The sequence below is a fragment of the Erinaceus europaeus genome, chromosome 18 (genome assembly GCF_950295315.1).
Source record: "Erinaceus europaeus chromosome 18, mEriEur2.1, whole genome shotgun sequence".
Taxonomy (NCBI): Eukaryota; Metazoa; Chordata; class Mammalia; order Eulipotyphla; family Erinaceidae; genus Erinaceus; species Erinaceus europaeus.
Genome location: NC_080179.1, coordinates 45,126,412 through 45,351,411, shown reverse-complemented (window position 1 = coordinate 45,351,411; position 225,000 = coordinate 45,126,412). Strand labels below are relative to the sequence as shown.

Genomic DNA, 225,000 nt, shown 5'->3' with positions numbered 1-225,000 from the left:
GGGTGGGTCCTGACAGCATGATTGAAGGGCAAAGTACAAATGTTATTTTAAGTACTGAGGAAAACAAGGTAATAACCGAGTCCTAGGCCAGCAGGGTAAGTACAGAACAAGGTGTGTAGCTGTTAGGATGAAACCAGCAAGTTCTTGGGAGAGAGGGCATCTTTGCCTTTTGTGGGCAAGCTAATGTGTTTTCAGGCTGTAAAGGCAGTGAGCTGCAAGTTCCAGGCCACACTAGTTAGGCCAGTTGGATTCCTGAGTTCAGAAGGGACTGCTGTTGGAAGGTTAGAATTTGGGTTTCTACTCATTATAAAGATAGGGAGGGGTGCGGGGAATGGCATCATGGTTATGCAAGAGACTTCATGCCTGAGCATCTGAAGTCCCAGGTTTAATCCATAAACCAGAGCTGAGCAGTGCTCTAGTAATAACAGCCACAGAAATAAATAAAATAAAATAAAATAAAATAAATAAATAAATAAATAAATAAATAAATAAATGGTAGGGAAGGGGGCTGAACTGCAAGGACATTGAGTTTGTAGGCCCAAGCTTCCCGCCTTGATCCCCAGCACCATATAACTGGTACTCTGGCTTTTTCTCAATATAAAACAAAGCTTTTCTTTATCTCTTCTCTTTTAAAATATTTTTATTTTCTTTATTTATTGGACAGAGACAGCCAGAAATTGAACAGAAGGGAGAGATAGAGAGGGAGACAGAGAGACACCTGCAGCACTGCTTCACCACTTGTGAAGTTTTTCCCCTGCAGGTGGGGACCAGGGGCTTGAACCTGGGTCCTTGCACACTAATGTATGTGCTCAACCAGGTGCACCACCACCTGGCCCCTCTTTTCTTCTTTTTATCCTCCTCCTCCTCCTTTTTAAAATTATTAAAGGAAGGTCAGGAAATTCATAGTATCTGGTGAGTAGCTGGACAGAAAATGCCTTTAGATCTTGAATGAAGAATGGAACAGGTAGAAAGGAGAAAGCTTTCCCCAAAGAAGGCGAATCTGTGCTGAAAAATGAGTAAGGGCTCAGGAGGAAGCTATGAGCCAATAGGGCTTCAACTGAGACTGGAGCAGAAAGCAAGACGCTGGGAAGCCGGAAGGGGTGTTTGGAGTCATTCCTGCAAGGCTTGGAAGGCATGTTTTCATATCCACCCTGACAGGCTGTCTCTGTTGCCTTCCAGGCCCACAGGCTGCTGGCCCCGAGGAGGCCCAACCGGTCCTTCTTTGAGTCCTTCATCCGGACCCTCATCATTGTATGTGCTGCGCTGGCTATCGTCCTGTCCTCCGTCTCCATCTGCGACGGCCACTGGCTTCTGGCGGAAGACCACCTCTTCGGGCTGTGGTACTTCTGCACCACCTCCAGCCAGAACGGGCCTCGGTGCCTCAGCAACCTGAACCAGGCCCATGTCCCAGGGCTGGCTATGGGCATGGTCTTGGCCCGCAGCGTGGCCACCCTGGCTGTGGTAACTGCTATCTTCGGCCTCGAGCTCCTCATGGTGTCCCAGGTGTGCGAGGACCTCCACTCACGGCGCAAGTGGGCCATGGGCTCCATCCTTCTCCTCATCTCCTTCACCCTCTCCTCCGGAGGACTCTTGAGCTTCGTGGTCCTGCTCAGAAAGCAGGTGACACTCACCGGTTTTACACTGATGTTCTGGTGTGAGTTTACCTCCTCCTTCCTCTTCTTCCTCAATGCCATCAGTGGCCTTCACATCAACAGCATCACCTACCCCTGGGGCCAACCACAGAAAGTCTAGGTCCCCACTCGTCCTCTCAGGACATTAGTGCTACAACAAAGTGTGGTCAAGATGGAGCTTTCCCAGCTTGTGGTCTCTGGTGGGTGTCAAGGTGGGACAGCGACTTTCAGCCTAGTGCCTCTCGGCTACACACCTCCCGTTCATTCCTTCACCAGAAATGGCTCGGGAGGCCCTGCAGCTGCTCTGCAGGGTTCAGATGCCAGGAGGTGTCTCAGTGCCACCCTCTGACAGGCTTAACCAAGTTATTAGGAGATTGATGGCAGAAGAAACACTGCTATTTAAAGCTCTGCTCTGGATCTTTCTTCCCTGGATGGAAATAGATTAGGAAGCATCTCTGCTAACTCCAGCCCAGCCTTGTTGCACAGCCAGGGGCAGTTCACATGCACTTATGGGGGGTGGGGGGGGCTGGGATAGAGGCTGCAGGTTTGTGGGTAAGTAGGAGGTGCTTCCAGGGGTCTCTAGGAGTGCTCACTCCTCCAACTGTGAATAGCTCTGACTTCCTTAGCCAGCATAAAGGGGCCTTGAATACAGTTCCCTGCTTCAGCTTTGTTCCTATAGAGGCAGAATTCAGAATTCTCTGAAAATTTCTTGTGCACAAGCACTACAAATCTACTGCTCCTGTTGGCCATTTTTTCCATTTTTTTTTTAACATTTTATTCAGTAGGACAGAGAGAAATTGCAAGGGGAAGGGGAGATAGAGAAGGAGAGAGAAAGACAAGACACCTACAGACCTGCTTTACCATTTGTAAACTGTTCCTGCGGCAGGTGGGGAGCAGGGTCTCAAGCATGGGTCCCTGTGCTTAGTACTATATGCACTTAACCAGGTGTACCACTGCCAGCCTCACAGTAAGCTTTCAAACAGCTCAATGTGACCCCCTCCTTATTTAGCCCCCCCCCCCCCAGTACTCCCTAGATAGCTCCAGCTGCCTGTGTAGCATGCTTTTCCTCTGAGGACCCTGCCTCTTAGAATCCCTCCTCCTCTCTTGAAGAAGACTGACACCAGCCTCCAAGGAGAATCCGCCCGACAGCTAAATAGGCAATCTTTCCCATGTGCACACGGACCTGTTCAGTGGTGGTAGGGGTCTCTTGGCTGAAGGGAACTGTTCTGATCCTAGAACACATTTCAGAGAGCACGTATCTGGACTCCAGGGGATCCAGGGGACAGCCAGCTACTGGGTAATGATTAACGATCACACAGGGGGGTGAATTTGGGTAAAGATCAGAAACCTGTGGAGATTTCCATCCTCGCCAGCAGGCCTGCATTTTGTCCTCTCTCTCTCTCTCTCTCTCTCTCTCGATTTATGTTTATTTATTTCACATGAGAAAGAGAGTAAGGGAGAAACAAGCACCAACTCTGGCACATGTAGCTCTGGGGTTTGAACCAGCAGCCTCAGGCACGCAGTCCTGCTTCTACCACTTGAGCTCTTTCCTGCCATGGTGCTTCCATTTCTGTGCTTAAGATCTTTCCCCTTTCTGTGCTTAAGATCTTCCCCTTGACGCAGTCACTTTTCTACCCACTAGGGAGAATTTTTACCCTCAGCCCAACTCATTCTACCAAGCCTGCTTCCCTCACTACCCAGGTGAATTATGGTTTATTCTGGCTGGCTATGTGTTGCTTGGGGCTTATCCTGCCTGTCTATGGGTTGCTCTGACCTTCTCACTACAGATCCCCTACTGGGCTGGACTGAGTGTCTAGAGCTACTTGTTGTGAATTTGGAAAAATGTTATGCCAGCATGCAGGGAGTCCATGGAGACCACATGATCCTATATGGCCCGCTTTTGGAGTGCAGAGCTCCTCGACCCCGCAGGCTGTCCTAGTGGTGAGAAGGGACCACCTTGGGCTTTCTACCTGGTAGTGTGTGACTTCTTGAGCAGCAGCTATAGCATAATGGTTATGCAAAAAGGTTGTCATGGTTGAGGCTGTGAGGTCCCAGGTTCAATCCCTTGTACCACCACAAGCTAAACAGTGCTCTGGCTTTTTTTTTTTTTTAAGTGAGTTTTTATTTCTCTAGAAGGTAGGTACCTTCTCTTCTATCAACACATGGCAATGCCCCCATTTCCTCTGGGGCCATGGGTAACTGCCTGGGTCAAAGGGCAATAAAACAACAAAGAGGTCCTCATGCCATGTTAGGATGAACCCCAGGAAGCTGGGGACGCTGGGACACTCATGTGAATGGACTAGATGCATTCATCTGTTGTCTCAAAGGCTCTAGGGTGAGAGTGAAGAAATAAGTTGCACTAAGGACCAGTGGGGGTCCATGCAGGGCCACGAGCCTCAATTTTCTTCCTTTCTTTTTTTCTCCCCCCACCCCACCAGGGTTATCTCTGGGGCTTGGTGCCAGCACTATGAATCCACTGCTCCTGGAAGCCATCTTTTCCATTTTTATTAGATAGGACACAGAGAAATTGAGGGGGGGTGGAGATAGGGAGAGAGAAAGAGAGATACCTGCAGACCTGCTTCACCTCTCATGAAGCTTTTCCCCCTACAGGTGGGGAACGGGGGCTCGAACCCAGATTCTTGCTCAGGTCCGTGCACTTCATATTAAGTGCACTTAACTGGCTGTGTCACTGCCCAGCCCCCTAAAACCTCAATTTTCTCATGGCTCCTGGGCTTCTATTTACACCTGTCCCTGAAAACTGGAGTAGAGATCAAAGAGGCCCCCTCCTCCAGGAAGTGAACCAGAGAGCCCTACCTCACCTGTGTCTCAAGAACCTCGAGTAACATATGGATCAAGTCTCATCTCAGCTGCCATCTGCTTCCCTACCCCTTTGGGAAACACTTTTCCCCCAAAGAATGCAACAGATCCAGAACCCCAGACCCCCTTCATACCCCCATGATCCCCCAAATTCACTTCTGGGAGATGACCCAAGGCTTAGAGGAAGTGTTATTACAGGAGGAAGTAATGATGCCTGCGGGATGGGGGACAGTGTCTGAAGCAGTGCCCAGCCCTCTGGGGCCCATGGTGGCCTGTCTGTGGGAGCCCTGCTCCAGTGTCAGATGACGCTGGCCCTGCAGAGGCCCCGGCTCTGCTCTGAGGGGCTGGCCTTGGTGCTGTGGGTGAGACCGCTGGTGCCATTGCTGACGGAGGAGCTGAGGGCCACGGGGCGCAGCGGGAACTCACGGAGGTGCCATTGTCGCCACTTCTTCTGAACCTCCAGCTGTACCTGGTGGGGAGACCAGCCATCAGCTCAGAGAGAAGGAGCAGCCTGGATCCGGAGCTCTGCCTGTTTCCCAGAGGCCTCTGCAACAGGCCCTGTCAGTCCTGCCACTCTCCAGTGGGTTGTCCAGCACCCTCACCTGCTGGCTCACACATGACTGCAAGAACAGGCTCATGCTTCTTTGCCAAACATCCAGATCATCAGGGACAGCTGAAGCTTCCCAGCCGAACCCAGAATTTAGCTGGAAGCCAGGGAGGTGCTTTTTGCAAATGTCCTTTCATGGCCCCCAGCTGTAGCAGCAAAACCTCCCAAGACAAGACTTGATCGTTGGCATTATCAGTGTCTCCCCATCCCAAGTGTAGCAGCCTGCTGGCTGAGCAGTCCCAGCAGGGCTTTGCATGTCCTCAGTACCAGTCAGAGAGTGGTGTCCTGAGCAAGGGCCAGGGACCTAACAAGAGCCTCAGGGGGAGGTTTACAGCCCTTTCATTGAAGTCGCTCACCTCACATCTGGGAAGACTGGGAAGACAGACGCGGGGAGGGCAGTGACCAGCATCACCCTGTCAGGAGACTGGATTCTGGTTGGGGCCTCTGTGCTCCCCACTTCCTGTGTTCCCCCAATGATAGGAGCCACCTGGGATTGCCTATTAAAAACCTCAGGAAGGAATGAAAAGGCTCACACCTAGTCATGCTCAGCCCAGACTGAAGCTCCGGCATCACATGGGGAGGCCTGTGATGGCACTGGGAATAGCTCCAGGGCTGTGGTCTCTCAAATATTTTTATTATTGGATAGGGGCAGAAATTGAGAGGAAAGGGGGAGATAAGAGAGGGAGAAAGACAGACACCTGCAGTTCTGCTTCCCCTCTTGTGAAACTTTACCCCTGCAGATGGGGGCCAGAGGTTGAATCTGGATCCTTGTGTCTTTTTTTTTTTTTTTACCAGAGTACTGCTCAGCTCTAGCTTATGGTAGTTTAAGGGACTGAACTTGTGGTTTCGGAGCCTCAGGCATGACAGTCTGTTTGCATAGTCATTATGCTATTTACCTCTGTCCCACTTTTTTTAAAAAACTTTTTTTTTTTTTTTTTAACCAGAGCACTCCTCAGCTCTGGCTTATGGCAGTGTGGGGAATTGAACCTGGGACTTGAGAGTCTCAGGCATGAAAGTTTCTTTGCATAACCATTATGCTATACCCCCCCACCACTTTTTTTTAATTGGATAGAGATAGCCAGAAATCGAGAAGGAAAAGGGTGGTAGGGAGAAAGACATGACCCATAAAGCTTTCCCCCTGCAGTTGAGGACTAGGGGCTTGAACCTCCTTGTGCATTGTGACGTGTGTTTAACCAGGTGTGCCATCACCTTGTGGGTCTCCCTCTTTCTTTCCCCCTCCTCCCCGCCCCATCTAAAGAGATCTGTCTTTAGCTGTGATATAGCGCAGGTGTGAAATCTCTGGGACAACAACATAAAAAAAAAAAATAGTGACTGTTCTCAAGCCAGACCAAATGAATCCATTTATTTGTTGGATTACAAACTGGGCATCCAGCCCAATAGCTGCTTTAACATGGCCACCAGGTGACTGTTGTTCCCATGATGTAAGCTCAGACTTCTAATCTGGAGCTGCCTCCATCTCCCTCCCACCCACACTCTTTCTAGGGACCCAGATACTCACCTCCCCGTTGAGGAAGCAGTAGAGGACAGCCACCACCAGGCCCTGGGGAGCAGGGGGTAGGGGTTACAACTGGTGCTTCAGCCCTCAGATAACCCCATCCCTGCCTTTGTTTTATTTCTCTATTGGGGGATTGATGGTTTACAGTCGGCAGTAAAATACAGTAGTTTGTACATGTGTAACATTTCTCAGTTTTCCATATAAAAATACAGCCCCCACCAGGCACTCTTCTGCCATCATGTTCCAGGATCTGAACCCTCCCTCCACCTCAGAGTCTTTTACTTTGGTGCAATACACCAAACCCAGTCCAAGTTCTGCTTTATGTTTTATTTTTCAACTTTTTAAGTAATTATTATAGTGATTTAATAATGACAAGATTGTGGGATAGAGGGGTACAATTCATACAATTCCCACCACCAGAGTGTCATGTCCCATCCCCTCCACTGGAAGCTTCCCTATTTATCCCTCTGGGATTGTGGACCAAAGATCTCTGGGGAGCAGAAGGTGGGAATTCTGGCTTCTGTAATTGCTCCTCCGCTGGGCATGGATGTTGGCAGGTGGATCCATTACTCCCCCCCCCCCCCCAGCCTGTTTCTATCTTTCCCTAGTGGGGAAGGGCTCTGGGAAGGTGAGGTCCTGGGACTCATTGGTGAAGTGGTCTGCCCAGGGAAGGCAGGTTGGCGTCAGCCCTGTCCTTTAATGAGCTCCACACAGGCTGTGCTCCCCCACCCCCACATGTTCCAGTACTTTTCCACACCTCTCACCCCACAGAACCCCAACAGTGCCCTCTAGCCATGTTGGCACCCCCAGTAGAGGTTGAATTCCCCAGGGGGCAAGCGTCGGGTCCCTTATATCATCCCCAGCTTCTAGCAGAGTGCCTTATGTACATACGTCTGGAACCCCAAGGCAGGGGTGCTGGGGCCGGGAGGATAGCTCACTGGGCAGAGTGCACCTTGCCGAGGTCTGAGCCGTGGTGCCATGAGAGGAAGCTCTGGGGCTGGGGACCTCTCTGCTCGATGAAAAAGCTCGCTGGAGTGCTGAGATCAAGCATGTGTGAAATCCCAGCTCCACAGAGAGTTGGGGCTGCTAATTCCTATCCACAGGGACCAAGCAAGTCACCTTAACTACTGAGTGGGCATCCAGGAGAAGCAGGGTGACATTGGAGTGTGGCTATTGCACTAGAAGGGGGCAAAGCTGGTGTCCATGTGGGAGCCTGAAGACGTCTAAACATGGACAGCTATTCAAAGGGCTGTGGCCAGAAGGTCCAGTGCAGGCCCCAGGCATGTCCTGGTGAGGGGCCAGGGGTGAGGCTGTGAGACTTCTGCAAGCGTCCACCTCTGGTGGGCTGGCCTGCCTCCCTGACCCTACGAGCACCTTCCTGCTCAGAGACTGGAGTACTCTGACCTCAGGTGGCCCAGTCCCTCTTCCTCCCCTCAGCTTCTGACTGCTTTGGACAGGAGTCCCAGGAGCACAGGGAAGCCCGTCCACAGTCAACTGATCACTCAGAGGAAATAGGCATTTCAAACACTGACATGGCAATTTGCTTTAGAATCACAGGCATCCTACAACCTCAGCCTGCTACTTGGAATCAAGGGCAGTTGGTTTGTTTGGAGAATGCTGAGGAATTGGAACACAAGGCTTCTTTTCTTTTTTAAATTAAAAAAAATATTCCCTTTTGTTGCCCTTGTTTTATTGTAGTTGTTGTTGGATAGGACAGAGAGAAATGGAGAGAGGAAGGGAAGAAAGAGAGGGAGAGAGAAAGACACCTGCAGACCTGGGATCCTTACACCAGTCCTTGCGCTTCACACCATGTGCCCTTAACCCACTGAGCTACCGCCGGACCCCCTTAATACTTCTTAGATGAAGAAGCTGAGCGGTGGTGCATCTGGTGAAACACACACATTACCATATGCAAGGACCCAGGTTCATGTCCCCAACCCCCACCTATGGGGGGGGGACTTCATGAGTGGTGAAGCGGGCCTGTTGATGTTTAGCTTTCTCCTTCTTTATCTCCCCCTCCCTTCTCAACTTCTCTCTGTTCTACCTAAAAAAATAGGAAAAAGTAAATAAAAGGCCACTGGGAGTGGTCGACTCATAGTACCAGTACTGAGCCTCCCTCCCCACCAAGTCCCAGTTCCTGGGGGTTGGGGAATCAGAAGCCATGAAAGATTCCCAGGGGTCTGTAACTAGCAAGAAATTGTAGTTCTCATACAATTACTAGAAAGTGAGGCTGGTTCATGCCTGATACTTCAAAGTCCCAGGTTCAGTCCCCCGCACCACCATAAGCCAGAGCTGAACAGTGCTTGGTTACAATAAATAAATAAATAAATTAATTAATTAATTAATAAGTGATGCTGGGAAGAGGACTTGGCAGTAAACTGTAGGAACTGTGTGCCTGTGGTCCTGAGTTCACTCCCTGTTATCACATGTGCCAGAGTGATGCTTTGGCTCTTTCTCTCCCACCTTCTGTCATTAATGAATAAACCTTGGGAAAAAAAAAAAAGGAAAGAGAAAACTTAGTGGCCCAGGAAGTGGTGTAGTGGTCATAGAAGAACTTTTAAGCTTGAGACCCCAAGTTCAAGCCCCGGCTTTACCTGTGCCAGGCTAAAGTTCTGGTGTATTTTCTCTCTCTCCCACCTCCCTCCATCCTCTCTCTGGTAAATACTTATAAAACAAACAAACGGTGCTAGACACACAGGGCATCAGGTAGGGTGCCTGCACCGCCAGTGTGTGACCAAAGTTCAAGCCCTGACACCACATGAAAGGTGCTAAGGCAATGGAGGAACTTCTGCACTGCCCATCCGCTGTCTCTGGCTTTCTCTCTTTTTTATTTTTATTTTGCTATTACCTTTATTTATTTGTTGGATAGAGACAGCCAGAAACTGAGAGGGAACGGGGTGATAGAGAGGGAAAGAGACAGAGAGACACCTGCAGCCTCACTTGACCACTCGCAAAGCTTTCCTCCTGCAGGTGGGAACTGGGGGTTTGAACCTGAGTCCTTGTCCATTGCAACACGTGCGCTCAACCAGGTGTGCCATCACGCAATCCGTTTCTGGCTTTGCCAAGTAGTGAAATTGTCCATGTATATGCAGCATCTCAGTTCCACCACCCCCAAAAAAGTTTTTATATGAACAAATTGTCTTTAAAAAAACTACTTAATGATTCTTTTTCTTTCTAAATATGCCCTTGGAAGCACTAGAAAGTATTTTTGGATTTCTCTTAACAAGTGGCTTCCTTCGAGAGAAGCCAAATATCTTTGTTCTAAACAGGTGATAGTTCATAATCACACATCCCAAATTTAGTGGGAGGGGACGTATCCATCCCTGCACCCAGGCAGGCCTGGACCTTCTTGCTCTCTCATAGTGGTGGTGGTGGTGTGGGGGGGTGACTACCCACTTCTGTCAGCTAGGCCAAAATCTCCCACCGTCTGCAACCAGGACTCCCCACCTGCCTGCTTGAACCTTGGAAGCCCAGGATCCCAGGTATCCTGAAAGCTGTGGATAAGAATGTTTCCTGGCACTGGGTGGGGATCCTGGGTGGAGAGGCTCAGAGGAGGGCAGAGAAAGGGGAAGTCCCCAGGGCGGGGCCTGAAGGTGTGGGTTAGGGCAGTAGCTGACCCCACTCAATTATGTCTCCTCCCTAAACAGACTCCTGGGAGAGGGAGGACAAGGACTCTGCAGGATGAGCACTGCTGGGGAGAATAATCCGATGGATTTTATTTTCCCCCTCCAGGGTAATCTCTGGGGCTGGGTGGGTGCTGGCACTATGAATTCACTGCTCCTGGCAGACATTTTTTTAATTGGATAGAACAGAAAAAAAATTGAGAGGTAGTGGGAGACAGAAGGAGAGAGACATCTGCAGACCTGCTCTACTGCTTGCAAAATGACCCCCTGCCCCCGCAGTAGGGAGCTGGGGCCTCAAACCAGGATCCTCGAGTGCACCCTTGCACTTGGTACTGTGCATTAACCCGGTGCGTTACCGCCCAGCTTCCAATTCACTGGCTTCTTTAGGAAAAGCCACTGAGAGGAATTCCTCTCAGACTTCAAAGCTTATACTACCTAGGCATTTCGTGGGAACTGGCTTTCTTTGATCTGTGGAGACTGTTGAGTCTTTCAGAAAATTGTTTCTGTCTTTGTCTTCTTCAAAGTTCAACTTTGATGACACTTTTCCCAAATCCACCTCTGGAGTTTATCTATTTGTTTCTGGGCATGCACTTGCGTTAGGTTGCATTGACTCCTCATCTACTTATTTTTGTGGCCTCTGTCTGCTTTTCCTGAAAGCTATGGCCCACTATTCTTGGAACAATACTGTGAACTTTGGGATGTATGAGAAGACTTTTTTTTTTTTTTTCCCATCAGGGTTATTGCTAGGACTTGGTACTTGCACAGCTGCACCATTCATGTTAGAGATAGATAGATAGATGGATGGATGGATAGGATAGGATAGGATAGGATAGGATAGGATAGGATAGGATAGGATAGGATAGGATAGGATAGGATAGGATAGGATAGGATACGACAGAACAGGATAGACAGGATAGACAGGTGCAGGACTTCTCCACTGCTCATGAAACTCCCCCTTTCCACCCCAACCTCCCTGCAGGTGGGGACCAGAGCTTAAACCTGGGTCCTCAAGCTCTACCAGGTAAATCACCATCATCTCCATGAATCCCTTCTTCTGGCAAAACATGTAATTTCTCCCTTGTCTACTTTTTTCTTATTGATAAATTCAGCCTTTCTTTCTTTCTTTCTTTCTTTCTTTCTTTCTTTCTTTCTTTCTTTCTTTCTTTCTTAACTTTAAATAAGCTGTAGGGGCCAGGTGGTGGTGCACCTGGTTGAGCGCACATGTCACAATGAGCCCAGGTTCAAGCCCCTAGTCCCCACCTGCAGGAGGAAAGCTTTGCTCTGCAAGTGGTGAAGCAGTGTTGCAGGTGTCTCTCTGTCTCTCTCCCTCACTACACCCCCTTCCCTCTCAATTTCTGGCTGTCTCTATCCAATAAATAAATAAAGATAATTTTTAAAAATTAAGAAAAATAAGCTATGTATGCACGTGGCTTCAAAAAGTGACAAAATTTCCAACACAGACACACTCAGACACCAGCCTCCTGACAGCACAGCCCCACTTCCTGTTCCTGAGGCAGCTTACATGGAATTCTCTGAACTGACTCTGAGTAAGGTGCTGATGTTGCTGTTTCTGGGTGTTTCGGTTTGGGGCGTGTTCACTGACTTCCTGGTGTAAGGAGGAGGATACTGTTCCTCTTTCAAACACCCTGCATCCCTGTCCCCATATTCCCACATCCCTTTTTGAAGGCTCAGACTTAGACCTCTGCTCTGATGTTATTTTAACAACGCAGAAGTTGTGTGAAGTTGTGTGATCTAATGTGCCAGGGTCACGATCCCTTTTTTTCACCCCAAAGTCAGTCTTGTCTTAGCTTCATATAGTTGATGCTCTCCTTAGCTCTGTTTTATTATTTATTTATTTGTATTTTGATAGGACAGAGAGAAATTAGATAGATAGGAAATAGGGTGAAAGACACCTGCAGCACTGATTCACCACTTGTGAAGCTTCCCCCACCCCTGCAGGTGGGGTCTGGAACCCAGGTTCCTTGAACATGTGTGCACTCAACCAGGTTGACTACTGCCTGGCCCCTCCTTAGTTTTATGTGATCAGTGGTGGGGACCCTGGGCTCCACAGCACAGAGAGGTCCTGACTGTGTTTCTCATGTCTGCCGACTGAGCCATCTCCCGACCCAGACCACGCTGTTGGACTCTTCCAGAAAGACCTGGCTTGCTTTCATCTGTGACCTTTGATTTTCCAAAGCTCCTCTTTTCACTTAAAAATCACAATTCTTAAGGCTTACCTGGAATGAGCCTAGAGCCAGTTCAAAAAACAGCTGGATCTCCATGGCATCCTCCGGGGAAAAGGCGAAGACCATGTAGTGCACTCCAAAGAGGGGGATCAGCAAGAGGGTGGACTTGGCCAGTCGCCTGGGGACACAGACACGCTGCAGACTCCTGCCTCTCCCCCCCCCCCCCCAGGCACAATCTGCTCACAAGACTGGCACTCAGTTACCTGGGATCCTACTACGACATCACACTCCTCCACCCCCCACCCCCAGGGCAGTATCTAGCGGACCTACTCTCCCTCATTCCATCTGCACTATAATCTCCCTGGCACTAGCTCTGGGTTTTAGCTAGTGCCTGGCAGCAGCGGGGTAGGCAGCAGGCACTCAGTGCATGCCAGCTGACTGACGGGAGGGGCACACCTTGGTCTTTGTCCTCTACTTACTTATAGTGGTTCATTTCATTTCCTCCGGTGTCTTGAGTTTTAAGTTTTCTCATCAGGATTCTGAGAATATTTATAAAAAGGATGAAATTAATCTGTAAAACACAAAGCAGAGGTTAAAGCAGGAGGGAATTGGCTTTCCCAGCCACCTTTCCTGGTCTCGGCCCTGGGTCTGAGCACAGCAAGAGCCTTGCAAGCCACCCCCAAGAAGGCACAGCACCGCCTAGCTCTGAGGTCTCTACCCACTGCCCCAGTCATGGTGATGGACTCTCTGGAAGCGATGGCTGATACAGGACTGGGCTTCTTAGCTCTGTCTGCTGGCAGTGCAGGTTACTAATGCTAGGAGTCTATGGAGTCTCCAGGGAAGCCTGTTAAAATGTAGACCTGGGGAGACTTCTGGAGGTGGGGCTATGAGCAATAGCAGATCTGTTTCTCTCCTCTTCTCTCCTCTCCTGGATCAACTAGGAATACCAAAGGAGACCACCTGGGACCAAAACAAGACAGAACTAGAAAGACTACAGGAACCCACCAAATCACTGGTGAGTGTGGCTGGTGACAGAAAGGAGCCTAGGGAGAAATTAAGTGGCTGGTAACAGTCCGGCAGTTTATCAGTTGAGACACCACCTCCAGTCTGTTCCACCAACAAGGGGACAGCTAAAGGGAGAAGAGGACTCCCTGGAGACTTACCAAGTGCAACTCTGAGTCTCCATTGCTACTGTCCTCAGAATCTGGAGCAGCAGCAGGGAGGGACACCAGGGAACAGAGATCTAACCAGGAAACTCAGGAGAAGACCTATAACTCAGTGGCATAGCTGTGGGGCTGTGAAAATCTCTTTGTATAACCACTGGATTATCTCTGCCACACCCTGCTTTATCTCTTGGTCAGAAGTCAGTGATTAAGCTATGAAGCCTACTTATAGTTTAAAAGCCCTCAGGCTCCCATAGCCTACAGGGAAGAAAAAAAAAAAAGAGGCTTTTAAACCACTAAGCTCCAACTCAGGGATTAAAATACTATTGAAACAACTGTTAACTTCCACCACTGTGAACCCTTTAATTACGTTATTTAGACACAAGTCAATCCAGGCAATAGTGATCAGTAATTTGAAAAGTACGGAGAGAGAGGGAACTCATAACATAATATATAAAATGGTTAAACCAACAAGAAGAAATATTGGAGAAACGAACCAGGACAAGAGTCCTGCTAAAAGCCCCCCAAAAGGTGAAGCACAAAATAACGAGTTCAACATCCAAACACTAGCTAAGGAAATAATCACAGGAGTGAGTAAATAATTTGAAAGAATTGTAATCAGAAATACAGGAACAACAAATGAGACTCTGGAAGAAAACACTAATTATCTCAAGGTTATTAGAGAGCTGAAAGCTGAATTAGCTGAGCTAAGAACACAACTAGCTGAACAAGCTAAAACAGTATCAGAACAGGGTAACAAAATAGTTGAACTCCAGAAAACAGTAGAGTGCAGAGAGAACAGAATCAATGAGGCTGAAGATAGAATTAGCAAGATCAAGGATGAATTAGAGACAACTAAAAAAGAAGTAAGAGATCTCAAAAAGAGATTAAGAGATACTGCAAACAACAACAGAGACCTATGGGATGACTTCAAAAGAAACAATACGCATTATTGGCCTACCAGAGGAAGAAAGAGAGGGAGAGGAAGAAAGCATTCTTCAGGCCATAATAGCTGAAAACTTCTCTAGTCTAGACAACATCAAAGACATAAAAATTCAAGAAGCCCAGAGGATCCCAAACAGAATTAACCCAGACTTAAAGACACCAAGACACATCATATTTAGAATGGAAAGGAATAAGGATAAAGAAAGGATCCTGAAGGCTGCAAGAGAAAAACAAAGAGTCACTTACAGAGGAAAACCCATAAGATTAGCAGCAGACTTCTCCACACAAACACTACAGTCCAGAAGAGAATGGTAGGATTCTATTGAGTGCTCAATGAGAAAGGCTTTCAACCAAGAATACTATATCCTGCCAGACTGTCATTCAGACTAGATGGAGGCATCAAAACCTTCTCAGACAAGCAACAGTTGAAGGAATCAACTATCACCAAGCCTGCTCTGAAAGAAGTTCTGAAAGGTCTTCTATAAACAGACAGACCACCATAAATATGCCATCTATCAGAACACTCTAAAACTCTACAAGAATGGCGTTAAAATATGTTCAATCTTTGATATCAATAAATGTGACACAGAGTAGGAAGATGAATCAGAAAATACAACCCAACAATATGCAGTCTACAGGAAACCCACCTAACTCAACAAGACAAACACAGACTTAAAGTGAAAGGATGGAAAACAATCATACAAGCCAATGGCCCACAAAAAGGGCAGGAACAGCTATTCTCATATCTGACACGATAAACGTTAAAATAGATAAGATTAAAAAAAGATAGGAATGGACACTACTTAATGCTCAGAGGATCAGTCAATCAAGAAGACTTAACAATTATTAACATCTATGCACCCAATGAGAAGCCATCTAAATACATCAAACATCTACTGAAAGAGCTACAGCAATATATTAACAGCAACACAGTCATAGTAGGGGACTTCAACACCCCACTCTCTCAACTTGACAGATCATCCAGGCAGAAAAATCAATAAAGCCATAAGGGAGCTAAATGAAGAGATAGATAAACTAGAACTATTGGACATTTTCAGAGTCATTCATCCCAAGAAACTGGAATACACATTTTACTCAAATCCACATAAGTCATTCTCATGGATAGACCATATGTTAGGCCACAAAGACAGCACCAGCAAATTCAAGAGCATTGAAATCATCCCAAGAATCTTCTCAGACCACAGTGGAATTAAACTAACACTTAACAATCAACAAAAGATTAGTAATAGTCCCAAAATGTGGAAGCTCAACAGTACACTTCTTAACAACCTCTGTGTCAAAGAGGAAATCAAGGAAGAAATCACAATGTTTCGAGACTTCAATGAAAATGAAGACACAAGCTATCAAATATTTGGGACACAGCTAAGGCAGTACTGAGAGGGAAGTTCATAGCTATACAAGCACACATTAGGAAACAAGAAAAAGCACAAATGAACAGCCTGATTGCACATCTTAAAGACCTAGAAGAAGAAGAACAAAGGAACGCTAAAGCAACCAGAAGGACAGAAGTCACTAAAGTTAGGGCAGAAATAAATAACATTGAGAATAAGAAAACCATACAAAAGATGAACGAAAGTAAATGTTGGTTCTTCGAAAGAGTGAACAAAATTGACAAACCTTTAGCCAGACTCGCAAAACAGAAAAAGGGAGAAGACCCAAATAAATCGGATAGTAAATGAAAGAGGAGATATCACAACAGACACCACAGAAATTCAACATATCATGCGAGGCTTCTATGAACAACTATACACCACCAAGCTAGAGAACCTGGAAGAAATGAATGATTTCCTAGATACCTACCAATTTCCAAAACTAAATAAAGAGGAAGTGGATAATATCAACAAGCCCATCATAGCTAATGAAATTGAAAAAGTTATCAAAAATCTCCCCCAAAATAAAAGTCCTGGACCAGATGGTTTTACAAATGAATTCTACAAAACCTTCAAAGAAGAACTAATACCTCTACTTTTAAAAGTCTTCCAGAAGATTGAAGACACTGGAATACTCCCTGCCAGCTTCTATGAAGCCAACATCACTCTGATACCAAAAGCAGATAGGGACACAACCAAAAAAGAAAACTACAGACCAATATCTCTGATGAACATAGATGTGAAAATATTGAACAAAATTCTCACCAACCGGAAACAGCAGTATATTAAAAAGATTGTTCATCATGACCAAATGGGGTTTATCCCAGGCATGCAAGGTTGGTTTAATATACGTAAATCAATCAATGTGATCCACCACATCAACAAAAGCAAGACCAAAAACCACATGGTCATATCAATAGATGCAGAGAAAGCCTTTGACAAAATACAACATCCATTTATGATCAAAACACTACAAAAAATGGGAATAGATGGAAAATTCCTGAAGATAATGGAGTCTATATATAGCAAACCTATAGCCAACATCACACTCAATGATGAAAAACTGGAAGCATTTCCACTCAGATCAGGTACTAGACAGGGATGCCCACTATCACCATTACTATTCAACATAGTGTTGGAAGTTCTTGCCATAGCAATCAGGCAAGAGCAAGGAATTAAAGGCATACAGATTGGAAAAGAAGAAGTCAAACTCTCCCTATTTGCAGATGACATGAAAGTATACACAGAAAAACCTAAGGAATCCAGCAAGAAGCTTTTGGAAATCATCAGGCAATACAGTAAGGTGTCAGGCTACAAAATTAACATTCAAAAGTCAGTGGCATTCCTCTATGCAAACACTAAGCTAGAAGAAATTGAAATCCAGAAATCAATTCCTTTTACTACAGCAACTAAAACAATAAAATATCTAGGAGTAAACCTAACCAAAGAAGTGAAAGACTTGTATACTGAAAATTATGAGTCACTACTCAAGGAAATTGAAAAAGATACAAAGAAGTGGAAAGATATTCCATGTTCATGGGTTGGTAGAATTAACATCATCAAAATGAATATACTACCCAGAGCCACCTACACATTTAATGCTATCCCCATCAAGATCCCAAGCACATTTTTTAGGAAAATAGAACAAATGCTACAAATGTTTATCTGGAACCAGAAAAGACCTAGAATTGCCAAAAAAATCTTGAGAAAAAAAGAACAGAACCAGAGGCATCACACTCCCAGATCTCAAACTGTATTATAGGGTCATTGTCATCAAAACTGCTTGGTACTGGAACATAGATAGACACACTGACCAGTGGAATAGAATTGAGGGCCCAGAAGTGAGCCCCCACACCTATGGACACCTAATCTTTGACAAGGGAGCTCAGACTATTAAATGGGGAAAGCAGAGTCTCTTCAACAAATGGTGTTGGAAACAATGGGTTGAAATATGCAGAAGAATGAAACTGAACCACTGTATTTCACCAAATACAAAAGTAAATTCCAAGTGGATCAAGGACTTGGATGTTAGACCACAAACTCTCAGATACTTAGAAGAAAATATTGGCAGAACTCTTTTCCACATAAATTTTAAAGACATTTTCAATGAAACGAATCCAATTACAAAGAAGACTAAGGCAAGTATAAACCTATGGGACTACATCAAATTAAAAAGCTTTTTCACAGCAAATAAACCACTACCCAAACCAAGAGACCCCTCACAGAATGGGAGAAGATCTTTACATGCCATACATCAGACAAGAGGTTAATAACCAACATATATAAAGAGCTTACCAAACTCAACAACAAGACAACAAATAACCCCATCCAAAAATGGGGGGAGGACATGGACAGAATATTCACCACAGAAGAGATCCAAAAGGCCGAAAAACACATGAAAAAATGTTCCAAGTCTCTGATTGTCAGAGAAATGCAAATAAACACAACAATGAGATACCACCTCACTCCTGTGAGAATGTCATACATCAAAAAAGGTAACAGCAGCAAATGCTGGAGAGGGTATGGGGTCAAAGGAATCCTCCTACACTGCTGGTGGGAATGTCAATTGGTCCAACCTCTGTGGAGAACAGTCTGGAGAACTCTCAGAAGGCTAGAAATGGACCTACCCTATGACCCTGCAATTCCTCTCCTGGGGATATATCCTAAGGAACCCAACATATCCATCCAAAAAGATCTGTGTACACATATGTTTTTGGCAGCACAATTTGTAATAGCCAAAACCTGGAAGTCACTCAGGTGTCCAACAGCAGGTGAGTGGCTGAGCAAGTTGTGGTCTATATACACAATGGAATACTACTCAGCTGTAAAAAATGGTGACTTCACTGTTTTTAGCCGATCTTGGATGGACCTTGAAAAAATCATGTTGAGTGAAATAAGTCAGAAACAGAAGGATGAATATGGGATGATCTCACTCTCAGGCAGAAGTTAAAAAACAAGATCAGAAAAGAAAACAGAAGTAGAACCTGAAATGGAATTGGTGTATCACACCAAAGTAAAAGACTCTGGAGTGGGTGGGTGGGGAGAATAAAGGTCCACGGAGATTCAGAGGACCTAGTGGGGGTTGTATTGTTATATGGGAAACTGGGGAATGTTATGCATGTACAAACTATCGTACTTACTGTTGTATGTAAAACATTAATTCCCCAATTAAAAAAAAGTGAAAAAAAAGAAAAAAATGTAAAATGTATGTAATGTAAAACATTACATTAAATGTAAAACATTAATTCCCCAATAAAGAAATTTTTTAAAAATGTAGACCTGGGGGACTGGATGATAGCATAACAGGTTAAGCACACATGGCGCAAAGCACAAGGACTGGCGCAAGGATCTCAGTTTGAGTCTCCAGCTACCCACCTGCAGGGGGGTTGCTTCACAAGCAGTGAAGCAGGTCTGCAGGTGTCTGTCTTTCTCTCTCTGTCTCCCCCTCCTCTCTCAATTTCTCTCTGTCCTACCCAATAACAACAATGTCAGCAATAACAATAATAATAATAACAACAACAATAAACAACAAGGGCAACAAAAGGGATAAAATAGCCTCCAGGAGCAGTGGATTCATAGTTTAGGCACTGAGCCCCAGCAATAACCCTGGAGGCAAAAAATAAAATTAAATTGAATTAAATTAATATGTAGACCTGGAGTGGGCCCAGGACTCTGCATTCCTTCTTTAAATATTATTTATTTATTTATTTGATGGAGACAGAGAGAACTTGAGAGGGAAGAGGGAGAGAGACACCTGTAGCTCTGCTTCACTGTTCATGATGCTTTCCCCCTGCAGGTGGGAACTGGGGGTTAAACCTGGGTCTTTGAGCATTGTAACACGTGTACTCCATTGGGTATCTCACTGCCCAGCCCCTCGAATGCTGCATTCCTAGCAAGCCCCGAAGGAACACCAAAGCTGGTTCTCAGACTACTTTGAGTAGCAAGGGATACAGACTGCTAGACTCTGCCTGCAGTGACTAAGGTGCAGTGTGCCTAGAGTGGGGATTGGTATTTTTAACAAAACTCCCTGGTGATATGAAAAGTGCTCATCTGAAGACCCAACTTTGAGAACCTCTTCTTTAAAAGCAAATAAAAATGTATTTATTTATTTATTTATAAGAAATGATAGGAGAAGGGGGCTGGGTGGTAGCACATCAGGTTAAGCGCACATAATAGGAAGCACAAGGACTAGTGTAAGGATCCTGGTTTGAGTCCCCGGCTCCTCACCTGCAGGGGGTTGCTTTATAGTGGTGAAGCAGGTCTGCAGGTGTCTATTTTTCTCTTTCCCTCTGTACCTACCCCTCCTCTCTGTCCTATCCAATAATAAATGAGAAAAATGTCCTCCAGAAAGAAAGAAAGTGTAGGAGGAGTGTGAAAGAACCAGACATCACTCTGGTACATGTGCTGCCTGGGACCGAACTCAGGACTGAGTCCAATGTTTTATCCACTGTGCCACCTCCCAGACCATAAGAACCTCTTCTTCAGAGCCTGATAGAGGTACTTAGCAGCTCAATCACCAGCTGCATGAAGGTCATCCTTGATTACTTCCCTTTCATGATTCGTTGTGGCTAGGGATGTCATGACTGTGTAAGACCACTGAAATGTGTAAGAGGCTGCAGGCACAAATGTGTCAAGTGTGTGTGTGTGTGTGTGTGTCTGTGTCTCTGTGTGTGTGTGTGTGGGGGGGGGAAAGCCACTCATCATTTCAGTCATAACTTCCTAAAGGGTAAGAGTGAAGGCCCTCAGAGGAGATTGGACGTATTGGGGTGATATGGCCACTGACTGAAGTCTTTCAACCTCTTTAGGGGCTCCCTATCCCAACCCCAGTGCCCACTAACCTGACTACAAGAAAAACTCAGGCGAGTCATACAAAAGGAAAATGTTGGATTTACCCCTCTTATGGGGTATGTAAATAAAATAAAACAGGGAAACAAGCAATGTCAGCTGAAAACTAACCCTTACGCTTGGGCCACAGAGCTGTGGTACCAAAAAGAACTGGAGCTGGTGCAACGAGTTGCGAGGCTGCAGGTATCAATAAACTGGATGCTGCCACTGTGGTGGCGTTGTGTGTGTTGTGGAAACAGATTTGATGAGTATGAAATTGTACACTCATGCACATAGTAAAGACAGAGACAAAGACAGACAGAGAGAAAGAGAGGATGCTTGTAACCACAGAAGCAAAGTTTCCCTCAATGCTATGGAGGCCAGGCTCGAATCTGGGTAGCACACTTGGCAAAGCATCGCACTATCCATTGGGGCTATTTCTCCAGCTCTGATTGTATTTCTAAACCACAAGTGGTCTTGAGGGCTGGGAAGACAGCGTAATGGCTGTGCAAAAATAGTTCCTGTCCCAGGCTTCTGAGTCTCATGTTTAATCACCAGCAATGTCAGAAGCCAGAGCAGAGCAGTGCTCTGGTCAAATACCCCAAAGCATATATAATCTTATAAGCCAATATTGCCTCAAAAACAAATAAAATAAATGTTATACAGCACATGGGGGTTGTAAGATGGTGCACTTGATTGAGAACACAGATTGCCATGTACAAGGACCTGGGTTCAAGCCCCAGCTCCCCACCTGCAGGGGGAAACTTCACAAGTGGTGAAGCAGGGCTGCAGGTGTCTCTTGGTCTCTCTTCCCCTCTATCTCCCCTGCCCCTCAAATAAAAAAAGATAAAAGGTAAAATGGTCACCAGGAATGGTAGATTCATAGTGCAGGCACCAAGTTCCACCAATCACCCTAGTGGAAAAGATAAAGAAAATGAAAAAGAAAAACTATAGACATCCCAGAAGGTGACACTGCAGGAGAACACAGACTATCAGGCATAGAGGTCCCAAGTTCAAACCCCAACATTGCATATGCCAGAGAGATGCTCTGGCTTTCTCTTTTTCTTTTAAATAAATTAAATATATAATATATTAATATGTATATAGTACAAACTATTATATTATAATGTTATTTATTGTTATATAATATAAATTAAATTTATACATATATAACTTTAAAAAACCATAAGGATGAGAAAGTGCATCTATAGTGATTTAATGTACTTATTGATGCAGTCACTCTCTACTGTATTGATCAGGGGGCAGGGGGATAGTGTTGGGAAATTGTGAGGATGTGGTAGAGCCTGGCAGGGCTTGACCTGAGGAGTGCATCTATCCTGTCAGTCTCTCTCTCTACTGAGAGGTTGAGCAAGGAAGGACAGGAGTAAACCCAAAGGTTTGCCCTGTCTTATCAGACTCCCTGCCTCACAAAGCACCCTGCATTCCTGATACTATGGCCTGCTCCCTTATTATATACATAATCATTGTTTTGCCTAAAAGATCCCCACCCATTCCATTCCTTTGATCTATCTTCTTTCTACCCTCAAGACCCTCCCTGCCTGCAGGGTATTATTATTTATCCTACCAGTTAAAACCCTTACAACAGTTGCTAAGGAAGTTACCTTTCCCAGCCCCTTTTTGCCTTTCTCCGCCCTTTTCCAAACCACATCAAGCCATTTCCGTTTCCGACTTGCCACTTCCGGGTCTGACCTTTAAAAGCCTGGGCTCTCTGATCAATAAAGAATCAAATTGCCTTGCTGCCACAAGCTCTGTTCATGAGTCATCTCCCTCGCATCGCTGAGTGAGTAGCAGCCCAGGCTGGCTCCAGTCGCCATCTCTCCAACCCAGAGAATACACGCCGGAGAAGAGGCACCCCCACACTAGCCTGGCAGGATAGCATGTCAGTGGGCTTGCATGGCTCCAACCTGTGCTTTTCAGGGATGGCTGTCTCTTCCCTGGAGGCCACTGTTCCCAGCCTGCCCCCATGGACAGCACTGCAGAGGTCCATGCCCCAGCCTTCCGCAACTCTCCCAGATACAGCTCCACTCCTGCTCCTGCCAGTCCAGCTCAATGTTTAACAAGGAGATGCTTAGAAAAAGATCAAGGCCCAAAGGCCTGGTCTCTTGGAGCTGTAATTTCAGATCAGTTAGCAGCCCGCCAGTTTAGGGCAACAGGCTTTCCTCACCATGCTTTAGCTGCAAACCATGGACCATAAAGGGGTCTGTCTGCAGGCTCTCGCCTCCTGCCTGCCCCTTACCCCACCTCCACAGTCCATTCTTTGGGGATGGATCATTGTCATGCTGCAGGTCAAGTCCTGGAAGCCCTGTAGCTTCTCTGTCTCCTGCCTATCAGGCATCATGTCCCTTTCCCACTGGGGCCCAGCTCAGGGGAGGATGAGCACTCACCAGAATGGAAAGGATCACAGGCCCTCGAATCACCCACCAGATGGACTCATTGCTGTTGATGTCCCAGCACCTACAGGGGAACAGCAGGGCTCTGTGAGCAGCTGACCACGAGAGACTTGTTCCCAGATGGGGTCATCATTAGGAGCTGCTCGGTGCATAGTCTGCACCACTAGGGCCCCCACCTCCACCCCCCACCCCCACATTGGCCCGGTAGTCAGGAACCCCACTGTCTGACTGCATGGCCACTTGGACTCTGGGGGGAGCAGACAGGAATGTAGCCCAAGAGAGAAAAAAGACGCTGGACCCCAGAGCTGGCACGCTATTAGAATTCAGTGAGAAGCAAGGGTACACTTAGCTAAGAGCTGTGTGACGGACATCAGGACCCTGGGGACATGAGATCTGAGGTGGCACTTGGCAAACTGAAAGTCTTAGACAGCCACAGCTAGTTTTTTTTCTTTTTTTTTCTTTTTGGTAAGGGGAAGTGTTGATGGAACTTACCATTTTTTTTTTCTAGAGAAGCTGAAAACTGAATGATCAAGAATTTTAAAATTACCTTTATTTACTTATTTGATAGAGACAGCCAGAAATTGAGAGGGAAATGGGTGATAGAGAGGGAGAGAGACAGAGAGAGACACCTGCAGCCCTGCACTTCACCACTTGCAAAACTTTCCCCCTGCAGGTGGGGACCTGGGGCTGGAACCTAGGTCTTTGCGCACTGTTAACATGTGTGCTCATCCAGGTGCACCACCACCCGGCCCCACCACCACCCGGCCCCAATTTTTTTTTTTTTCCTAAAGAGTAAATTTGGGGTCAGTAAGAGAGCTCGCCTGAGAGGCGCCTGCTTTGTCTCATATGTGACCCAGGTTCAAGGCCCCACACAGCACATAGAAGTATTGTAGCAGAAACCTTGGTATTATGGTGTTTCTCCTTCTCTTTATCTCTCTAGCTGAAAGGTCTTCTCAGCAACAACAAAAGGGAGTGATTTCACTCAGTTAAAAAAAATTATTGAGGGGGAGCAGCAAGATAGCTCACCCAGGAGTATATCTGCTTTACCCTGCACAGGGCTCAGGCTCGAACCTGGCCCCTATCACTCTGGGGGAAATTTTAGTGCTATGGTGTCTCTCTCCCCTGCCCTCTCTCTTTGGAAAAAGTCAACCCAGGGCGCTGAAAAGCTACAATTTCAAAACAAATGTTTGAGGCCGAGTTTGGACTACAGACAAAGAGGAGCTGCACCTCATGGGCCTGGTGGGATCTTGTTGCCAAAAGACTGTCCCCTGCTCTACTGGCTGCCACATGTCCTCCTTACCCCCCTTCAGATTTCTGTCCACCTGCCTGCTGCCACCATGCCAGCATGAGCTGAGGTCCATCCTGAACATCTCACAGCTTTAGAGAACAAGACAACACAGTCTCTGAGTTAGTCCCACCAAGTGTGTCTCTCTTGGGCCTTCTCAGACACAGGGGTTGTAACAGGAAGGAAACATTAAGGGGGAGGGTGGAGGGTAGATAGCATAATGGTTATACAAACAGACTCTCATGCCTGAGGCTTCAAAGTCTCAGGTTCAATCCCTCGCACCACCATAAGCCAGAGCTGAACAGTGCTCTGGTTTAAAAAAAAAAAAAAATGAAGTGGAAGAGAGGATGGGGTTCTAGGGAAAAGGAGAGAGCTGGGTGGACTCCTACAGCAACGGCCAGGAGTTTCATGGCTCTCTTCAACATCTGACCAAACCACAGGGCTCACAGGGCAGGCTGGGAGTGAGGAATGCTGCACACAACACCGGCACCCGACCCATGTGCCAACTCACACCCAGGAGAGCTGTGCATGCAGACACCTGACAGTCCAGAGGACCAGCCTGGGGTCCCCAGGCCCAGAGCTCCGTAGAAGTGTCCATCATCCTAATGAACTACACAACAGAAAAGGTGCTCTTGTTACCTCTCCTTCCAGCAGCTTACCCGAGATCTTCCAGAAAGTATCTACTGATGGCCCATGAGACAACGAAAATGGCTGGGGAACCTGAGGATTAAAAAGAGAAGGGTGGGGGCAGGGGGAAGAGGGAGGTGTCAGAGGCTGAACAGAGACCCAGGCAGTGAGAAGGGGGTCAAGGTTTGTGTGGCCACATCTCCGGGAGCAGAGGCAGGGCCAGGAGGACTCTAAAGTTGAGTCACTTGAGGCTGGGGCCTCCCTAGAGTTGGGATCAAAGCCCGAAGAAGCTTGAGGGGATGGGTGTCCCTAGGACATCTAAGGAAAGTTGGTTGCCTACCATGAAAGACAAGGATCAAAACAATTAGAGGAAAAAATACCCAGAGGAAACAGACCAGACAGGCTGCCCTCAAAGAGCTGGAAGAGAACTCTGTAGGTTAGCACTGGAGACAAGAGCAGAGGTAGAGATGACATCAGCAAGACACAGACAGGATGCTGAGAGCAAGGAGCCTTCAGAGAAAAATGAAGGAGGTTTGGAAACGGAATATGAGTTACCCAAGATCCAAACAATCCATCGATGGCCTGAAAGAAAGAGACTAGGATCTGCTCAGAGAGCAGAAAAAAGAATGTGATGGAGAGAAAAAGGGGGCGGGGAAATTAAGACATTAAAAATTGATACTAGGACCTGCCGGATCTGATGAAAGGCTTTACAAAAAAAGCATACAAGCCAAAGGGAAAGAAATGATCACATAGATAGTGGGAAATCATATTTCAAGAAATGGACACTATGAGTGGAGACAGTGCAGAGGTAAAAAGGGACAGGGGGTGACGCAATGGATAACGCACCAGACTATTCAAGCATGAGGTCCTGAGTTTGATCCCTGGCATTACATATTGCAGAGGGATGTCGGGTTCTCTCTCCTCCTGTCTTTCTCTCATGAATCCATAAATAAGTCTTAAGAAAAAAATTCTTAAATATTTAAAAAAAAAAAAGGGGAGTCTAGCGGTAGCACAGTGGGTTAAGATCACGTGGTGCAAAGCGCAAGGACCAGCGTAAGGATCCTGGTTCGAGCCCCCGGCTCCCTACCTGCAGGGGAGTTGCTTCATAGGCAGTGAAGCAGGTCTGCAGGTGTCTGTCTTTCTCTCACTTCTCTCAGCCTCTCTGTCCTCCCCTCCTCTCTCCATTTCTCTCTATCCTATCCAACAACAAAGACAATAATAACTATAACAATAAAAAACAAGGGCAACAAAAAGGAATAAATAAATATTTTAAAAAAAGAAAAAAAATTCTGTAAAGTTTCACAGTGAAACTTTGTCTAATGAACTTTTAAGTTCATTTAAGCAACCATGGTTTGATGGGGACACAGTCCCAGTATGCCAGGGTTTAGCCGAGCAGAAAACAGTGGAGGCCATTCCTGGTGGGCCACTTCTTGATAAAAGGCAGCAAAGAAGTAACTAAATGATGGCTGGTGCCTGTGACTACCCTTCTGCACCTGAGAATCACTCTCAGGAAAAACCTGATTCCCTGCTTAGAATCTGGTGCGTAACTGATATGTGTTTGTCGAATGAGCAACTGGTAAATGGATGGGTAGAGGACAGACAGATGGGTGAGGAGAAGGACAGGTACATGTATGGATGTTTGCTAGTGGCAGAATAAGGGGAGGGATTAGCTTGAGTTCTTTGCTGCTCTTGCCTACATGTAAGATGAGTCTACTACATCAAATCTATTAGCAAATATTTCTCTGAGAGACTGCTGGAGGTTGTAATGAATCAACAGAGCGTATAAAGTGCTGAGTTGCAGAAAGTAGCTGCTCACAGAAACGGGGGTTGACTAGGAGATAGGTCCAGGGGAGAGTGTGGGAATTGCAGGCCTGAGGCACCAGGATTGATCTCCATTATTAATATGCCAAAACCAAGTAGTCTTTCCCATTCTCTTCTCTTTAAGAAAAAAAAAAGGCCAGGGAGATAGCATTATGGTCAATGCAACAAACTTTCATGCCTGAGGCTCAAAAAAAAAATCCTGTTCAATCTTTCATCTCCATAAGTGGAGCTGAGTTGTGCTCTGGCTAAAAGTATAAAAGAAAAAAAAAAAGGAAATTGGTATTATCTTCACTGGTTAAAGAAGTAAGGAGGTAAGAGATGTCATAGGACTACAGTTGACTATCTTGCTATTATTCCCCTCATTGCTAGGAGCTGAATCTTGGATTTTATTTGGGAAGACATGGAGTAGTTTAAGCCAACTGGCATATTCCTTTCCCTCTGGATTCGGTGCCTGGCTCAAGAATGCTTAGAAGGGACCGGGTGACAGCACATCTGGTAGAGTATACTACTGAGTGCACAAACCCTTGCACAAACCCTTGGTCCCAAACTGTAGGGAGAAACTTCAAAAGAGGTGGAACAGTGCTACAGCTCTCTCTCTCTCTCTCCTTCTCTCTCTCTCTCCCTCTCTCTCTTTCTCTCACCTTCCACCTATTTCTCTCTGACTCAACTGGAAAAGGGAAAAAAAAATAGCCACAGGGAACACTGTAGTCTTCCAGCAATAACCATGGTAGGGGAAAAAAAGAAAACAGTTCTAGGAGACTTAATACTGATTCAATCAAAGTTAATCTTACATTATTTTAGAGGGATTCTGGGAATGCTAACACACAGGCTCATCTCTCTCCCTCTTTTTCTCTCTTCTCCTCACTTTCTTCGATGTACCAAGGAAACCAGTGGTCCAGAAGTTAGGTGCGTGAGTCTAACAATGTTTCTGTGACAGAAGGTAACGCTGAAAGACATAGAGAAATGTCTCTGGGCTGCTGGATCCAGTTTCACTTGAAGTCTAATCCCTGGCATTTTCAGTTCGATGGGTCAATTTATTTTATTTTATTATTATTCTTATTTATTTATCAGACAGAGACAGCCAGAAATCAAGAGAAAAGGGGGAGATGGAGAGGGTGAGAGACAGAGAGACACTTGCAGGCTTGCTTCACCACTCATGAAACTTTCCTCCTGCAGGTAGGGACTAGGGGCATTGCTATGCATTGTAACAAGTGCACTTAACCAGGTGTACCACCATCCAGCCCCAAGTCAATTTATTTATGCTTAAATTCTATCCAAGATTTAAAAATATATATATTTATGGGAGAGAGAGACCTGAGCAACACTGGTACAGGCAGTACCAGGGATCAAACTAGGGACTTTGTATGCTCGAGAGAGTCCAACAGTTTATGTGCTGTGCCACTTCCTGGGCTCCAAGTCAAATTTTCTACACCCACAGTCAAAAGTTTCTTAATTCAGCAAGGAAACATGAGAACATATCAGTGGAATATCTAAAGAAAACCAAGTAGCAAGTGTATGGAGTGAAGCTATAAAAGGCTTGAGTTGCAAAGATTGGATTATTTTCCATCTGAAACACACACTGAGACAAGAAGGATAGGATGTGGGGTGATCTGGCTGCAACATCTGTCACCCCAATGATGGCCAGGTTGTTCTGGCTCATCTGTCTGGCTAAGAGGATATCCCTTTATTCCCTCACTGCTTCCCTGCTAGAACCTCCAAACAAGCTCTTGAGAAGAATAAACATCAACCAACTTGTCTGCTGTCATAGAAACCCAGTCTCTGTGGAGAGACATACCCCATCCAAGAGCAATAAATCCCTGGAGGCACTTCCTTTCTGAGAAGAAGGAGACGACGAGGAGTGTGTGAAGGTAGAGGCCTTCCACCAGCAGCCAGGCGTAGTTGGCCATGATGCAGTATTGGAAGAAGACCATCACCAGCTTACAGCCCACCTGGACAAAGAGAGACAGGTGAGTTCCAGGCTCAGCAGCAGTGGGTTGCCTTGTCATGACCTGCCTCAGAGGAAGTGTTAAGGCGTGGGTGGGGTTAGGAGCCAGGCCATAGAGCAAGCCTCTGGGCTTCATGGCTAACTCTGTGGTCTTTCATTTTCAGAAAGAAGAGATCCACAAGGTCAGTCTCTCCTTCCTTCCTTCCTTCCTTCCTTCCTTCCTTCCTTCCTTCCTTCCTTCCTTCCTTCCCTCTCTCCCTTCCTTCTTTTTATATTGGGGTGAGGTTCAGTGGGCTATAGTACAGTTCTTGACAGAAAAGTACTATTTCTCATCTCTCCATGACCGATGTTTGCAAAACACTCTCATCCCCAACTTGGGTCCTTTCCTACCAACCATGCACCAGGACCCAAAGCCTATCTATCTATCTATCTATCTATCTATCTATCTATCTATCTATCTATCTATCTATCTACCTACCTATCTCTTATTATCTTTATTTATTTGTTGGATAGAGACAGCTAGACATTGAGAGGAAGGAGAAGCTACACAGGGAGAGACAGAGAGACAGCTATGCTTCACCACTTGTGAAGCTTCACCCCTGCAGGTGGGGACAGGGTACATGAACCGGGATCCTTGCACATTTTAACGTGTGTTCAACCAGGTCTGCCACCACCTGGCCCCCTAAGCCTCTCCATCTCATCTCTTTCCTTTCCTCTCTATAGAGTCCTATGCTTTAGTGTAATGCACCAAACCCAGTCCAGTTTCACTTAGTGTTTTTTTTTTTTTTTGGTGGGGGGAGGCTGAACTGGGAGGGGGGATCATCTCTATGGCTTCACTGCTCCCAATTGACTTCTTCAGACATATGCTGAAAGGCAGAGAGGGAAAGAAACCACAGCACTGAAGCTTCCTTCAGTGTGGTAGGGACAAGGCTTGAAGCTGGGTCTCATACATAGCAAAGCAGAGCACGTTCTAAGTGAGTTATTTACCCACTATGCTACCTCCCATGCCAAGAGGCATGATGTTTCATTTTCAAAGTTTTTATTAGTAATTTAATATTGATTTACAAAATTACAAGATAACAGGGATGTAATTCCACACTGTTCCCACCACCAGAGCTGTGTCCCCATTCCCTCTGTTGGAAACTGCAGTAGTTCTCCCAAAGTCACAGATATGGGTTGACTATTATTTATATAACTATCTGTCTATATATATTTGCCCATTTTTTCCTATGGTCCCGTCTTCTCTTCCTTTCTAAGCCACACCTACACCTGCTACTACTTCTGAATGTCTTCCCGTTTCTCCTCTTCCCTCTCCAGGTCCAGATAGAATTGGAGCCTTCTGGTCATCTTTCTCTATCATTTCTCCACCTCTGAGGGTATGGACCAAAATTCTTCATTGGGTGCAGAAGGTGGGAGGTCTGGCATCTGTAACTGCTTCTCCAATGGACATGAGTGTTGGCAGGTGGATCCATACCCCCAAGGGCATAAAGTTTCTATGCCAGAATTACTCCCATGCCCACACTGTGAAGCTTTCCCTTTTTTTCTCACTGAGCTGTTCCCTGGGGACCTATTAATTCCAAGTCCTGGGACTATTATTTAGCTGCTATGAAGCCACACTCATGAAGGACAAAGCCTGGTGCCAGCCCTCTGGCTGGCTAAGTCTCTGCCCTGTGGCCTTTCCACCCTGATTCTGGCATGACCCATGCCAGAATCCTGGCATGTGAATCTGATGTTTAATCGATGAGGAGGAGATCCTGTGTTGGGAAGCACTGAGTTCTCCACCTCATCAGTACTGTAGTGGGGTCTAAATTAAGTCTCCTGACTCCTAGCCCTGTAACATTCATTGGTTAATGAGACAGGGTAAGAGAACCACAGCATCACTATGGCATATATGATGCTGGGGACTGAACTCAATGCCTTATCCATTGCACCACCTTCTAGGTTACCCAGCCTTGTGATCTTATTTCATGTTGGAAAATGTCCTTGGAGGAACCAGACAGTGGCACACCTGGTTAAGCGCTCATAATACAGTGCACAAGGACCCAGCTTCAAGCCCCTGGTGTTCACCTGCACAGGGAAAAGTTTCACGAGTGGTGAAGCAGGGCTGCAGGTGTCTCTCTTTCTCTATATCTCCCCTTCCCCTCTCTATTTCTCTCTGTATCTATCCAATAATAAATAAATAAATAGGAATCTGGGCAGTAGCACAGCGGGTTAAGCACACATGGTACAAAGTGCAAGGATCCCAGTTCCAGCCCCCAGCTCCCCACCTGCAGGGGGTCACTTTGCAAGTGGTGAAGCAGGTCTGCAGGTGTCTGTCTTTCTTCCCCCCCTGTCTTCTGCTCCTCTCTCGATTTCTCTCTGTCCTATCCAACAACAATAACAACAGCTATGACAACAAAAACAATTACAACAAGTGCAACAAGGGCAACAAAATGGGAAAAATGGCCTCCAGGAGCAGTGAATTTGTAGCGCATGCACCAAGTCCCAGCGATAACCCTGGAGGCAATAAATAAATAAATAAGAAAATAAGGAAATTATCTTGGACACATGGGTCCTTCTTGATGGGTTGCTCCACCTGAGTCCAAATACACACACACACACACACACCTCTCTTAAAGGTCTGTAATGAATTATGAGTAGTGGCAGGCTTGTTTGAGCAATCTTAATATATGGCCCCTTCTTCCTTCTGCTTCTGTTCTCTGCTATGGCAATTATGATAGTAACAATCTCAATCTCCCAGAATCCTCAGCAGCTAGGTATGGTCACATGATACAGTTTTAGCCAATAGGTGTGGATGTGGACATGGTACCCAGTCAGGGAAAGAAGAGAGTGTTCTTTCCCAGATGCAAGGGCAAAGCCTTGGGGGCTGGGCAGGGGAACAGCTGGTTATCACACATAGTATTAAGTACAAGGACCTACACAAAGACCCAGGTTTGAGTCCCTAGTTCCCCACCTGCAGGGGAAATGCTTCACAAGGTCTGTAAGTGTCTATATTTCTCTCTCCCTCTTTGTCTTCCTTCCTCTCTCAATTTCTCTCTGTCCTATGCAATAAAATGGACAAAATGGCTGCCAAGAGTAGATTCGTATTACCAGCGTTGAGCTCCAGTGATAACTCTGGATACAAAATAAATAAAAATTTAAAAAGAAGTCAAAACCTTCTGTAGATTAAAAATAAATGTTCAACCTTGACTTTCTTCTCAGACATGGAGTGAGGCTTGGAGCTGCAGCAGTCACATTGCAAACATGGTGCTAGCATGAGCTCAAGATGGAAGGGAAGAAAGGAAAAGTGACTGTGTTCTTGGTGGCACTGTGTCACCTCTGGATGGCCCATCTGTGGACTGCTTATGTCTGGAGCAGCTTTCCTCTGCTTACCTCATTGGAGTACATTTTTCTGTCCTGCACAGCAAAAGGGACTCCCTGCTGACCCCAAGTGATGTTGCAACAAATTAAGATTCATTTGAGCATTCAGAAGGAGGAAGTGGGTTCAAGGTAAGAAAACACAAATGTTGTATGCAGACATAACAGCATATGCTTACCCTTTTCTCTCTACATCCAATCTCAGCCCTCTCTAGACTAGGCCATCTGTCTACAGCCGGGACTTGGCAGGAGTTGGGAAAAGAGGAGTCTTGCTGTGTGTCTAATTCCCAGAGGGCCTGATACACACACACACACACACACACACACACACACACACACACACAGAGTCACAGACACACAGTCACAGACACTCACATAAATGGAACACATTCATAGACAAACACACACAGAAGGACACACAGTCACAGAGACACACATAGTCACAGACAGACACAGACACACATAGGCACACAGCCAGAAACACACACACACAGACACAAACACACACAGTCACAGACACACAGCCAGAAACACACACACACAGACACAAACACACAGTCACAGACACACATACACAAACATAAACAGACACACAGTCATAGACACAGACACACAGATGGACGGACACACAGACACACACAGAGTCACAGACACAAACACACACACAATCACAGACACACACAGATGGACACAGACACACACAGAGTCACAAATACACACAGTCACAGACACATGCACAGATGGACACGCAAACAGTCACAGACATACACACAGACACAAACACATATACACAGTCACACACACACACACAGTCTTGTCTTCCTCATAAAACTACTCCCATACATGACCCAAACCACACACATAGGAACATGGGACTCTCTCTGGTCCGGGTCCAGCCCCAGCCCCAGCCCCGATCCCCCTTACCCTAAGCACTGAGTCTTGCTTCATTAGGGGGTTGGGGAAAGTGAGTCTGTGGAAGGTCAGTGGCATCCCGAGGCAAGTTACCTTGTGAGTGTCGCAGTAGGCAGCATCGTCCGAGGAGAAGAGCACGGTGTCCTTGATGAAGTTGGACAGGGCACGCAGGATGAAGGACACAAACAGGTGCATGTGGATGTAGTTGCGGGCACAGTGGAGCCTCCTGGAGGGCGAGAAGGCAGGGCCCCAGAGGCCAGAGCTGGGAACAGCTAGGACACAGCCAGTACACACCTCCCGGAGCACTGGGGACCCAGATAGCAGAACCCAGACGAGGAGACCCCCAGAGGACCAATCTACTCTGTCTCACGTTATAATCAGAATAATCTTTTTTGCATATTTCTCATATTTTATTTTGATAAGAGAGAGATATTGGATTGTCAGAAAAGTCATGATGCATTTTTTGCATAGATAAAATATATTATGACTTTTCAGACAACTCAATATATCAGAGTCCTACACAGCTCCAGTTTATGATGGCACGGGGGACTGAACCTGGGACCTCAGAGCCTCAGGCATGAGAGTCTTTTGCATAACCACTATACTGTTTCCCCAACATAATAATAATAATAACTATTATTATTTTTTAAAAAAAGAGCTGAGCATTGGGATCAGGCAGTTGTGCACTTGGTTGAGCACACACATTACCATGTTCAGGTTCAAAGCACAAGGAGCCAGGTTCAAACCCCTGGTCCCCACCTGCAGAGGGAAGCTTCACAAGGGGCGGAGCAGTGCTGCAGGTGTCTCTCATCCTCTCTCTCTTTTGGTATCTCCTGCTCCCTTCTCTCTGTCCTATCAAATAAAAGAAAGAAAAATGGCCACCAGGAGCAACGGATTCATAGCACAGCTACTGAGCCCCAGAGATAACTCTGGTGGAAATTTAAAAATGTTGAGTATAAGGCACAAAGGCACATTGGCACAGGAAGCCTTCGATGAAGAGGTGCCACATGGCGACCCACCCGGGTTTTCTGTCCTCTGGCCTGGACCACCAAAAGACACCCAACGTCTGCGCTCGGGAACACAGAGGTGACGAGTTAGCAGCTTGCTCTCACCGGAAAGCGCAGAGGATGCCAAGGGCGACCAGCAGCATCACCAGAGAGGAGCTGTAGCCCACGGTGTACATGACTTTCAGTTTCAGCAGGTACTCGTGCTGCAGAGAAAGGTGTGTCAGCTCACCTGGCTGGCTCTACTGCATCAGAGCGCACCTGCCGTACGCGGCTTGTGTCCCATCACCTCTGATTGCTATTCTGCTCAAATCCTGAAGACACCCATTTATAAACTGTTCACATCACGCTTTGGAAAAGGTCTTAGTGATCATTTGATGTCAACTCAAATGTGACCCTCACGGATAGAATTCTTCACCCCAGCCCTTTCCAGGGAAAACACTTACGTCCAGGAACCAGGTGCTCACTACCATTCCTGAACGTTACCAGGTCACCTTCTCCCCCTCTGTGAGCTAAAATCTACTACCCAGCAGCTTGCTGTGGTCCTTTTTTCTATTTCAACAGTCACTTGAGAAATAAACCAAAGGAGCCAAGCAGGGCGCACCTGATCAAATGCACATGTTACACTGCCTAAGGTCCCAGGTTCAAGCCCCTGGTCCCCATCTGTAGAGGAAAAAGTTCCAGAGCTATGAAGCAGGTCTGCAGGTCTCTCTCTCCCTCACTACCTCCCCCTTCTCTCTCAATTTCTCTCTGTCTCTATACAATAAATGCTAATAACCATAAATTAAAAAAATAAGCTCAGTTTGTCTCACACCTAAAGTCTATTACCATCTTTACAAATAACAAATTTTGGGTCAGGCAGTGGCACACCTGGTTAAACTACAGTGCACAAAGACCCAGGTTCAAGCCCCTGGTCCCACCTGGAGGAAGGGAAGGCTTCACGAGTGGTGAAGCAGGTTTGCAGGTGTTTCTGTCTCCTTTTCTTTTTTTTTTCCTTTTTTTTTAAAAATAATTTATTTATTCATTAGAAAGATAGGAGGAGAGAAAGAACCAGACATCACTCTGGTATATGTGCTGCCAGGGATTGAACTCAGGACCTCATAGTCGAGAGTCAAATGCTTTATCCACTGTGCCACCTCCTGGACCACTCTGTCTCCCTTTCTATCCCCCTCCCCCTCTCAATTTCTCTCTGTCTCTATCCAATAATAAATAAATACAATCTTAAAAAAAAAACCCAAGAGCTTTATTAGGCTTCCAGCAAAGTTATGAATCTTGTACAGAAGCCTGGGGTTTCCAAGGGCAGTTATTTTGGTCATAAGCCTCTCACATATCTCCTCAGCATTCAGGATTTCCCAGGTCTTTAATCTCTTTCCACAGTCCTTCAGTATTCTGCTCGATCAACATGCTCCAGCCTGTCAGTGTCCTTAAACCAGACACCCAGCACCGGGAGCTAAGAGGCTCTGCAGGTAGCCTCTGTCCAGGAAGAAGAGAACCCGGCTGTGGCCTCCCTTGATCTATGCGCTCACTCCTCCCGACTCAGTCAAGCAGGTGGCTTTCATTTGTTCAGAAGGCAGCTCCCACAACTGGATCATCTTTGACCCAAGGAGATCTCAATGGGGGACTTGAATAACAGCCAAAAAGTTAAATTGTGAGGTCTAGAGATGAATGGAAAGCCTTGTATTTCTTAGGTTCAAAAAATAAATTGTGTGACAACCTTAAAAAATAATCATGGAGCTAGAAATCAAAACAATAATGCCATACCATTATTTTAACCAAGCAAATTGACAAATATTTAAATGTGATAATATTCTAGATTGAGGAGATAGCATAGTGGTTATGCAAAGATGTTTCTGCCTGAGGTTTTGAGGTCCCAGGTTCAATTCCCAGCATCAGCATTAGCCAGAGCTGAACAGTGGTGCTCTGGTGAGTCTTTTTGTCTGTTTTTTTCTCCCTCTGTCTCTTCTCATTAAAATAAATAAATATTTAAAGAATAAAATAAAATAGTAATAATCTTTTTTTACTTTCATCAATTTTCGCCCTTTGTTTTTTAATTTTAATTTTTCTTTATAAGAAGGAAACATTGACAAAACCATAGGATAAGAGGGGTACAACTTTACACAATTCCCACCAACTGGAGAGGTGGTGGCACACCTGGTTAAATGCACACATTACAGTGTGCAAGGACCCAGGTTCAAGTCCCTGATCCCCACCTGAAGGGGGAAAACTTCACGAGTAAAGTAGGGCTGCAGGTGTCTCTTTGTCTCTCTCCCTCTCTATCTCCCCCTTCCCTCTCTATTTCTGGCTGTCTCTATCCAATAAATAAATATAATAAAAAATAAATCTAAAAATATTAAAAACAGAACAATTCCCACCAACAGAACTCTGTATCCTATCCCTTCCCCTGATAGCTTTCCTATGCTTTATCCCTCTGGGAGTATGGACCCAGGGTCATTGTGGGATGCAGAAGGTGGAAGGTCTGGCTTCTGTAATTGCTTCCCCACTGAAAATGGGCGTTGACTGGTTGAGCCATACTCCCAGCCTGTCTCTCTCTTGCCCTAGTGGGGAAGGCCTCTGGGGAAGCAGAGCTCCAGGACACATTGATGGGGATGTCTGTCCAGGGAAGTCTGGTCGGCATCATAGAACCTGGTGGCTGAAAAGAGTTAACATACAAAGCCAAACAAATTGTTGACCAATCATGGACCTAAAGGCTGGAATAGTGCAGATGAAGAGTTGGGGGGAGGGAGTCTCCGTTTTGTAGATAGCTAGTAGGCATATTTTAGTTATATTCCAAAGGGCCTGTGGCTATACTAGTGTTTTTTGTTTGTTTGTTTGTTTTTTGCCTGAGCCTGAAATCTAAAATGCAGGTGGATCTTAATTATTGTCTGGGGAGATGATGTCTTGGCTGGCAGAAGGACCAGAAAGCTGGATCAGGGAAAAGAGTAGCTCCCAAATATGGGAAAGGTGTATGAATATTGTTGATTGTAAACCCCATCGATTTGATGTGATCTGGGGCCCATATTCAGCTTAGGCGTCTACGTGAGTTCTGCATCCCTGTAGATCTGAGCTCACATTCTGTGATCATAAGTAGGAACGTTCCAAGCTGCCCCAATTTCAGGACCCATCTTCCTCAGGTGTAGCATATAGTATATTGTCCAGCCTCCCTTCGGAAGATGGAACATTCTCTACCATTGTTGATCCAGGTTGAGGGCAAGGTCCTATGGGGGCCCACAAAGGGGTCTATTGTGTTTTTCCTTATAGAAATGACCGGTAACAATGGAGAGAGGGATTTATTAGAGGTCTAAGCCCATCATGTTTGTTTGGGAATCTCAGGACTCCCTGATTAGGGCCCCAAAATAATAATATTCTATGCAGGTGAGGGCATAGTGGGAATGACAAGTGGTTCAATCTTTCTAGAATACAGTACATAAGAAAAAATTTTTTTAAATGCATTATTTTAATCTTATTTTGAGCTCTAGGAATTAATTCTAAGTGACCAGAAATATAAGAACATATGTCTCTATACAGATTTTTTATCACAGAGCAATTTGCGATGATAAACATCCAAATGTTCAAGAACATGGAATGTGAGCTCAGACCTACAGGTATACAGAGGTTACACAGGCTCCTGTGATGAACATGGGCCCCAGATCAGGTCAGTGGGGTTTATAGTTAACAATATTTATATACTTTCCCTATATTTGGGAGCTACTCTCTTCCCTGATCCAGCTTTCTGGTCATTTTTCCAACCATGACACCATCCACCCAGATAAAAGCTTACGTCACCAGCATATTAGATGTCAGGCGCAGGCAAAAAAAGTAGTTGGGTCATGGGCCCCCTGGAATGTACCTAAAATTTACTACTTTTTCCAAAATGGAGACCCCATCTCCATCCACAATATTTTTGCCTTTAGGTTCATGATCAGTCGACAATTTGCTCTGCTTTCTATCTTAACTCTTTTCAGCCACCAGGTTCCAGATGCTACCATAATGCCAACCGGACTTCCCAGGGTAGACGACCCCACCATGTGTCCTGGAGCCCCACCTCCCCAGAGCCTTGCCCCACTAGGGAAAGAGAGAGAGGCTTGGAGAATGGATCAACCTGTCACCACCCATGTTCAGTGGGGAAGCAATTACAGAAGCCAGACATTCCACTTTCTGCACCCCTAATGATCCTGGGTCCATACTCCAGAGGGTTAAAGAACAGAAAAGCTGTCAGTGCAGGGGATGGGTTATGGAGTTCCAGTGGCAGGAACTGTGTGGAAATGTACCCCACTTATCCTATGGTCTTGTCAGTGCTTCCATTTTATAAATAAAAGCTTTAAAAAAAAAAGCCCAACAACAGTATTTTTTTTTTTTTTTTGCCTCCATGGTTATCGCTTGGGCTCGGTGCCTGGACAATGAATTCATTGCTCCTGGAGGCCATTTTTCCCCCTTTGTTGCCCTTGTTGTTTATTGTTGTTATTATTGTTGTTGTTATTGCTGTAGTTGTTGTTGGATAGGACAGAGAGAAATTGAGAGAGGACAGGAAGACAGAGAGGGGGAGAGAAAGATAGACAGACACCTGCAGACCTGCTTCACTGCTTGTGAAGCAACTCCCCTGCAGGTGGGAAGCCAGGGGCTCGAACCAGGATCCTTAGGCCGGTCCTTGCACTTTGTGCCATGTGCATTTAACCCACTGCGCTACCCAGAACATGTCTCAACTCTGGTTTTTGGTGGTGTGGGGGATTAAACCTGGGACTTTGGAGCCTCAGACCTGACAGTCTCTTTGAATAACCACTATGCTATCTACCCCCAGGAGTATTTTATATTCACATCATTTTAATGTGATGGAACCATTAAAATGCTGCTTAAGGAGTTACAGCAGGTGTCAGAACACAGTAACAACCCAGTGCCATATGAAAAGGCAGAAGGTCAATTTATGTAAATGTAACATATAGTGATCTCCACTATATGTGCAAAATAAAGCGTTAAGGGAGTCTGGCAGTGGCATACCAAAGTGCAAACTGGGCACAAGGATCCCAGTTTGAGTTCCGGCTCCCCAACTGTGGGGGGGTTGTGTCACTTCACAAGTAGTGAAGCAATTCTGCAGGTATCTATCTCTCTCTCCCCCTCTCTCTATTTACCCTTCCTTCCCACTTTCTCTCTGTCCTATCAAGAAAAAAAAAGTCACCAGAAGTGGTGAATTTGTAGTGCCAGCACCAAGCCCCAGCAACTGAAGGCAAAAAAAGGAAAGAAAGAAAGAAAGAAAGTTAAATTGAATTTTATGAAGTTGCCCTTTTTGAAGGTCAAAATGACTGATTAGGGATCATTTCAGGTAGTTCACTCATGCATACATATAGACAAGACTGTAAGGGGATATGGTAGACATCACTGTTGACTAACTTTGGGTTATAAATGTGTAAGTAGCTTGTTGTTTTTGTTGTGTTTTATCTACACTTCTCATTCCCCGATACCCCTAATCCCCACCCAGCCCACCCCCACAAGCACAAACACACACACTGGGTAGACTATTATTCTATAATCCAGTGAAAAGGATAAAACTTTAAAAATCAAATCAAATCAAACAGGCGTGGAGCCAAGCAGGGCACACTTGATTGAACGCACATGTTATACTGCTGTAAAGTAACACAGCTGGTAAAGCCTCCAAGTTACCATGTAGACCTGCTGGTAAAGCCTCCAAGTTACCTGCAGACCTGCTTCACCACCTGTGAAGCGACTCCCCTGCAGGTGGGGAGCCGGGGGCTCGAACCGGGATCCTTCTGCCGGTCCTTGCGCTTTGAGCCATGTGCACTTAACCCGCTACGCTACCGCCTGACTCCCTGTGTCATAATTTAAAAAGGAAAAATAACTGCTGGGAGTGGTGGATTTGTTATGCAGCATCAAGCCCCAGTTGATAGCCTCGGTAGCAAAAGCAAATAAACAAACACATAAATAAATAACAGACACAAGTAGAGTATGAGGGAACATGGCTGGCAGTCAGCTATTCATGTGAAAATGACCTTGAAGCCCAAGCACTACCATGGTAAGAAGTGGTACTCGGGGGAAGGAATATGGGCTTCGGAGCCCAGAGCCAAGAGTTCCAAATTCAGGACAGTTACTCACCAGCCATGTGAACTTGGGCAAATTATTTAACTTCTCTGAGTCTGCAAAAATGGGAACCATGTCTACTTTGCAAGCTTGTTGGAAGAATGGAGAGTACTTAGTGCCTAGTCCTTGGAAGACAGCGGGTCGGGTATATGGTCCACCTCTCATCGTCCACCCTTCCACGGGGGCCAGCAGTCTGAGTCTGTGGTATGAACCATGGGGGGAGGGGAGGTAGTTGCCGTCCCCCATAGGCCTACTCTCCCTGACATGAAAGGATTGCTGTGGAGCAGCAGGCCACATTGGGATGCTTCGAGTGTTTTATCCAGTTCCCGGCATGTTAATAAAGTGGAGCATTCTGGGAGAAAGCAGATTGTGTCATCTGCAGAGTGCATGAAAATAGTGGGTCCATTACACCCAGAGGGGAAAGAAATATGCAGACTAAAGGAAGAAAAATGTTAGAAATTACTGCCGTGGGGGGCTGGGCGGTGGCGCACCCAGTTAAGTGCACATAGGATAAAGCACAAGGACCCACACAAAGATCCAGGTTCCAACCCCTGGCTCCCCACCTATAGGGGAGCTTCTTCACAAACAGTGAAGCAGGTCTGCAGGTGTAGTTCTTTCTCTCTCTTTGTCTCCCCCATCTCTCTCAATTTCTCCAGTAAAATGGGAAAAAATGGCTGCCAGGAGCAGTGGATTTGTAGTGTAGGAACTGAGCCACAGAGTTAACACCAGAGGCGAAAGAAAGAAAGGAAGAAAGAGAGAGAGAAAAACAGATAAAGAAAGAGAAAAGAAGGAAGGATGGAAGGAAAGAAGGAAGGAAAGAAGGAAGCAAGGAAGGAAGGGAAGAAGGGAGGGAGGAAGGGAAGAAAGTATTGCCGTGGAGAAGGGCAAGCCCTAACATGTGAACCCTAGTGGGATTCCACCTTTCAAAAAGAAGGTTTAACTCTGAGTAATCAAACATTTTCTGATAGCAAGAGCTGACCCTGGACAGGATGGCCAAGGCACATTGAGCTTTCTCAGCAACATGACTAAAAACCTAGAAGGCTGGAGTCACTTCTCAGGGACTAAGGGGAGAGATAGAAGGTCAGGAGGCTGCATAAATGGTCACTAGAGCTGGGGACACCAGAGCACAATGACATGTCAGAAGACTAGAGAGGCCCAGCCTGTCAGCCTCTACTTTTTCCACAGGTCCATGAGCAACCCGGTTGAGGGGATCAGTCTCACTCCCGGAGCACCCTGGTTGTGCAGCCCTCAGTTCAGGGTGGGTTTGGGCTAGGCTATAGAAACGCCAGATGGTAGGATGACAGGCGTAGGGTGTCCATACTACATCTTCTGTGCAGGTGGCCCTTGGCTTTCACACAGACCTATTCCAGCCTCGTGTTGTTCAAATCTAACACAGAGTCCTGTCTCAGGAGGCCTCCTGTGACTTCAGAGATCTAGCCTCTGACATCTGCAGCTGTGCACCAGCCCAGAGGAGCTGATGGCCCAGGAATCTCAAATTGTGTGCCTAGGATAAGTGGCTGCTACCTCTGCTGTCTATTCTGTATTTGGTGTTCCGTAGATCAGATGTCAGCAAACGTTTTCAAGAAAGGGGGCAAATGATACTTCAGGCTTTGGGCGCCATATCGTCTCTTTCATGATCTATAGTGTGAATGGGCTTGGCTGTATTTCAATGAAGCTTATCAGCAAAAGTAGGCAGTTGGCCAAATTTGGCTTGAGTTGCCAAGCTCTGCTCTAGATAAGCATTTAATTCACCATATTATTTCCCCAAGTGTCAGTTTTGCCTTGTTGTCCTGCAAAGCCGAGTCCCTTTTGGTCTATAATTGAGTGACGAGTGCCAGTTAACAAAGTTGAGAGGTCTGGTGGTGGCACACCTGGTTGAGCGCACATGCTACAGCGCATAAGGCCCCCCAGCCCCTAGTCCTCACCTGCAGGGGGAAAGCTTTGCAAGTGGTGAAGCAGGCCTGCAGGTGTCTCTCTTCCACTCTAGCTCCCCCTTCCCTCTTGATTTCTGACTGTCTCTATCCAATAAGTAAATAAAGATAATAAAACAATTAAAAAAAGAAATTTGAAAAAGAAAATTAGTAACCTCATACTTTTTTAGAAAGTAGAAAAAATTATTTTGACAATAAAAAATAAGGTGATTCAAATTTTACAGTCAGAAAACCCTTCTAGTCTCAGGGATGTTTTAAAAGATTTATTTATAAAAGAGAAGTGGGGGGGGGGAAGAGACCCAAAGCATTACTTTGACACATGTTATGCCAGTAGATCAAACCTAAAAGTCCAGCACTTTAATCCACTGAGCCATCTCCTGGACGGCTCTCTCTCTCTCTCTCTCTCTTTTTCTCTCTCTCTATCTATCTATCTATCTATGTTTTTAATGTGAGCTAAAGCCAAGGTAGATCTCCCATCTATGATGTCTGAGTCAGGCTTAGAAATTTGCATTTATCTTTGTTAAGTTCCAGATATTTGTTGTGGGACTTGACAGTTATAACTAAGGCATCAACATCATGCTTTAAGGCTGTGGTTTTGTTCTTTTTCAGACTGATTAGTCTAAGCCAATGGTTTTTGCTCATGGTTTTGATTGATATAGTCTACAAAGTCAAACTCTTCTGTAAGTCCTCAACATCCTCAAACATATAGAAAGGAGGGAGTCAGGCAGTAGCACAGTGGGCTAAGTGCACGTGGCACAAAGTGCAAGGACTGGCATAAGTATCCTGGTTCGAGCCCCCGGCTCCCCATCTGCAGGGGAGTCGCTTCACAGGTGGTGAAGCAGGTCTGCAGGTGTCTATCTTTCTCTCCCCTTCTCTGTCTTCCCCTCCTCTCTCCATTTCTCTCTGTCCTATCTAACAATGACGGCATCAATAATAACTACAATGACAATAAAAAAAACAAGGACAACAAAAGGGAAAGTAAATTTTTTTAAATTTAAAAAAACATATAGAAAGGGCCCAAGGTCAAAAAGTTGGTCAGCCAGTTGAGTGTCCAATCCTCAAGCTAGAGATAGCGGTGAGGGCAGACATGAGTCACTTTAGACCAAGAAGATGTGAAGACAGTTTGGGGAGGGCTGGGCAAAGATAGTTTCTTGCTCTGAGAAAGGAGCCCTGGGAAGTGTGGCCATCCCTCCTAGACAAGTACATCTGGGGAGGTCTGTGTTTTGCAAAAGATTCTCATGCCCGAGGCTCCAAGGTCCCAAGTTCAATCTGCAGCACCACCATAAGCCAGAGTTAAGCCGTGCTCTAGTGTAAGTAAGTAAATAAATAAACCTATTCATGTGAGTCACATTTACTTATTAAGTGAGCTGGAGATGTTTGTCACTTGAAGCCCGAAGCATCCTTTTGAAGCTCCAACCTGTTACCCATCAGAAGAAGGCAACATGCAAATTCACACACAAGTCTCCCATCTTCATATAAATGGCAACCTGCAAGGACCAGAGTCCACCCAACACCCTGCCAAGACCACATGCGCCCGCTGGGTACCATTACTCAACCACCTACCTTCAAGGGTTGGAATTTGTATCTGGGTCAGACCTGAATACCTCCTGTGTTTTCCACAGGATGACAAGCCCCAGAAGGAAAGCAATTCGGCCTCCACCCTCAATTGGTCTCCCTCATGGAGAGTAGTGAACAGTTCCCCTGAGCCCCAGGTGAAGCCCAGGGGAGACAGGAGAGAGGGGCAGCCCCCAGGCCTTGGACCTCCAGTCTTGGGAGGGAGCAAGGTTGAAAAGCTTACCCGCTTCTCATTGGAAGAGTCATTCACATTCACCCCACAGGCCAGGTCAGGCCGTGGGAAGGTTTCCGACCAGCCACCTGGCGTGCAGTTTCGAAACATGGAACCTGTAGGCATCAAGGGTCCAGCAGGTGAGTGGTTGGTCTCCCGGGACACCCGAGCCACAATTTCATGATAGCCTGGAGCTTTCTTCTGTCAAAACCCAGCAGCCTTTTCTCTCACTCACTACCAGTTCCAAATTAGCCAGCTGACTCTTGAAGAACATGCTAGTGTCAATTAGGAAAAGTGGTGGGAAAGATTGTGTAGACGGTGTATATATGCATAAGAGAGAGAGAAAGACAGGCAGAAATGATAATCTACAACTCAGCCTTCACACACACAAGCACGCACACACATGACCCCCCCCCCCGCTACACCTGGATAGTGTACCTGCTTTGTCATTTGTGCAGTCGAGTTTCAAGCCAGTCCCCCTGCACTGGGGGAGATTTGGTGCTGTGATATCTCTCCTTCTCTCCTCTATCTCCGTCTTTCTATCTAAAGAAGCTACCCTGGAGCAGTGAAACCCCAGAAATGGTCAAGACATAACAAAATTAATGAATTAGGACCAGCAGTGGTGCACTTGGTTAAGCATACACATGACAGAGCACAAGGACCCGGATTCAAGCTCCTGGACCCCACGTGCAGGGAGGAAGCTTCACAAGTGGTGAAGCAGGGTTACAGGTGTCTGACTCCCCCAGGCAGATGACCTCACCAATGTGTCCTGGGACCCCCATCTCTCCAGAGCCCTGCCCGACTAAGGAAAGATAGGAACAGGCGAACAGGCTGGAGGTGTGGATATACTTGCCAACGCCCATGTCCAGCGGAGAAGCAATTACAGAAGCCAGAACTCCCACCTTCTGTACCCCACAACGACCCTGGGTCCATGTTCCCAGAGGGATAAAGAACAAGGAAGCTTCCAGTGGAGGGGATGGGATGGGATGTGGAACTCTGGTGGTGGGGAATGTGTGGAATTGTAACTCTTGTCCTATGGTTCTGTCCATATTTTCTATTTTATAAATAAATTAAATTAATTCATTTTAAAAAGAGAGAGTCACACACTGAAAGAGAGACCACAGCATCAATGATTCTTCCCATGCTCAATGCAGTGGCAGCTGGGCTTGAACCTGGGTCTTGGTGTCTGAACAGGTGCTCTATCCAGTCCTGGGTGGAGCAGTTTTAGTCTGGATCAACCCTGAGCTGGTGATCCTGGGCTGACCCTTACCCTGGGTTTGGGCCAAATAGGAGGGTGAGCAGAGTGTCCCCTCCCTTCCCTGAGGTGAGATTGCCGGTTCCTACCACAGAAGGCGCCAGTATTCCCAACCAGCCTGCAGAGTGGATTTGAACAGTCAGCCCCACAGCGACACTGTGTGGCAGTAAGAAGAAACTGCAAGCAGGAGCAGGCTTAGCCGTCTTTTTTCCCCCAGTGTTGCAGACCACCACTGCTGACCTGGTATCTCAGTGGAAGACACTGATTCTGGAAAGACTTCCAAAGGGGGACTGGGGAAGGAGGGGATCTTCAAGTCTTCTAATGCAGGGAACTCAGCCATCCAGGGAGGAGCACTGGACAGGGAGTCAGAGACCAGGGTGTAGTCCCAACCTTGCTTCTGACCAGCCTGTTGGTCCAGGTCAGCCACGTCTAGATTAATCTCCTGTCTCCTGAGATCCACAGATCCCAGGGACAGACAGAGGCTCATGGCAGGAGGCCAGGCCTGCTGCTTCATTTTTAGAGATTTGTACAAGCAGAGGGAGGAGGGGAAGGGCAGGAAGGGTGAAGAAGGGGGGAGAAGGAGCAAAGGAAGACACGCGATGTATATTTCAGAGCATGGCCTGGCAGAGCTGGTATTATTTGGCACCCTGCCCTCCCCCCCCCCCCCCCCCCGTTTACAGGCACGAAAATTGAGATTCAAACACAGAGGAGTAAATCAGATTCTGAGACTGCACCCAGATGGGCCATATTTCCCCAAGCCCTTTGCACCTAGGTGTCATCACATAACGGACATCTGGAACCCAATGAAGTGTACATAGTGCCAAGCACAAGGGCCCAGGTTCAAGCCCCCAGTCCCCACCTGCAAGGGGAAAGTTTCACCAGTGGTGAAGCAGGGGTGCAGGTGTGTCTCTGTCTCTCTTCCTATCTCCCCTTCCCTCTCAATTTCTCTCTGTTCTGTCAAATAAAATAAAAACAACAACAACAGAGGCCACCAGAAGCAGTGGATGCATTTGCCAGCACCAAGCCCCAGCAATAACCCTGGAGACAAAAATAAATAGAGAGATAGATGATAGATAGGTAGATAGATAGATAGATAGATAGATAGATAGATAGATAGATAGATAGATAGAATGCTCCAGAAAACCAGGTAGTTTCAGGGTAGGACTGAGCACATGGGGCTGGGACAAGGGGAGTCTTGCTGTTAAGGATGTAGAAACATGGAAAGAGGGAGAGGAGCCTATAAACAAGGGCATGGAGTTGAGAAAAATCTGATCTTCTTTACTGTTCCCACAATGCATTGCTTCCTGTACCCTTGCTTGGGACCCTGAGAAAAGAGCCCACCTCACATCCCCACTTTCCCCAAAAGACTTCCAGTCCCCATCAAGAACACACACACACACACACACACACACACAGAGAGAGAGAGAGAGAGAGAGAGAGAGAGATCCTCCCTACCTGTCCCCAAGGAAGCTTCCTTAGCCTCATGCTTCCGGGCCCAGGCCTCACCCAAGGGGACACCCCCAGCCTCTCTCCAGCTGAGTCATTACCGTTTCTGCCCGTGAGGATCTGGAGGAATTTCGGGCACTCCACTTCCACAATCTGTCCCGGCACAGAGGAGGGCCAGCAGCTCATGTTGTCCCACAGCCCCTGGCAGCCTGCCAAGGAGAAAAGTAGCATCAGGCAGGAATGGAGTATGGACCACAGGCCCCAATGTCCTGTCACCACCCTCATACTCTCACCTGCCCCGTGTCCCTATTAGAAATGAGTGAAGCCAAGGACAGGCTACTCAGGATGTGCCAAGTGGCAGGCTGATTATCCTGGGCTGATAACAACTGAGAAACAGCAGACACAAGAAGGATGCTCTACCAAGTTACCTGTGTCCCTACACGCAGGCAAGAAATGCACAATGATTCAGTGTCAAGGATAACAGACACTTCCCAGTTGTTCCTCATTCTTCCAGCTACTTACTGCTGTGAGACCAGGCTTTCCTTTGAGGAGAGGCCTTACAGAGGAGCTCAGCAAGGCAAAAGCCAAGCCCTCAACCACAAGGACCCAGGTTCAAGCCCCCAGTCTCCACCTGCAGGGGAAAAGATTCATAAGTGGTGAAGTAGTGCTGTGGGTGTCTATCTCTCTCCCTCTATATCTCCTCCTTCCCTCTCCTAATTTCTCTCTGTCTCTATCCAATAAATAAATAAAATATATTTTTAAAAAGAGAGAGAGAAGTGGAGACAACACAGCACTACTTCACCACTTGTGGAGTTTTCCTCATACAAGGATTCCCAAATGGTCTTTATGGGAATATAACTGGTCTTTTTTTTCCCAGTTGGGGGTCTTTATGGTAAAGTGAACTCTCTGTACCAGTTTGGGACAATCTCTTAGCCCCAAACACTTCTTTTAAGGTTTTCTTGTTTGAGAGAGCAAGGAACAGAGCATCACTCTGGCAGATGTAGTGCCAGGGGTCGCACTCAGGACCTTAGGCCTATGGGTCCAGTGTTTCAGCCACTTCTCTTCCTGCCTGGTCACAGGGTAGAGAGAGAACCGTTGTCCTCTGATTCACAAACTCCAGCTTGCATCAGAACCAGATGACTGGGCTCCATGACCAGAGTCTAGATGGAGCCCGAGAATCTGCATTTCTAACAGGTGAGGCTAATGCCGATTTGGAATCATACTTTGGGGATGGTCACTGCCGCCTACAGTTATACTGGTGTTGCTACTGCATTTGTAGACAGGAATGTGGTCTGGGGCTTGGCTTTTTGCCTTGCTGGGGTTCTCTGCGAGGCCACTCCTTGGAGGAAAGCCTGGTCCAACAGTAAGCAGCTGGGAGAATGAGGAACACCTGGAATGTATCTGTCCCTCTTGACACCGACTTGTGAAGTTGTTTTCTCTTTTTTGCCTCCAGGGTTATCACTGGGGCTCGGTGCCTGCACTACAAAGCCACTGCTCCTGATGGCCATCTTTTCCCCATTGTTGTTGTAAGGGACAGAGAGAAATTGAGAGAGAAGGGAAAGACAAAGAGAGGGAGAGAAAGATAGACACCTGCAGACCTGCTTTACTGCTTGCAAAGAGAACCCCCTGCGTTTGAGGGGGCTCAAACCAGGATCCTTGCACTTTTCACTATGTGTGCTTAGCCCAGTGCACTACCACCCAGCCCCAGAAGTTGTTTCCTTTTTTGATGTGGCTGGTGGGAAGCTCAGAGCTAGATTTATAACCCACACTGACAACTTAAAGACTTTGAGGTGAAATAGAAACATGGCCCTCAGGCTGAGGAGATAGCATGATGGTTATGCAAGGGACTCTCATGCTTGAGGCACCAAAGGTTCCAGGTTCAATCCCTAGCACCACCATACCATCATAAACCAGAGCTGAGCAGTGCTCTAAAAAAAAAAAAAAAAAAGATGGCCATCTTCAATGTAAAGCGAGGCACTGACTAAGCAGAGCCTTTCACCCTGGTTATGTAGTTCTCTGATTTTCTCTTGTCTCTGAGCTATTTCCAACATGCAAACTACAGATAAGTGAAAGCAGTATACATGATTCTCATATGTAGGCAAGCAAATAAGTGTTGCCCTGCTGAAAAATAATTGAATGGCACCAGGGAGGTGGAACAGGGTCTAGAGATTGGACACTCAAGCATGAGATTCCAGAATCTGATCCCTGACATCATGTGTGCCAGAGTGAAGCACTGATTTCCTCTCTTTCTCTCTCTCCTCATGATAATGAGTAATTTTTTAAATTACAAGTAAGAAATATAAATTTATAGGGCCAAGTAGTGGCGCACTTGGTTAAGCACACACACTATAGTAGACAAGGACCTGGATTAAAGCCCCTGGTCCCCACCTGCAGGGGAAAAGCTTCACGAGTGGTGAAGTAGAGCTACAGGTGTCTATCAGTCTCTCTGTCTCTCTCCCTCTCTATCTCCTCCTTCCATCCCAATTTCTCTCTGTCTCTATCCAATAATAAATAAATTAAAAAATATAATTTTATACCCAGGGATTTTGACTCAATAGGTCTTGTGCAGAATGGCCCTGGGAGACATACTGTAATAACATTTGTTGTAAAATTTGCAGGCAATCCTGCCTCTAAGCATCTCATTCCTCCTGGTCACCTGTGTCCCCTAAGTGAGGTCCCCCCAGTGGTCCTGTCCCATCAAGAGGTCCCAGTCCTCCACTGGCCATCTATGTGGGACTTCCCCTGAACACCCAGGAAAGCAAGGGGCCACCACTGTCATGCTGGCAGGTCTTCCAAATTCCAGATGTGGATGTAGCTGGCCTGGCCCCAGAGGGTTTCCTGGAGCTCCCAGGCCCCCTACTGACTCTGGTCAGTGACATGGTGGTGTGTGTTGGGGGGGCAGCTTTCTTAGGTCACCCACTGTGTCTCTCCACTCTGAGCTGTTCTGTCATTTGGAATCTGGAAGAAGCAGCTGCAGAAACTACGGTGGTGATTGGCTGACAGCATCAGCCTCCCTGCCAGCTTAGCCAACATCTCTCCTTAGGGAGCAGTAACGGCACCTGCAGAGCACAGAGGAATTCAGAAAGCAGTCTCTTCCTCACCTCAGGAGAATTCAGAGATGCATCTGATCAGGTCAGCTAGGGCACTGGGTGCTATCTCCAGACCATGGGGATGGGCAACCTATCTCAGACAGCTGGAGAGGGTGCCAGGGGTGCTGGCAGGCTTCCCGACCTGGATCACATCAGGCTTGACTCAGGGACACTGGCCTGGTGCTGGCAGAAGGCAGGGGGGAGTGACTGCCAGTGAGTGGTGGTGGGCCTCGGTGTAAATGGGGTCTCCCAGTTATGTGGAGAGAAGAGCTAGGGGAGGAGCCCCGGGCCGTGAGTGGCATTCGCCAAGTCTGTATGTGCCTTTTTTATTCAACCAGCAAGCACTCACTTTTGTGTATCTATGTCACATTTAACTATGGCATAGACATTTTTAAAATGTAATGTTACATCATGCTTAGTAGATCCGTAGTATAGTGTAAAAAAAAAAAAAACTAAACTAAAAGTTTGGTGGGGGGCGGGTGGTGGCGCACAGAGTACTAAGCTCAAGGACCTGCGAAATCTTGTCCACCTGTCCACACATCCCACAGCCACTCACTCCCTGACTGCCGCCAAGCACTGCCCTCCACCCTCCGACTCCCTGTGACCTTTCACGCCCCCTCCAAGCTCTTCCACGTTCACCGACTGCTACCTGCTACCTGCTACCGGTGATCCCTGGGAAATCCAGGCTCCTCTCTGCCTATCCCCCCCCCCTTCTTCTATCCTCTCTTGTCATGGGGAATAACTCTTTGCCCCAGCTGAGGGCAGCCCTCCACTCACCTGTTCTCCTCCCTAGGACACAGCAAGACTTCGGGAGGAGCCTGGGCACAGCAGACTGTCTCGTGGTTGCATCATCTCTCCCGCCTACCCAGGTCACCCCTAGTCCTATGCCCAGGCCTCCCAAAGACAGCCTGGTGAATTGCCCGGGCTGAGTTCATGTCCTGACTTGGGGTCTCTCATCAAGAAAGGTGCTACTAGGGCCCGGTGGTAGAACACCCAGTTGAGCACACACATTACCAACTGCAAGGACCTGGGTTCAAGCCTTAGGTCCCTACCTGCAGCAAGGGGTCAGGAGGGGAGGTTAAATGAGCAGTGAAGCAGGGCTGCAGGTCTACCTATTTATCTATCTTTTTATCTATCTATCTCCCTCTTCCCTTTCAACTTTTCTGTGTTATCAAAGGAAAGGAGAGGGGAGGGAAGGGAAGAAAAGGAGGTGGGTGGGGGGTGGGGATGGGGGAGTGCACATTGGGAGCAGTGGGTTTGTGGTGCAGGCACCCAGTCCCAGAGCTAATCTTGGTGGCAATAAAATTAGAAAGAAAGGAATGAAATAAGAAAGGAAGGGAGGGGGGAAGGAAGGAGGGAATAAAGGAAATAAGAAAGGAAGGAAGCGTGGTCCGGGAGGTGGCACAGTAGTAAAGCATCGAATTCTCAAGCATGAGGTCCCGAGTTCAACCCCCAGCAGCACATGTACCAGAGTGATGTCTGGTTCTTTCTCTCTCCTCCTATCTTTCTCATTAATAAATAAATTTAAAAAAAAAGAAAGGAAGGAAGGAAATAAGACAGGAAGAGTGCAAGGAAGGAAGGAAGAAAGGAAGGGAAAGAAGGAAGGGAGGAAGGTAGGTAGGTAGGTGCTGGCCTCCTTCCTGTGGAGACTGGACGATGCACAGAAATGGCCAGGGTGGGTCAGAGGAACTAAAGTCCCAGAGTGATGAAGTCATTTAAAATCACAGCACAGAAGACCAGCTGGGGGGCACTGTAGTAGGGGTTTCTCTCTAAACCCAGAAGCACGTGCCCTTCCACGGATGTTCCTCGATCCTTAAAGCGTCAGAGCATAGTGGAAACGCAGAATTAGGAGGCTGGGCTGTGCTTCCCACCTTGACTGTGATATACACAATCCTGAACCTCAGGATCCGGGTCCGACTTTCCTCACCTGTGAGATGGGTCTGAATGGTTGATTTCAGAATTTTTTTTTAAAAAAAGTATCTAAGATGCTATGTAAACATAAAGTCAGTTATACCAAAGAAAAGATGGGAGAGGTGAGCTGTGGGCAAGAGAGGGGCTGGCCAGGACAGGAGGAGTGTGTCAGACTCCCAACAGCCATCAGGAGCCAGGAGAAGCCAGAGCCAGCTCCCAGGAGCATCCGCTAGCGACAGCGGCACTAAAAGGTAGCACACGTGGGACACGCACATGCTACAGTGTGGAAGGACCCCCACAGTCACTGTGCCCAGCATCAGAACTCAAGCAGGTAGTTCTGTGGCAGAAGGGATACTTTGCATGTCGTGAAATCTTGACTTTGCTATCTGGTGCAAATATGATGGCCTGGTTTTCTGGTCACTCGTAAGGAAAAAAATAGTCATAAACACCAGGTTTGAGCTCCCACTGCATTGAAGGGAATTTTGGTGCTGTGGTTTCTCTCTCTCTCTCTCTCTCTCTCTCTCTCTCTCTCTCCCTCCCCCATCCATCTCTCTCAAGCCTCTATAGAAGATGGAAGGGAGAAGAAATAAAGCAGGACATGCCAAAGAAGAGGTAGGGAGGAGGCGTAGGAGGAGGACAAGAAGGAGAAGAGGAGGCCGGCTGGCGGCACACCCAGTTAAGTATACACAGTGCTAAGTGCAAGGACCTACATAAGGATCTGGACTCAAGACTCTGTTCCCCACCTGCAGGAGGGACGCTTCATGTATAGCAAAACAGGTCTGCAGGTGTCTGTCTTTCTCTCTCCCTCTCTATCTCCCCCTCCGCTCTCAATTTCTCTCTGTCCTATCCAGTAAGATGGAAAAAATGGCCACCAGGAGCAGTGGACTCATAGCACTGGCACCAAACCCCAGTGATTATCCTGGAGGGAAAAAAATAGTTTATTATTTCATGAGAGAGACTGACAGAAGCCAGAACACTGTGCTGGTGTATTGAACTCAGAGCCTCACACATGCAAATTCTGAGCCTGACTGCAATTTTCCCATTTTAAAATAGAGGGAAAGCAGTTGAGGAGCGGGGGCTAGAACCCAAGTCCTTGTGTGGGTCACTATGTGCACTTAACTGAGTGTGCCACCGCCCGACCCCGAGAGGATCGGTGTTTGTTCAAGGTCACACACCCCCAAGTGACAGAGCCACACACTGCCCAGGTCTGACTGCCAAGTCTGCACCTTTCCTGCCAGCACAGCGTCTCTAGAACATTCTTCCTCAGGAGAACCAAAGCCCTTCTGCCAGCCAGCTCTGAGGGGGTAGAGGCTTCTGTAAACAAAGCAATAAATAGCATGGCAGAGCAGGCCATGCAACTATTAGGGTGACCCTGAAATGTCCCCTCAGACCCCTGGGAAAACCTTGGTCACAGAACCTGGATATAACTGAAGAGTTAATTTTTTATTTGTGATAAGTCTCCCGGGCTAGGTGACAGCTCTGTGAGTGGTATTTCCTGTGACTCCTTTGAGGTTCAAATATTAACCTCCTGCCCAGGGAGGACCAGGCAGCTTAACCATTAACACTTCACCCCCAGAAAATGCCCCCTGTCAGCCCTCCCTGTTCTGGTGTGGGGATAGATCCTGGTTGAGGGCCTCAGAGGCTGGGGACTGGAGGAGTCCTGCTCCAGGGGCAGCTGCTGTGGTGAGCAGGGCCCGGGTGTGAAGTCCTGCATCCAGGTCACCTCAGCTCAGCCTCTCCAGAGTGGTGCCTGAGGCCCCAAGGTCACCAGCCCCTCCGCCTGGTTCTGACATGGACCCCAGTGGCTCTAAACAGAAAATTAGACTCAGCTTGTGGGGAAAAACCCTGTTCCAAGAGTTTATAATGTGGGACTTATACTACTCTCTACCACTTTGACATTTCTCCTCTCTTTCTAGTCTTAAAAGAAACAATTAATGAGAAAGAGAGGGATAGGGGATGCTAGGACATCACAGTAGCACATGGGGTACCCAGGTTCAAACTCAGGACCTCATACTTGTAATTCCAGTGCCCTGGCTGCTGCACCCCTCCCAGGTCACTCTTTTCAGTCTTTGAGGAATAGTTCTCTGCAGTCATGTTCATTATACATAGCGATGGATCTTTTAGCTCAGCCTTCTCTCTCTCGCTCACTCAATGTCTGGTATTTACTTATTTATTATTGGATAGAAACAGAGAAAAAATGAGAAGGGAGGGAGAGATAGAAGGTAAAGAAACAGAGACACCTGCAGCTCTGCTTCACCATCCCTGAAGCTTTCCTCCTGCTGGTGGGCTTGAACCTGCACCCTTGCACACACCGTAATGTGTGCCAGGTGTGCCACTGCCTGGCCCCACTTAATTTTCTCAACCTCACAGAAGAGAGGGCCTGGAGACTTCTCCTCAGATGTCGATTCCCTCAAGAGACTTAAAGCAAATTTTCAAGGCAACAGCCCCCTTCTCCTAAATTTGCAGGAAATGTGCAGAAGGTCACACTACACAACAAATCCAAGTGATCTGTTGCAGGGTTGAGGCAGGCTGGCTACCCTTCCACCACCTGCCAAGGTCCTCCTAGGCCCTGTCACCGGCACCCTGCCTGTCCCAATGTCTGACACTGCAAGTCCAACACAGGCCCCTTGCCATGGGAAGAAGAGTGAAATCTCTAAAGGGTGCTCAAATGTCCCCCAGGGAGTTAGAGGCAGGACCCCAGGGAGCTTCTCCACCCCAGATGCACAAACTGGAACACAGAGGAGTGTTGGAGGAATAGCTGTCTTCCAGCCTGTCAGTCTGGAACCAGGGCAGAGCATGCTTCCCATTCGCAAGAACATGGCTGTGAGCTTGGTGGTGGTTGGGAGAGAGGCCTCCCAGGACAGAGGTCTGTATGCAGGGGACAGAGGGCCTGAGTGGGCTCAGTCCACCCATGACCAAGGTCAGCCTTCTCACCCAGAGGAACAGGAACGAAGAGGTCATGGGGGGAAGAGCGGCCTCAACCGCATGACAGAGTCACCAGGTAGTGAAATTGTCAAAACGTTCCCCTTTATTTTAAAATGGGGAAATTGCAGCCAGGACAGTGGCTCAGCATTCAAACTCAGCATTTGCTTGTGCTGCAAGGCTCTGGGTTCAATACACCAGCACAGTGTTCTTGTTTCTGTCAGTCTGTCTCATGAAAGCATAAACAATTTTTTCCCCTGCAGGGTAATCACTAGTGTCTGGTGCCAGCACTATGAAGCCACTGCTCTTGGTGGCCATTTTTGTCCATCTTACTGGATAGGACAGAGAGAAATTGAAAGAGATGGGGAGACAGAGAGGGAGAGAGAAAGACAGACACCTACAGACTTCCTTCACCACTTGTGAAGCGACTCCCCTGCAGGTAGAGATCTGGGGCTCGAGCCCAGATCCTTGCGTGGATCCTTGCACTTCCTACTATGTGTGTTTAACCAGATGCACTACTACAAGGCCCCCAGAAATATTTCTTTCAATGGGGTAGTTGAGGGGCACAGGAGTGAAGTCTGTCCTCCAGATGGCAGAGAGGAGGCAGCAGTGTGGCAGCCCAGGATGTGGGCCATGTAGGAGCTCCCCTTCTTCAGCCTGGGTGGGTCTCATGTCTGCCACCTCTTCTTGCCCTCATGGAAGGAAATCTCCCCCTTGCTCTAAACCGGCCTGGCAGGGAAGCTAGAGGACCCAGATGTTCCACAGGGCAGCGGGATGGTGAAGAAGAGAGAACAGCAGTGGCTGCTGCAAGTGTCAGAGTGACCAGACAAAGCAGCAGAACCACAGGCATTCTGGAGAGAATTTTCAGGAGTGCAGGGAGGAGGTGTACACACACATACACACACACACACACACACACACACACACACACACACACACACACACACACACACGGGTTTCATGCCTACACAATTCCACCAGCACTGGCAGGTTTTTAACTTTCATTTTAATTCAACATTAGACTGTATCACATGTTAAAACTTCTGTCAGGGCAGAGAGAGAGTCATTGGCCAGGGTGCATGCCTTGCTAAGTACGATGCTCAGGTTTGATCTCTGGCACCATACGGGGAGGGAAGTACTATGGCATTGAAGGAAACCTCAGTGCTGTGTCTCTCCTTCCCCCTCTCACTCACTCTCTCCACTTTCTTCCTTCTTTCTTTTCTTCTTTCCTTCCTTCCTTCCTTTCCTTTTTCCTTCCTTCCTTCTTCCCTTTCCTTCTTCTTTCCTTTTTCCTCCATAGTTATTGGCACTGGCACTAAAAATCCACTACTCCCAGCAGACATTTTTTACCCTTTTTTTTTTTCTATTTTATTGGATAGAACAGATAGAAATTGAGAGAGAAGGGGAGATAGACAGAGAGGGAAAGAGAAAGACTGATACTGAGGACCTGCTTCACTGAGTGTGGAGCGCCTCCTGCAGGTGGGGACACAGGTTCCAACCTGGGCCCTTGTACATAGCACTATGTGCACTTACCTGGGTGCATCACCACCTGGCCCTCTCTGTGTCTTTCTACCTGAATGAAAAAGTGAATCTGAGCAGTGACCTCACATGCCTAGATGATATATATGTGTGTACGTGTGTGTGTGTGTGTGTGTGTGTGTCACTTTTGTGCATCAAAGTACACAACACAGTGAAGCGACAATGTGCAGAGTAGGAGAGTGGTTTCCAGGGGCTAGAGGAAAGCAAATGATGAGTAAGTAGGGCACAGCTGATTCTGAGAAGAGAAACACTCCTCTGCAGGACAAGAGAATGGTGACTGTCTTGTTTTACATTTGTCAAAACCCACAGAGTGAGGCCAGGGAAGTGTGTGTACCAGTAATGCCCAGGACTTACAGGTGAGACGCCCTAGGCTCCGTCCCTGCCACCACCAACAGCCAGAGCTTAGTAGGGCTTTGATTTTTAAAAACTGATTTAACTGGGGAGTCAGGCGGTAGTGCAGCAGGTTAAGCACACGTGGCACAAGGACCGGTGTAAGGATCCCTGTTAGATGCCCCGTCTCCCCACCTGCAGGGGAGTTACTTCACAAGCAGTGAAGCAGGTCTGCAGGTGTCTATCTTTCTCTCCCCCTGTCTTCCCCTCCTCTCTCCATTTCTCTCTGTCCTACCCAACAACAACAACATCAATAATAACTACAACAATAAAACAACAAGGGCAACAAAAGGGAATAAATATTTAAAAAATAGATTTAATCAAAGCCCATAAGACACGTCCAGACTAATGTAAATCATGGGTTTGGGTGGTTGTGATATGTTGAAGTTAGTTCATCATTGGTAACGAATGTACCACTGGGGGGGGGCTCTGTTTGGTGGGAGTGCAGGGAATAACAGGAGTTCTGTGATTTCCATTCAGTTTTACAGTGAATTTCTCTAAAAACCAAAGCTTAGGGTCAGGAAGATAGTTCAGTAGTAGTGTAGCAGATTTGCATGAAGACATCCTTCCTTTTTAAAGGCTGAGTAATATTCCATTGTATGTATAACCCTTTTAAAAAATCAGTTGAAATATTTATACACCTTTCCCATATTTGGGAGATACTCTCTTCCCTGATCCAGCTTTCTGGTCCTTCTGCCAGCTGTGACATCATCTCCCCAGACAATAATTAGGATCCACCTGCATATCAGATTTCAGGCTCAAGCAAAAAACAAACAAACAAAAAAAACAAGACAAATAAAAAAAAACACTAGTATAGCCATAGACCCTTTGGAATATAACTAAAATATGCCTACTAGCTATCTACAAAATGGAGACTCCCTACCCCCGCCAACTCTTCATCTGCACTAGTCCAGCCTTTAGGTTCATGATTAGTCAACAATTTGTTTGGCTTTGTATGTTAACTCTCTTTTCAACCACCAGGCTCCAGATGCTAGCATGATGCCGACCAGACTTCCCTGGACAGACAACCCTACCAATGTGTCCTGGAGCTCTGCTTCCTCAGAGCCCTTCACCATTAGGGAAAGAGAGGAACAGGCTGGGAGTATGGATCAACCTGTCAACGCCCATGTTAGCTGGGAAACAATTATGAAAGCCAGACCTTCAACCTTCTGCATTCTGCAATGATCTTGGGTCCATACTCCCAGACGGTTAAAGAATAGGAAAGCTATCAGGGGAGGGGATGGGATACAGAGTTCTGTTGGTGGGAATTGTGTGAAGTTATACCCCTCTTATCCTGTGGTTTAGTCAATGTTTCCTTTTAATAAATTTAAAAAAAAATTAAAAAAGAAAAAACTCAGTTGAAAATTACCCCATCCAAAAATGGGGAGGACATGAACAGAATATTCCACCACAGAAGAGATCCAAAAGGCCGAGAAACACATGAAAAAATTCTCCAAGTCTTTGATTGTCAGAGAAATGCAAATAAAGACAACAATGAGATAACACTTCATTCCTGTGAGAATGTCATACATCAGAAAAGGTAGCAGCAACAAATGCTGGAGAGGTTATGGGGTCAAAGGAATCCTCCTGCACTGCTGGTGGGAATGTAAATTGGTCCAACCTCTGTGGAGATCAGTCTGGAGAACTCTCAGAAAGCTAGAAATGGACCTACCCTATGATCCTGCAATTCCTCTCCTGGGGATATATCCTAAGGAATCCAACACACCCATCCAGAAATATTTGTTTACACCTATGTTCATAGCAGCACAATTTGTAATAGCTAAAACCTGGAAGCAACCCAGGTGTCCAACAACAGATGAGTGGCTGAGCAAGTTGTGGTATGTATTCACAGTGGAATACTACTCCGCTGTTAAAAACAGTGACTTCATCGTTTTCAGCCCATCTTGGATGGAGCTTGAAGAAATAATGTTAAGTGAAATAAGTCAGAAACAGAAGGATGAATATGGGATAATTTCACTCTCAGGCAGAAGCTGAAAAACAAGGTCAGAAGAGAAAACACAGGTAGAACCTGAACTGGAGTTGGTGTATTACACCAAAGTAAAGGACTCTGGGGTGGGTGTGTGGGGGAGAGTACAGGTCCAATAAGGATGACAGATGACCTAATGGTGGTTGTATTGTTATATGGAAAACTGGGAAATTTTATGAGTGTATGAACTATTGTATTTACTGTCAAATGTAAAACATTAATTCTCCAATAAAGAAATTTTAAAAAATCAGTTGATAGATACTCAAGGACACTGGAGTATACAACCTCCAAGGCAGAGTCATCATAGATGACAACAAGGTCCAGCAAGGTGTAAGAAGGGACAGCTGGGAAGAAAAGGGGGTGAGAGGCAGTGAGGAGGAAGCCCAAAGCCTGGTTGTCTGGTTTTTGATGGTCACCTTTACAGACAGAGTGACTGTCCAGGTCACACACTAATTTCTTTCCTTTTTTTTTTTTTTTTTTTTTGCCTCCAGGGTTATTGCTGGGGCTCGGTGCCTGCACTATGAATCCACTGCTCCTGGAGGCTATTTTTTCCCATTTTGTTGCCCTTGTTGTTGTGCTTGTTGTAGCCATAGCTGTTGTTGTTGGATAGGACAGAGAGAAATGGAGAGAGGAGGGGAAGACAGAGAGGAGGAGAGAAAGATAGACACCTGCAGACCTGATTCACCATTTGTGAAGCGACCTTCTACAGGTGGGGAGCCAGGGGCTTGAACAGGGATCCTTATGCCGGCCCTTGCGCTTTGCGCCATATGCGCTTAACCCGCTGTGCTACTGCCCGACTCCCGGTCACACAATAATTTCTTTAGTTTAGTTTGTAATCCCTTCTCCTTTGTATGAGGAAAAAAATAAAATACTTCCAAGAATTTTTGAGGGGACTAATAAGGTTATTCTGGCTCCTGGCTATTACACTCGAACATTCTTGCATTAGTCTATCTCAGGATCTTACAACCTCCCTATAATGTTATTTTTACAAGGAGTATGCTTCTAAGGAGAGACTCTGGGCATTGGGCACATGAAGGCTCTATTCCGTTTCCACTAAGGTAAGTCAACACCTGCTCTAAAGAACAAGACCTATTTAAAGAGAAAATATATTTAATGGTTATTTTCCACTCTACATTCTTCCTTGTTCCTCAATAGCGAAAAGCACAGTAGAAAGAGAATAGGAATAAAATGAACACTTGAAATATCAAGTCACACTTTTGACTTAGTGACTCAATACCAATTTACGATTATAAGAAAATAGGGGTTTACTTCTATGCCCCTCCCATCACCACAGATCTGTTCCCCTCCCTCAGCACCTACCATAACTACCAGAGTTCTCCCACAGTCTAAGATATGCATTGATTTTTTTCCCCTCAGGCTCATGTGCCTAGTTTTCTTATATTCTATGTATCAGTGAAATTATCTGATAGCTGTCCTTCACCTCATTACTTGTCAAGTAAATGTTAAAGTCTTGATTAATAATAGTGATATCTGAATTAACAGTTTCAACATCTATCATTATAATTCCGAAGTAGACATCATTACTTTTATTTTGTAGATTAGGACATTGGGAATCAGGGAGTTAAATAATTCACCCATGGTCACACAGTAAATACTAGCCAGCAGCTCAGGCCAGGTTTTTCTGGCTCCAGACCACCTTCCCAGCAACCCCACCCGCAGAACTGGTAGCAGAGGTAAGAGAGCAGGTTACAGGCACAATCTCTTTGAGGAGTAATTCTCACCGACTCTGACTTGGTGATGTCACCATGCAGAAGACAGCAGTAAGAAAACACTGGCCACAGTAAAGGCACAATCACCCATCTGAAAAGCCCGCCTGCTGTGCCATGCATGCAACCCAGGTTCAAGCCCAGCCCCCACCTCACTAGAAGAAGCTTCAGCACTGTGATCATGTTCCCTTTCTCTCTTTTTCAATCTGAAAAAGTTAGCACAGAGTGGTGAAGCTCCAGTAACGACAAATAAAAATTAAAAGATGACAAAGGAGGAGGAGGAGGAGGAGAGAAAAGAAAGATGAGGGGTGGAGAGGAAAAGAGAAAAGAGGGGGGAGGAAGAGCAGAGGGCACGGGAGGGGGAAAGAAGGGAAAGGAGGGGAGGGGAAGGGCAGGGGCAGGGAGGGAAGGAGAGGGAAGGGAAGAAGAGGGTCCCCGGAGGTGGTGTAGAGGCTACAGTATGAGACTCTCAAGCATGAGGTCCTGAAGTTGATTCCTGGCAAGACACAGGCCAGAGTGATGCTCTGGTCCTCTCCCTCTCCCTCTCCCTCTCCCTCTCCCTCTCCCTCTCCCTCTCCCTCTCCCTCTCCATCATTCTCTCACTTTCGAATTAAAAAAAAAAATCTGAAAAAAAAAGTGAAAGAGGGGGCTGGGTGATAGCACAGCAGAGTTAAGAACACATGGAGCAAATTACAAGGATCTGAGTAAGGATCCCCATTCGAGCCCCCATCTCCCCACCTGCGGGGGGGGGGGGTCGCTTCACAAGCAGTGAAGCAGATCTGCAGGTGCCTATCTTTCTCTTCCCTCTCTGTCTTTCCCTCCTCTCGATTTCTCTCTGTTCTATCCAACAACAAAGACAGCAATAACAACAACAATGATAAACAACAAGGGCAACCAAAGGTAGAAAAATGGTCTCCAGGAGCAGTGGATTTATAGTGCAGGCACCGAGCCCCAGCAGTAACCCCAGAGGCAAAAAAAAAAAAAGTGAGAGGGGCCAGATGATGGTGCACCTAGTTGAGCACACATATTACAACACCCAAAGACCTGGGTTCGAGTTCCCAGTCCCCACCTGCAGAGGGAAAGCTTCACAAGTGGTGAAGCAGGGCTTCAGGTGTTGGTCTCCCTCCCTCTTTATCTCCCCCTTCCCTCTCGATTTCTAGCTGTCTTTATCAAATAAATACAGATAATGAAAAAGTTTTGAGTGAAAAAGAAAAGAAAGAAAGCACTGACTGTATTCATAAACCCAGAGAAAAAGCAGTGCAAGGGCTAGCTGGGCGAGCTGGGGGCGGGTGTAGACTACGCAGCAGGGTCTTTCTAGAACTTCCCCCTCCAAATGACTGTGTGAACAAGTGGGTCCCTACTCCCATCCTGGTCCAGAGGACAAGTCTCCTCTCACCCAGTGGGAGGAGACAAGACGCACAGGCGCGGCTGGGCTGAGGGCTGGTGTACCTGGGCCTGGCTGCTTGGTGCCAGCGTTTTCCAGCACCTGCTCCCCGGCGGCGAGCCCCTGCAGACAATGCTCCCGCTCCTCCCGCAGCATCCGCAGCACGTCGCACAGCCGAGGAGGGGAACCCGCCTGCAAGTCCAAAGGCAAGAAAGCTCATCACCTTCACTCCCTGAGTGTCACGCCACTCAACCTTCCTGTGAACGAGTGTGGACTAAGAGCGGGGATTCAAAAACAAGGCCAGCCAAGCTACTGGCCAGGCGGAGCTCCAAGCCCACAGTGAGCAGGAGGCAGCACCCCTGGTGGACAGAAGCAGGGTTCAGGCCACAGCTGGGACACCTGTCCTGCTCAAATATCCAGAGTTTGGCCCCTGGGATTCTCCCTCTTGCACTTAGGCCACCAAGTCCTTTTTTTTTTTTTTTTTTCTTTATGGGAGGGTAGTGGTTTACAGTCGATAGTGATTGATCCATGTGTGACATTTCCCAGTTTTCTGCATAACACTCTAAGCCCACCCCACCCCCACACTAGGTCCTCCTCTGCCATCCTGTTCCAGGACCTGAACCCTTCCCCTCCCAGAGTCTTTTACTTTGGTGCAATACACCAACTCTGGGCCAAGTTCTGCTTTGTGTTTTCCCTTCTGTTCTTCTTTTTTAACTTCTTCCTATGAGTGAGATCATCCCATATTCATCCTTCTCTTTCTGGCTGATCTCACTTTACATGATTCCTTCAAATTCCACTCAGCCACTAGTCTGTTGTTGGCTACCTGGGTTGCTTCTAGGTTTTGGCTATTACAAATTGTGCTGCTATAAACATAGGTATACACAAAACTTTTTGGATGGATATGTTGGGTTCCTTAGGATATATCCCCAGGAGAGGAATTGCAGGGTCATAGGGAAGGTCCACTTCTAGCCTTCTGAGTGTTCTCCAGACTGCTCTCCACAGGGGTTGGACTAATTTACATTCCCACCAGCAGTACAGGTGTTAACTTTTCTGGTGTATGGCATTCTCACAGAAATGAAATGGTATCTCATCCTTGTCTTTATTTGCATTTCTCTGACAATCAGTGACTTGGAGCCTTTTTTTTTTTTAATGTTTGTTAGGTCACCGAGTCTTGATACCATAAAGAGCTATTTGTTTTCTGGGTATCTTAGTAGTATTCAGCACGACTTAAATTTATTTCATTCTAGTAGTGTCTATTTTATTTATTTTGTTTGTTTGTTTGGTTTTTTGTTGGCTTTGTTTTTTGTTTGTTTGTTTTTTGCTTAGCTTTTGACCACAGAGAGCACTGCACAGAGAGCTCAGAGCCACAGCTCTGGCATGCAGTGTTGCTGGAGACTGAGCCTGGGACCTCTGGGCCTCAATCATACAAGTCTGACATGACTGTGATATCTCCCCAGCCTCCAACTGTGTTTATTTAGTTCAGTAAGGTCTTTGAAACCTACCCTGAACCATCCTCCTGTCCCACAGAGAAAAGCACATGTCTGACCCAGACTAACCACAACCACAGAGAAGAGTTGGGACAGGAGGACACAGAGACAGTCCAGCGTTTCCATCTAACTGCCTGGGGTTTTCAAGGCTTGGCTCAGCTGTATCATTGCTGCCTGAGACATGACAGACCATGTGGAGGAAAGCAAGCATGAGGTCTCAGGTTCTACTCTGGTTCCCCCTCTTTCCCTCTCCCTCTTTCATAAATAAATAAATCGTTGGGCTGGCATAACAGATAACTTGCCTCTCTGTCTTTAAAAAAATTTTTTATATATTAAACTTAAAATGTACTTTTTAAAAAAATTTTGGCACCATGGAGCTCAGAGCTTGCACTATAAATTCACCATTCTCAAAGGCCACTTTCAATTTTTTTCTTTCTATTTTTTATTTTTTATATTTATTTATTTATTCCCTTTTTTGCCCTTGTTTTTATTGTTGTAGTTATTGATGTTGTCGTTGTTGGATAGGACAGAGAGAAATGGAGATAGGAGGGGAAGACAGAGAGGGGAGAGAAAGACAGACACCTGCAGACCTGCTTCATTGCCTGTGAAGCGACTCCCCTGCAGGTGGGGAGTTGGGGGCTTTAACCGGGATCCTAAAGCCAGTCCTTGCGCTTTGCACCACGTGCACTTAGCTCACTGCACTACGGCCTGACTGCCTTTCTATTTCTATTTGACAGGACAGAGAGAAATTGAGAGGGGAGGGGGAGATAGACAGAGGCGGAGAAAGACAAAAACCAGCAGATCTGCTTCATTGCTCATGAAGCATCCTCTCTGCAGGTGGGAAGTGGGGGTTTGAACCCAGGTCCTTGTGCATGGTGATATATGCGCTTAATCAAGTGCACCACTGCCCAGCCTCTTACAATGTACTTCTGTATAAGTACTTTTTAAGTGTTTTGCCACTAGACATTTAAAATGTATTTTCTTGTAAGTACATTTTTTCCTTTTTATTTGTACTAGCAACAAAGAGGTTATTAGAAACAACAGGCCCCTTCTATAACCTTTACCTGCTCTCCAAAGGCAACCACTTTCAATTCATTTTAGCTGCTTATTGTCATTTTTATTTATTTGCCATGTGCAAGACCCAAGTTTGAGCCTGACCCCTACCCATATTAGAAAAGTCTGGCCCTCAACACATTACTTTGTGTGTGTGTGTACACACACACACACACACACACACCTCTTCCTGTTTTGATCTACTTGAAAACAATCTCCACATTTAAAAATCATGTTTCTATATTGCTATTTCAATGTATTGATCTGAAACTTTATCCAAAACCCTCTATTGTGGAAGAAAAACATTTAGATGTTTTATTTCTCCCTACATAGACATTTCTCCCCCCAGAAACTACATGTACTTGTCTTGACTTGATTTTTAGTTAAATGAATGTTCTGTATTTATAATCACAATTTGTTTCTTACTGTGCAGTATCATTCACTGCTCAGTCTAGTCATATAAAACAATTATGTCTGTCTGTGCACATTTTGTTTTTCCTGAGGTCAACAATCACTATGCTTTTTTATTTTCCCATTTGATTAGTTGACTGTGTAAGCATAGCTAATTTTTCAAGTGTCCCAACAAATCTGCTAGACATCTATCAACAGTTATGTTTGTTTTATCTCTGGAGCCCTCTGCCCCCACCTGAGGCTGACTCTGATCTGGGTGTGATGCCTGGCTGAGGTCTGGGATTTCTCTCCCTGACTCCCCTGGTAAGAGTGCATGTCCCAGATCCCTATACATCCTCCTGGCTCTGTACTCCCTTGCTCTGCAGAGGCACACTCTCAATCAAGTTCCTGGGAAAGAAGACATAGGAGGTAAATTTTGAGAGCTAAATTGACCTTATGTAATTATTTAGGAGTGAAGAAGGGTTTTGTTTGCTTGCTTTTTTGTTTTGTTTTTACCATTTTAATATTTATTTATTCCCTTTTGTTGCCCTTGTTGTCACTGATGTCATTGTTGGATAGGACAGAGGAAAATGGAGAGAGAAGGGGAAAACAGAGAGGTGGAGAGAAAGATAGACACCTGCAGACCTGCTTCACCACTTGTGAAGGGACTCCCCTGCAGGAGGGGAGCCGGGGGCTCAAACCAGGATCCTTGGACTGGTCCTTGTGCTTTGCACCACGTATGCTTAACCATTTTATTTAAATTTTTTTTTTTTTTTAAGTAGAGTGCTGCTCAGCTCTTGCTTATGGTAGTACGGGGAATTGAACCTGGAGCTTTGGAGCCTCAGCATGAGAGTCTCTTCGAAGAAGTTTGTTTTTGTGGGCCAGGGCTTTGCATGTGTGATATTCCACTGATTACCCATGGAGGCAGAGAGAGTGAAGGAGAGATACCACAGATCTGTTCACAAAGATTCCCCTAGTACCTCACACGATACTCTCATGTAGTGCTGCTGGCGACTCGAACTCAGTTCTTCACACATGGTAAAATGCTTCTTTTACCTGATGGGCTATCTCTACCAACCCTGAAAAAGCTGTCATCAATTTGATCAATTAATAATTTGGGTGGAGAATTCTAGGTTGAAAATAATTTGACATTCTGAAAAAATTCAAAAAGTCAAATTTTGAATGTCTTTCTTTCTTTCTTTTCTTCCTATGTTGTTGACAAGAAATCTAATTCTGGTTCCAAATCTTTTGCAGGTGAATTTTTTTTTTTTAAGAATGAATGTATTTTGGATTCCAGCATACTGACTCTCTTCTTTTTTAAATTTTTAAATCATTTATTTATTTATTTATTGGGTAGAGACAGTCAGAAATAGAGAGGGCAGGGAGGAAGAGAGAGAGAGAGACCTGCAGCCCTGCTTCACCACTTGTGAAGTTTTCCCCCTGCAGGTGGGGACTGGGGGCTCGAACCTGGGTCCTTGCACACTGTAACATGTGCCCTCAACCAGGTGCGCGACCACCTGGCCCTCAACTCTCTTCTTCTTTTTAAAAAATATTTTATTTGGGGCTGGGTGGTGAAGCACCTGTTGGAGCATACACATCACAGTGCACAAAGACCAAGGTTCAAGCCCCCGGTCCCCACCTGCAGGGGAAACCTTCACAAGTGGTAGAGTAGTGTTGCAGGTGTCTGCCTCCCTCTCTATCTTCCACTTCCCTCTCCATATTTCTGCTCCTATCCAAAATATTTTAAAACATTTGATATATTATATTATATATTAATATATTAATATGTATGCTCATCTGGTTGCACTACTACTTGACCCCTACAAGAGACCATTTCTTTGCTGGTGGAAAGTCTTTGAAATTCTTTGAGGAAATGATTCTTTAATTTAATGAGATAATCAATGGGCATGTCTACCTGAAGATTTGTGTTCTGCTTTTCTAGGAAATTACAACATATTGTATTTGTTTGATTGTATTATTCCCTTCCTTCTTATTTGTTCAGGCTCCCTAGAATTCATAGTAGTTGAATAATGAGCAACCCGATTAGACCCACTAATCTCATCTTTCTCTGTCATTCTTCTACCATGTTGTCTGTCATCTCCCGGAATATTTCCTTGACATGACCTATGAAGGTTTCTTTTACTCCTCTCCTCTCTTCTCTCCTCTCCTCTCCTCTCCTCTCCTCTCCTCTCCTCTCCTCTCCTCTCCTCTCCTCTCCTCTCCTCTCCTCTCCCTTCTCCTCCCTTCCCCTCCTTTCCCCTCCCCTCCTTTCTTCTCCTCTCTCTTCTCTTTCCTTCCCTCCCCTCCTCTTCTCTCCCCTCTTCTCTTCTTTCTTTCTTTCTTTCTTTCTTTCTTTCTTTCTTTCTTTCTTTCTTCCTTTCTTTCACAGAAAAGGCAGAATGGCAGTGAGAGTGAAAGAGACCATCACACCAAAGCCGCCTTCAGTGTGCTGGGGGCTGGGCTTGAACCTGGGTCACACACAAGTGAGCCACTTTGCTGACCCATCTATTGAGTTTTCTAATGAATGTTTTGTCATTGTGCACTCAATCCCCAAGAAGCCTTTCTCATGTTCTGATGATTCCTTGCCCACGGTATCCTCTTGCCCACAGTTGCTCTTCTCGGTTCTGGAAGATTTTTTGCAGACTGTTGCCATTTCAGAGGGCAGGGAGGTAGGTAAGCAGGCAGCACATCTTCTCTGTATGCAGAAGAAAGTGGGTTTGAGCCCCTGACTGCAAAAAATGACTTGCACCCTTCTCTGTCTCTAGTTCACTCTTTCATTTTATTCTTTATTCTTATTATTTTTAATAAAGGTTCCCAACTTCTGCTGTAAACAGACTTTGGGAAGTGCTGGTATTGGGTTATCTTACTGTGACTCCAGGAACCTTCTTTTTTTAAAAAAAATTTATTTGTTATTGGATAGAGACAGAGAGAAAAAAATGAGAGAGAAGGGGGAAATAGAGAGGAAGAGAGACAGAGAGATGCCTGCAGACCTGCTTCACCACCTGTGAAGTGACTCCCCTGCAGGTGGGGAGCCGGGGGCTCGAGCCAGGATCCTAACCAGGTCCTTGTGCTTTGCACCACACGCGTTTAACCCGCTGTGCTACCGCTCAACTCCCCACTCTTTCATTTTAAAAATTTGGAGAGGGCAGAGGTAGATAGCATAATGGTTATGCAGAGACTCTCATGCCTGAGGCTCCGAAGTCCCAGGTTCAATCCCCTGCACCACAATAAGCCAAAGCTGTGCAGTGCTCTGGTGTTTCTCTCTGTCTCCTTCTCTCTCTGCATCTCTCTCAAAAATAAGATAAATGAAATTAAAAAATTAGATAAAAAATGGTTGGGGGAGGGAGCAGAGGCTCAGCAGTAGAGAACACACAGGAGACTCTTAATTCAATCTCTACCACCACAGAAAAGGATAAAATATGGGAGCAGGTGGTGGTGCACCCAGTTAAGCGCACATAGCCCCTGGCTTCCCACCTTCAGGGGAGAAGCTTCACAAGTGGTGAAGCAGGTCTGCAGGTGACCGTGTTTCTCTTCCCCTCTCTGTCTTTCCCTCTATCAGTTTCACTCTGTCAGATCCAATAAAATGGAAAGAAAAAAAAAGGCCACCAGGAGCAGTGGAGTCATAGTGCCAGTGCCAAGCCCCAGTAATAATGCTGGAGGCAAAAATATATATACATGTATTTCAAGTTTTAACTGTGACCATGTGCTGTGAGTTTTCCCTCTGTGTTTCCACTTCATTTCTCTTGGCTGTTTACTCCCACATGGGAGGCATGCCTCAGCATCATACCCAAGTTCGAGGCACCAAAGGGTTCTAGACATAACAGCCCTGGATGGTTTGTTGACTGGTGGCCTTCACTGTAGCATAAGCTGGTTGCTCTCTGGGTGTTTCTTTTCCTTGTTAGGGGCCTGTCCACAGTGCTCAGATGCCCCTGGGCAATTTGCTCTCATGCTTCCTTCCACCCCACAGGCCTGTGGGTTCACATTTTCACCGCTCTGCTCACACCACTTGGCATGCTTTCCTTTTCCTTGATATTCCTGCTTTATTGTTGTTTCTTGTCTTTGTTTTCTTTTACTTTGTGGAGCTATATCCTTTGGATTCTTTTGTTATTTTAAGGGAGTTTTCAAAGCCAGAGCAGATAAGCACACATGGTTAATCAGCCTTGTAAACCAGATGTCCTAGTGTGATATAATGAGAATTATATATCTAAACTTTGTCCCTGGTTCCTGACACAGAGCTCCTCAAATCCCCTGTAACTGCCTGAGAGAAGCATCTTTTGTTAGATTTTTATCTTTACCCAAGTTCCCTATACAAAGATTCAGAGTGATGAGTGATTCTTTTGTGTACTAATAAGATGATTAGTCTGGGGGTTCCAGATAACTTCAGATGGAGCTGGTCATAAGAAAAACCATCATAGGGCAAGGAAAATAGCTCAAACTTGCATGCCTGAGACCACAGGTTCAGTCCCCCTACACCACCACCACATGCCTGATCTGAGCAGTGTTCCTATCTCTCTCTCTCTCTCTTTCTCTCTGTCTCTCTCTCTCTCTTTTCTGCCTTTTCCTCCCCATTTTCTCTCATAATAAATCTAAGAAAGAAAGAATAAAAGGTATAATGACTATGATGAGAAGGTTTTAAATTATTATTATTATTATTTTACCAGAGCACTGTTCAGCTCTGGCTTATGGTCTTCCAGGGGATTGAACCTGGGACTTTGGAGCCTTAGGCATGAGAATCTCTTTGCAAAACCATTATGCTATCTACCCTCTGCCCAGGGTTTTAACTTTTAGCCTCACTGACCCAGCATCACTGGAGAAGGTGAGAGAGGTTGGAGACAGACTAAGTCACAGGGGTCAGTAACTGAATCAGCATTTGTCATGAAGTACATAACATAAACAGCCCAAACCAGGAGTTGTACCCAGAGATATAAGGAAGCTTTCCACATACCCCCTCCCTACTTCCAGCACCACTTCCATTTGCCTGCCTTTGAGTTGTACCCTTTGTAACGAAGCAGTAACAGTAAATACAGCACTTCCTGAATTCTGCAAGTCATTCTGCCAAATTACAAGACCATGGGAGAGGTACATGAGACCCCTTAATTCAAAGCTGAATGCTCAGCCTAGCTTTGCAATTGGTATCTGAAGTGGGGACAATGTTGTGAGAAAGTGTCCTTTAGCTGTGGGGCCTGCACTAAATCCAGGCAGCTGGTGTCAGAACTAATTGCAAAAGCTGGTACCCAGCTGGTGTCTGCATTACTGGACTTTGTCAGTGTGCTGATGGTGGGAGTGGAGGGGCACACATCTGATGTCAAAGGTAAACAGTTTTGAGCAGAAAAGGGCAAGAGTTGGTGTCGACTGGCAGTAAAAAAGAAGCACAGACTCAAATACAGTTAGAAATACATTCCCTACAAACAGGAGACTTTAAGAAAATTCTACTAAATGGCACTTTTATTATTTTCATTAACTAAACAAAATTTTTTTTTTTTCTACTAGAGCACTGCTCAGCTCTGGCTGATAGTGGTGCAGAGATTGAACCAGGGACTTGGGTGCCTCAGGCTTGAGTCTCTTTGCATAACCATTACACTATCCACCCCCAAAACATATACTCTTCTCTTTAGTTTTAGAATTTAGGTCCAACTCATCTTTTCATCTGATATTTAAAACTATTACTGAGTCATGTCAAGGTTTTTTGTTTTTTTTTAATTACTTGGGCCACAACACTTTTTACGTATCTTTTGTCTTTAGTTTTGAGTTTTAAACTAACCTTTTTTCATAGACCTTTAACTCATGGATTATGTAATATAGTTGCTGCACTCCAACGTTCTTTACAGGATGAATCTTTTTATAATACCAAGGAGCTTCTTGGGGTTTTCTGAGCTTGACAGAGTGAATCCTTTCGAGGTCTGCTACTGAACTGTGGGATCTGTATCTGTCCAGCGCCATTCTGGGGGAATTCCACTTTACTGTATCGATAGTTTCGATTCAATTCTGGTTTTTTAAAAGTTAGGATGACTTTATTTTTAGAAAAGGTACTTAAGGGGGGCAAAGGAACCTTCCTGCACTGCTGGTGGGAATGTAAATTAGTCCAACCCCTGTGAAGAGCAGTCTGGAGAACTCTCTGATGGCTAGAAGTGGACCTACCCTATGATCCTGCAATTCCTCTCCTGGGGATATATCCTAAAGAGCCAAATACACCCATCCAAAAATATCTGTGTACACATATGTTCTTAGCAGCACAATTTGTAATAGCCAAAACCTGGAAGCAACCCAGGTGTCCAACAACAGATGAGTGGCTGAGCAAGTTGTGGTCTATATACACAATGGAATGCTACTCAGCTATTAAAAATGGTGACTTCACCATTTTCAGCCCATCTTGGTTAGAGCTTGAAGAAATCATGTAAAGTGAAATAAGTCAGAAACAGAAGGATGAATATGGGATGATCTCACACTCTCAGGCAGAAGTTGTAAAACAAGATCAGAAGAGAAAACACACATAGAACCTGAACTGGAATTGGCATATTGCACCAAGATAAAAGACTCTGGGGTGGGGGGAGGGAATACAGATCCAAAAAGGATGACTGAGGACCTAGTGGGGGTTGTATTGTTATATGGAAAACTGGGAAATGTTATGCATGCACAAACTATTGTATTTACTGTTTTACTGTTGAATGTAAAACATTAATTCCCCAGTAATGAAATTAAAAAAGGAAAAAAAAAAAAAAGAACGGTGCTGGGGAGACAGCTATGCAAGGAACTCTTATGCCAGGGCTGGGCAGTGGTGTACCTGGTTAAGCACAATAGTCCTAAGCTCAAGGATCCGGGTTTGAGCCCCCAGCTCTGCACCTGCAGGGTGGAAGCTCCACAAGAAGTGAAGCAGGTCTGCAGGTGTTTCTCTGTCTCTCTTCCTCTCTATCTCCCCCTCCTCTCTCAATTTCTCTGTCCCATCCAATAAAATGGAAAAAATGGCCCCTGGGAGCAGTGGATTTATAGTTTCACCACTAAGCCTCATAGATAACCCTGGAGGTAAAAAAAAAAAAAAAGAAGAAGAAGAACTCTCATGCCTGAGGCTTCTCTGAGGTTCCCAGTTCGATCCCCAGCACCACCATCAATAGTCCTCTGTTTTTTCTCTCTCTCTCTCTCTCAATCTCTCTCTCTCTCTCTTCCTCCCTCTCTCCCTTTCCCTCTCCCTCTCTCTCTATCATTAAAATAAAATTTAAAATATAACAGAAATAAAAGAAGGCTTAGGTGACCTTGAGCAGGCAGTGGGGGTGGGTGTATAGGTGAGGTGAGGAACGCTGACTTTCAGGAGTCTGATTTGGATGGTGGTGGAGGGGTGGTGAAAAGAAAACATCCTGTCTGCTCACGATTCATCAGGGGCAGTAATAAAAGCAGCAGATTAATAAGAAGGTAGCAAAGAGAACTTTGCTAGCATGTGCATAACTATATAATCTGGGTCTCACCATGTGACCTTAGGAGCCAACCTACAGAGCTTTGTCACTCAGATGACCTTGGAAAGAAGAATGAAGAGGTCAGTCAAAGTAACACAGATTTTACCTTCTCCAAGAAGAATAGCAAGTGAGTAAGACATAAAGCACCACCGGACCCCAGCTGTACCTCCAGATGTCTTGTGAGATGGGGCCCAGGTGGCTCTGAAGGGCAATGATGCTATGGCCGCCATGGAACACTCACCTTGGCAGGTACTGTGAAGCCATGGGGAACCAACCACAAAGTTAGGTGAAGGGGTTGCTCAGCAGCCTTCATCCTCTTATAAGGGAGACAGAGGGGGCCAAAAGATTTTTGCACCCCTGCAGGTGTTCTGGTTGTGTCAAGAACTGCTGGAGTTGTGCCATGTGAAACTTGGGAATTAGATAAGATGAATTTGGAAGGCTGGATTTATGATATGGTAGGACAGCTAAGGAAGACTACACAGAAGTGTGAGCAAGTAGGACTGGGAAGATAGCAGGGCTGGAAGATAGCACAATGGCTATGCAAAAATATTTTCATGAGTGAGGCTCCAAAGACCCAAGTTCAATCTCCCATACCACCATAAACAAAAACTGAGCAGTACTCTATTCTCTCTCTCTCTTTTTAAATTTGTATTAGTGATTTGATATTGATTTACAAAATTACAAGTTAACGGGTATAATTCCACACCGTTCCCACCACCAGAGTTCTGAATCCCAAGTCCCTCCATTGTAAACCACCACGGTTCTCCTGAGGTTGCAGATACGGATTCACTGTTATCTCTACAACTATCTCTCTACATTTGTACATATTTGCCACCTTTTTCTTCCAGGTCCAGTCCTCTCTTCCCCTCCAAAGCCACATAGAACCCTATTACTACATCCAATTATTTCTCTTTTTTGTCCCTTTCTCTGGGACCTGATAGAGCTGGAGTTCTGAGCCCTCTTATCCTCTCCTTTCTATCACTTCTCCCCCACTGGGAGCATGGATCAAAGTTGTTTTGGGGTTGCAGAAGTTAGGAGGTCTGGCTTCTGTAATTGCTTCTCTGCTGAAACTGGGTATTGGCAGGTCGATCCATACCCCCAGCCTGTTTCTGTCTTTCCCTAGTGAAGTAGGGCTCCAGAGAGGTGAGGTTCCAGGACACATTGGTGTCTACTCTCTCTCTCCATCTCCTTTCCTCTCTCCCTCTCTCTCATGAAAATAAAACAAATAAAATATATACATTCTTTAAAAGTAAGGAAGCAAGAAAGTAAGGGCCAAATGACAGAGCAGGATGAAGTAGGATAGAAACTAGGAGCCTTTGAGAATTAGACACATCATGGTGAGGAAGAATGGTGTCCGAGTCAAAAGGGAGATGTACTCCAAGAGTCCCTGGCCTTTCTGCAGCCTAGGCCCATGCTTGGCTTGGCCCAGGACAGTCTGGGCGTATACCTGCACTCTCTACACAGTCACCTGCATCTCACTTTTGTTAGAGCTCAGGTGGTCTCAAAAGCAGGATCAGGCTTGAACAGTGTCTTGTGAATGTGGTAAAAGGAAGGGCCACTGGTAAGAATGATGTCAGAGGGCAGTGGTGTTGTGGGTTGAGTGAGTGGAAGTGGAGGCAGTGATGATAACTTTTCTTTCTTTTCATAGCCATCAGGGTTATCTCTGAGATCTCTGGGGCTCAGTGCCAGCACTACCAGCTCCCGGTAGATATTTTTCCCTTTTTTTCTTTCTTTTTAATTTTTATTAGATAGGACAGAATTTTATCTAATTTTATTAGATAGAGAGAAATTGAGAGAGGACAGGGAGATAGAGAGAGGAAGATAAAGAAAGGTATCTACAGACTTCCTTCACCACTCGTGAAGCGGAAGCTCTGTAGGAGTAGAGTGGAGGCTTGAATCGGGGTCCTTAGTAATATGTGCACTTAACCCACTGCGCCAACTGCCCAGCCCATGATGACTGACATTTCTTGCAAGAAGCTGGCCATCAGGGGGCAGAGTAAACTGGCTTAAAGGGCTGCAGAGGAAGAGCTCTAACCTAGTGGACTGGTCAGAGTTGGGTAGACTAAGCAGCTAGACTAAGTAGACTAAGAGGAAGGCAGGATGGCTGTCAGTATGGACTCTCAGGACAGAAGTTCCTGTAGATGGAGAGCAGGGTCAGGGCACACAAGTGTCACAATGTGGTTATAGTTTGTGATATACAGAGAAGCTACAGCTGCCTAAGGACTAAGAAGCAACATGCCAAAGCTTTAGCAATCTTCCAAAGATGGCAGAATTCTTACTGATAACCACGTTTTTACTAGTCTGCATTTTTCATAACGTGAACATTTTCCTTCTCATGTTTCTTGTTAAGAGAGTTTTTATTGTACTAGAATCAAATTGAATAAATTTTTCTTCTGCTAAAAAAAAAAAAGAAGGGGAAGATGGTTCTTCTTCCACACGAGTGGAGTTTCCCCTCACCCCAAAAAAACACCTGGATGTTGATATACAAACTCAATGTGACCGTATTTTGGACATAGGACCCACAAGCAGATAACTGCAGCTAGATGAAGTCTTAAATGTGGAATTCTAGTCTGATATGATTAATATCATTAAAGAGAATGAGACTAGAGGGACCAAGGAGGTGGCTAGAATGATTTGCATGCTTGAGGCGCTGGGATCAATCCCCCAACTGCATAAAAAACAAGAAAGGCACATGCAAATAGATTGTCAGTTGCAGAATAACTGCTCTGGTCTCCCTCAAAAAAAAAAAAAAGAGTTCTTTCACAATCTCATTCTATGCACCCACTCAGAGTAAAGGACATGTGAGGACATGACAACCAGCCACAAGCCAGGAAGAGCTCTCGTGCCAGAACCCAAGTGTGCTGGCCCTTGATCTAAGACTTCCAGCTTCCAGAACTCTGTGAAAATAAATGTCTGTTACTGAAACTACCCTGACCGAGGTACTTTGTTATGACCTAAACTGACTAAGACAGATGGGAAGGAAAGGAATAAGAGATGGGCAAGATGCTTTACTCAGAGGAAGTTCATCCAATTTGTCTTGATGCAGAAAATGGAAGGCAGGGTTGAAGAAATAACAACAGCTTATGTAACAGACTCTCGTGCCTTAGGCACCAGAGGTTTCAGGTTCAATCCCCAGTACCACCATAAACCAGTGATGAATAGTTCTCTAGCAGTAGTAGTAGTAGTGGTGGTAGTGGTAGTAGTGGTAGTAGTAGTAGTAGTAGTAGTAGTAGTAGTAGTAGTAGTAGTAGTAGTAATAGACATAGTAATAGTAGAAGTAGGAGAGGTAAGATGGCGGCGGCCTGAGAAATCGCTGACAGCGAGTGCTCTGATAGCATCGTCGGCAACGGTAGGATTTTCTGCCTTTAGCAGGCCAGTAAATAAGGGGGGGGCACCAAAGAAGTGATTACAGTTTAATTTGGGTTAACAATTAGAGCAAAGGTGACACGGACTAGCGGGGCTCCAGAATTCCCAGGCGGCGCCAGGCAAGGCGAGTGCACCGGGCATTGTCCTCCGCCCGCCCTGGAAGGCTGCTCCTCCGCCTGTTGCAGAGCGCGGCGGGCAGAGGACCCGGAGAGAGCACTTTAGCTCGGGGGCTGCCTCTTGGGAGTTGCCAGGGTCCACCGCGACCCTGAGGGTGGATCCAAAGACTTCTTGAGTATAGCTCTCATTGGATCAAAGGACTTGGAGCTAGTTTTCATTTTTGAGAAATCCTTTAAAAAAGTCTGGAGGGCGGGGTTTCCCGGAAGATGGCGCCCAGAGAAGCGGCCAGCCTTTGAGCTCCGGACACATCTCGTGTAAACAATAGGATTTCCTGCCTTTAGCAGGCCAGCCAATAAGGGGCCATAACGGTCATACCAAGGATGTGTCTATAACTTAATTTGGGTTAAGAATTAGAGTAGGGGAAAAAATTCTTTTTTCTTCCTTTTAATTTTCAAGCATACATCCTTCCCGCCGCCCCCCCCCCCCCATAAGCAGTGCCTGGGACCAGCTACTAGCAGGATACCCCATACCACCAAACAGGGTTTTTTTTTTTCTTTTTTTTTCTTTCTTTTTTTTTTTTTTTAATTCACTGATACACATTTGGGAAGTTCCTCACACTGCTCTTTAATTACAACTCTTCTTCTTATCTTCTCCCTTTTCTCTCTCTTATCTCTCTCTATCTCTCTCTTTTTTTTTTTTTTTAATCTTGTCATACACTTCTTTCTTCTTTGCCTTTCTGAATTTGTGAATTACTTTGGGGAAGAAATCTGACCCAGAGTGGACTCTCTACGTGTGTATCTCTGCTCTAGTTCCCTTTACACTCTTGTTACCCTTAGAATATACACTGGATAGTAGATTTGCATAACTGTCTATTCTTGCTATCCTCTCTTCCTTTTCTCTTTCTTCACTGGGATTTGGTTACTATCTTTTCACGGACTGGAGAAATTGTTTGGCTAACTGGTAACGATTAAACTCCTTCAATACTTACTTCAGTTGCTACTGTTATTCCGGAGGTTGGTGAGTGCAATTGTCATAAAGGTATTTAGTACAGTGTTACTTGTGCTCAAATCACAACAACTGAGGAACAACAGAGCATTAAAAAAAAAAAAAAAGAGAGAAACACATAAATTAAAAAAAAAAATGGGTAGATTAAAAACAAATAAAACTGCTACCCCAATGAATGAAGACAAGAGCCCAGAAGAAACCACAAATCAGTCAGAAGTAACCATAGATAAGAAAAGTATGCAAGCAATAATAAACTTATTAATCACAGAAATGAAAACAACATTGGAGGAAAGAAATGGCAGTATTAGGGAAACAACAGTTGAGACCCCCAAGGAAAATACTGATTATCTTGAGACAATTAGAGAACTGAAAGCTGAAATAGCTGTAATGAAGAAAGAAGCTGAGGCAAGGGAAAGCAGACTAACAGAAGCAGAAAACAGAATTAGTCAGACAGAGGATGAGTTAGAGAAAACTAAGAAAGAGGTGAAAGAGCTTAAAAAGAGATTGAGAGACACTGAAAACAACAACAGAGACATATGGGATGATCTCAAAAGAAGTAACATTCGTATAATTGGCCTGCCAGAGGAAGAAAGAGAGGAAGGGGAAGCAAACATCCTAGAGGAAATAATACAAGAAAATTTCCCAGACCTGAATAACAGAAAGGATATCAAGGTGCAAGAGGCCCAGAGAGTACCAAACAGAATCAACCCAGACCTGAAAACACCAAGACACATCATAGTCACAATGAGAAGAAGTAAGGATAAAGAAAGGATCCTAAAGGCTGCAAGAGAGAAACAAAAAGTCACATACAGGGGAAAACCCATAAGACTTTCTGCAGATTTTTCAACTCAAACTCTAAAAGCCAGAAGGGAGTGGCAAGATATCTATCGAGCCCTGAATGAAAAAGGGTTTCAACCAAGGATTATGTATCCTGCTAGACTTTCATTCAAGCTAGATGGAGGGATCAAAACCTTCTTAGACAAACAACAGTTAAAGGAGGCAACTATCACCAATCCGGCCCTGAAAGAGGTACTAAAAGACCTCTTATAAACAAGAACATCACTATAATACTTGTAATATATCAGAGTAAACAAATTGTTTTTTAGAACAATGGCACTACAATACATTAAATCCATAATATCAATAAATGTCAATGGCTTAAACTCACCCATCAAAAGGCACAGGGTGGGGCGATGGATCAGAAAACATAACCCAACCATATGCTGCTTGCAAGAATCCCATCTGTCACAACAAGATAAACACAGACTTAAAGTGAAAGGATGGAAAACTATCATACAGGCTAACGGTCCACAAAAAAGGGCAGGAACAGCCATTCTCATCTCAGACACGATAGATTTTAAATTAAATAAAGTAATAAAAGATAGGCAAGGACATTACATAATGATTAGAGGATCAATCAGCCAAGAAGACTTAACAATTATTAACATCTATGCACCCAACGAGGGACCATCTAAATACATTAAACACCTATTGAAAGAATTTCAAAAATACATCAATAGTAATACAATAATAGTGGGAGACTTCAATACCCCACTCTCACACTTAGACAGATCAACAAAGCAGAGAACCAATAAAGATACAAGAGAATTGAATGAAGAGATTGACAGACTAGACCTCTTGGACATTTTCAGACTCCTCCACCCCAAAAAACTGGAATACACCTTCTTTTCAAATCCACACAACACATACTCAAGGATAGACCACATGTTAGGCCACAAAGACAGCATCAATAAATTCAAAAGCATTGAAATCATCCCAAGTATCTTCTCAGACCACAGTGGAGTAAAACTAACTTTTAACAACAAACGGAAAATTATTAAAAGACATAGAATTTGGAAACTAAACAACATGCTCCTTAAGAACCACTGGGTCAGACACTCACTCAAACAGGAAATTCAAATGTTCCTGGAAACTAATGAAAATGAAGACACAACCTATCAAAATATTTGGGACACAGCTAAAGCAGTACTGAGAGGGAAACTTATAGCTATACAATCACATATTAAACACCAAGAAGAAGCCCAAATGAACGAACTTACTACACACCTCAAGGACTTAGAGGAAGAGGAACAAAGGAACCCTAAGGCAACCAGAAGGACAGAAATCACTAAAGTTAGAGCAGAAATAAACAACATCTAAAATAAAAGAACCATACAAAAGATCAATGAAGCCAAATGTTGGTTCTTTGAAAGATTAAACAAAATTGACAAACCCCTAGCCAGACTCACCAAACAAAAAAGAGAGAAGACTCAAATTAATAGAATTGTAAACGATACAGGAGATATCACAGCTGACACCACAGAAATCCAGAGAATTCTGCGAAACTTCTATAAAGAACTATATGCCACCAAGCTAGAGAATCTGGAAGAAATGGAACAATTCCTAGAAACCTATGCACTTCCAAAACTGAACCAAGAAGAACTACAAAATCTAAATGCACCAATCACAGACAAAGAAATTGAAACTGTTATTAAGAATCTCCCCAACAACAAAAGTCCTGGACCAGATGGCTTCACAAACGAATTCTACAAAACTTTCAGGAAACAGTTAATACCCATACTTCTTAAACTATTCCATAAGATTGAAGAAACAGGAATACTCCCTTCCACCTTTTATGAAGCCAACATCACCCTGATACCAAAAGCTGATAGGGACAGAACAAAAAAGGAAAACTACAGACCAATATCTCTGATGAACATAGATGCCAAAATATTAAACAAGATCTTGGCCAACCGGATACAGCAACACATCAAAAAGATTGTTCATCATGACCAAGTGGGATTCATCCCAGGAATGCAAGGCTGGTTCAACATCCGTAAATCAATCAATGTCATTCATCACATCAATAAAAGCAAAGCCAAAAACCACATGATTATCTCAATAGATGCAGAGAAAGCCTTTGACAAAATCCAACACCCATTCATGCTCAAAACTCTACAAAAAATGGGAATAGATGGGAAATTCCTCAAGATAGTGGAGTCTATATATAGCAAACCTACAGCCAACATCATACTCAATGGAGAGAAGCTGAAAGCATTCCCCCTCAGATCAGGGACTAGACAGGGCTGCCCACTGTCACCGTTACTCTTCAACATAGTATTGGAAGTTCTTGCCATAGCAATCAGGCAAGAGAAAGAAATCAAAGGGATACAGATTGGAAGGGAAGAAGTCAAGCTCTCACTATTTGCAGATGATATGATAGTATACATAGAAAGACCTAAAGAATCCAGTAGAAAATTACTGGAAGTTGTTAGGCAATATAGCAAGGTATCAGGCTACAAAATCAATGTACAAAAATCAGTGGCATTTCTTTATGCAAACACTAAATCTGAAGAAGAAGACATCCAGAAATCACTCCCATTTACTGTTTCAGCAAAATCAATCAAATACCTAGGAATAAAGTTGACCAAAGAAGTGAAAGACTTGTATGCTGAAAACTATGAGTCGCTACTCAAGGAGATAGAAACTGATACCAAGAAATGGAAAGATATCCCATGCTCATGGATTGGAAGAATAAATATCATCAAAATGAACATTCTCCCCAGAGCCATATACAAATTTAATGCAATACCCATCAAAGTTCCACCAAGCTTCTTTAAGAGAATAGAACAAACACTACAATCATTTATCTGGAACCTGAAAACACCTAGAATTGCCAAAACCATCCTAAGGAAAAGAAACAGAAATGGAGGCATCACACTCCCAGACCTTAAACTATATTATAAAGCCATCATCATCAAAACAGCATGGTACTGGAACAAAAATAGGCACACAGACCAGTGGAACAGAATTGAAAGCCCAGAAGTAAATCCCAACACCTATGGGCATCTAATCTTTGATAAGGGGGCCCAAAGGATTAAATGGAAGAAGGAGGCTCTCTTCAATAAATGGTGCTGGGAAAACTGGGTTGAAACATGCAGAAGAATGAAATTGAACCACTTTATCTCACCAGAAACAAAAATCAACTCCAAATGGATCAAAGACCTAGATGTCAGACCAGAAACAATCAAATACTTAGAGGAAAACATTGGTAAAACACTTTCCCATCTACACCTCAAGGATATCTTTGATGAATCAAACCCAATTGCAAGGAAGACCAAAGCAGAAACAAACCAATGGGACTACATCAAATTGAAAAGCTTCTGCACATCCAAAGAAACTATTAAACAAACAGAGAGACCCCTCACAGAATGGGAGAAGATCTTCACATGCCAGACATCAGACAAGAAACTAATCACCAAAATATATAAAGAGCTCAGCAAACTCAGCCGCAAAAAAGCAAATGACCCCATCCAAAAATGGGCAGAGGAAATGAACAAAACATTCACCACAGAGGAGATCCAAAAGGCTAACAAACATATGAAAAACTGCTCTAGGTCACTGATTGTCAGAGAAATGCAAATTAAGACAACACTAAGATACCACCTCACTCCTGTAAGAATGGCATACATCAAAAAGGACAGCAACAACAAATGCTGGAGAGGATGTGGGGACAGAGGAACTCTTTTACATTGCTGGTGGGAATGTAAATTGGTACAGCCTCTGTGGAGAGCAGTCTGGAAAACTCTCAGAAGGCTAGACATGGACCTTCCATATGACCCAATAGTTCCTCTCCTGGGGTTATACCCCAAGGACTCCATAACACCCAACCAAAAAGAGGTGTGTACTCCTATGTTCATAGCAGCACAATTCATAATAGCTAAAACCTGGAAGCAACCCAGGTGCCCAACAACAGATGAATGGCTGAGAAAGCTGTGGTATATATACACAATGGAATACTATGCAGCTATCAAGAACAATGAACCCACCTTCTCTGACCCATCTTGGACAGAGCTAGAAGGAATTATGTTAAGTGAACTAAGTCAGAAAGTTAAAGATGAGTATGGGATGATCCCACTCATCAACAGAAGCTGACTTAGAAGATCTGAAAGGGAAACTAAAAGCAGGACCTGATCAAATTGTAAGTAGGGCACCAAAGTAAAAACCCAGTGGTGAGGGGTGGACATGTAGCTTCCTGGGCCAGTGGGGGGTGGGAATGGGCGGGAGGGATGGGTCACGGTCCTTTGGTGATGGGAATGGTGTTTATGTACACTCCTAGCAAAATGTAGACATATAAATCAGTAGTTAATTAATATGAGAGGGGGAAATCAATTGTATGTCTCAAAGGTTCTCAAAAGACAAACTGAATCTTTTTAATAGATAGGCTACGTATTTGATATGCGGACTCTCTCAAAAGCCTAGACCAAGTAGATTAGAAGCTTCCAATAGCACAGCTATATACAAGATACTGGGTACTGTACAGCAAACCATAACAAAGGGACTTTTCAAAGTTAACCCAATTAACAAATAATGTGATGATAATATTAACTATTGATTGTCTTTTTGAACCCTAAGACAGCAGGAACCTCACATCTTCACTATAGAGCCCCTACTTCCCCCAGTCCTGGCACCCTTGGATAGGGCTCACTTTCCCGTATGCTTCTCCCAATCCATACCAAATAATATTGCATCCGCCAATCACAACCTAACCAAAGCAACGATTGCCATCTCAACATGCTTCACCTCAGTGTGTATCCAGAGACTTCACGTGTGGAATGACAACCCTTCAGCTTCATTACTCGGGTGAGACCTTTCCTTTTATAGTACACTCTAATTTCATCTCAGGTAGTTCTCTTTCTAACAAAGTCCCATAACCTAGACATACACCAGTTTCTGTGAGAGAGAGTGTATGTGCACACGTATCCATAAACTACTGCAAAATATATACCTGAAAGCAGGATTACACTAGAGTTTGCAGTGAGTACCTCCCTAACACTTCCTCTCCACTATTCCAATCTTGGGATCCATGATTGCTCAACAAATTGTTTGGCTTTGTATGTTAACTCTCTTTTCAATCACCAGGTTCCAGATGCCACCAGGATGCTGGCTAGGCTTCCCTGGATTGAAGACCCCACCAATGTGTCCTGGAGCTCAGCTTCCCCAGAGACACACCTTACTAGGGAAAGAGAGAGGCAGACTGGGAGTATGGACCAACCAGTCAACGCCCATGTTCAGCGGGGAAGCAATTACAGAAGCCAGACCCTCTACCTTCTGCAACCCTCAACGACCCTGGGTCCATGCTCCCAGAGGGCTAGAGAATGGGAAGGCTATCATGGGAGAGGGTGGGTTATGGGGATTGGGTGGTGGGAATTGTGTGGAGTTGTACCCCTCCTACCTTATGCTTTTGTTCACTAATCCTTTCTTAAATTAAAAATTTAAATAAAAAAAAATAGTAGAAGTAGTAGTAGAAATAGTAGTAGTAGAAGTAGCAGTATTAATAGTAGAAGTAGTAGTAGTATAGTAATAGAAATAGTAATAGAAGTAGTAGAAGTAGTAGTATAGTGACAGAAGTAGTAGAAGTGGTGGTGGTAGTAGTAATTTTTTTAATTTAATAAAAGATGGGAGACAAATCTATCTGTTGGAAAAAAGAGGTGGTGGCACTGTTAGGAATTTGGAGACATGTTGACCATCAAGAAGAGGTTATTAAGAGAGACAAGAGTGAGGGAACTGGTTCTAGACATGTGGGGATTCTAGGAAATCCCCACTGGAATGGGCAACCTGGGACTAGACCTGCAGGACATGAGCAGCTTGGGAAGACCCTACCCCAGGCATTCACTGAAGTCAGAATCTTGAGGCTAGGTGGGCCCCAGAATATTGGTTTCTCAACTCTACATGCATTCTGAGCAGCCCTCTGTTTGTAATGTAAGCAAGTAGATAGGATCTGAGTGTTGTGGGTCCTGCCTTGTTTTATAGGTTGCCTGAGGGCCCAAATGAAGGTCAATAGTGGTTTAAATTCACTAAGGGAAGGGACTTAATTGGGGCCACTTGGAAGGGCTGCTCTGGGCTCTGAGCTATAGTCCTGGGTTTCAACAAGAAGGTAGGCAGGAAGAAAGCTATGCACCTCTCTGGCAAAGGAGGAAGTGACAGGGAAAGGGTAATGAGGACAGACCATGGGGAGAGGGCTCTAAGAGAATACACAAGATAATGTTAAAGGCCAAACAAGAAAAGGCTCCCCTAAACAATCTGAGACATGTAAATAATCTGAGACATGTTCCACCTGTTTTTATGATCCCAAGCTCATCTCTGACCCTCTCAGTAAATCTTAATTCAATATTTTTATGATTTATAAAGTAATTCAATTAAACTGAAATTACTATCATTTTGAGGTTTGATAGAAAGCTTTATAAAAATCCCTTTGGGGGGAGTTGGGCGGTAGTGCAGTGGGTTAAGTACACGTGGCGTGAAGCGCAGGGACTGGTGTTAAGCATCCAGGTTTGAGTCCCCGGCTCCCCACCTGCAGGGGAGTCGCTTCAAAGCGGTGAAGCAGGTCTGCAGGTGTCTGTCTTTCTCTCCCCTCTCTGTCTTCCCCTCCTCTCTCCACTTCTCTCTGTCTTATCCAACAATGATGACCTCAATGACAACAACAATAATAACTACAACAATAAAACAACAAGGGCAACAAAAGGGAATAAATAAATAATTTTTTTAAGTCCCTTTGAGGGGGATCCGGGCAGTAGTGCAGTGGGTTAAGCGCAGGTGGCACAAAGCGCAAGGACCAGCGTAAGGATCCCAGTTCTAGCCTCTGGATCCCCACCTGCAGGGGAGTTGCTTCACAAAATCAATAACTACAACAATAATAACTACAATAATAAAACAACAAGGGCAACAAGAGGGAATAAATAAATATTTTTAAAAATCCCTTTGTGAACCAGCAAACAAAGCATGTAGGCTTCAGTACAAAACCAGATGTGCCGGTAAGAAAACCAAGGTTTTGACTGCAGTATCTTCCCAACAAAGGTCCATTTGGAGAAGCAACACTATGAGTGTGGGGAATGGAAACAGGAGCACATAAATGAGACTACATTAAACTTAAAAGCTTCTACATACCCAAAGCAAACTACACAAGGATAACCATGCAACCCAGTAATTGGGAGAAGATATTCACACATCACACATCCAACAAATGACTGATATCAAACAACTATAAAGAACTCTTACAGTTCAACAAAAGAAAAGTAATAAGCCAATAAAAAAAAAAAGTGGGCCAAAGAATTAAGTAGGCAGTTTTCTGAAGTAGAGATACTCATGGCCCACAGACACGTGAAGAAATCCTCCACTTATCATTAGCGAAATGCAAATTAAAACTACACTGAGATGCCATCACACCTGAGAGAAGGGCTTCCATCAACAAACCAGGAAAGGACAGGTATTGGAGAGACTGAGGAGGAAAAGGGAACTTTGTCCCTCTGCTGGTGGGAATGCAAACTGGTGCAGACCTTTTGGAAGACTGTATGAATAGTTTTTAAAAAAATTAAAATGGAGGGAGTTGGGCGGTAGCGCAGCGGGTTAAGCGCATGTGGTGCAAAGTACAAGGACTAGTGTAAGGATCACAGTTCGAGCCCCCGGTTCCCCACCTGCAAGGGAGTCGCTACACAGGCAGTGAAGCAGGTCTGCAGATGTCTGTCTTACTCTCCTCCTCTCTGTCTTCCCCTCCTCTCTCCATTTCTCTCTGTCCTATCTAACAACGACAACATCAATAACAACAACAATAACTACAACAACAATAACTACAACAATAATAAAAACAACAAGGGCACCAAAAAGGGAATAAATAAAGTAAATAAATAAACAATAAAAATGGAATTATCTTATGCTCCTGCAATACCACTCTTAGGCATTTATCCAAAGGACATGCAGACACTAATTCAAAGGGACAGACACAACCCTATGTTCATAGCTGCATTATTTACAAGAACCAAAGAGTGGAAGGAGCTTAAATGTCCATTAACAGATGACTGGCTAAAGAAGTTATGGGATATATATTCCATGGACTACTACCTGCAATCAAATAAGATGATATTGTGGGACAAAATGAATGGAACTGGAGTGAAATAAGTAAATGGTGAAATAAATAAAGAGATTAAGACAACTATAGAATGGTTTCATTAAGGAGGCCGGGCGGTGCAGCACCAAGTTAAGTGGTCATAGCAGGATGGTTTTATTAATATGTGGAATCTAGAGAACTGATACACATGAACTTGCCCAAACAAACAAACACCAGACACAAACAAACAGTTTCTAAGACTGTGAGAACTATGGCGGTTATGTTTGGGAGAGTAGGGACACAGAACTCTGGTGGTGGGTGCTGTATAGAACTATATCATGTAATCTTAGGATCTTGTAACCCACTATGAGTCACAAATAAAAAATGGAAAGAAGGGAAGAAGGAAGAAAGAAAACTAGGGTTTTAATCTTCACACCAGCCCATCTGGCCAGATGACCTAGGGCAAATGGCCCATTTCCTCATTTGGACAATAGGGGCAATGATAGTTAATGTGAGAATTAAGTCAGAGGGGGTGGGGGGGGGAACCACGTAGTGTCTTTTATGAAATAAGTGCTCAGGAAGGAGAGTCTCTAGTATCTTCATTCACAGTAACAGTCGAGACAGAACAAACTGTAAAAGGAAGTCCACAGACACCTCTTCAGAAAAGTGTACAACAATTTTTCAGGTGTAGAAAAATCCCTGTGGCCTGAAGAGTGAGTACTAGCCAGCTCTTGGGGTGACCTTCTAGCCCTTCCTCGAGCCTGACTCACAGTGCTGCCACGGAGCCTGTCAGCCATCACAGCAAGGGGCACGGGCTCCCACATGCCAGATCCTATACTAGGATTTTTTGTCCCTTCCTTTTTTATTTTTTCTTAATTTGTACACACTATTCATTTGTAACAATAACTTGACAATATCAATCAGGAGTCTTGTATATGCTTATACCATTTGGCTAAGAAATTTCAACCTGTAGTCTAAGAAAATACCTCAAAATCTATAAAAATAAATGTGCAGAAGATGTTTATAGCACTATAGCTGATTGACTGATTGATTGATTGGATAGATACAGAGACACTGAGAAGGAAGGAGGAGATAGAGAAAGAAAAGGACACACTTGCAGTACTGCTCCACCACTCGTGAACCCCCACCCCCACCCCCCACCCCGGTGAGGGCCAGGGGCTCAAACCTGGGCCTTTGTTCATGATGATGTGCTCTCTACCAGGTGCACCTCTGTTGCAACCCCGCTGCCCCTCCCCTCTTTGGTTTTCCCTTTCTGAGCTGTCAGTTGCAGAGAGATGGAAAGTGGGAAGGGAAAGTGGAGAAGATCAAGGAGTCCCTTCCCTGCACAAGTCTTCATGTGGTTTGGAAATGGACTTTTCCTCAGCTCCAACTGCTTCTGCTTCTCCTCTGATCACGCTGCCCTTACTTTTTTGCTTGTTTGGTTTTTGTTCAGACACTTGTTTGTTTGTTTGTTTTTACCTCCTGGGTTATTGCTGGGGCTCAGTGCCTGCAATACAAATCCACTACTCCTGGAGGCTATTTTTTTCCCTTTTGTTGCCCTTATTGTTTATCACTGTTATTATTAGTGTTGTTGTTGCTGTCATTGTTGCTGGATAGGACAGAGAAATCAGGATAGGAGGGGAAGACAGAGAGGGGGAAAGACAGACTCCTGCACAGACCTGCTTCACTGCCTGTGAAGCTACCCCCTGCAGGTGGGGGGGGGCCAGGGTTTGAACCGAGATCCTTACGCCAGTCCTCATGTTTTGCACCATGTGAGCTTAACCCACTGTACCACGTTCCCCCCCTTTTTTAAATGCAGCTTTGGGGGAATGAACCAGGGGTCACATGTTCAAGACAGCACTATTGTGCAGTGTTCCCAGGTCAGGTTTTTTTTTTTTTTCATTCTTTATTTTAGAGAGAGAGCATGAGAGAGAGAAAGAGAAGAGATGGGAAGATACAGACAGAGCAAGGAGACATGCTACAGCAATATTCCACCATATCCATGGAGCTACCTGCATGCCATCATGTGCTCCTAGGTGGTGCCCAGAGCTCAGAACCAACGCCTTGCAGGTGGAAAGGCACGTGCTCTTTAGTGTGAGCTAACTCCCAGCCCCATCATCACTTTCTTCAAGGGATCCTGCTAAAATCTCCTTGTAATCTAAGGCAAGCCAGGAGTAGTTATAAGCAATTTGTTTTAATGACCTCCTCCCCTACCAGGTAGACAGGAACATACCTACCATCTCCCTCAAGAGAGAGCTTCAAACAAATAAAAAGGCAAATATTTCAGAAGCAGTGGTCTGACCACTCAGATACAGACAGAAAAAAGGTTATGTTTCATAGACTGGGAAAAACTCCAACCAAAGAAGCTCAATTTCATTCCTGTTTTGTTTATCTATTTATGGGGGTGGGGAGAGAGAGAGACTACAAACTAGAGCATCACAAAGCATCATTCTGGCACATGAAGTGCCAGGGCTCAAACTCAGGACTTCTGATGGCAAGTCCTGCCCTTTTCCACTGAGCCACAATACCTCTCTATATTAAAAAAAAAAATTATCTGTTGGGAGTTGGTGGCAGCACAGCGGGTTAAGCACAGGTGGTGCCAAGCACAAGGACCAGAGTAAGGATCCAGTTTCGAGCCCCCGGCTCCCCACCTGCAGGGCAGTTGCTTCACAGGTGGTGACGCAGGTCTGCAGGTGTCTCTCTTTCTCTCTCTTTCTCTGTCTTCCCCTCCTCTCTCTGTTTCTCTCTGTCCTATCCAACAACGATGACATCAACAACAACAATAATAACTACAACAATAAAAAAATTCTCTGTCAAGAAGCCTGGGACCTCAAATCTTGAAAAATCTACAGAATAACAAGATGAACAAGACTTAGCCCCCCCACACTCACACACACAAAATCTTGTAATAGTTTAAGACCAATTCTACTCTGGTCCCAGATCTGCCCCTAATATACTCTCTTCTCTCTGTGGGCCTCAGTTCACTCTTCTGTGAAATGAGGGTACTGGACCAGAGAACAATGAAACATCTTTCCAGGGCATGATGACCATTTGAGGACTGCCCTCATCTCCTGTTTGATTAAAAGGAAAAGCCCTTATTCCCCTTATTCAACTGCTGGAAGTGTTGAGATTGGGAAGGTGCCTCCTTCTCTCCTCTCTTTCCTGGTAGCTCCATGTTAATCTAGCAAGAATAGTTCAGAGTGGATTTAGGCGCGCTCACTCTCGCTCCTCCTCCTCCTTTGTGATCTTGAAACCTCTTCTCTTCAGTGGCAGGGCTCTCGCTTTCCCCTCTGGCCTAGTCTTGAGATAACCTGAGGTTCCCTTGAGCTTGAAACAGAGGCTGAAACTCCAGTCTAATGCCTGGTGATTTCTTCTGACAACCTCAGGGTTACAGCAAATACTTAAGAAGGAAGTTGGGAGGGTCACACAGAGTTATTGCTATTGCTATCCTTTCCTTGGGAACAAAACAGCAGAACATTTTTAAGGAAGATGTGGTTTTTCATTGCTCTCAGTGTTCCAGGTGGCATTTCCCCAACTTGAGAGTCCAGAAAAGAAGTGAACGCGATTGTTCCAGCACCTTATGCTGGCACCAGCACTGCCACTGAGGAGAAGAAGATGCAAGATCATAAAGGAGGAGGAGGAGATAAATTCACTCTGAACTATTCTTGCTGGAATATCGTGGAGCTATTAGGAAAAAGGGGGGATCTTCCCAGTCTCAACACTTCCAGCAGTTTGGGGGAATAACGGTTTTTCCTTATAATCAGACAGGAGATAAGAACAGGAAAGCTAGGTCATTGGACATCAAGAAGGATTTGACAGTCAGGAGACTCCGAATTGGGTCCCTCAAGCACTTCCCCTGGGGAGCTTCTTGAAATAGAGTCAGCTTGAAATATTGGTGGGAAGGAATACTTGTGGAATCTGCAGCCTTTGTCTCTTTTTTTTTCTCTCCATCTTTCTCCAGTCCTTCCAGCCAGACAGACTAGGCACAGTTAATGGCTCTCATTCACAAATCCCAGAGGGGGGGGGGGGGGATCTGGCAGGGATTCCCAGGAATTTCTGTGGGAAAGAAAGGCCACACACTATTTTCTCTAAGCTCCTGTCTGGACCTGGTGCATGCAACTCAGCTGCTCCTGGGCTGCTCCAGCTTTGCAAACATTAGGGAGTCCAATCACGCAGGAAATAGGAGGGAGGGAACTGTAAACTGTCCCAGAACAAGCTCCAGGAGCTGAGGCCACCACATTCTGGAGCCCCCCCCCCCAGCCAGTTGTGTGTGTGTGTGTGTGTGTGTGTGTGTGTGTGTGTGTGTGAGAGAGAGAGAGAGAGAGAGAGAGAGAGAGAAGGAGAGAGAAAAAATGAGAATGAGAATATGTCAAGGTCTAGGGGCAGATGGAGCTGGAATAGGAGCACCTTTTCCTAGGGCAACAGTTTTAGCGTCTCTGAGCCTAAAATGCCTGTCTCTTAAAAGCAAAGGTGGTTAACGTCAATCTCCAAAAGCTATTCTAGGGCTTTAGTGAGATGCCAGGGGTGGCTCCAGGGTTCCCGTGGAAGAAGTAGGTGGGAGGTCTGGGTTCCAGCCCCCACTCCCCACCTGCGGGGGGGTGGGGACACACTTCACAGCAGTGTTCAGGTCTGCAGGTGTCTCTTTGTCTCTTTCCCTCTCTATCTCCCGTGCCCCTCTCACTTCCTCTCTGTCCTATCCATTCAAATGGAGAAAAAATCTGGGGTCTCCCTTCACTCCCACTCCGAGGGGGACCCGAGGGGGAGCTGCCTGGCTGCGGGGAGGCCAGGTACTCACGGTGTGCGGGATGCAGGGGAGTAGCAGCCCTGGCAGCAGCAGCCAAGGCACCTGCAGCAGGAGCGGGCGCATGGTGACCGCCTGCGCGCAGGGCGGGCTCCGGAGATCAGCGTGTCCAGCAGTGCCCGGCAGCCTGGCGCAGAGGGGCCATGGCGAGGCTCCCAAGCCTGCCGCCGCGCTCTAACTGGCCCGGCCCATTGATAAGGACTGGGCGCCGCCTGGCTCCTCCGCCCAGCAGGGACAGGCGGTGGGGGGGGGGGGGGGAGGCAAGGAGGCGGAGGGAGGGTGTGTGGGAGCCAGCAGCACAGGGACCCGGGGACCTACTGGCTGGGCATGTTACTACAAGCGGGTGGGGAAGGCAAACCACCTTCCTGAGCCTCTGTTCTCTCCTGAACAGCAAGACTAAGACACACACACCTGGTTAGAAGAGGCAGTGCTCACAGTTTCCCACGGCCTGACAGGGGCTCTTGCACCTGTTCCTCAGCTGACCCTACACTTTCTTTCTCTTCCCCCCCTTTTTTTTTCTTCTTTTCAGCTTATTTTTCTTCATGAATGAAGTCATATGCTTCACTTGGACAGTGTGTTGCTTTGTCATGTGAGCCCCCCAGTCAAACCAGAACCCCACTGGACTGAAGGAAGCTTCAGTGTTCTGGTTTCTTTGTGTGATACCCTATTTAGTCTTTTTTTTTTTTTCTTTTTCTTTTTCTTTTTTTCCCCAGAGCACTGCTAAGCTCTGGTTTATGGTGGTGTAGACTTGAATCAGGGATTTTAGAGCCTCAGGCATGAGAGTCTCTTTGCATAACCATTATGTTGTCTACCCCCACCCCCAGTGCTCTGGTTTCTTTCCTCTCTTCCTTCCCCTCTATTTGTTTCTCCAGTCTCTCTCTTTCTTGCTTTCCCTCTCTCCTTCCCCCCTCCCTCTTTCCTTCTCTCTCTCCCTCTCTCTTTCTGTCTCCATCTTTCTATCTGAAAATCATAAAGGCATGCACACCCCAGATGATGACCCCTGAGTGTCATCACAGGAGGAAGCTTGTGGTAAGCAGGTGAGGACCAGCTGCTACACCGGGCCTTGGGGCTGCTCTGAAAACAAACAGCTGGAGGCTTTGTGCTTCCTGGGGTCCCTGGAAAACTATTTAAACACAAGGTAGGTATTCACAGTAGCCTTTTCTACCTGTGTTGTGGGCTCAATACAAGGTGCCCTCAAATGGGTCTTAAATGTCCCTTCTTTCCTTCCTTCCTTTTTCTTTTCTTCCTTTCCTGTTCTTTCTTACTTTTTCTTCCTTTCCTTTCATGCCCATTCCTTCCCTATTATCTCTCCTTCTCCTGTGACTTTTCTCTTATGTGCTTTAAGTAGATCAGTTCATCAACTCTTTCCCCAAACCTCCTCCTCTTGGTGATGCTATGCTATGACAGAGGAAGGTGGAAAAGGACCAGTGATGTTCCAGGTACACGGGTCTCCAAAGGTCAGATGGGAAAGCCTGACTCTCTGTGACTGGCCTCTGGACACATTGCTAAGTGGCAGTTCACGTAACATGCTGTAACCTTTCACTGCCTTCATGCCCAAGGAAAGAAATGCCAGTGGGGAGGTTGGTAAGTCACTACAGGGAAACAAAGTGTGTGCAGGATGCTTCCAACTCCCAGATCTACTATCAATGCTCAGCAAACATCACTCACTTGTAGGAACTTCTGCCACTGGAATACTTAAAGGCCCAGTGAAATACTTGCAAAGGGTGTTTGTGAAAGCAAACATGGAACAGGAGCCAGTGTATGTGGAAGGGCAACATGCAGCACCATCTTGCTGTTTTCTTCCTCTTGCAGAGCAGCCACCAGTCCAGTCTTCCTGGCCATTGTCTACCTCCCTCATTAATCATCCAATCACACACACACACACACACACACACACACACACACACACACACACACACACACACTGCTAGATAAACAGAGGTGAGGTGAGTGCTACATAGCTAATGCATTTGGAATGAGAACTGGCATATGTTCCGCCTCCCAGGCCTTCCTTTCTTTTGACAGCTCTCCCACCTGCAGAGAACCTGTAACTGAATTATCCTGGTTCAAGCTCTCAGTGGTGGCCAAGGCTCTGCCCCTCATTGATCTAGTACCAAGGACAGTGCCCTGTCTAATTCTGGGGTCCACTGTTAGCAAATCCACTTGTGGACAAGTACAGACCACTCTCTACAACCAACATTATCACTGATAACAGTGACATTTGATATCATCTGCCTTAACTTTATTTCTCAGCTGGTTCCAGTTCAAGGCTGAGAGGGAAAGTCTTGCCTCCTGGGCCTCTTTAACTCCAATGGCAGGGTTAGTATGACAGGTGACCCACAAGAGTGCCTGCTTTGCCATGCATGGACTTTAGGGTTGAGTGCCCATCCACCACATGGGAGGACTACAGCACTGAGGGAGTTCTGGTACTATGGCACTTCTCTCTCTCCTCCCTTCCTTTCTTTTTTTCTTTTCTTTCTTTATTTCTTCCTTCCTTTCTTTCTTTCTTTCTATTGAGGGGGTTATGCTTCATAGTGCAATCACTGACATGCATATAATCCTTCTCTCTTTCTATCTGTCTGAAACAGTTGGACTGGAACTGGGAAACCCTAGTGGAAGAAAGAAAGGAAGGAAGGAAGGGAGGGAGGCAGGAAGCATTATATATATTCATTCCAAAGTTGAGATAAAAATTTGCATTTTAAAAAAATATTTATTAATTCCCTTTTGTTGCCCTTGTTGTTTTATTGTTGTAGTTATTATTGTTGTTGTTATTGATGTCATCATTGTTGGATAGGACAGAGAGAAATGGAGAGAGGAGGGGAAGTCAGAGAGGGGGAGAGAAAGATAGACACCTGCAGACCTGCTTCACTGCTTGTGAAGTGATTCCCCTGCAGGTGGGGAGCTGGGGGCTCAAACTGGGATCTTTACACCAGTCCTTGTGCTTTGCGCCATGTGCACTTAACCCACTGCGCTACCGTCCAACTCTCAACCACTTGCATTTTTTACAGTCTAACTTTTCATGGTGTTTAAATATTGTGCTGCTACAAGAACTGTTGCAAATTTATTTTTAAAATACAACACAAATTCTAAATCTGTGTTTTATATCAGAACCTCATGAATTCCAGTAAAGAAGGGCTTTGGTCATCCTGGGGATTAAACCTGGGACCTTTGGTGTCTCAGGCATGAAAGTCTTTGCATAATCACTATGCTGTTTCCCTAACCTGAGAATTCTTTTTCCTGATGGATAGGATAAGAATTTTCAGCTTAAGAAGATAAGTCCTGTGGTCCGGGAGGTGGCTCAGTGGATAGGGCATCAGACCCTCAAGCATGAGGTCCTAAATTCAATCCCTGGCAGCACATGTACCAGAGTGATGTCTGGTTCTTCCTATCTCTCTCTCTCTCTCTTCCTATCTTTCTCATTAGTAAATAAATAAAACCTTTGTAAAGAATGTTTTAGAAAGAAGAAAAGTCCTTACTCCCTGAAATGTATATATATAGTAACAATCCTGACAGATCATCTGTTCAGTGCATGGACATTGTAATCATTCCGACACTCAGAGTGGCCCAGCTGGTGGAAAGGTGAAGGCTACACACCTTTGAGTGTCCCAAGAAAGAACCTGTGGAAACCACTGAGTCATTGATGATCCACTGTCAGAAACAGCATGCTGCTACTTCCACTGTTTCCCATTGTCAAGACCATCACAAGAACCTGCCCAGGTTTAAGAGGAGGCCACATGGGCTCCACCTCCCTCTGGGAGAGGATGGTAATTCCAAGAAGAGCAAGTGAAAACAGAAATAAATGTTTCCATGATGCCTCCAAATTGCATTGTATCCATGATGCCTCCAAATTGCATTGTATGCCTCCAAATTGCAAGTGATAGGGAGGGACCATTTTTTGTTAGTTTGTTTATCTTGTTCACTCCTCAGGTTTTTGTTCTATTCTTTCTCTGAGGAGCACCACAGAGGGAGAGTTGGGCACACACACCAAAGTCATGACCTCCTCAGACCTTAGAAACTCATGTTCTCTTAATAGTAATTAGAAAGTTACCCTTAGGGTGAGAGACGCTGTATTTATTTTTTAACTTGTTTTTTAAGTGGCCTTATACTCACACTCTTGGTATCTTTATTACCCCAGTGAGGAGCAATGTAAGGAGAAATACTAAAGGGGAGGGCTAGAAGACAGCTCACCTAAGCCTTGCATGTGCACGGCCTGAGTTTGAGCCCAGTACCACATGGGAGTGCTACAGCCTTGGGGGAAGGTCCAGTTCTGCGGTGTCTCTCCTTCTCTCTCAACCTCTCTCTTTTTCTCTGAAATAAAAAATGAAAAAGTTAGGCTGAGGGTGGGGGAGAGAGCATAATGGTTATGCAAAGCAACTTTCCTCACTAAGGCTCCAAAGTCCCAGGCTCAAAATTCCACACCACAGGGAGCCAGAGCTGAGCAGTGCTCCCCTGTCTCTTCCTACCCAGCCCCATGCACATGTATCTCTCTGTTTTTTTCCCCCTCATTAAAATAAAACCATATACAGTCAGCTTTGGAGTAGTGAAATCACCATACATATGGCATCTCCAAAATCATCACCAAAAATCACCATCATCACCATGACCATCACCATCACCATGAAAGGCACCAACCAGTATATGTCATCTCAAAATAGGCTTCTTAAGCATGGGAGTTATTTTGAACTGAAGGCAACTGAGAATTAGCAGACACAGGAAAAGCTTGTTATTTGTCTTAACTGACTAAAAATAAAGCCTGAAGCTTCCCTTCTATAAAGAAAACTTCCATTTGTAGGAAATTTCCATTCGTAAAGAAAACGCTCTTATCAGATAGTGATCTGTTCCTGAAGACAGCCCTTATTGTAATAAGATCGACTTTATTTATGACATATTTCTCTCCCTATTTCCTATTATTCGTCTTCCCTATTCTGAACTCCAAACTCTCCTTTCCTTTGTTTTGTGGAAGAAGGCATAAACATATGTCTTAGTCTTTTGGCTGCCTCTCTGAATTAAATTTCCTCATATACATCCAAAGTTGATTTTGCTCTTGCTATTATTTTTTTTAAATCAAATTGGTTCATATATCTCAGCCACTAAACTCCAGGAGAGTAGAGCCTAAGGGATATTTCTTCTCCTGCCCAAATTAAAACTTTCTTTCTTTCTTTTTTTTTATCTTTTGGTGCTCAAATGAATAGAGATCTTTTCTTCCCCCCTTATTTCTTCTAGAAAACACATAATTATAAACCCTTCCTTTGTCTCTTTAAGATGTATGCACATGTTTTAAACAGTAAAATAGATCTTGAGTCATTTTTGCATCCCAGAAATGCTTTTTCTGAAGACCTTGAACATGATGGAGGGCTCCCTGTCTCCTTGTCATCACAGGGAGTCGAGCAAAAGGGCCTGACTCCACATTGTAATTCCCAGCTTTGGAAAAGATGTGCGAGGCTGTCTTTTACCTTTGGATAAAGACAATGAGTATATGTGTAGTGAGTTATCTACCTGGTTACATAAGTGGATAATATTTCTACAAGTCTTGGAGTCAGGTGGTGATACACCTGGCTGAGTACACACATTACAATGCACAGCGACCCAGTTTCAAGCCCTCGGTCCCCACCTACAGTGGGGGAAGCTTCACAAGCAGTGAAACAGGGCTGCAGGTGTCTGTCTGTCTCTCTATGCCCTCCCCATCTATTTATCTCTCTCTATCTCTATATTATTTATTCATAAAATAAATGAATAAATTTAAAAAGTAGGTATTTCCACAATTCTTCGCTATCTTTTGTGGGCTGCTGGTGATAGGCAGCCAAGGCTGGTTCAGTGTTCACTCAGCAATAAAACTAATTTACTCCTTTCTTCATTTAGTAAAGAGAATTCACCTGATCGGCATGAAGTTTTATTTTTAATTAGTTTGCCAACAAGAATTCGTGTTTTATTTGCATATTTCCAGCATCAACAAATACTTATTAGAGGACTAATTGAACACTTGCATTCAATATTCAGGAGTACTGACTCTGCTCCAGGTACATAGCAGAGGCTTGGGGAATTGTCCTTGTATAGTCTGTGACACTGTCATTACCATCCCTCCCAGGTAGCCTAGGAAGATGCTGGGCACTGGTACAAGCTTCAGAGGCTAACAGAACCACCACCAAAAAAAAGTTTTAATTTTGGGTGAGATTTATAATATAGGAGGGAGAAAATATTTCACTCTCTACTTTCCTAGGGGTGTAAACTCTAAAGTAAACGGTGTGTGTAGGGGAAGTAAACTAAGGCTATTCATCCTGAACTAAGGAGTGGGTAGGGGCCTAGGATGTCCAGAAGGGAAGATGGATTCACACAAAGAGGAGAGGGTCACTCATATGACAAAAGTGCATATGAGTGCACTTACATGTTTGCCCTGACACAGAGATTGGTTGCTGTGGTAGAAAGTTTACTTCCAGGAGCCGGGTGGTGGTGCACTGGTTGAGTGCACACGTTACAATGGGCAAGGACCTGGATTTGAACCCCCGGTCCCCACCTGCAGGGGGAAAGCTTTGTGAGTAGTGAAATAGTGTTGCAGGTGTCTCTCTGTCTCTCTCCCTCTCTACCACTCCCTCCCCTCTTGATTTCTGACTGTCTCTATCCAATAATAAAGATTAAAAAACAGAAAAGAAAAGAAAGTTTATTTCTGGGGCAAGGGTAGATAGCATAATGGTTATGCAGAGAGATTCTCATGCCTGAGGTTCCTAAGTACCAGGTTCAATCCCCCAGCACCACCATAAGCCCGAGCTGATCAGTGCTCTGGTAAAAAATAAATAAAAATTATTTCTGGTAAAAAAATTTAGTTCTAGGTAATAATCCTCCTTCCATCCTAATTCATTCTTCCAAGTATTAAGAAAGCCAACAAATCATGGACAGACACAAAACCCATCACCCAAGTGCAGCTGTGACTGGAGTCTCTGTCTCTCTCAACAGATGAGAGATAGACAGACAGACAAAAAGAGGGGACATTTGAGCGGACAAGGCTAATCTGTGAGAGAGGAGTAAAGAGAACACAGGGGAAGGAGGGAGGAACTGACTACCCTTAAGTGTCTGGCTTAAGGTCTTCAGCAAGTGACTCCACAAGTTCAGTGAAGGCACAGTGCCCCTCCAGGTGCTCAATAGACCAAACAAAGAGGCCTGTCCTCCCTCAGCAGGGGCTTTCTGCCAGTGGAACTAATGTGATATTCATGAGCCATAAGTAATGGGGCGGGCATGACTTCCTAGGCAGTACTGAAGTACAAAGGCATAACAATGACATTTTAATGAGGTTTTTATGGTCTTGGTTCACTGTCTACATGCTGACTTTTTCCTTTTCATCTGTTCCTCTTTCATTTGTTAAAAGAGATACTGTCCTTCTGAATGTTTATATGAAATATTAGCATTAAAATAGATCAAATTAAAAAAGTGCAAATAAAGCCTTATCTGAAAGACAATGCTGCTAGATGGAGCAGAGAAAGGTCTGAGCACTCTAACCTCCCAGAGGCTCCCTACACTTCTCCCCTACATAGCAACTTGGTTTAGCAAACAGGAAAATGTTGTCAACAGGCAGATCTAGGTTCAAATCCTGGCCTAGTCATCAATTAGCATGTGTCTTTAAGCAAGTTACTTCCACCCTCTAAGTATCAGTTTCCTTGTCTATATAATGGACATGTAATGGGAAAGCACACACAGTTTTAAAATCTTATTTACTTGTTTATGTATTTATTTTGGACAGATAGAAGTTGGGAGGGGCGGGGGGGAGATAGGGAGAGAGAGACAGAGAGACCTGCAGCACCATGTCACCACTTATGAACCTTTCCTCCTGCATGTGGGGACCAGAGGCTTACAGCTAGGTCCATGGGCACTGGAACATGCACACTTAACCAGGTGTGCCACCACCCGGCCCCACATGCTAATAATAATAATAATAATATCATCCAGCCTTTGAGAATAAAAGTAATTTAATTCAATCAAACTGTCTGGATCTCCAAACTAAGGTGCATTTGGAGACAGGTACTAGACAAGCAGCTGAAGCTGGCGGTGACCATTAAGATGGGGGGGGGCAGACATGGAGCAGCTTTCAGGCCGGACTGCTGTGTGATTCGGGCTCTGATTGCAAATGTTTCTCTTCTGAGCTGAGTGACCTGAGCTGCTCTGCAAGAAAGTCATAGCACTTCACTCATTTGCTATTCCCCAAGAAATGCCAGAGTAACAGAGAAGGTGGCATGCTTTTTTTTTTTTCCCCCTCCAGGGTTATTGCTAAAGCTCAGTGCCTGCACTGGGTTGCATTGGATCGACCTTCTCGTGGTGCATCCCGTGAGTACCCATTCATTGGGGAAACTGACGATCCTTCCTAGCCGACTGAATCCACATGAATCCTCCAATAAAAGGTGAACTCTAGGTTCCCTCCTCTCAAACCTGGTGGATCTTTGTAATAGTCTGAAGTGATAGAGTGAGGCAGCAGGTTGCTACACTACTTTCCAGGTTAGGGTCTAGAAGAAAGGAAGGCTGATACTTGGCTCTCTCTCTCTTTGAACCCAGTGAGCGCATCTGAGGACACACATTGACCAACAGCCTCACCAAGCCTCTCAGCTGACAGTCATCAGCCACCATGTGATGCCTTCAAGTCATTGATTATTCCACTGTATTTTGGGGTGCAGTGGATTCACTCTTTACCCCTCTGGGTTCTTCAGAGTGGACAAAAAAAAAACAAGTGTCAGATAAATTTATAAGGGAAAAAGTACAAAGGAGGTTATTAATAACATAATACCTCAAAAACTAAGTAACTCATATGGGTCAAGACATTAAATAGCTCAGCATCAAGTAGAGAACATGACAAAGAAGACAGAGGGGGCAGGGGGGTAGCTAGGGAGGTTATCAGAGACGAGACAGTCAACAAGAGCAGGCTCTGCCTTCTCCACAGAAAAGACGAGCACTTCCGTGGTAAGGAGAGCCCCTTTGCAGGACGCCAAATGTAAATATCCCTCTCAAAGGCAACCTCTATCTGCTTTAAGGACTCCACTCAAGAAATCCACCTCCTGCTCAAGATTTATCTTGGGGTGCAGCTTTCTGCTTGGCCCCTGCACTACCTCTCAGGGTCCCTCCCACACAAACAGAACAGAATACCTTTTCTGCTAAACACCAATCTACATTTATATCCCACAGAAACTGTAATCATTAAAAACATAAATGATTAGAGGCCAGGCAGTGGCACATCTGGTTAAACACACACATGACAGTGCACAAGGACCCGGGTTCAAGCCCCTGGACCCCATCTGCAGGGGGAAAGCTTCATGGGTGGTAAAGCAAGGCTGCAGGTGTCTCTGTCTCTTTCCCTCTCTATCTCCCCTTCTTCTCTCAATTTCTCCTAGTCTCTATCCAGTAATAAATAAATTTTTTTAAAGAAAGTAAATGATTATAGCTGTCTTGGACCACTGAGTATTGGAGTAATTTGTTATGGACCAATACACAATAAGTACAACTTAATTTTTTAAATATTTATTTATATATTCCCTTTTGTTGCCCTTGTTGTTTTATTGTTGTAGTTATTGTTGTTGTTGGATAGGACAGAGAGAAATGGAGAGAGGAGGGGAAGATAGAGAGGGGGGAGAGAGAGACACCTGCAGACTTGCTTCACCGCTTGTGAAGCGACTCCCCTGCAGGTGGGGAGCCAGGGGCTTGAACCGGGATCATTCTGCCAGTCCTTGCGCTTTGCGCCACCTGCGCCTAACCCGCTGAGCTACCGCCCGGACTCCCTGTACAACTTAATTTTTAAAAATTCTAGAATGCAGAAACAACTAGCAGGAAGTGACAGGCTGAAGGAAAAAGGGAAATTGAGCTATTCATCACGGAACAAAGAACTAATATTCCTATGTGTAAAGAGCTTGAACATTGCAAGAAGATCAAGAACTCAATGGGAAAAAAATGAGTGAGGAACAGGAAGTCACAAAACAGATACAAATACCTCCTGAGCACATGAAAGCAGGCCCATCTTTTTTTTTTTTTTTTCTCATTGGAGAAAACAAGCTAAAACTACACTGAATTCCCATTTGTTTACTGATTAGGTTAGCAAAAATAGACAAGTTTCATAACATAGCCTATTCATGAAGCTGTAAAGAAACATCTTCCCATGCATTACAAATAGGAACAATAATTAATGCAATGTCTATGGCAGGAACTTGACAACAGTCATCAACACAACAAAGGCAGAGACTGTTGGCCCTGACATTTCCACTTTGGGCAAAGGTTTTGTTGTTGTTGTTGTTTTTACAGATATACCCACTGGTATAAGATTGAATTCAAGTAACAAGTTTTTCAAAAGGATGTATGCATCTGTACAAATCATCATAACAGAGGCCGGACAGCACCTGGCTGAGCACATTTCTTACAGTGTGCAAGGACCCCAGTTCAACCCCCTGGTCCCCACCTGCAAGGGGAGAGTTTGGCAAGCAGTAAAGCAGCGGCAGGGGTCTCTCCGTCTCTCTTCCTTCTCTATCACCCCATTTCCTTCTCGATTTCTGGCTGTCTCTAGCCAATAAGTAAATAATAGATAAAAAATAATAAGCTCTAAAAATCAACATAATATTGCTTAGAATAGTAAAAGATTAGGAAAAAATATCTAATAGCAGAGATTCCGTTAAATAAATTACAGAATATTTACATAAAAAGAATGAGAAGTTATTTCCTGCACAGATGGAGAGTGATTGCCTAGAAGTTTTTTTGTTTGTTTATTTGTTTTTTAGGTAAAAATAAGATGAGGAAGCCATTTGGCCTGTTAAAGTGTATGAACCTCTTTTGAGTACAAGAAACATTTTCTTGTATATGGGGGGAACACATTCACATAAAGATGAATGGCCTATGTAGGGGTGTGAGTTAGCTTTGGCAAAAAGACCCTGGTATCTAAAGAACAGCAGTAGGAGGTAGGTTATTTCACTTCTCTAGTTGAGTTCTTTCTTTCTTCCCAGAGCACCTTTCAGCTCTGGCTTATGGTGGTGCAAGGGGTTGAAGATGAGACGTTGGCACCTCAGGCATGAGAGTCTCTTTGCATAGCCATTATGCTAACTGCTCCTACTCAGTTTTGAAATATGTGAATATGTTGCCCATTCTTTCTCTCTCCATAGATAGGTAGACACAGAGAGAGCTGGGTGGTGGCACATCCGGTTAAGCACACATAGTATTAAGTGCAAGGGCTCACAGAAAGACTCGGGTTCAAGCCCCCCCCCCGCACCCCACCTGCAGAGGGGATGCTTCACAAGCAATGAAGCAGGTCTGCAACACTCTCTCTTTCTCTCTCCCCTCTCTTGATTTCTCTCTGCCCCATCTAATAGGTGGAAAAAATGGCCACCAGGAGCAATGGATTCATAGTGCCAGCACCAAGCCCCAGCAATAACCCTGGAGGCAAACAAACAAACAAACAAAAAAATGATAGCTATGTGTAGTCCACTTGGAGTCACTAATTAATGACTGATTTGTACAAATATTTTGGGAGTTTGACCATGTGCCAGGGTCTATGGACGATAGTAAGTATACCATGATGAACAAGTCAGCCTTTTTTGAACTTATAGTCTAAGAAAACAGAGTTCAAAGAGGTAGCCCACCAATACACCTAAGAGAGAAAACCCAGTTCTGGGAGAGAGAAAAACGGAGTGTGGCCTGACCCGGAGAGGAAAGCTGTTGTTTTCGCCGGGCTAGGTTGTTTTCGCCGGGCTGGCTTCACGGGCGGGTAACAGACGACCAGGGACTCATGGTTGAGCTGTAGGCAGTATCTCTTTATTCATGCAGGAAGCAGCACAATCTAAGACGAGCTAAGTTAAACTCAAAGTACAGTACCGTAAAACTCACAATGCTGTCTTTATATATACTTGCCAAGTAAGGTGGAAACAGGATGTGACATAGAGAGGGTGGAGAGAAAAGTGACTGGTGAAAATCAGAGTGTGACAAAGAGGGGGCAGATTAGGCGAGAATCCTATCACTGAACCACAAATGCCCTGGAGGGAGGGTGGAACTTGTTAACAGTGGTTATGTAAATAGAATGAAGTGGTTATGTAAATAGAATAGTGTTAAGCAGGGGGGATTTAAACCAAATGAAACAGAAGGGGTCTCATGCATACCAACAGAAAGCCAGGAAAACAGCCTCCACGGAAGGGGTTTGATAAGGTATAGGAACCATCCCTGTTGCTGACTAGTTCCTGCTACAGCTGCACCCCCAGACTTGAGGTATTAAAGCAACCATTTTATTATATCTCACAAATTCTAGGACCAGGCATTCAGGCACAGGTGTCATGAATTATGCATATACATATGAGGAACTATGTGCTCATAAAATCTTTTAATTTAAAAACATTTTTTATTTATTATTGGGTAGAGACCCAGAGGAATTGAGAGGGGAAAGAGAGACCGAGAGGGAGAGATGGGTGGGGGTAGATAGCATAACAGTTATGCAGAGACTTTCATGTCTGAAGCTACAAAGTCCCAGGTTCAATCCCCCTTACCACCATAAGCAGAGTTGATCAGTGCCCCAGTTAAAAATTAATTAATTAATAATTTTTTAAAAAGAGAGGGTGAGAGACACCTGCACCCTTGCTTCACCACTCGTGAAGCTTTCCTCCTGCAGGCGGAGTCCAGGGGCTTGAACCCACATCCTTGCACACGGTAATATGTGCACTTAACCAGGTGCACCACCGCCTGGCCCTGGATCTTATAATTTTGTAATCCAATGCTAAATCAATAACAGTAATAAAATTAAGGAAAAAATGAAATTCAGGCAAGACTCAAGGGAGCAGTGAAAGAAGCACTGGAATGAAAGAGGAAGTCCTGAGGGTCCTCTCCATGAACACGGCATCAGCGAATTTCCAGTCAACTTTAGTCAACTATACCTCATAGAGGGCTGTAGGACTAAATCTGTGAAATGGGGTAGAACAAAATGGACAGAGGGGCCCGGTAGTCTGCTATGTGTGCATGGTTCCTGGTGGACATTTCCCCCCACTTTATTGGATAGGATAGAGAAAGACTGAGAGAGGAGGGGGTGATAGTGATAGAGAGGGAGACAGAAAGACACCTGCAGAGGTGCTTCACCCATAGGGAACTGACACCCCCCCACCCACCACAGGTCTGGAGGCCAGAGGCTCGGACTGGGATCCCTGCGCCGAGTCCCTACCCTTCGAGTATTATGTGCTATGGTATACCTACTGTCCCTTTCCTCTCACTTTCCTCCTCTTTTTTTTTTTTTTAATTTTTTTTATATTTATTTATTTTTTCCCTTTTGTTGCCCTTGTTGTTTTATTGTTGTAGTTATTATTGTTGTTGTCGTTGTTGGATAGGACAGAGAGAAATGGAGAGAGGAGGGGAAGACAGAGAGGAGGAGAGAAAGATAGACACCTGCAGACCTGCTTCACCGCCTGTGAAGCGACTCCCCTGCAGGTGGGGAGCCAGGGTTCGAACCGGGATCCTTATGCCAGTCTTTGTGCTTTGCGCCACCTGCGCTTAGCCCGCTGCACTACAGCCTGACTCCCCCCTCCTCTTCTATTAAATAAAGGAAAAGAAAAAACTTGGGTCCCCTGAGACAGCTCAACTGTAACCTGTAACCTGTATCAAACAGGTCTCCAGTTCATCCCCTGCCTCTTATCTTCCTAAGGACTGGAGCAGTGCTGTGTCTCTCTTTCTCTTTCTCTCCCCCGTCTCATCCTTTCTAAGAGAAATTAAAAGTAATGGCCCCCAGGAGCTGTGACGTCATCGTGCAGGCACCAAGCCTCAGTGATAACCCTGGTGGTAACATTTTTTTTTCTTTTTAAAACACATTCTATTTATTTTGGGTAGAGACAGAGAAATTGAGAGGGGGAGGAGGAGATAGAGAGGGAGAGAAAGAGACACGCCTGCAAAACTGCTTCAGCACTTGTGAAGCTTCCCCTTTGCAGGTGGCAAACGACGACGTCCTATTTCATTTTTTCTTTCTTTTTTTTTTTTCCCCCTCCACGAGATAGTCAGAAAGAACAGAGCACTGCTCTGCTCTGTCATATGAACCTAGGGCAGCTGGGGCTTCAAGCACGCAAGCCCTCGAGTGTGGTGTTACTGTAATTTGCTTAGGTGTTAGTACTGTGGTTATGATTTTTTTCTTAAATTATTTTTATTTATTTGATAGAGAGAGAAATTGAGAGGAAAGGGGGAGATAGAGAGGGAGAGAAACAGGGAGAGACACCTGCAGTTCTGCTTCACCACTCACAAAGCTTGTGCAGGTGGAGGCCGGGGGCTTGAACCCTGGTCCTTGTGCACTGTAACATGCACGCCAGGTGCGCCTCTGCCCGGCTCCCATGGTTATGAATTTTTAATAGTCCTCATCTTTTTGGAGGTATATTATGAAATATTTGTGGATAAAGTGATGTCTGTGATTTTCCCCCCAAAACCAATACAGGCAGTTGGATATTAGCATAGATAAAATAAACTGGAGATGAACTGCTTCTCATAGCAGCTAGAGCTTGGGAGGTACCTTAATAGTTATGCAAAAGATAGCATAATGGTTATGCAAAAGATTCTCAGGGCCTGAGGCTCTGCGGTCCCAGGTTCAGTCCCTTGCACCACCGTAAACCAGAGTTGAGCAGTGCTCTGAACGCTCATGAAATAAATGAATTTAAAAAAAAAAAAAAAACAATTGGAGGTGTATGTGGAAGGGCAGTCACACCACCCCGCCTACCTGAGCAACCGCGGGAAAGGCTGTTTAAGTGGCGCGACCCAGAGCCGCCCGTGGGGAAGCCCCACCCACTGCGCCCTCGCGGGCTCCAGCTTCTGCTATCTGCCGAATTTTTCTTTCCTCCTCGGAAATCCACTGGTCACTCCCCCAGGCCGCCCCCAGACTTCTCCCGTCCCCCTAAAACACCCGCAGCCTCCGGGCCTGGAGCAGCCGTCCCGGGGCTCCCCCCGCGCCCCTGCGGCCTTTGGTCGCGCCTGGCGACCCCGGGCCGCGTCCGCGTCGTCATGGCGACACGGAGCAGGTGCCCGCGGCGACCAAATCCAGTTTCCTGTGGACCACCTCCAGTGTGAGCGGCTCGGACCCCGGGCCGCCGGCCATTCAGCCTGGGAGGGGGGCTTGGTGAGGGTGGTTGTGGATCTGGAGAGGAGCCCTGCGCTCTCCTGGAAGCCCCTGCAGCACAGGGCGCAGAGGGGAGCAGGCCTTGGGCCAGGGCGGGAGGGAGGCTGCAGGGAAGAGAATGGGGCCAAGGGGCAGAGCCCGCAGGTGGGGAGTGTGACAGGGGACACACGTTCCCCTGGGGGTGGTGGAGCTGGAGTAGGGGTCTGTGTGGGGAGCTGCCTTAGCCTCTGGGCCTGCCTGTGTGCAGGGCTGGACTCTGAGTCACCTGGAGGAGAAGGGACTGGGGACTGAGCTTTGGGTAGGTGTTGGGCTGGAGGAAAGCGAAGCAGGTAAGCTGGAGGCTGTGCTAAAATGGGGGGGGGGGGTGAGGAGGTGTCTTCTGCAGTGCGGGTGTAGGGAGCAACTTCTTTCACAAAGGGTTTACACAGCATCTTCCCCGTGATCACTACTTGGCTTGCTGCTGTAGACTCTAGGGGCAGAACTATAAGTCTTCTCAAAAGTAAAGAATTGGCAGGTACAAGGTGATCCGTGCATACTGTCACTTTCAGTGTGGGGCTTTCCCAGATTCCAGTCTGTACTAACGCCTGAAGCTAGAGACTTAACTGTGGAAGATATACAGATGTGTAGGATTTGAAAATACCATTAGAGGGTGGGCATAGACAGCATAATGGTTATGCAAAGAGACTCTCCTGCCTGAGACTCCAAAGTCCCAGGTTCAACCACTCCAACACCACCATCACCATAAACCAGAGTTGAGAGAGAAGAGAGAGAGAGAGAGAGAGAGAGAGAGAGAAATGCCATTACAAATGCTTTATTGGGGCTAAATAAGTAATGGTTGCTAAAGAATATTGAAGAGTGCAAACTCTGTGAAGAAGGTAGAAGGTAAATTGAATGCTAAAGAAAGGCAAGTCTGTCAAAGGAGGGACATGGGGCACCTGCTGGTGGTGCACAGGTCTGAGCACACATGCTACCATGCACAAGGACCTAGATTCAAATCCCCAGTCCCCACTTGCAAGGGGGAAGCTTCACAAGCAGTGCAGCAGAGCTGCAGGTGCCTCTCTTTCTCTTTCTCTCTATATCCCTCTCAATTTCTCTCTATCCTATCAAATTAAATGAATAAAATTTTTAAAAAATTAAGAAGAGGACAGGAGCTAGGCCCTAGGACAGAGCTCCTATGAATGCCCTCAGAGAGGATGGATGAGAAGGGTGGAGGTTATGCAAAGAGACTCTCATGCCGGAGGCTCCAAAGTCCCAGGTTCAATCCCCAGTACCCCATAAGCCAGAGCTGAGCAGTACTCTGGTTAAAAAAAAAAAAAAAAGGCTTCTCTGCCTCCTCATAGATCTCTCTCAGGAGAGAGTCCCTGGAAGGTGACTCATAAAGGCCACTGACCAGTGTCTCCAAATAAGAAAGGGTTTCAAAGTCACAAACATCTCACAAGGTGATTTGGAGAAGTCTTGGAAACAAGAGGGCTATTTAGCTGGTTACTTCAATATTTCCCAAACTTGTTCAACTGTGAGAGATAGCTGTTATTTATTTTCCTTCATATGCTCCTACTGGCAGTCTCAAGCAAGCATGCCAAGACTATCTTTTGGGGAAGCTCTTGAAACATATTAAGGACTATTGAAGGGGTTTGAGAAGTGGCATGACATTGAGTTGTGATGTGTGATACAAGGAGATTAATGGGACAGAGATTAATGGGACAGCCCTGTGTGGGAATAGAATGACCAGCGGGAGTCTGTCTAGAGGCAGGAAGGATCTAGAGTCCAATAAGCCACAGAGTGACAAGAGGTTCATTTGTCAAGGACTGAGAGAAAAAAAAAATGTCTGTGGTTTCTCATGGATGATTATACTGCTCCTGTTTTCTTCTCAGGAAGTGACCTTTGGCTCTAAAAAGAAAACTCCATTTTTCATGATAAAATGGCAGCCGTGAACACCCCCAGCAGAGAACTCAAGAATGCTGAAGAATCATTTAGTAACATGACGCCCCTCCTTTTGAAGAGCTTAGTAGAGGAGCCAAAGAGAAGGACAGAAGTACCCAACCATCTCTTAGAATCAAGTAAGTGGTTAGAAACAGACTTGCTTTACAACTCACATCTTCCCAGAGGAACCAGAGCATAGTGCCGTGTGTGTGTGTGTGTGTGTGTGTGTGTGTGTGTGTGTGTGTGTGTGTGTGTGATACTAGTTTTTTTTTTTTTTTTTTCTCTCTTTTTAAGAACAGTGGTTTTACAGCACTATTCACTTTAACTGCTGGATTTGGGGGATAGTGCCATCAGGGCAGCTTCATGTAATGAAATGAATCTTGTATTCTGTCCCTGAGCTAGCTGACTCCTGGCCGACTGATAGATATTCGCAGTAGAAATTTAGTCATCACTTGTCTCTTCTTTAATGCCTTTCCTGCCTATTCTCTGTGTTGTTCCTCATCCTAAGCAGGTTCCAGAGACTGTTGTAACACTCTCCACTTTGACCACACTCTCCTCCATCCATTAAACTCCAGTTTCCTTTCTATCCACAGAATCCCAGTATTTCTGTCCATGTCCTACTCAAACATTCTCAGCGATTCTACTTGTGTGCACAATAAAGTCCTAATTCCTTTGTTTGGCACTTCACCCCTTTTGCTCCTGTTATATATCTACATACCCAGCTCCCTCCCCATACCCCTCAAACCCAGCTCCAGCCACTCCATGCTACTTTTTAGACCTACATTTTATTTGTTTGTTTGTTTGTTTTATTGCTATCAGGGTTGTCACTGGGGTTCAGTGCCTGCTGGACAAGTCCACTGCCCTGGCATCCATTTCTTCCTTTCTATTTTGTTTTCCATTATTTGAGAGGACAGAGAGGAGTTAAGAGGGCAAGGAAGTGATAGAGAGAGAGAAAAAAGAGACACCTGCAGTACTTGCTTCACCATTTGTGAAGCTTCCCCCCCCCTGCAGGTGGGGAGTGGGGACTTACACCCAGGTCCTTCAGCATGGTAATGTGTTCATTTAAAGTGCCCCACCATCCAGCCCCTGACCACCTGCATTTTATACCATAGCTTTTGTCATGCACACCGCTTAACTCAGAGACCCCAGTAAATCATAGCTGTCATGTCAAAGGTCAATTATTTTGACTAGGCTACTCATACTTCATCTGCAAAACAGTCTGAAACATATTGTTTCAGTTTCACTGTTAGGGAAGCTGAGAGTCAGAGAAGGCAAATGAATTCCCCAAGGTGGCAGCGTTAGGTTGACGTTTGTTAATTTCTGCTGCCAATGGTCATATCTCTACTGTCATCCTCGTACCTCCCATCCTTTAAGGCCCATCTCAGGGCCCAACTTGATTTCCAAGTGCAGTGTTTTGGTATGGCTTTTTGTTGACACTGTAGAACTTGTTGACTACAAACTCACACACTTGACTATTTCTAATTATTAACAGAAAAAAAAAGTCCCTATAAACAAAGCCTTTGGCACCTGGAAATCGCCAAACAATACTAATTTCAGCACTTTGAAAATTTCTAAATATCTGACAGAGATTGTTGGTCCTTCCAAAACACCGTCTCTACCCCACTACAATTCTTCAAGGGGTCCCAAAGTTGATGACAGTGGCAGCTCATCTGGTGAGAAGCAAAAGACCAAGTAGTTCCTATCCACTTACAATTCAATGGGCTGAGGGATGGCATGAAAGCTCTGTGTTCACAGGGTTTAGATACAGCCAAAACTGAAGGGTTCTTATTATTAGAAATTGGACAGTATGTTCATATTTAGAGAAGCAGTTCAATGGCTAGAATCAGTTCTTTTAGCTACAAAACTGTGGATAAGTGGCTTAATCTGAGTCCCTCATATCCTCACCTGCAAAGTGAGCATAATACCTATGCTATGGCGTTAGACCGAAGGTTACAAATATCGGACCGAAAGCTCTGAAGGAAAAGAAATTCCAGTGTCCTGGATACTCACTGCTTTTCTTAACATGTCTCAGCACTTGTTGAAATGAAGAACTAGGATATTGCCTAGATATTTTGGTGAGCTCATATTTTTTAAAATAGATTATGGGTTATGGTTGATAATTTGCTTTGTTTATTAGGGGATTAGTGTTTTACAGTCTACAGTAAATACAATAGTTTGTACATGCATAACATTTCCCAGTTTTCCACACAATACAACCCCCACTAGGTCGTCCTCTGCCATGACATTCCAGGACCTGATCCCTCCCCACCCACCCACCCCAGAGTCTTTTACTTTAGTGCAGTACATCAACTCCAGTCCAAGTTCTGCTTAGTGTTTTCTCTTCTGATCTTGTTTTTCAACTTCTGCCTGTGAGATCACCCCATATTCATCCTTCTGTTTCTGACTTACTTCACTGTACATGATTTCCTCAGGCTCCATCCAAGATAGGCTGAATATGGTGAAATCACCATTTTTAATAGCTGAGTAGTATTGCATTGTGTATATAGACCACAACTTACTCAGCCACTCATCTGTTGTTGGATACCTGGGTTGCTCTCAGGTTTTGGCTATTACAAATTGTGCTGCTATAAACAGAGGTGTACATAGTTCTTTTTGGATGGGTGTGTTGGGTTCCTTAGGATATATCCCTAGGAGAGGAATTGCAGGGTCATAGGGTAGGTCCATGTCTAGCCTTCTGAGGGTTTTCCAGACTGATCTCCACAGAGGTTGGGCCAATTAACATTCCCACCAGTAGTGCAGGAGGGTTCCTTTGACCCCACAAGCTTACCAGCATTTGTTGCTGCTACCTTTTCTGATGTATGACATTCTCTCAGGAGTGAAGTGGTATCTCATGGTTGTCTTTATTTGCATTTCTCTGACAATCTATGACGGAGTGTTTTTTTTTTTTCATATATTTCTTGGCCTTTCAGATCTCCTCTGTGGTGAATACTCTGTCCATGTCCTCTCCCCATTTTTGGATAGGGTCATTTGTTTTCCTGTTGTTGAGATTGGCAAGCTCTTTATTTATTTTGGTTATTAAACTCTTGTCTGATGTATAGCATGTAAAGATCTTCTCCCACTCTGTGAGGGGTCTTTGGGAATTAGTTTCTTTTGCTGTGCAGAAGCTTTTTAGTTTGATGTAGTCCCATTGGTTTATCCTTTCCTTGGTCCTCTTTGTAATTGGATTTGTTTCATTGAAGGTGTCTTTAAAATTTATGTGGAAGGGGGAGTTGGGCGGTAGTGCAGCAGGTTAAGCACATGTGGCGCAAAGCACAAAGACTGGCTTCCTTAAGGATTCCTGGTTCAAGCCCCTGGCTCCCTACCTGCAGGGGAGTCACTTCACAAGCAGTAAAGCAGGTCTGCAGGTGTCTGTCTTTCAACTCTCCCCCTCTGTCTTCCCATCCTCTCTCCATTTCTCTCTGCCCTCTCCAACAACAATGACATCAATAACAACAACAACATAAAACAAATTTATTCAGAAAAGAGTTCTGCCAATATTTTCCTCTAAGTATTTGATAGTTTCTGGTCTAACATCCATCCAGATGCTTGATCCACTTGGAATTTACTTTTGTGTTTGGTGAAATGTAGTGGTTCAGTTTCATTCTTCTGCATGTTTCAAAACATTTTTCACAACACCATTTGTTGAAGAGACTCTGCTTTCCCCATTTAATAGTCTGGGCACCTTTGTCAAAGATTAGATGTCCATAGGTGTGGGGGCTTACTTCTAGGCTCTCAGTTCTATTCCACTGGTCAGTGTGTCTATTCATGTTCCAGTACCAAGCGGTTTTGATGACAATGGCCCTATAATACAATTTGAGATCTGGGAGTGTGATGCCTCCAGTTCTGTTCTTTCTTCTCAAGATGGTTTTGTCAATTGTAAGTCATTGCTGGTTCCAGATGAGCATTTGTAACTTTTGTTCTGTTCTCCTAAAAAAAATGTGGTTGGGATCTTGATGGGAATAGCATTAAATTTGTAGATGGCTCTGGGTAGTATATTCATTTTAATGTTGTTAATTCTTTCGACCCATGAACATGGAAGATCTTCCCACTTCTTTGTGTCTTTTTCAATTTCCTTGAGGAGTGACTCATAATTTTCAGTATACAAGTCTTTCACTTCTTTGGTTAGGTTTATTTTTAGATATTTTATTGTTTTTTATTGCTTTAGTAAAAGGAATTGATTTCTGTATTTCATCTTCTTCCAACTTAGTGTTTGCATAAAGGAATGCCATTGACTTTCGTATGTTACTTTTGTAGCCTGACACCTTACTGTATTGCCTGATGATTTCCAAAAGCTTCTTGATGAATTCCTTAGGTTTTTCTATGTATACTATCATGTCTTCTGCAAATAGGGAAAGTTTGACTTCTTCTATTCCAGTCTGTATCCATTTAATTCCTTGCTCTTGCCTGATTGCTATGACAAGAACTTCCAACACTATGTTGAATAGTAATGGTGATAGTGGGCATCTCTATCTAGTACCTGATCTGAGGGGAAATGCTTCCAGTTTTTCACCACTGAGTATGATGTTGACTGTAGGTTTGCTATATATGGAAACTCCACTATCTTGAGGAATTTTCTATTCCCTTTTTTTGTGCTGTTTTGATCATAAAGGGATGTTGTATTTTGTCAAAGGCTATCTCTGCATCTATTGATATAACCATGTGGATTTTGGTCTTGCTTTGATTGATTTGGTGGATCATGTTGATTGACTTTCGTATATTAAACCAACCTTGCATCCCTGGGATAAATCCCACTTGGTCATGATGAACAATCTTTTAATATATTGCTGTATCCAGTTGGCTAGAATTTTGTTCAATATTTATCTATGTTCATCAGAGATATTGGTCTGTAGTTTTCTTTTTTGGTTGTGTCCCTGTCTGCTTTTGGTATCAGAGTGCTGTTAGCTTCATAGAAGCTGGAAGGTTGTATTCCAGTGTCTTCAGTCTTCTGGAAGACTTTTAAAAGTAGAGGTACTAACTCTTCTTTGAAGGAAGGTTTTATAGAATTCATTTGTAAAACCATCTGGTCTAAGACATTTATTCTTGGGAAGGTTTTTGATAAGTGTTTCAATTTCGCTGGCTGTGATTGGCCTGTTCATATGTATATTTTTAAATATTTATTTATTTATTTATTCCTCTTTTGTTACCCTTGTTGTTTTATTGTTGTTGTTATTATTGTTGTCTGTCTTTGTTGTTAGGACAGAGAGAAATAGAAAGAGGAGGGGAAGACAGAGAGGGGGAGAGAAAGATAGATACCTGCAGACCTGCTTCACTGCTTGTGAAGCGACCTACCTGCAGGTGGGGAGCCGGGGGCTCGAACCAGGATCCTTACACCAGTCTTTGTGCTTTGCGCCACATGCGCTTAACCCACTGCACTACTGCCTGACTCCCTGGCCTGTTCACATTATCTACTCCCACTTTATTTAATTTTGGAAGTTTGTAGGTATCTAAGAACTCATCCATTTCTTCCAGGTTCTCTAGCTTGGTGGCATATAGAAGCCTCACATGATATGTTGAATTTCTGTGGTGTCTGTTGTGATATCTCCTTTTTCATTTACAATTCGATTTATTTGGGTCTTCTCCCTTTTTTATATTGTGAGTCTAACTAAAGGTTTGTCGCTTTTGTTTACTTTTTCAAAGAACCAACATTTACTTTCGTTGATGTTTTGTATAGTTTTCTTATTTTTAGTGTTATTTATTTCTGCCCTAACTTTAGTTATTTCTGTCCTTCTGTTTTCTTAAGGGCTCCTTTGTTCTTCTAAGTCTTTAAGGTGTGCAATCAGATAGTTTATTTGAGCTTTTTCTGCTTCCTAATGTGTGCTTGTATGGCTATGAACTTTCCTCTTAGTACTGCCTTAGCTGTGTCCCAAATATTTTGATAGCTTGTGTCTTCTTTTCCCCTGAACTCTTGAAAAATTTTGGTTTCTTCCTTAATTTCCTCTTTGATTCAGTAGCTGTAAATACTGTACAGTTGAGTTTCCACCTTTTGGGACTTTTACTAACTTTTTTTTTTGTTGTTGTTAAGTGTTAATATGATTCCACTGTGGTCTGAGAAGATGCTTGAGATGATTTCAGTGCTCTTGAATTTGCTGATACTGTCTTTGTGGCCTAACATATGGTCTATCCTTGAGAATGATCCATGTGGACTTGAGTAAAATGTATATTCCAGTTTCTTGGAGTGAATGACCCTGAAAATGTCCAATAGTTCTAGTTTATCTATCTCTTCATTTAGCTCCCCTGTGTCTTTATTGATTTTCTGCCTGGATGATCTGTCAAGTTGAGAGAGTGGGTTGTTGAAGTCCCCTACTATTACTATGTTGCTGGTAATATATTGCTGTAACTCTTTCAGTAGATGTTTGATGTATTTATATGTCTTCTCATTGGGTGCATAGATGTTAATAATTGTTAAGTCCTTTTGATTGACTGATCCTCTGAGCATTAAGTAATGTCCATCCCTATCTTTTAAAATTTTATTTATTTTAAGGTCTGTTTTGTCAGATATGATAATAGCTGTTCCTACCCTTTTTTGTGGTCCATTGGCTTGTATGATAGTTTTCCATCCTTTTACTCTGAATCTGTGTTTGTCTTGTTGAGTTAAGTGGAATTATTGCAGACAGCATATGGTTGTGTTGTTTTTTCTGATCCATCTTCCTACTCTGTGCCATTTAATAGGTGAATTCAGGCCATTGACATTTATTGATATTATAGATTGAAGATACTTTAATGCTATTCTTGTAGATTTTTAGAGTGTTCTGATATATGGCATATTTAATGGTGATCTTATTATTTATAGGAGACTCTGCAAAACTTCTTTCAGGGCAGGCTTGTTGATAGGTGATTCCTTCAGTTGTTGCTTGCCTGAGACGCTTTTATGCCTCCATCTAGTCTGAATGACAGTCTAGCAGGATACAGTAGTCTTGGTTGAAAGCGTTTCTCATTGAGCATTCGTAGATATCTTGCCATTCTCTTCTGACCTTAAGTGATTGTGAGGAGAAATCTGCTGCTAATCTTATGGGTTTTCCTCTGTAGGTGACTCTTGGTTTTTTTCTTGTAGCCTTCAGGATCCTTTCTTTATTCTTAGTCCTTTCCATTCTCAATATAATGTGTCTTGGTGTCTTTAAATCTGGGTTAATTCTGTTTGAACCCTCTGTGCTTCTTGAACTTTTATGTCTTTTATGTTGTCTAGACTGGAAAAGTTCTTAGCTGTTATGTCCTGTAGAATGCTTCCCTCCCCTGCCTCTCTTTATTCCTCTCCTCTGATAAGCCAATAATGTGTATATTATTTCTTTTGAAGCCATACCATGTCTCTGTTGTTGTTTTCAGTATCTCTTAGTTTTTTTGAGATCTCTTACTTCTTGTTTTCTCTAATCCATCTTTGATTTTTCTAATTATGTTTTCTGCCTCACTTATTCTATTCTCTCTCCCCTCTGTTATGTGTAGCTCAGCTATTTTGTTATCCTGTTCTGATACTGTGCTAGCTTGTTCAGCTAGTTGTGTTCTTAGCTCAGCTATTTCAGCTTTCAGCTCTCTAATTACCTTGAGATAGTGTTTTCTTTTCCCTTTTTTTTTTACTTAGTGTTTTCTTTTAGAGTCTCATTTGCTGTTTTCCCCATTTCTGATGACTTTACTTACAAACTCTTTCCTCACTCCTATGACTAATTCCTCAATTAGTGTTTGGATATTGACTTCACTGTTTTGTGCTTCTACATTTGGGAGGCTTTTAACTGGGCATTTGTCCTGGTTCATTTCTTCAAGGTTTGTCTTTGCTTTAACCATTGTATATAATGTGTTATGAGTTCCCTCTCTTGTGTACTTTTCAATCTACTGATCACTGTTGCCTAGATTGACTTGTGTCTAGTTAAGGTACTTAAAGAGTTCACAGTTGGTGGAAATTAACAGTTGTTTCAATGTTATCTCAATACCTGAGTTGAAGCACAGTGGCTGTTAAAGCCTCTTTTGTTTTTTTTCTTCCCTTTAGGCTATGGGAGCCTGAGGGCTTTTTAGCTTAATCACTCGCTCCTGACCAAGACATAAATCAGGGTGGGGTAGAGATAGCACAGTGGTTATGCAGAGAGACTCCCACACTCCAAGGATCCAAAGCACTGAGCTCAATTCAGCTGCTCTACCAATAGCCAGAAGGCAGCACTACTTTGCCCTATAAGTCCAAACAAATCCTGTTTATACTCTGTGGGTTCTGTGGCAATTATTTAGTGTCTCTCAATTAATTGGGAGAACAATGTGGAAAGGCTCTCACTGTACATCCCCACATCTAGTCCACTGGGGTGTAGATCCTCTCCTGAGTTTCCCAGCCAGTTCTCTGCCCCACCCCCAGCCCCCAATGTCAGCATGGGCTCCTGGATGCTGCTCCAGCACCCGAGGGTCAGTAGCAGTGGAGACTCACAGCTGCATTTGGTGACCCTTAGGGGAATCCTGTCCTCCCCACAGTAGTCTTTTTGTTAGTAAAACAGACTAGAGGTGGCACCTCAACCAGCAAACTGCCAGATTGTTACCAGCAGCTTGGGAGTAGATACAGGCTTTAGCCCCAGCAATCACTCCTTATGTTATTCTCTGTCTATGAGCCACACGTGTTCACGGGTGATTTAATGGGTTCCCAAAGTAGTTCTGATCCTGTCTTGTGCTCCCAGGTTATCTCCTTTGATATTCCTAGTTGACTAAGGAGAGGACCTTTTGCAAGCTCAGATGATTTAACCTGGTCTCAAAACTGGAAAAAAAAAAAAAAAAGACATTCACATTACAGAAATAGTAGTTTGATGTAATACTGTCCAGAGTTATAACAGTTTAGAGCTCTAAGATTACTTTATACCAGGCTGAGAATACTCCAAAATTGGATCTGAGCTGCTGTTATGTTATTTATAAACATACCTACCTTGACTATTCCTATTGTCAATAAAAAGCATTTATCTGTATAAGAAGATTAAATGACAATATAATTCTATTCAGAGGAAATGAACTGATAACAGTTAAACACACATTAATAAAATGAGACACTTGGTATTTGGTTTCTTCGAACTGAGTATCCATTACATAATAACTGTAGTGTTATTCAGAGCAAAGACAGGGCTTGTGTTCTTTATGAGTGTTTTATTATGAAGACTTATATCAGATGTGAGAGGCAGATTATTCTAATAGGTAACAAACAGTAGATGTGAATGTGTTGTGATGAAAATGTCTCCAGAGTAGTGTGTAAAGACAGAGAGGGAGAAGCAGTGCCATTCACCTGAAACAGATCATTAATCTTGTTGACAGCCGTGTCCTCCACCTTCACAACTTTCATATGCTTAAAATATCCTAAATTAAAATTAAAGAGAGGCTATAGCAATAGTAACTTCTTTGCTTGAATGTTTTCTTTTATGTCTCCTCTAATAATGTGCTTCTCTGCACTGTTCCTACAGAGGTATATGCACAACTTCTGAATAATAAGATCATACAGGCAAAACCTGGCATCTTGCATTTTGGAGGCTATCAAGTAGAAGAACATCACCAACAGACTCTGGTAGGTGCTTTGTAAGTGGAGTAATTAATCATAATAATGAACTGACAGGAAGGTTCTGCATTTAGATTTCCCATTCAGCTTAATCAGCAGAAGTGCACATATAAGTTGGGCTAAAAAAAAAAAAAAAAAAAGTAGCTCTAGGATGAGAAACTATCACAGAGTTTCCTTGACTGAATTACTTACCCCACTGCCAGAAGTTCTTTCCAGTATTTTTTTTTTTTTAAACCAGAGCACTGTTTAGCTCTGGCTTATGGTGGTGCAGGAGATTGAACCCAGGACTTCAGGAACCTCAGGCATAAGAGTCTATTTGCATAACCATTATGCTGTCTATCCCTGCTCCAGTACACTTTCCAAATAGATGTCCTTGCTAAAGTTACAGAGGGGGTTAGGGGTTGTGCTTTCTGTCTCACATGATTAAATGTAGTCCTTTAACAGCTCTGTGGAGATTATAGCAATGATTTTCACTAGATAGTCAGAGATACCTAAACTCCCAAAGGCCAACAGTAACAGTGGATGCATTGTGCAGGCACTGAGCCCCAGCAGTAACCCTGGTGGCAAAGAAAAAGTAGTTTACTCCCTGCGTTTTCATTTACTTAGTGATTCCATGGACACTAAATAGAGGGTGTGGACCACTGAATCAGCTCACAACTTCTGAGGTTGCGATTACCATGATCCTCTACAGTGGTGCTGACCGGGGCACCTCAGAGTTACTCTAGTGTCAAGTGGGGAGAAGTGGAATCTCTTCAAAGGGCTGTGAGACTCTGTGTGATTTGAGTGTGATGCCTTTCAGCCTTGTCTCCACCCACCATACGAGTCTCGACTTTGACTTATATTGCATACTTTTATGTTTCCTAATGACTTTATTGGGGGACTGTTGGTTTACAGGATCATAGTTGTCACAAGATGAGTCCCTCATTTCCCCAAGACATGTGTCAGCACAACTCATCCTCTGGCAAAGTGCCATCCTACCTACCAGAGAACACTGAATTCTCATCCTCTTTCAGCTGCACACCCACCCCACTAAATAAGATTGTATTCTTAGAAGTCGTGCCTTAAAGAGAATCATTCTTTGAAAGAATTCCAGAAAAAAGACAAATGTTGAAGGCTCTCACTTATATGTAGAATCTAAACAGACAAGCAGACAAACCCAACTCATTGATTTAGAGGACAGATTAGTGATTAGCAGAGACAGCAACTAACGAGCAAGTGAAATAGATGAAGTTATGTTGAAAAGTACAAACTCCCAGCCAGAAGAGTGAGTCACTGGGGAGTAATGTACATCGTCAGTAGCATAGTTTAAAAAATACTTTACTGTGGAGGTTGATAGCATAATGGTTATGCAAAGAGACCCTCATGCTTCAGGCTCCACATCTCAGGTACACTTCCCCCCACACCAGAACTGAGCAGTGCTCTGGGATTGTATTTGTGAAAGTTGCTAAGATTGTTCATCTTCAAAGTCTTTATCAAGAAAAATCATAGTTATGTGTGGTAAGAGATGTTATCTAAACTTACAATGATTGCTTTGCAATATATATAACTAAAAATCATTATGTTATACATCAGAAACTAATATAATATTATATATGTTTATAAAGGAAGAACTTCAGGGCAGTGGGGGGCAGAGGTAGATAGCATAATGGTTATGCAAACAGACTTGAGCCCGAGGCTCCAAAGTACCAGGTTCAGTCCCCTGCCCTACCATAAGCCAGAGCTGAGCAGTGCTCTGGTTAAAAAATAAGAAATAAAGAATAAAAAAAGAATTCCAACTATCATGTTAGACTAGTCAGAGGAGATTCATTGGAAAAAACTGGCGAAGGGGTAAAGCTGTCGAGAACTGAACTTATTTCAGGTTCCTGACAAAACCCTAAAAAATGATGGAGACTAAAGGATATAGTTTCCATAAGCCCCTCTGCAGTGAAGTGGATACAGAGAACAGATCAGGAGTGGAACCCTCTAGCTGCCAAATGTCTCCTCTCAGAAAAAAAGAAGTAGGATTTAAAACTGTGATTTCTACTAACCTACAAGGACACATTTCTTGGAACACGATATCAAAGACCAAAGTTAATCATTTATTTCAGAGCTTACTTTTCCTGGCCTTAAGTTTGCTGACTAGATTAAAGTAGAATAAACCTAACATAATCACCATTCATAATTATTTATAGTTTAAATAAATGACTTACTCTTTTTTATTTTTCCCTTTATTAGGGGATTAATTTTTTATAGTCAACAGTAAATACAAAAGTTTGTACATGTTCTGGCATGTATTCTCTTTTTTAAATATTTGTCCTTTTAATTTTTCTTTATTTTCTTTTAATTATATCTTTATTTATTGGATAGAGACAACCAGAAATCAAGAGGAGAGGGGAGATAGGGAGGGAGGGAGACAGAGAGCCACCTGCAGCCCTGCTTCACCATTCATGAAGCTTTCCTCCTGCAGGTGGGAACCAGAGGCTCGAACCCACGTTCTTGTACATTGTAATATGTGTGCTCAGCCAGGTGCACTACCACCTGGCCCCTAAGTGACCTATTCTCCATCCCCAAACTTCCTCAGTCTCTTCCTTCCCCCATATCCACCATTTCTACCCTAGGCGACGATCAGTCTGCTTTCTGATGGCATAAACTTGCCTATTTGGGACACGTGTATAAGTGGAATCATACAACATATCATCTGGCCAAATTCTTTCTGGGCTCCATCTGTAGCACGTCGTATGAACAAATGGTGCTTTGGTCTGTCTCTCACATAAAATGATTTAATAAACACATCTTTGAAAAGTAAAAGAAGAGAGAGAGAGGGTAAAAGAAGTCATTTGTAATAGTCCAACATAGCATAGTGGTTATGCAGAAAAAACATTCATGCCTAAAGCACCTAAGGTCCTAGATTCAGTCTGCAACTCCAGGAGAATCTAGCTTTTAGCAGTGCTCTGATAGAAAAGAGGAAGGAGGGAAGGAAGGGAGGGAGGGAAGGAGGGAGGGAGGGAGGGAGGGAGGGGAAAGAAAGAAGGAAAGAGAAAAGTGAGGGAGAAGATATTCAGAGCTTAGAGGAAGAGAATAAGAGAGGGTCAGTATGAAAAAGTGTGTGACCTATTTAGAGACCTGCTCTAGCTGAATTTAGCATTTGGGAGGAAGGCAAATGCTTCATTCTGCTGAGTGGAGGCCATCCGTATCTTTTAAAGTTTTTTTTTTTAATTTATAAAATGGAAATATTGACAAGACCATAGGTTAAGAGGGGTACAGTTCCACACATTTCCCACCACCAGGGTTCCATATCTCATCCCCTGCACTGGAAGCTTCCCTATTCTTTATTCCTCTGGGAGCATGGACCCAGGGTCATTATGGGATGCAGAAGGTGGAAGGTCTGGCTTCTGTAATTGCTTCCCCACTGAACATGGGCATTGGCACATCGATCCATACTCCCAGCCTGCCTCTCTCTTTCCCTAGTGGGGCAGGGTTCTGGGGAGGTGGGGCTCTAGGACACATTGGTGGGGTCATCTGCACAGGGAAGTCAAGTTGGCATCATGGTATCATCTGGAACCTAGTGGCTGAAAAAGAGTTAACATATAAAGCCGAACTAGTTGTTGACTGATCATGAACCTAAAGGCAAGAATATTGCAGATGAAGATTTGGGGTCTCCGTTTTGGAAAAAACTAGTAGGTTTATTTTGTATAACACAACGCCCATCATTCAGAGGGCACTCAGTAAGCATTGTGAATGCTACATTGGAAGAGAATGATTGGGCAGAGATGCACCAGTTTCTAGAAATATAACAAGTCTAAGTAATCATACCATTTCTGTCAACATTAAAAGAAATATAAATAAAAGTAAAAACATGATTTAATCTTTTTATATTTTTTAATCTTTATTTATTTTGAATAGAGACAGAGAGAGATTGTGAGGGGAGGGGGAAATAGTGAGGGAGAGAGACAGAGAGACACCTACAGACCTGTTTCACCACTCATGAAGCTTTCCCCCTGCAGGTGGGGACCAGGGGCTTGAACCTGGATTCTTGCACACTGTAATGTGTGTGCTTAACCAGGTGTGCCACCGCCTGGCCCCATGATTTAATCTTAATGACATTCTGGAAGATCATGAGTAGGCCAACTTCCTGTTTTATTTGTAAAATTAAGAAGTGAAATGAGACAAAATTGGTCTTTTTCGACCCAACCACAGAGAGATGATTTCTACCACATCAACAAAAAGAATATATTATTTATTTGCACAAATACAAGGCTGGAGTATTTCCTCCCATGGCCTCTTTTTAAAGTATTCCTGGAAATTGGAAGGTTCAGAAATTGCAACTTCAATCTCCTATCTCTCACCAGAAGAGTGTTGGAGGTACTCCCTACTCCCTACCCCCATTCTACCTTTGGGGTAGATTCACCCTAACTCCACCTCCACTTCTTCCTGTCAGAGATAATTCTAGCTTTTCCCTAACATATTTTGTCATTTGGTGTTATTACAAAAGCCTTAATGGCTTTACCTTGAGACTCTTGCCAAATGAGGGGGAAAATCCAACTCTGCTTTTATCTTGGTTTTGCTATAGGAAACTATGCAAATTGCTCAAGAGTGGAAAGACTGAATGTGTGCTTAAGACCACAATAAATTGTTCATTAACATTTGTAATTGATCCAAAGCTGTATTTATAAAACACGTAGATTTATATAGAAATTGATGTTTTTATTTTTAAATTTGAAATAATGATTTCTAGTTTCCTTAAATCTGAGACTTTTTTTTCTTCTCCCTGTGGAAAAATCTTGTCTGGAAAACTGTATTTATTAAGCAAGCAATTAATCAATTTTTCCATGAGACAAGTAATGTTGCTGTTGCCAGACCAAAATAAAAGTTGGCAATCTGTACTGCCTTATCTTATGTAAATTAACAGTTCCTTCAGACCTTCTGAAATAATAGTATCAGTTTTCAGTTCTCTGTTTCAGTCTTTAGAGACCATTCTAAGTTATTGCTTCTCAGAATCAGAGCTGTGAATCTCAGTATCTTTTCTTCAGTCTATGAGAGAAGGGAAAGTTGGGGCCATAATACATAAAATATAAAGTGTATTTTTCTGAAAGATAAATTCTACTTTTACATTATGGAGAAATACATGTTACAAAACATATTTTCGTGAAATACAAAGTACATTATACTGAAATACAAAATACATTATATCCCCATCTGCAGGGGGAAAGCTTCACGAGTGGTGAAGCAGGGCTGCAGGTGTCTGTCTCTCTGTCGCTCTGTCTCTCTATCTCCCCCTTCCCTCTCAATTTCTCTCTGTCTCTATCCAATAATAAATAAATTAAATAAAAATAAACAAAATACATTATAGTGAAAGATGCGTAAGTACACTTCAGATAAAACAATTTAGATAATTCGTAGGTGGTGGGCCAATATGTCAGACTAGCATTCTATGTTTTTCTTTACCACCAGAATAGAAAATCCACAACCTACATGGAAAACTCCACATATGAATAGATTTGAATCACAGACAAATTTACAAACTTAGCACCCAGAAAACAATGACACAGAGATACACCCTTGCCAAAGGTAAAAAGTTATCTGACATGACCATAAGTCACAACTAGAATGAGACCTATAAGGTGTAGAACTTTAACTGGATGAGCAGGAGACAGACTGAATTGAAATACTGGCAACCCAATCATAATAAATTTTTGTGGCTACAACTCTACAGCACAGGAAAATGGGAAATAAAAACTATAACATGTCTGAGAGTTGTAACAGTAACTATAACAGCTTGAAAGCAACTTAGTTGGAATTTAGTTTCCATAGTAACAGGCCTTGGAATATGAGCTGGGGAAAAGAACATTTACCACATACACTCTGCCAAAATTTTTCCCAGCCAGCCTTCTGTGTATCTGCAAACTCAAACTTCTGGTCATTATCCAGGTTGGTGCAATTATAGTGGTCTAGCTTCAGCCAGGCATTTGTAACTATAAACTCTAGACAGTGGCCTACTCAAACACGGGCTCTTGACCCTATCTTTCATCAAGCATTAATCACAGCACAGGAGGAAGCTTCAGTGCTCTGATATCTCACCCATCTCTTCTCTGCCTCTTTCTACCTGAAAAAGTCACTTGGATAGGTGAGGCTCTGGGGAAAAAAAACGAAAAGAGAAAGAAGGGAAGAGGGAAAATGCAGAGAAAGAAAGGAAGGAAGAGAAAGATATTAGCCACGAGTCTCCCTAACTTAAGGAGGAAATAGATCCTCAGATTGAGGAATCTCTAAGGGGTCCAAGAAAAACAAATCCAGACCTAAACTCACCAAGCCACATAACAGTTAAAATGACAAAGGTCAAGGGTAAAGAGAGAAAGTTAAAATCAGCTAGAGAAAAAAACAAAGAAACACCTCTAAGGCAATCAAGTGCTTTCTCAGCAGAAACTCTAGAGTCTAGAAAGGACTTGCAAGATATATTTAAAGTTTTGGATGGAAAAGACCACCACCCAAAAATACTCTATCCAGCTAGATTCTTTTCTTTTTATTATTATTTATTTGTTTTTAATTTTATTAGTTATTTAATAATGATTAACAAGATTGTAAGATAACAGGAGTATAATTCCACACAGTTCCCACCACCAGAGTTCCATGTCCCCACTCCCTCCACTGGAAGCTTCTCTATTCTTTATCCTTCTGGAAGCCTGGACCCAGGATCATTATAGGGTGCAGAAGGTGAAAGATCTGGCTTTTGCAATTGCTTCTCCACTGGACATGGGCATTGCCAGGTCAATCCATACCTCCAACCTGTTTCTATTTTTCCCTAGTGGGCTAGGGCTCTGGAGACATGAGGTTCCAGGACATGTTGATAAGGTTGTCTGCACAGAGAAGTCCAGATGAAATCCTACTAGCATCTGCAACTTGGTGACTGAAAGGCAGTAAGATATAAAACAGGACAAATTGTTTAATAAACAGGAGCCCAAAGATAGGAACAGAGCAGATAAAATTATGGATCTTCCAGTGGGAAGAAGCTAGGAAGTCTCTTTTAGGTATGTTCCATGTGGCCCATGACTAGTAATTTTTGCCTGAGCCTGATAGCTAACAAGCAGGTGGACTGAAAGTATTGTTCGGGGAGATGGTGTCAGAGTTGAGAATAGGACTAGAAAGCTGGATTAGGGGGTTTGGCAGTGGCACAGTGGGTTAAGCGCACGTGGTGCAAAGTGCAAGGACCAGCGTAAGGATCCCAGTTCGAATCCCCAGCTCTCCACCTGCAGGGGAGTCGCTTCACAGGCGGTGAAGCAGGTCTGCAGGTGTCTATCTTTCTCTCCCCCTGTCTGTCTTCCCCTCCTCTCTCCATTTCTCTCTGTCCTATCCAACAATGAACAACATTAACAATGGTAATAATAATAACCACAATGAGGCTACAACAACAAGGGCAACAAAAGGGGAAAAAATGGCCTCCAGGAGCGGTGGATTCGTGGTGCAGGCACCGAGCCCAGCAATAACCCTGGAGGAAAAAATAAATAAATAAATAAATAAATAAATGAAAGCTGGATTAAAGGAGAGAGTAGCTTCCCAAAATGAGCAAAGTATGTAAATACTATTAACTGTTAACCCCATCGATCTGACCTAAGGCCCATGTATATTCATATTTGGCACAGGAGCCTGTGTAACCTCTGAGCCCATCAGTCTGAGCTTGCAGTCCATGGCCACAGCTAGGAACATTCTAGCTGCACTCATTTCAGGACCAGTCTTCCTTAAGTGGGATAGTAGGCTGACCCAGCCACCTTTCAGAGAGTGGGGCAGTCCCTACATTGCTGCTCTACAGTGAGGACAAGACCCTGGAGAGGCCCACAAGAGGGTTTATGATGACTTTCCTAATAGAAGTGACCTGTGATAGTGGAGAGAGGGATCTATTAGAGGTCTAGGCCCATCATATCTATGTGGGAATGCAAGAATTCCCTGACTAGTGCCCCAGATGATGGGATGGTCTGGTATTGATCAAAAAGGCCATCATTGAAGTATGCCAATCTCTTGCCCATATCCACCAGCTAGATTATTAATCAGGTATAAAGGATAACATAGCTTTCTAGAAAAACAGCAGTTAAGGAATCTGCAAATACCAGACCAATCCTATAAGTAACACTAAAGGAATTTATATGAAAGGAAAACATTGAGTATTCTCTCTCTCTCTCTCTCTCTCTCTCTGTAAATAAAGAAGCAGGAAAGCAAACATAAAGGCGACTACCCTACTTGTGAGTCCTTGGATCTTCTGCCGCAGACCACAGCGTGTTTCACTCTGTATTTTCTCATTTTGTTTCTTAACTTCCACCTGTGAGTGAGATTACTCAGTAATTTATCATTAGCCTTCTGGCTTATTTCATACAGCATGATTCCTTCTAGTTCCATTCATGCTGTATGCAGCTCAAGAAAAGACTTGATTTTCTCTCATGCCTGAGGCTCCAAAGTCCCAGGTTCAATTCCCCACACCACCATAAACCAGAGATGAGCAGTGCTCTAGTAAAAAAAAAAAAAAAAAAAAAACCACAACTTTATTTTCATTTTTTTTTACAGCTGAGTAGTACATTAACAGTATAAAAATTGTTCCTACCATTGAATGTAAAACATTAATTCCCCACCAAAGAAAAATTTAAAAAATTGTTCCTTTTCCACTATATCCTCTCTAAAATGTACTACTTATACCCTTTTTAATGTGTGGCATTAAATGAGGTGCTAGCTCATTGTTGATTTGCATTTCGCTTTTACTCAGTGACTTTGAACATGTTTATCTGGTGCCCATCTGGATATCCTTTAACCATTTTTTAAAAAATATATTTTATTTATTTATGAGAAAGATTAGAGGAGAGAGAGAAAGAACCAGACATCACTCTGGTGCATGTGCTTCTGGGGACTGAACTCAGGACCTCATGCTTGAGGGTCCAATGCCTTATCCACTATGCCACCTTCCAGATTACCTGTAACCATTTTTTTTAATTTCTTTATTGGGGAATTAATGTTTTACATTGACAGTAAATACAATAGTTTATACATGCATAACATTTCCCAGTTTTCCATATAACAATACAACCCCCACTAGGTCCTCTGTTATCCTTTTTGGACCTGTATTCTCCACCCCCCACCCATCCCAGAGTCTTTTACTTTGGTGCAATATGCCTATTACAGTTCAGGTCTAAACATTTTTAAATAAGACTTTTTTCTTCTGAATTTACTGAGTTCTTTATCTTTTGCCGGCTCGTTCTTTGTGTCTACCTGTCTCCCTGGCCATTGAGAGACGGAGGTCAAAAGTGGTCCCCGTGGGTCCTGGAGCAGCTCAGCATGTTGAAGGTGACATGTGCAGGGAGACAAACAGTCAGCCATGGGAAAAGCCTCGGAGGGCAGTTTGTTTATTAAAAGGAAAAGTAGATATAAATAGGCCATAACTTGAGGGGAAGGTTTGGGGTATCCATTAACCCAAGCACAGAGCAAGATAATCCATAATATAATCCACTGTTTGATCATAAGCTTTACAATGTACATTCTTCAGGAGGTAAATTGCAGGCACTTTAGAGCAGTAACAGAGAGGGGAAATGTTTGCTGGAGTTTTAAAGTTAACACAGTAATCCATGGCTTTTAATTAAAGAAGGAAAGGGGGGAGGTGGCATGTGTGGAAAGGCGCTCATGTTGGAGGGTCCAGCCATCATAAATTCCAGAGACTAGAGGAACCAGCCTTTCTCTCCACCTAAAGGGAGAGTTGGGGGTCAACCCACTCAGATCTTATGGAAGCAGTGGCCTGGACTTTCCGGGACAGTGGGTCCATTCTCCAACAATCTTTGTCTGACATGTGGTATATAAAAAAGAAAAAAAGCTAAAACATAATTCTATCTCCTTAGATCATTTTAGGAATAAGATGAGTTATAAACAGTGCTGAGAAAAAAAAAAAACAGTGCTGAGGTAAGTACTGTGTAAATCAAATAAGGAGGCCTCAACTAGCAACAGATTCAGGACTATCTCATTCATGCTTTGCATGATGTGATCTTCATTTGCGTGCCCCAACTAGAAGGATCATACTCTTCCTCTTCCAAATGGGAAGAGATCTACTCTGTGACCCCATAAATCCTGTAATTCCTCTCCTGGGAATATATCCTAAAGAACCCAACACACCCATCCAAAAGGATTTGTGTACACCTACGTTCATAGCAGCACAATTTGTAACAGCCAAAACCTGGAAGCAACCCAAGTGTCTAACAAGAGATGAGTGGCTGAAAAGCTGTGGTCTATATACATAATGGAATATTACTCAGCTATTAAAAATAGTGATTTCACCATTTTCAGACCATCTTGGATGGAGCCTGAAGAAATCATGTTAAGTGCAGTAAGTCAGAAACAGAAGGCAGTAGTTGAAAAACAAGATCAGAAGAGAAAACACAAAGCAGAACCTAGACTGGAGTTGGTGTATTGCACCAAAGTAAAAGACTCTGGGGTGTGGGGTGGGTTGTGGGGGAGAGTACAGGTCCTGGAAAAGGATGACAGAGGACCTAGTGGAGGTTGTATTGTTATGTGGAAAACTGAGAAATGTTATGCATGTACAAACTATTATATTTTTGCTTTGCTTCTCAGGATTTGCCTGTGGTCGGTCATATGTGTTTCTCAGGCTGCAGTTCCTCGGGCTGTTACCCAGTCAGCTCATTCTCACTGGTCAACCAAGAGGCCATTTTGATTTGCTGAAAATGTGCAAGTAGATAAAACAGTATGCTTCCTCTGAATGTTTCCTTCTTTTTTTCTCTCCCAGCATCTGGTCAATATTTCCAACGAAGCCACAGATGTCCATATTTTACCCCCACAAACCAGATATTTTCAGATCCAGTATGTAAAGAAGGTATGTGTCCTCCGGCTGCCTGTTCTTCTATGCCGTTCTTGGTGGGGTTACAGTTCTCTGTGCCCGGTGTCTGCTGGGATGGAGTTGCTGTGTATTTTCACCATCATCTTGCTTTCTGTCTGCTTTGTCCTGACAAGAGCCCACTTGTCTTCCAGGAACACTTCCTTGTCCCTGGCTTGTCCCTCACAGTCACCGTTACATTCCTTCCAGATGAGTGGCGATACTACTATGACTGCATCCGTGTTCACTGTAAGGTAAATTTCCTAAAATTTGGGGCATTCAGGTGTATACAGTATCAAAACTTAAATCCTCAAAGGAAAGAGAAAAAGATGGAAGTGTGCCTCCTAAAGCCTAGTGTTCCTCTGCAGTCTGTGTGAGTGGTACAGAGGGTCCTTGCCCAGTGATGTGTGTCTCCATGGCGGGGGGGAGTGTTAGGCTGTTGAGAACGGGGCAGTGGTGCAAGTCACTGTTTGGTGTCAGCATCCCATCTGCCATGGCCTGAAAATGTCATTTGTCATGTGGTTCTGGGAGTTGATATGGCTTTCTTTTTCTTGTTCTTTTTCTTTCTTTCCCTCTTTCTTTTTTTCTTTTCTTTTTTTAATGAGGGGGTCAGTTCTTTACAGTGCAATCATTGACATATGCATACAGTCTCATCATGTAATAAGTCCCCAGAGTTTTCTTCCCATCCTCCCCACCCCCAGAGTCCTTTGCTTTGGTGCAATATACCATGTCCACTCCACGTTTCACTTTGTGCTCTCCCTCCCCATCCCTACTTTGTGAGATCCCACTCATAAGTGGGATCATTTGGTATTCGTCCTTTCCTTTTTGGCTTATCTCACTCAACATGATGTCCTCAAGTTTGATCCAATTTAAACATACTTCATTGGGTGCTAGGTCTAAACATTGGCCATAGCTACTGGGGGGTGGCTTAGTAGTAGGGCATATGCCTCAGGGCAGGAGGCTCTGAGTTTGACCTATAGCACTGCATGAAAGCACCAGCTAAAATAAGTAAGATTCTGTGGTAGATTGGTACATTCTTCTCTCTCTCTTTCTCTCTCTCTCTCCTTCCTCACTATCTCTCTCAAATAGAGTAAAAATTAGGCTAAGAAGTTGGCTCCACAGTAGTCTAAGTGCCACACATCATGAGGCTCTGGTTTCAACCCCCAGCACCACATTAAGAAAAAAAGGAATAAATAAAATAAAAACTAACAGTGGCCCAAACTTGTGATGATAAACACGGCAAATTAGATGGTGTCTCCTGGGGGAAGCATCTTCAGAATCAGCCCTTGGGGGACAAGGAGCTCAAGGCCTGTGTGGCCTGGCTCCAGTTTTCATGAGATATTTCTAGGTCACCTCACTGATCCTCTGGCCATAGCCAAAGCCAATGCCTCATTGCTGTTGACCCTGCTTTCAGATGTCCTCCTCTCTCCTCCTGTTGCTCTATCTTCCTGGGTCAACTCTTGCAAGTCAAGAAGCTTTGACTTAATTAGTTTGTTTCTTCAAAATTAAATTGAAGAGAATGTTACAGTAACAAATGACTTTTGATTTTTTTAATATATTTCTTTATTGGGGGATTAATGTTTTACACTTGATAGTAAATACAATAGTTTGTACATGTATAACATTTCCCAGTTTTTCATATAACAATACAGTCCCCACTAGGTCCTCTGCCAGCCTGTTCCAGGACCTGAACCCCCTCCCACCCCAGAGTCTTTTTAGTCTTTTACTTTGGTGCAGTACAGCAGACTTTTGAGTTATAAGAAGTAAAACCCTCATTGGCAAAACTAGAATATTGCTTTCAGTAGTAGTATTCTCTATTAACAAGAAAAATCCCTGGGACAGGCATTGTAGAGTCCCAGGGCATGGCTTCTGCTGCCTAATAGTACTCTTAGCAATGTTGTATACTTATATAAGGTGTTGGACTCCCAGACATGAGGTTTCAAGTTTGATTCTTGGCATCACCTGTGCCCAGAGGTTTGCTCTAGGTCTTTATCTCTTTCTCTTTCTCTATTCCCTTTTATAAATTAGTCAGTGAGTTAATTTTGTTTTAGTAATCATTTTTATCATCATCAATGCTTCCCTGCTCTGGGAAGCCTTTTTCTATTAGAGAGAGAGAGAGACTGGAGGCTGGGTTGTGGCGCACCTGATTGAGCGCACGTATTATAGTGTGCATTGATCAAGCACATTGATCAAGCCCCTGGTCCCCACCTGCATGGAGAAAGCTTCACAAGTGGTGAAACAGTGTTACAGGTGTCTCTCTTCCTCTCTATCACCTTCTTCCCTCTCGATTTCTGCCTGTCTCTATCCAGTAAATAAATAAAGATAATTATAAAAAAAAAGCTAAGAAAAAACAAGAGAAACTAGGATGTGGAGTTGGGGAGAAGGCATAATGGTTCTGCAAAAGACATTCATGTCTAAGGCTCTGAGGTGCCATGTTCAATGCCCAGAACCACCATAAGCCAGAGCTGAGAAGTGCTCTGGTCAGTCTTTCCTATCTATCTATCTATCTATCTATCTATCTATCTATCTATCTATCTATCCTGTATCTATTATCCATCCATATCTCTATCTATCTATCTATCTATCTATCTATCTATCTATCTATCTATCTATCCCTGTCTCATAAAATACTTAAAAAGAGATAGAGATGTGGAGTGAGAGAAAGACACTACAACACCAGCTTTCTCCATTGCACTGGGGACCAGGCTGTGACCTGGATCATGTCCATAGCAAAACAGGTATACCACTCAGATGAGATAACTTGCTGATTTGTATTATTTTAATGATGTGTACTCAAAATTTCCCACACTTTTTAGCTAAGAAAACTTAGTATTTCTAGTGTATTTAAGAATTCAGTTTTCTTTATTTACTTACTTAGTCAGGGTGGAATCATGGTAGCATCTTCAACTTGGTGTCTGGAAGTGGGAGGACAAAAAGTGAGACAAAATGGTTAATGAACAGGAACCAAAAAGTAGGAATAGAGCAGATGAGATTAGGGCTCTTAAGGTGGAAGAAAGCTAGGAAGTCCATTTTAGGCATGTTTCTAGGGACCCACAAGTATGGTAGTTTTTATTGAGTTTGATAGCTAGAGAGAGGAAGAGGCCAAGATCAGAACTCTATTCAGCACACATGGTGCTAGGAGTCAAATTTGAGGCCTCGCACATCCAAATCCTGTAGTTTGCCCAGTTAACCACCTCCTGGGCCATGAGCTCTCATATTTCTTAAGAATATATTTTTTAAACTAGTGATTTAATATTGATTTACAAAATTACATGTCAGCAGGGGTAGAATTCCACACTATTTCCATCACCAGTGTTCTGAATCCCCAACCCCTCCATTGCAAACCACTACAGTTCTCCCAAAGTTGTTGGCATGGGTTAACTGTTATCTTTACAACTATCTGTCTACGTTTGTACATAACTGCCTCCTTTTTCTTCCAGGTCCAGGCCTCTCTTCCCCTCCCACTCATGACCCTATTACTACATCCGAATGTCCCTCCCTTTTCCTTCCTCTCTCTTTGGGTCTTGATGGAGCTTGAGTACAGAGCCCTCTTATCCTCTCCCTCCTATCACTTCTCCCCCACTGGGAGTATGGATCAAAATGGTTTTGGGGTGCAGAAGGTAGGAGTTCTGTCTTCTACAATTGCTTCTCTGTTGGACATGGGTGTTGGCAGGTTTATCGATACTCTCAGCCTGTTTCTATGTTTCCATAGTGGGATTGGGCTCTGTAGAGGTGAGGTTCCAGGATACATTGTGAGGTCCTGTGCTCAGAAAAGTCAGTATAGAATCATGGTAGCATCTTCAGTTTGGTGTCTGGAAGGTGGCAGGACATAAAGTGAGACAACATGGTTAATGAACAGGAACCAAAAAGTAGGAATAGAGCAGATGAGATCAGAGCTCTTAAGGTGGAAGAAAGCTAGGAAGTTCATTTTAGACATGTTTCAAGGGACCCATGACTATGATAGTTTTTGCTTGAGTTTGATAGCTAGGATGAAGTTGGATAAAAATATTGTCTGAGAAAATGGTGTCATTGTAGAGAAAAGGGCTAGAGTGTTGGATTAGGGCAGAGTAGCTCCCATTCTTGAAACAAATTCTGTGCATAGAATTAACTATTTACCTCCATCCACCCAACCCAGGTCCCTTGTATATGTTTATATCTAGCACCAGAGCCTGTGTAACCTCTAAGTCCCTATTGGTCTGAGCTCACAGTCCATGGTCACAGCTGGGAACATTGCAGACTTCACTCATTTCAGGACCAGACTTCCTCAAGTGGCAGGCAGGATACTCCAGCCTCCCTTCAAAACCTGGGGCAGTCCCTACCATTGCTGCTCTACAGTGAGGGCAAGGCCCTGGGAAAGCCCACAAGAGAGCTTATGATGATGTTCCTGATGAAAGTGACTAGCAATGATGGGGGGGAGAGGGGGGGGTCCATTAGAGCTCTAGGCCCATCATAGTTGTGTGAGAATCCAAAGATTCCCTGACTAGGGCCCAGATGCTGAGGTGGTGGAATATTGACCAAAAAGACCATTATTAAATGAGCCAGTCTCTTGTCCTCTCCTACTTTTTGTAGTCATTAAGGCTGTATTCTTTTTTTTTTTTTTTTTTATAGAAAACGAATGAAAAAGCCACAGCTCATCTTCAAAGACTTTAGTATTCACTGTGGTGAACTGGACTTTTTCCCCATTACTTTTCAGGGAGATGACACTTTGCTTATTCCCATCCATGCCTATCCTGTCATGAACACACTGGAGTTCCCCTCGTTTATAAATCTATCAGACGTCCCACTCGGTAAAAGGTAAGTGACCAAAATGAACTACTCAAGTGACACAGAATGTAGAAAGCTAAGAAACGCATAAATATAGAAAAGTTAGTTCTGTCTTCTTCTGCATGAAAGTTATCCTTCTAGTTGGTTGCAAAGGCAAAAAAAAAAAAAAAAAAAGGAAAGCCTAAGTCATAATGCCTTGAGCAAAAGAGGGAGTGTCCTGGGACTGGCTGGGTGGAGGTGTTGGGATGAGGCTGCAGGAACTCGACCATCTCCTAGCTGGTTGCTACCTTACTGCACCATGCAGGCCTCCTCTTGATGGCAACTTCGAGAAACTGCAAATACTCCTAGTACTAGAGATTATCAGAGGCTGAGAGGGACTGACCAGGCAAGCAAAAAACCACAGGACTAAGTCTTACTTTCCCATTCATAAGTCAATCTCTGCTTTTAGATGGAGGAAGAAGTAGATACAGAGAAGGCATAGATACGACAGAGGCAATGTCAAAAATAAATCTCAGGACCCCCCCCCACCCCCCGGCCTTCTTGTTGAGAAAACAATTATTTCTTCTCCTCCTCCTCCTCCTCCTCCTCATTCTTCTTCTTTTCCTCCAGGGTTATCACTGGATTTGTGTCTGCACTACAAATCCACTGCCCCTGGCCATCAATTTTTTTCCATTTTATTGGATAGGACAGAGAGAAATTGAAAGAGGGAGATAGGGAAGGAGAGAGAAAGATAGACACCAGCAGACCTACTTTATCCCTGTGAAGCGATCCCCCCTGCAGATTGGGAGCTGGGGGTTCGAACCCAAATCCTCACACAGGACCTTGCACTTAGTACAATGTGTGCTTAACCAGGTACGTCACCCCCACCCCCCATGATTTCCATTTGTAATGTAAGACATCTTATTTGGGGAATGGGCAGTGGTAGACCCAGTAGAGTGTACCGCTTCCATGAATAAGGACCAAGTTCAAGCCTCTGGGCCCTACTTGTGGGATGAAGCATCATGAGATTTCTTTCTCCCTCCCTATCTCTCCCTTCCCTCTCAATTTCTTTCTGTCTCTATAAAAATATGATTAAATTAGGGAGTTGGGCACAGCAGGTTAAGCACATATGGCACAAAGCGCAAAGACCGGCATAAGGATCCCAGTTCGAGCCCCCGGATCCCCATCTGCAGGGGAGTCGCTTCACAGGTGGTGAAGCAGGCCTGCAGGTGTCTCTCTTTCTCTCCCCCTCTCTGTCTTCCCCTCCTCTCTCCATTTCTCTCTGTCCTATCCAACAACAACATCAATAACAACAATAACTACAACAACAATAAACAAGGGCAACAAAAGGGAAAATAAATTTTAAAAATATATGATTATAATTTTTAAAAGGTCACTGGGAGGGATAGGTTCATCATGCACCAAGCCCGGTGATAACCCTGGTGGAGGAAAGTCTTTTCTTTTTTCCTGTAAATAGTTGTGAAATACTCCAAGGCGCAGCACTATATGTTCCAGGTATTTAAAGAATATTGCAATTGTGAAGTGTCAACATATAATGGGCATGCCAGTTGGGAAAATGTTTAAACACTTGAGTGGGAAATATATTCATCCATGCTAGCAGCTGTCCAGTGATTCCTGGATAGCTGTTAATACCTAGAAATTGGGGAGTGGTGGGGAAGACACCTGCCTGCACCACCTGGATCAACTTTATGCCTAGAAAGTCCTAGTTGACTGGCTTATAATGTGAATATCACCCATGGTAAAGCGGTAAATAGACCAAAGTTCTTTTTTATTTTTCTTAATTTCTTATTGGGGGATTAATGGTTTACAGTTGACAATAAAATATAATATTTTGTACGAGCATGGCATTTCTCAGTTTTCCACATAAGAATACAACCCCCACTAGGTCCTCCTCCACCATCATCATTAGAGATTTGTTTTTAATTTTTTATTAGTGACTTAATAATGATTAACAAGATTGTAGGGCCACAGGGGTACAGTTCCACACAGTTCCCAACATCAGAGTTCTATGTTCCATCACCCTCATTGGAAGCTTTCAGATTCTTTATCCCTCTTTAGGAATATGGACCAAAATTCTTTATGAGGTGCAGAAGATGGGAGTTTTGGCTTCTGTAATTGCTTCTCTGTTGGCCATGGACGTTGGCAGGTGGAACCGTAACCCCAGGCTATTTCTGTCTTGCCCTAGTGGAATAGTGACCAGAGTTTTTTGTTTGTTTGTTTGTTTTATCAGATGGGGAGATAACTTAATGGTAGAACACAAGACTTGCATACCCTGAAGCCCCAGATTCAATCCTCGGCACTGCAGAGAGAAAACTGAGCTACCTTTTGTTTTTCTCATTCTCACTTTCATAAAAGTCCGTGAATTTTGTATCCTGGGAGATGATGTGGCAGCAGGACTCAGGACTTTCTTCTTGGGCTAGGTACTGGAATCTGATATCTTCCCATTCCCATCATTCTCAAAGGGATCATGATGATTCTTCATGCTCTTCAGTTTCTGCAGCAGTGTCTACTTAGCACAAAACAACAGGCTGAAAACTGGAACAAATCGAATCAGCTGGCCAGTTGCTTTCTCCCTGTGGCATCAACTGATCTTCCTTGAGCCAAGCTGACCCTGCTGTCCAGCTTGGTAGCTATGGACAAGCTTACATGAAAGTCAACTGGGTCTCCCCCAGCCTTGCCATGGCCTCCCCATTTCCCCTTTCGGCCTGGTCCCCTGGGCAAGTTCTTTTGCCCGCCCCACCCTCCTTCCCCCAACAGATGGAACTGTGTGTTCTTTCCAGGACCACAGATGCTTTGTAGGCCACAGGGCCACAGTCACAACACTTGACAGAAAAGCTCCCTGGTGACTCAGTTTCAAAGCCAGGATATTTTGGTCTCCAGAACTGTCACATCAGAAGTTTAAGAATTTACCAAAGGCTGTGTTGCTTCAAGCAGTGAACTTCATGGCTTTTTTTTTTTTTTTAAAGAATGGAAATAATGATGATCAGAGTAGGATGTCTGAAAGGGAACTCATTCTCTCAGTGTCTTTGGAGTTACAAGCATCTGTGATACCAAAAGACAAAAAAAAAAAAAAAAAGAAAACATTGCTTAAAAATTATTTTATTAATGAGAGAGTTGGGCAGGGAGAGAGAGAACCAGAGCATCGCTTTGGCAGATGCGATGCTAGAGTTTGAACTCAAGAGCTTCAATAATATATACATTTATCACTTTATTGGAAGGTTAACGGTTTCCAGTACAGTTGTTGACACATAGTTTCTCATCTGCCCATGATAGGTGTCTGCAAAACACACTCACTCCCAACTTGAGTCCTTTTCCACCATCATGCCCAGGACCCCAAAGCAATCCCCTTCCCTGTCCTCCTTCCCCAGTGTCCTTTGCTTCTGTTCCACACACCAAACCCAATTCCAATTTTCCTCTGTGCTTTCCCTTTCTGTTCTTGTTTCTTAAGTTCCACCTATGAGTGAGATCATCCAATATTCACCCTTCTCATCTTGGCTTATCTCACTTGACATGATTCCTCCAAGTCCCATCCAAAACTTTCTTAAAGTAATAATAAGAGAAAAGGGCTGTGAATCATCGGTCCTATCATAGACATGTCCAAGGCTTTGTCTAGAATTGTACCAAATAAAGGGTTCACCATGAGGAACTATATCACTTATAACTGGGGTAGAGTGAAGACACCAGGATAAGGCTGTAAAATGGACCTTTGGAAGGATTGTGGGAAGTCCTTCCTACCAAGGGAATAAACTTACATTTTTCATTTCATCTAAAAGAATATGTTATGTGTCCCAACCTCAAAGCTGATTTGAAGGGAAAAGCAGCATTTTGTGGAAACACTCTTCCAAGGGTGATTTAAGGCCTTTAATTCATTGTTCTTTTAAAAAATTTTTTCTTTAATTATCTTTATTTATTTATTGAATAGAGACAGCCAGAAATTGAGAGGAATGGGGATATAGAGAGAGACAGAAAGACACCTGCAGCCCTGTTTCACCACTTGTGAAGCTTTCCCCCTGCAGGTGGGAACCAAGGACTTGAACCTGGGTCCTTGCACATTGTAACATGTGCACTCTACCAGATGCTCCACCACCCAGCCCCTAGTTCACTTGTTCTTATTTATTTATTTTTATTTTTATTTTTATATTACAGAATTGCATGTCGACAGGGGTTTGAATCCACACCATTCCCACCGCCAGAGGGATCTGAATCTTCACTCTCCCCACTGCAATCCACCACAGTTCCACTGAAGTTGTAGACATAGGCCAGCCATCTTATCTTATCCAACTATCTGTCCACATTTATACACAGTTGCCTCTTCTTTTTCTGATTCAATCTTCTCTTCCCCTCTAAGCCACTCACAATATTGTAGCTACCTCCATATATCTCTCTCCTTTTCCTTCTCTCTCTCTATGGGTACTGATGGAGCTGGAGTTCAGAGTCCTCTTATCTTCATCCTATCACTTCTCCCCCACTGGGAATATGGATCAAGGTTGTTTATGGGGAGCAGAAAGTAGGAGTTCTGGCTTCTGTAGCTGTTTCTCCGCTGAGCATGGACATTGACAGGTCGATTCATACCCCCAGCCTGTTTCTATCTTTCCCTAGAGGACCAGAGCTCTGGATATGTGAGGGTCCAGCACATACTGGTGAGGTCATCTGCCCAGAAAAGTCAGGAGGGAGTCGTGGTAGCATCTGAAACTTGGTGTCTGGAAAGTGGAATGACCTAAGTTGATACAGGATGGTTAATGAACAGGAACCAAAAAGTAGGGTCAGAGCAGATGAGATTAGGGATTCTAGGGCAGAAAAAAGCTAGGAGAACCACTTTAGGCATGTTCCCGGGGGCACACAACTATGGTAGTTTTGCTTGAGTTTGGTAGCTAGCCTGAGGTTGGATAAAAATGTTATCTGAGAGAATTGTGTCAGAGTGGAGAAAAAGTCTAGAAAGTTAGATTAGGGCAGGGAGTAGCTCCCATTCTTATATTAAAAAAATTCTGTGGCTAAAATTAACTATTTACCTCCATCCACCTGCTACAAGGCCCATATATAATTGCATACTTATATTTAGCGCCTGAGCCTGTGTAATCTATAAGTCCCTATTGGTCTGAGCTTATAGCTCATGGTCACATCTGAGGAACATTGCAGGCTGCACTCATTTTAGGACCATTGTTTTTCAGAGGCAGGACAGGATACCCCCAGCCTCCCTTTGGATACTGGAACTAACCCTACTGTCATTGCTTTACGGTAAAGCCAAGGTCCTGGGAGGACCTACAAGATGCTATTCCTTATGGAAGCAGCCAGTGGTAGTGGAGAGAGGGCCCCTTTAGAGCTCAAGGTCCATCCTATGTGTATGGGAATCCAAGGATTCCTTAACTAGGACCCCAGATGATCAGGTAGTGTGATATTGACCAAACAGGCCATTATTAAGTGGACAGTCACTTGCCCATACCCAACTTTTGCAGTCCTTTCTTTATCTGATTATCTTAGATTTTCTCTCAGTTGTTTAGGTGTTGAATATCATTTGTTGAGCCCAACCAGAGTTAAGTTTTGGGGTTCTGTCTTCTTTGGGCCTTTCTGCTAGGCTTTCCTGCTAATTTGGTCTAAATCCAATCAATTACAGAATTTATGATGCCTTCTTTAAGCACCTCAGCCATTACTGAGCACTTTGACTTTGAGTTATATGATTGCCCCTTGTTTATGGATACATGTAGACCTGTATCCAGTACCATAAACCCTAGCCTAATCTGCTATCTGTTACTTAGTTAAATGAAGTGCCATCTCACTTGGATGTAGGTAGTCCCGTGTGTTAGGAAAGGTCTCACCAGATTTGAAGAGTTTCAAGGTTGATTTCTCAGGCTGGTATCTCTGGTTACAGTTCACAGTAGGATTTCAGTAGCAGCATAATGTGGGGTGACAGCACCAGTAGCGATTTGGTTGAAGTCAACAAAGTTGGTGTGGCGGTAAAGAATCATAGAGAAGGAATTTCAAGAAGTATGGGCATGCCCTAGAGGTGCCAGGACTAGGAGAAATGCAGGTCTGAGGCTGTGGATTTTTTCCGCTGTAGATTGTTTCCAATTCAATCTTTTGTTGTGAACAATAGTTGTCTTGAGGAGAGCAAAGGACTGATCGCAGCTACTCCATAAACTACACCTCCTGAAGTCTTTTCATTTGTTCTTTACCCAAACCCCACTTGGGAATATAGAGCATTAATAAACTTATATTTCCAAATTGCTTCAAAATATATAAATAAAGCAATTCACTGGCACTTAACACCCTGGATTTTTTCTATGTGGAGAATTCTCCTATATTTTATAGTTAGATTTCATTTCTTTTTCCAGCTTCTAAATGCTGTTTTTCCTCTCACTTTCAAACATAAATATTTAAAGTCTTGAAAATACAAATAAGCCTGGGACCTCAGAGCCTCAGACATGAAAGTCTTTTTGACTAACCATTATACAATGTTCCCACCCCTAGTATTATTTTTTTTTTCTCACAGGTTTTGAATTCTAGATTTTTAACTCGTGGGGAAAGTAATCACAAAGCTGTAAACCCTTATGAAAGCCTAACTAAAAGTGTAGCACTCTGTTCCCATTCCTTAGATTTTGTGCAAGTTTGATATGAAAAATGACTTCATCTGTTTGTATGAGCCCAAGGGACTGAATGGTCCAAATTTATAATCAGCATTTAGAGCAAATGAATGTGTGTATCTGGGGCAGTAATTAAAGGTGGAATATTTTTCTTGGTTAGAGTTTTCTAGTCTTTGTATAAGTCCCTAGGATGATTCACTCAACTCAGTATCACACACATTTTGTGACTTATATGAAACTGTCAAGCTCATGGGCTAAGCAGTGAGACACTTTAAAATAGTGTGATAAAAAGTAGTCATTGACCAAGTTCCCAAGAATAGAACATAAGGAATTGCATTGTCTCCCTAAACTACATTTCTAGAAGAGGCAAACACAGGGTGGGTTTTGGTCCTAGAGAGGCACCTCAAGATGGAAAATATTTTCCAAGTCCCGGATACAGTGTAAACAGCCACGTTTATTTTTGGTCCCTGTCACTGCTACCCTCTTGTGCCCTTCTCTGTTTCTCCCCCCACTCCTCTTTCTATCTTTCTTTCTACACACACACACACACACACACACACACACACACACACACACACACACACACTTTTAAGCACCCTTTTAGTATGCATTCTCAAATGTGATTATTTAGTGCTTGTCAAAACATTTAGACTAACCAGCAAAACCAATCAAGTGAATGGTAACTGTTTCTTCCAAAATAGTTTCCTTCTTCCAAAATAGTTTCTGCCTGACTTGTCTCACCCCAGATTTTTTTTTTAATTTCTTTATTGCAGAATTAATGTTTTACATTTGACAGTAAATACAATAGTTTATACATGCATAACATTTCCCAGTTTTCCATATAACAATACAACCCCCACTAGGTCCTCTGTCATCCTTTTTGGACCTGTATTCTCCCCCCCACTCACCCCAGAGTCTTTTACTTTCACCCCAGATTTTTATATATTGCCATTTTTAAATCCAAAAGTAGGTTAAAATATTTGTTTTATTTACTTAATTTTATTTTTTGATTTATTTGTAAAAAGGAAACACTGACAAAACCATAGGATAAGAGGGGTACAATTCCACACAATTCCCACCACCAGAACTCTGTATCCCATCTCCTCCCCCAATAGCTTTCCTCTTCTTTAACCCTCTGGGAGTATGGACCCAAGGTCATTGTGGGATGCAAAAGGTGGAAGGTCTGGCTTTTGTAATTATTTCCCCACTGAACATGGGCATTGACGGTTCGATCCATATTCCCAGCCTGTCTCTCTCTTTCCCTAGTGGGGCGGGGTTCTGGGGAATCGGAGCTCCAGGACATATTGGTGGGGTTGTTTATCCAAGGAAGTCTAGTTGGCATCATGCTAGCATCTGGAACCTGGTGGCTGAAAAGAGTTAACATATAAAGCCAAATTGTTGACTAATCATGAACTTAAAGGCTGGAGTAGTGCAGATGAAGAGTTGGGGGTGGAGGGGTACTCTGTTTTATAGATAGCTAGTAGGCATATTTTAGTTATATTCCAAAGAGCCTGTAGCTATACTAGTTTTTTTTTATTGAACTTATGCTGCTTTGCTTTAAAAACAAACAAGCAAGAAAACCCTATTACTCTCTTATTCCACTGCCAAGTGAGCATTTCTGTCTTCATAATTGCTGATGGCTAAGACCCGAAGGGCAGGGAAGCTAGCAGCTGGCTGTCCTGCTGGCTGCCTTAGACCTCACAGTGTTAGAAGTCCTTTAGCTCTGAGGAAGCATGATTTGAATGCAATCAGCTTGGGGCTCTTTTGCCTCTCTATTTTAAAAGAAGGAAATGCAATCAGTATCTTCTTGTCTTCTCCCAGTAAATGCTGTATTTTTCTCAAGAAAAAAGCAAGAAAGAGAGAGAGCACAAAGGAAGGGAGGAAGGAAGGAAAGAAGGAAGGAAGGGAGAGAGAGAGAGAGAGAGAGAGAGAGAGATGGGGTCTGTAGGTGGCTTTTCATTACAATTTAGCTGCTTCCTTTCCCTAGCCTGTGGCGCCCTTTCCAATGCCAGAGTCCTCTACGCTGCAACTGTCTGCCCCCCTCTAACCTCAGTCATAGTGGGGTTCCATTTCCCACCTCATATTATATATGTTCTGGGAGCTCTAAGGTACTAATTCCCTTACTATAAATCATTTGTATCAATACTTTGCTTTTGAGGTGAACTTAAGGTGTAAATTGTAAGGTGTTTTACACCACATAATTCCACTTACTTGATTCATCAAATTCAGAGGCAGGATGTTGACTGGTGGGTGGTTGCCAGGGCTGGAGCTGGGTAGGGGCTACTGTCAGGTGGGTGGGCACAGAGTTCCTTCCAGTTTGCTGGGTAGAAGTGCTCCCTGGGCAGCCAGAGGAGTGGCTGCACAATAATGAGAACATCTTCTATGCCACCGAACTCTACACTGACACATGTTTCCAATGGCAAATTGTATTTGATTATTATTGAGTTAGTAGTTATTTACAAAATTATAAGATAATAAGGGTATAATTCTGCACCATTCCCACTACCAGAGTTCTGTGTCCCCATCCCCCTCCAGCAGACAAGGTCACAGATACGGTTTGACGATATATCCCACTTTTTGAAGCACACCTACACCTATTACTACTTCCTAGTGTCCTTCCTTTTTTCCCTTCCTTCTCAGATAAGCAAAGTAGTGCCTGACTTCCTCTGGTGGTTTCCTGATTCTTTTCACTTTCAGTGATGGTGTAAAAACAATAATTCTTGGTGACAAATGTTTCAGACCCCAGTGAAATTGGATTTCAGCTCTCTGGTCATCTTCCCCTATAATTTTCCCCCTCTGGAAGTATGAACCAAAATTCTTTTGGGGGTGCAGAAAAAAGGAGTTCTGGCTTCTGTAATTGCTTCTTCTCTGGGCATGGGCATTGGCAGGGTGGATCCATATCCCCAGCCTGTTTCTATCTTTCCCTAGTGGGGTAGGGCTCTGGGGAGGTGAGATTCCCGGACACATTGGTGAGGTTGTCAGCCCAGGGAGGTCAGGATGGGATCAAAGCAACATCTTCAACTTGGTGGCTGAAAGGCAGTAAGATATAAAGCAGGGGGAGTTGGGCAGTAGCGTAGTGGGTTAAGTGCACATGGTACGAATCACAAAGACCAGTGTAAGGATCCCAGTTCGAGCCCCCAGCTCCCCATCTGCAGGGGGGTCACTTCACAAGCAGTGAAGCAGGTCTGTCTTTCTCTCCCCCTCTCTGTCTTCCCCTCCTCTCTCCATTTCTCTCTGTCCTATCCAAACGACTTCAATAACAATAGTAATAATAACCACAACAACAATTAAAAAAAAAAAAAACAAGGGCAACATAAAGGGAAAAAAATAGTTTCCAGGAGCAGTGGATTTGTGGTGCAGGTACCGAGCCCCAGCAATAACCTTGGAGGCAAAAAAAAGATATAAAGCAAGACAAAATGTTTAACAAACAGGGATCAAAGAGTAGAAATAGAGCAAATGAGAATAGAGACCCTAAGGTGGAAAGAAGCTATGGTGTCTATTTTAGGTATGTTCATAGAGTTTAATAATCTCTCTAGTAGCCAAATTTATATGACAATTTTTATTTACATTTTTTATTTTATATATGTTGTAAAGATACTAAAATAAAGTGGAAGATAAACCCAAAATATCCTCTGGTAGAACATTCTTTTTTTTTTTTCTATAATTAATTTGCTATAATTCCTATACTATTTACTTATTTATTTTTTTCCACTTTCAGAATTAATGTTTATGGTACAGTTGCAGACTACTAAATTTAAAAAATATTTTATTAACTTATTGGATAGAAACAGAAATTGAGAGGGGAGAAGGAGATCAAGAGGGAGAGTAAGACACACCTGCAGTACTGCTTCACTGTCCATGAAGCTCCCCCCTTCTTTTGCAGGTGGGGACCAGGGGCGTGAACCACTCTTTGGGGTGCACCACCACCTGACCCAACTATCACAATTCTTAAATGATGTTTTTGACATGCTGGTAGAAGCCAGGAGGCAGACAGCATGTCATCAAGTCATCACCACCTACTTCTGAATTCAGTTCTAGCCCCTCCCCTTCCCAGGGGACTTCTGTTACTTCTCTGATCAGTTACAGAGATGTGACCTCACTTCATTCTGGCTGCACTCTACTGTTTGCACCAAAATTCTACCTTCCCCGTAGTCCTCGGGCATGGGTGAGGAGTTAGGAGTAGATGTACCATCAGCAGGTGTAGGAGAAAGAGGCTCAGTCTCGTCTCCCATAGTGTCTGCTTCATCATGCCAAACTTCCCAAAGAATCAGAAAGACCATCATCTCAGATATTGTAAACTTTTAATCTTTAGGCAAAGATGAATGACAACACACAGAAGCCAGTGCAGGTTTTTATGAGCTTCTAAGACCTTATTCACCTTCACTTCCTTTCTAAGCCACATCTGCAGGTGTGCTCCTGGTGTCCTCTTCTCTTCCTCCCTCTAAAGGAAAGGTGACAGGGCCTGACTTCGTCAGGTGTTCTCCAAGTTCTAGTCCTTCTCAGTGACAGAGCAAAAACTAAGGTTCCTAATCACAGAAGTTTTGTCTCCTGGTAGAACTGAGGTTCGGGCCCCCTAGTCCTCATCTTCCCCTAAAAGTAAGACTAAACAGGTTTGGGGAAAGACTTGAACCAGAAGCAAGAGCGGGAACTCAAAGGTCAGAGCACCAAGAAGAAAATTAAAAAAAAAAAAATCAAAACGTTCAAGCCTCCCTGACCATTGGCCCTTGCCTCAGACCTTTGTCTAAGCTAGTCTAGAATAGGGTAAAGCTTAATTCGTTAGGTGTGAAAAATAATTTAATGCTACTATATAAACATTTCTTTTATAAGTTTGGATTTTTTTTCTTTCTTTAACTGTCGCTAAGGATCAAGGCTCCACTGTACTTTTGGTTTGAGGCCCCAGTCACAGTCAGATTGTCTTTGAAACTAAAATAAGCAGCATACAAAGTTCATAAGAGGATAAATTATCTTAGCTACAAGGGCATTCTTTGAAATTTGAAACATAATTTACCCTCAACTCTTTATATCCTTTCACTGCGGGGTTGGGGTGGGGCTTAGAGGGGTCTGACTTATCTGGCAACTAATCACTGTGTCTGGTTTCTTTTTTCGGTCTTGTTGGTTACGTGCTGAAAACAGCAACTCACTTCCAAAATTTAAAGGAAAATTATAGGCCAGGCCCCTGGTTCCTTCCTTTCTTTCTCTGTGCAAGCAAGTGCTTGTGTGGTTGGTAACATTTTAGAAAAGATCCTGCCTGGCATTATGTAGACTGTTCTTACTGATTGACTATTATAGGAAATACCTGTTTGTTCCTTTGCTTGTTTAGTAGAATGGGGCCTCTTGTATATACAAGTTCACTGGTCCAGGCCACTTTCATTCAAATAGAAAAACAGAGAGCAAGAATGAAAGAGGTTGAGAGAGAGGGAAAAAAAGGGGGGTGTCAGTGATGAGTGCACATATTACAGTGTGCAAGGGCCCCAGCTTTGTGAGTGGTGAAGCAGGGCTGCAGGTGTCTCTCTGTCTCTCTCACACCCCCATCCCTCTTGATTTCTGTCTCTATGCAATAAATAAATTAAAAGCAAAATAGTTGTTTGATTTTGTTAGAGAGAAAGGAAGAGGAGGAGGAGCAGGAAGAGGAAGAGAGAGATGATGATCACTGATGCTACCACTAAGGTCACAACATCTTCCCTGTGATGACAGTGCCTGCACCTGGTTGCAGACATGGCAAAGCAGGTCCCCTACCTAGCAAGGTAGCTCTCCAATCTCGATATGCCTCCTCTGGAGTCCAATATTCCTTTGAAAGAGGGACTCCAGTGCAAGCAATGACATGCCCTTATTTATCCCTTAATAGTAGAGACCTAGGAAAGGACACAGCTATATGAAAGTATTTTTTAAAAACTCAATTTTGGCATCCCTGATTTTAATTTCTACCTCATCCCTTATTAACTCTGTGACCTTGAATGCTCCTAAAAATCACTTCATTTACCCATAGGATGGTCATGGTAGTAGCATATGCCTTGTAGAGTGGGAGAGTATTGAGTGAAAATGCAAGCACAGTGACCTGGTAATAGTAAGGACCAGTGAAAACAAAGCCTTTAGAATTCCCAGACTAAGATTGCAACTGTACATGGGTAAGGTAGCCATTGACTAAGGAGAAGGGAGGTGAGAGTGACTGCTGGTTGGCTTCATTTTCCTATCCTGTGTGTAACGAATCACCCTGAAGCTGTGTTTTAAAAATAACAGCAGTTCCAGCAAGTCAAAAGCCATTATTACTGTAAGGGAACTCTTTGGGTTTAGGGCACCTCCATAACAGAAACAAAAAAGAGTTTCAAATTATGAAGCAGGGCAAATTTTATTTGACATGAGAAAAGATGTTTGTGTGTGTGTGTTCATAAACTTGCAAAAATGTATGAAAATTAGATGAAAGTAGAACCATTTCAAAATGACTTGATGGTGATATATATATATGAAATACTGATGAGACTAAAGAATAAGAGGAGTATATTTCCACACAGTGCCCACCCCAGAGCTCCATACCCAACCCCCTCCCCTGATAGCTTCCCTATTCTTTATCCGTCTGGGAGTATGAACCAGGGTCATTATGGGGTGCAGAAGGTGGAAGGTCTTCTGTAATTGCTTCTGGATTCTGTAATTGCTTCCCCACTGAACATGAGCATTGGCAGGTGGATCCATACTCCCAGCCTGTCTCTTTCTTTCCCTAGTGGGGCAGAGATCTGGGGAGGTGGGGCTCCAAGACACATGGTGGGGTCATCTGCCCAAGGAAGTCAGGTTGGCATCGTGGTATCATCTGGAACCTGGTGGCTAGAAAAGAGTTAAGATATAGTGCAGAACAAATTGTTCACTAATCATGAACCTAAAGGCATGAATATTGCAGTGTCGGGTTAGCTTCGCGGGCGGGTGAGAGAGACGACCAGGGACTCATGGCTGAGTGGTACACAGTTCGGTCTTTATTCATGTGGAACGCAGTGCAGTCTAAGCTATCTCTAATCACAATCTTGTCCTTATATATCCTGAGGTGGAAGAGTCAGGTCCAAAGAGGATGTACGTAGGATAGGGGTGGGGAGAAGGAAAAAGCATGCAAAACAATGAGGATCAAACCAATGCCCTGGAAGCAGGGTGGTGCTTAGTTAACAGTGGTTATGTAAATAGAATACAGTGTTAAGCAGGGGGGATTAAACCAGTGAAACAGAAGGGGTCTTAGAAACAGAATTTAGAAGCATACCAACATTGCGGGTGAAGATTTGGGGTCTCTATTTTGGAAAAAGCTAGTAGGTCTATTTAGGTATATTCCAGAGGGCCCATGACTTTACAAGTTTTTGCCTGACAACTAATATGCAGGTGGACCCAGGTTATTGTCTGGGGAGATGGTGTCCTAGTTGGAAAAAGGACTAGAAAGCTGGATCAGGGAAGAGAGTAGCTCCCAAATCTGGGAAAAGTATATAAATATTGTTAACTGTAAACCCGACTGGTTTGATCTGGGGCCCATATTCAGCACAGGCCTGTGTAACCTCTGTATCCCTGTAGGTCTGAGCTCGCCTTCTGTGGTCACAGCTAGGAACATTCCAGGCTGCACTAATTGCAGGACCCATATTCCTCAGGTGGTAGGTAGAGTATGTTGTCCAGCCTCCTTTCAGAGAATGGAACATTCCCTACCATTATTGATCCACATTGAGGGCAAGGTGCTATAGGGGCCCACGAAGAGGTCCATTATGTTGTTCCTGATGGAGATGACCAGTGACAGTGGAGAGAGGAATGTGTTAGAGGCCTAGGCCTTTATGGTGATTTCAACCCTGCTTATTAAATAAACACCTCTGATGAAAAGAAAACCATGTCTTCTGCTTGCAGATCTATCACATTTAGTCAGCCAGGGCTACTCTACTGTGGGCTGAAAGGTCCACTTTGCAAGATGTCCACTCACATGCCAGCGTCTTGGTTGGGCTGTAAGTTTCAGTTCCCTCCATGTGGACCTTTCCATATACTGCTTTGGGCTCCCTGACAGCATGGGGATTTGATTCTAAAATGAAAATCCTAAGAAAAGTGAGAAATTGTCATTTTCCTAGGTTTGCCTTAATGAATGGACATAACATCATTTTTTTCTTTCTTTCTTCTTTTTTTTTTTTTCAGAGCAATGCTTAGTGTTGGCTTATGGTGGTGTGGGGGATTGAACCTGAGACTTTGGAGCCTCAGGCATGAGATTCTCTTTGCATAAGCACTATGCTATCTACCCCCACCTCCTTTTCACTTTTTTTCTAGTGAAGGAAATACAGAGCCCAGATTCCAGGGAAGAAGACACAAACACCACCTCTCAGTAGGATGCCTATTCAAGAGTTTCTTGACTTAGTTTAAAACTGCCACAACATGCAATCCCAAAGCTTACCCAAACACAGTTTTTTCTCGAGTCTTCTGCTGATTTAGTAGAGAAAAATAAATGGCACACAAATGTATCATTGCTGTTCACACTTTTATTTAATTTTTATTTAATTTTTATTTATTGGTTGGAGACAGCCAGAAATTGAGAGGGAAGGGAGTGATAGGCAGAGAGACAGAGACACCACTCGTGAAGCTTTCCCCCTGCAGGTGGGGACCAGGGGCTCAAACTTGCATCCTTGTGCACTGTAACATGTGCACTCAACCAGGGGCACCACCACTCGGCCCCCTGTTCACACCTTTTGATATGAGAATGACTAATATCAATGAGCTATTAGGAAAGAAAAAGTTCTACTAAAATTTGTTATAGTCAACGTTATTGCCTCAGTTATCTGAGTACTTCTGTGCTGAAGTTTTCCTTTATCCTGATATTATTTCCCTTAAATATTTTATCCCTTACTGGGGAGTTGATGGATGACTGCAGTACAGTTACTGGCACATAGGTATATTGCTCATCTCATGGTTTCTGCAAACTCCCCCAACTTAGATCTTTTTCCGCCGACATACATCAGGACCTCAAAGTCCTGTCCCTTCCCCAGTCCCTTGCCACCCCCAGACTTCCCAGAGTTCCATGCTTTGGTGCAAGACACCAAACCCAGTCCCAGTTTTACTCTGTTTTCCTTTCTTGTCCTTGTTTCTTAAGTCCCAGCTATGAGTGGGATCATCCATTATTCAACTCCATTTGGCGTATCTCACTTAACATCATGCAGTCATAGTAACTAATAGTTAATCTGTTGTGCCTTCTGAATCCAACATCTTGAAATAAGTTAGCCTTTGCCATGCCCAGCGTGAGCTAACCTTCATTTGTCCAGAAAGAATATCAAGTTCTATTTATTGTAAGATGGCCCCTTACTTTGTTCTCTAGGCATTAAGATGTTTGAATAATGGAGGGAATTTGATTTTCTATTATCTACAATCAATTCACGAGATCATTCATTCTCTAATAGAATGTCTTCATTGTTCCTTTAATAAATACAATGTTAAATTTAAGGGTAAGTGGTAAAAGGAACATTGGAGGGGCCAGCTTGAGTTTATGTTGCCATGCACAAGGATCCAAGTTGAAGCCCCTAGTCCCCACCTGCAGGGGGGAAGCTTCATGAGTGGTGGAGCAATGCTGTGTCTCTCTGTTTCTCTATCTCCCCCTCCCTTCTCAATTTCTCTCTGTCTCTATCCAATAAATAAAAAATTTAAAACATATGTATATCAGAGTATGGTAAAAGCAGATGCTATATAAGTTAATATGCTATCCAGTACTCTATTAGCTTTTATTTAGGAAAGAAGAAAAAATCTGGACTTATGTTGATAATACGATTTTTCTGTAAGGGTGATCTGTATTCTCTTCTAATAGATACATAATTTGTGCAGGGTTACAATATAAAAGTCATATTTAAAAGGCTTGGGGGTAGATCTGATTCAAAATAAAGAATAGTTCTTTTGAAGAATAATATATATATGTGTGTGTGTGTGTGTCCATGTCCTTAGCGTAATTGATAAAATGTTTTAACAAAGTCGTAGTAGTGAAAGTTGTGGTTACAGCTAAGGTCTGACTTCTATTTATTTTAATATTTTAACTATCTATGTCTTATGTTACAGAAGAACAGTCATCCAAGCTACTATTTGCTTCTGAGAAATAATAGACATAAGATATCTATATCTTTATTTATGTCTTTCCTCTTATATATGGCCTTGGTGCTTGCAATGAAAAGCTAATCTAGAATGTTTAATTCCCCCACAAACTAATAGGACTTTGTTTCTTCAACTATGAAAAACTTCTAACTAAACTAAAGTTTTCATTTGCCAAAATTTCTTTTGACCCAATTTCATCTAATCTTTCTTTGATATACATTATAATGATGATTCATATTAATTTGATGTCCATATTTTACAAACACCAGTGCAAGCAAAGTTCAATAATCCCGCTGAAATTCGTATTACTTATGTTGCTACGTGGCCATTGAATCAAAGTCCTCGGAACTGTGTGCCCTCATGGCACTGCTTGTTTTTGCAGACTTCCTAATGCATCAAGAACTGGGCTTTGTATAATCATGCAAAACAAACCATGATACATTTCCTATGGGAATTGCTAAAAGTCAGGCACAAATGAAAAGTCCCTGCAGGGTTTTGCTTGTTTGTTTGTTTGTTTGTTTCATTTTGGTTTTGTTTTCCTTTATTTGGGTTCCAGTTCAAGAAAATGCAAACATATGTATGACTTTAGTGAAGGTTTCCTGTGCAGCAGATTTTCACTTGCTGGGGCAGATCTGAGCAGATCCCTGAGGCCACTGAGGAATCCTGGTTTAACCTTCACAGTTTAAGACTTCCTTTGAACTTTGCCCACAGTTCCTTATCGCTTTAAAAGCAATTTGTGACTTAAAAAAAAAACTTTTGTATTATCTTTATTTATTTATTGGATAGAGATAGCCAGAAATCGAGAAGGAAGGGGGAGGTAGAGAAGGAGAGAGACAAAAAGATGCCTGCAGCCCTGCAGCCCTGCCCTCAAAGCTTTCCACATGCAAGTGGGGACCGGAGCCTTGAACTGGGGTCCTTGAGCAGTGTAACATGTGTGCTCAACCAGGTGTGCCACCACCCGACCACAGATTTGTGATTTTTTTTTACTGTTAGTTTTTATCTATCCAGTTAGTGTTATAAGTAGCTGAAGCTCAGTTAGCCTGAACTGCCTTGAAAATGCCTTTATGTACCTTGTGCTTCAGAATCAGAAAGTATTTCAACGTGTTAAATGGACTAGATGCTTGTAGACAGGGACTGGGCAGGTAAAGAAGCTGGGTCATGAGGGCAGGAAGGTTGTAATAGGAAATGTTCCCAAACAGACTAGGTCAGGATGAACAGCACCCAGACAGCGGTATTCTGAAGTGAAGTCTCTCCTAGTATAAACCGGAAGGTCTGACAGGGGAGGACAGGTGGCAGAGAAGTCCTCACCTGATGGATTAAGACAAGGACCAGCCACTGGGCTAAAGGGTGTGGGCTTGGGAGTTCTGTGCAGAGAAGCAAGCAGGTCTTAAAAAAGGCAGGTTCTAATCATGAACCTAAAGGCTGGAATAGAGAGAGATAGGCTGGGAGTATGGATTGACCTATCAACCCCCATGTTAAGTGGGGAAGCAATTACAAAAGCCAGACCTTCCACCTTATACACCCCACAATGACCCTGGGGATAAAGAGTAGGAAAGCTATCAGGGGAGGGGATGGGATATGGAATTCTGGTGGTAGAAATTGTGTGAAGTTGTACCCCTCTTATACTATGGTTTTTGTCAGTGTTTCCTTTTTATAAATAAAAATTGTATATAAAAAGGAAAGTCAGAAAGGCAGGTTCTGAGCACTTAAAATAGGCACTCAGCTTCCTGCTTCTGGAAGCAGGCCAGAAGACTGCCCCAGCTGCATGCAAGTAGGATGCCAAGTGATGGCTGTCCCGGCCTCACTCCTGCGCTCTATGAGAGCGCTTCTGAGTATATACACACTCTGGGGTCCTCTGTGGTTATTGAACTTGTCTGGCACATCGTGAGCAAACATAACACAAAGGGTGGTGTCTCCAACACAGTCTCAACTCCAGGCTCTGAAACAATCAGGGATTTCCCAGGCTTTCTGTAAGTGAGACCTGCTTACTCAGGTCACTAGGCCTTGGGGCCTTTTCCGTGTGACTGAGTATCCACAGGGGCAAGCATCTTGGGAGGCATCAAAGGAAACCTGTGTTTGGACTATGGATACTCTGGACAGTCAATCTGCATCAAACCCCTGCTCTGCCACTAACCAGTCCCATCATTAACGGCAGGACACTCACCCTCTCTTGTGCCTCTGTTTCCTCTCTTGAAAATGGGGGAATTAGTCTACGGCCATACCACCCTGGACACGCCTGGTCTCGTCTGATCTCGGGAGCTAAGCAGGGTCAGTCCTGGTTTGTACTTGGATGGGAGAAAACGGGGGAATTAGAGTATTGACCACCTGATCGGATTACAAGAGGTGATGTCTGGGAAATGTCCAGCTGATCTGGCAGCCAGAAGCCACTATGTCCTTGTTGACTGTTGTTACTGTGGTTGTTTATTGCATAACTACTTTCTTTCCCAAAAAACTGATATTGGGGGGGGGGGGGAATCTTGGTAGTGGCACACCCAGCAAAGTGCACAATCACCATGCACAAGGACTCTGGTTTGAGACCCTGCTCCCTACCTACAGGGAGGAAAATTTACCAGTGGTGAAGCAGGTCTGCAGGTGTCTGTACTTCTTTCTCCCTATCTCCCCTGCCCTCTCAATTTCTCTCTGTCCTATCCAATAAAATAAAATATTTTTTAAATGGAAAAAAGAAATGGCCAAAGGAGCAGTGGATTTGTAGTGCTGGCACCAAGCCCTAGCGATAACTCTGGTGGCAACAGAAATTAAGAAAGAAAGGTAGAAAAGAAAGAAAGAAAGAAAGAAAGAAAGGAGGGAGGAAGGAAAGAAGGAAGAGAGAAAGGGAAGGAGGGAGAGAAGGGGAGAGAGAGAGAGAAAGGAAGGAAAGGAAAACTATTTTTTATCTTTCTCTTTTATCTTTGCAGCAAAAGTTATGTTATTCCATTGCAGTGCAGCTGCCCTGTGGACTTTGAGTTTCATATCACTTTAATTCAGGCACATCAAGCATTCACTGTTACGCCAACCTCAGGTAAGGAGAGTCAGCACTTCAAGTTTCCTTCTGAGGCTCCCACTAGTCAATTGTATTTTTCCCTCTGAGGGAGAAATGGGGGAATTTATGTCCCTGGACTATTTTAATAGAGAGAGAGAGAGAGAGAGAGAGAGAGAGAGAGAGTGTGTGTGTGTGTGTGTGTGTGTGTGTGTGTGTATGCAATTATGTAACGCCCTTGTATCACCTAGACATAATACCTTACTTGCTGTGTGGCCTGCAGTTTTTTTCTCCAGTTCCATCTTGTCTCTTCATTTTGTTGCTGTTTTACTTTGCTGTGTGTAAACTTTGAAGTTTGATGTAGTACCACCTGGTTACCTTTGCTGCTTTTGTTTTTATGTGTGATAAAGAAGACATAACTACCCAATCAATGTCTGGGGCTTTTGCTATTTTCTTCTAAGAGTTTTATGTTCTTATGTCTTATGTTCAAATCTTAAACCTATCTGGAGCTGATACTGTGTGTGTGTGTGTGTGTGTGTGTGTGTGTGTGCGTGTGCGTGTGCGCATGTGCGTGTGTGTGCACAGTATGGCAGTTTCATTCTTTCCCATGTGACTATTCAGTTTTACTAACACCACCTATCCCATGTTTTTTCCTGATGATCTGGCTTTAGTAGCTCTGGGAAGTGAAACTTTCTTATGCGAAATGGGCACCAAGCCATATTTGCTTTAAAAATTATGTCCTAAGAAGCAAAATGTTAATTTGTCAAAATGATAATACACCACTGCTTCAAAACCGGAGAACTACATATATAAACAAATACAGGGGCCAGGTGGTGACGCACCTGGTTAAGAGCACACACTACAGTGCACAAGAAGTCCTCAGTCCCCACCCACAAGGGGAAAGCTTTGCGAGTGGTAAAGCAGGGCAGTAGGTGTCTTTCTCTCTCTCTCTCCCTCTCCATCTCCCCATTCCTCTCAATTCCTGGCTGTCTCTGTCCAATAATAAATAAAGATAATTTTTTTAAAATAGTGTTGAGCATAGATGGATGACAACTATATGTGAATACATGATTATCATCATCATCATTGTTTAGAGACAGAGAGGCAGAGGAAAAAGAGACCAAGATGGCATAGCGCCAAAGCTTCTTTTGATGCGGTGGGGGCTGAGAAGTACCCGGGTGAAGGTAATACATGGCTAAATAGTCTTACTGTTCTCATTTATTATCTATTTTTATCATTGTGTGTGAGAGAAAGAGGGAGAGGGAGATGTCAGCCCAACAACTCCATCATAATCTATTTTTATTGATCAGCTAGGGGTTTCTTGGCCTTTAGTTTCTTTCTAAGTCTTGTATTCTCTTTCCGCCTCATCACCTCCCAACCCTGTGACTTAACAGCATCCCTGATTGTGTTAAGGGCAGTGATCTGAAACTGGCCTCAGACTGAAATCATAAAATCACAGTTTCTGGGTGGTTTTTTTTTCTGGTGAAATATTAATTTGGGAGGGGGGAGAAGGTGCTCTTCTCATTTTGAAATGTCAAACACAAATCCTTCCTCCTCCATTGTACTTTGGCAAGTGATCAGTAGTCATCTCTGACTGCTGAGTACATCTTTTTACTTTTTTTTTTTTTGAGCCGTTAACACTTGAGAATCAGCCCTGTACATAAGCAGGGCTAATTGGCATCTGAGTTAATGGAAAAGGCAGTGTACCCAGTTACCTAGGCTACACTTCCAGTTTGCTGTGTTTATATAGGTCTGGACTTAGAACACTTAAAAATAAATCAGCCAGGTCAAAGCAAACAATAATCTTTGCTCCAGAACTTGTTCTTATTTTTTAAGTTAATGAGCAGTCAGTCCACTTGGTCTATGGTCCCCAGTGAATCACAGATCAAATGAATATATTTTCTGACCAGGCGGGTGGTCTAGGTATTGAAGTTCAGTGCATTATAGAGTTTCCACTCTGTTGTTAAAATTTCAGAGGCTCTTGCCGGGCCAGTAGCTTCACGGCGGGTAACAGAGACGCGGAGACAACGACTGGGCAGGGAAGCTGTATTTCTTTATTCAGGAACAATGATTCATAAACTAAGACAAACTAATCACCAAACAGAACTCTGCTGTCTCTTTGCGGCGGCACAAGCACTCCCTCTTACTCTTGAACTCAGGAACCCTCCAACTCTGGAACTCTGAAACTCTCTCTTACTCTGTAACCCTGAAACTCTCGAACTCAGGAACTCTCCAACTCTGGCACTCTCAAACTCAGGAACCCTCTCCCTTACTCTCGAACTCAGAAACTCTCGAACTCATGAACTCAGGAACCCTCCCTCAGGGTTCCTTGGGGCGGGGCCAAGCAGGCCCGCGAAATTAATTGGACTGATCCAATTCTCTTGGTTTGGGGAGGGCTAGAACAAACCAATGTAACGCATACGACACCACTCCGTCAACCTTAGGTTGACCAGGGGAACTAAGTTATTTGGCTAAATCGCTCTTCTCTGCAGGAAGTCCTAGAGCCAATAGTGAATGACATCTCTCAGTGACAGAAAACTATTTCTGAACCATTGTGTTCTGAAGATTAAAGAACTTTCAGGACTAGTGTCTCTTGTATGGAGTTGTAGTCTAGTGGGGAAGCTTTTAATTTTTAAAAGATTTGTGAGATCCAAAGAATTCAGAAACTTAGGGGAGAGGAGGTTCCTGAGGATGGAGAGTCTGGAAGTTTCAAGTTTGCCTTGAAGTTTGGGTTCACTCACTTGTTCGACTCATTTGTATCAGAACACAGGAATATTGCACACACCTGCTACAGTCACACAAACAAAAAGCCTGGGTCCTTCCTCACCTATAGGAAATAGAAAAAGAAAAAAATAGTACATGAAAGGAAATCATAAAAATTAGAACAAAGAAGAAGAGTTGAGATGTCATCACTGCTGTGTGTGAGGCCCAGCCAGGCTTGAGCTCTGGTGCATGTGGGAGGTGGTTTGCCACAGAGGAAGTTCTGGTGCTATGGTGGCTCTTTCTCTCTCTCTCTCCCTCTCTCTCTCTCTCTCTCTCTCTCTCTCTCTCTCTCTTTCTCTCTCCATATATATATGTCTGGCTAGAAGAGTGGCCTGGAGCCTGGGTAGCGCCACACCCAGTTGAGCATAAACATTAAAGTGCATAAGGACCTTGGTCCCCGTCTGCAGGGGAAGCTTCCTGAGCAGTCAAACAGTGCTTCAGGTCCCCCCCTCTTCCTGTCACTCTCCCTGATCAAGTTCTCTCTGTCTCTGTCAAAAATAAATTAAATAAATAAATAAAGCCAAAAGTGACATGTTCCATCCATTTTGTCACAAGAGAACTGTAGGTGATTGCACCTAGATAAATAAGTAAAGAGATGAAAGTCAACTACAGCTGGTTTCACTCATATGTGGAGTCCAGAGAACAGTACATGTGAACTTGCAACAACAAAAGTAGAAAAAGAAGACACAAACTGTCTCCAAGAGTCTGTGAAGACTATGGTGGTTACCCTTGGGAGGGTGAAGACACAGAACTTTGATGGTGGGGTGGTGTGGCACTAAAAGCTGTAATCTTACAATCATGTAAATATAATTTACATGATTGTAAAAAATGACTTGAGGTGCCTGGCGGTGGTGCACCCAACTGAATGCACGTCACCATGAGCATGAACCCAGGTTTGAGCCCCGGCTCCCCACCTGCAGGGAGGACACTTCACGAGCTGTGAAGCAGGTCTGCAGGGTCTGTCTTTCTCCCCCTCTATCGTCCCCTCCCTCCTCAGTCGCTCTGTCCTCTCTGTCAAATAAATTTTTTAAAAAAATTAAAAAAGGGAAAATGACCACCCAGAGTGATGGGTTCATATATTGGCAGTGAGCCCCAGTGATAACCCCGATGGAAAAAAAATGACTGAAAGAAATAACTTAAATAAAAATAAAATGTAAATCAAAAAAAGAAAATGGCCTGGAGGGATGAAATTGCACATGCCTGTGACCCTAGCTCTAATAAATACAGGAATAGAATTAGAACAGAACTGATCAAGGGGGCCAGGTGGTGGTTCACCTGGTTGAGCACACATGTTACAATGCACAAGGACCCAGGTTCAAGCCCTTGGTCCCCACCTGCAGGGAGAAAGGTTTGTGAGTGGTGAAGTAGTGCTACAGGTATCTCCCTGTTTCTCTCCCTCTCTACCTCCCCCTTCTTCTTGATGGCTATCTGTTTCTATCCAGTAAGTAAATAAAGATAATAAAATTTTTTTTTAAAGAACAGAAATTATCAAAATAGAAACCCAAAAGATCAACAAAACCAAGACAAAGCACTTGACTTGATTGTTCTTTGGGTATTCATGACACAGCGCTTGCTATTTTATAGTTCCTTGTCTGTCTTTTTTTGTTCGTTTGTTTGCTTTTTATACTCAACTAGAATGTGAATTCTGTGAGATCTGGGACTTGGTTTTGTTTAGTGCTGCATCTCAAGTGCCTAAAACAGTGCGTGCTCAGTAACTACTTGGCGACTGAGTGAAGGTCCAAGTGCTTGAGCACAGAGAGCTATTGTCCATAATGCAGAGGGAAGGAAGTGATTTTAGGACATGAACATAACTTCTGTAGGGATGGTGGAAAGACCAGATGCACAAGGTGGGGCTGGAATCCAAAGAGCCTTCAATGGGAGCCAGAGAAGGCATCAACACCTTGTCCACTTCTTCTTCTAGCGTTTGCCCTTCTTCCGTAGCCAGTCAACAGCGTCAGGTTGAGCCTGATGGGAAGTTTCGAGACCTCCTTTGAATCTGGAGAGGTGGCAGTCGTTGACTATGTGGGTCATAGTCTGTCTGGAGCCGCAGGGGCAGTTCGGGTCGTCTCTGGCTCCCCAGCGATGGAACATAGCGGCGCACCGGCCATGGCCTGTTCGATAGCGATTGAGGAGGGCCCAATCATAACGTGCTAGGTCAAAGCAGGGTTGACGTTTGCAGGGGTCTGTGATGAGGTGTTTGTTCTTTACCTCAGCTGACTGCCAACTCTGTTTCCAAGAGACTGGAACAGAGAAGCTCAGTGTAGGCGTAGGAGACCAGATTGGGTGACGAGACGTCAAGCGTTGGACAGGGTGGGCGAAGATATCCGCGTATATTGGCAGGTCCGGTCGAGCGTAGACGTGGGAAATAAACTTAGATGATGCCGCATCCCGACGAATATCTGGCGGGGCGATGTTGCTAAGAACTGGCAGCCATGGAACCGGGGTGGAACGGATGGTTCCAGAAATTATCCTCATGGAGGAATATAATTTGGAATTGACCAAGTGGACATGGGGGCTATGGAACCATACTGGGGCACAGTATTCTGCAGTGGAATAGCATAATGCCAGAGAGGATGATCGTAGTGTGGAAGTGCTCGCACCCCATGAGGAGCTGGCCAGTCTTGCAATGATGTTATTCCTCGCGCCCACCTTTGCTGCAGTTTTTATGAGATGTTCGTGAAATGACAGAGTGCGATCGAGAGTAACGCCAAGATAGACTGGCTGGGCTTCATGCCGGATTCTCATATCGCCAAGCTGCACATTAAGCTCACACGAGGCCGAGGCATGGTGTAGATGGAAAACAGATGATACCGTTTTTGCAGTGCTAGGGATTAGTCGCCATTTTTTACAGTAATCAGATATCAGAGACATGTCTTTCGTGAGTGTTTCCTCGAGGATGTTGGACTTTGATGCCTGAGTTGCACAGCAGATGTCATCGGCGTAGATGAACTTCCTTGAAGAAGTTTCTGAGAGGTCATTGATGTAAATATTAAATAGCGTAGGAGCCAGAACAGAGCCCTGGGGGAGGCCACTTGAGACAAGTCTCCATCTGCTAGACTTGTCACCCAGATGCACTTGGAATCTTCTGTTTTGGAGAAGAAACGATATAGTGTTGGCCACCCATGGAGGCAGGCATCTTGAGATCTTAACTAGGAGACCACGGTGCCAGACCGTGTCATAGGCTGCTGTCAGATCAACAAAGACAGCACCCGTGTTTAAATTCTTCTGGAATCCATTTTCAATGTAAGTTGAGAGGGCCAGGACTTGTTTGCAGGTAGATCTTCCTGGGCGGAAACCAGCTTTGGCGGGTGATAGGAATTTCTTGTCCACTGATCCTCCCTCACTCCCTCATCCCTTTCTTTTTCCTTCCCGTTTGTGGAGCACTACATTGCAAGTCTCATTCACACTAGAAATGCAAAGGAAGAGTCAGACCAGCTGTGATGTTTGCCCGCAGAGAAGACAGTGGAGTCTGCCCTGGAGCTTCACAAGGAGAGAATCAAGTTACACAAAAATATAAGAGAAATGGATTGTTTAGACACAGCTTTAGGTGTGTCCCTAGGTTTTCCTGACCATTCACCTTGACACCTGATAACTCACATCAGGGTGGTAGTGGCTCACCAGAAAAGTCATGACATGTTTTTCTAAGCAAAAAGTGTGTCACAGCTTCTCCAACAACCCAATAGCTCTGGAAATCCTTTCCTTTTTTTTTTTTTTTTAACTTTTTCTAAATTGTTTTTATTTATTTATTTATTTATTGAATAGAGACAGAGAGAAATCAAGAGGGGGAGAGATAGAAAGGGAGAGAGACGGGAGGAGAGACTTGGGAGTTGGGCTGTAGCGCAGCGGGTTAAGCGCAGGTGGCGCAAAGCACAGGGACCAGCATAAGGATCCCGGTTCGAACTCCCGCTCCCCACCTGCAGGGGAGTCACTTCACAGGCAGTGAAGCAGGTCTGCAGGTGTCTGTCTTTCTCTCCTCCTCTCTGTCTTCCCCTCCTCTCTCCATTTCTCTCTATCCTATCCAACAACGACAACAACAATAATAACTACAACAAGGGCAACAAAAGGGAATAAATAAATAAAATAAATATTAAAAAAAAAGAAAGGGAGAGAGACAAAGAGCCAACTGAAGCCCTGCTTCACAACTCATGAAGCTTCCCCTCTACAGGTGGGGACCAGGGGCTTGAACCTGGGTCCTTATGCTCTGTAATGTGAGCACTTACCAGGTGGGCCACTGCCTGGCCTCTGGAAATCCTTTTCCAATTGATGTTTATGTAACTGACACAATCAGATAATTATTAGAAAGTACCAGTGTAGTAATTAGTAAATAAACTCAATGCTAATAAGACACAGAAGTTAACTCATGGGTGTTCAATAGTAAACTACATGAAGATAAAAGAAATGTGATCTTATCACGGGAACAGTGTGTGTGTGTGTGTGTGTGCGCGCGCAAGCAACTTTGCCTAGATTAGACAACAAAAGAAAATGTTATGCTTTTTCATTCCTTTCATTTCAGGAATAATTCCAGCTAGTGGGGCGATAAATGTGACTGTTAAGTTTACACCCTTGACGTACGGAACAGCGCAAATCAAGATACAGTTATGGATTTCACAGTTCAACTCCCAACCATATGACTGTGTCTTCACAGGAACGTGTTACCCCAACATGGCTTTGAAGTAGGGCTGCTCCGGAATGCTTTTGTATCTTACAACTTTATCAGAAAGCCAAGTCTAGCAACAACGACAACAACAAAAGAGCCAAGTCTTCCCTTCTTATCATTCTGTCTTTCTGTACCAGAACAGAATGTCATAAGAAATGAATTTAAAAGATTCACAATATACACTTCATTATACGTAACAGTAATGCATGGAGTATCTCTATGCTTGTGGCACTATTTGCTTCTGCCAAGAGGGAAAGAAGTGACAGAGAACAAGTAGTTTTTGACATAAATATGAGGCCGTGCTAATAATTCTGGTGTCAGTTCACTGGATAAACAGAATGTTATTTGTCATCTTATGTCATGTGCTGCGGTATTCAAATAGTGTTCTTCTTAAAATATTTATTTACTTATTTATTGGATAGAAACAGAACTTGAGAGGGGAGACGGAGATAGAGAGACAGAGAGACACTTGCAGCCCTGCTTCACCACTGTGAAGCTTTCCCCCTGCAGGTGGGGACTGGTGTGGGGGGGTTTGAACCTGGGTCCCTGCAGTTTTTAGAGTGTGCTAAATGCACCAGGTGCTTCACTACCTGGCCCCTCTCAAATGGCTTTCTTAGGACATCACTTGGGTAGAATTTTTACCTTTATATCCTTCCAGAGACATGTACTTAAGTGTACTAGAATATTTATTTTTCATTATTGGGGATTAATGGCTTACAGTCAACAGTAAAATACAGTAGTTTGTATATGTGTAACATTTCTCAGTTTTCCACATAACAATTCAACCTTCTCTAGGTCCTCCTCTGCCATCATGTTCCAGGACCTGAACCCTCCCCTACCCCAGAGTCTTTTACGTTAATGCAACACACCAACTCCAGGCCAAGTTCTGCTTAGTGTTTTCTTATTTTTCAACTTTCTCTTCCACTCCTCCTTCACCCTGCTTCCCCAGAGTCCTTTGCTTTGGTGCAATACACCAAGCCCTGTCACTGTTTCTCTTTGTGCTCTCCCTCCCTGTCCCTATTAAGTCCTGCTTATAAGTGAGATGATTTGGTATTTGCTCTTCTCCTTTTTTGGCTCATCTCACTTAACATGATGCATACCTATGTTCATAGAAGTACAACTTGCAATAGTCAGCGCCAGGAAGCAACCTGGGTATCTAATGATAGATAAGTGGCTAAAAAAAAAACCATATGTATATGTATAATACTACTCAGCTATTAAAAATATGATGAAGTTATCTCATTTGCATCATTTTGGATGGTTCTTGAAGACATCTTAAATTTTTTATTGTAGCAAGTTTAGCTATTGAAAAATCAGGATATAGCAGAGGCTTTATATATATCAGGGTATGAGGCAACCTGCAATGAATTATGCTAGACCGTGAGAACATCGTGAAGCATTTATCACATCCCATGAGAGTGTAAGGAAAATGGGTGTGTGTGTGTGTTAAATGTTTTTGCTCTGGTATATTGCATTTATTTCAATAAGCTATTGTTTTAGTATTATTTTAGCAAGTCACTGTCTTAATACTCAGATAGATTGATTTTCAGCTTACATATGATAATGTAGATTAGAATCATGGTATTTTTCAGTAGGAAAATAAAAATAGGAGTAGTTGGATTACAAACTAATTTAATATGTGTTTTAAACCATAGGAGAGGAGAATTTGAAAGACTAAATGCTCTTTCTAAGAAAGTAGACGTTCCTCCAGAAAAGGCAATGCCATGTGTCAATTTCTACCGACATCCAGCAAAGCCAAAGCCTCCAAGAGTTAAGGTGAGCTGGGAGTCACAGGATACATGATGGGAGGGGTGGTGAAGAGGAAAACTAACAAAGGTCCCTTCCTGATCTGGCCTCAGGAAATTGAATATAAGAACTTGAGATTTCCAGTCGATTTATCAAATCCTTTTGCTGTGTCAACCGTTTTAAACCAAGAACCAGGAAAACTGAAGATTAAAGAACTAAGACAAGGTAACCAATTGATCCATCATAAATCAGCCTCTGGAAAATCTGAAATATATATATATTGTCTGTCCCATCTGCAATAGATGAACAGTAAGAACAAAGCCCAGTTAAACTGCTGTGTTTTGCCATTAGAAGTGTGTTTTTCTCTTGGCCCATGTTTCTGATTTGATTAGGTTGTAATTATTGTCTCTGCCCTGCTCAGTGTTGGACCAAGTTAACGAGATTTCCAAAACAAGGCAAATGAAGGAAGCACTCTTCGAACAGAAAGTCAGACAGGACATCTATGCAGAGATAGAAAATCATCTGAAGTGGTAAATATGGAGCCATTGTTTGTGCTGAGTGACAGTGTGTTGTCGGTGGTTGATGGCTTTTGTGTGTGAGACACGGTGAACTGAAACGTAATGACTTATTGTCCTTTGAAAAATTTGATTATTCTCTCTCTTCCTCGGGGCCTTCTGTTTCCAAATAGATTCTCTATTAAGAAGAAATCAATGTGGCCAAGCCACGTACCCTTCTCTGATTGCCACTGCTCAGTGGCAGAGCTGGAGTGAACCCTGGGAGAAGAGCTCCCTGCGGATAGCTGCCTTCAGCATCTCTAGCCCCAGGGCAAATCCGGGAGCTCTGAGTGTCCGGAATCTCACCCCATCAACTCTCTTCCACCACTGAGGCCCTGTGCCTTCAGGGGAGCCTATGCAGGCAAATATGTGTGTGTGGCGGGGGTAAGGAGTCCTGAAACAGTTTTGTTTTTATTGCCACCACGGTTTATGGCTGGGGCTCAGTGCCAGCACTACAAATCCACTGCTCCCTACACACCCACCCCCATTTTATGTGACAGGACAAGAGAAATTGAGAGGGGAAGGAGGGGGGAAGAGAAGGAGGGAGGGAGGGAGGGAGAGAAGGACAAAGAGTCCTGCAGACCTGCTTTGCTGCTCATGAAGCATCCCCGCTGCAGGTTCAGAGCAGAGGCTTGAACCTGGGTCCTTGCCCATGATGATGTGTGTGTTCAACTGGATGCACCACTGCCCAGCTACCCAACTGCCCAGCCATCGATGAAGGTTTTGAAACTCAGATGTGAGATTTCTTACTTGTGATCCTGCAATGGAAAAAAAAAAAAAAAAGGAGCCCTTTTCACAATTTACCAGATCATGCTAGGCGTATCCAGGTACACAGGTTCAGTCAAACATCCGAAACACTTGAATTGAGCTAAAGCAAAAAGACAAACAGACAAAGTCAGATTCCTTGGAGTGGTCCGCTTTGCGTCAGCCCCTGCCCCACACTTGCTCGGTGGCGAGAACAAGCCCAGAGCCCAGGGCCTATCCAGACATTGCCACTTGGCTGCACAGCTTTATGGGGCAAGCTCTTTGCTTCCTGCAGGAATCCTTTTCTTTTCAGAGTCTTTACTTAAGGTCTGGCCTCAGTTGAATGAAGACGTATGCAAAGTTACTAAGATCTATTTTTAAGAATGCTCTTTCCTCATTATAAAAATAATAATAATAATAGCAAAGCCATTGTCAATGTAGGAAAACAAAAACAGAAAAAGGAATGGAGCACTTTGAAGTCCTTCAGTTTAGTTTATGGTGTACAAAGATACATCGTAGTAGTGGCATAAAGGAAATATAAGAGAATGTAATAAGGGACTGGGTGGTGGCACACCTTGCTAACACTACAGTGCACAAGGACCCAGGTTCAAACCCCCAGTCCCCTCCTGCAGAGGGAAAGCTTCACGAGTAGTGAAGCAGTGTTGCAGGTATCTCTCTGCCTCACTCTCTATCCCCCTTCCCTCTCAATTTCTCTCTTTTCTATCAAATAAATAAAGTTTAAAACAAAAAGAAAATGTAATGAAATATGAAGCCAAAAGCACATAAGCCAGATAAGGAAAGAAAGGAGAAGGGGGAAAAAAATCCCACTCTGACTCAGCAGAAGACTAATTATTTGATTTAAATGGTTCTGAGACAAGTGACTAGCAATTTGAAAATAAAAAGTTAATGGGTGGAGGCTAGTAGAGTAGTAGTGATGCACTAGGTCAAGTACACACATAACCATGCACAAGGACAAAGGTTCAAGCCCCAATTACCCACCTTCAGGAGAGGACACTTCACAAGCTATGAAGCAGGTCTGCACGTTTCTCTGTCTCACTCCCTCCCCTCTCAATTTCTTTCTTTCCTATCAAATAAATATAGAAAAAGAAAGAAGAGAGAGAGAGAGAGAGAGAGAGAAAGAAAGAAAGAAAGAAAGAAAGAAAGAAAGAAAGAAAGAGAAAGAAAGAAAGAAAGAGAGAAATGTCTCTCCAGGGCGTGGCATACCCAGTAAAGCATGCATGTTACCATGCACAAGGACCTCGATTCAAGCCTCTGGTTCTTGCCTGCAGGGTGGAAAGCTTCACAGACAGTGAAGTAGTGATATAATGTTCTGTCTCATCTCTGTCTCCCAACCCCTCTCAATTTCTCTCTGTCTCTATTCCAAAATTAAGTATCAAAAAAGTTAATTCTCTGAATTGTACTGTGTACCAACTAAATCCAAATGAACTGAAGTTCACCTGGAAAGTATAGAATAAAACTACTAGAAGAATAGTCAGGTGTTGTGCACCCTATGTGGCTTCTATGTAGAAATGAAAGAGAATGCTATGGGTAAGAAGCATAAAGGAGCCATACACAGTCTTAGGAATACTTTGGAATACTTTTTAATAGTAGCATGCAAGTTTGACTTAATAAGGAAAAGTTGATATCTACATTGAAAATGCATAAATGTAAACAAATATCAAGTCAATTGAGAAAAATAGGTGTAGTACATATGACTTAAGAATTGTTAATTTTTTAAAAAGAATTATTAATATATTTAGTGCATAGTACTCTTACATGAATAGTAAAACAAACTTGTAAGAAATAGGAAAGCATACAAAAATATACAAATAGTTAATAATTTTAGTAGTCACAAAATTACTGCTATCAATCAGAGAAAAATAATCTTTTGGGTATCTAGTCACTTCTTTTTAATTGTTCTTTTAAATTTTTTATTATCTTTATTACATAGAGATAGGCAGAAATTGAGAGGGAAACAGGATCGAGAGAGAGAGAGACCTGCAGACCTGCTTCACCACTTACAAAGCTTTCCTCCTATACCTGGGGACTGGGGGGTTGAACACTTGTGCTCTATAACATGTGTGCTCAACCAGGTGTACCACCACCCAGCCCTGTATCTATTCACTTCTATGGAAAGATGAACAGTCTATTACTAAATGCAATCATTTACTTAAAATAATTTATTGTTACTTTATGAAAATTGTTATAGCATTACAAAGTATTTATTTACAGAAGTTTCTTCAGTATTTCTTGTAGGGGCAGTTTGGTGGTGAAATGTTCCCTGGATTTTGATTAAGAATATTTTCTCTCTCCTTCTCTCTCTCTCTCTCCAGAATGATAACCTAGCTATGTAGAGTTTTCTTGACTTGAGATATTTTCCATTAAACACTTTAAAATGTATCCTTCAAATTTCTTCTAGCTTCACAGTTTCAGTTGATAAGTCCATTGATAGTCATATAGGCATATTATGTTTTGCTCTTTGTTTTTTCTCTTGATGCTTGCAGAATTCTCTCTTCACCTTTCGTTTTCTCCATTTTAACAATAATGTGTCTTACTGTACATCCTTTGGGTTTATATTGTTGGACTGATTTAAGTTTCCTGAATATGGATCTGATTATCTGTTTTCTTTCCCTGCTTCTTGAACATCTACATCCTGACCATATCTCAGACTTAAAGAAGGTTCCACTATTATTTATTTGAATGTGTTTTCTGTTCCCTTTCTCTCTTTTCTTTCTGAGATCTTTAAATTCTGGTATTTACTCTCTTAATTGAGTCTTCAGTCTCTTGAAGAGTTGTCTCATTTTTCCTATGCCTTTTTTCTCCTTCTACTTTGAAGTCAAAGAGTATGGCCAATTTGTCTTCCATTTCTGATATTCTCTCTTCTATATGAGTACATCTACGTCATTGACTTGCTATTTGAGACTGAATGCATTGAACTTGTCCTTCACACCCTGTTACTATATTTTCAAGTTTTCTATTTTCTTGTCAAATCTTTGAAGTCAAGGATTTTATTTTCTTAATCTATTTCTCCCTGTAAATTGAGAGCTTTGTATTTATTCAAATTTCCAAGCATTATATTTCCTAAGTTCTTTCTCTGATAGCCCTTCTGGACCTGCATCATCTTGGTTTTGCAGAACCAGCATTTTTCTAGTTTTACCCTTCTGTTTTAGTTTCTATTGTTGGCCAGTAGGTGGTGCTGGGTTGCTGTAGGATGGGATGGGTTTTAAAGAAGTGACAATATTATGGAGCCTACCAGCAATGCAGTGCCATATTCCTGCTTAAGTCTTTCTCTCCCTGCCCCCTAATCCTGCTGTGCACATGCAATCTTGCCAACCTTCAGACAGTAACATTCCTTTATTTACCAGAAATCCTAATTGCTCTCTGATGAAATTCATTAAGTTATTTTGTTGTGTTATTTGTCTCTTGAGGAAGAGGCAACTTCCTGAGTCTAGGTTGACTTAGCTCTGCCCCTGAAGTCTTGTCAGTGCTTCTTTTCATGACCAAGTAATATTCCACTGTATAAACATACTACATTTTGCTTATTAACTTACTGAATGATGGGCTGTAGGTGATTTCCACTTTGGGGGTATTTTAAATTGAGCTGCAAAAAATGTTTATATACAGTTTTTTGTGTGTGTTTTATCGTTATCTTGAATATATACCAAGTAGTGGAATAGCTGAGCCATATCATAATTCTCTTCAGTTTTTTTTGTTTTTTATTTTGAGAAACTTTCAAGCTGTCACTCATAGCAGGTGCACCATTTTAAACTCCCATTAACAATATGAATATATATATATATGTATATATATGTATATATATATATATATATATATATATATATACTACTTATTAATTTGAAAAAAGACAGAGAGAAATTGAAAGGGAAGGGATAAACACCCAAAGCACTGCTTCACCACCGGTTAAACTCCCCTCTCTAGGTAGGGACCAGGGACTTGAACACACGTCCTTGCAAACTATAATGTGTGTACTCAACCAGGTGCACCACCACCCAGCCCTGGGTCCCAATTTTCTAATCCTTTGCAGTGCCTGCCGTTTTCCTTTGTGATGTTGACTGTGCTGTCATCATCATGGCTGTCATTGCAGGGGTGAGGTGGTTTAGACTTGCATTTCCCTTATGATTAATGATATTGGTCATCTAGATTTTTTTATTTATAAATATTCTAATTTGATTAACTAGAAGAGAGACTTCACTTTATGAAACACATTATTCATCTTAGTGATGCCCTTACAGTTTTGCAAGTCTTTTAATTCAGTCTTTAAAATTCTCTCCCTTGCTATGTCCCCCCAGTATCTCAACATCCATTCAGTTGTGGATTTTAGCTAAGTCACTTCATCCTAAAATTGACTATGGTATACCGCTAAGTACTGGAAGATGTTTATTTTTCCCCCCAGGCAGGTGCACCTTGGTAAAGATCCCATGTCTTCTAAATTTAAGAAAGAGCTCGCTGAAGAGCGACAGAGAGTAAACACCAAATATAAGGTCAGAACTGCTAACTAACTTGACATCACTTATTTCACCAAATATTTTGAATTCGTGCTACTGTGAAAATCTCATCAAGACATGAGGGGTTAGGATTTCATCCTAGGGGTGTGAATTTGGGGGAGGCCCTCCTCAGCTGCAGCTTACATATCTCATCTTGGGAGTGTGAGTTTCCAACATTCAGCTAGCATACACTGGAAGCAGTGGGCGGAAGGGATAGAACAGACGTATCTTGGGAGAGAGGAAGAGACACCAAAGCTGCCCCATTGTGGTGGGGGCTGGGCTAAAACCAAGATTGCCTGTGTGACAAAACAGATACACCATGCAAACTATCTTGCCTGTCCTCATTGACTTGCTTTCATGAGAAAAAGAAGGGTATGCAAGAGACACGGGTCCATTCTGGAACCTGGCACTATGCAATGCTGGGATAGGCACCTGGGTTTGAAATACATTTCAGGGGGAAATGTATCTTGTAAAACACGTGTATTTCTGACAGAGGGCACATTTCACCTCCTCCATCTGGAGTCCAAACCAGATGCCCTAGTAGATCTGTCTTATCTCTCTTTTTATAAGATACATAAATGTAGAACCAGCACATAAGTTAATCTTATCATTTAGAAAAGATCCCTATTGGCATTGAAATTTAGTTTGGGTCTATGGCCATACCACCCTGAACATGCCTGATCTCATCTGAAATTTAGTTTGTGTATTTCTCAGATCCTTCACGTGTTTTAAAGAAATAAGATTTCCAGTTTTCTGTTGTTGTTTCTTACACCAGAACCTGGTTAGCATAAGAGTAAAGGCTAGTGTCGACAGTGTTTGGTTGGCAGGTGTACCCAACAGCTAATTCATTTGGTAAATATAATTAGTGAGTGTCTGTTGTATGTAAGAGTTTATGCTGGTGAGTAAGTAGTGTATCTGTCCGTTAGAAGGTCATAGTCCAGAAAGAGCACAGAAGCATCAAGAGAGGAACTAAAGTGTGCTGAGTGCAGTGAGAGGGCTGGTGCCTGTGGATAAACTGGAAACGAAGAGGTAGCAGAAGACAGAATGATTTCTGGGTTTTCTGGTGCGTGTTGAAGAGAAGGTGGCATGGCAAAAGAGGAGGAATGGTATGGGGGTCGGGCAGTGGCACACCGGGTTAAGCACACATAGTATGAAGTGCAAGGACCAGCTCAAAGGTCCAGGTTCGAGCCCCTGGTTCCCCACCTGCAGGGGGGTTGCCAAACAAGCGGTGAAGCAGGTCTGCGGGTGTCTTTCCCTCTCCTCTCTATCTTCCCCTCCTCTCTCAGTTTCTCTCTGTCCTATCCTATTAAAATTAAATGGAAAAAAATGGCCTCCTGGAACAGTGGGCTAGTAGTGCCGGCATTGAGCCCCAGCAATAACCCTGGAGGCAAAAATAAAGAATGGTATTGGGGGCATTGTTACTTCCGTGACTCAGGTGGCAAGTGAAGTAACACATCTAACTGGACACCAACTTGACATTGATCAACACAGAGGTAGATAATGAGACCACAGGATGGCGGAGGGCAGTGACTAGAAAGAAAAATATGGTCGACTGTTAAAGGAAGGATGTCTGAAGGACTCCATGGCTTAGAGGGGAGAGCAGCAGGATAACTAAGGTAACAAGAGGATTGGGCAGGAAGATCAGGAGAAACTGGGAGCACAGAGAAAGCAGAAGAGGCTGGATAAATGAAGGCAGACGATTTCAGGTGGGAAAGCCTAGACAGTCATTTGGACTTGGCAAGCAGTGACAATTCCTATAGACATGTGGAGCTAAGCTTCCACATTGTAATGACCCAGGCAGTACGGGGCAGGTGCCTACGTTCTCTATCTCAGTGGCTTCCTGAGAAGCTGAGATGAGCAAGGGTAATGACAGGGGTCATCTGGGCTGAGAGTCACTATGTCACATTATGGCCCAACAACTGGAGCATGTGTATAGGCTGAGGGCAAGGAGCAACCACAGAGGAAGAGTTTGAAGGCATTTGGACAGGCCATGTCACAGGGAAAACAAGCCTTTGACTAGAAGGACAGACTGGAGAAGGCCAGGGGTACGGGCTCTGCATATGGAAAGGGGACACTGGAAGCATGTCCATGCCTGCTATTTCCAGCTGACCCTGGAAACAAGGTCAGCGGCAGAAGTCCAGTGAACAAGTACCCTAAGGGAGGCTTGCAATGGGGGTGTGAGCACACGTGACTAAGGGGTCCTCATAGCCTTAACATTACTCACCAGGTCTAAGAAGAAGGTAGGTGGGTCACCCAATTCAGGCGTGATTGAAAAGCAGGTGTTGCTGGGATCTATTCTGTGTGTCCTGGAGATTACACCCAGCAGTCCAATCTAGCTCCTCCAGCTTCAGGGATCTCCTGGAGGACAAAGACACATGGAAACGAAAAGAAGGACAAAGAGAAAGAGTGGGAGGACCTGAAAGGATTCAGCATTCCAGCTGGGTGGTGCAAAGCTTCAAAGACGATGCATGACCAATAGCACCACCTCAGAAACCGTTCAGGGATAAGTAAGCAGGGTCTTGAGCCGGACATAAGACAGTTTCTCTTTCTTTTAACTAACAACCTATTTGTTACTCCCTTCTTCACATTAACTATTTTCTTAGATCTTTGGTATTGGGGGGGGGTGTTGCCTAAAAAAAATCTGTATCTTTTAAAATTTTTTTCATTTTTAGGAAAGAGACAGAAATTGGGTGAGAGAAGGGAAGGGGGAGAGAAAGTGAGACACCTGCTGCCCTGTTTCACTAATCCTGAAGCTTCCCCCCTGCAGGTGGGAAGTGGGGCTCAAACTCAGGCCCTCATGCATAGTAACTTGTGCACATTACCAGTTGTGCCACCACCCTGCTCCAAGAAATTTGAACCTCCATCTCTATCAACTTCCCAATATGTGGTAATCAGAGCCAATCAGCTCACCCCACCCCATCCCTTCCCCACTGACGATGATTGAATATTCTAACTCCTGAATATGGTGTTAATGCAGTCAGAATAGATTTCTTCCAATTAAGTCTAAAAATGATTGTGAACAGTGGACTTAAGAATCAGGCTAGCTTTGTTTATTTTTTTATTTATTTTATGGGTATTATCTTTATTTGATAGAGATAGCCAGATATCAATAAGGAAGGGAGTTATAGGGAGACACCTGCAGCCCTGCTTCATCACTCATGAAGCTTTCCCCCTGCAGGTGGGAACTAGGGTCTCCTGCCCAGGTCTATGCAAATTGTAACATGTGGGCTCAATCAGGTGCACCACCACCCAACCCACCTGAGTTTTTAATGTCTTAGAAGTAATGGCAAAAGAGCTAGTAACCTGTAGTGTTTCCTTTTTTATCTTTATTTATTGGATAGAGACAGAAGTTGAGAGGGAAGAGGGAGATAGAGAGGGAGAGAGACAGAGAGATACCTGCAGCCCTGCATCACCACTCATGAAGCTTTCCCCCTGCAGGTGGAGACCAGGGGCTTGAACCTGGGTCCTTGCACATTGTAATGTGTGCACATAACCAGGTGCACCACCACCTGGCCCCACCCCTAGTGTTTCCATAAAATTAAATATGTGTGTTTGACCTGTTTCTGTCACCTCTACTCCCAATGGGAGCTTCATGTGGGTTTGACCTGTTGCTTCCTGGGTTTGTACCCATTTTAAAGAAAAATAAAGGCTTGTGCATTTGCATTTTTTTTTCTTTTTATCATTCGAAATTTCAGCTAGATAGAGGAGATCCTGCTTTGGATGAGGAATTCCGTCGACTCCACACGGAAGTTAACCACAAGAGGATTGTTCATGATCTGGACATGGTAATTCTCCTGTACTTGAAAAAGAACTGTTGCCAGTTCTTCCTGTACTTTTGTGTGTATGCATGTGGAGCTGGGAACTCACACATGCAGGACTCCACCACTCCTGGGTCACGTTTCCCTTCAGGTAGGGAGATAGAGCTTCCTCTGGTGTCATGAGACTCTCATGTTACTGGGCTGTGCACATGGCAAAAAGATATCCTACCCAATGAACTCTCTCTGACCTTATATGTTCATAGTTTTCAAATACTGAACTATTTTAAAAGATTCCTTTCACCAAAATAATAATAATAATATAATAATAATAATAATATGTCTTAATATGCCTCTAATTTCAGTGTTATTGTTTTTTAACTAGAAATTTGCAAATAAAGCATCAAAACTCCTAATGAGCATTCCCTTTGGCATTGATGGTAGTGTGTACACTGACTCCTCTTTCTTCCCTTCTCTTTTCTCCTTCTTGCTCTCCCTTTCACTTTCCCTTTGCTCTCCAAGGCCCTGTCTGCAAGTCTTCAAGGTGAGTCCCAGGACTTCAGTTCCTTGCCTCCTCCCATTGGTGGAAAGAAGGGTGCAAACAGGAGGGCAGGAGGCATGTTTGTCTCAGCTCTGCCAGGGGCTGGGGGCCAGGCAGCCTCCTAGCCTTGGCGCCTCAGCACCCCTCAAACAAAATGTGGACAGCAGCCCTTCTACCTGCAGATTTACCATCATAAGACAGTTTTTGCATGAAACCCCAATTTTTTATTTTAACAATGAAAAAAATTCTTCTTGGGAGTTGGGCTGTAGTGCAGCAGGTTAAGTACAGGTGGCGCAAAGTGCAAGGACTGGTATAAGGATCCCAGTTCGAGCCCCCGGCTCCCCACCTGCGGGGGGGGGGGGGAGTCGCTTCACAAGCGATGAAGCAGGTCTGCAGGTGTCTATCTTTGTCTCCCCCTCTATGTCTTCTCCCCTCTCTCCATTTCAATGACATCAATAATAACTACAACAATAAAACAAGGGCAACAAAAGGGAATAAATATTTTATATATACATATATATAAAAGAAAAAAATTCTTTTTAATCTCCCCACCTCTCTTTCCTGAGTGGGGTTTTCTTTTCTTTTCTTTTTTTTACTTCTTCTGCATTTAATCTGGCCACAAAGTCTTGCCACAGCTCTTTCACAAGTCACACCTAAACCCAGCCTAGAAGCGCTCCCTATAACTTAAAGGTGTGCACTTAAAGGTGTGCTCAATAAGTGGCAGGGCCAAGAAGTAATGATTTGATTTGAGAATGAATCCTAAGACTTTTTAATTAAGTATATCTAGTAGAAATTAAAGTTCCAATTTAAGCCATGCCTATATTTTATGTTCACAGAAAGTCAAGGAATTTCATCCCAATTTTGATCCTCTCCTTAATAACATTTGGGCCAGCAGATTCAGGGCCCAGAGACGGTTTCAGCAAGCAGCACGCAAGGTACGTTTACAGTTTGAAATTGTAATCTGTCTAGTTATCTGACACAAGTAAACTGAACAAGGAGATTTCTTAAAAAAGATTTTTATTAGCGATTTAATATTGGTTTACAAGATTCTAGGATTTCAGGGGAATTGCAGAACACAGTTCTATGGGGTATATGTCCCATAACTTGTTTTTTGTTTTTTATTTGGTTGGTTGGTTCATTTTGGTTTGTTAACTTTTTGATCTTTACCAAGGCACTGCTCACTTCTGGCTTATGGTTGTCCTGGGGATTGAAGCTGGGATCTTGGAGCCTCAGGCAAGAGTGTTTTTGCTCGTCCATTGTGCTTTCTCCCCAGCCCCCATAACTTCTTTATCTAGTCATCCAGTCGGTGATATTTAGGTTGCTCCCCCGCCTTAGCTATGGTGAGGAGTCAGCTATGAACACAGGGGTGCATATGGCCCTTCAAATTCCTGTTGCCATGTCCTTTTGGTGCTGTGCCTACGAGTGGTATCGCTGCAGAAGGAGGTATTTTCCTGTGTATTGGTTTGACGGCTCTCCATCGTGTTTTCCAAGGGGGGCAGCACCAGTCTGCACCCCCACCAGCAATGTGCCATAGTGCAGCTCCTGTTTCTCCACATCTTCACCAGCTCTTGAGTTGCTGATGTGAATGAGTCTTTCACAACAACTTCACTGAGATTCAATTCACCTGCCATAAAATCCACCCTGGTGGAGTGGACCAGAGTGGTTCTTAGTGTATTTGTAGCTGCTCAGACATCACCACTCCCTACTTTTGAAACATTTTTATCACCGCAGAAAAGAAGTGAGCTCCCTTTATCCCTTTATCCCTGGATTATGTTCTTTGTATGTGCCAGTTCCTCTGCTCAGAACTCTCCTCCCAAAAATCAGTGTCTCATCAAAATCTGGAGTCATCAAGCCACAAGCTCAAACCTCCTGTGTCCTCACTTTCCCAATGTGCTCATGGGTAAGGAGCCAGACCACACCACTTTCCACTTCTAAATTCTTACTTCCTAAACGGCAAGCATTTTGTTCATGTGTTTACTGTCACCCCACACACCCACAACATACCTTCCATCTACACACCTTCAGGGCATCCATCCTGCTGTGGTCTCCTTCAATAGCATCCCTCCTGCAGTGCCCACCTCAGGGCATCCCTCCTGCAGTTCTCACCTTCTAGGCATCCCTCCTGCAGTGCTCACCTCAGGGCATCCCTCCTACAGTGCTCCTCTTCAGGGCATCCCTCCTGCAGTGCATACTTCAGGGCATCCTTCCTGCAGTGCTCCCCTTCAATAGCATCCCTCCTGCAGTGCTCCCCTTCCAGGCACCCCCCCCCCCCCGTAGTGTTCACCTTCTAGGCATCTTCTGCAGTGTTCACCTCAGGGCATCTCCCCTGCAGTGCTCATCTCAGGGCATCCCTCCTGGGGCATTCACCTTCAGTAGCCTCTACTCTGAATGCAGAGCACAGTCATGTGCAGTTAACATCACCCATCAGCAACAGCCCTAGATCTCCTGAACTGGGTCTGTTTAGCTAGTCATTTAGCTCTGGAAACAATGCACAGTTAGGTCATTACTCAGGGCTACTAAAAGAAATAATGTAGAACACTCAAGAAATATAAGAAAACTGGGCCTCATATATTAGGTGAAACAAGGTTCCATGATAGCCTAGTCCTTTTTTATTCAGGCAAGTCAACATGGTACAGACGTTGGTTGAAGTCCCCAGGGTCTTGGTCTAGATCAGTGAGCCACACTTCCTGTGAATTCCAATTTAGGGCAGTGACCTCTTTCCTTGGCTGTGAATTCAGTTGAATCCTAAAATGAGCCTGTGCAAATTCATAATCTGAAATCACCATTCTTCCTAAATTCCAGGTCTTGATTCAACGACGATTATACACCATGCTGGATGCCATTCGTAACATGGACAAAGAGACCATCTTAAGAAAGCTCAATCCAGGAAGACATATAGAAGAACCAGGTGGGGTCCAGCCGTCAAGCAATGTTATGCTTCCACCAGGAAGTTTACTAAGCCAGAGGCTTCTGTGTTTGTGGAGATAAAATATTTTCATAACTCATATGTAATTAACTTATGGTTACTGTAACAAGTAACTACTCTCTCATCACCACAGATGCTAGGAAAGTTGCCATTTATACTTACTGACTGACTGGGCCTGAAGTCATGTCAATCCAGCCTCTGCACAGAAAACTATTTGTCTCATATTACCTCTGCTGTCTAAAAAGAATTTCTATCCTCAGACTCCCAGACTAACTAGGACCATGTGAGACCTAGCCTCAGTCGCCTCTGGAAACCCCCCAAAATATCTTTGCCCCACATACATACTTCTGGCCTGTAATGCTTAAGCACACTCACAGGCAAGCCTTCCAGATCCTTCCGTCCTGTCCTCCCAGATCATCAGCTACTCGCCCTCAAGATCTTTACATGTATTTTGGTTTTCATGGTTTACTGTGTTGTAATTACTTCTTCTCCCATAGTGTTTTATCTCTAACATTAAAGCTTCTGATAAAGAAACCTTGTTGGGAGCTAGGAGATAACCTGGTAGAACATGGCCTTACAGTGTGCAAGGCCCAGATTCAAGCTGCAGTACCACATGGAAGCACCATGCACAGTACTGGGTGAGGGAGTTCCATGTTGGTGGAGCAGTGCTGTGGTGTCTCTCCTCAGTCTCTCTGTGCCTGTCTATTCTTCTGCCCTCTCTCTTTATCTTTCTTGAAAATAAAGAATAAAGAGGAAGTGGGGTAGATAGAATAATGGTTATGCAAAAAATATTCTCAGGGCTGAGGTTCTGAAATCCCAATTCAGTCCCCACACACCATAAACCAGAGCTAAGCAGTGCTCTAGGGAAGGAAGGAAGGAAGGAAGGAAAGAAGGAAGGAAGGAAGGAAGGAAGGAAGGAAGGAAGGAAGGAAGGAAGGAGGGAAGGAAAAAAGAAAAAGAGAAGAGAGAGAAAAAGGAAGGAAGAAAAAGAAAGAAAAGAGAGGAGAAAGAAGGAAGGAAGGGGGAGTCAGGCGGTAGCGCAGCGGGTTAAGCGCACTGTGGCACTAAGCGCAAGGACCAGTGTGAGCATCTCAGTTCAAGCCCCTGGCTCCCCACCTGCAGGGGAGTCGCTTCACAGGCGGTGAAGCAGGTCTGCAGGTGTCTGTCTTTCTCTCCTCCTCTCTGTCTTCCCCTCCTCTCTCCATTTCTCTCTGACCTATCTAACAATGACAACATTAATAACAACAACAATAATAACTACAACAATGATAAAACAACAGCAAGAGAAACAAAAGGGAAAATAAATAAAAAAATTTTTTTTAATTAAAAATAAAAAAAAAAGAAAGAAGGAAGGAAGGAAGGAAAGAATTATTCCCAAAAGACCACTTGAAAGAGTTGTGCATGTGTAAGGCCCCGGGTCACTCCCCAGTGTCTCATAGAAAGTCAAAAAAATTATAAAAAGGAAGTAGAAGGGAAAACAAAAAATGAGAGCAGATAAATTCCTTTTGAAAAGTCTGTGACAAGTACTCGTGAATTGATCTGTGATGAATACACAACTGAAAAATTGAGGTTTCACAGAAAAGTACCTTAAGAATTCCCCAAGAGTGCTGTTCTGTCTTTCACCCATAGATAAGAACATCTCCACAAACCCTCTGTTTGTGCTGAACCAAGATGACTATTCTGCACGGTACTCTGTGGAGCCCAAGGACATCCTGCCTTTCGCCTTCCCATCCTACAGCCCCCCTCAGGAATCCAATGAGCTGGTGGGTGCTGTCAAGCTGAGGGACTGGAGGTCAGGGGTCAGATATAATCAGGTGGTTGTGAGGCCAAGACCAAGGCCAGCTCTTCCACAGTCTCAGTCCCTTCACCTCCTGAGGAGACTCCCAAAGGAGACCTGTGCCCGGGGACTTGTGACCCAGAGGAATACCAGGGATTATCTGACAAAACACCTATGCAGAGCAACTTGGTAACCCAGGTCGGGTACTTCCCAGCCTGAAACCCCATGTGACTGGCCAGGAACCAGGTTTGTGGGCAAGGAAAAGAAACAGATTAAGAGTAGGGTGGGGGTAGATAGCATAATGGTTAGGCAAAAAGACTTTCATGCCTGAGTCTCTGAAGTCCCAGGTTCAGTCCCCTGTACCACCATAAGCCAGAGCTGAGCATTGCTCTGATAAAAAAAGAGAAAAAGGGGGGGGGGGGACGTGGGGCAGGCAGTAGCACAGCGGGTTAAGCATACCTTGTGTGAAGGACACGCGCCGTCACAAGGATCCTGGTTTGAGCCCCCTAGCTCCCCACCTACGGGGGTGGGTTGCCTTACAAGTGGTAAAGCAGCTCTGCAGCTGTCTATCTTTCTTTCCCCTTTCTGTCTTCCCCTCCTCTCTTGATTTCTCTCTGTCCTATCCAACAACAACAACAGCAATGACAACAATAACAATAACAACAACAAGGGCAACAAAAATGGGGAAAATGGCCTCCAGGAGCAGTGGATTCGTAGTTCAGGCACTGAGCCCCAGTGATAACTATGGAGGCAAAAAAAAAAAAAAAAAAGTAAGGAAGGAAAGAAGGGAGGGAGAGAGGTTCTTGTCTTACCTGGTGTGGAGAGACAAGTGTTACTAGTTAAGCCCCCCTGCTGTGTGAGCTGAGGCCAGAGAAGGTTAGTCCTGTGACCTAGTCCAGTTAATGAGGAAATGTAGCCCCAAGGTCTACCATCAAACTCACAGTTCTCCCTCTTTTTTTACCTTATGGGCACAAGAATGGGTTTTCAAACAAATAATTGCTAACTCTTATATTACACTAGCCATGAGTCAGGCAGTGCCTAAGTCTTAAAGGCTTTGTTTGTATCAGTTAATTCAATCTTCAGTAAATCTATGTGACAAGCCTGCCACCGTATAGATGAGGAGGAAACCGTGTATATCTAGCTAGTAATAAAAGGTTGTCGTAGCAATTACAGCTTGATATTGAAAGGGCATTATAAAACTATTTTTGACTTTTAAAACATGAACTTTTTCTTCACACCCTGGAATATTTGTTAAGTGTTACAGGCTAATTAACTGAAGAATCACAGAACTGCGTTTTAAAAAATTTCATGTGCTTTCTGCATTACACAGTGAAAAGATGGAAATAATTCATGCAGATGATTTTCAGCATCTGCATGAATATCAAGAACAATACTTAATAATTAAAGAACAATAATAATTGCTGTTGTTAGACTGGAAAAGGTTGTAGGGATGAAGAGATGGTCACTACTGTGAGATCCATCTCATCATTTTTTGGTATTTCTACTTTTATTAATGATTTAATGGTGGTTTATAAGATTATAGGGGCATCGTTCCTCAACACACTCACCACCACCCACTAGTGAGCGCTGGAGTTCTCACAGAATCCTAGAGACAGGTTGAAGTCTGACTACTCTTTTTTTTCCTCATCTCTACACTCCATCTAACTGCCTCATCACTTTTGAATAGTTAAAAAAAGTTTTTAATTTAGTGTTTCAGTTGATTCTACAAAGACTTCCTGGTGCCAGGTGTTGGCACACCTGGTTGAGCATACTTGTTACAATAAGCAAGAACACCAGTTCAAACCCCTGGTCCCCCACCTGCAGGAGGAAAGCTTTTCAAGTAGTCAAGCAGTGTTGCAGGCGTCTGTCTCTCTTCCCTCTCAATATCTGGCTGTCTCTAGCCAATAAATAAAGATAGTAAAAAAAATTTTTTTTAAGATTTCCTACTGTTCAAGATTGATGAAAACCAGAATGCTCAAAATTCCCATTTATGAAGAAATTTTAAAATTCATTCCATAAATGCTATACCTCTTCAATCCTAAAATCACTTTTAAGGGGCCAGTGGTGGCGCATCTGGTTGAGCGCACGTGTTACAATGCTCAAGGACCCGAGTTCAAGCCCCCAGTCCCCACCTGCAGGGGGAAAGCTTTGCAAGTGGTGAAGCAGGGCTACAGGTGTCTATCTCTCTTCCTCTCTATCATCCCCTCCTTCTTGATTTCTGGTTGTCTCTACTCAATAAATAAAGATTTAAAAAGATAATGGAATCTAAAATCACCTTTATTTTTAGTATTTAGCATCTTTGAAATTGGGAGAGGTCTTAAATAATTAATGATATGTTGACATTGGTATTATAAACGGCAGCTTAGCTTAGGTAAGACACAGGATTTGTTGAATGTAATGTGACAGGTCAGATTCCATCTCTTCTGGATGTCTGAGACATTATCAGGCAAGAAATATATTGGGTAGTGTTTTCCCTATAGCACCTGTGGAAGGGAAGTGCCAAAGAGTAAGAATCGACAGCGAGAAATAGGACTAGAATCCTTCTGAACAAAACCCTCAGCTGAGTTCATGAAGCTCTGGAGTTAAGACAGGATGAGAGGACTAAGATCATACCTTTGCTTCAACCTGTTAAGGACTCAGCCAGTGCTAGGAAGTGGGCTGTCTAGCAAGGCACATAACCTTGAATGAGGCGATCCCATTCAACTCCTGAAGTAGGCCGAACCTCTAGGGCTCTTCTTATCAACCAGTCTCCTAGCAGCTAAGTCCTTCTTAGCCCCTCCAACAGTAGAAAACAGAAAGAATTTCATGGGGGTCAGGTGGTGGCGCAATGGGTTAAGCGCATGTGGTGCAAAGCGCAGGGACCAGCGTAAGGATCCCGGTTCGAGCCCCTGGCTTCCCACCTGCAGGGGAGTCGCTTCACAGGCGGTGAAGCAGGTCTGCAGGTGTCTATCTTTCTCTCCCCTCTCTGTCTTCCCCTCCTTTCTCCATTTCTCTCTGTCCTATCCAACAACAAACAACATCAACAGTGGCAATAATAATAACCACAAGGAGACTACAACAACAAGGGCAACAAAAGGGGGAAAAAATGGCCTCCAGGAGCGGTGGATTCATGGTGCAGGCACCGAGCCCAGCAATAACCCTGGAGGGAAAAAAAAAAAAAAAAAAAGAAAGAAAGAAAGAATTCCATTCAGTAAGAGACAGGACTTGGGACTGGCCAGTGCTGTCTTCATGCCCTGCATCCATATCACATAGTGCCATGGTCACAGGGTGGAGTGGGGTCACTTTGAGAGTAGAGCAGCTCCTTTAGCATTCAGAGTGTCTGGAAAGAGAAACAGAGCCCCCTTTTTCATTGCTGATTGTGTCTTTCACATTATAGGCTCCTGATGGTCTTGGACCAGTCCCAGTGAAAGCTCCAGAAATTCAAATCAAGCAAAGTTTTTCCTTCTTCAAACTACAGGTCAGAACTCTTTCATCTGATTAGTTCATTGGATTTTCCTATGCAGTGAACAAAATATCAGTGAATTTGAACTTTATCATTAGCTTTGTTCTATTACAGAGTATAGTGTAGCACACTGTTTTTATTTATTTTGTACTTTAATGATTTAATAATTTTTCACAAGATTATAAAATTCCAGGTGTATAGTTCCAACACACACACACACACACACAGATACACACACAGACACACACACACACAATACCATAGTACTCTCAAAGTTTTTAAGATAGAGACAGTTTGATCACTTTTTTTTATAAGTTCAAGTATTTCAATTCCCTATATTTCACATATGAGCAAAACCATCCAGTATTTATCTTTCACTTCCTTCATAGTATCTTGTTTACCTTATTTTTATTATAAGTTGGTCTTGATTCACCAACATTTGATCCTACTACTTTGTCTGTTTTGTCCTCCCCTTTTGCTATCTCTTTCTTCTTTCCTATTGCTATTGTTTGTGTTCCTGGTTCTATCCTACGTCTGATCACCCAGCTTAGAGCTTGAATTCCTTTGTTTCTTTTCATATAGGAAGCCTTTCAATAACTCTTGCAAGGCAGTATTGGTAATGGCAAATTCCTTTAGCTTCTGTATGTTTGAGAAGACTTTTACTTCTCTCTCATATTTGAAAGATAGTTTAGAGTGGTCGAGCATTTGTGATAGGCATTTCTTATCTCTTAATACTTAGAATATGTCACTCCACATTCCCTCCTTGGCTACATGTCTGTGCTATAAAATATGCTGAAAGTCTGATAGCCCTGCTTTTATATATGAGCTACTTACTTTCCCTACCAGCCTATAATATTTTTTCTTTGTCTTTGCTTTTTCTTGTTGTAGTTTTACAGTGGTGTGTCTTGGTGTAGGTCAATTTAGATTCAGAAACTTGGATGTTCACTCAGCTTCATGTATGCCTATGTTCTCAACATTGCCCAGATGTGAACATTTTTGTTATGATTTCTTTAAGTATGTTTTCTCCTCCTCTCTTGCTCTCTTCTCCCTCAGCGATTCCAATAATTCCCACATTAACTTTTCTGTTGGAGTCTTCTATTTCATGGAGCACTGCTTCATTTCTCCTAATCTTTCCCTTCCCAGCATCTTTGAATTCACAGTGTGTGTTAGTCCTGTGACCTAGCCCTAACAGTATGCCTTCAAAATTGAGTCTACTTCCTCAGCATGCTAGGAAGTATCCTTCGCAGCCTATAACTGTTTGGAATTGTTCTTCCATGATTTCCAACCTTTCAGCAAATTTTGTTTGGAGTTTTTCTTTTATGTTTTGTAGCTCTTTGATAAAATCTCTCAGTTCTTGAGTATGTTTCTGCATGTTAAGGTTCCATTCTTGAATTGCCTTTTCAAGGAGTTTTCTAAATTCTATCTCTGACACTTTTTCCAGCCCTCCTATGTACATCTGATCTTCTGTCGTATCTACAGTAGCTTGTGCATTGAGTGTGGTTTCTGTTGTTGAGCCAGCAGGTGGCACTGTGTCTATGGTGCTAAATTTCCCTATTTATAGATCTTGGGTGGCAGAGGAGAAAGGGAGAGTCTACCATATATCACCCAGTCAGATTTAATACCTGTGACAACAATATAGGGTCTCAGTGCCATGTTTCCGTCTGTACACCAGTCTCTGGAAATTAATATCATGGAAGAACTTCTTTATTCTGAGTGCTCAGAAAATAGACAGGACTTATTTTAGGTCGGCTGCATGAGCCTGGAATAGACCTCATGGCTTTAGTTCTCATCCAAGTTTTACCTGATAAACTGAAGAGCCCTTGCAAGCAGGCATCAATATCCTGATGCCCAAACATCACAGTTTAAGTAACCAGAAATCCCTCCCTTTCCTGCAGCCTGCCCTGTGCTCCACTGTAGCGCCACCAAAATGGTGCTGGCTGCTGGCACAAATGACTGCCTCTGCCTTTATAATCTTTCCCTCTTTCCTTTTCTGCCCACTGGCCACTGATACCTGCACCCACCTGTGGCTAAGTGAGTTTCTTCAGAAGTCCCAGCTGTGATCTGATGAGGTTTCAGGTAATTTAATTGTTGACTTTTCTAGTTGTACAGAGGAGTGACTCTGTTACTCTGTGACCGCACCTCCAGAAATAGTCAGTACATTGTGTTTTTAAACTGTTATTTTCTAGTATGTGTGGTGTATGGTTCTCTTATTTTAATCTGATTTATGGAAACCAGAACCCTTGTTTTGCATATATCATATGTTATATGTACATGAAGTTAACTGAAGTACATATATTAGAAACCAAGGGGGAAAAAAACATAACATGATCAGAAGTTAACTTTTTAAAGGTTTATGACCCCTTCTGGTTTTTTGAAGTACAAATATTTTCAATTACCAAACCAACGTTTGGTTAGTTTATAAAGTCAAGCCATTGTCGTGAGAGCCAGAACTGGGCTTTTGGGCTCCCACCTCTCCAGTGCTGATCAAAACTAATCACTGCACCACTTGCTGGTTATAAGGTGGCAGTTGTTTGCTTTTTACCAACCAGGCAGCTCAGACATGCTGTTGAGAAGCAAATCACACTATGTGGTAATAGGCCCTTGAAGAGAATCCATTGGCTGTTTTCTTCACACTCAGATTCCTCAGGTGTACAAACTTAAGGGCTATCAGCCATTCTCCATCCAGAAGTCTTCAACCAATTACAGACCTCAAAAGCTGGCTCGAGCCTTGAAGCAAGGAGCTGAGGTAACACATCCCCTCCCGTGAGGATCCCTTTCCCCATTCCCTCTTGTCCTGACATCAAGTTTAACACTGCTCTCGGTCCTGCCACAGGATGAAGCCACTACCATCATCACCTTGGCAAAGCAGGATGCCACACCTCAGCTCCCTAGCAAGACCTCAGTCTTGAACATGAAGCCACCAGAGGCCTTAACCAAAGCTCCCAACTATGATCCGCTTTATGTTTTTGTAAGTGACAACTGGCAGAAGTTCTGTGTTCTGAGCTCCTTTATTTCCATAGTTGCTTTCTAAGAAAACAAAAACATTTGAGGATTTTTTCCTCTTTTTTTTTTATTTCTTTTGGGGGGATTTTTCCCTCTTTGGAATAGCAAGCGCTAAATAGTATCTCACCTTTAGTATTGCCTGCCAGCTGCTATTGCTAAAAAACTTCAGTGTTTCTATATTCTAGTAATTTCAACATTTCAAAATTGTTTTATTTGTTTTATTTTAATGAGGGGAGAGAGAGAGAGACTGAGACCAGAGCACTGCTTAGCTGTGGCTTATTGTGGTGCTGGGGACTGATTCTCAGGTAGGAGAGTCTTACATAATCATTATGCTGCTTTCCCAGCCCCACCAACATTATATATATATACATGTATATATGTGTATATATATATATATATATATATATATAGAGAGAGAGAGAGAGAGAGAGAGAGAAAGAGAGAGAGCACTGCTCAGCTCTAAGTTATGGTAGTGTAAGGGATTGAACCTGAGACCTTGGAACCTTAGGCATGAAAATCTCTTTGCATAATCACTATGCTACTCCCCTTCCCCCCAACATTTTTATGCTAATAACTTTATGCTATCTTCTAATTATATTCTTTATGTACATTTGATAAAATAAGTATAATCACTCTGAAGTAAGGGCATTGGTGATTCTTTACTTTACCTTTGGACACCATGCTCACCTCTGCCTTCCAGATTTCTGTTTGTTTTTGTGGTCATACTTGATGAACCTCTGTGAAGCACACTCTAACCATGCTCAGCTTCCTTCGCTGACTTCCCATCTTCTACCAAATTAAATTTAAGCTTCTGATAACGATGGGGCCAATAATAAAGCCACAGTCTACCCTTCAGTTCTGCCCTACTTACGTCCCTGCTAAACTCTGTGGACGTTCCTCCCCTGGCCCATACCTTGCTTAATTAACCTGCCCCCATGAGGTTGGATTCCTTTTCTACCTTTATATTTCTAGCTACCCCAACCCTAAATGAGCAAAATCCAGACAGGAAATCTGATGACATTTTATGCAATGATGAAATTATCAGTGAAAGGCCACAATATTTGCCCAAATTTTTGGTCTTTTACTCTTAAATAAGTATGCACGCACACACACTTAAGAACTTCAGATGCACTCGGGGAAATCTTTTTGAAAATCTCCAAATGAAAGTATCTCTAATGTAGACACAGGTGCTGACATCCCCAGTCAGTCAGTCTGTCAGTCAGTGGACAAGCTGACAGAGAAAGCTGCCTGTTTCTTGGTTGTTTGCCAGGAAACTCCTCTTCTGAATTATGCTGCTTTCCTATGGAAAGATGTGATGTTTGTTTCTGGGCCATGAATTGGCAAATATTCATAGTTGCATTGGTACAAACAAGTGTTCCTCAGAGACACTGACACTTAGAGCTGGGATAATCTCACAAGTCATTTAACTGATAATTTTTAAATTTCAGTTAGCATAGGACCTTCCTCTGTATGAACTGTCATTTTATGTAAAAAGGCAGGCTGTAAAGTATAGAAGGTCCTAGTTCCTAGGGTGGTCATGGGACAGGAGGTCCTTCCAAGACCAGCAGTTTCTTCAGAGCAGTCTCCGAAAAAGGGGTCCCTGCGGTTTGAAAACCATGCTGTAGCCCCTTGTGTCCCAGACCTACTCACTGCCACTGCCTCATCATTCACAACATGAGAAAACTGGTCTGAAGACATTGAAGGGATTTACTGTTGCTGTCCTTCATTGGAAACTGTTATTAACTTATTAACTTCTTCCACAAATACATAGACAATGCGTCGTATATATAGAATAGAAACAAAGTCTGAGGAGGCTTAATCAAAAGTTTGTAATAATCCCATTTATTCACCTAATACCAGAACTTCAATATCAGAATACATGAGACAAAAATGACTCGAAATATAAAGGAAAATAATAGACAAATGTGCAATTGTAGTTAGTGATTCCAACACCTCTCCCTCAATAATCTATAGAAAAAAGTAAACAGAAAGCCACTAGTGATAATGAAGGATTAGCTACCACTATCAGTCATCTTGACCCAGTTGATAATGCTAGAAGACTTGATTCAACAAAGTCAATACAATTCAGAGTCCATTCACGTTTATGCAGGATATTTGCCAAGGTAGGTCATATTTTGAATCATAAAATGAGACTAAATAAAACTGAAATATATGACCCAATTCTAATTTTTTCTGGCTTTAGTGGAATTAAATCAGAAATGAGTAGCATAAAAATATTTTTAAATCTTCCAAAAATAAGTAAATTGTATTACTTTAAAATAGCCAACAAGCAAAATGAAAAAGAAATTAAAATACAGGGGAAAAAAATCTGTGTAGGAAATTTATAATGTTATACACCTGCTTTAGAAAATAATGTCTCAGGACCCAGGTGGTAGTACAGTGGGTTAAGCACAAGGACCAGCATAAGGATCCCAGTTCGAGTCCCCGGCTCCCCACCTGCAGGGGGCTCGCTCCACAAGTAATGAAGTGTGTCTTCAGGTGTCTATCTTTCTCTCCTCCTCTCTGTCTTCTCCTCCTCTCTCCATTTCTCTCTGTCCTATCCAACAATAATGGCATCAATAACAACAATAATAATAACTGCAACAACAAGAAAAAAAAACAACAAGGGCAACAAAAGGGGAAAAAAACAGCCTCCAGGAGCAGTGGATTCATGATTCAGGCACTGAACCCCAGTGATAACTCTGTAGGAAAAAAAGAAAAGAAAAAAAAAGTTAAGAAAAGAAAAGAATGCCTCAGCTGGAAGTACAGGTCAATCTGCCAATGCCCATGTCCAGGAGAGAAGCAATTACAGAAGCCAGACCTCTTACCTTCTGTACCCCATAATGATCTATGCTCCCAGCGGGATAAAGAATAGGAAAGCTTCCAATGGAGGGGATGGGATACGGAGTTCTGGTGGTGGGTATTGTGTGAAACTGTACCCCTCTGACCCTACAATCTTATCAATCATTATTAAATCAATAAAAAAATAGTAAAAGAAAATAATGTCCTGGGGGCTTTGGAAAACTGAGAAATGTTACACATGTACAAACTACTGTATTTTACTTGTTGACTGTAAACCATGAATCCCCCCAATAAAGAAAAAAAAATGAAACAAAGAAAAGAATGTCCTCAGCTACCATTCTGAAAATCTAAAAAAAAAAAAGCAGGTGAAACACAAAGTAAGCAGAAAAGAGAAATCAATGAAATAAGGGCTAGGGAGACATCATAGTGGTTATGGAAAAAACTTTTCATGACTGAGGCACCAAAGATCCCAGGTTCAGTTCCCAGCTCCACAATAAGCCAGAACTGAACAGTGTTCTGGTAAAAAATAAATAAATAATAAATAAAATTAGTAAAGTTAAAAAAAAAAAAAAACAAATGGGCCAGGCAGTGGTGCACCTGGTTAAGTGCACACATTACAGTGTGCAAGGACCCAGGTTCAAGGCCCTGGTCCCCACCTGCAGGGGGAAGGCTTCAGGAGTGGTTAAGCAGGGCTGCAGGTGTCTGTCTCTATCTATCGCCCCTCTCCTTTCAATTTCTCTCTCTTTCTATCCATTAATAAATAAATAAATGAATATTTTTTAAAAATAGAACAATAGAGGAAGGCTGATTCTTTGCAAAGGCTGACAAAGTGAAAGAGCCTCTCACCTAACTAGTCAGGGGAGGGGGAGATAAAGGACATGAAGGGACAGTAACAGGAATGAGAGAGTGACTTCACTTTAGATTCTAGGGCTATCAAAAAAGCAGGAATTCATATTGTGAAAATATTTACCAGTAAGTTTGACAACTTTCTTTAATGAAGAAGTTCCTTGAAAGACACAAACCATTAAAACCTTTCTTTAGTTTTTATTATGTGTATTTGGATGGAAACAAAGAGAAATCAAGATGATTTTTTTACAAAAATCAATGAAAATTCATTAGCAAAAACAAAAATATTTTTCCACAAATAGTACTATAACATTTGGATATTCATTTACTAACAAATAAAACACTTTGTTTTATGAGAAATTGAGAGGAGGAGGTGGAGATGGAGAGGGAGGAGGAGGTAGAGGTAGGGAGGAGGAGGTGGAGATGGAGAGGGAGAGAGAAAGGCAGGCTGCTGTAAACCTACCTCACACTTGTGAAGCTTCCCCCCTGCAGGTGGGGGCTGGGGACTTGAACTTAGGTCCTTGCAGGTGGTAATGTGTGCACCCAACTGGGTGTGCCACCATCTGGCCCCAAATAAAAAGGCTGTAATCTGTACTCCCTGCTGTTAACAAAATTAATTAAAATGGGTCATAGAACTAAATAGAAGACCTAAAACCAGAAAACAGGTAGAACATCTGTACATGACCTTGTGTCAAACAAAAATGTCTTAGATACAACTCCTAAACCACAATTCATGTATTAAAAACATAGAATAACTTGACTTTGCTGAAACTAAGAATTTATGATGTGTTAAGGAAAAAAAGACCAAGCTCTGTTTATAGTAGGGTCATGGATTGAACCCTGGACCTCCAGTGCCTCAGGCATGAAAGTCCATTGTTCTACAGAAGGTGCTATTATCTCCCCAGCCTAATATGTGCTTTTCTAAAGACTGTTAAGAAGATGAAAAGATAAACCCCATGGTGTATCTTTTTGCAGAAAGATTAGAAGTCACATGTCTGATAGAATTATATCCAAAATATACAAAGAATTTTCAAAACTCAGTAGTAAGAAGACAAACAACTTTAAACAATCTTAAAATGGGAAAAATATTTTAACCGGCACTTGAAACTTCAGCAAAGATACACAGATGGCAAATATGCACATGGGAAGATGTTCAAAAGAACATATGACTAGCAAAATGCAGATTAAGCCAGTACTTAGGTTAGGATATGTAGATTAAAAAATGAATATGTAGATTTACAGATTACTAGCTAGAATCTAAAATGGTACAACAACTTTGCAAAAGAACCTGACAGTTTCTTACAAAATTAAAAAACTAGTAGTAAATATACACTTACTATAATATTTGGCAATTAATTCTGCTCCTAGGTATTTACCAAGATTAATAAAGCATGAGATTAGTGCAAGAATGTTTGTGGCAGCTTTGAACTGAGGGGGGAGGGCCCATCATTAGGTTAATGGGTATTAATCTATGGATACAACGAAATAGCTTCAGTAATAAAAAAGACTACGTGGGGGCTGAGCAGGTTCAAGCCCCTGGTCCCCCACCACTTGTGTGTGGGGGGTCACTTCACAAGTGAAGTGAAGCAGGTCTGCAGGTGTCTCCCTCTCTGTCTTCCCCTCCTCTCTCAATTTCTCTCTGTCCTATCAAAAAAATAAAAATTAAAAAAATGGCCACTGGAACAGTGGATTCATAGTATAGGCACCAAGCCCCAGTGATAACCCTGGAGGAAATAGAAATAAATTAAAATGACTAAGCTCATGATATATTAACAACATGAGTGCTTCTCAGAATAACTATCTTCTGTGAGGTTTATTTCATAGTCTTAACAATCTAAGCCTTTGATCCATTTTGAGTTGACTTTTGTGCCCAGTAGCATAAAATGGTCCTGTTCTGTATGGTCTTCTGCACACTTCAGCCTAATTTTCCCAGGATTATTTGTTGGAAAGATTCTCCTTTGCATGTCCAGGGCCCCCTTGTGGGCTCCCTTGTGAGGGACTAGTTGTCCATAGGTACCCTGTTTCCTTTCGACTATTCAGGACATGTGTTTCTGTAGAGTGAGATTAGGTTTCCATAAGTCATGTGGAGCTTTGTTGTTGTTGTTTTTTAACTTTTGAATGTCATACAAATAAAAAAAGAATAAAACCTCACTTTAGTGGTTCTTCAACTAGAGCGGAAAACCCTAGAGCAATATTAAAAGACTCTACATTTTATTATGTTTGTACTCTGTTTGCTCTGTGCCCCCATTGGTTCTGGAGGCAAATCAGTTAAAATAAATAAATAAATGGCAATGCTCTCCCTTCAAACCAGATACTATATCCAAATGGAGCCTTCCTGAATTAAAACTATTAGCCAAACAATGTTAATTGCTGACATTTCCTGATATACAAATGTCACCCTCTTCTTTGCTGTCTCTTTAAAGCAGTTTATAAGAAGCTATTTTTGTTTTCGAGGCCAAAAGCTTATTTGCTTTTTAAAGTGAGTTTGTCTATTCAATAACCCCACCTCCCCAGCCATCAACTTTAGAAACAAATACTCTGTGCCATTTTAAGTTCAGAGCATTTAATCTCAGGCAGACTTGCTCCCACATGATATGTGACAGAGCTCTTTGACCAAGAAAGTGATTCATTTATGAATGACGGTGACATTTAAAATATGCCAATCTGAAGACATCTCTGCTCTTTTTCCCCAAACATACTGACACGGAGTATGTTTCTGGTGGGAGCCATGGGAAGTGTTTGCTGGTGCCTGTCCTATACCTGGTACAGAAGCTAGTAAACAAAAGAAAATCTCTCTCTGACAGAATCCCAACCCAGGACTGTTTGCTGTAATGCGCCCTCTGACCTATGTGGAAACCTCGATCGACTATCATCTGTGCTCTCACCCCAAGTACAAGTACACCAAAGAGTGCCACAGCGGGTCCAGCATCCCTCTCACCCAAAGACAGTTTCTTCACCACACGGTAATGCCGTCATCAGGATGGTGGGCACAGCTGACCCTGGGCTGCAGGAAAAGGCAGGGGATAAGGATGGAGAGTCATAGATGGAGCTCAGGTTTGCAGCCACAGCTGCTGGCCAAGAACGCTTACAAGGGCAGGCCCCAGCACTCACAGACCAGCCCTCAGCAAGTGCAGAGGGGAGACTCAGCTTCACTTCCTGTGCCCACCTCTCACCTCGCAGATTGTGTGCTGACCCCTTGTCAATGTTCTCACTCTTTATTCCTTCATGGAATTATGCTGAATACTTTTATTAGAAGATTTTATTTATTCATTTATGAGAAAAATAGGAGGGGAGAGAAAGAACCAGACATCACTGTGGTTCATGTGCTGCCAGGGATCGAACTCTGAACCTCCTGCATGAGAATCCAATACTTTATCCACTGTGACATCTCCTGGACCACCCTAACACTTGTTTTATTCCTATTTTAACTGTAAAAAGGACCACATGACAGGCATAGTTCAGGCTGGTCTGATCTCCCCTTTCTTTGGCCTCAACAGTTATAAAAAGTATCAAAATGGTGGGAGGGGGGTACGCAGAGCAGTGGAGCACCCAGTTAAGCACACATAATACTAAGTGCAAGGACCTCACAAGAACCTGGGTGCAAAGTCCCTGGTTCCCCACCTGCAGGGGGGACAAAGTAGCAAAGCAGGTCTGCAGGTATTTTTCTCTCTCCTTCTCTATCACCTGCCTCCTCTCTCAATTTCTCTTCACCCTCTTCAATAAAGTAGAAGAAAAATAAATAGCCACCAGGAGCAGTGGATTCATAGTGCCTGCATGAGCCTCAGCAATAACCCTTGAGGCAAGAAAAAAAATTAGAATGGCCAAGAAGGTGATGTGACAAAGCACCGTAAGGCAGAGGCACTAAAGCATCCTTACTACCCACCCCAGTTCACCAGCCTGACCTGAGCAGCTGGGGACATCTCTTGGGGGCTGTTCTCTGACCTTCCAAACTCCCTTCTGTTCCCTGGTCTATGCCATAAACCCTGGGAGACCAGACCTCCCTCCTCTTCCTCAGCCCCCACCTGACCATCACTGGATGCCATAGTCTGTTTCAAAGAGCTCAGAGTGCTCCTCTCCTCCTCCCCACTGTCCACCACAATCAGTCTGCCCTCCTTTAGAAATCTTCTTTAGATGGTGGTCTGACCATAGAGTTTTCTTTATTTATGTTTTTTAATTATCTTTTTTTTAAATAGAGACACCCAGAAATCAAGAGAGAAGGAGATAGAGAGGGAGAGAGACAGAGAGACACCTGCAGCCCTGCTTTGCAAAGCTCTCCCCCTGCAGGTGGGGACCAAGGGCGCAAAGCCAGATTCTTGCACATTGTAACGTGTGCTCAACCAGGTGCACCACCACCCGGCCCCTTGACCATGGAGTTTTCCACTCAGGAAGTGTTTGCTGGCCCCTACTCCCCAGGAACAGCTTCAAGCTTATTAGTTTGACCCACAAGCCTGTCACAACCAGTCTGTCCCTCCAGCCCAATTTTCTGCCAGTGCCCCGCATCAGCTGAGCGGGAGGTCTCCTGACATCTGGCTCCTTAGCATCTCCCTGCATTGGCACAAATTTCTGGAGTGTCTTATAATAAAAGGCCCAACCTCTTTGGATGCTCAAGTAGCATCACAACTGCAGTCATCCAAGCACGTCCTAAAGCCTATTTGCCCTCCATCCTCAGGACAGCTTGTTCATGTATCTATCAGGAAGATAAAAACAAAACAAACAACAACAAAAAAAAACTTTCCTTTGCCCATGCTTTAATTCCTCACTGCATGACTTACTGCACTTATCTGAGGGTAGCCATCTCTTAGCTTCATAAAATTCACTTAAACCTAAGGAATCTACAATTTTTTGGAAGTAAACATTCAAGGCTAAGAAGCAGTCAGTTGGAAGGGAAGCCCTCCCTAAACTCTCCTCACCTGGCAGGCCCATCCTTGGCTGGTGGACTTCTCACCAAGTTTTATTGCAGGATCTCATCTCCGGAGTAATGAACTGGAGGAAGTTCCAGCCCCTGGTGCTCTCCCTCCTGATTGACCACTGCAAGATCGAGATCACGCACCGGTGAGTCACAGTCCCTCTGTCTGTCTCCGCCTAACAGAGAGGTGTGCTTATCCCAAGGACTCCACAGGCTGTTAGCCCCCCAAAAAGTGAAATGCCAATGTGTCAAATCATGCTTGCAATGCACGAATGGCGTTTGTTGGTCAGAGAAAAACGATGACACATAACTGATCTTTCATAGTCTGAAGTTTTCTTCGCCAAGATACATGAAAAACATGGATGTCCTAGGTGACTACTTAGCCATACTCCAGTATGACAAAAACTTGAAGAATGGGGGCCAGGTGGTGGCATATCTGGTTAAGTAAACAGATTCCAGTGCTCATGGACCTAGGTTCAAGCCCCTGGCTCCCACCTGCAGGGGAAAGCTTTGCAAGCAGTGAAGCAGGGCTGCAGGTCTCTGTCTATCTACCTCTCCCTTCCCAATTTCTTTCTGTCTCTATCCAATAATAAATTAATAAAAAGAAAAGTTGAAGGATGGAAACTTGACTTTTGATGGCAAACATGATGTAAGAGATACAGATGGTGACACGATTATATAAGGCATAGCTGAACCCTCTGTAATGCTATGGACTAATGTTACTCCGAAAATGTCAGGTGTGCAACTACTCCATGTAATTCAACTAAAAGACTCGTGATAAATCTTTTGTTTATTCTCAGCATATATTCTCTGTGTGCCTTGCTCTCTTTTTCCAGCTCCAAAATCACTATATTGAGGAGGTGGCTGGTTTGCAGGATTTTCGTTGTCACAAAGATACATTCACACATGTTGCCAAGACAGAAGTCGGTACCTTTCACCCTCAACCAGACCACCATCTTATTCCACCATAGGGACTTAGGCCACCAGACTTCCCTCAGTGCTCCTCCCTTCCCCTACTGAGTCTCCAAATCAGCTGTAATAAACTATAGTCTCGTGCTTATATCTTAAAGATTTATGTACTTATCAGAGACAGCAGGAGAACCAGAGCATCACTCTGCCTGGGAATTGAGCCCAGAACTCGTGTTTGTGAGACCTGCACTCTATGATTGTGCCACCTCCCAGGCCACCATGATTAGTTAATTAATTAATTAGTTAATTGATTAATTTACTGTGTAGAGATGGAGAGAAATCAAGTGGGGATAGACAGCATAGTGGCTATGAAAGAGACTCTTATGCTTGAGGCTCTGAGGTCTCAAATTCAATCTCCTGGACCACCATAAGCCAGAATTGAGCAGTGCTCTGGTAAAAATAAATAAATAAATAAATAAATAATAATAATAATAATAATAATTACTTGTGGTCAGGAGATGACACAGTGGATAAAGCACTGGACTTTTAAGCAGGAAGTCCTGAGTTCAGTCTCTGGCAGCACATTTACCAGAGTGATACCTGGTTCCTTCTTTTTCTCCTCCTATCTTTCTCATTAATGAATAAATAGTAGTAGTTAAATAGGATGAGATGGAGAAAAATCAAGAAAGGGAAGGAAGAGAGAGGAACACACACACACACACACACACACACACTCGCACACACACACACACACACTCTCTCTCTCACACACACCCCTGCAGCCCTGCTTTGTCACTTGTGAAGCTTCCCCCCTGCAGGTGGGGACCAGGGGCTTGAACCTGGGTTCTTGTGCACTGTAAAATGTGCACTCAACCAGGTGTGGCACCACTTGACCCCCCCCATGATGAATTTTTAACATTTCTTAATTGTTAAGCTTAATCTTTGGGACCAAGTGGCAGCATAACACTGTAGAATATGCCCATTGGCAGGTGTGAGGGCCTGGGTTGGAGCCCTACGTCTCTGCTTGTGGCGGGTAGCTACATGAGCAGTGAAGCAGGACTGCGGGGCTCTTTCTCTCACTCTCCCTATTTCTAGAATCTGAAATCTCCAGAGCCAAAGGGAGACAAGGATGCTGGAGAGAGAATGCACACTCTGGCACCTACCTCCATTACTCACTAACTGTGTCACCCGTTCCAAGACCCTAGGCGAGAAACTCGTGACTCAAGTCCTTTGAACAGTAATTCCCTTGTCTGTTAAACCGGGAGGGTGGTGGCAACCTCGCAGATCCACTATTGGGGATTAAAGCAGAGCGATCATGTGAAGCCTCTGGCAGCATCTCTGCTAAGACAAGCTCTGTCCCCTCACCCCCAGGGCACTAAACATTGCAATTACTCTGTTGCCAGCAGATGGCAAGGGCCTGCTATCTGTCACCTTGTCACAGTCTCATCTTGCTGTGGGGTGAGGACCCTTCAGCAATGACCCATGGAATCAGGAAACCTGGCTAAAGAAACCAGAGGGAAAACATAGGTATTGATGGTTGCTTGGATCCACAAACTGTCAGCATGCACAGTCTGAGGAGTTAGGAAGACAGTCAGCAAGGGAGCTTACCTGGGAGGGCCCTGCCTTGCAATGCTTGTGACACAGGCCCTGCCCCCACTACACTGGGGAAGCTTTGGTGTTGTGCTCTATCTATCTATCTATCTATCTATCTATCTATCTATCTATCTATCTATCTGTCTACCTACCTATCTATCTGAAAAAGTCAGGCAAGTAGTGAAGCCACACACAAAAAAAAAAAAAAAGAAAGAGAAAGGGGAGAGGGAGAAGAAAGGAAGAGAAAAAGAAGGAGGAAGAGAAGGAGGAGGAGAAGAAGAAAAAGAAACGGAAGAGTAAGAATAGGAATGAGAATGGGGCCAGGTGGTAGTGCACCTGGTTGAATGCACACATTACAGTGAACAAGGAGGATCTAGGTTCAAGCCCTTGGTCCTCACCTGCAGGGGGAAAGCTTAAGCAGAGAAACAGTGCTACAGCACTCTCTCTCTCTTTCTCTCTCCCCTCTCTCAATTTCTATCTCTATCTAAAATAAGGTAATAAATAATAAAGAAAAATTAAACAAAAACATTCTCTACCGCCACAACCCCCCACCCACCCTCCACAATGTCCTTGGTAAAATACCCCAAAGCTGTTCTTTTAAAAAGCAGTCAGAATGTCATTGCCTTGGGCTTGGTTTGACCATGAATTAAACATGAAGTCTACATAAATTAAAGAAAACTCTTAACCATGAGGTGTTACTTTCAGCTTCTGTGCCTGAGAGCTCTGTTGGGCCAATTTGTTTCAAAATAAACCATAATCACATAACAGATTATAAAATCAGGAAAGGATTCTATATTTCTGCCATGAGTCTCCATGATGTTAGGTTCTATATGGTGCTTTTATTTCTAAAACTTGCAAAGTGCTAGTGGTTTTCTTTCTGAAATTCCTATAAAATCCATTAATGATACTTGACTTTGCCTTTGTTCCCTTGAAATCTATCTGTTACTTATAGAGTATTTCCTTTGTATCTTTTGGCCCTGAGAGGTACCTGTTGTAATCAAACCATGTGATGTAGTTTCTTTGTGTTTTATGGATTCAAAGTCATTTTTTAGTTTTATATTTTATTTACTTTTTTATAATATTTTACTGATGATTGAATAATGGGTACCAGATTAGAAGATTAAGAGATTAAACACAACTGTAGGATTGGTTTCATTAATTTGAAAATCAAAGAAAAGTGAACTGTGCCTTAGTCTCAGTGAGAACTAAGGGGTCCTCTGGGCACAGAATTTGAGGTGATGGGTGTGGCTTGAATGATTTCATCTAATTTTAATAGATTATATATTCAGAAGGTTCAAATGTTTTTGTCCTATGTAACACTGTGCCAGTTTCAAGTGCACATTCTTTGAAATCCCTTGTGTACATTCCACATTAAGTTCTCCACTGAAAATACAATTCCATCTGTCACTACACAAATGACTCTTATCCCATTCGCCTCTCCCATCTTTCCCCTTCCTGATGGGAATCGCTAATGTGGTCTTGTAGTCTAAACCTTGCTTTTGCTTCATTTGGTTCATCCCCTCTTTTAGTCTATGGACCCTATGTGAATGAGCTCATCAGTACTTTTTTCTGTTTCTGACCTCACTAAGTGCAGCACCTTCTAGGGTCATCCATATTGTGCCATATGCCAAGTAATTTCTTTTTATCTTCATATCTACTTTATTGAATTCCCATTTGGTATGTGAGAAAACTATTTTATGAGAATATATTATTGCTACTACTACCATTATTGTCATTGTTGTTATTATTATTTTAATAATAATAACAACTGCTGCTCAGTTCTGACTTATGGTGGTCTGGGAGATTGAACCTGGGACTTTGGCACCTCAGGCATGAGAGTCTCTTTGCATAACCGATATACTGTCTCTCCTGGCCCTGAGTAATTTCAATATTCATAATAATAAAACAACTCACTTGTTGTCTCTTTGCTCATATATTCCAAGGGGATTTGGTAAGTCCCTAGAAGTTCCATGAAGTCTGAACACAAACAGAAACTGGAGAAATTATCTAATCCGGGGGGTCAGGCAGTAGCACAGTGGGTTAGGCGCACATGGAGCACAGCACAGCAACTAGCTCACCACCTGCAGGGGGGGGTCACTTCACAAGCGGTGAAGCAGGTCTGCAGGTGTCTGTCTTTCTCCCCCCCTTCTCTGTCTCACCTCCTCTCTCGATTTCTCTCTGTCCTATCCAGCAACATCAATGGCAACAATAACAGTAATGACAATAAGGCTGTAACATAACAACAAGGGCAACAAAAAATTGGAAAAGATGCCCACCAGAAGAAGTGGATTTGTGGTGCAGGCACCGAGCCCCAGCCTTGGAGGCAAAAAAGGGAGAAGGAAGGAAGGAAGGGAGGAAGGAAGGAAGGAAGGAAGGAAGGAAGGAAGGAAGGGAGAAAGAGAGAAAGAAAGAAAGAAAGAAAGAAAGAAAGAAAGAAAGAAAGAAAGAAAGAAAGAAAGAGGAAAGAAAGAAAGGAAGGAAGAATAGAAATTATCTAATTCCAGGAATTCCCAGACTTCCTGATTTTAGAGATGACTACAGTGCCGGAAGAACGTGGGGCACTCACAGGGAATGTCAGAGCCTCTCTTGGCCAAGGCAGGAGAGCAAAGCCGAGAGGGCTGATGGGAGAGCTCAGCTCCAGGTCCATCCCAGCACTGAGTAGGCTAAAGCTTCAAGGTGCTCTGACGTTTCTCTCTCACTGTATCATAGAAACAATGTAAATCCTTTCTAATATTTTATTTATTTCTTATTTATTGGATAGAGACAGACAGATGTCAAGAGGGGAGAAGGAGGGAGAGAGAGACCTGTAGCACCACTTCACCTGCAGGTGGGAACCAGGGGCCTAAACCCAGATACTTGCACTTTGTAACATACTCAACCATGTGCAGCATTGCCTGGCCCCAATACATATTTTATTAAAAGTAAAGCAAGACAAAGCATCCAAGTGCCCCTTCCTATAGACACTACTTCAACTTCAAAAGGACATACTAACTACTAACACAAAAAAATAAAAAGTAAGTGGTGGCGCAGAAGGTTGGCAGTGGATGGTGTGTCAGACTTGTCTGCATGAGGTTCCAGGTCTGATCCCTGTACCACATATGACATAGTGATGCTCTGGTTCTCTTTCTCTCTCAATAAGTAAATGAATATGTATGTATTTTAATTAAAAGGAGGGACAGGGTATCAGACTTTTTTTTCTTCTTTTTTTTCTTTATAAAAAGGAAACATTGACAAAACCATAGGATAAGAGGGGTACAACTCCACACAATTCCCACCAGCAGAACTCTGTATCCCATCCCCGCCCCTGATAGATTTCCTATTCTTTAACCCTCTGTGAGTATAGACCCAAGGTAATTGGATGCAGAAGGTGGAAGGTCTGGCTTTTGTAATTGCTTCCCCACTGAACATGGGTATTGACAGGTCAATCCATACTCCCAGCCTGCCTCTCTCTTTCCCTAGTAGGATGGGGCTCTGGGGAAGCGGAGCTCCAGGACACATTGGTGGGGTTGTCTGTCCAGGCAAGTCTGGTCGGCATCCTGCTAGCATCTAGAACATGGTGGCTGATAAGAGAGTTAACATACAAAGCCAAACAAATTGTTGAACAGTCATGAACTTAGAGGCTGAAATAGTACAGATGAAGAGTTGGGGGGTACTCCATTTTGTAGATAGCTAGTAGGCATATTTTAGTTATATTCCAAAGGGCCTGTAGCTATACTAATTCTTTTGTTTGTTTGTTTGTTTATTCCCTGAGCCAGAAATCTGATATGCAGGTGGATCCAGGTTATTGTCTGGAGAGATGATGTCATGGCTAGGAAAAGGACCAGAAAGCTGGATCAGGGAAGACAGTAGCTCCCTAATGTGGGAAAAGGGTATAAATATTGTTGACTGTAAATCCCATCTATTTGATGTGATCTGGGGCCCATATTCAGCTTATGAGCCTTTGTGAGCTATGCATCCCTGTAGATCTGAGCTCACATTCTGTGGTCATGAGTAGGAACATTCCAAACCCCAGTATCGACCCATCTTCCTCAGGTGTAGCATAGAGTATGTTGTCCATCCTCCCTTCAGAGGATGGAACATTCTCTACTGTTGTTGATCCAAGTTGAGGGGAAGGTCCTATGGGGGCCCCACAAAGGGGTCTATTTTGTTGTTCCTGATAGAGATGACTGGTAACAATGCAGAGAGGGATTTATTTGAGGTCTAGATCCATCACAGACATTTTTTTAAAATGAGATACCTTTTCTTTCATGAAAAACTCTTGGTTGGTGGTCCAGGAGGTGACACAGTGGGTAAAGCATTGAACTCTCAAGCATGAGGTCCTGAGTTCGATCCCCGGCAGCACATGTAATGTCTGGATCTCTCTCTCTCTCTCTCTCTCTCTCTCTCTCTCTCTCTTCCCTCTCATTGATAAATAAATATTTAAAAAAATAAAAACTCTTTGTTTGTTGCCATTCCCTGCTTCCAGACCACCTGGTCTCAGGTGCATCCAGTTAAGTGCACATAGTATGAAGCGCAAGGACCCCGTGCAAGGATCCAGGCTGAAGCCTCTGGGAGGAAGGAAGGAAGATACAGACTCTGTGACTTACCCTTGGATGCTTATGTGTCTTGTTCTCCACAGCTATGATCCCTTCAACGTAGCCATGCTTCCTCTGGACGTCCCGGCCCTTCTGAACTCCTTGCCAGAAGAAGACAGATTGGAAACAGTTGAACGGTACTTTGAGCCTGTTGTTCAAAATATGCTGTGTAGACTATTGTGACTCAGTTTCCTCATCTTTTAAGGGGAATGAATAGTACTTATTACATAGAAAGGGCATCAGAGTTAACAGAGGTGAGGATGAGGATGGTAATTATAACACTTGGCATTCATTGAGCACTGAAGGTATGCCAGGCACATTGCTTGGCCAAGTCTCGTCATATTATGTTCTTTACTAAATTAAATTAATTAAATTAAATTAAATTAAATTAGGTCCCAATGTTATCCCCACCCAAGAGATGAGGAAGGCACTGAGGGGGAGGCAGTGTTACGAAGCTCCCATATAGAGATTCACCTGGAGAAGCTGCTTGCTTAACATTTGCTTTCCGTCTTCCAGAACTGGAACAACATTCAGAGTCTCCAGGTCCACTTTCTTTTGCTGTTGAGTGTTTTTTGTTTTGTTTTCTGAAAGAGACAGAGAGAGAAAGAAGAGATACCACAACATCGATCCACCATCCATGCAACTTCCGTATGGTGTTAGGGCTCTGATGCAGGAACCCACACATGATAAGGCATGCATTATACTGAGTGAACCATCACCCAGCCCTCCAGGAATGCTTTCCCTAACAGAAAATCACCTCTGGTTATGTGTCATAGCTGAGTGCTTCGCCTGCTGGCAAGTCAAAACTTTGTGCCCCCCAATAAGAAACTAGGTTTCTTACTGAAACTAGAAGTTTCCCAGCCTTCCTTGAAGCTGGGTCCTCCATTTGACTGGGCCTTTGCCAAAAGAATGTGAGGAGCTATGAGCTAGTCCACAGCAATCCCATCTTTATCCTTCTCTTTCTGGCTGATCTCACTTCACTTGATTCCTACGAGTTCCATCCAAGATGAGGTGAAGAAGGTGAATTCATCATTCTTAATAGCTGAGTAGTATTCCATTGTGTATATAGACCACAGCTTTCTCAGCCACTCATCTGTTGTTGGGGAAAATATTGGCAGAACTCTTTCCATCTAAGGTTTTTTAATTTTTATTAGTTATTTAATATTGATTTACAAAATTGTGAAACAACAGGGGTATAATTCCATATGGTTCCCACCACCAGAGTTCTGAGTCCCCATTCCCTCAGTTGGAAACTGCATTAGTTCTCCCAGTATCACAGATATGAGTTGATATATATCCTTTATTTCTTTTTTATCTTTATTTATTTATTTATTATTGGATAGAGACAGAGAGAAATTGAGAGGAAGAGAGACAGAGAGACACCTGCAGACCTGCTTTGCCGCCTGTGAAGGCAACTCCCCTGCAGGTGGGGAGTCAGGGCTCGAACCGGGATCCTTAAGCTGGTCCTTGCACTTTGTACCTTGTGTGCTTAACCCACTGCGCTACTGCCTGACTCCCGTATATCCATTATTTTTATGATCTTGCCTTCTCTTCCTTTTTTTTTGCCTCCAAAGTTATCGCTGGAGCTCAGTACCTACACTACAAATCCACTGCTCCTGGTGGCCATTTTTTCAATTTTGTTGCCCTTGTTGTTATTGCTGTTGATGTTGTTGAATCAAGAGAGATGGGGACGACATAGGGTGGGTAGAGCAAGACAGACACCTGCAGACCTGCTTCCCTGCCTGTGAAGCGGCTCCCCTGCAGGTGGGGAGCTGGGTGCTGAAACCAGGATCCTTACGCTGGTCCTTGCTTAGGATGAGGTGTGCTTAACCCACTGCACTACCACCCAACCCCCCTTCTCTTCCTTTCTAAGTCACATCTACTATTTTAAAAAAGTTTTTTTATCATCTTTATTTATTTATTGGATAGAGATAATCATAAATTGAGAGGAGGGAGAGGCAGAGAGGGAAAGAGACAGAAAAACACTTGAAACCCTGCTTCACTGCTCGCAAAGCTTTCCTCCTGCAGGTGGTGACCAGGGGCTTAAACCCGGGTCCTTGCACACTGCAACATGTGCACTCAACCAGGTGTGCCACCACCGGGCCCCACACCTACTACTTCTGACTATTCTTTTTTTTTTAATCCTCTGAGTCCTGAAAAAAAAAGGACAAAAAGAAAAGGAAGAGTATGAACCAAAATTATTTATGGGGTTCAGAAGGTAGAAGGTCTGGCTTCTGTAATTACTTCTCCACTAGACATGGACATTGGCAATTGGATCCACACCCCCAACCTGTTTCCATCTTTCCCTAATGGGGTAGGACTATGGGGAGGTGAGTTTCCAGGACACATTGGTGAGGTCATCTGCCCAGGGAAGTCAGGATGGAATTGCAGCATCCGCAACTTGGTGACTGAAATGCAGTAAGATACAAAGCAGGATAAAAAATGTTTCATGAACAGGAACCATAAAGTAGGAATAGAGTAGAAGGGAATAGGTATTTTAGGGTAGTTAGAAGCTAGGAAGTCTATTTTAGGTATGTTCCTAGGGGCCCATGACTGTCGTGATTTTTGCTGGAGCTTGATAACTAACCTGCAGGTGGACTAAAAATACTGAATAGACAGTTTTCTAAAGAAGAGATACACATGACCCACAGACATATGGGGAAATACTCCACTTCACTCATCACCAGAGAAAGGCAAATTAAAACCACACTGAGATTCCACCTCACACCTGTGAGAATGGCCTTCATCAACAAAACAGGAGAGACTCCGTGATGGAGAGGACGTGGAGAGAGAGGAACTCTACTGCACTGCTGGTGGGAATGCAAACTGGTGTGGTCACTAGCACAGTATGGAAAATCCTTAAACAAATACAAATGGAAATACCTTGTAATCCAGCAATTCTACTCATAGTCATCTATCCAAAAACACTAATTTGAAGCGATACATGCAAACCCTGTTCATAGCTACATTAATTACAATAGCCAACATGGAAGCAATCTAAATGCCCTTTGACAGATGACTGGATAAAGAAGTTAAGTTATTCAATAGAGTACTAGTCCGCAATTAAATAAGATGACACTGTTTCCTTTGAGATAAAATGGATTGAAGTGGAGGAAATTATGCTTAATGAAATAAGGAGGTAAACAATAACTAGCAGATGATTTCAGTCATGCATGGTATATAAAGAACTGAACACAGGGCCAGACAGTAGCACAGCGGGTTAAGTACACATGGCGCAAAGTGCACCAGACCAGCATAAGGATCCCAGTTCGAGCCCCCGGCTCCCCATCTGCAGGGCGGTCACTTCACAAGTGGTGAAGCAGGTCTGCAGGTGTTTATCTTTCTCTCTCCCTCTCTGTCTTCCCCTCCTCTCTTGAATTCTCTCTGTCCTATCCAACACCACCACCACCAACAGAAAATGACAACAGTAACAATAAATATAACAAGGGCAACAAAAATGGGAAAACGTGGCTTCCAGGAGCAGTGGATTCATAGTGTAGGCACCGAGCCCCAACGATAACCCTGGAGGCAAAAAGTAAATAAATAAATAACACATGAACTTGAAAAAAATAGTCCACCCATTTCTAAGTCTCTGGGAGAAGTCTAACGGTTACGATTGGGAGTTCAGGGCTGGGGTAGAGATCTTTGGTGTTGGGAACGGTGTGGAACTATACTGTTATTATCTTATAATCTTACAAATCACTGTAAAGGAAAAATAATTTGTGGCCTACCTCTGGTCTTATAGACAAGGCACTGCAAGATAAAAATAACCCAGTCCATATATATAATTTTATTTCAATGAGAGAAAGATACAGAGAGAGAGAGAGAGATCAGAAAACTGCTAATCTCTGGTTTATGGTGGTGCTAAGGATTGAACCTGGAACCTGAGAGCCTCAGACATAAGTCTTTCTGTATAATCATTTATTATCTCCCCAGGTCCCTCTTATTATTACTTCTTCTTTCCTCCACCCACAAATTATTTGGAAATGTGTTTAAGATTTAAAGAAGTTGGGGGTCGGGCAGTAGCGCAGCGGGTTAAACGCACATGGCGCCAAGCACAAGGACCGGAGCAGGGGTCCCTGTTCTCTATTTTATTTTGAGAGTTAAGACACTTTCCAGCTAAACACCTTTTCCTTTCCAGTGAGCTCTGTGAACAGAACATAGAAGTCATGTTGACTCCAGAAATGATCGACTTGGAATTCCCTCTGCTGGACAGGAAGGAAGCCAAGAAGAAGTAAGCGGATGCTTCTCTGCCTTAGTGAGATGTGGCCTTAAATAAAGCTCAGGCTGTGTGAAGTATAGGACTGTCTGTTGTCGGAGCCTAAATAGCTCAGGTTTCAAAAGAAACATGTTTCCTATGCCTTGGATATTTAGTTTTGTATTTTATTTATTTTTATTTTTGCTCTACTGAATTCCCTCAGATGGACAGGCAAGCAAAACTTCAAAAACTGAGTCTGGTTTTTCCCTTTGAGAACATCTAGCCAATTGCTTGGTATGAAACAGATACTCAGAAAATGTTCATTCTTTCTGTGGCCTCTTCAGCAAATCCCAATTAGCTAAGGACATCTCATCAGCATTCTATATAAAAAAAAAAAAAAACAGTTATGAAGAACACTTCAGAGTCCAAATAACTACCTATAATTATATGGTTTATAAGTTTGAAATTTTAGGTATACTTTAAAAAATGCCTTTTTATTATTAAGATAAAAATATAGAATTTCTTATTTCAAAAATTGTTACTTAACACGTAGAAGGAGTAATATCCTATAATCACTTTTCCTTTTTTTAATAAAAGATTTTATTTGTTTATTAGTGAGAAAGATAGGAAGAGAGAGAGAGAAGGGGGAAGAACCAGGTATCACTCTGTCTGGTACATGTGCTACCAGGGATTGAACTTGGGACCTCATGCTTGAGATTCCAGTGCTTTATCCACTGCACCACCTCCCAGACCACATCACTGTTCTTTAATGAAGACATTTGCCCTTTATACTGTAGAGCTAGTGTTAAATGCCATTTGACTACCTGGTTACTGCTAACCAGTGTGAACATTTGTTGAATGTATTCATACTGAGTGTTATGTTATTGGGTTTGTGTCTTTCTGTTTCAGTGTGTGTGTGTGTGTCTGTTTCAACTACTTCAAAAAAAAAAAAAAAGAAAAGGAAAGGAAAGGAATTAACAATCAACTCCAGATGTTTGCTGGATGCCCTTAGCTTCCAGTTTCTTTCAAAATACCCATATGCCTCACATATTTTCGATAAACATATCCATGGCATATCAGAGTTCACTTATTTTGCAATTTAAATGATCTCTGTACCTTTTTTCAAGTGTCAACACTGTCAAAGCCACTACGGTTTTCTGCGCTACATAGTACTCCAGCCAGTGGGCAGAGAGCTGGAGGCCGCCTCCTTTGGCCCCAGACTCCTCAGCAGTTCAGTCAGTTAACATCCAATACTCAGTTCATCTCCTTGTTACTTTTCATCACCTCCTTCCAACTCAGCTAGGATAAACAAGACAAGCAAAAATAACACATAAATACTATTGGACCTAGGGGCCTGCTGGTGTTTGGCCTGGCTGAGTACACACATTACAGTATGCAAGGACCAGGGTTCAGCCCCCCAGCCCCCACTTGCAGGGGTGGGGAGCTTCACAAGTGATGAAACAGTGCTACAGGAATATCTCTCTCCCTCTCTCTCTCTCTTCCTCTCCCTCCCTCCTTTTTTTCTCTCTCTCGCTACCTCCCCCGTCCCTCTCAATTTGTCTCTGTCTCTAACCAATATAAATACATACATACATATATTTTTAATGCAATTTGACTTCTCCCACGAGACCTCTGTCTGGTTTTACTTTATGAGCTGCAAAGAATCCTCCACTCCTCCTCAATGACTGAGAATTCTTGCTGCTTTTCTGGTGATCTCAGTCTTGTTGAGACCCATGAAGGGCAGTCGTGTGGAATGTCTAACAAACTGTGAGAGTGACTTCATTGCTGACACATCATGCAACACTCCTCAGATGATCACAGTATTCCTCAGTTGCTAATATCTTTAAAGGGAAAACTGCTCTACCTAGATATTCTTAAACTGATTCCACAAAATAAGGCCAGTGAATATTTTTCATTACATACACTAGAGAACAGTTCATCTATTCAATTTTTTCAGATACTTCTGCTCTTATAACAAAAATGTCAGAATTTGCAAAGACTTTACCTTTCACCCTCTTTAGAAAATATGTCAGAGGGGCCAGTCAGTGGCACACATTACAGTGCACAAGGACCTGGGTTCAAGCCCCTGATCCCTACCAGCAGGGGGAAAGCTTCATGAGTGGTGAGGCAGGGCTGCAGGTGTCTCTCTGTCTCTTTCCCTCTCTATCTCCTCCTCTCTTGTAAATTTCTCTCTGTCAGAAGCACTCACACTTACATCACATTCTCTTATTGAGGTAAATCATAGAGCTGAGCTCACATCTGTCCTTTAAATCAGCCAAACAGGGAGTCGGGCTGTAGCGCAGCGGGCTAAGCGCAGGTGGCGCAAAGCACAGGGACCGGCATAAGGATCCCGGTTCAAACCCCGGCTCCCCACCTGCAGGGGAGTCGCTTCACAGGCGGTGAAGCAGGTCTGCAGGTGTCTATCTTTCTCTCCTCTCTGTCTTCCCCTCCCTCTCTCCATTTCTCTCTGTCCTATCCAACAACAACAACAATAATAACTACAACAATAAAACAACAAGGGCAACAAAAGGGAAAAAATAAATAAAATAAATATAAAAAAAAAATCAGCCAAACACACTTTGTTCTCAAATAGCTGGGAGCTAATTGGGAAGTTCTACCCAGCAGCTCCTTGCCACATGTGACAAAAATCTGAACTCCACGCCCATTGCTGCTCCACCCAGGACCTCCCTCTTGAGATTTACCTTCTGCGTCTTTGATAGAGTCAGAGACTTCATGTGTCTACTTCACTCACAGACATGAGGAGCCAGCCGGTGCTGACTGGGCCTCACATGGTGGTGTCTCTGGATAATTTCTTAGTTTACCTGTGCCTCAGAACTGGAGGGAATCACAACCATGTGTCTAGAAAAGGATGTTTGGATGACTTGATTGTACTAAGGAACTTAAGCGGCTGAGATTTAGAAGCTAGATTTGAGCCCAGTGTTTTCTTTGACATTTTTTATCATCTTTGTGTCTTTATTGGATAGAGGCAGCCAAGAATGGAGAAGGATGGGGGTGATAGAGAGGGAGAGAGACAGAGAGACACCTGCAGCCCTGCTTCACCACTCGCAAAGCTTTCCCTCTCCAGGTGGAAACCGGGGGTTCGAACCCAGGTCCCTGCACATTGTAGCATGTGCACTCAACTAGGTGTGCCACCACCCAGCCTCTCCAGCCAAATGTTCTTACTGGTGACAGTTAACACTAAATACAATTAAATTTATATATAGCAACTCTTCATGTATATATGTTTATATGTTTAATATGTAATTCTTTACTTATATAGAGAAATGCACACACACACACACACACACACACACACACACACACAGAGAAATGCCTCCAGACTTCACTGATGCATCACAGATGACCCTTGGCCCCTCATCAGGGCACCATGGGTGAGCTAGATGGCTATGAAGCACCTTGATATTCCTTTGTTGTTTTCTGATTTTCTTTTTCTTTTTTTTCCCCTTTGTTCCTGTCAGAGATGCAAAAGACCAAACGCAACCAGCCACAGAGAAGGCAGGAGAAAAGGTATTCGAGGAGATGAAGAACTTGCGTAGCAAAGCCCTCAACCCATACCTGGTCCTCGAATAAAGTCGCTCCTAGGTCAGTGCCACTCCTTTGCTTTCCGGACATCCCCACAGTCCTTTTATATCCTGGTTATTGGGGGAGGGGGCAGGCAGGGAATAGAGGTTTCTAAAGAAAAACAAGTTGTAATGGGCATGTGGACCTTTAAACCATGGCTGTGCTCTGTCAAAATAAACGGCTGTTATCATGACAGCAATGTTTGAATTGAAGCCTCTTGGTGAGAGAGTCAGCGCCAGCATCAGACGATGCGCAGAGGCTGAGGGGCAGGTGCCAAGGGCTGTGCTGAGGCCCCAACTTGGGCAGACGCCCGGGGCCAGAGGTTGGAGGACTGGAAGAGGGGCTGCTCTCCCAACCTCACATGGAATCAGCTCCCTTAGACTTTTTTAAAAAATATTTATATAGTTATTTATTTCCCCTTTTGTTGTCCTTATTTTATTGTTGTCGTAGTTGTTATTGATGTTGTCATTTTTTAGATAGGACAGAGAGAAATGGAGAGAGGAGGGGAAAACAGAGAGGGGGAGAGAAAGATAGACACCTGCAGACCAGCTTCACCGCCTGTGAAGCGACTCCCCTACAGGTGGGGATCCGGGGTCTTGAACCGGGATCCTTGTGTGGGTCCTTGAGCTTTGCACCTTGTGCATTTAACCCACTGTGCTACCACCCGACTCCCTCCCTTGGGCTTCTGAGCACCACTGACTGGCTCCAGCAGCCACCCCACCCCCCAACCAGCAGCTTTGATGATGACAACACTGGATGACAGAAGGCGTGGAGAGGGCAGAAGGATCTAGGACTGAAGGAGACAGCTGTGGGGTGACTGGAGCTTGCAAACTGCTTTGCAGGCCTTTAAAGAGAATTCAGCTCTCCTTGTGCCTTCAAGGTAACAGAGTGGTTGACTGGTTCTAGGCTTTGTTCTAGAAGGAAGTGGGATGAGGCCATGGTCTTAGATCCTCTATTTCTTTGCCCCCAATTCCAGCCGTCCCCCACTCCAATCTAGAAATACCCATGCTGTTTAGAGGGCCAGAGAGGTATGATCTGAGGAACAACTCTAGCCTCGATTATTAACTGAGGTGGCAAAAAATGAGCATGTTCCCCTCGTACAAAAGCTGGTGTTTGGTTTTCTATGGCAGGCCATCAATTACATTTTACTTCAATTACATTTAAAAAAAAAACATCATTGCTGATCTGAAATTCTTACTTACCTAGGCATCCTCTAATTATATCTACTGAATCTGGCATCACTGCGCCATAGACCATGAATAGCCTTGGGCTCTCTAAATAAGCGTGCAAATTGGGCCTGTGGAATGGCTCAGTGGTAGAGCATCTTCCTTGCATGCATGAGATCCTGAGTTCAGTCCTCAGCACCTCATTCAAAAAAGTCACGAGGGCCAGCAGATAGCACATGTGGATAGTGCACTTGCTTTGTCACTGAAGGAAACCACAATACTATGGTGTCTTTCTCTCTGTCACTTTCTCTCTGTCTCTTTCTTTTTTTTTCTTGTTTATTACCCCAACCCCCACCCCCTAAACACACACCTCTTATTTGATTTGATTTTTCTTTTTTTTTATTGGGGAATTAATGTTTTACATTCAACAGTAAGTACAATAGTTTGTACATGCATAACATCCCCCAGATTCCCCTATAACAATACAACCCCCGCTAGGTCCTCTGAATCCTTCTTGGACCTGTATTCTCCCCACCCACCCCAGAGTCTTTTACTTTGGTGTGATATGCCAGTTCCATTTCAGGTTCTACTTGTTGTTTTTTTTTGTTTTCTTCTTCTGATCTTATTTTTCAACTTCTACCTGAGAGTGAGATCATCCCATATTCATCCTTCTCTTTCTGACTTATTTCACTTAACATGAAGTTTTCAAGTTCCATCCAAGATCAACTGAAAACGGTGGAGTCATCATTTTTTACAGCTGAGTAGTATTCCATTGTGTATATATACCACAACTTGCACAGCCACTCATCTGTTGTTGGACACCTGGCTTGCTTCCAGGTTTTGGCTATTACAAATTGCGCTACTAAGAACATATGTGTACACAGATCTTTTTGGATGGATGTGTTGGGTTCCTTAGGATATATCCCCAGGAGAGGAATTGCAGGATCATAGGGTAGGTCCATTTCTAGCCTTCTGAGAGTTCTCCAGACTCTTCTCCACAGAGGCTAGACCAATTTACATTCCCACCAGCAGTGTAGGAGGGTTCCTTTGATCCCACACCCTCTCCATCATTTGCTGCTATTACCTTTTCTGATGTATGACATTCTCACAGGCGTGAAGTGGTATCTCATTGTTGTCTTTATTTGCATTTCTCTGACAATCAGAGACTTGGAGCATTTTTTCATGTGTTTCTTGGCCTTTTGGATCTCTTCTGTGGTGAATATTCTGTCCATGTCCTCCCCCCATGTTTGGATGGGGTTATTTGTTGTCTTGTTGTTGAGTTTGGCAAGCTCTTTATATATGCTGGTCATTAAACTCTTGTCTGATGTATGGCATGTAAAGATCTTCTCCCATTCTGTGAGGGGTCTCTTGGTTTGGGTAGTGGTTTCTTTTGCTGTGAAGAAGCTTTTTAATTTGATGTAATCCCATAGGTTTATATTTGCCTTAGTCTTATTTGTAATTGGATTCATTTCATTGAAGATGTCTTTAAAATTTATGCGGAAAAGAGTTCTGCCAATATTTTCTTCTAAGTATCTGATAGTGTGTGGTCTAACATCCAAGTCCTTGATCCACTTGGAATTTACTTTTGTATTTGGTGAAATACAGTGGTTCAGTTTCATTCTTCTGCATGTTTCAACCCATTTATTCCAACACCATTTGTTGAAGAGATTCTGCTTTCTCCATTTAATAGTCTGAGTCCCTTTGTCAAAGATTCGATGTCCATAGGTGTGGGGGTCTCTGTCTCTTTCTATCAGAAAAAAAAAATCAACCTAAAGTAGTAAAGTCCCAGGGAGAAGAACAAAAAAAATAGCTCACCTAGATAGTGTGTCTGCTTTGTTTTGCACACAACACTTGTTTGAGCCTAACCCTAACCCTTCACCACACCAAAGGATGTTGCAGTGCTGTGGTGTCATGTCGTGTGTGTGTGTGTGTGTGTGTATATGCCCTCATATCTGAAAGAGTCAGATCAGAGAGGTGAAGCTTCAGCAACAAAATAATAATAATAATAATAATAAACAATAAATACATTTAGAAGACTAAAGTGTTGCTGAGGGAAGGGAATGGGCTCTGGGAGGAGATGTCACTGAGAGCAGAGCAACTGCAGGAAAGAGGAAGCCCAGCATCCCCTGGAGGCAGGACCTCCCAGGCAGGGGCAAGACTTCAGAAGAAATGCAGCTGGCAGACTGGAAGGCTGGCAGCAGGCCAGGACCACTGACCACTGACCACTAGAGCAGAGTGAGGGGTGGCAGGGAGTGGGGAATTCAGAGGCAGCCTAGAGTGGGGGGTGGCAGGGAGTGGGGAATGCAGAGGCAGCCTAGGGTGAGGGGTGGCAGGGAGTGGGGAATGCAGAGGTGGCCTAGAGTGAGGGGTGGTAGGGAGTGGGGAATGCAGAGGCGGCCTAGAGTGAGGGGTGGCAGGGAATGGGGAATGCAGAGGCGGCCTAGAGTGAGGGGTGGCAGGGAGTGGGGAATGCAGAGGCGGCATAGAGTGAGGGGTGGCAGGGAGTGGGGAATGCAGAGGCGGCATAGAGTGAGGGGTGGCAGGGAGTGGGGAATGCAGAGGTGGCCTAGAGTGAGGGGTGGTAGGGAGTGGGGAATGCAGAGGTGGCCTAGAGTGAGGGGTGGCAGGGAATGGGGAATGCAGAGGTGGCCTAGAGTGAGGGGTGGCAGGGAATGGGGAATGCAGAGGTGGCCTAGAGTGAGGGGTGGCAGGGAGTGGGGAATGCAGAGGTGGCCTAGAGTGAGGGGTGGCAGGGAGTGGGGAATGCAGAGGTGGCCTAGAGTGAGGGGTGGTAGGGAGTGGGGAATGCAGAGGTGGCCTAGAGTGAGGGGTGGCAGGGAGTGGGGAATGCAGAGGCGGCCTAGAGTGAGGGGTGGCAGGGAGTGGGGAATGCAGAGGTGGCCTAGAGTGAGGGGTGGCAGGGAGTGGGGAATGCAGAGGTGGCCTAGAGTGAGGGGTGGCAGGGAGTGGGGAATGCAGAGGTGGCCTAGAGTGAGGGGTGGTAGGGAGTGGGGAATGCAGAGGTGGCCTAGAGTGAGGGGTGGCAGGGAGTGGGGAATGCAGAGGTGGCCTAGAGTGAGGGGTGGCAGGGAGTGGGGAATGCAGAGGTGGCCTAGAGTTTGGGGTGGCAGGGAGTGGGGAATGCAGAGGCAGCCTAGAGTCTCCCATTACTTGGAATCTTGGGACAGGGATACAGATCTCAGATTTGGGATTTCTTTTTTGCCTCCAGGATTATCGATGGGGCTCTGTGACTGCACTTTGAATCCACTGCTCCTGGATGCCATCTTTTTCCATTGTTGTTGCTGTTATTGTTATTGTTGTTGCTGTTGCTGGACAGGACAGAGAGAAATAGGGAAAGGAAGGGAACACAGAGGGGGGAGAGAAAGATAGACACCTGAAGACCTGCTTCACCACTTGCAAAGTGACCCCTCTGCAGGTAGGAAGCTGGGGGCTCGAACCTGGATCCTTGTGCCCGTCCTTGCAATTCGTACTCTGTGTGCTCAACCACGTGCGCTCCCCCTTGGGATTTCATTTTAATGACACTCAGAGCTCTCAGAGAATTTGTGGTTGGGGGAGCACAGTGTTTTCTTTTTAAAAAAAAATAATAATAACCTTTGTGGGTTTATATGCAGCTTGCAAAAAAAGAGGAGAGACCAGTTAGGAGACCATAAGAGAACCTGGTACCAGAATGTTCTAATGTTCTAGTCAGAAAGCCTGCTGTCTGTACCTTTTTTTTTTTTTTTTAAGGTCTGGCTAATCAGAATCATCTCAGTTGAACATCTTGTTACACCAACAGAGGAAAACAAACCTGGGGTCTAAGGGCTAGAGCCACAGGGATAGGTGGAGACAGAGGTCCAGGGACCTGCCTCCCTGCCTCCCTGCCTCCCTGCCTCACTGCCTCCCTGCCTCCCTGCCTCTGTCTGTGGGCCTGAGCCAGGCTCCTGTAGGAAAGGTTCTTCCAGAGATTCAGGCACAGAATGGGCCCCCAGATGCAGACACGGAATAGGCAACAGCTAGACTTGGCTGAGACATGACTCCACCAGGGGTCTGAAAGACCTCAGTGCAGATCCAGATCTCGTGCAGAGATTCATAGAAACACACACCCACACCTCAACTCACACAAGTTCAATCAGACTTTCAGGTAGTGATCGTTTTAAAATCTCTTTGGTGGATATAATATGCAGGATTGAGAACCATTGGCCTCTAAACTAAATCCAAGAATCATGTTCAGTGAGCTGAGTCAGAAAGAGTAAGAGTAAGAGTAATAAGCAAAGATCTCACTCTTGGGAAGAGCTTAAGAAACAAGGATAGAAAGGAGAAACGCAAAGCTAAACTTGGACTGGTTGGATGTTTTGCACCAAAGCAAAGGACTCTGGGGAAAGAGGACTCAGAAGTGCGGGAAGCTTGGGAGTTCTGGTACATGATAAGAAAAAAGGAGGCAGTAGTGCAGTGGGTTGAGCGCACATGTTGCAAAGCATACGGACTGGCGTAGAAAACCCAGTTTGAGCCCCCGGCTCCCTACCTGCAGGGGCGTCACTTCATGGGCAGTGTGAAACAGGTCTGCAGGTGTCATGTCTTTCTCTCCCCCTCTCTGTCTTCCCTTCCCCTCCCTATTTCTCTCTGTCCTATCCAGCAACACAACAGCAATGGCAGCAATAACAACAACAAGGGCAACAGAAATGGGAAAAATGGCTTCCAGGAGCAGTGGATTCCTAGTGCAGGTACCAAGCCCCAGCAATAACCCTGGAGGCAAAAAACAAAAAAGACCCAAACTGGAGGCTGAGAGTGTTTTGTAGACATCTCTTGTGGGGACATGGGAGATTGTGTCATCAACTGTGCTGTGAATCATTAACTTTCCTCACTATCCCCCTACCCACCAAAAAAAAAAAAAGATAAATCCTAATTTCTTACCAGGAGACCCCAGCCCCTGGCTTCTCAGTGGGTTTGCTTGTTTGTTTGTTTTTCACAACCTCTTCTTCCCCAGTAAGGAAGAGAGGAGAGCCTGACAGCTTGCATTTGAATTCCCAGTACTTCTCTTACTTATCCTGTGGCTTACTTTTACCCCACCCTGAGCCAGGGCCTCATGCATGCACAGTTTCTCTGCCCCTGGGCTGCTTTTTTATTCCAAGAGGGGCTGGGGAGAGACACCACAGCATTGAAACTTTGCCTAGTACCATGGTACCTTGCATGTGATACCCAGGCTTGAGCCCATGCTGCATGTACCCTACCTGGTGAGCTATCCTGCCTCATCTGTGGCTTTTTAAAAATCTCTAAACTTTCATGTGTGTGTGTGTGTGTGTGTCAGAGTCAGCACCACTCTGCTCACTTTGTGTCATCAACACACAACCACCGTTTACTGCATCCCTGGCTAGCTCTGTTCTTCCTGAGCACCTCGCATTGTTAAGTGGGTGCATTCTCTTGTTTTGGGGCTTGTTACACTGACTTGAAACCTGTCCTCTTGGTTTGTGTCTAAGCTTATATTTATACCCATCTTAGTTTTCCCGTGGACAAAAAAAGGCCAATTTCTTTTACTTCTTTCTCTGTCTTCCGAGGGCCATTGTTTGACTGTGGCCCCTTAAAAAAAAAAAAAAAAAAAAGTGTGGCTTGTTGGGGGCTTGGTGCCACCTAGTGGATGCCACAAGAAAGGCCTCCTCTGCCTCCTGGATTGTTACCTGGGATTCCCTCCCTGAACGAAACAGGTTCCAAATGGGGAATATCATGTTTTCAGACAACCTGTAGATGGGAAACGACAAGAAAACCATATTTACACTGTCTTCTGTGATGAACCCATGAAGGCAAGTTCTCTGAGAGAAATCCTGGGCCAGGAGAAGTTTGGGGACTTCTTGTGGTATCCATGAGCCAGGTTCTTCTCCCTCTCCTCCCCCCATTTCTCTCTCCTCTCCGTCTTCCTCCTCCTCCTCCTCCTCATCCTCCTCCTCCTCTTCTTCTTCTTAATTCTAAAATATTTGTGTTTATTGAGAAAAATCCTGTTTTTATCCCAGGATTTTATTTTTGTTTTTTATTGATGGGGTCAGCTCTTTACAGTGCTGGCATTGACACTTGGGTACATACAATTTCCATTATGCACCAAGATCCCAGAGTTCTTGCCTGCCTCTCCCTCCTCCCCTTCCCTGGAGTCTTTGCTTTGCTGCAATACACCATGCTGAGTTCATGTTTCGCTTTGTGTTTTCCGGCCCCACCCCCATATATTAAACCCCACTGCTGTATGTAAACTCATTCGGGAGTTGTCCTCTTTGGGGCTTATCTCATGGAACATGACGTCTTCAAGTGTCATCCATGATGATGTAAAGGAGATGACTTAAGTATTTTTAATAGCTGAGTAGTGTTCCATCGTGGATATATACCACAGAATTTTTGTTGCTGTTTGTTAGGTTTTTAGCCACTTATATGTTGTTGGATATCTGTGCTGCTTCCAGATTTTGAATTAGCCAGATTCTACAATGGCTCTTGGATTTAACCAAAGGTCAGATGTGCGAATGAGCTCAGATTAAGCCGCTGTCTCTGCCAGCCTGACAGCTTCTTCTCTGCTAGCTTTACTCAGATTATCACATCATTCACCAGTCAAAAGCAGAAAAAAAAGGGGGGAGGGTCAGGCATTGGCGCACCTGGTTAAGCACACACATTACATAATATGCACAAGGACCTGGGTTCAAGCCCCTGACCCTCAGCTGTAGGGGGAAAGCTTCATGCGTGGTGAAGCATGGCTGCAGGTATCTCTCTTCCTCTTTCTCTTTCTCTCCTTTCTCAATTTATCTCTATATATATCCAGTAATAAAGAAATTAAAACATTTTTAAATAAAGCAAAAGAATTATACAAAACCAAAGAACTTTAGAATAACTCACTCCAACTATGTCATTTTAGAAGTCAAAATTATTTCCTTCTCAGGACATTTAGTTTGCAATCTACTTTCTCAGTGATTCTTACAATGTTCTGAGACACACAGGGTAGGTGTTATTATCATGGCTTACAGACGGGGAAACTGAGGTTTAGAGATGTTCACAGAAATGTCCAGTTACTTGAAAAGCCAGAATTGGGTAGAACCCAGTTTCTCAGATTCCAGTTCACTCTTGTCTCTACCACATAAAAGTCAAAAGAAATATTTTAGGTTTTTATTTCTCTACTTTGTGTGTGTGTGTGTTTTTACCAGAATACTGCTAAACTCTGACTTTTGGTGGTACTGGGCATTGAACTTGGGACTTTCGGTGCCTCAGACATGAACGTCTTTCTGCATAACCACTACATTGCCCCTATTTCTCTACTTTGTATTTATATGCTTAGGTTTGGGTCTAAGCATAAAAATATTACAGAGTGGTACTCATCTCCTACTAATTATTTGTTATTTAAAATAAGTAATGTGAGGCCTGTGCAGGGGCACACCTCAGTGAGCACTCACATTACCATGCCCAGGGACCCAAGGACCCAAGTTGGAGCCCCCTCTCCCCACCATGAGTGATGAAACAGTACTGCAGGCCTCTGTCTCTCTCTCTCACCTTTCCCTCTTGATTTCTCTCTGTCTCTAAAGTAATGTGGAAAAAAACCCCACAAATTCTTAAATGTCTTCCTTTTGGATCTCAAAGAATCAGATGTTGAGTTTGCCCCATGAGGGCAGAAGCTATGTAGGACTCTTCTTTTTTTGCCTCCAGGGTTATTGCTGGGGCTCAGTGCCGGCACCATGAATCCACTGCTCCTGGAGGCCATTTTTCCCCCCTTTTGTTGTCCTTGTTGTAGCCTTGTTGTAGTTATTATTGTTGTTGATGTCATTTGTTGTTGGATAGTACAGAAAGAAATCGAGAGAGGAAGGGAAGACAGAGAGGGGGAGAGAAAGATAGACAACTGCAGACCTGCTTCACCGCCTGTGAAGCGACTTCCCCGCAGGTGGGGAGCCCGACTTCCCTGCAGGTGGGGAGCCCGGGGCTCCAGCCGGCATCCTTACTCGGGTCCTTGAGCTTTGCGCCTCGTGTGCTTAACCCACTGCATTAACTCCCAACCTGCGGGACTCTTTTCTTTATCACCAGCACATAGGACGGTTTGGGGTACACTGTATGTGTTCCATAGAATCAAATAATACAGTATGAATCGGAAGAACTAACATCTGTTACATTTTCACGTAGGTGTATGTATATGGAGCCTGTTTGCTATAGGAAAAATAGGTGTGGACTCAGATGAATTGAAAATTTACCTCAGACATAAAAGCACATAGAATATTATCTAATCCCATCTGGCAAGTATGAGTGAAGTCCCTGCAAATTTAGCAATTTAACAAGGTTTCCTTTGCCTTTTATAAAATAAAGAAAGGCACCTGGTCAAGCACAAGGACCCTGCAAGTATCCGGGTGTGAGCCCCCAGCTCCCTACCTGCCAGGGGGACTCGTCAGGAGTGGTGAAGCAGGTCTGCAGGTGTCTTTCTCTCTCCTTCTCTGTCTCCTCCCTCCTCTCTCAACTTCTCTCTGTCGTATCTAATGAAATGGAAAAAAAATGGCTACCAGGAGCTGTGGATTTGTACTGCAGACACTGAACCCCAGCAATAACCCTGGAGGCAAATAATAATGGTAATAATAATAATAATAATGAGAAATGGCAATATTGACTACTGGGACTGTGGAGACTGTTGGTTTAAATGAAATGCATCCAGCAGCATAGGATACAGTAAATATTAGTTCTTGGGAGTCGGGCGGTAGCGCAGCAGGTTAAGAGCACGTGGCACAAAGCACAAGGACCTGCGAAAGGATCCCAGTTCCAGCCCCCCTCACCTTCAGGGTAAGTCGCTTCATAGGCCATGAAGCAGGTCTGCAGGTGTCTGTCATATATATATATATGTTCTTATTAGGATCTTATTAGGATATATATATATATATATATATATATATATATGTTCTTATTAGGATCTTATTAAGATATATATATATAAGTTCTTATTAGGATCTTATTAGGATATATATATATATATATATAGGTTCTTATTAGGATCTTATTAAGATATATATATATATATAAGTTCTTATTAGGATCTTATTAGGATATATATATGTTCTAATTAGGATCTCAGTGTTTGTAAAGGAAGTGCAGCTGAGTTCTTTTCACTCTGTCCCCTCCAGTTCCCACTCCCACCCTCCACAGACTCACCTCCCATTTTCCGATAGCTAAGTTGAGTTCTGGGCACAAGAGAGAATTCTCCAGATGGTGAGGGGGCACAGCACTGCACTAGGGAACACTAAGTCTCTCTCTGGGAGGGAAGAGCAAGGCAAATATTTAATAAATTGGGAGGGTTGGTTATAGACCTCACAGGATACAGAGAAATGAACTGAGTGACTCAACGTTCTCTCCCTTCCAAAAATGTGGAGTCATCCTCCTCAGACCTAGCAGACCCTTTTGGGACAAATCACAGATGTTTGCCTTTAAGGGATCCCTTTAAGGGGCATCAAAGTATAGTTTTTCTCATGAAGGCAAGGGGAACTAACTCTCATGGAAGACATCTGGCAGAAAGCCTCTGATTCTGGAGCAGTGAGGAAAGGGGTAACTTCCTCCTGGAGTGCTTGGCCTGAGGCATCCATCCCCTAGTTTTCACAGTGAATCCTACCAGAGCAAGCTAGCATCTTCCCCAGAGACTCTCAGTCAGTGGGCACAGCAAGGGGCAATGCCCTGGCGTTGAAGGGGAGGTGATCAGATGGGAACCCTCCCCTTGGGAATCTGAGCCAGCAACCAGAACAGAAGCTAGAGCCTTAAAGTAGAGAAGTTGGCTGGGGCAGTCATGGTGGGCCCTGAGCAGCTGCTGTGAGGAAGCAGCAAAGAAATATGTGAAAGAAGTTTGGAAATAAAGAAGGTGCAGCAAGAGACATGAGGTTAAGTCAGGAGAAAAGCCTGGACTGCCCTATTTTCAGCCACTTCCAGGAGCAGAGGACTGCCTATATGCTAATTCTTCTTCTTCCCCTTTTCAAAGCAACTTAAAAACGTAACCAGGTCTGAGCCCTTAGACAAAGCATGGATTCAGGAGTCTGGTAATATATTACTTAATAGTGTTCTATTTTTAAAATCAGGCTTATTTCAGATACTTTGTTTGTGAGAGCCTAGTTAAAGTTATAGAGGAAGCAATGAGAAAAAGAAAGACCTTGAGAGATACCTAGATGGTTGTCAGTCACACTGTGGATACCCCTGCAGTAATCAATAGGGTGTGTGTGTGTGTGTGTGTGTCCCCGTCCATCCAACAGTCTGTATCTCAACAGCTAGAGGCCCACAGAAAATAGGTCCCTCTTGAGGTTGGTTTTGTTCGTTTGTTTACAATATTAAAAAATTACTGGGGGGAGGTCAATGGTTTACGGTACAGTCTTTAACACAAAGGCACAGCTTCCCATTTCCCCTTGATGGCTGTCTAGAGACACCCCAGGATCTGAATATCCCTTCATCCTGTCCCTTTCCTTCCATTCCCAGACCCCTTTATTTCGGTGCAATATGCCACACCCAGCCCAAGTTTCACTTTATGTTTTCCTTACAGTTCTTCTTTTTTTTTTTTATTCATTTTTCTTTATTGGATTAATGGTTTATAGTGGACAGTAAAGTACAGTATTTTGTACACGTGTAACATTTCTCAGTTTTCCACATAACACTCTAACCCCCCACCTAGGTCCTCCTCTGCCATCATGTACCAGGACCTGAACCCTCCCCCCACCCACCCCAGAGTCTTTTGCTTTGGTGCTACACCAACTCCAGTCCAAGTTCTGCTTTGTGTTTTCCCTTCTATTCTCATTTTTCAACTTCTGTTTACCAGTGAGATCATCCCATATTCATCCTTCTGTTTCTGACATCTCACTTAACATGATTCCTGCAAGCTCCATCCAAGATGAGGTGAAGAAGGTGAATTCACCATTTTTAATAGTTGAGTAGTATTCCATTGTATATATAGACCACAACTTGCTCAGCCACTCATCTGTTGTTGGATACCTGGGTTGCTTCCAGGTTTTGGCTATTACAAATTGTGCTGCTATAAACATAGGTATACATAATTTTTTTTTGGATGGGTGTATTTGGCTCCTAAGGATATGTCCTCAGGAGAGAAATTGCAGATCATAGTCTACTTCTAGCCTTCTGAGAGTTCTCCAAGCTGCTCTCCACATGGGTTGGACCAATTTACATTCCCACCAGCAGTGCAGGAGGGTTCCTCTGACCCCACAACCTCTCCAGTATTTGTTAATGCTTCCTTTTCTGATGTGTGATATTCTCACTGGAGTGAAATGGAATCTCACTGTTGTCTTAATTTACATTTCTCTGACAATCAGTAACTTGGAGCATTTCCTCATGTCTGTTGGCTTTTTGGATTTCTTCTGTGGTGAATATTCTGTTCATATAGTCTCTCCATTCTTGGACGGGGTCATTTGTTTTCTTGTTGCTGAGTTTGGTGAGCCCTTTATATATTTTGGTTATTAAACTCTTGTCTCATGTATGGCATGTTAAGATTTTCTCCCATTCTTTAAGGGGTCTCTTTGTTTGAATGGTGGTTTATTTTGCTGTGCAGAAACTTTTTAATTTGGTGTAGTCCCATTGGTTTATTTTTGTTTTAACTTTGGATTTGTATCATTGAAGATGCCTTTAAAATTTGGACAGGAAAGAGTTCTACCAACATTTTCCTCAAAGTATTTGATAGTTTCTGGTCTAATATTCAAGTCCTTGATCCACTGGGAATTTACTTTTGTGTTTGGTGAAATATAGTGGTTCAGTTTCATGCTTCTGCATGTTTCAACCCAATTTCCCAACACCATTTGTTGAAGAGACTCTGCTTTCCCCATTTAATAGTCTGGGCACCTTTGTCAAAAATTAGATGTCCACAGGTGTGGGGCCTCTTTAGGTTTTCTTTCTTTCTTTCCTTTTTTTGTTTTTTTCAGTATATTTATTTATTTACCCTTTTGTTGCCCTTGTTGTTTTTTTATTGTTGTTGTTATTGATGTCATTGTTGTTGGATAGGACAGAGAGAAATGGAGAGAGGAGGGACAGACAGGGGGAGAGAAAGACAGACACCTGCAGACCTGCTTCACCGCCTGTGAAGCGACTCCCCTGCAGGTGGGGAGCTGGGCTCAAACCGGGATCCTTACAGCTGGTCCTTGCGCTTCGCACTACATGAGCTTAACCCGCTGCGCTACCGACTGACTCCCTGGTTCTTCCTCTTTATAATGGTGAAAATTGACCTGGGCTGAGCGATCCCAGCAAGTCTCCTGTCAAGGTGGCCACTGTCTGGAGCTCCAGGATGATCGCCCTTGAGGCACAGTGGCTCTGCTGTTCCCCCACCTCCCCTTTCAGAAGGTCTCACTCAGCTTCCTGCTAATCACCCACCTCCAGCTGCAAGCCTGACTAGATGCTCAGGGCCTATCCTGTTACTTTCCAGCTAACTACTCTGGACATTTAACTAAGCAGCTTACCTGCTTCCCCTAGGCTCCTCACCAAGACTCATCTCACCTGCGTGCTGTCCTCTCCACCACCACCAGATAGCAGAGGGATGACTCCTAGCCCAGCTGTTCACTTCAGGGACCACAAGCAGGAGGGCCGCCAGTGAGCAGGAACACAGGGAAGCAGCTTTTGTTTTCTTCATCCCGAGAAAATGAGTCTGCACACCACCACCATCCCCACTCCTGCCGCTGGAAGACCAAGTCTAGTCTCCATCAGTGGTGTGGAACTGACACCACCATGGATGGGCGCAGCTCTGTGTGAAATGGGGAAGTCAAGTTTGAAAACAGACAGTGAGACTGTGCCTCAGCCAAAATAATCCTGTCTTAGAAACTGCTGTTGACTGACAAATTACAGATGTGGACTGCATTATTCAGGAGACCTGCTGGCAAGCAGGAAGTCATACAGTTTGAAAGAGTACAGTTGGTAGCAATTAGTGGAAAAATAAAGTGATTTTATCTGCCCCACAAGAAGCTCCTGTTACTTAGACTATTCACATTAGAGACATTGCCAGAAACCCCAGCTACTGAGGTCATAAACTAAGGGGTTAGGGTGGAAAAGTGGGATCGTGAAAACAAAAGGAGGAAGGGCTCTGCAGTGCTGGGGGACAGGTTTAATTGCCTTCTGTCCTCAGTACTACAATGGCTTGTTAACATTGCTAAGATTTGCACATTGTGACAGTGAGGAAAGCTAGTAGCTCAGAAAAAAATAAAAATACATTTTATATTAGAATGATATTTAAGTATTCAGTTAAATTGGATTCAAATAATTATATTATTTAATCTACCTCTTCTGGGCTTCCCTCTACAATGGTCTGCTAGATTCCTGACCACCTGCAGCATCAAATAGAGTGATCTGACATGTGCCCAACGAACCTAGATTTGGGTCTCAAGAAGAACTCCTCAGCAAAAGCAGCCAAAGAGTCTTGGGGAGTATTAACTCTGGGGGCCCGGACAGTGGTGCATCCAGTTAGGTGCAAGGACCCACTCAAGGATGCGTTCGAGTCCCCACTCTCCACCTGCAGGGGGCACAATTCACGAATGGTAAACAGGTCTGCAGGTGTCTTTCTCTTCCTCTCCCCTCTGCATTCCTCTCTGTCCAATTCAATAAAATGGGAAATATAGCCTCCAGAATTTGTAGTGCTGGCACCAAACTCCAGAGTTAGTCCTGAAGGCAAAAGAGAGAAAGTTCTGTATCTTTGAACAGTGATGGTTACAGTGGGTCCACAGCATCAATTTGTTGCCAGAAGATACATTTCCAAAATGATCCAGGGCAATTCTAAAGGGTAAAAATATCTAATTTAGTGGTCCAGGAGGGGGCGCAGTGTATAGAGCATTGGATTCTCAACCATGTGGTCCTGAGTTCACTCCCCAAGCAGCACATGTACCAGAGTGATTCTCTCTCTCTCTCTCTCTCTCTTTCTCTTCCTATCTTTCTCATGAATAAGTAAACTTTTTAAAAAAGAATAGCTTGGGAGTCGGGCTGTAGCGCAGCGGGTTAAGCGTAGGTGGCGCAAAGCACAAGGACCGGCATAAGGATCCCAGTTCAAACCCCGGCTCCCCACCTGCAGGGGAGTCACTTCACAGGCGGTGAAGCAGGTCTGCAGGTGTCTATCTTTCTCTCCTCCTCTCTGTCTTCCTCTCCTCTCTCCATTTCTCTCTGTTCTATCCAACAACGACAACACCAATAATAACTACAACAATAAAACAACAAGGGCAACAAAAGGGAATAAATAAATAAATATAAAAAAGAATAGCTTGTTTAAAAGGGCTCCTAGTGAGTAAGCTGCAGCATTTTGGGCAAGGGAAAGCAGCAGTTCCCTGCAGAATCATATGACCCCTGTCAGAAATTAATAAGTGCAATTTTTTAAAATATTTATTTATTCCCTTTTATTGCCCTTGTTGTTTTATTGTTGTAGTTATTATTGTTATTGATGTCATCATTGTTGGATAGGACAGAGAGAAATGAAGAGAGGAGGGGATCACAGAGAGAGGAAGAGAAAGATAGACACCTGCAAACCCTCTCCACCACTTGTGAAGTGACTCCCCTGCAGCTGGGGAGCTGGGGGCTCGAACCAGGATACTTATGCCGGTCCTTGTGCTTTGTATCACCTGTGCTTAACCCACTGTGCTACTGCCCGACTCCCAAGAAGTGCAATTTTTAATGACACTTACAGTATGTTGACTAAGTCTGTCTCAGTCTGTATCTGAAATCTTCCTAGAGCTGTGAATCCCCAGGAATTGGGGGGTGGGGGTGGGAGAGTAACAGTAAAAGAAAACTTCAGACTGATATTCCTTATGAATGCTCATGCAGAAGTCCTCAGAAAATACTAGCAAATTAAACTAAGCAGCACACTAAAGGGATCATACACCATAACCAAGTGGGATTTGTTTCTGAAATTAAAGTATGGTTCCAAATGTGAAAATTAAACAGTGTAATAAACTGCATTAGCAGAACGAAAGAAAAAAAACTACATGATCCATTTCAAGCTACATGATGCAGTAACAGCATTTGACAAAATTCTTCAGCCTTCATGAAAAATAAATAAGACATAAAATGCATTTGAAAAAATCAGTCATATTTGAAAAGCCTGCAGCAAAAGTCACAAACAATGGTTAGGTACTGAAACCTTTTCCTTGTCTCAAGTCGCTTTCTTTATTGGGGGAAATAATGACTTATAACCATACTATAAACCATACACCTAGTTCACAAATGGACAGAGGACTTTAGTAGATAATTTTCCTTAATAGAACACAGGTGCCCAAGAAGTACATGAAAAGATGTTCAACAACAACACTCACTAGGGAAATGGACATCGGAACCATAAGCTAGCCACCTCACATCCATCAGAATGGCTATTATTAAAAAAAAAAGTGTTAGTACAAATTAGAGTCCTTGTACATTATCACTGGGAATGCAAAACGGTGCAGCCTCTGTGGAAAGCTATGCTGAACACTCAAAAATTTAAAAACAATTACCACGTGATCCAACAAATATATATTCCAAAAGAATTGAAAGCAGGGCTTTCATGTTTATAGCAGCGCTACTCTTAGTAGCTTAAATATGGAAGCAACCTTAACTGTCCACTAGCAGATAAATGGATAAGAAAAATATGCCATAAATAATTAAGTGATAGTCTGTTATTCATCCTTAAAAACAATGGGGACTCTCACTACAGCATGAATGAACCTTGAAGACATAAGACTTGGAGGGGCTGGGCAGTGGCGCACTGGGTTAAATGCACATAGTACGAATGGCAAGGACCCACTCAAGGATCCCGGTTTGAGCCCCTGGCTCCTCAGCTGCAAGTGAGTGGCTTCACAAGCAGTGAAGTAGGTCTAAAGATGTCTATCTTTTTTTAATTTTTATTTATAAAATGGACATATTGACAAGACCATAGAATAAGAGGGGTACATTTACACACAATTCCCACCCCCAGAACTCCGTATCCCATCCCCTCCCTTGATAGCTTCCCTATTCTTTTTTAAGTATTTTTTATATTTTATTCATTTATTCATTCCCTTTTGTTCCCCTTGTTGTTTTATTGTTGTAGTTATTATTGTTGTTATTGATGTTGTTAGCTAGGACAGAGAGAAATGGAGAGAGGAGGGGAAGACAGAGGAGAGAGAAAGATAGACACCTGCAGGCGAGTCGCTTCATCACCTGTGATGAAGCGACTCGCCTGCAGGTGGGGAGCCGGGGGCTTGAACCAGGGTCCTTACGGCTGGTCCTTGCGCTTTGCGCCACCTGTGCTTAACCCACTGTGCTACTGCCTGGCCCCTTGTATCTTCCCTATTCTTTATCCCTCTGGGATTATGGATCCAGGATCATTGTGGGGTGCAGAGGGTGGAAAGTCTGACTTCTGGTTCTGGAATTGCTTCTCCACTGAACATGGGTGTTGACAGTTTGATCCATATTCCCAGCCTCTCTCTTTCCCTAGTTGGGCAGAGCTCTGGGGAAGCAGGGCTCCAGGACACATTGGACACCTGGAAGCGGGGCTCCAGGACAGTGGGGTCATCTGCCCACGGAGGTCAGGTTGGCATCATGGTAGCATCTGGAACCTGGTGGCTGAAAAAGAGTTAAGATATAAGCAGAACAAATTGTTGACTAATCATGAACCTAAAGCCAAGAATATTGCAGATGAAGATTTGGGGTCTCCACTTTGGAAAAAGCTAGTAAGACTATTTTAGGTATATTCCAAAGGGCCTGTGACTTTACTAGTTTTTGCCTGCGTCTGACATTTAATATGCAGATGGACCCAGGTTATTGTCTGGGGAGATAGTATCCTAGTTGGAAAAAGGACTAGAAAGCTGCATCAGGGAAGAGAGTAGCTCCCAAATCTGGGGAAAGTATATAAATATTGTTAACTATAAACCCCATCAATTTCATCTGGGGGCCATAAAAAAAAAGAAAAGCAAAAGACAACCAAATAAAAACAGTGGCACCATGCTAGGAAAGAGACTTCCATTATTATGGGAGAGGACATTGCTGACAGCTTCCTGAGTTTATTAAACATACCATGAGAAGAGATGTCATTAGATCTAGTTTTGAATCAGAACATGTTATTAGTGTTGGCTAGAGAAAATTACCAAAAATTGGAAGCATTAAGAAAAAACTCTTTTGCCCTTAATTTCATCTGCTCTATTTCTTCTTTTGGGTTCCTGATTATTAAACAATTTGTCCTGCTTTATATCTTACCACCTTTCAGCAACCAAGTTGCAAATGCTACTATGATTCCATCCTGACCTCCCTGTGCAGACAACCTCACTTCCCCAGACCCCTGCACCACTAGGGAAAGATAGAAATAGACTGGGGGTATGGATCCACCTGTCCAGTGGAGAAACAATTACAGAAGCCAGACCTCCCACCTTATGCACCCCACAAAGAATTTTGGTCCACACTCCCAGGGGAATAAAGAATAGGGAAGCTTCCAATGGAGGGGAGGAAATATGGAACTCTGGTGGTGGAAACTGTTATTTTATAATCTTGTTCATCACTATTAAATCATTAATAAAAAACTAAATAAAAATGTTATCTTATAATAAAAAAATAAAAACTTATCTTATAATTAAAAAATAAAAAAACTGTTATCTTATAATCTTGTTCGTCACTATTAAATCATTAATAAAAAATTTTTTTTAATATGTCTATCTTTCTCTTCCCCTCCGCTCTCAGTTTTTCTGTGTCCAGTTCAATAAAACAGAAAAAAGACTGTCTCCAGGAGCAGGCACCAAGCTCCAGCGATAGTTAAGAGCCTTTTTTTATGTGCGATTTCACTGTTCTTGAGCTGCTACTGCTGTTGTTATTGTTGTTTGTGTTTTATTCAGATAAAGGGCACCCAGCAACAGAACTTCCCCAAAGTGCTAGCGGCACACTTATGGGTTGGTCTCTGGACTCAGACCTTGGCTGTGTCAAAGCAGATGCCTCCTGTGTGGGCCATCCCTCCAGGCCGATACTTAGGGTTTTTGTTTTTGTTTTGTTTTCCTTTTTGGAGTCAGGGCAATTTCACTGCTCCAAAATGCTTTTTTCACTTAGAGACACAGAAATACAAAGACACGGAGACATGACCCAGTACCAGAGCATTCTCTAGTGCCATAGCATTTCCCATGGGTGGCTTGAGCTCAGTCGTGGGTTCTGTGCATAATGAGCACCTGCTCAACCCAGTGAGCTGTCTCCTCGAGGCTCCTCTTTTTCTGACAGCTCACGGACACACCATTGTGTACAGCTGAGAGGTTCAGTTCATGACTCCTCCAGTGTACTTTTGAACACTCCCAAGTCAGA

At 43.7% G+C, this 225,000-nt stretch overlaps 3 protein-coding genes and 1 long non-coding RNA gene across 5 annotated transcripts in view; 2 read left to right on the top strand and 2 right to left on the bottom strand.

Annotated features, from left to right (window-relative positions):
• The window catches only part of TMEM37 (transmembrane protein 37), a 10,689-nt gene extending 8,650 nt beyond the window's left edge, over positions 1-2,039 (top strand). The window contains exon 2 of the mRNA XM_007524769.3: positions 1,180-2,039. Coding sequence (XP_007524831.1) covers positions 1,180-1,752 — 573 coding nt within the window. The 3' untranslated portion in view covers positions 1,753-2,039. The remainder of the gene's footprint in view (positions 1-1,179) is intronic.
• A 2,078-nt stretch (positions 2,040-4,117) lies between these two features.
• On the bottom strand, positions 4,118-90,271 carry SCTR (secretin receptor). 2 transcript variants are annotated; one of them, XM_007524770.3, is made up of 13 exons: positions 90,062-90,271; positions 61,585-61,711; positions 46,672-46,779; positions 43,882-43,985; positions 34,174-34,271; positions 33,155-33,287; positions 28,643-28,796; positions 25,059-25,119; positions 23,109-23,178; positions 12,860-12,951; positions 12,432-12,558; positions 6,575-6,616; positions 4,118-4,917 (listed from the first exon to the last, which is right to left on the bottom strand). In XM_007524770.3, the coding sequence occupies exons 1-13, from the start codon at positions 90,131-90,133 to the stop codon at positions 4,747-4,749; spliced, it is 1,359 nt and encodes a 452-aa protein (XP_007524832.2). In that variant the 5' UTR covers positions 90,134-90,271; the 3' UTR covers positions 4,118-4,746. The 2 variants fall into 2 exon arrangements, with proteins under 2 accessions (XP_007524832.2, XP_060033978.1); XM_060177995.1 differs by lacking the exon at positions 23,109-23,178 and having other exon boundaries at positions 12,860-12,919.
• A 14,500-nt stretch (positions 90,272-104,771) lies between these two features.
• CFAP221 (cilia and flagella associated protein 221) lies at positions 104,772-219,925 on the top strand. Its single transcript, XM_007524760.3, has 25 exons — positions 104,772-105,090; positions 107,015-107,200; positions 116,474-116,574; positions 127,307-127,393; positions 127,549-127,647; positions 132,087-132,187; positions 151,719-151,822; positions 159,057-159,216; positions 160,856-160,976; positions 161,060-161,171; positions 161,368-161,476; positions 166,659-166,746; positions 170,445-170,534; positions 171,882-171,980; positions 173,848-173,953; positions 175,601-175,734; positions 179,125-179,205; positions 181,829-181,936; positions 182,024-182,158; positions 188,646-188,804; positions 190,802-190,893; positions 197,868-197,960; positions 201,965-202,057; positions 205,501-205,624; positions 219,208-219,925. The coding sequence occupies exons 2-24, from the start codon at positions 107,062-107,064 to the stop codon at positions 205,610-205,612; spliced, it is 2,523 nt and encodes an 840-aa protein (XP_007524822.1). The 5' UTR covers positions 104,772-105,090; positions 107,015-107,061; the 3' UTR covers positions 205,613-205,624; positions 219,208-219,925.
• Positions 196,714-198,409, bottom strand: LOC132534271 (uncharacterized). Its single transcript, XR_009545983.1, has 3 exons — positions 198,298-198,409; positions 197,836-197,924; positions 196,714-196,809 (listed from the first exon to the last, which is right to left on the bottom strand). It is a non-coding gene; the product is annotated as an uncharacterized LOC132534271 (long non-coding RNA).
• Positions 219,926-225,000: the final 5,075 nt, after the last annotated feature.

What these genes read in the sequence shown, in the direction of transcription:
- SCTR (XM_007524770.3), bottom strand. Translation starts at nt 90,133, where the DNA reads ATGCGCCCGCTCCTGCTGCAGGTGCCTTGGCTGCTGCTGCCAGGGCTG. An exon ending in CACCAAGCAGCCAGGCCCAG is followed by an intron (nt 46,780 to 61,584) that starts GTACACCAGCCC and finishes TCTCCTTGGCAG; the next exon opens with GCTGCCAGGGGCTGTGGGAC. An exon ending in GATCCTCACGGGCAGAAACG is followed by an intron (nt 43,986 to 46,671) that starts GTAATGACTCAG and finishes TGATGCCTACAG; the next exon opens with GTTCCATGTTTCGAAACTGC.
- CFAP221 (XM_007524760.3), top strand. Translation starts at nt 107,062, where the DNA reads ATGGCAGCCGTGAACACCCCCAGCAGAGAACTCAAGAATGCTGAAGAA. An exon ending in GACGTCCCACTCGGTAAAAG is followed by an intron (nt 132,188 to 151,718) that starts GTAAGTGACCAA and finishes TTATCTTTGCAG; the next exon opens with CAAAAGTTATGTTATTCCAT. An exon ending in AGATTGGAAACAGTTGAACG is followed by an intron (nt 197,961 to 201,964) that starts GTACTTTGAGCC and finishes TTTCCTTTCCAG; the next exon opens with TGAGCTCTGTGAACAGAACA.